The sequence below is a fragment of the Pseudorca crassidens genome, chromosome 2 (genome assembly GCF_039906515.1).
Source record: "Pseudorca crassidens isolate mPseCra1 chromosome 2, mPseCra1.hap1, whole genome shotgun sequence".
NCBI classification, from domain to species: Eukaryota; Metazoa; Chordata; class Mammalia; order Artiodactyla; family Delphinidae; genus Pseudorca; species Pseudorca crassidens.
Genome location: NC_090297.1, coordinates 45,830,520 through 46,074,312, shown reverse-complemented (window position 1 = coordinate 46,074,312; position 243,793 = coordinate 45,830,520). Strand labels below are relative to the sequence as shown.

The window sequence follows — 243,793 nt, the reverse complement described above, 5'->3', positions numbered from 1 at the left end:
AAGAAAGAAGGAAAGAAAGAAAAATCACCCCCCAACCCTCACCCGTGACCGGCGGGCCCCGCGGCCTCTCGTGCGGCTTCCGGGAGCGGAGGCACGGCCCCGCGGGCCGGAGGAGGCGGAGGCGGAGGAGGAGGCCAACATGGCGGCGCGCAGGGCTGGGCCGGGCCGCCGCAGCGCCTGAGCCCTCCACCGCCGTCGGTCGGCTCGGGGCGCCCACCCCCGCGCCCACCCTGGCCCGGCGGCCGCGGAGCGCGCAGCGCAGGAGTGCAGGGGCCCGCCCGGGCGCGGGGACGGCGCGGAGGCAGCGCCGCGCGGCCCGCCAGGCCCCGGACCCCCAGCTTCGCAGCCCGCCGGCTGGCGCGGCCCGGAGGCCCGAGCCATGGAATCGGAGGAGGAGCAGCACATGACCACGCTGCTGTGCATGGGCTTCTCGGACCCTGCCACCATCCGCAAGGCCCTGCGCCTGGCCAAGAACGACATCAACGAGGCCGTGGCGCTGCTTACCAACGAGCGGCCGGGCCTCGACTACGGCGGCTACGAGCCCATGGACAGCGGCGGCGGCCCCAGCCCCGGGCCCGGCGGGGTCTCGCGGGGCGACGGCGGCGGTGACGGCGGCGGCGGAGGCCCTTCCCGCGGCAGCAGCACCGGAGGCGGCGGCGGCTTCGACCCCCCGCCCGCCTACCACGAGGTGGTGGACGCCGAGGTGAGGAGGGGCGACCCATGACCCCCGCGGGAGAGGCCAGCGGGCTGGAGTTCCCTGGGGAGGGGACACACCCCACTGGGCTTGGAGTGCGGAGGGCTTGTGAGACGGGGGAGGCACGGAGAGAGGGGAAATGGAACACCGGGCTCGTCGGGATGGAAGTCACCGGACTGGGGTCAAGTGGGGAGAAGGGCCCATGGGGAGGGGCTGAATGGGAATAAGGGCTGCAGGACAGGGCTGCGCGGCAGCGTGAGTAGGGGGTCTCTGGGCTTTGAGCTGAGCTCACTAACGGGGCAGGCCCGGGTCGGGGATGGGGAGAAGGGCCCAAGGCTGGCATCCGAGGTGGGGAGAGCCAGACACATTGACCTGGAGTGTGTGATGGGGAGGACGCTTGTATCAGGGGGTGAGAAATGGGGTCCTAGGAGATTAGGCGAGGGCCCGAGATTTCGCGGCCCAGGGTTTCAGTGAAGGAGTGGGGAGGCACCAGGTTCAGTCAGAGAAAAAGTGGGATGGGCCAGCCAGAGTAGCGGCTTTGCTAGGGTCAGGAATGAGGTTAGGAATGGGGTTTGGGTTTTAGCCAAGGACCAGAAAGAGAGGAGATTGGTCAGGGTCTAAAATGAAGAGGGACTGGGCAGAGGTCAGGAATGACAAGAATTGATAGGAAGTGGGGAAGGGGCTCAGCTGCAATAAAGTCTGGGGGGGGGCGTCGTTGATAAGGTTAGATATTAAAGCCACGGGGATTAGACTGAGAGAGGTTAGAGATAAGAGGCCAGGGCAGGAGTCAAAGCTGAGGAGGGGCTAGGCAGTGATGGGACTGGAGTTGGAGGATGAAGCTGGGACCAAGTCTGGGTAAGCAGAGTACTGGTCAGCTGTTAAGTCAGAAATGAGGGAAAGCTAGACTGGAGAAAGGGATTGGAGCAATACTTAGGGTGCTGTGTAGAGGGACAGGGACAGGGCGGGAGATAAGGGGACTGGAGAAGTCTGTTAAGGAGAAAGAGGGCCGTCTAGGCGAATGGCTTTGGTCAGAAATCTCAAATCTGGGTGGAGACGATTCCTTTTTGTTTTAGTTAGGGATGTGAGCAAAGAACATGGGGGGAGAAAACAGACTTTACCTGATTTTTTAAAAAGCATCAACCAGAAGCAACAGTGCTTGTGAATAATTACTTTGCAGAAAAAATGGCAGCTCCTGGTGGGAGTTTTGGTCAGATTCACTGCTTGGTACATTTCAGGGGTCCAGTAGAGCGGGTTGGCCTACTCTAGTGGTTTGGGTTTTTTAGTAGAGATGTGAATTTGGAAAATTCTTAATGAAGCTAAGCCTCCTGATAGAATTTTTTCCTAAATAATCTTCTATCCTTTCAGTTATATTCTTTTGCAGCAGTTTCTTGGGCTGAAGTATTTTGGGAAAGAAGGTGGCACTTCAAAAAGCCAGATTTCTTCGCAAGATCTCTTTGGTTTCCAGACTTCCACACACTTGGTTGATTGCCCTCTGTTACCTAGTAACTCAGCTAGATCATTGACTAGTATATGGCAGTAAAGGTTGTAATTAGTCCTAGTCTGGGGAAAAATTCCCATATATTTAAATGTACCTAAGTCACTTTAAGAAATGAGCTTCTCTTTGCAAGTCCCCATCACTCCTCTCCTTGTTCCTTCTAGTTTTTTTGTTTTTGTTTTTGTTTTTATAAATTTATTTATTTATTTTTGGCTGCGTTTGGTCTTCATTGCTGCGCGCCGGCCTTCTCTAGTTGCGGTGAGCGGGGGCTACTCTTTGTTGCCGTGCGTGGGCTTCTCATTGCGGTGGCTTCTCTTGCTGCAGAGCACGGGCTCTAGGCGTGCGGGCTTCAGTAGTTGTGGCACATGTGCTCAGTAGTTGTGGCTCACGGGCTCTAGAGCGCAGGCTTAGTAGTTGTGGTACACGGGCTTAGTTGTTCCCCAGCATGTGGGATCTTCCTGGACCAGGGATCGAACCGGTGTCCCCTGCATTGGCAGGAGGATTCTTAACCACTGCACCACCAAGGAAGCCCCCTTCCTTCTAGTTTTGACCCAGTTTTGAAATCAAGAAGAAAGTCATTGCTTATTCTGAAGATGCTTGTATGGCCCTACATAGTTCAGTGTATCCTCATTTTGTGAAAAATTTTACTCTTTTTTTCTTTTGTCACACCTTTTAATTTCCTAGAATTGCAAAATCAAAATAAATTATAATGCTTGGTGGTACTTTAACATTAGTTGTACTGCCTGTACATTTAAATACTAAGAATTGGGACTGGCTTCTTTGCACATGAATGACAGGCTGAGGAGTTTGCTTTAATGTAAAATCCAGAGAATCTATGACTTTCTGAAGAATCCTGTCAAGTTTTCATTTCCTCTTGACCTGTGGATTTGGCTGCACCATTTAATTTTGAGAGTTCACTAGGGGCTGGTTACTGAGGCTGCTTTACCTGGAAGAGTATTGGCAAGGATACAGGGAGACACTTTCCTGGCACACAGGAGCCTGGTGAGAATGTTTAACCCCATTTTTGCCTCTGTAGTTTTACAAATCTTCTTGCATGCCACCTGTGCACCTTGTTGGTCATCCTTGCTGTAGACAGTGGGAACCTGAGGCATTTGATCTTGGGAAATAGGGAGAAGTGCTAAACATTGTTGAGCATCTACAGTGTGTCAGGCACTATGTTAGGTGTTTTATACATTTTATTTAATCCCCAGTGAGATAGCTAATAAGATCACCATTTTAGAGCTGTGCTTGGCTAGTGGCAAAGTCTGGATTTGAACCTGTTCTCTCTGACTTCAGACAGTGTGCTTTTCATTCTGCTCAACTCATGGTTTTAGGATTGAATTCATTTTAAGATAAGGAAAAATAAAGAGGGAAAGAGACAAGTTTGGAGGCTCCTGTACAAGTCTAGGAATGATGTGGCTGGCAATTGCTGAATCAAGGCATTAGGAATAGGATAATGGGTAGAATGAAAGGAGAATCATCGATTTTTAAAGCAGAAGACTTTAGAAATTAATGATTAGTTTGGCTCCCTTGTTTTACAAGTGCAACCTTGCAGGCCCCAAAGGGGAAGTGACGTCTCCCCATAGAGCTAGTTAATGGAAGAGATGGGACTAGACCCCAGGCCCATGCACTGCAAGTCCAGTGTACTTTCTCCCTACCAGCGGCCTGCCTTTCAAATGAAAAGGGGACAGGACACAGTAATGGGTTGAAGCAAAGGGAAGTATAATAAACAGTGTGAAGATTGCCAGCTCTTGTGTAATCTACTTGTTTTATTTCTAAAAAATTAGTACCTTGTTTGAAAATATATAAATTTCTATTTGCCCCATAGGAAATTTCAGTTTCAGTGTCCTCTTAAAAACGTTTGGGAATATACGGATTAAAATCTAATTGTTAAAAAAGAAAAATGATTACATTTATTTTATATTTGTCATTTGGGGACAGGAATGATCCTCTTATTTGGTAAACATTTGATGCCTTCCAGGTCCTGGGGCTGGGAATAGAGTGCTGAACAGAACGTGACGGTTACATTCTGGTGGATCTTAGTGCAAGCCACTCATTTTGCAAGAAATGACTTCCCACGGTCATGTAGTTAGGTAAACCAGTTTAGTAATTTGGGCCCATGCTATAATTAGTATTTGGTTTAGAAATTAAAATTTGGAAAGTAAAAGGCGTTAACTTCTGGTTCAGTAGCAGCAAGGAGAAGGCAGATAAAAAAGACCCAGATATCTAGCAGAACACATAAAACTGCACAGAAAGCCACTTTTTAAATATCCTCCAGTGAAGTAAAGGTATCGCTTTGCAGAAAGTTGTGTTTGGTTGTTATTAGTATTGCTGGATGTAGACGTATATGTAATTCTTGGTCTCTGGGCCTGGACGGGACTTTGAAAAGTTATCCAGTTTTGATTTTGAATAGTATTACTTCAAACCCTTTCCACGGCAGGTAGGAGTCTGTTCTATTATTAGAGAGTGATATCTCACAGCTGCTCTAAATATCCAGATGTTTAACACCCCCACTGTCAGAATTCTTCAGTGTTTCTTATATGGCTGTCAACCCCCCTGGCCACTACTCAGGGCATGCCCCCTGGTTCTGCCCTCCACAGAGCTGGGAGAGAGTTGGTCCCTTAAGAATTGTGATCCTGTCCGGAGAGTTAGTAGAATTTAGAACCAGAAACCGTTGTAGGCACCTTTTAAAATTTAACAGTTGTGAAATATACCTTATTTGTTATTAAGTCTCCTTCTTTTGTCTTTAGAAAATACAAAAATGGAATTTTTAAAAATAAATTTATTTATTTATTTATGGCTGTGTTGGATCTTCATTGCTACACGCAGGCTTTCTCTGGTTGTGGCGAGTGGGGCTACTCTTCGTTGTGGTGCGTGGGCTTCTCATTGTGGTGGCGTCTCTTGTTGCAGAGCACGGGCTTCAGTAGTTGTGGCTTGCGGGCTCTAGAGCACAGGCTCAGTAGTTGTGGTGTATGTGCTTAGCTGCTCCATGGCATGTGGGATCTTCCCAGACCAGGGATCGAACCCATGGCCCTTGCATTGGCAGGCAGATTCTTAATCACTGTGCCACCAGGGAAGTCCCTAAAATGGAATGTTTTTGCAAGGAGATTTTAATTAACAGCTAGAAATACCTTCCTCATTGTCTAGTTCTGTGATAATTAATATTCCTAGAAGTGACATTTAATGCTGTGATCTCACCAATATTGTGAACTGCTTGTTTTGTTCCTGTTGTATTGTGGATAGTCTTTCTGGAAGTATTTTGTCAGGCGTGTTTGCAAGATTTCATTGCTACTTTGTTAAGAGCCCCAAAGTTGGTCCTGCTAGAGTATATATAAATCACGTTACTTTGTAACTCTAATTCATTTCTGCCTCCTTTTTTCCTTTTGGTATTAAGTGGGTAGTTATACATGAATTAAAGTTATAATACATTATATATACAATATATAATATGTTATATGATATATTAAGGTTTATATTAAAATTCATGCCCCTTTTTCCCTAAAATACACAATCCTAGCTCATTTGATATAGAGTAAATATCAAATAAGTAAATTTTAGTTATTATTTGTGATTTGAATACATGACTCGTGGTTTCTGATTTACTGTGATTTGTTAAATTAGAAAAAGTGGAATCTATTTAAAAGTTTTAGAGTTAAAAAATAATTCCAAAAATCAGTTGAAAGTAAATGAAAAATAGGGAATCTGAAAGATTAATTTTGAAATAAGAATTTCTTTATAATCTAGTATATATGTATCTCCTTTGCGAATGAAGCTTATGAGTTCATCTGACAGTTGGTTCTCACCTTGTAATTACCTGGCCATTTGCTATTAGAATGAATGTAATTTGGCATGAAGGAAGTACCTCTTGTGTGTCAGTGAGTGTGTATTCTAGTGAAATCATAGTAGGTAGTGACAGCTTTATACAACATAATAATGCTGTTAGCTTAAAATTTGAAACCAATTACAATATTAGAAAAGTAAATGTTGTAATGTTTTAACAATTTGAGGAAAGAGTTTCAACTGTAATACGACCCAAATAGCAGACATCGGTGTACTATACATCTTTGTACTTACTGCTCAAATATCATATAATATTGATTTTATTTAATTTGAGTGCAAACATGAAAAATTTTTACTTTTAATAGAACTATTATATTTAGAAAGATTTAGTTCAGTAATACTTTTCGTGTCTGGAGTTCAGTTTTCCAGGAAATTTTTCCTATTTGGAACACTAGAGAGAAGTAAGAAGTATAATACATAAGATTAAACCATTTCAAAACAGCCCCATACATTTAATGCACTCAAGATCATGGATTTCATTCATTTGTGTTCTAGCTTGTTTTTTAAAAAACATAGTTCAAGTAAGTTTTAATATTAGATTTCCTATCACATTAGAAGTGTTTTGTAGTAGTCCAAACGTGAGGGGATGAGCTGTTGGAGGCAAATGCATTTGACGGTAGTGAGAAGTGACAAGTAGCCCAGGGGTAAAGAAGGGGACAGGAAACTTTAAAAACAAAGCAGGCTCACCCGTTTGTATAGGGCGATGTGAAACAGCTTTATGTGCTACATGCCCCTGAGAGGCTGTTTTTACTGATGCCACGCTCAAGAAAAGGTTACAGTATGTTCTGTTTAAGAAAGGTCAGGAATGTGTAATACACTTTACCAAGGTTTTCATTTAAAAAAAAATGGAAGAAGAAGAAAGTTGGACACATTAAAGAAATAAGCTTTCAGGTACCTGGAAAATTCAGATACGAGGGACATTTCAGCCTGAGACTTCTACATTGTGGAGGCATTGCTATGTAGGTTGTGCTTCATTTTCAAGAGTAGATTTTTTTTTTAATTAATTTATTTTTGCTGTTTTGCATCTTCATTTCTGTGCGAGAGCTTTCTCTAGTTGTGGCAAGTGGGGGCCACTCTTCATTGCGGTGCGCGGGCCTCTCACTATCGCGGCCTCTCTTGTTGCGGAGCACAGGCTCCAGACTCGCAGGCTCAGTAGTTGTGGCTTACGGGCCTAGTTGCTCCGCGGCATGTGGGATCCTCCCAGACCAGGGCTCGAACCTGTGTCCCCTGCATTAGCAGTCAGACTCTCAACCACTGTGCCACCAGGGAAGCCCCTAGAGTAGATGTTTTTTTCTCGCCTTCCTTCTAGGGAGTTTTAGTTTCTTTTTTAAGTTTGTATTTCTCATTCTCATTGTTATCATAGGAATTTTTATTATTCAGTGTTAAAATATTTTTCAGTCACAGTTGAGTTGTAAAATTTTTTTGTTAAGCTCATGTTAGTAGTAGGTGACAGTAGATTTGGTTTATTTTTATTTGTTCTGAAGAAAAGAGCTAACACAATTAAGTTGATATTTCATTCTGATAATCTTTCCAGAAATTGAAATGCTTTAGCCATGAAGCAGAGGTGTGTGGAATCTTTTTCTAGAGCTAAGTTGAAGATTTCATTTTTCTTCTTAGAAATAAGTAATACCCTAGGTGCCCACCAAAGTCTTTTCACTTAAGTTCTAGCACACAGTTCTCTTTCCTGTAGTGTCTTAGTCAGTTATGTGCATTGTAAAATTCAATTGGCAGCATTTGATTTGCTTTCACTTAGGTTTAAGATGTTTATGTTAGAAATACTTTATTAAAAAAAAGTAAATATGATACATTCTTTATCAGTAGGCTTCCAAAATGGTTTCTGAAATTAAAATCTTTTCCAGAAAGATTTGTTGGTCAGACATTCTGTTGCCAAGGCTTTTCAACTTCTGCTTTGTGTTCTTTTAGAATCTAGCTTTTATAAACAGGTCAGCATTTTTTGGCTTTTTTTCCCTCTTTCCATTTCTCTTATATTGGCAATTTTTGTTGAAAATTGAATTGCTTTGTGAAACATAGTTAGAAGCCTACAGTGTAGCATTTTGGTAGCAATTTAAAATAAATTTCAGATCCTAAAAAATATGAAGGTATTCCCTACTGCCCATGGCAACACCATCTGTCAATTATTTAATTTATTCTAGACTCCTTACTCTCTCTTCTTATCAAATAGCCTGTTAATTCTAACCTTAAACATCTCTCCTGCCCCTTTTGTCTATTTCCTCTGTTACTGCTTTGGTTTTATTCATGTACTTTTCTTACTGTTTCTCTGTGCCACTCACTGGTGCCAGAATGATCTTTGTAAAATGCAAATTTTAGTTATGGGATAACCTCGCTTAAAAATGTTTGGTGGGGCTTCCCTGCTGGCGCAGTGGTTGAGAGTCCACCTGCCGATGCAGGGGACACGGGTTCGTGCCCCAGTCCGGGAGGATCCCACATGCCACGGAGCGGCTAGGCCCGTGAGCCATGGCCGCTGAGCCTGCGCGTCCGGAGCCTGTGCTCCGCAACGGGAGAGGCCACAACAGTGAGAGGCCCGCGTACCGCAAAAAAAAAAAAAAAAAAAAAAAAAATGTTTGGTGGTTCCTTATTTTCCTGTAGGTAAGATCTAAACTTTCTTTCAAGGTCTCCATACTTATCCATCCCATCTTACCTCCTGCGTTCCAGTGCCATGCTCTCCCTTGCAGTTCAGGGGCCATCTGTTCCCTCACTCTCACCCCCAAACCCCAATATCCATCTGCCTGGCTAACATGGATTCGTTCTTCAAGATTACCTCAAATGCCATTCCTCCTCAAAGCGCACTTGTCTCACACGGCCACATTCTCCCACTGCATTCTGTATGTACACCAAGTAAAGCAGTGATGATGTTTTAGTTAATAAAGAGATGTGTTTACATATATGTATCTGTTTCCATTGGACTTGAGGAGCAGGATTATTTCTTTCTCTCTCTGTGTCCTAGGACCCCTGGCTCACAGAGTTTGATTGGATAGATAACTAAATGAATGGATGGAAAGAACACCTTAAGTGAAATAAAAAGTCAAATGGTATTTGAAAGAGTATTGAACCAGGAACTTGGGAGACTGTACATTTCTCTTCAGGGTTCTGTTGATTGCCAACTGTAGTATTGGGCAAGTCAGTTTGCCTCTCTGAGCCTCAGTTTTCTCACCTATGAAATGGGCACTAGATCTGTGGTTAAATTTTTTCATTCTTTCACCTCTTTAAGAAATTTAAAGCTATGAGGCCTTTCAGAAAACAGCACATATAAATATACACACTTGGTTTTTTAAATAAACTGGTGCTAAAACACTAATGCTATTATTTTTGGGTGATAGGACATACAGGTAATTCTTTCTTTTTTCTGAATTTTGAAAAGTATATAAACTTTATTAAATGAAGACGAACCAAAACCATTAAAAATAAAAATAGCTTAAAAAAATAGACTGAAGTATTTCATGATTCTTAGGAAAATTTTGCCTAGACTCCAAAATTATTTTAAAACTTTGCTACTGAGGAAAATTAAATATAGAAAGATTTAATTCGTGTTTTATCTAACTGAAATACAGAAAAAAAGTATACTACTTCCTAACATATAATTGGGAACATTTTTTAAAAATCTAGATTTTATATTTGATTATCTACTTATTAGATAGGTTCTAATTAGTCCTAGTTGTAAGAAAACTGGCTTGGAAGTTGTGGTTCAGCAGGACTTTTCAATTTTGAGTCACGTCTTGAGCTTTAACGGAGCTTCTGTTTAGTTGCTCTTCCTGCCTTTATCCTTTTCTTCATGCTCCCCCCCCCGGCCCTTGCCTAATATCTCAGAGCATTTTGCCTTGTTGACTGTTTTTAGGACTTTTCTTATCTATGACTCCGGTGTGTTTTGATTGGCCTTTGGGTTACCTGCCAGCATTTAAAGACTATCCAAGATCTATGACTGTGTTTTGGAAACAGCTGTCTTTAGAGCACAGTTTTTCTGTTTTGTTTTGTTTTGCTTTGCCAAAGGGATGGAATAGAGATGCACACCTGGCCAACAAGGCCTTCACTTGTCACCTCTCTTTTCTGTGACCTGTAACACTGTTACTCATGATTGTTGGGCTGTTGCTGGGCTCCAGACTCAATCTTATCTGCTGTTTTCAAGAAACATTCCACTCACTTGACTTTTTCTGTCATTTGCATACCTTAATGTACTCTTTCACGTGTATTTACACATTTATTTTTAAGAGGGCGAGACTGCTATTTCCAGTATTTTTATTAAATGGAAAATAAAGAGTTCTCAGAAGAAAAACTCTAGATTTACGTTAAATAATGATACAAATCAAATTCCAATGATAAAAACAGGCGTTACACCAAAAATGTCAGAGCAACCAGACAGTTAATAGTCCATTTAACAAAACACTTAAACATACCTTCATTCAGTAGGTTTTTATTGAGCATTGACTGTGTGCTAGGCACTGAGCTAGATGCTGGGAATACAGTGGTGAACCAATCACACATAGTTCCTTCTCTGTTCTAGTTTCAAGGCTGGTGGATTTCTTATGCTTTGTGTCCAATAGATTATAATGTTATAATTCAGAAAATTAAGGCCTTGAAGAGTTGTGGGTTAAGTGTGAAGAGATTAGATCTATCAAAAACATTTGAGTAGTGCCTCAAGAATTTTTTTGTGATGTAATTTGATCTATAGTGGTATCCATTGCCAGGAAAGCAAGTGATACTGTTTTTTCAAGTGATATTTCTTTAGTGCCATGGAATGTACAGAATTTGTATTTATTTACTTGTTAAATGTTTAATATTAGTAGGTTAATGATTCTTTCAACTAGTATCTCTTTTAAGAATGATGCTAATTATTTCAACTAAGTGTCATTACTTTTTGTCCTAAAATCATGAATATGTATTTTTTTCCCAGAAAAGAGAAATTGCCCTAGGAATGGGTCTTTTTTAGGCTAAAAATCTCTTATGATTGTTGATAATACCCCCCAAAAAGGATGTTTTAAAGCTGGAGGAATGTTGTTGATTTTAGAAAGACTTAACGATGATGGCAGTAACAGTAACTCTAAATGAAAAACCTGTCTGCTATTAATAACGTTAGGAATCCTTAGTTTATTATCAATATTGTGTGTGTGTAGTTTTATGTTGGAGTGGACTGTCTTTACTAAAATACTGTAATACTTTTAAAATGTTAGTCATTTTCATTTTGTAAGATTTCCTTCTCATGATATCTGCTTCATTTGAAATGTTTTGGTGAGTTACAGTAGCAACAGATCATTCTGTATTTCACAAGTTTATATATCATATTTGTTTTTGAGAAAATGTCAGTTGTCTATTAAGCAATCAGTATTCTTGGTGTTGAAGTTACACCAGGCAAAAAATGTTTGTGTAATATAACATTTGTACCATAAAAAACAATTGGTTCATGATATGTGTACATATATACTGACATCTGTAGAGAATAACAAGCGAGTCCTGTTTGCTTTTTATTACTTTGAGGTTTTTATGCTTGGAGTATAAAACAGGTCTGTGGTAAAAGAATTCCAAGCATTTGTTAAGGAAGATCAAAGACCAGAATCAATGCTGAGTTACCTTGGATTCACCCAGTTCACAGTGGTTATAATACAGGAGAGAAATATCAAGAATACCTTACACGTCATAAAACAGAAAAATCATCTGTAGAACTGAGAATATTTCCTGTCCTCTCCTCTCCCTATTCCAGTAAACAATACTAAAAGTTGTAAATTTAAGGATTAAAATTGAAGATTTGTTTCAAAGCTGGAAGGGACCATTGGGATCTTTATGTATCTTTTTTTTTTTTTTTTTGCGGTACGCGGGCCTCTCACTGCTGTGGTCTCTCCCGTTGTGGAGCATAGGCTCTGGACACGCTGGCTCAGCGGCCATGGCTCACGGGCCTAGCCGCTCCGCGGCATGTGGGATCTTCCCAGACCGGGGCACGAACTCGTGTCCCCTGCATCGGCAGGCGGACTCTCACCCACTGCGCCACCAGGGAAGCCCCCATTGGGATCTTTAAATCTCGTCGGTTTAGGGATGAGGACCTCGACTCTTGGATCATTAGCAAAGTCAGGAAGGGAACTAGCCTTCTCCTTCTCAAGAAGTGTTTTGTATAGTTTACCACACTGTCTTTCTGACATGAGGAAGTCTTTTACTGTAGATTATCTTTAGTATATCCTTCCTCATAAACTTGCTGTATTTTAGTCATCACCATTTCCTTTGTTAGATACTAGTTTCAGTTAAGGGGGCAAAGGTGACATTTGATTCATTTTTTTCCCCCTTGAAGGTGTTTATCTTGTTTACCTTGCTTTCTCATTCAGCACTTTCTAATGTCAGCAGCTGTTGACAAGTTTATAAAAGGTGGTGAGGGTTGAGGAGGGGAAGGTTGAACAAGTGCTGTCATTTGTGAAGGTGCTGTGTCCGTCTGTCTACTTAGCATCCTTGTAAACCTGACAAGGATTAGTGACCCCCTGCCTGAGTCTATCCATAGTTGCACATGGGTACTGGGTATTTAAAAATAAGCTTAATAGTCAGTATATAAATCTTTTGAAATAATATATGCCTAATTTGTATATCTTTTACTTTCTTAAAACTGCCTTTTTGTTCTCTATGTATCAATTGTAGGTTTGAAATCAAACATTTTGAATGATACCTTGGAAAGGTATTAATACTCTAAACACATGACACTTGCCTTAATTATATATTTTAATGAATACAGAAATAAAACAGCATGTGTTGATTAACTCTTAGAAGATACATTAAAAAAAAAAATCAGCCTTAAAATATACCAGGTCCTGGGGCTTCCCTGGTGGCACAGTGGTTGAGAGTCCGCCTGCCGATGCAGGGGACACGGGTTCGTGCTCCGGTCCGGGAAGATCCCACATGCCACGGAGCGGCTAGGCCCGTGAGCCATGGCCGCTGAGACTGCGTGTCTGGAGCCTGTGCTCCGCAACGGGAGAGGCCACAATAGTGAGAGGCCCGTGTACCGCAAAAAAAAAAAAAGAGTACAAATAACAAACTCTGGCGAGTATGTGGAGAAAAGGGAACCCTCGTACACTGTTGGTGGGAATGTAAATTGGTGCAGCCACTGTGGAAAATAGTATGGAGGTTTCTCAAAAAACTAAAAATAGAACTACCATATGACCCAACAATTCCACTCCTGGGTATATATCTGAAAAAAACAAAACACTAATTTGGAAAGATACATGCATCCCAGTGTTGATAGCAACATTACTTACAATTGCTAAGGTATGGAAGCAACCTGAGTGTCCATCAACACATGAATGAATAAAGAAGATGTGGTATATATATACACAAAAGAATACTACTTAGCCATAAAAAAGAATGAAATTTTGCCAATTGCGGCAACATGGATAGACTTGGAGGGCATTATGCTAAGTGAACTAAGTCAGACAGAGAAAGACAAATACTGTATGATATCACTGATATGTGGAATCCAAAAAATACAACAAACTAGTGAATATAACAAAAAAGAAGTAGACTCACAGAAGAAATAGAGAACAAACTAGTGGTTACCAGTGAGGAGAGGAGATGGGGGAGGGGCAATATAGGGGTAGGAAATTAAGAGGTACAAACTATTAGGTATAAAATAAGCTACAAGGATAATATTGTACAACATGGAGAATATAGCAGATACTTTATAATAACTATAAATGGAATATAGCCTTTTAAAAATCATGTAGGGACTTCCCTGGTGGCACAGTGGTTAAGAATCCCCCTGCTAATGCAGGGGACATGGGTTCGAGCCCTGGTCCGGGAAGATCCCACATGCCGTGGAGCAACTAAGCCCGTGCACCACAACTACTGAGCCCCAACTACTGAGCCCGAGTGCTGCAACTACTGAAGCCCGTGAGCATAGAGCCCATGCTCTGCAATAAGAGAAGCCACTGCAATGAAAAGTCCACACATTGCAACGAAGAGTAGCCCCCGCTCACCACAACTAGAGAAAGCCCGCGGGCAGCAATGAAGACCCAACGCAGCCAAAAAAAAAAAAAAAATCATGTAATAAAGTATTAGGCCATATATTAAGCACTTCAAATGCATCATTGAGTTGAAAAAAATGCAGGATTGAATCAAAAATTATGCATTGCATTTGGTTATCATAGCCCTTTAATGTAAATTCTAGAATAGTCTTTACATCTCTTTAGTCTTTTGATACTGACATTTTTGAAAGTAACCCAGTTCTCATATTGTATTTTTAAAAGATTTTATAATTGAATCATTTTAAATGCACAGGAAAGTTTTATCATTGTCTATTAAGGTAATAAGGAAAACTGAACAAAAATATTAACTTCTTTCATGACATAACTTGCTCCTCTTTAATAAGACTGCACTTTCAATCACCTTTATTCTGATCTTTTATAGAATTTTAGCACTTTTAGAACCAAAGAGGGGTCTTAAACCTATAGGTAAACATTTTCATTTTATAGATGAAACTAAAATATGAAGTTATCAAGTCTTATCTAAAACAGTGGTTCCCAACCAGGGGCGATTTTGCCCCTGGAGACATTTGGTAATGTCTGGAGACCTTTTTGGTTGTCACAACTAGAGGGGTACTACTGGCACATAGTGGGTAGAGGCCAGCGATGCTGCCAAACATTTCACAATGCACAGAACAGCCCCCCTCAACAAAGAATTATCCAGTCAAAAATGTCAGTAGTGCTGAGGATAAGAAACCCTGGTCTAAAATCATACAGCTAGTGCTGGGCTTAAATCCATGTGTCTTTTTTTTTTTTTTTTTTTTTGCGGTACGCGGGCCTCTCACCGCTGTGGCCTCTCCCGTTGCGGAGCACAGGCTCCGGACGCGCAAGCTCAGGGGCCATAGCTCACGGGCCTAGCCACTCTGCGGCATGTGGGATCCTCCCGGACTGGGGCACGAACCCGTGTCCCGTGCATCGGCAGGCAGACTCTCAACCACTGCACCACCAGGGAAGTAAATCCATGTGTCCTGACCCTCAGTTCTGTGTTCTTTCCACACACAAAACATACAATGCCTGACTTTCGCTCCCTTTCATTCTCCCTGCCTTCATCCTCCGTTTCTTCACTTTGAACCTTTTTTGTTAAGCCTAATGAATTTCTTGATGCCTGTAAGGATTAAGATGAATTAGAGCACATTGCTAGAAGAAGATGGAGTATCTTTCTAAAAGAGAAATATAAAAGTGCTTTCAGTAGAGTTTTGTTCCTGTAGGTAAAAATGTGTGCAAAATAACCTTTTAAAAGCAGTTTGGATAACCGTAACAGCTCTTTACTTTGTTTATATGATGTTTGAGTTTACAGAGCATTCTCACATACATTATCTTATTTAGTACTCGCAAAACCCCTTTGTAGTGATAAGCAAACAAATGTCAGTGTCCTTTTCAAAAGTGAGGAAATGAAGGGTCAAGGAAAATAATATATCCCATTGGACTGTGGTCAGGTAGGCATTAGTTAAAATTACATGGAGCAAGATTTCAGTTGAACTTTTATCTGTGCTAAAAAGGAACAGGCAGTCTCAAAATGTCATAGGCTCCTGGTTCCTAGACCTGTTTAGGCAGAAGCTCTGGGATATTTCCGGGGATGTGGAAGGGATTTAGGTATCACCAAAGGTTTAGCCACTGGCGGTAGAGTGGACAGTTAGACACAGCTTGTTCAGTAACACAATCCAATTAGTGCACCAAACCTGTGAATAGATCAAGTTTAATACAACGCAGTATTTGTTGTTATGGAGATAGAAGAAAGTGCTTTAAGTATGCCACACTCTCTCTTTGGTGGCAGACTCTCACACATACAGTTCTGTAGGCCTAGAATCCCTTCCCCTTCTCTTTCATTTCCTAAGGATTTATTAGGTGCTTAACATTCATTTATTCATCCACCAAATATCTACTGAGCACGTACTCTGTATCAAGGACTGTTGGAGATAGTGCAACAGACAAAACAAAAATTCTGCCCTCGTGGAGCTTATATTCTGCCTGAAGGAAGACCGACAGCAAACAAATAAGTCAAATGGAGAATGATGAGTGCTATAGAAAAAAATTAAGCAGGGAATGGGGCAGAGAGCATGCTGGACTAGGGGTTAGGTGTCACAGGGCTGCTTTTTAAAATGAGGTTCAGAGGTGGAGAGGGCAGCTCCTCACCAGAGCCTTGTAGGCAACTGAAATGGCCTTTTTGTCAGAATGAGGAAGGCAAGCGTTGAGGGTTCTGAACAGGGAGGTAATGTGATCTTATGGGAAAGATCCAGTTTGTTTTTGGATGTGTTTATTTAAGATGCCTATTAAATACGCTAGTGGAGATGTCAGACAGGGAGTTGGATAGATGCCTGGAGCCTAGGGAAGAGGTCCATGCTGGATCTAAACTGTGAGCGCCTTCAGCTCGGAGATGGTATTGAAGACCATTAGCCTGTGCATTCTCAGCAGGGCCAGCAGCACTCCAAAGGGCCAAAAATTGTTTCCTGAGGGGTGAAGAAAATCTTAGATATTACAGTGGTTGGCTCCAAAGCTCAACCCTAGCCAACACAGTCTTATTCTTTAGTATTTAATAAATGGAGATGGGATGATTGAGAAAAAAAAAATGTTTAAAAGGCTCCTCGAAGGTGTGATCATGAAAACAAGGTTGAGAAACACTGCGCTAGATGTGACTCCGTGAGATCGCCAAGGGAATGTGTGTGTGTCTGAAGTAAAGAAGAGTTCTGAGGACTGGGTTCCCCGGTACTGCAGTGTTTGGGGACTGAGGTGACAAGGAGGAACCAGCAGAGGAGAGCGAGGAGTGGCTAGTGAAGAGAGAGGAGCCAGGCAGGGGCTTTGTCCTGGAAGCCACATGGAGGAGGTGTTTCGGGGCCATGGGTCCCGCAGCTGAGTTAAAGGTTGCTGGTGGGCGGGGTCAGGTGAGGACTGAGCATTACCGTGTGCTCGAGGCTGAAGAAGCTGGATGCTTACTTAGGTCTCAGCCTAAATGTCATTTCATTTGTAGGATACCTTTGACCATGGTAGGCTGGGTCCCCTTCTTATTCTTTTTTTTTTCTTTTTTTTTAAATTGTGTGTGGTGAAAAACACAAAACATAAAATCTACCATCTTAGCCATTTTCGAGGATACAGTTCAGTAGTGTTACGTATAGTTACCTTTTGTGAAACAGATCTCCAGAACTTTTTCATCTGGTAAAACTGAAATTCTGTACTCATTAAACTACAGTTCCCCTTTTATCCCCTACCCCCAGCTCCTGGTAACCACCATTCTTTCTGTTTCTATGAATTTGACTACTTCAGATACCTCATAAGTGGAATAGCACAGCGTCTTCAAGGTTCATTCACGTTGTAGCATATGACAGGATTTTCTTCCTTTTTAAGGCTGAATAACATTCCATGGTTTCCCCTTCTTACACACTTGCATAATACTGTTAGTGTAACAAGCTCCTTACAAGAAATTATAATCTCTTATTTAATTGTCTTTTCTGATAGACAGTGTATCTCAAAGCTTCAAAGACAGAATGTGTTTGTCTTATCCATTGATGTATTCACAGCTTCTGGATAATACTGAATGGGAATTCAGTATAAAAACAGAAGACAGAATACTTTACAGAATACTTTGCTTGGAGGAATCTTGAAAATTTTGTTAAAGAGATGATACTTGAACTGATTTTAAAGACTGTCTTAGTCTATTCAGGGTAATATAATAAAATACCACAGAATGAGTGGCTTATAAACAACAGAAATTAACTTCTCATAGTTCTGTAGGCTGGGAAGTCCAGGATCAAGGTGCTGGCAGATTTGGTGTCTGTTGAGGACCTGCTTCCAGGTTCATAGACGGCTGTCTTCTTGCTCTAACCTCACATGGTGGAAGGAAGGGACAAGGGGGTGCTCTGTGGTCTCTTTGATAAGAGCAGAGCTCTGATGACTTGCTCACTTCCCAAAGGCCCCACCTTCAAATACTGTCATAGCAGGGACTGTGTTTTGGCATATGAACTTTGTGGGGACACAAACATTCAGTCTGTAGCAAAGGCAAAGTGCTAATTTATTGGGTTGAAAAAGAGCATTTTAAGCATTCTAGGCAGAGGAAAGAACATAGAGGTAGCATGGTTTCACAACAAAGCCTGTGTCCTCAGGGGTCTGAGGAGTTTGGTGTGGTTAGAGCAGAAGGGTTTGGGAAAGTGGCAGGTGAGGATCTCTTTGTAGGCTGTGGTCAGGTGGTAAAGAGCTTTGCATGCCAGTGCTGGAGACTTGCTTTTACTTTCTAGGCACTTACTGGCAGCTGGGAGCTAAAGGAAGTTTCTGAGCAAGTAAGTGATGGGATCAGATTCCTGTTTTTGGTTTGGTTTAGTTTTTGTTTTGTAAAGAAAGATCACTGTGGCATTTTGGAGTGGACACAAGAGTGGGGATAGAATGGTGGCAGGAACAGCAGTCATTTATGCGTGTCGGCTGCAGTCTAAGCAACGTGCAGCGAGGGCCTTAATTAACGGGGTGGTCGAGGGCCTTAGTTAAGGGGGTGGACGGCTAGGAGAGACTATTGAGAAGAAATATCTGAGGTAGAATCACTGTGGTATGGTGACTGACTGGTTGGGAAGATGACACAAAGTTTCAGAGATTAGGGATAGTAGAAAAGAAACAAATGTGAAGCAGAAGAACACGGAGTTCTTTGCAGAGGTTGAAGAGTCTGACAGGGATATAGAAACACTCATCTGAAGCTTGAAGAGAGGTCTGGGCTACGGGGTATGATGTGCCTGTTTGCTGTGGTTGGCCCCTCTACGTGGATGCTGTCCTATTTGCGTAATAATCCTGCAAACCAGGCACTGTTCTCTATTTTTTGTTGAGAAAACTATGGCACATAGGGAAGTTCAGAAGCTTATTCAAGGTCATACATCAAGCAAGTGGTGGTGACAGAATCAACATTTAGATCTGTCATTTGGGAATATATAGTAAAGGAAATTTCAACAAAATTAAGAATAAAAGGTACTTGCTTCTCCTAGAAAACCCCTTATCTAGAACTTTAGGAATATCAGTGAATTAAGAAATACAAGTGCTTTGGGAGAAAAAGAGTTGATAATCAATCCTCTCTTACCTTCTCAACTCTTGGTTTAGGGGACATTATATAAATTTTTTGTTTGGTTGTTTTTTTAATAACAAACAATTTACTTCCATTCTGGAGTGGTGATTTTAGGGACTGTGTCATCCTACCAGTTTTAGGAGGAATTGGAATACCTCCAGGGGTGCTTAATCTAGAACCTGAGATTTGGAGAAACTTGACTTGAATTCTCATCCCATTCTGAATCCATGAATGACTATTAGCATTAGGCAAGAGACCATGAGAAATGTGATTTGAGTAACTTGTCTTATTTGAGCCTCAGTTTTGCCCATCTAAAAAAGAAAGATGACAGTTCTTGCCTCATGGGGTTGGGCACCATTCCTGACACAAAGTAGCTAAGTACTCAGTAGATATGTTCTTCTTTTGCCTCTCACTTATTTTTCTCTGCAGATATCTAAATCCCCTTTTACCATCTCTCTCCTTTTTCCTGCTGTTTATTAAAACTGAAGGTCCACCTTCAGCTACCAATTTTTTTGTTCCTGAGATCAATGATCTGTAAGTCTCAGACCTCAAATCTAAATGAAAGGGTAAATCCTATGTGTAAGATACCACCTTTGAATTCGAAGACAACAATTTCTCATGAAAACCTTGTTTCTGTATAGTGAATAAACACCAAGGGTTATGAAAGAAGGGGCCATGAGAAATGTCAACTTTTGTAGAAAAATTAAATTCTCTGCGACTTATAACATGGGATGAAAATGAATTCCAAGAAAACAACTTGGCAACAGACTTGAGACACAGTGTATTAGTGACTTGGGGACTGCCTGCACTTGTCCATCATCTCTTTTTTCAGTAAGCAGTATTTTAGGAATCATTTTATCTAGTCTGAAATAACAGACGGCATATTAGATCTGCATGTAACTATCTCTGAATTGCTTGAAAAATATTAAATAAATAAGACTGACAATCTCAAGATCTCAAGTTTCATTAGAAAGTTGTAAGTTAGTGACTTGGAATCAAAATGTTCATGTTTTCGTGTTTTTCCTTAAGCACTTGACATACATGGTGCTAATGGTTTGTTTTAGGTAATAGACAAATGCATTTTTAAAAATCATGGAGAAATGATTTGGCATCAGTTTGGTATCTTCATTTTTCTGTACATTAATCAAACATTTGGAAGCTCTTTTGAGTACATTGTTGGCTAATAAAATAATTCAGTAATCTAATTTAGTTTTAACATAAACTTTAAGCAGTATTGGCAATCTTCTATGCCTTAAGTTTTCTTTATCTATATTTGTTGAGTTAGTGGGCAGACAGGAGCAGAGTTTCTCTCTGAACTCACAGGCAGTATTTACTCCAGTAGGTTTCACTTCTTTAAACAAAGAAGGCTTAAATTTTAATATGTCCTTATTGAGTTCAAGAGCAAAGGGTTTGTTGTCTTTTTTTAAACTTGAAGGTAGTTTTCTAAGTAAATAGTAAAATTCTGTTATTAACTTAAAAGCTTATGCAGTAATATTTTAAAGCCCAGTTGCAAGGGCTAAGTAAGTGATACTGTTTTGTGTACTCAGCCCTCAATTAAGTTATTGCCTGTACTGTATTTATGTTGGTTCATCTGCATTTTTCAAACAGGCAGATTTCTAGATATGGGTAGTGACATATATGAACACGTCTAATTGTAAATATAGAAGTTTTCATACAGAAAAATGTTTTTGTCAAAATAATTTAGATGTTAAATCTAAAGATCTTTGCTAAACTCTGAGGAGGTAGATTTACACTATATAGTGACAGCACTTATCAATTCCATGAAAAACTTTATTTCCAATAATTAAAAGTACTAAGCCCTTTTATGAGCAAACAGTAAGCCTTATTCTGAACAATTTGCCAATAATGAAGTTATAATCACAACTATATGAATTCCTAACATGTTTATGACATTAACCAATATTATGGGAGTTGCAGAGGTCTTGTTTATATTTTAATTTGTATTTATGAGCATAAATAAAGTTACTTATTTAGAAACTAGCCTAAATTATGTTTCCAGCAATTGTTTTGATTCTAATCTTTAAATGGCTAATTCAGGAGTCATAATTTAGGACATTAACTCATTTATTATTTTTCTTGGATGACCGAATACACAGGATTCAGTGTTACTAGAAATTTTTCAGGTTAAAAGTGACATTCAAGAATTGTCTGTGAGCTCATTTCTCTTCTGCCTTAGTGACAGAATTGTGCATCTCTAACATGCTAAATTTACATAAATATTGTAAAATATTTTCAAAACTTAGGTATCTTTAAATTTTAAATGAAATTGGTAGACTGTCATAATAAAAAGACATTGCCTCAAATAGTCAAAAAACCTGAAAATGTTGAAGTTTTATTACTTAATATACTTGAAAAATAAAGTAATTCCAGTTCCCTCTGTAACCCTCTGCCTGTAATACTGTTTCCCTTAAACTTCAGCTGTTCACATGCATGCACAGCATCACCCACGGCCTGGCTTGGATCCATCCCTTCTCTTTGTTCACGTTGTCCTGTACTCTAAAGACAAGAATTGTGTCTTTATCTCCGTCACCAACACCAAGTACCTTGTCTGGAACATGGTGAGCTTTTGATAAGTGTATTTCTCATCAATTTAGAATCATTGGTTGTTAACGGTTACTTGGGTATCAGTTGGATTTGGCATCTAATGAGAAAATAGTATATTACCTTCCAAAATTCTTATTAAAAGCCTTATACCTTATGTCTATCGGGAGCTATTTTGCAATAGGACGATTCTGAGCAGCTTTGCATGTGTTCTCTTGCTCAATATGTAATTTTTGCCAAGGACGGGCTCTACTCAAAATGATGACTCAGAATATTAAACCGACCTAAATATGGGTTCATGTCACTATTTCCTGCTCTCTTGTGATTCCCTATCTCTTTTGTGTTGGTAGTACCCTCCTCAAAATGAAACGCTGCTGTGTTGTCATTTGTTAACCCTAATGTACACCATGTATGTTCCCCCCCTTTTCAAGACCAAGAATGTTAACTGCTTAGGAGGCAACATGAGATTTTAGGTCTCAAATATATTATTTTTTAGATTTCTGTTTAAAAACTGACTACTGGGCATATATATCATTTTTATCATAGATCATTAGGTACAACTCTGTGGTTTGAAATTCTTAGATACAAGATTTTATACTCACTGATGTTTAATAACTATAATCTTTGAACTCATATTTGTTAATCAAGTTTTTAAAATAGCAGTTTTATTGAGACATAATTCACATGCCCTGAAGTTTACCCTTTTAAAGTGTTCATTCATAGTTGTGCAGCCATCACCACTCCTTAATTTTGGAATATTTTCGTATCACCCCCGAAAGAAAGCTTGCATGTGTTTTTAACAGTCACTGTCCTTTTCTCCCTCTTCCCATCCTCTGGCAGCCACTAATCTACTCTTTATGTCTGTGGATTGCTTATTCTAGATATTTCATATAAATGGAACCATGTAATACGTTGCCTTTTATGTCTGGCTTCTTTCACTTAGCATAATGTTTTTGAAGTTCATTTATGTTGTAGCATGAATCAGTATTTCGTTCATTTTTAGGGCTAAAAAATATTCCACTGTATGGATATACTATATTCATCCATCAGTTTTGATGAACCTTTGGGTTTTTACCACTTTTTGACTTATTGAAAACAATGCTGCTGTGAACACATGTACAAGTTTTTATGTGGAAATATATTTCTCTTGGTGTATCTCATAGGTGTATCTGCAAATAGCATTGCTATGTCCTACAGTAACTATGATTAACTTTTGAGGAACTGCCAAATTGTCTTGCAAAGAGGCTGCACCATTTTATTTATTTATTTTTAAAATAAATTTATTTATTTATTTGTTTTTATTTTTGGATGTGTTGGGTCCTCGTTGCTGCACACGGGCTTTCTCTAGTTGCGGCGAGCAGGGACTCCTCTTCGTTGTGGTGCGCGGGCTCCTCATTGTCGTGGCTTCTCTTGTTGCGGAGCATGGGCTCTAGGTGTGCAGGCTTCAGTAGTTGTGGCGCGTGGTCTCAGTAGTTGTGGCTTGCAGGCTCTCGAGCGCAGGCTCAGTAGTTGTGGCAAATGGGCTTAGTGGCTCTTAATTTTATTTTAAGATTGTTCATTGTTAGTATATAGAAATACAGTTGAATTTTAGATATTGATATTTTATTTGCAACCTTGCTGAACTCAATTATTAGTTCTAGTAGTTTCTTTTTTTCATGAATTCCTTAGAATTTTCTATATACAAGATCATGTCATCAGTGAATAGGCATAGTTTTACTTCATCCTTTTCAATCTGAATGAATGCCTTTTATTTCTTATTTTGCCTAATTGCTCTGGCTAGACACTCTGGTACAATGTTGAATGGAAGCTGAAGAACAGACATCCTTGTTTATGATTTTAGAGGAAAGCATTCAGTCTTTCATAGTTAAGTATGATGTTAATTGTAGGTTTTTTGTAGATGCTTTTCATCAAGTTGAGGAAATTCCCTTTTATTTATTTGTTGATTTTTTTCTGTTATTGTTATGACAAGGTGTTGGTTTTCGTGAATATTTTTTCTGCATCTATTGAAATAATTGTGTGTTTTTTATCCTTTATTCGATTACTGTTTATAGCATTGTATTGATTGACTTTTGTATGCTGAATCAACCTTGTATGCATACTTGGTCATGGTACAATCCTTTTTATATATTGCTGGATTCAGTTTGCTAGCTTATTGTTAAGGATTTTCGCGTTTATATTCATAGGGATGTTGGTCTGTAGTTCTGTTTATTTTTCTTGGGATATCTTTGTCCATTTTTTTAAGCTGTGGTAAAACGCACAACATAAAATTTACCATTTTAACCATTTTTCTGTTGTTGTTGTTGAGGATGAAATGTAAGATCACTTTATTTCTTCACATTTCTGCTCTTATAAGAGCCATCTAAAGTGAGTATTTCTACAAGTCTCTGTTCTGACCAGGGCATGTATTCTGGATAATGTCTCTATACATATATCCACTATATGGTTGTATAACTTACTGTTGATTTAGCACTTATTTAAATGTAAGCAATAAAGTACTTTAAATTGTTATAGACAAAAGAAAATCAATAAGTAATCACCAAAGAAGAATATCTATTCTACTCCCTGAAACAATACATTATCTATTAAATGTATTTATGTTAGAAATCGAAAACTTGAGATGCTCTGTCTCTTCAAAGCTTCCTGTAAAATAAATGTATTAAATTCTTACTTATGTTTCCCAACACGTGTATGCTCACATACAGATGCACATACAACATACAGATGCAATACAAACATTCAATAAGTAAAGGGAAAAATCACCTAAATAATCACATAAGAAAGATCTTTTTAAAGCCCTCAGAATTGTACTATCACTATACAGGTTTGTGATTTGTTAAAAATAGATCTAAACTTTTACACCAAGTAAGCAAGATAACTTCATGATCAGTCTTCAGAATAGTTCTTAGAATTTAAAAATTTCCTATAAATAAAATGACTTACAGATCCATTTTAACCATTTTTAAGTATACAATTCTGTGCATTAAGTACATTGACATTGTTTTGCAACCATCACCCCGTCCATCTCCAGAACTTTTTCATCTTCCCAAATTGGAACTATGTACTCATTAAACAATAACTCCTCATTCTCCCTTGCCCCCAGCCCTTGGCAACCACCCTTCTATTTTCTGTCTCCATGAATATGGCTATTCTAGGTACCTCATATAAGTGGAATCATATAATGTTTGTTCTTTTGTGACTAGCATATTTCACTTTAGCATAATGTCTTCAAGGTTCATGCATATTGTAGCATGCATGTATTAGAATTTCCTTCCTCTTATTAAGGGTGGAATAATTTTTGGTTGTATGTATATACCACATTTCGTTTATCCATTCATTGATGGACACTTAGGTTGTTTCCTCCTTTTGACTATTGTGAATAATGCTGCTATAAGTATAAACACGGGTGTACAAATATTTGTTCACGTCCCTTCTTTCAGTTCTTTTGGATATATACCCCAAAGAAGAATTGCCGGATCAAGTGGTAATTTTATGTTTAATTGTTTGAGGAACTACCATACTGTTTTTCACTGTGGCTGTACCATTTTGTATTCCCATCAGCAATGCACAGGGTTTCCAGTTTTCCTACATTCTTGTCAACACTTGTTATTTTCTGTGTTTTTAATAGTAGCCATCCTAATGGATGTGGAATGTTTTTGTCTGGTTTTAATGTCAGGGTAATACTGATCTCATAAAATAAGTTGGTAAGTATCCTCTCCTTTTTTTTTTTTTCTTTTTTTCTGGGGGTGGGTGGGTCAGGGGGAAGAGTGTGTAGGATTGATGTTAATTCTTTAAATGTTTGGTGGAATTCACTAGTAATGGCATCTGGTCGTGGCTTTGTGGGAAGCTTTTGATTACAACATTCTCTTTATTTTGTATAGGTCTATTCATATTTTCTGTTTCTGCTTGAGTCAGTTTTGGTGGTTTATGTCTTTTAGGAATTTGTCCATTTCATCTAGATTATCTAATTTGTTGGCATAGGGTCATCAGTAGCATTCCTTATAATCATTTTTATTTCTATAAGGTCAGAATTGATACCCTCTCTTTTATTACTGATCTTAGTGATTTGAGTCTTCTCTCTTTTTTTCTTGGTTAGTCTAGCTGAAGATTTGTCCATTTTGTTGATATTTTCAAAGAACCAACTTTTGGTTTTGTTTATTGTCTCTTGTTTTTCTGTTCTCTCTTTCATTTATTTCCACTCTAATCTTTATTATTTCCTTCCTTCTGCTTGCTTTGGGTTTAGCTTACTCTTCTTTTTCTAGTTTTGTAAGGTGCATGGTTATGTTATTGATTTGAGATCTTTTTTCTTTTTAAAAAATATTTCCCTCCAATCACTGCATCTTATAAGTTATATTGTATTTTTATTTTCATTCATCTTAAAGCATTTTCTAATTGCCTTATGATTTCTTTTTTGGCCCATCAGTTGTTTAGGAGTATATTATTTAATTTTCACGTATTTTTGGATTTCCCAATTTTCCTTCTGCTCCTGATTTCTAATTTCATTCCATTGTGGTCACAGAACATACCTCGTATGATTTTAATCCCTACAAATTGATTGAGGCTTGTTTTATAACCTAACGTGTGCTCTGTCCTGGAGAATGTTTCATGTGCACTTGAGAAGAATGTATATTCTGCTGTTATGGGGTGGAACGTTCTATAAATGTCTTTTGTATACTTAGTCTGTGGTATTAATTCTTCTGTTTCCTCATTGACCTCTGCCTAGTTCTAGCTATTATTGAAAGTGAAACTCTCCAACTGTTCTTGTTGAATTGTGTATTTCTCTTTAGTTCTGTCAGTTTTTGCTTCCTGTACTTCGGGTCTCTGCCATTAGATGCATATTTGTTTAGAACTGCTATGTCTTTCTGATGGATAAGCCCTTTATCATTAAAAAAAATCCTTCCTTATCTCTAGTAATAAATTTTCACATGACTTCTACTTTTTTCTGATATTAGTGTAGCCACACCAGCTCTCCTTTGGTTACTGTTTTCATAGTATATCTTTTTCCATTCTTTTATTTTATCTTCCTTTTTTTTGACTTTTTTATCATTACGAAGTATCCCTCCTTGTCTCTAGTACTGTATTTCTTGTCTTAACATCTACAGGCATACCTCGGAGATATTGTGGGTTCAATTCCACACCACCGCAGCAAAGTGAATGTTGCAATAAACGGACTCACATGAAGTTTTTGATTTCCCAGTACATATAAAAGATATGTTTACACTATACTGTAGTCAGTAAATGTACAACAGCATTATGTCTAAAAAAATATACATACCTCAACTCTAAAATACATTATTGCTAGAAAACACTAACCATCACCTGAGCCTTCAGCGAGTTGGAATCTTTTTGCTGGTGGAGGTCTTGCCTTGATGTTGATGGCTGCTGACTGATGAGGGTGGTGGTTGCTGAAGGTAGGGGTGGCCGTGGCAATTTCTTAAAATACGACAATGAAGTTTGCTGCATCAGTTGACCCTTCCTTTCATGAATGATTTCTCTGTAGTGTGCAGTGCTGTTTGATAGCATTTTACTAACAGAACTTCTTTCAAAATTGGAGGCAAACCTCTCAAACCCTGCCACTGCCTTATCAACGAAGTTTATGTAATATTCTGAATCCTTTGTTGACATTTCAACAATCTTCACAGCATCTTTGCGAGGAGCAGATTCCATCTCACGAAACTACTCTCTTTGCTCCTCCCTAAGAAGTAACTCCTTATCTGTTCAAGTTTTGTCATGAGATGCAGCAATTCAGTCACATCTTCAGGCTCCACTTCTAGTTCTCTTGCTATTTCTTTTTTTTTTTTAATTTATTTATTTTTTGGCTGCTTTGGGTCTTTGTTGCTGTGTGCAGGCTTTCTCTAGTTGTGGTGAGCGGGGGCTACTCTTTGTTGCGGCGCGCGGGCTTCTCATTGCGGTGGCCTCTCTTGTTGCGGAGCACAGGCTCTAGGGCGTGCAGGCTTCAGTAGTTGTGGCACGCGGGCTCAGTAGTTGTGGCTTGTAGGCTCGAGAGTGCAGGCTCAGTAGTTGTGGCACACGGGCTTAGTGGCTCCGCGGCATGTGGGATCTTCCCGGACCAGGGCTCGAACCCGTGTCCCCTGCATTGGCAGGCGGATTCTTAACCACTGCGACACCAGGGAACTCCTCTCTTACTATTTCTACCACACCCGCAATGACTTCCTCCACTGAAGTCTTGAACCCCTCAAAGTCATCCACAACGGTTAAAATCAACTTCTTCCTAACAGCTGTTAATGTTGATATTTTGGCCTCTTCCCATGAATTATGAATGTTCTTAATGGCATCTAGAATGGTAAATCCTGCGCAGATCATTTTCAATGTATTTTGCCCAGCTCTATCAGAGGAATCACTATCTATGGCAGCTATAGCCTTACAAAATGTATTTCTTAAATAATAAGACATGAAAGTTAAAATTGCTTCTTGATCCATGGGCTGCAGAATGGATGCTGTATTCGCAGGCATGAAAACAACATTAATCTCATTGTACATCTCCATCAGAGAGCTCTTTGGTGACTAGGTGCATTGTCAGTAAGCAGTAATATTTTGAAAGGAATATTTTTTTTCTGAGTATTAGGTCTCAACAGTAAATTTAAAATATTCAGTAAACCATGTTGTTAACAGGCGTGCTGCATTCCAGGCTTTGTTGTTCCATTTGTAAGGCATAGGCAGAGTAGATTTAGCATAATTCTTAAGGGCCTTATGGTCTATGGAATGGTAAATGAGCACTGGCTTCTACTTCAAGTCACCAGCTTCAGTAATCCCTCACAAGAGAGTCAGCTTGTCTTTTGGGGTTTTTTTTGGGGGGGGGAGTGTTGTTTATTTCTTTAATTAACCATTAAAAAAAATTTTTAAGGTTACTTTCTATTTACAGTTATTACAAATTATTGGCTATATTCCCTGTGTTGTACAATGCATCTTTGAGCCAATCTTACACTTAATATTTTGTACCTCATCCTCCCCCACCCTTACATTCCTCCTCCCCCTGTCCCCACCACTGGTATACACGAGTTTGTTCTCTGTATCTGTGAGTCTGCTTGTCTTTTGGAGCTTTGAAGCCAGGCACTGACTTCTCCTCTCTACCTGTGCAAGTCCTAGATGTCCTCTTCTTCTAATATAGGGCTGTTTTGTCTATACTGAAAATCTGTTGTTGACTGTAGCCACCTTCTTTAATTACCTAATTAGATATTTTGGATAACTTGTTGGAGCTTATGCATCACCACTTGCTGCTTCACCTTTCACTTTTTTTTTTTTAAACATCTTTGTTGGAGTATAATTGCTTTACATTGTTGTGTTAGTTTCTGCTTTATAACAAAGTGAATCAGCTATACATATACATATATCCCCATATTTCCTCCCTCTTGGCGTCTCCCTCCAACTCTCCCTATCCCACCCCTCTAGGTGGTCACAAAGCACCGAGCTGACCTCCCTGTGCTATGAAGCTGCTTCCCACTAGCTATCTGTTTTACATTTGGTAGTGTATGTATGTCCATGCCACTCTCTAACTTCTTCCCAGCTTACCCTTCCCCCTGCCTAGTCCTCAGGTCCATTCTCTACATCTGCATCTTTATTCCTGTCCTGCCCCGAGGTTCATTAGAACCATTTTTTTTTAGATTCCACATATATGTGTTAGCATATGGTATTTGTCTTTCTCTTTCTGACTTCACTCTGTATGACAGACTCTAGCTCCATCCACCTTACTACAAATAACTCAATTTCGTTTCCTTTTATGACTGAGTAATATTCCATTGTATGTATGTGCCACATCTTTATCCATTCATCTGTTGATGGACACTTAAGTTGCTTCCATGTCCTGCTATTGTAAATAGTGCTGCAATGAACATTGTGATACATGCCTCTTTTTGAATTATGGTTTTCTCAGGGTATATGCCCAGTAGTGATATTGCTGGGTCATATGGTAGTTCTATTTTTGGCTTTTTAAGGAGCCTCCATACTGTTCTCCATAGTGGCTGTATCAGTTACACTCCCACCAGCAGTGCAAGAGGGTTCCCTTTTCTCCACACCCTCTCCAGCATTTATTGTCTATAGGTTTTTTTGATGATGGCCATTCTGACCGGTGTGAGGTGATACCTCATTGTAGTTTTGATTTGCATTTCTCTACTGATTGGTGATGTTGAGCATCTTTTCATGTGTTTGTTTGCAATCTGTATGTATTCTTTGGAGAAATGTCTATTTAAGTCTTCCACCTGTTTTTGGATTGGGTTGTTTGTTTTTTTGATATTGAGCTGCATGTTTGTTTTTTTGATATTGAGCTGCATGAGCTGTTTATATATTTTGGAGATTTATCCTTGTCCGTTGATTCGTTTGCAAATATTTTCTCCCATTCTGAGGGTTGTCTTTTCGTGTTGTTTATAGTTTACTTTGCTGTGCAAAAGCTTTTAAGTTTCATCAGGTGCCATTTGTTTATTTTTGGTTTTATTTCCATTTCTCTAGGAGGTGGGTCAAAAGGGATCTTGCTGTGATTTATGTCATAGAGTGTTCTGCCTATTTTTTCCTCTAAGAGTTTTATAGTGTCCGGTCTTAAATTTAGGTCTCTAAATCCATTTTGAGTTTATCTTTGTATATGGTGTTAGGGAGTGTTCTAATTTCATTCTTTTACATGTAGCTGTCCAGTTTTCCCAGCACCACTTATTGAAGAGGATGTTTTTTCTCCATTGTATATCCTTGCGTCCTTTGTCATAGATTAGTTGACCATATGTTTGTGGGTTTATCTCTGGGCTTTCTATCCTTTTGCATTGATCTATGTTTCTGTTTTTGTGCCAGTACCATACTGTCTTGATTACTGTAGCTTTGCAGTATAGTCTGAAGTCAGGGAGCCTGATTCCTCCAGCTCCGTTTTTCTTTCTCAAGATTGCTTTGGCTCTTTGGGGTCTTTTGTGTTTCCATACAAATTGTGAAATTTTTTGTTCTAGTTCTGTGAAAAATGCCATTGGTAGTTTGATACGGATTACATTGAATCTGTAGATTGCTTTGGGTAATATAGTTATTTTCACGATGTTGATTCTTCCAATCCAAGAACATGGTATATCTCTCCATCAGTTTGTATCATCTTTAATTTCTTTCATCAGTGTCTTACAGAATTCTGCATACAGATCTTTTGTCTCCCTAGGTAGGTTTATTCCTAGGTGTTTTATTCTTTTTGTTGCAGTGGTAAATAGGAGTGTTTCCTTAATTTCTCTTTCATATTTTTCATCGTTGGTGTATAGGAATGCAAGACATTTCTGTGCATTAATTTTGTATCCTGCAACTTTTCCAAATTCATTGATGAGCTCTAGTAGTTTTCTGGTGGCATCTTTAGGATTCTCTATAGTATCATGTCATCTTCAAACAGTGACAGTTTTACTTCTTCTTTTCCAGTTTGTATTCCTTTTATTTCTTTTTCTTCTCTGATTGCCGTGGCTAGGACTTCCAAAACTATCTTGAATAACAGTGGGTGAGAGTGGACATCCTTGTCTTGTTCCTGATCTTAGAGGAAATGCTTTCAGTTTTTCACCATTGAGAATGATGTTTTCTGTGGATTTGTCGTATATGGCCTTTATTATGTTGAGGTAGGTTCCCTCTATGCCCACTTTCTGGAGAGTTTTTATCATAAATGGGTGTTGAATTTTGTTGAAATCTTTTTCTGTATCTATTGAGATAATCATATGGTTTTTATTCTTCAGTTTGTTAATATGGTGTATCACATTGGTTTGCAAACATTGAAGAATCCTTGCATCCCTGGGTTAAATCCCACTTGATCAGGTGTATGATCCTTTTAATGTGTTGTTGGATTCTGTTTGCTAGTATTTTGTTGAGGGTTTTTGCATCTATATTCATCAGTGCTATTGGTCTGTAATTTTCTTTTTTTTGTAGTATCTTTGTCTGGTTTTGGTATCAGGGTGAAGGCAGCCTCATAGAATGAGTTTGGGAGTGTTCTTTCGTCTGCAATTTTTGGGAAGAGTTTGAGAAGTATGGATGTTAGCTCTTCTTAAATGTTTGATAGAATTCACCTGTGATGCCATCTGGTCCTGGACTTTTGTTTGTTGGAAGATTTTTAATCACAGTTTCAATTTCATTACTTGTGATTGGTCTTTTCCTAGTTTCTGTTTCTTCTTGGTTCAGTCTTGGAAGGTTATACCTTTCTAAGAATTTGTCCATTTCTTCCAGGTTGTCCATTTTATTGGCATAGAGTTGCTTGTAGTAGTCTCTTAGGATGCTTCGTATTTCTTGGTGTCTGTTGTAACTTCTCCTTTTTCATTTCTAATTTGATTGATTTGAGTTCTCTCCCTCTTTTTCTTGATGAGCCTGGCTAATGGTTTATCAATTTTGTTTATCTTCTCAAAGAACCAATTTTAGTTTTATTGATCTTTGCTATTGTTTCCTTCATTTCTTTTTCATTTATTTCTGATCTGATCATTATGACTTCTTTCTTTCTGCTAACTTTGGGTTTTGTTTGTTTTTCTTGCACTAGTTTCTTTAGGCGTAAGGTTAGATTGTTTATTTGAGATTTTTCGTTTCTTGAGGTAAGCTTATATTTCTGTAAACTTCCCTCTTAGAACTGCTTTTTCTGCATCCCATAGGTTTTGGATCGTCGTGTTTTTAATCAATTAATTTATTTTTTCTGTGTTGGGTCTTCGTTTCTGTGCGAGGGCTTTCTCTAGTTGTGGCAAGCGGGGGCCATGCTTCATCGTGCTGCGCGGGCCTCTCACTGTCGTGGACTCTTGTTGCGGAGCACAGGCTTCAGACGCGCAGGCTCAGTAGTTGTGGCTCATGGGCGTAGTTGCTCTGCAGCATGTGGGACCCTCCCAGACCAGGGCTCGAACCCGTGTCCCATACATTAGCAGGCAGATTCTCAACCACTGCGCCACCAGGGAAGCCCTGGATCGTCGTGTTTTTGTTGTAATTTGTCTCTAGCTATTTTTTGATTTCCTCTTTCTTCAGCGATCGCTAGGTTATTTAGTAACGTATTGTTTAGCCTCCATGTGTTTGGGCTTTTTATGTTTTTTTCCCTGTAATTGATTTCTAATCTCATAGTGTTGTGGTCAGAAAAGATGCTTGATATGATTTCAGTTTTCTTAAATTTACTGAGCCTTGATTTGTGACCCAAGATGTGATCTATCCTGGAGAATGTTCCGTGTGCACTTGAGAAGAAAGTGTGATGTGCTGTTTTGGCATGGAGTATCCTATAAGTATCAATTAAATCTTTCTTGTCTGTTGTGTTATTTAACGTTCGTGTTTCCTTATTAATTTTCTGTTTGGATGATCTGTCCATTGGTGTCAGTGAGGTGTTAAAGTCCCCCACTATTATTGTGTTCCTGTCGATTTCCTCTTTTATAGCTATTAGCAGTTGACTTGTGTATTGAGGTGTTCCTATTTTGGGTGCATATATATTTATAGTTGTTATATCTTCTTCTTGGATTTATCCCTTGATCATTATGTAGTGTCCTTCTTTGTCTCTTGTAACATTCTTTATCTTAAAGTCTATTTTATGTGATATGAGTATTGCTACTCCAGCTTTCTTTTGATTTCCATTTGCATGGAATATCTTTTTCCATGCCCTCACTTTCAGTCTCTGTGTGTCCCTAGGTCAGAAGTGTGTCTCTTTTAGATAGCATATATATGGGTCTTGTTTTTGTATCCATTCAGTGAGCCTGTGTCTTTTGGTTGGAGCATTTAATCCATTCATGTTTAAGGTAATTATAGATATGTTTGTTCCTATGACCATTTTCTTAATTGTCATGGGTTTGTTTTTGTAGGTCGTTTTCTTCCACTTAGAGAAGTTCCTTTAGCATTTGTTGTAGAGCTGGTTTGGTGATGCTGAATTCTCTTAGCTTTTGCTTGTCTGTAAAGCTTTTGATTTCTCCGTTGAATCTGAATGAGATCCTTGCCGGATAGAATAATGTTGGTTGTAGGCTCTTCCCTTTCATCACTTTAAATATATCCTGCCACTCCCTTCTGGCTTGTAGAGTTTCTGCTGAGAAATCAGCTGTTAACCTTTCGGGAGTTCCCTTGTATGTTATTTGTTGCTTTCCCTTGCTGCTTGTAATATTTTTTCTTTGTATTTAATTTTTGATAGTTTGATTAATATGTGTATTGGCGTGTTTCCTCTTGAGTTTATCCTGTATGGGATTCTCTGTGCTTCCTGGACTTGATTGACTATTTCCTTTCTCATATTAGGGAAATTTTCAACTCTAATCTCTTCAAATATTTTCTCAGTCCCTTTCTTTTTCTTTTCTTCTTCTGGGAACCCTATAATGCGAATGTTGCTGCATTTAATTTTGTTCCCGAGGCCTCTGAGACTCTCCTCAATTCTTTTCATTCCTTTTTCTTTATTCTGTTCTGTGGCAGTTATTTCCACTATTTTATCTTCCAGGTCACTTACTGTTCTTCTGCCTCAGTTATTCTGCTATTGATTCCTTCTAGAGAATATTTAATTTCATTTACTGTGTTGTTTATCATTGTTTGCTCTTTAGTTCTTCTAGGGCCTTGTTAAATGTTTCTTGTATTTTCTCCATTCTATTTCCAAGATTTTGGATCATCTTTACTATCATTACTCTGAATTCTTTTCCCGGGAGACTGCCTATTTCCTCTGCATTTGTTTGGTCTGATGGGTTTTTACCTTGCTCCTTTATCTGCTGCATATTTCTCTGTCTTATCATTTTATTTTACTTACTGTGTTTGGGGTCTCCTTTTCTTATGCAGCGGGTTCGTAGTTCCCGTTGTTTTTGGTGTCTGGCCCCAGTGGGTGCGGTTGGTTCAGTGGTTTGTGAAGGCTTCCTGATGGAGGGGACTGGTGTTCCCTTGTTCTGGTGGGTGGGGCTGGATCTTGTCTTTCTGATGAGAACGACTGCGTCTGGTGGTGTGTTTTGGGGTGTCTATGAACTTAGTATTATTTTATGCAGGCTCTCTGCTAATGGTGGGTTTGTGTTCCTGTCTTGCTAGTTGTTTGGCATGGGGCATCCAGCACTGGAGCTTGTTGGCCGTTGGGTGCAGCTGGGTCTTAGTGTTGAGATGGAGGTCTCTGGGAGAGCTCTTGCTAATTGATACTGCATGGGGCTGGGAGGTCTCTGGTGGTCCAATGTCCTGGAGTCAGCTCTCCCACCTCTGGGGCTCAGGCTGTACCCCCGGCCGGAGCAGCAAGACCCTGTCAGCCACTTGGCTCAGAAGAAAAGAAAGAAAAATAATAATAATATATTTTAAAAATAATAAAGAAAAAATAATAAAATAAAAGAAATAATAAAATAAATAAATTTTTTAAAAAAAGAAGAGAGCAACCAAACCAATAAACAAATCTACCAGTCATAAGAAGTACTAAAAACTAAACTAAGATTAGCATAAAAATCAGAAACAAATCAGTCACAGACAGCAAACCCCATGTCTACAGTTGCTCCCAGAGTCCACTGCCTCTATTTTGGGAACATTTGTTCAGGTATTCATGTATTGCACAGATGCAGGGTTCATCAAGTTGATTGTGAAGATTTAATCCACTGCTCCTGAGGCTACACAGAAAAATTACCCTTTCTCTTCTTTGTTCACACAGCTCCTGGGGTTCAGCTTTGGTTTTGGCCCCGTCTCTGCGTGTAAGTCACCCTCAGGTGTCTGTTCCCCACCCAGACAGGAGGGGGTTAAAGCAGTGGCTGATTGTGGCTCTCTTGCTCTCTCAGGCCGCTGAGAGCGAAGCGTATGGTAGTCGTAATTGGAATGCAGGGCAGGCCTGCGGCGGCAGAGGCATGACATTGCAACAGCGTGAGGCATGCCTTGTGTTCTCCCGGGGAAGTTGTCCATGGATCTCGGGACCCTGACAGTGGCGTGCTGCACAGGCTCCCTGGGGTGGTGGGGTGTGGATAGTGACCTGTGCTTGCACACAGGATTCTTGGTGGCAGCAGCAGCAGTGTTACCATTTCACGCTTGTCTCTGTTGCCTGAGCTGATTAGCCACGCCTTGTGCCCGTCTCTGGAGCTCGCTTAGGCGGTACTCTGCTTTCTGTGGGCACACGGGGAAGGAATCCCCTCTCCTCGCGCGCCCTGAAACAATGGCCTCTTGCCTCTTTGGCAGCTCCAGACCTTTTCCTGGACTCCCTCCCGGCTAGCCATGGCGCACTAGCCCCCTAAAGGCTGTGTTCACGCAGCCAACCCCAGTCCTCTCCCTGCGCTCCAACCGAAGCCCGAGCCTCAGCTCCCAGCCCCCGCCCGCCCCGGCGGGTGAGCAGACAAGCCTCTCGGGCTGGTGAGTGCCGGTCGGCACCAATCCTCTGTGCAGGAATCTCTCCGCTTTGCCCTCCGCACCCCTGTGGCTGCGCTCTCCTCCATGACTCCGAAGCTTCCTCCCTCTGCCACCCGCAGTCTCCGCCCGCGAAGGGGCTTCCTAGTGTGTGGAAACCTTTCCTCCTTCACAGCTCCCTCCCACTGGTGCAGGTCCCGTCCCTATTCTTTTGTCTCTATTTTTTCTTCTTTTTTTTTTTGCCCTACCCAGGTATGTGGGGATTTTCTTTCCTTTTGGGAAGCCTGAGGTCTTCTGCCAGCGTTCAGTAGGTGTTCTGTAGGAGATGTTCCACATGTAGATATATTTTTCATGTATTTGTGGGCAGGAAGGTGGTCTCCATGTCTTACTCCTCTGCCATCTTGAAGGTTCCCCTGTCACCTTTCTTTTTTTTGTGGTACGCGGGCCTCTCACTGCTGTGGCCTCTCCCGTTGTGGAGCGTAGGCTCCAGACGAACAGCATCAGCGGCCATGGCTCATGGCCCAGCCGCTCCGTGGCATGTGGAATCTTCCCGGACTGGGGCACGAACCCGTGTCCCCTGCATTGGCAGGTGGACTCTCAACCACTGCGCCACCAGGGAAGCCCACCTTTCACTTTTATGTTATGAAGATATGCCTTCTTTCCTTCAGCCTCATGAAGCAGCCTGTGTTAGCTTCAAACTTCTTCTGCAGCTTCCTTATCTCTCTCAGTCTTCACAGAATTGAAGAGAGTTAGGGCTTTGCTCTAGGTTAGACTTTGGCTTAAGGGAATGTTGTGGCTGGTTTAATCTTCCACCCAGACCACTAAAACTTTCTCCATATAGCAATAAGCCTGTTTTGCTTTCTTATCATTTGTTTGTTCAGTGAGTAGCAGTTTTAATTTCTTTCAAGAAGATTTCCTTTGCATTCACAACTTAGCTAACAGTTTGGTGCAAGACACCTACCTAGCTTTTGGCCTGTCTCAGCTTTCATCATGCCTTCCTCACTAAGCTTAATCGTTTCTAGCTTTTGATTTAAAGTGAGAGACATGCTACTTACTCTTCCTTTCACTTGAACACGTGGAGGCCATTGTAGGGCTATTAATTGGCTTAATTTTAATACTGTTGTGTCTCAGGGAGTAGGGAGACCTGAGGAAGGGAGAGAGACCGGAAACAGCCGTTTGGTGGAGTGGTCAGAACACAGACATTTATTGATTAAGTTTGCTATGTTATACAGACACAATTCTTGGTGCCCCAAAACAATATAAATAGTAACATCTAAGATCACTTATCACAGATCACCATAACAAATGTAATAATAATGAGAAAGTTTGTAATATTGTGAGAATTACCAAAATGCAACTCATAGACATGAAGTGAGCAAATGCTGTTGGAAAAAGTGTTGATAGACTTGCTGGATGCAGGGTTGCCACAAACCTTCAATTAGTAAAAAATGCAACATCTGCGAAGCACCGCAAAACAAAGCACTATAAATCAAGGTATGCCTGTATTCTGTTTGTTACTAATATAGCCACTCCGCCACCTTTACGTGTGCATGATATATCTTTTTCCACCCTTTTATTTCAACCTCTTTATGTCTTTTAATCTAAAGGGTATCTGTTGTAGACAGTTGGATCACTTTTTAAAAATTCATTCTGAAAATCTCTGCCTTTTGGTTAGAGCATTTAGTCCACTTTCATTCCATATGTTTCTGATAGTTATAATTTAATATAATTATTTGATAAAACAAGATTTACATCTGCCATCTTGCTGTTTGTCTTCTATGTTTTATGCCTTTTAATTCTCTAATCGTCCATTACTCCTCTGTTTCGTATTAAGTATACTTTCCAGTGTACAATTTTAATTCCCTTGTTTTTTCTTTCACTGTGTAATTTTTAAAGCTATTTTATTAGTGGTTGCCCTGTAGATTACAATTAACATCCTGATCTATAGCACGATCTATGGTAATTCAAATTAATACCAACTTAATTTCAATAGTGTACAAAACATTCTTCCAATATAACTCTGTTCTCCACCCCCGCCCTTTTGTGCTATTATTGTCATATGGGTCACATCTGTATTCATTATAAGCCCATTAACATGGTTTTGTAACTATTGCTTTGTGCATCTGTCTTTTAAATCAGATAGGAAAAGAAATACTGCATTAATACTGTCTTTAATAACAGAATTATGAAAGGCCATGGAGGTGATGAGAATGAGGTTAATTCCACATTTGTGAATTTTTAAGAAAAAAATCTGTTAAAAAAAAGCTTTTACTGGAAAAATATTTATTAAAATGTCAGTGTGATTAATTTATAAGTGGTGAAATTAACGGTGGGTTTTATTTTTTGCTATTCATATTTTCTACAGTGAACATGTATTACTTATTTGGTAATTTAAGACAAAAACAAAGGTATTTAGAAACCAAATTATGTTACCAAGTGGAATGAGATTCTTAAGTAAAACATACTCAGTATAATTTAACGGTTTTTTTTTTTTTTACCGCTATAGGTGAGTCCCTACCTCTCTAATTCATTAGGTTCTTCAAAAATCTATGTTTTTATATATTTATTTTACTAAATTATTTTAATTTTGAAATAATTCCAGGTTTACAAAAACGTTGCAAGAATAGCGCAAAACTATTTTTGCAACTTTTCTGTAAATGTCAAATTATTTATATAACCTTTATATAAATTTGAAATTTTTATATAAACTTTATTCAGGTTCTTCAGATGTTAACATTTTATCACATTCTCTTTATTCTTCTTTTTTTCTCTAAATATGAATATCCATGTATGTATAATGTGCACGTGTATGTAAAAGTATGTGTGTGTTTTGTTGTTGTTTTCTCTGAAATGTTTGAGAATAAATTAAAGACATGATATCCCTTTACCCTTAAATACTTCAGTGTGTATTTCTTACAAATGAGGATATTCTCTTATGTAACCTCAGTATATTATCAAAATCGGGAACATTAATCCAGTACTAAAGTCCTTTGAAGCCAAGAAGTAAAATTAAACAAATAAAAATTCCTGGTTCAAGATCTAATCCAGGATCCCATGCTGCATTTAGTTGTTATGTCTGTCCAGTCTTCCTCAATCTTTCCTGACTTTGACATTTTTGAAGAATACAGGCTATTTTTTAGGTTGTTTCTCATTTTGGGTTTCATCATGACTAGAGACAGGATGCATTTTTGGCAGGACTGTCACAGAAATGATGTTGTGCCCTTTACAGTGCGTCCATTCAGGAGGCACACGATGTTTGTGTCATTACTGATGATGTTAAAGGTCTCCCCCCACCCCCACCCAAGGAAGCTCTTAGCTTGGGGCAGGTTTTGTTTGTCGGCTTCTAAACAATAGCGATTTATTTCTCGTGGTTCTTGAGGCTGGAAGTCCAAGATCAGGGTACCAGCATGGTTGCATTCTAGTGAGGGTCCTCCTCTGGGTCACAGGCTGGCGTCTTCTTGTTGTGTGGAGAGCAGAGAGGGGATGCAGGCTCTCCTGTGACTCTCACAAGGGCAATAATCCCATTTGGAGGCTCTTGGTTTTCATAGCTGCTAAGTACATTTAATGATTTCATACATGATTTGATCTATTAACTCCCTGTGGAAATTAATGGTAGATATTTCATAGTAATGACATATTCCCATCATACAACTGAATTCTATTTTTATATGCCTTATTCTACTTTGATCCTAGGTTCATAAATTTAAGCATTTAACAAATGTACAATTTTGAGACTATCTTAAAATCTTTACATTTTGATTCTCCTCAGTTCCTTTAAGTAAAGTGGTTTATTTACAGAACTTATTAATTAAAAATATTTCTGAGGGCTTCCCTGGTGGCACAGTGGTTGAGAGTCCGCCTGCCGATGCAGGGGACACGGGTTCGTGCCCCGGTCCGGGAAGATCCCACATGCCACGGAGCGGCTAGGCCTGTGAGCCATGGCCGCTGAGCCTGCGTGTCCGGAGCCTGTGCTCCGCAACGGGAGAGGCCACAACAGTGAGAGGCCCGCGTACCGCAAAAAAAAAAAAAAAAAAAAAATTCTGAAAGTATTGTGTTTAAAAACTGAATTATCCCCAAACATTATGACTCTAAATTTACTTCATCCACCATCCCTCACTCTTCACCCCCAATTATATTGTCTTCTACTCCATTTTAAATTTTTATTACCTTCCTGTTTTTTGTCTCATTTTCATCCCAATTTAGCCATGAACCTGAAAAAAAATGTGTTGCATTCCTTTAGATATCATTCATGTGGGGTTGAAATTTGTTTTTCAGTGTGTTTTTAAATCATTTCTGCTTTATATTTATGGTCTTTTCCTTCATTGAGGCTAAAGGTGAATTCTTTTTAATGGAACTGTTTTATTTTGTAATGATCAAATTATAGAGTGGGTTGTGAAAATGGCTAGGTTTTCAAAGGAGCCAGGTGTTAGGCCATTTGGGAGGAGAGGTTCCATTTGATTTATTACAGATTACTATAGCGAGTACTGATGGAAAGTTTGGCAGTTACCCCACTGATAGTTGAAACTTCGCATGAATTATTTTTCTATTTAAAAATACGTTTTAAATACCTACTTTGTGTTAGACACTAGGTTTTAGAGATATAGAAGTGGTCAGAAACAGTCCTCGTCCTTGTGGCTCGCTTGGTCTAGTGGGGGCAAACAGAGTAAATCACAAATAAATGTAAAATTATATCTGTGAGTTGTGTTATGAAGGAGAAGTTCGGGATGGTAGGGGTATAAAATAATTAAAGGAATTTGACAATGTTTAGAAGTTCTGGAAAGGTTTTTCTCTGAAAGAGTTTAGAGGGTTTAAGAGTTAAGTAGGTTAAAGAGGGCAGAAGGCTGAGTTCAGGAATAGCGGCATCCCTGTGGAGATGGACCGAAGTAGATGGATTTGAGAGAAATATAGGAGGTCTGATCACTTAGTCTTAGGGGTGGAGATGGGAGAATAGGGTTTTAAGAATGTGTCTTGATTTCTGGCTATGCTGCCAAATGAATGTGGTGCCATTCACTGAGCAGAGAAAAGAGAGCCTAGCACTGAGGTTTGAGAAACTCCAGTGTTTGATGGCTAGGAAGGGGAGGATGTACCAGAAGAGGAGACAGAAGGAACCACCCTAACCCAGACCCCAGAGGAGAACAGGGAAGCATGTTATCCTGGGAGGTAAGGGGAGGGAATCTAGCATACCAAGAAGAGGAAGCAGGCAGAAGGTCAGATATTCCTGAAAAGTAAGATAAGGACTGAAACATGTCCACTGGATTGAATGATGTAGCATTCAGTGTGGTGACCTTAACAGTTGCCACTTTGGGAGAGCATGAGAAAAGGGGCTGTAAGTGAAGGTAGATTTGATATTTATAGCAAGAGATTAAGAGAGTTCATTTGTGAAGAATGAGATGAGCTCACCTTCTGAGACAGTTGGGATGCCACATTGATAAAAGCTGAGAATATTTCAGATAGTCTTGGTGAAAGATGTGATTACGAGAAAGAAATGTGGAATCCACAATCTTGGAATTAATGGCTACCAGTGATTAAGGATCTGCTTTGTGTTAAATTGAAAAATTTTTAAGTAGTCACTAATTATTTGTGTGTGTGTGTGTGTTTTTTTTTAAACCATAATCCCTCTTTGTCAGAAGAATGATGAAAACGGAAACTGCTCAGGGGAAGGAATTGAATTCCCTACAACAAATTTATATGAACTGGAAAGCCGCGTTTTGACGGATCACTGGTCCATACCTTACAAGCGGGAAGAGTCACTAGGCAAATGCCTGTTGGCGTCTACCTACCTAGCAAGACTTGGTAAGTTCATACTTCAGGACACAGGAGGAGTTTTCATTTTTTGGGTTTTTTTTTTTTTTGATAGGAGGCTTGACTTTCATTTTAGCTCCTGTCATTGGCCATCTGTATTATCTTAGATCATTTACTCTCTTAGTCTTTGTTTATCCCCTGTGGAGTAAAAGCGTTGAATTAAATCAGCTCTTTTCTTCTAACTCCAATAGAGTGTAAGAGTCTTTAAAATATAATTGAAAAGCCTTACGGAAATTGAAATTAACTTTTCCACAGAAACTTGGAGCACTTTAGATTAAGGCTTAATGCAGTGGCGTTTTTTTTTTTTTAAAGAAAAGAAAGTAATGTTTATTTAATATTTTATGCTTATTAAGTTCTTGGCACTATCTTAAGTGCTTTACAGATATTAAACGAATAGAGTAATAAAATATCACTAGGTTAGAGAATAAGTTTCAACATAAGGAAGCATCTATATTATAAATATATTAAAGAGAGAATAATAATTTATTTTTCATATTGAATTCATTTGTAAAATAAGATGAATTGAGCCAGTGTTTTGCAAATTTTTTTTTCTCATTAGAAGTGCATAGTTTACCATTGTGATTAAATACAAGGCACATCAAAAGGAAATATTTTGACTAGCTTCCATGATGCGTTTATGACTGGCTTCTCAGCAGCAACATTTATTGAGTGCCTGAGAGGATGCCGGTGTTATGCTAAGTGGTAGGACTGAAAAAAGAAAATGTGCTCGACAGTGTCTCCACTGATAAGCAAAATCTGTCACTGAGTTTTTCTTTTAAGTGTATTCCGAAGGATAATTTTACAGTGGATTCATTCATTCATTTAGCAAGTATTTATCACCTACTCTATGCCAGGCACAGTTCTGTGCATTTTATTGCACAGAGTTCAATTTGTTTTGGGCAAGAGAGTGATTTTGGCATTTATTGAGAATATATGTGTTTTTAAAAGAAATGTTTAGGAAGACAGTAATGGCTGATAAGTAGCTGCTGGTGGTGTTTGTTCTATTAGCTATTTAGTCAGATCATTGAAAGTTACTCTGATATGGAAACATGAGTTCAAGCATTTCAGTTCTAATTAGTATTTACTTATTATACTATTAATAAGTATATATTAATAATAAATATAAATGGATATATTATGCTATTAATAATTTAATACTGTTACTTTCTCAGCCTATTCCTTTATCAGAATGTATGTCTTCTGCTTTTAATAATTCCTTAAGAGTCAAGGTTTCTGCAATAAGTTCCATATGTATGAGCTTGGAATGATATATATGATTTCTGCAACTACCTAAAATCTAAATAAGGCATATTGTTTCATTTATTTTACAAAGGTCTTTCTGAGTCTGATGAGAATTGTAAAAGATTTATGGATAGGTGTATGCCTGAAGCATTTAAAAAGGTAAGAAAAATGTGCTGTGCTGATTTTTTTTTTTTTTGGTGGGGGTGAAGGTGAACAGGCTTTTTGCTTTAGTTTTAGTTTTTTAACATGTGAGCCCAGTTTATGAATCCTGTACAACTGAGGAATGCTCAAAAATGAAAAACGTAGCCCTGAATATGGGGCTCAGGAATGATTTATTTCTTCTATATTTAATTGTTTGCATGTCTTTGGTCGAATATAACTTTTACTTCCTTCTATTTAACTGCTAAAGAATAGGTGAAGACTTACACTAGGAAATTAGAAATCTTACTAAACTAAGGATTGTGGCACTTAGAAATACAATATTTATTTATCAAAATATAGGCCATTTTGTACGTACTATTCTACTGAGACAGAAGCAGACGTTTAAACTATAGAAAGTTTAACTGGATTGAGTATTGTATCTGGCAAAACGGCATGTGGATGGCAGCATCTCTGTTGGAGCTAGACTGATATGCTTGCCCCCATTATGGCCACATCTCTTATAAAGCAATTTTTCTTAACAGTGAGAATAGAAGATCACAGGACTTCTGTTTCTGAAAGCATTCTAACTCAGCATGGTTCCCTATTCAGGACTTGAGTCCTGAATCCTTCAAGAGCAGGGACGATGTCACAGGCACTGTTGTTTTCCCCAGCATATAGCCAGTGCCTAGTGCAGAGAAAGAGCTCAGTAAATCTTTGTTGAATGAATAAATGAGTCTCCTGCTGTCTCATGCTTCTGGGTTTTGACATCCATTTTTTGTCTCATATGCAAGTAAGATACTACAACTACAGGTGATGAAGTTTGTATTTATTATAAAACCCAGTAAAATAAACTTCATTTGCAAACTGTTATTTCCATCTGCGTCTTGACAGACAGAATCTCCCTTGATTCAAGACTGAAGACAGAACAAAATTAATTTTAGGAACAAAAATAGCTTCATCTTTGAAAAAAGGGAGAAATCTTTTGAAATTCTCATTTAGGCAGGGATTATAGAGAATCAAGATTTTTCTTCATTTTGGATGAATTCATCTACCATTTTGTAGTTTTAACTTTTAAGAATTTTGTTAAGAATTATAGTATCTTTTTAAAAAAATACCAGCACTTTTATAATGTAACATATTGTGACACCTATCATAATGTATGCATAAATTTGCAGAGAAAGAAAATTCAAGTTTATTCAGAGTCATGGAAAAGGGTTTATTCGTGTAAGGAAGGGATCTTTAGGTTGATGATCTTCAGATTCAGAGAGCCCTGGGTCAAGTCAGTCCAGCAGCAAGTTGCATATTTGGAGTGTAATACTCTAACTCTGTACAGAGATGCTTCAGAGGACTGTTTTATTTTATGCCCTCAGCTGTTTGTAATAGTATAATAAATGGTCAAGCGGTTGTTGGGGTTTTTTTCCCTATAAAACTATGAGCACAAAGGTACCTTGCATTATGTTTAATGTCATTCAATTCTTACAGTTTAGAGCTATTAAAAAGATTCCTCTAAACTAGAAGGGCTACAGAATTCTGTGTGCCTTTAGATTTGTGTTTCCTGGTATGATGGCTCTCTCCCTACCTTCCCTGGGCTTTTCTCACAAGCTGCCCTTTTTTAAAAAAAAAAAAAAAGAAGTAAGAGTACAAATAATAAGCAATTGTGTGAATAAGGTGCACAAAAGGAGCTTTATTGTAATTTCTACTTTCTTCACCTTTCACTTTCAGGCCAGCCTGGATTCCTTTTTTTTTTTTTTGGCTGCGTTGGGTCTTTGTTGCTGCACGCGGGTTTTCTCTAGTTGCAGCGAGCAAGGGCTACTCTTCATTGCGGTGTGCAGGCTTCTCCTGTTGTGGAGCGCGGGCTCTAGGCGCGCGGGCTTCAGTAGTTGTGGCATCCGGGCTCAGTAGTTGTGGCTTGTGGGCTCTAGAGCTCAGGCTCAGTAGTTGTGGCACACGGGCTTAGTTGCTCCGCAGCATGTAGGATCTTCCCAGACCAGGGCTCGAACCCGTGTCCCCTGTGTCGGCAGGCAGATTCCTAACCACTGCACCACCAGGGAAGTCCCCTGGATTCTTTTACTAGTATATTCAGGCAGGGAAAAACATCCAGGTGTGGCCATAGTGCACAGCTGTGTTTAAACTTTGTGTGCCTCTTCCTCACATGGTGCTGCCTGTCTTGCCCCACCTCATCTGGAAGGTAGATAGAACTCCATTTTCAAAGTAAAAACGGAACATATGAGATGGCAACAGAGGGAGTGGTGCTTAGTCCACATAAATTTTATTGTTGTCACATGAAGCTTCTTAAATCTTAATCTCTGCTTTATTATCTAATTTTTAAACATAGGAAGAATATATAGGCAGGCAAAAGAATTCTTGCAAAAATAGTAGCAAAAAATAGTAATTGCCTTATATAGAATCAGTCTTATGATTATTGTTCATTTGAGCAAATAGTGCAGCTAATTGCTATAGAGAAAGTCTGGAACTGAGGTTTTCCTCTGCAGCTAAAGAAGTTTGGGCTCTTTCAGGGTCTTAACCCTCTCGTTAAGGGGTTCTCAGTGTGGCTAAGGTGAAATTTTTATAGCACAGTATTTTCCCTCTGAAGGGAGATCTTACAAAAACATGAAACCACTGTACCAATTTGCCATTATTTTGTTAAGTGGAATCCTCTCACTTTCCCATTCCCTGTTTCGGCAGTTGTTCCTGAATTAGACTTCCCCAAGGACTTAGAAGGTCAAAGATTGGGGAAATCCAAAGATGATGATTTTAGATTCTTCTGTGTGCCTTTTCCTTCCTTTTTAACAAATCTAAGCTGCTATCTGAGTATAAGAGGCACCATTTTTTATATTTAAGAAAAATAGCTGCAAAGTAAACAATGTTACAGTGCTATTTTAGATTTGCTTAAACTTTTTTAAAAAATTGTATATTTCTTTAATACATACTAGAAAGGAAAATACAAGCAAAATAAATAGACAAGGTATTTCTAAAATTTTTTTCACATTCAGAGCCCTGCTGCCATCTGGTCAACAGGTGGGAAGATGCAGTTCTGTTTCTGAGATATAAATAATATGAAAAGAATGTACATGTTCAAATCATGAGATTTCTTAGATTCCAGGAATGTTGATTAATAACGACAGCCAAAATATATTAATAATAAAACCTCGCTAATACTTTACATTCGATGTACCTTTTGATACTTGTAACGTCTCTGTGAAGTGGGTAGGAATTATCCCTCTTTCGAGATGAGAGAACTGAGTCTCTGGGAACTCTGGTAAATTTGTTCAAGACAGCTAGAAAATAGTAGTATCAGAATTGATCTCAGGTTCTTTCTTGTTCTTCACCACTTGACCTCTCCTAATAATAATGAAAAGTAGAAAACAACATTTTCTTTTAAACAAACTGCTTTATTTATTTATTTGGACACCCTGCGTGGCTTGTGGGATTTTAGTTCCCTGACCAGGGTTTGAACCCAGGCCCTCGACATTGAGAGCGCCGAATCCTAACCACTGAACCAGCAGGGAATTCCCCAAACTGTCTTAATATAAGGGAATTAAAGTTCAAAAAAACAAAACTAAGTGTTGACTGTGAAATAAGTGGATAAGTAGATGGACTACAGCTATGGGTCTTTTAAAGCAAGTCATCTGCATAAAAATAAGTATTATGGTAATAATCTCTTCATTAGTCAAGACTGAACTGATAACTGTAGATGTCTTTTCTTTCTTTTCAAGTAAGACTCTAAAGTGCCGTTTATGTTTTGATAGCTGCTGACATCAAGTGCTGTTCACAAGTGGGGTACTGAAATTCATGAAGGCATCTACAACATGTTGATGCTATTAATAGAACTGGCTGCAGAGAGAATAAAACAAGATCCAATTCCCACTGGTCTGCTGGCTGTGCTTACAATGGTACAGTATGTCTAAAATGAAGTACTTTGTGTTTTGCTTTTGTTTAAAATACCTACTACCTTCTGACTTGTAATTAATAATGCGTGATCATGATCTTATCATTAAAGTTATTAACTTGACTTCTTGCTTTTTATTTTAAAAGCAGAACAACTGTTCTGTGTTTTCAGTTTTAAAGAAATACCTTTCTAATTTTAAGCTTTCTCAGCTTTTAGAATGATTAAATAGCTTTCCTTTATGTCTCCCTGATTATTCGAATCACAAATACTGTCACATAGGGTGTTGATGTAGTTTGGTTTCTGGGCTTTTCCCCCGACTAGTAGCAGTAGCTGCATGAAGAAGGGGCGCTCGTGTTTTCCCTCCTAACTTCTGTCTTCACTGCCTTGTTGCCCATCTCTGCTTGTGGCAGCCCTAGAACATCTGGAGCATTGGCATCACCGTGCCTGGATCAGACCTCCCGTCCTGCTACCCCCTTCTCTTTCCCCACAGCAAACATTGAACAGAACAGGAGAGCACCACTTTGTTCCTCAGCACTGGCTAAGGAATATGTTTTGTTGGGATACTTGAAAGATTCCATTAATGAGGGAGTCCAAGGCTATATTTTGTATCTTCTTTTCTAATGCTAATATGTGTTGCTATAGAAGTAGATAATAATAATGCTTCTCTGTTCTCTTTGAATCTAGGCTTTCAATCCTGATAATGAATACCATTTTAAAAACAGAATGAAAGTGTCTCAAAGGAATTGGGCAGAAGTGTTTGGAGAGGGAAATATGTTTGCCATTTCCCCTGTATCTACTTTCCAAAAGGTAAACATAGTTTTGTTTCATCCTTTTATAGATAAATGTATTGAAAAAGATTTTCTCTGCTACAAAAATGACAATTTACATGGAAGGATAAAACAACCTATGAAAAATGACAAATACTCCATGTGGTTCATAAAATTGCTTAACATTTTTTTCAGCTACTGGATATTTTTCCATAGCTGTTAATTAACATCATGAAGAACTTTAGAGATTTGAAATAATGTTTGGTGAAATGAGAAATGACTGCATGACATGAAAAGTGCCCTATTTATTGAATTACCAGAACCCCAGTTTAATGAGTGTCCCAGTTTCTTAGAGATGTTTGAGAAGCTAGAGCATTTGAAATCATTTGAAACGACTAATTATTCCCAGAAAATAAAATCTAGTAGTTAATCTCATGTATAATTTTCTTTAAACTCTGTAAGCTTTAAAGCTTTTGTTTTTTTCTAAGCACAGACCAACATCCTCATTTTATATTTAAAGGCGTACGAAGTGCCAATAACATTATACCCACAAGGAGTACATAATTCAGACAATTTGTTGATCAGACACTTTGGTTTTTGAGAGACATTTGAAAGAAGTCAATGTAGTAGATAGAAAACTTGTCCATTGATTTATCTAGAAGGCAGGGGTTCAGTTCAGCAATCATTTATTGAACATTTGCTGTGTGTCTGGCATTATTCTAGGCTTTGGAGATATAAATAAATAGTTCCTGCCCTTAGTATAAAGAGTAATAAGACATGGCTTCTAACTTACAGCATAGTGGAGGAAATAGGAAAAAAAAATCACAGTATAACAAACAATAGGTGCAATTATAATAGTAAGTACTATGTATGGAATAAGGGGAAGGAGTTGCCACCTTGGAAGGTCAGGCAGTACTCTAGAGAGGAAATGAGAGCTGAGTGGAAAGTACTGTGAGTATATCCTGTGGAATTTAGTCCCCACAACAGCTCTGTGAGTTACGTGCTATTTTTACCCGCATTTTGTAGATGAGAAACTGAGGCTCACAGAGGTTAAGTACTTGCCCAAGTTCACAAACCTGTTTACAGAGGGGACCTATGCAATCTAGTCCATAGTCTGCATTCTTCATATACAGTCTTGGCTCCCAAAATACTAAAATCTTACCTTCAGTTATGTTGTGAAGATTAAATGACAAATGTATATAAAAACACTGAACACAGTGCTTCACTTTAGTAAGTACTCAAAAAATGTTCTTTTTCTCCTCCCCCCAATTTACATATACAACAGTGGAGACCCAGAAATGTTGTCTCTTAATTTCTTCTCATTACCACAAAAGGAATTATCTCTTCTGCAAATGCCCTAGATCCCCTCTTCTTTCCTCTTGCCTTCTCAAGCATTTTATGCCTTAGCATTTCTATTCTTTCTTTGGTATGCTCAATTTTTTCCCCTTTATCAGATTATTCCCATTGTGTATAACAGAGTCTAGTATTTTCCCATCTTTAAAAATTCTGCCCTGGATACCACTTCCATCTCTAGCTTCAGCATTATTCTCTATCCCCCTTCACAACCAACCAGATGAAAGATTCCATATCCTTCCCTCTCAGTTACTCTTTTAGTGGTTAGTCTAAAATTTTAACTTATTAATTAAACAAAACCTAAATTTCATCAGTAACTTTACCCTCTTCTGAGGAGTACTTGAAAACCTTAGACTGTTTCGTGTCCTCATTCCTCACCTGACTCATTATCCTTTTGTCTTTATTGTGCATTGTCTAAGTCCTCTCCTGTATTGTTTTATCCCCTCAAATAGGTACAGTCATCATTACCTTATACAGTGTTTTGACTCAGCCCTATTTATATGCTATCTCTTTGTGTACCATTCCTTCTGTATTTCAGACCTTCCATTGGGATGATTTTTCTTCTTCCTGGAGTGCATCCTGTACAGTGTCCTTTCATAAGGGGTCCATTGGGAGTTGAGTCTTTGTTTTTGATGGCTTAAACTTGACTTTATTTCCTATTCCCTGAAGAACATTTTCACTGGGTTTTAAATCCTAGATTGACATACATTTTTCTGTCAAAATATCAAAGCTATCATTTCAGTGTCTTCTGACTTTTTTTTTTTTAATTTATTTTTGGCTGCTTTGATTCTTTGTTGCTGTGCGCGGCTTTCTCTAGTTGCAGCGAGCGGGGGCTACTCTTCGTTGCGGTGCGCCGGGCTTCTCATTGCAGTGGCTTCTCTTGTTGCGGAGCACAGGCTGTAGGTGCACGGGCTTCAGTAGTTGTGACTTGCGGGCTCTAGAGCACAGGCTCAGTAGTTGTGGCCCACGGGCTTAGTTGCTCCGCAGCATGTGGGATCTTCCCGGACCAGGGCTCAAACCCGTGTCCCCTGCCTTGGCAAGAGGATTCTTAACCACTGCGCCACCAGGTAAGCCCTGTCTTCTGGCTTTGAGTATTGTTATTGAAAGTTGATTGTTGGTCTGACTGTTGTTCCTTTGTAAGAAGTCTTTCTTTTCTTCATGGCTATTTTATTTCTTTTTGATAGTTGGCAATTTGACTCTCACTGCAATTAACTGAGGTATTCTTTTTGTTTATTTTGCTTCAGATCATTGAATTTTCGAATCTAAGGATTTATATCTTGTCGCAATTCTGGAAAATTCTCAACCATTACCTTTGTAAATATTGCCTCTTCCCCATTAGTCTCGCTTCCTCTAGAACTTTGATTGGCTACATGTTGGACCTTCTCATTCTGTTCTTTTTTTTTTTTTTTTTAATATTTATTTATTTATTTATTTGGCTGCACCGGGTCTTAATTGCTGCACATGGGCTCTTTGTTGCGGTATGTGGGATCTTTAGTTGCAGCATGCTAATTCTTAGTTGCGGCATATGGGATCTAGTTCCCTGGCCAGGGATCGAACCTGGGCCCCCTCGATTGGGAGTGTGGAGCCTTAGCCACTGGACCACCAGGGAAGTCCCTCTCATTCTGTTCTTATGTCCCTTATTCTCTTTCATATTCTCCATCTTTCTGTCTTCTTGTACTGCATTTCTGATAACATTTTTTCAGACCTATGGTCCAGTTCACCAATTTTTTTTCTATTTGTATCCTATAGGCTATTTAACCTATTCATTGTCTTTAATTTCATTTATTATATTTCTCATTTCTATAAATTCTCATTGGTTCATTTTTGACTCTGCTTATTTTTTGTTATCTCACGTTCTTGACTCATATTTTCAGTCTCCTCCTTGTTTGATGCTTAACTTATATGTTTAATGCTTAACTTATAAGCATATGTCTGACATCTAAAACTGGTCTGATTCTGCCAGCTTTTACTCAGTTGTTTTGTATATGTATGTATGTGTATAGAAAAACATTTTTATACGTATTTCTTTGTTTTCCTGTGAACTTACGTTTCGTGGAATTTAATCTAAGAAGAGTTTTTGAGGCCTGAGTTGAAAGTTCTTTCCTCCAAAAAAGATTTACTTCTTCCAGATGCCTGGGGATACTACGATTTGGGAATAAATTCTCAGCTTAAGGTTTTTCAGACCATAAAGGCAGTGTGAATTGGAGCAGCAAAGCCATGTGAGGGCAATTTTGTGGTTATAAATTCCTGGAGAATTTTTTTCTTCTCACAATCCAGTACCACAGTCAAGGTTGGCAGGCTTCCTTGTTGTTTCCCTTCCACAGGTAAGTTTATTTCAGTTCATCTTACACTCAGGATGTAGCCCTTTGGGTTCTTGATTTATGTGACAAACTCTTCTTAGTCTCTGAGCCCTGTCTTGGCTACGTGTCCTGCTTCTCAGCCACTGTAAGGCTGTGAAAATGGAAGCTAGAGGTCTCCAGAGTTCCACAGATGCCTACAGCGTGAAAGCTGGCCTCACAGTTTGCTTACCTCACAGGATTTCTGCTTTCTCTTTTTTTAAAACTTCTGAGCACTTTGTGTCAACTCAGCTATATATTTTTAAAGTGTTTTTTTTTTTTAATGTTTTTATCCAGTGGTGTTAAGTTATTTTCGGCTGGAGAGATGTTTGGGGTCACTAGACTGAACTCTACATTAACTCTTCAAGGCATTCCATTCTGCCTTCTTTCTCCACCACTCCACTGAAACAGCTCTCGTTAAGATACCAGCACCTTCGTGTTTCTAGATCCAGAGGAAATGTCTCTCGACCCCGTCAACAGGAATGGTCACAGTCAGTTTCTCCCTCCTTGAAACTTCCTTCCTACAGTCTCTTGCTTTCTGCCTGCCCCTCAGCCACCTTTCCTTTCTCAACTCCTTCACCTCTACCCAACTTTGATCCAGAGTACTCTCTCTAAGAAATATCTTCCATTCTCATGGGTTTAAATGCTATCTTTGTGCTGATGGCCCTCTGCTTTATTATATCTCTGTGGCCCAAACCTCTTCTCTGAGCACAACAGACTTGAAGAGCCAACTGTCTCCTCTTGGTTGCCACACAGAAATCTCAAACTGTGCCTAAAATGGAACTTCATTATGTCTCCCCAGCCTTCATTCTTCTCCCTTTCAGTAAATGGCATCACCATCTACCTACATGCTCAAGCCAAAACATAGGAATCAGCCACGATTCATCCCTTTTTCTTATTCCCCATATCCAAACTGTAAACAGGTCCTTTGATTTAATCTCACATAGATTTTAAGTTGACTTCTCTCTTTTTCCTCTGCCACCATCCTACTCCAAACACCATCATGTCCTACCTAGTTACTGCACTAGTCTTCTCCCTGGTATCTCTACTTTTCACTCTCTCATTGATCCATTCCATTCCATTCTCCACATAACTGCAAAGCATCCCCTTAAAACATAAAAGGCATCATTTTCTTGCTTTAAACACCTCTGTTGCTTTCTTTCTAATCACAGTCTACAGATTTCTGCATCATCTGGCTTTTCCTGTCTCTACAGCTTCATCTGTACCTTCTCTCCTGCACCCCGGCTCCCAGCTGGGAGAGTTGCCTCTCAGTTTTTCAAACAAGGTAGGCTTTTCTGCCTTCCCCAAACAGGACCTTTTCCATTTCAGCCTCTCTGCCTGGACTATTCTTTGAATGGCTAAATCTGTCTCATCCTTTCAGTTCCAGATTAAAGACCACCTCTTCAGAGAGGTTTTCTGTGACCACCACTCTGAACAGAGTAGGCTCCTTTTTCATTTGAAGACCTTTTGTTTTTCCTTTTGTGGAATTTAGCACAATCTGAGTTATGTGTTGGTTTACTTGTCTTTATTGATCCTGCTAGAATATGAGCTCTGTGAAAGCAGGTACCACATCTCTTCTTAGTCACTGTTCTGTATCCAGCCACTAGAACATTATTCAGCCCCTAGAACAGTGAATGCTTAAGAAAGGAAAGGAGGGAAGAAAAGGAGGAGAAAAGAAGAGCTTACTCTAGGACAGTAATTAATGGTACAGCTGGGACTAAAACTTTTAATTTCTTGATTCCTGATTTGCTACTCTTTAAGTTAATTTAGTTCCTAAAATATAACTCTCTTAGAAAATTTAACTCAAGTTATCTTGTACCTCAGAGAGCTTAAACTGATCTCAGCTACCCAAAACACACAAATGCTTCGTATTGTAGCAATTCCATCAAAATACAGACTTACTCATGCAACTGTTTACAGTAATGTCAAAGAATCGCGTTAAGAAACATTTGAGAAAACTTTGAAATATTTTTTAAATTTTAATTTTTTTCCAACATTTGATTTAGGATAAAAGAAATATGAGGGTTAGTAGGGAAGTTTTTGTATTGCCATCTCAATTTCTATTTTCTTTTCTCATAGGAGCCTCATGGATGGGTTGTGGATTTGGTAAATAAGGTATAAAGCTTTTATTAATATGATCATGTTTTCCATTTTCTAATGAGATTTCCTAGAGTTTGGTGTTTTAGGTAGATGACAGCTACAGAAAATAATCAGATAGGTTTTACAGTTTCTCCCTCTTTTTTATATGTGCTGTTTATACAGATAAACCTCAGCTTTAGGGCTTAGCACATCTCCTCTAGTATATCACAGGAGCATTGGAATTATTTTTGTGATGACCCTTAAGACCAGGATTATAGAGCACACTGATAAAGCAGAATGTGAGCCTTAGTTGCTTGCTTAAACTATTAAGGTATAGCATTTTAAAATTAACGTATACCTTTTTTCTTCTCAGTTTGGAGAATTAGGTGGATTTGCAGCAATCCAGGCCAAGCTCCATTCAGAAGATATAGAACTTGGGGTAAGTTAAACCACTATATATACAGTGTGGAAGTTCACTTTATCTGGGTTGCTGTGTAACCCAAGGGACATGGTCTAGACAAATTAAATTAAATGTTAAAGTTTAAGTCAGTCTTTACAGGAGCAGCTTCCATGTTTCTGATAACCACAGAAATGTTTACTGTTAATCAAAATAAGCAAATTTCAGTGTATGGTGTTTGGTTTTTTTTTTTCACCACACTAATTTCTCTTTGTGATATTTTTCTCTTAACTACTAACTTGTGGTGGTTACATGAAATTATCTTGCTATTTAGGGACAGTTGCTATATGTGGCAAGTATATGTGTACATAACAATTTTATGCCTCAGATAAGTCAGAAATTATTTCATAGTACCAGAAACAAATAAAATATTTTATTTTAAGATTGTTTAGTCAGCTTTTTGGTGTTACAGAGATTCATAGATAACAAGGGCTATAACAGGAGCTTAGAACCATCCCTCAGGTGCAATACCATTATCTTTTCATGTCAACTTTATTTTCTCAAATTTAACCTTGTGATAAGGGGAATAACATAATCTTTAATTTTTCACGGACTGCCGACCTGTTTGTAACCGAGAGCACTTTATTCTGTTCTCTAGTTAATTAATCATTCAGTTATAAGCTACGTATGTACTTGCCATGTAGAAGACACTGTGCTAGCTACTGTAAATTGATCAGAGCAGAAAATGATGTGGTAAAATAATATACCGAAGTGGTATAAATTGTGCTTACAGTAGCAGTTATTTCTGTGGGACCGTGACCAATCACCTAACTCCCTTGGTCTATCTTTGCATGAGAGCAGTAACAACGGTCAATGAGAGAGACTGGTGCTGTGGTTGGCAATAGTCTATTTCTTGCTACCCAGTGTTTATCCTTAAAGATCATATGTCTGCCAGCTCATAAATACTTCTACTGACACTGATCAGAGAGGCCTCTTCTCCCTCCCTGACTGTTAACTAGGTTGTTAGGCTGTCATTTTGATCCCCATTAAGTGGATCAAGTATGTTAGAGACGACTCTTGACCTGGAAGATAATAGTTAGTGACTTCAAAAGCAAGACAAAACAACACCTGTTCAGATATAGGGTTTTATCCAGCTTGCTTGTTTCTCAAGAACTGGCTATATAGGTCATTGGGCAGTATTAGAAATGAACTTCATTTTTTAAAAAGTTTAAATAAAACACTCACTAATTTCCTTCAGAGTTAATTTATTTAAACAAACAAACAGAGAAGCCCAAAGTTTCTCCCCTACTTGGATGAAAATTGGCCAAGGATGGATGCATAGGAATCTGGGCTTGCCCTCATTATTATCAAATGTCTTGAAGCTAAAGATACCTCGAAGATTTTTCCCTTAGGTCAGACCATTTTTCAGACAACTGTGTTGTTTGTTGCCGTTGATGTAAAATTAGATTGTTTAGGTTGTATTGAGAAGATGGTAGAAATTCAGGCATAGGAGAAGGAGATTGCAAAGATTGAGGCTCTAATTTTGCAAACAGGTCCAATTAAAATTGCACAGTAAGGGCTTCCCTGGTGGTGCAGTGGTTAAGAATCCACCTGCCAATTCAGGTGTTCGAGCCCTGGTCTAGGAAGATCCCACATGCCGCAGAGCAACACTAAGCCCGTGCACCACAACTACTGAGTCCGCAAGCCACAACCACTGAAGCCCGTGCACCTAGAGCCCGTGCTCTGCAACAAGAGAAGCCACTGCAATGAGAAGCCCACATGCCGCAATGAAGAGTAGCCCCGCTCACAGCAGCTAGAGAAAGCCTGCATGCAGCAACAAAGACCCAAGGCAGCCAAAAATAAATCAATAATTGTTTTTTAAATCACAATAAATGTCTCATTTCTGACCAGTTAAGAAGGTGACTATGTCCCAGAATAAATTTAGGCTGTGTTATAAGACTGAATACAAGTGAATGTCATCATTTTACATTTATATTTACATATTTTTGGATTTGAAAAATACTGGGGAAAAAAAATCATTCACAATCTGTCAGTTTAAAATACCTGTACAAAGTAAGAAGTGAAGGTTTCCTGTCCTCCACCCCACCCCAACACATACATCTACCTCCTAGGTCATGGTTACCCATATAATGCATAGCCTTTCTGACTTTTTCCTAAGTTTATATAAAATATATCTGCATGTTCTCTCTTTCTCTTTGAGCCCAAATTGTAATCAAACTATACCTAGTAGCATACTTTCACATAACATTATATCATGGACATCTTTCCAGGTTAGTGCTATCAGTGTTTTTGATGGCTCCAGTGTGTTCCTGCAACTGTTGTACCGTGATGCAGTCATTTATTAATGAGCATTGGATTATTTCTAAGTTTTTGCTATTACAGAGAGTGTTCCATGTAAATTTGTCCTTGTGTACATTTGCTGCCATATCTGAAGGATAGATTCCTAGAAAGTGGGATTTCAAAGATTATATACATTTTAAAATTATAATTGATAGTGCTAAATCTCCTTTCAAAAAGTGGTGACCAGTGTATACTCCCATAAAGTCATTTCCTAGTACTGTCATTAGTGCTGAATATTGTCAGTCTTTAATTTTCCAATATGATGGACCAAAAAAATGGTATTTTATTATCTAATTTGCAATACTCTGATTTCCTGTGAATTTGAGCATTTTGTTATATGACTATTGGCTATTGGCATTTCTTCTGTAAATTTGATCTATTTACATAGGTCTTTGGGGTTCCTTGTCTTATTTATTTTTTTCTTTTTATATTAAGTATATCAATGTCACGTCTATTTTGTGTATTTGTAAATTTCTTTTCCTTCTCTTTTCATTTCCGTTGATGGTGTCTTTTTGCCATAGAGAGGCTTTAAAATTTTATACAGTCAGTTTTTTCCTTAATGGCTTAAAATTTTTCTGATTTGCTTGGGGAGTGTTTCCTTCCCCATCTCAAGGTTATAAAAATACTCATATAATTTTATACTTCTACAGTTTCATTTTTTAAACTTAGTTCTTGAATTCGTTTAGAATGTATTTATATATGATGTAAGATAGAAATCCAATTTTATTTTCTTCCAAATGGGTAACTAATTGTTGTTAAGATCCTTTAAAAAATATTCCATTTTTTTCTTCACTACTTTGATTTGTTGGCTTTATCAAATGTCAGAGTCCCGTGTATACATGAATTGTTCTTGGACTTCTGTTCCTGTCATTCATTCGTTCGGTCACTCTGCCATTTTTATACCATTTCTCCAGTGTTTTCATTATTGGTAGTGCCAATTTTGCTCAGCGTCTTTCTTTTCTCAAATTTTATTGATCATTCTCATATTTTTACTCTTCTGAATATAGCCAGCATGTCAGGTTCTCCTGCTCTAGAAAGTTCCACCAAGACCATATGTGGAATTGTGTTCAGTTTGTAGGTGTCTTCAGTTTGTTCGTTTTTACAGTACTGGTCTTTTCCATTCAAGAACATGGTATCTCATTTATTTGGACTATTTATGTATTTTTGTAAAGTTTTATAATTTTCTTCATGGAAGTTTTAAGTATTTTTTTGTTAAAGGCACATTTCACTCCTTCCCCAACTGTTCTCTCCTTGTTCAAATAAAAATTCTTATTACTCTGCAATGTGAACGTTAGAATCATCTCATCCAAGCCTTGAAAGAAGTTTTATTGGCATATTATGATTTAAATCACATTTCTACAGTAATTTAAATAAATCGACATCTTTATATCAGTTCTTCTATTCAAGAGTATAAAATGTTCTCTGACATATTAAAAGGGATTTGTTTAATGTTAAAAGGAAGAAACTCACTCACATTTATTTCTCACCTTTACTGTCCTTTTTCAGGCAGTATCAGCACTGGTGCAGCCCTTAGGGGTGTGTGCAGAGTACCTCAACTCCTCAGTGGTACAGGTAAGACAGGCCATTTTACACTTACTTCAGAGGTGATCTAAGACATACAAACAGTAAAATTATCTTTTTATCAGGTTGTTCAGAATTGTGCCTAATTTAGAGTAACTTTTTTTTTCAGATTAGCTATCTTTATAGTGAAAATATCAGAAGATAAATAAAAGTGATTACTAATTTAAGGTATAGGAGACCTAACATTTAAGGTTATTTACCTTTTTAATTTATCATTGTATCAAATATAATTACATATTATAGCATATATTTTTCTTTGCTTCCTTCACTATAAAATAGGTGGCATATATCCCTACCCCCTTTACAGGATTATTTAAGGGTTCAGTGCCATTATGTGTTAAACAGTGTTGAGTGGTGCTGGGCTCACCTGCTAGCCAAGTCACTCACTATCTGAGTAACAGTTTAACAGCACATCTTGTCTGATTTCTTGCCTCTGCAGATTGCACGTCAGCAGGTCACAGGATAGTCGAGGCTGTGGAATGTTCAGCTTCCTAATGCTTAGGGCTTATTACATTTTCTTATTCCTTTCCATTTCAGTTAACAAGTTTTACTGAATAAAATGTCATGTTGAAATACCTCCATTTATTATTTTCTTTATAGAAATAAGGCTGTGAAACTTAAAACTTTCACAGAGATTTTTTTTTAAATCACCGCAAATGGTTTTGAAAGCTTAGTGTCCTTTGGAAGCAAATAGTATGCACTTGTTCCTTCTTTCTAATATCTAATTTACTTAGGGCCATTTTAACAAGGGATATAGGATTTTTTTAGTAGGTTCTGGAAATTCCTGCTATTTCTAAGTTTTAAGTGCCTTCTTTAGAGTTCAAAGCAATACTGCAAGATTTTTAAATGAAACAGGATGGCTACTTATGTATTTCTTCATTCTGGATACTAAGGTCTTTAGAGACATCTAGTGTTCTCTCACTTATTAAGCATATGAATACAATCATTCGTTTTGTAGCTGAAACAAAGACATAAAGAGACAAAATGATTTGACTTAATAATTGGCTTTTTAATAATCAGAGCCAGGATTGAATTTTTAAATGCATGCTTTTAAACCCATGCATTGCTCCATGGAAAGAGCTTCAGTGTAAATATTCCAACTGCTAATTAATACTAAGTTCTTTAGAAATTCCAGGTTTTATATGTAAACACAGTGTACTTTTTTTGGCTCCGTTGGCTCTTCGTTGATGCACGCGGGCTTTCTCTGGTTGTTGCGAGCGGGGGCTACTCTTCGTTGTGGTGCGCAGGCTTCTCATCGCGGTAGCTTCTCTTGTTGCGGAGCACGGGCTCTAGGTGCGCGGGCTTCAGTAGTTGTGGCCCGCAGGCTCAGTAGTTGTGGCTCGCGGGCTCTAGAGCGCAGGCTCAGTAGTTGTGGTGCACGGGCTTAGTTGCTCCGCGGCATGTGGGATCTTTCCGGACCAGGGCTTGAACCCGTGTCCCCTGCATTGGCAGGCAAATTCTTAACCACTGTACCACCAGGGAAGTCCAAGCACAGCATACTTTAAAAAGTATATGAATTTCCAACCAAAGCTTATTTAACTTTATCTTTATTTTAATTATATCAAACCATCCAACCTTAAATTCATTCAGCAATAAATTCATACCATATTTATGTAAATTAACAATTGTCTCTACCACTTGCTCCTTGTGTGACTTCGGAAGACTGAAGTAACTCCTGTGACTTGGCTTCTTTATCTGTAAAATAGTGATAATAACCATGCCTATCTCACAGAGTTGCAGTGAGAATTAAGCAGGGCTGGCACATGCTGACAAGAGCCGTGTGACTTGCCTCTTACCCTGACAGCCCTCAGTTCTCACTATACAGTTGGCATAAGTGTAAATAAAGAAATTCTACTAGGATAATCAGTTGCCTGATGTCATTTTAATTCATTGCTAATGTCTTCTTGCTTTGACAGCCAAATATTGTCTATCTTCTCTTGTCACCAGATAAGTTTTAAAAATTATTTTACTTAAATGGAAGTGATCATTTAGATCTAGCTAATAGTTTGCTACTTTTCACATACTATTCAGAGTTAGTTACCTGGTTATGCTACCATTCTGGAGCAGTGTGTTGTATGAGTCTTGTCTATAGGCCTCATTTATATCAGTTAGCAAAATAAATGCATAAAACAGCGTATTTTTCATGGTCTGTGCTTACATTCGTTTTTTAAATCAAATGCAAAATACTTTATTACAAAAATAGTACATACTCATGCCTTAATGTTTTAAGTTAGTCGGTGTGTCTTTGGTTGTCTTTGGTTGCTCTTCAAAGGACCCTTTATAAGATAGTAAAGAGGGATTGCACCCATATGATAGTAAAGAAGCTGAGGCACAGAATCAGTTGAGGGTTTACTTGGGATGGTATTACCTAGTTAGTGGCTGCTCTAATACTAGAATTCCAATCTTTGCATAGCACCCTCTCCTTTGTGAAATACGAATAAAAAAGTGTCTCCTCTCTAGTTTGGGGACAGATTCAGGGGTCCTTATTAACTTTAGTACTGTTTTCTTGCAGCCCATGCTGGACCCAGTCATCCTTACTACAATCCAGGACGTGCGGAGCGTGGAAGAAAAGGACCTTAAAGATAAGGTAATGTTCTCTCCAGTCAAGTAGCCCCAATGCCTATTGGTCCATGGAAGCAGAGCCAGGGCTTAGGGCAAGGTTCACACACCATTGCTGTTTGGATTCTGGTCACATACAACTCACATCAAATTAATTTTACATCTCCTAACCAAAAAATGTTTTGTCTGAAATACCAAGTGGTTGGTGTTACCTCAGTCAATAGAATGAATGTAGGGTTGTCAGCAAGTGATACCATTAAGAATTTTACTAACATGTTGATTTTTTTTTAACATGTTGATTTTGATAGTAGTATAATTGGTATAGCATTGAAGAAGCTTTAAAATGATTCAGTATTAAAAGCTATCCAAAGGTGTTTAAAGCAATTTTAACATTTAAATTTAACGTGATTTATTTTGTCTACCTTGAATTTATCACAGAACCCTTCCCTTTTCTTTGCTCACACATGTGCTAACTTTTGTTTAGAAGTAAAATGTAGTTTATTGACCATGTGGAATATCATATACCATTAGACCATGGTTATTGAAAATGTCCTGTATTCCTGTGTGTGTGTAAGAATTGGCATCAGAATGTCTTCATGGTTCCTTTTTGTTTTTTCTGTTTATGTATCTGTACGTTTGTGTGTATTTTGTTTTTAAATAAAAGAGATTGGTTAGCATCCCGGAGCTCTTGTCTGCCATTAAGTTACTTTGCATGCGCTTCCAACCGGATCTGGTGACCGTTGTGGACGACCTTCGACTAGACATCCTACTGCGCATGCTGAAATCACCTCATTTTAGCGCTAAAATGAATTCCCTCAAAGAAGTAAGTTTTGCGTCCGTTTCTGGAAGACTTAAAGGACAGACACTTTAAGTTTTTCCAGAACTTGTGGTTATTAATATAAAAATGTTGGGAAATAAAGAATAATAATTTCTTGTAATCCTACAAAAAGAGATAACAGTGATTATATATAAAATGGTATACATGTTTATAATTGTTAATAAAGCAATATTTTTATACGTATTACATTCCAAATTCGTTCTGTGAAATATTTAGTGTTCTATTGAAATTTGCTAGAACATAATTCCTTGGAATATACAGTTTGAGATTTACTTTTTACCCTAAGGGTGTAATTCCTTTTACTATATTTCAGATATGTGTTTACTTAAATCAAATCTTCTAACTGGGGTTGAGGCAAAATTTTGTTTTGTTTACAACTGTGATGGTCTAAGCAAAATGATGGAAGTAATTTTCTGCAGCTTCCTAAACTTTACATGAGCATAGTTGGTTTTGGTGAGTTTCCAGTGGAGCCAATACAGTTCAGTCATAATTCCAGTTATTTTCCTTCAGTTTTGTGTTAATTAGGATTCTTGGCTGCAAGTGAAATAAACTCACCTTGAATTACCTTAGACTAAAAGAGGAATTTAATGGAAGAAGGCTAGGCTGTCTCACATGAATGAGAGATTGACTAGCCAAACCGTGTAAGGGCAGGGACACATGTGGGCAACAGGATCAACTAGAATCTGAGAACTGAATCACTGCCAGGACTCTATCCAGGTCTTATCTCTGCTTTTATGAGCATGATGGCCTTGTTCTCTTTCCACCTACAGAGTGGCATCTTTCATATGGTAGACATGGCCATGGATAGCTCTTGTGACTGGGGAAGGACTGATACTTTCTCTCTGGTCCCAAGTATAGAATTTGGAGGAGTGCTCTGATTGAAGTTTGGGTCAGATGTGCATCCCTGAGCCAATCAGCAGTGGCCCAGGAAGTGTGAACTCTGTGTTCTTTTTAAAGAGACATCACAAATAAGTGGTCTATTAACTTCTAATAACTGGCCTTTGATACATTTTGGCTAATCGTTAGACCACGTTGTAACACTATAAAAGTCACAAAATATATATGAAGATTTTGATTATGAATATTCGCATTAGATTCAATCACAATAATCCTGTCTTTTTAGGTAACCAAACTAATAGAAGATAGCACTTTATCCAAATCTGTGAAGAATGCTATAGATACAGACAGACTATTAGATTGGCTAGTTGAGAACTCAGTTCTTTCAATTGCATTGGAAGGTAAGTTGCTTAAAAAAGGTTACCTAACACATAAATAATATATTTCTGTATAAAAAAGGTATGAAATTGTTGTTTTGACTATATTAGCCTTTAAATAATCTTACAGAAAGTTAATATTGCTTTGAATAAATAGGATCATATTTAGAAAGTTAGTGTTCACTGTATCTGTCTGCCTCTCTGGTGTTTCTTCTCTTAGGCAACATAGACCAAGCACAATACTGTGATCGTATAAAGGGAATTATTGAACTCTTGGGCAGTAAATTGTCTTTAGATGAGCTCACTAAAATTTGGAAGATACAGGTAAGTTGATCAGAATTATTTTTGCCTTTTTCTAACTTTTTTCAGTAAGGGCGAAGGGTGGTGACTCTCTAAAGCAGAGACTTACTGCCCATGGATAAATAAATAATAATTGAAGTCACAAATTATCTATAAGCAGATTTAAAAATGAGACACATAATACTCTCAACTGAGACCCTCAAGATCATTTATAAAATGTGAAAAGTGAGTATGTTTTTCTTGTAATTAGTTTAAATTGTTTTTAAGCCAGTTGAAGATATTTTGTTCTCCTCTTGAAATGAACATGTCAGATTGAGAACTTGATTCTCATCTTTTTTTACATTGTCTTTTTAGAGATTTAATGCTTCTAGGAATTTAAACAAGGCCAACAGATAACCATTAATAATGGTTGCTTCTTGTAGTCTTACCAATTTTATCACGCAAGTGTATGTATGCTGTTAGACTAGAATCAATTTATCTTTGTTACTGTTTTGCTTTTGCGTCTATAAATCAACAGGGAAAGACTTGGGTTTTTCCGGTCTCCAAGACTTAACTTTCTTCCCAATGTCTTCTTTTCTAGTCAGGACAATCATCTACTGTGATCGAGAATATCCATACTATTATTGCTGCAGCAGCTGTCAAATTTAATTCAGATCAGCTTAATCATTTGTTTGTTCTCATTCAGAAGGTATGTGTTCAAACGTGCTTACTTTTAAATATTTCTAAAATAATTTTATTTTGAAGTCTCCTCCCTCTAAATTAGCAGTGTTTAACCGTACACTTCTTACTTTATTAAACTTTCTTAGCTCAAGTTTAAAGTTTTTGCATATTTTGCCAGTGTGATCAAATGGGACTGGGAAGCAGTTCCTGTGTCTTTTCTTTTTCGTTCTACAGAGCTGGGAGACCGAGACCGATAGAGTAAGACAGAAGCTATTGAGCCTGATTGGACGAATAGGCCGTGAAGCTCGCTTTGAGACCACTTCTGGAAAGGCAGGAGAATCAAATGACTTTTTCTAGCTACAAGTACTTAAAGCAGCTTTACTTGCGTATGGGCTGGCTCATCACATGTGGTTTATTATAGGTGTTAGATGTACTCTGGGAACTGGCTCATCTCCCAACGTTGCCCAGTAGCCTTATTCAGCAAGCTTTGGAGGAGCACCTGACAATCCTAAGTGATGCGTATGCAGTGAAAGAAGCAATCAAGAGGAGCTACATCATTAAGTGCATAGAAGATATTAAAAGGGTTGGTTTTATCTTTGGTCTAGTTTTGTTGTCAGAGCAACAGTATTGTCTGAGTAATTAGAGCCAAATAATTTTCCTCCCCTATTATGTAAATTAAACTAAATGTCCTACCTGGAAGCTCATACCTTAGAGTCCAAAATAGGGAAATTATAGGTACTGCTTTTACCAAGTCACTTATATTTCTTAAAATTAATTTTCAGCCTGGAGAATGGTCAGGTTTGGAAAAAAACAAGAAGGATGGATTCAAGGTAAGAATTTGCAGATGGAACCAACTAAAAGGTATACTAATTTAATAATTCCTTTTAATAAATTGAATTATAATTTTAAGATAAAAGTATCTTTTAGTGTTTCTTCGAAAAATATTCAGATACACACTGCTGTTTAAATATTTGCTTATGACCTGTGCTTATTATTTAAAGCTTGGGGGTTATTGACTGTCAAAGGGGAAGAAAAATCCAGGGTCACATTCAAAGAGTAGTTTTACTATATTATTTTCATAAGATTGTAAGACCTTCAACTTAGTTTTTCTTTTTTAAAATTAAATCCAAAGTATGCACATCTTTAATAAGCACAGTGGATTCTAAATAAATGTCGTGTCCATTTTTCTCCCATAAGAGAGAAATGGAGGAACATTCGTAGAGTCAGAAGAGAGAAAGAAGGGAAGAAAGAAGTTCATTCGTTGCTGGCACGTAGTTGTTTTCTAGGTGCTTGGTTCAGATGTGTTCCTAAAGTAATTCCTTACACAAACGGTTATTGAGTGAGTGCCTGCTGCTAGGACTCGATTTTAGAAGGTAGAACTGGGTAGTGATGGGTGCTGTGAAGTCCTACGCTGCAGGGCTTTGGCCTCCAGGTGACTGTGGACTTAAGGGCTATCCTTCGAAAGGGTGGGTAGCAGCATGTGTAGTGATGATTGTAGCTCTCCTGTTGCTGCAGTCAGTAGCTGCTCACTGGAGCCTGCTTCCGTGGTTGCTGCAGCCCTGATCAGAGCATGTCCTCCTCCCACGCAGGCCCTCAGGTTGCCCAGATGAAACAAAGCCTAGCAGCGAGAGGGGTTTCATTTCACTGTTATCATAAGAAAAGGTTTTAGTAAATAGCTAATGGCTTAGGAATTTCATTGGTAAAACATATTTCTTGGCTTTCCTAGTAAGTATTTCTTTAAAGGATCTTGAATACTGCTAATTTACATTAGTAAATTCAGAGACTCAGCTCTTGCTAAGCGGGCTTGGTGACTCAGTAGGCTTTTATTCTCTTAAATTATGCTTGGTCATAAAGTTTAGTTGGGGACATTTAAGAACTTTGTGTGTTATATTTCTGACATTGAAATTTGATCAAGTGAATTTTCTACATTAAAATCGTTCACAGACTGGAGCTGGTAATGCTCAGGTTATGATTAATTGTTCCTTTAATTCAACAACATTGCTCTCTTTCTACTCAGATACAATTTGAATTTTCTCAGCTCAGTGATTCAGATAATTTAGCACCCTCTGTCTTTATGATTGAAACTCATCCAGAGTTATTTAAGAAGTTTAAATCTTTCAATAGTAATAGTAAGAGGGAAAGGGTATCTATAGAAAATGGTCTTTTCTTCACAGTAACAGATACATTTCGTTATAGGTATGAAGGTCAAAGCTGAAGGGACTTTTTCCTCCCTCCAGGGAAATGGCTTTTGAAACCAGAAAAATCCTTCCTGATCCCTGTTCCTTCCTTGTTACAACTAAGCAGTACTTTAGCCCTTGTAGCCAGTAGCATCGCTGCATCTTTATTGCTTCTCTTTGCAGTCGCTTCATTCATGTCTATTGTTTGATAACAAAACTCAAAAAGTAGCAGGGAGAATTTTGGAGTCATTTTGTGAGTCTCGAAAGGAATATTCTTCCTTTTTTGTATCCCACTGCTCCCAGTAAAGAAATTCTGACGTACCATTCTTTCATTTCAAATAATAATAACTTGCATTTACATAGCACTTTTCAGTTGACTGAGTGCTTTCGCAGATACTCTCTTAAAGTACACATGGCTGAAGGGGGGCAGTGGGAAGATCAAAGCCCCCGATATGACTCCAGGCAGGGGGTTGAGTTATATACTGCCACTAAAGGTGTTTTTCTATGCTATGCCCTTTCCTGCCAGGCAGCAAGGTGGGCTGACTGGGAATTATGTCTCCCTGCCAGGCTACACAGAAACTAAGCAAAGGGTAAGACAAGATCACCCACCTCTTACTCCCCTCCCACCCCCCAGCTACCTCTACTCCTCCAACTGATTCCCTTTCCCTCTGCTTTTGACACTCTTAAAATTCCCAAGTTCCATTATTGTGTTCAGAAATTCTGACCTTTATTTCTCTCAACTTTATTTCTGTAGATTCTGCCAGGATACCCTTGGCTTCCTTGGTCCTCTTTCCTTTGCTTCCTTTATACCTTCCACTGTCTGCCCCCAACCCTTTCCCTCTTATTGCACTTATTTTTTACTTCAATTAAAAAGTTTAAATGTACTCATCCAAAAAAAATATTACTAAACCAAAAAAAGTCATTTTTACTCAATTAGTGGTGTTTGTGTATTCCTTAAGTCATTATATGAAGGCCTCCTAGCACAGTGCCCAGCAGCCTTTCAATAAATGTTGGCTCCCTTTCTCTTACCTCTTCCCCTTCCTCTGTGAGGACACTAAAATCGTTACTTACCCATACCTGAGGGGCCTCCACTTGCCAAAACATACAACTGGAAGTAAAACCAGCAAGATGCCCTCAGTACAGCCTCACAGTGATGTGCTTAGCACAGGAGGAAATACTTTTTAAATGTCCACCCATGTAAAAATTTGAACTTGGTTCTAGGTAAATGGCTAGGTCTGGTAAAACAAGGCAGATGAAGAACTGGGATATTCAACTTTGAGAAGAGAGAACTCAAGAAAGAATAGGAAAGCTTTTTCAGCTACTTAGAGGATTGTTATAGAAGTTTGATTCAACTTAACTTTTTATGTCTCCTAAGAAGTTATGGGAAGGCATGTTGCAATATGATAGAGCAATGAACTTCCTATGAAAACAGTCTGACACAGAATGCACTGCCTCCTGAGTTCCTCATCACTGGAAACACTAGAAGACAAGTTTTGTAACAAAAATGAATAAGGAAAGTTTAGGCACAGGTTTGCAGGCTAAACTAGTTGACCTCTACGGCTTCATCTAACATTAGGAGTCTAATTTGGATATACCATTAACTCCTACTTATGAAACCTCAGCTTCATTATCAGACATTATCAGATATGTTCGTTTTAATTGTTCACCATAGTCTTCTGCCCCTTTTATAAATGGAGAAGAGTAATTAAAATTTTTCTTATAACATAGCAACATAATGTTATAGATATGATGGAATAAATAACATCTGTCTTGTTTGCTAAACTGTAGAAAGGCTATATCAGGAATACTTTTTAGATTCTAAAGGGTAATTTTCAATGTTAAAAAAAATAATCTAACCGTAATTGACTTAATTGGTCATAATGATACTTTTTAATATACCTGATTATTTACTAAAGGGTTTATATTTATATCCTAATGTTTGTAATCCTTTTGGAAGGTATGAGTTCGGACTTAAGCCTTAGAATTTTAATCTCTGTCATTTTGCAACTTTCATATCCTAGCAGAAATATTCTAGCTAGTCTTGCAAGTAGTTGGCCTTTAATACATACCTTATTTCTCTGATTCTAAGATGCCAGTGATTGCAACATGCATCACAGGTTTAATCCAGTATGTACAGCCTCACTGTGGCACACCGCTTTTCATTATCTAGTGTAGTGCTTTGGACTTCTTTGAAATCTTTAAGATTGTAGAATTTTGAGGCACGTTGAAGAATATGGAGTTTTGTGTCCTTTTTTTTGTAAAAACTCAAGCTGCTTTTTTCTTTCATTAAGTTGTATATACTACAAGTTAAACAGTTTCTCTTGAATCAAGGTGCAGCCTTGGACAGAGAGACGTTTAATGCCAAGTGATACAGCCCTTCACAGGGTATGAGTCTGTCACACCGAATTCTCCTGGCTCTGAAAAACACTTAAGTCCGAGACCACTGGCAGTTATTCTTTGCTTTTAATTGAATTGATGGACACGACAGGCTAGTCAGTGCTATATCATAGTGTAATCTTTTTGATAGCATTCAAGAAACAAATCAGTGATCTACATTTAAGTTAAAAAGCCATCCTTGTTTGGTGCTAAACTATGCCAGGTAACAGCAGAAATGATGGGTAAATGAACAGATACCTTTTGAAAACAGCTAAGTTTGCACATATTCACATAAGGACAGGTATATCTAAACTTACTCCTATGCCTAGTGGCTGGTAAGTTTCTTTGATACAGTTGTAAGAAGTGTCCATTTCAGAAATATTAAAATTTATAAAACCTATATCTTAGAATCCAGGAAATACGGTATTTGCTGATTGGCTAATCTCTAGGAAAGCCAGTATTATTTAGGCAGTAGCTGTCTCACATTTACGTATTTAGTAGTACGATATTTTTCTGCAAATGACATCAAAAGTAGTTTTCTGCCCCATAGGCATCTTCATCTTACAGAAAGACTTAAAGAAGAAGGCTTTAAAAAAATAATACAGTTTTTAAAGTAAAAGCTAAGGACTTAAACTGTTACTCAGTTTTTTAGAGAGTTACTTTTCAATTGATCGATAGTGTTTAATCTGACATTCCTACAACCTTTATAATGAAATCACATAGTTTGAAAGATGCTATTTATTCAAAAGCAATTCTCTTTTTAAAGAGTATCGCATGAATATCAGACTTTTCAGATATGTACTTGAAGATCTGGATTGTCATGTACCAGTTTCAGAAATAACATATTTGAAAAGTGTTTTGAAAACTATAAAGTATAAGTGTGAAGTGGCTGTAATAATTAATAAAAGTAGAATTCTCTCATAAAATTGTTTTAACTAGGAAATACAAGCAGACCATGGATATTTTCTTTAATATTTAGACCACTATTAGTATCTTGATCATGTCATTGGTATCTTAATCATGTAATTGTAGACAACCATATTTTTATACCATTTTACTTATCAGCCAGTTCAGTATTATCCAAGTTAAGCTTTTGCCATCAATTTATTTTATTACGTCAACATATCCTAGCAGCCTGTGCTACTTAATCTATCCTCTGAAGTTGCTAATTCCTTGTCGTCTGTTTTTTGCTGATGTACCCCTATACATTTACTATCACTTCACATCCACTCCTGTTTGCAGTTCTTGGCTTTAGGATTGCATGCAGAATAAGAAGTTGAAGACTGAATTATGAGTGCATGGAGATAAACTATAAATGAGCGATGTGAAGAGAAAAATAATAGAATGTGTAACAATAAAACCTAATTGACTTGGAAATTTTTTGTAGCTAATAAATTTAATCTGCTATTTATTTCTAAATTTAACTAATGTAACTTCTTTTTAACTCTAGTCATCTCAACTTAATAATCCCCAGTTTGTATGGGTAGTACCAGCTTTGCGTCAGCTACATGAAATCACCCGCTCATTCATAAAACAAACCTATCAGAAGCAAGACAAGGTAAGAGTATAGTTATATTTGATTATTATACAATTACTTGCATAACCTTTTATAATAACAAACATCAAAAGATTGCTGAGTTTTGTAGTGACTGTATTACAGTTTTATGGTTATTAATGTAATTCATTTATATTACTTAATAATCTTGAATTTAAACATCATTCTGCTTTCATTTCTATGGAACTTTTCTTTTGATATATCCCTAACTCATTTATTTTTTATTTCCTTAATTTACAAAGTAAGCCAATGTTTAAAAGTTAATGGTATTTTAGAAATTTGTTTGAAAAGATTCAAAGACTTATTTTATATTGTGAAAACATTAGTTTGCTTAAGGAGCTAGAGCTTCCTCAGTGTAATAGACTTGGGAAGAAAGATCTGGAAAAGTATGCAAGAAGTGAAATAGTTCTTTTGAAAGACTTTTTTTTTTTAAAGAATCCCTTTTAGAAGCAGAAATTTACCAGGGAAGTTTATTAATTCTATAGTAATTCCCTAGTAAATGTACATACCAGATTGATTTTATTTACTTTTATGTAGGAAATATGAGTGAAAAACTTTCTGTGTTTGCTATTCCTCAACTACGTGCTAAAATAGAAGCTTGTATTAAACTGACAAAATAACTGCGCATTCTCATACCATTTTTCTTTTTGTTGTTTCGCCAAGAGCATTATTCAAGACTTGAAGAAAAATTTTGAAATAGTAAAATTGGTAACAGGAAGTTTGATAGCTTGTCATCGGCTTGCAGCAGCCGTGGCTGGACCTGGAGGCTTAACTGGTTCAACACTAGTGGATGGCCGATACACTTATCGGGAGGTATCTGGCATTGTGCTTTTGTTTCATGATTTACAGCATTCATTTGGCCTTTTTGCACTTGAACTATAAAAATCATATTTATTGGGAGTAACTCTAAAGAGGTAGCATGAGGTGTCTTTGTCATAATGGAACATTTTTGTATCTTGACTTTATAATCACATCAAAATAAAAGTTCAGAAAATTGATATTTGTGGGTAAATCTTTCAGTAAATCACCCAAGATAACTGCATATGATATGGTAATAAAAATAAACATCTTTTCTTTGTCTTTGATCAGAAATAATAACTGTCAGTTCTGTGGCTAATGGCTTTTGTTTTTCAAATCTAGTGGTTAGTAGTATTGTTTTTTTAAAAATAGAAAAATACCTTAACTCACCAGTTGTGTTGTGGCGTTTTACTCTGAGATTGCCGAAATTGTATTTTTTTGGCATCTAAAGTCAACTGAGTTTGTGTTAGACTTCAAGTAGTTTCTGCTGCATTGTATTGTCAACTTGTAAACAGATTTCTCACATTTACTTTACCCTAAGTTATATGAAAAAGCATTAGGTAAAACTATTTAATTTCAAAATTTTTTTGTTTTTTTAAATTTTTCTTTTACATATGAATGCCTGGATTAACTAATTGGCATGATTTCTTTTTGCAGTATTTAGAGGCCCATCTAAAATTTCTGGCATTTTTCTTGCAAGAAGCTACTCTGTATCTCGGTTGGAATCGTGCCAAGGAGATCTGGGAGTGTCTTGTGACTGGCCAGGATGTTTGTGAATTAGATAGAGAGGTAAGAAGATACTGTGGATGAAGTAAGACAGCAGTGGGACTTAATAGCATTTCACTTTTTTGTGTGTATCTCACATTTTTGTGTGTGTCTCACACCTTCAATTCTAAACACTTTTCAATTTACTAAGCATACATTTATACTAATAAGCTAGGAACTATAAGTGTTGAAAAGATATTTTATATAATATATATCTGTGATATAGACAAGTGTGTGAAATCTTTGGTAAGTCTGATACCATTCTGGATAAAACCAAATTCAGCCAAGTGAGTACAGCAAAAGAATTCTTGGTGTGTCTTTTAGTATTTTTTTCCCTCCCATGAAACTAATTTTAAATTAACCAGCAGAAAACTTTGAGTTCCTGTAATGATGTTGTATCCCGGAAACACTAAGGAAGGAACTGATACCTAGACAGATCATTAGAACTACAGTTACACAGCTGAAAATGGATTAAACCAGGAGCACCACACTGCTTTGACGTTTTCCAACAGTGAATGGCTGTTTCCTCGTCTCATTTTGTAGAATAGTGTTAACTACATCATAAGATTATTGAAAGGACTAAGTATGTGACAGTGCCTAGCACAGTCCCTGGCACATAGTAAGGCTTATTAATAAATGTTGGTGGTAAAACCAAAGTGTAACAATTCAGTGAAAAGCATGAATATATATTTTCATTATCTAGAGGAAAGATTGCTGTAATTAACTGCTTTATTTAGTTCCAGAGTTAGAACCGTTTCAGTTTTGAGTGGTATTAAGGCAATATAAATTTCTAAAGAATTAAAAATAATTTATCTTTGCTTTCCCAGTTTGGAATATGTATTTGCCTGAAATGGATTTTAGTTACAGAGTGATTTGTCTTGATCCGCAGATGTGTTTTGAATGGTTTACAAAAGGGCAGCATGATCTTGAGAGTGATGTTCAGCAGCAGCTCTTCAAGGAGAAAATTCTTAAATTGGAGTCGTATGAAATCACCATGAATGGTAGGGAAGAAAAACGTAAAGTCATTTTTTCAGTTCTTTAAAGTAAGAATTTTATACTTTTCTTCTCAGCCCACTCTCAGAAGCAGCTAACCATTTTGGGATATCCTTCTGGACTTTGCCTTATGCACATAAAGACACATCTATATATACATATGTTTATATACACAGATAAATTTCTTTTTACATGAATGGTATTTTTAAATTATATAGGCTAATTGTCAAGCTGTCTTTTCATGAAATTACTTAGTACAAAAAGGATTCATTTAAGGTGAAGATTTGTCAAAGTATAGAAATCCTCTTTTCAGTTGTTTCTTTTAATTGAGTTTTTTTTATTGATATGTATTTTACATGCTATAAAATTTACTTTTTTAAGGTGTGCAATAAGTGCTTTTCGTATATTCACAAAGTTGTTCAACCTTCACCGTTTTTAATCTCAGGATATTTTCATCACCCCAGAAAGAAACCATGTAACAGTCACTATCCATTCTCCCCTTTCCCCGACCTCTCATCTACTTTCTGTCCTTATAGATTATTCTAATATGGACATTTTATATAAATGGAACCATATAATATGTCACCTTTTGTATGAATATTTGGCTTCTTTTATCACGCTGAGACATAATGTTTTCAGGGTTCACCCAGGTTTTAACACGTACCAGAACTTCTTTCCATTTTATGGCTGAGTAATATTTCATTGTATGGCCATAACACATTTTGTTTATCCATTCATCAGTTGATGGTCATTTGGGTTCTCACCAGTTTTGGTTATTACCAATAATGCTGCTGTAAACATTCATATACAAGTTTTTATATTCCTAGGAGTGAAATTGCTGTATCATATCATTAACATTTGAGGAACTGCCAATCTGTTTTGCAATGTGGCTGCAGCATTTTATAATCACACCAGCAGTATATGAGGGTCTGATTTCTTCACATCTTCTCTAATAATTGTAAACTATCTTTTTTATTTTAGCCATTCTAGTGGTTGTGACATGGTATCTCGTGGCTTGATGTACATTCCCTGATGACTAAGGATGATGAGCATCCGTTCATGGGCTTATTGGTCATTTATATATCATCTTTGGAGAAATGTCTATAAAAATCTTTTTCTCGTTTTTAAATTGGGTTATTTGCCCTTTTATTTTTGAGTTGTAAGTGTTGTTTATATATTCTGCATATTCACTCCTTATCAGATATGTGATTTACAAGTATTTTGTCCTGTGGGTTGGCTTTTCACTTTCTTGGTAGTCCTTAGAAGCACAAAAGCTTTCAGTTTTGATGAAGTTTATTTATTTTTTTGTCATTGTTGTTGCTTGTGCTTTTGATACCATATCTAAGAGACTATTGCCTAATTCAAGGTCTTGGAGATTTGTGCCTATGTTTTGTCCTAAGAGTTTTATAGTTTTAGCTCTTGATATACTTTGTCTTTTCATTGATTATCTGTGGTACCTAGAGTGCATGAATTTATCTGACATTCTATAATTTCAGGTTTTAACTTATTTAAGACTTTTTTTGAAAATGTGAATCTCTGTGATCATCGATTGAAAAGACAAGGAGCTCAGTTGGTAAGTAACATTGTTTTCAAATGTAGAAAATTTGGAAAATCTAGTAAAACTTGACATTCAGCAAAACACACGTGTTATAATTGAGAGAAAACATGAGGTTTTTTTAAAAAGAATGGGCGCCTCGTTGACTGCGGGCTTCTGCATGGACGAGGGCGCTTCTCTTAGAGTGTGAGGAGGCTGGGTTTCTCGAACAGGTGACTTCTCAGACCCCTCTTTGCTTCTTGCTGATCTGGGGCAGCCAGCGGCCTCCTGTGGCTGGGTGAACGTGGAGTAGGGATAGTTCCAGCCAAGCTTCCAACCTCTCAGATCTAGCAATTCACATGTACCTGAAAAAGTACCAAAATCTTCAATTCTGGAATCGCAGGGACAAGGATTTGGGGGGAAATTTTTTTTTTTTTTTTGCGTCACGCAGGCCTCTCACTGTTGTGGCCTCTCCCGTTGTGGAGCACAGGCTCCGGACACGCAGACTCAGCGGCCATGGCTCACGGGCCCAGCTGCTCCACGGCATGTGGGATCTTCCCGGACCGGGGCACGAACCCGTGTCCCCTGCATCGGCAGGCGGACTCTCAACCACTGCGCCCCCAGGGAAGCCCTAGGGGGAAATTTTTAACAGACAAGGAAGCAGGAAAATGAGGACCTGTAGAATGTATACAGCTTATGTTTATATTTACGTGAGCACCTTGAAAAAGAAAGGCAAAAAAATAACTCTTTTTCCAAGTCTGTTTCATTCATGACCTGACTTCCTAGGTGGTAAGAATTTTAACAAGATTTTACAAGGCCTGGATCCTGCCATTTCTAACTGAGCTTTGAGAAGACCAGATTGAGCCCCAAGGATTAGTAACTACCTCTAACCTGACTCTCTTTCCTTTGAAGAAAAGCTCGTGAAGAGGGTGCCCATATTATTCCTGTTTTGCTTCTGCTTTAGTAGCCCATCTGTGTAGAGTTCTAGCTTAGGTTTAGGAATGTCTGGAGAAAAATCTCCATATCTGTCTTGGTTCCATGGAAGTTGTCCAGTGTTTCTGTTGTTGATCGTTTCTTGTTTTAAAGTTCCATATCAGTATAATGACGTTCTCATATGTAGCTGGGTTTCTGCAGCCTTAATTCATTTTGAACTTGAAGAGGTGTGGAGTTACAGTGTAGCAGAAAATAACTGTAATTTTGTGACCTTGGTGTGCTGTATACTTTTCTTTCTTTTGAACAGTATGTAGAAAAGCTGGAATTGATAGGAATGGATTTCATTTGGAAAATAGCTATGGAATCACCTGATGAAGAAATTGCTAATGAAGCTATTCAGTTAATCATAAACTACAGTTACATTAATCTAAATCCTCGGTTAAAGAAGGTGGGTATTTAAGGAAAGAAGGTACACAAAAAAGCAGAAAATAATATATTTTTAATTGCTAAGTTGGCATGCCTGAAAGTCGGGCTTCTTTATTTTGACATTTTATCCTTAATAATGATTACAACTAAATGCTAGACTAATTTTAATTTCCATATACCTCTTACTTTTAGGATTCTGTATCATTACATAAGAAATTCATTGCTGATTGCTACACAAGATTAGAAGTGAGTAGCAAATTTTATTTAACCTGTTTTTGAAATAAATGCTTTGGGTTTTTTTTTCCTTTTATAATGTTGTGTTTTGAGATCGTGTATAATGTTGATATTTGTAGCTGGATCCTACTGGAAGAATTTGCTAGCAGTACCGTATTGTGGACATAGGGAACAGGCATTTGCCCTAATGCCCACAATGTAAAAGTGTATTTTACAGGAAATCCTTCCTTCTCCCTCCCCATTCCTTTTCCCTGCTCCACCCACCCACCCCACCCCCACCCCCTTTTGGGGGTATAGAAACTGTCTTCAGAAAATAGGTCTACTGTACTTTCCACATTTCTGATAGATTCTTTTTCTCCTTTTTCTGTCCAGAAATTTTGTACAAGCACTTGCTTCTTTTCCCATCCTTCCCCATGTGTCACTTTGTTTATATCATAAATGCTATTAAAGGCCACAGCAGCACACTCAGTAGTGGGTAGTGTTGGGTGTCTTTGTCCACTAGAAGCCTGCAGTGTAATACTGTCTCAATAAGTTAAACTTTCTGATGATGAATCTGTACAGGAAGGAGTTCCCAAGTTGTGACTTCCATCCAAATATGCCATCATAAAAACATTTAAAGTATTCAGGTATCCCTAAATGACGTGCCATGTAAGTATTAACAGATGTAGAATGGTAGTTCTCAGTTGGAGGTTATTTTACCTCCCAGGGGACATTTGGCAATGTCTGAAGACCGTTTTGGTTGTCACAACTAGAGGGGTCCTACTGGCACCTAGTGGTAGGTGAGTGGTGAATAGAAGTCAGGGATGCCACTGAGCATCCTACAATGTCCCCGACAGTCTTCCACAACAAAAAAAGTTTCCAGCCCAAAATGTCAGTAGAGCTGAGGTTGAGAAACCCTGATATAGAGAGATGATTTTCTGTTTCGTAGGCAGCCAGTTCAGCGCTTGGTGGCCCCACTCTGACACACGCTGTGACCAGAGCAACAAAGATGCTTACAGCAACTGCCATGCCAACCGTAGCCACGTCAGTCCAGTCTCCATACAGGTAAGTGATTGCAGAAGTTACAGCGAATATGCAACACCTGAATGTAGATCAGCTTAAAAAAAAATAATTGGAATCTTTTCTTTCCTTTGGAGATACCTCGGTTAATTGTTCATTTCCTCATTTCATATCTTTTTCAAACAGTCATATCCTGGGAAGTTATATATTCCCCATCACGTATTTTATTTGATTCATTTTACTTTTACTGTGTGTAACACGAGTAGCCTACTCTTTATGATGGAATCAAGATATATGCATTGTATGAAGAGTAATTTATTTCAAGTTTGAAATATTTACTTAGACCTCTTATAACTTTTCTCATTGAATAGTCAAATCCAGGGCACCAATAGCATAAGCAAAATGAAGTGGAATATGATGATTGATTAATATTGTACATTGTGATATAATCATAGTTAAAATGTTTTACTTAAAATCATTTTTCAAAATAATTTTTAATAAGAACTTTAGCCCCAAATATTTGTGTTAAAACTTTGAACTGACATCTCTTAATCACATTGCTGTGTTGAGTATTTTCAGATGTTGTCAGTGAAATCTGAGTTCAGTGTTACAGGTCTTTGATATAGTAAGGAGAATAGATGAGTATTTGGAAACATTAGATTGAAGTAACTAAAATACTTTTGTGGGGTTTTATGTGCCTTTCATTACTGGTAAGCATCCCCCAGTCAGTGATGCTCAGGAAACCTTGGCAGGTGATCAGAGAAGGGCTCCCTCTCTATGCCTCACTCTGCTGCCCTCTAGTGATTGGTGCTCATAAAGTCTTTTTCAACTCCCGGAATCGCTTTATGTGTTTACGTATGTATGTATGTATTTATTTCTCTTTATTCACAGTTGGGGATATTCCTTTCTTTTTAAAGCCGTCCTTTAGAAGAGGAGTCAAGGCAATATCCTTGCTCACATTCTTCTTCTTTATCTTCTTTTTTTAAATGAGCTGAGTACCGTGTAGTGATACATTATTAATATGAAAGAAGTCAGTAGAACTCAGCCCTCTTGGACCTCTTTTTAAAGTGACAGAAAGTGATTATAGATTCAACTCATGATAAGAACACTAACATGACTTTTGCATTCCCACATTCTTGGAAGTGTATCTCAAGTAGACTTTCATTAAGAATTCCTAATTACATGTTTGTAAAATGTAGTCTATATCTATGACCTAGGTCTTTAACGATTCGTTTGTCTGACAAACCAGACTAGAAATGCACTTATGAACTATCGGATTGGGATTTCCAAACTGCTGCTTCTTTAAATAAGCATGCTTTTTGTTTGTCTTTTCTAACTACTTTGTATTCTGAATCATTTCATATTTGACTATTACAGAACAAAACCACATGACAGTTTTTAAATATTCTCATTATAAACCCTAAACAGAGTTACTAAGAATATGTAATTTCAGAGTTGCCTTTGAACCAGTACATGTAGTTTATCTCATTCACTAGTCTTAAAAGAACTTTTCAATGACCGTAATTGTTCCACTTCTGGGAGGAGCTATTCTCTCATTTGTAGTGTTTGCAACGCTGTCTGTGATTTAATTCATCATTGAGGCAAAATAAAACAGTTCACTTGTTAAGCACTTAAATATTTCCTAAAGATGGTCCATCTGAATATCAAGTTCTGGTTTCTGCCCATAGACTGAAAGAATTTAGAACTCTGTTAAATGCGTTTAACCAACTCTTTTTAAAGTGAAATTTCCAGTACTGCTAATCAGCATACTTATTGTTAGAAAATCTGAAAACTTTCCAGATTTAGAAATACACCTGTACAAAATACTTAGACTCTCTGGAATAGTAAATATTTAAGGGCACTTGGATTTTCATTTGTTAGTGTTAACACATGTAGTGTTTAATAAAGTGTGGAGCTGTGACTGTACAAGCTGCTGAATGTTGGAGTCCTGTTATTTCAAATGATAAGATTGCTTAAGTCTAACCAAAAGAGATCTCAGGTCTCACTTTCAGAGTCTGTGAGAGTGCCACAGTTCCTTGCTGTGTGTTTTCTGTTCCAGAGATGGTTATGTCTCTTGATGTGTGTTGATTTCTTAAGTACTTTGAAAACCCTTGGGATAACAAATTCTTACGTTGTATGTTTTAACTATACAGACTAGTCACGTAAACCAGATGAACAATTTTTCTCGTCCTTTTCTTCTGCCTCATTCTTAGGCTAAGTAAAACAAACAGCAGCTCTCGTTTGTGGCATACTTAATGGTTTGCATTTGTCTTCTAAATTTCAGGCAGTTCAGAACTTAGATTCTGTGTTTACAGAATTATGTGGCATATCTTAGTTGTAAGGTTATGAGATTCAAACTCACTGATCGTTCATTCTTGGTGGATTGGTAGACAAATAACGCCTGCAGACCCAGAGGAGACCCAGGTCCTCTATTTATGGGACAACTGTTTAAAAAAAGAAAGGGAAGAAAGAAAAGAACAGGAAAGGAAACACGGGGCGGGGCAGGCTTCTGCCCCATATTCCATCTGTGTGCGACAGCTGTGACCTGCTTGAACCACCTGCCGCTTGAGTGAAAAGGAAGTTTAGTCTTTGCAGATTTCAGTCTTTGACCAGAGAGGGCTAATTGTGATTGTGGTTTTGGTGAAATAGACTGAAATTGAGCTCAAGTCAGCAGTTCAAATATTTTCAAAAAAAATTTTTTTAATTCATAGATCCACTAAACTTGTAATAATTGAGAGATTGCTGCTTCTGGCAGAACGCTATGTGATCACTATAGAGGTAAGCCTCTCTTCTTTGTAAAGCAACTTTATCATCCTATAATTAGTCTCAATGTGTTAGGAGAGTATTTTTGTGACATTTAACAGTGGCGCTGTGCATCTCACTTGCTGTATCTTTTGACTTGCTATATCTTTTTCAAGGATTTTTACTCTGTTCCCCGAACTATTCTACCTCATGGTGCCTCATTCCATGGACATCTTTTAACTCTTAATGTTACTTATGAGTCTACCAAAGATACCTTCACTGTAGAGGTAGGTTTACATTAAGCTCTGAAGCCATTTCCATATTGTCATGTTATTTTATAAGAACACTGTTGATTGAGATTGAACACTGTTGTTGATTTAGCTGCATGAATGACTATTCTAAAAGCTGTTTGGAAAGCAAATTTAGAATAAAGACCTGAAATGAAAGGAAGCTGATAGGGTATAAGCAGACTCATAAGTAAATACATAATATCAGGTGATAACGAGTGTTATAAAGGTTACAAAAGAAGACAGCAGGATAAGATGGGTATACATGACATATTTTAGATAAGAATGGTTAGGGAAGGTCTCTGAGGTGATCACATTTGAACAGAGACTTGAATGAAGTGACAGAGTTAGCCATTTCTGGGGAAGAGCATTCCATACAAAGGGAGCAGCAGGTACAAAGGTCCTGAGGTGGGAGTTTGTTTGATTTATTCAGTGGCAAGGAAAGTGGCTGGTGTGACTAGAACACAGTGAGAAGGGGAAGAGTGGAAGACACTCCAGTGGAAGAAGGGCTTGAGATTTCATTCCATGCATGCTGGGGAATGGAGTGTGGAATAGCATATTTAATTACTGCAGGAGGGAAGCCTCACAAGGGCAGGATTCTTGTCTTTGGGTTCTCTGCTGTGTTCCCAGGATCTGGAACAGTGCCCGGTACATGACAGATGCTCGCTAATAGTTGTTTAAATTGATGAATAAGTGAATTACTCAGAACAGTGTTTCATTTCATTTTACAGGCTCACAGTAATGAAACCATAGGGAGTGTCCGGTGGAAGATAGCCAAGCAGTTGTGTTCTCCCGTGGATAGTATACAGATATTTACAAATGATAGTCTGGTAGGTGTAAATCAACATTTTGTGGCACTTTAGTCTGATACCAGTATTTTCCTCTCCTTTCCTTCTCAGTAATTAAGAAACCACTTTTTACAGCTGACAGTGAATAAAGATCAAAAGCTCCTCCACCAGCTGGGCTTTTCTGATGAGCAAATCCTCACAGTAAAGACTTCTGGCAGTGGGACCCCGTCTGGGAGCTCTGCAGATTCCTCAACCAGCTCCAGCAGCAGCAGCAGTGGGGTGTTTAGTTCATCATATGCCATGGAGCAGGTATTGAGCGATAATATTCAAGTTCAGAACAAGAACGTAACATCATTAAGTTTTGCCTTCGGCCCATATAGATTTGCATGATTATGTCCTTTTCTCTCAGACAAGTCCTGCCCCTTCAGAACTGTATCACTGAGAAATGCTGGGATTCAGTTGGGAGAAGAAGATGCACAGTTTGTCAGTCTTCTGAACCACAGACTCTTCTGAGTCTGAGTGATTCTGCCTGGCCACTGCTTGCTGCTCCTCTCATATATCTCTCTTCATTGATTCATTGAGTTTCCTCTCCTGGGTCATTCCTATTAACATTCAAACGTGCTGTGCTATTTCTACCATCCTTTTAAAAAACCTTTTTTCACCCCAATTTCAGCTTCAATTCCTGTCCCCATTCTCTCCTTCCCAAATCAGCGAAGCTCCTTGAAAGGGTTGTCTAAGCTCTCTTTACCATGCTCTCTTGACCCCTCTCGAAAATAAACTCTGCAAGGTAATCTGTCATGTCCACCTCTCAATCCTCGTCTTCTTGACATTTCAGCAGTTGATCCATGTGATCACTTCCCCTTGAAATACTTTTTCCCTTGGCTTTCAGAACCCCCCTGGCTCCGCCCTCCCGCTCTGGTTCTCCCTCTTTGGTCTCCTCTGCTGCCTCCTTTTCATCTTCCTGATCTGTGTACAAAGAAGTTCCCTGGCTCTGTCCTTTGACCTTTCCTCTGTCTACGCTCATTCCCTTAGGAATCTCATCTAGTTTCAAAGCGTTATATATTGTATGTATATTGATAACACCCCAATTTTTATCTTCAGCTTGAAGTCTAGGTACATGGAACCAACTGGTTAATCAGCATCTCCTCTTAAATGTGTGATAGACATCCCAGTCCTAACATCCAAAACTGAGCTCCTGATATCCCCTTTCCCACTACCTCACCCCTAACCCAAACCTCTTCATCCCAGTCTTGCTGTATTTCAGATAATGCCTATTTCATTCTTCTAGTGGCTCATGCCAAAATCCTTGGGTCCCTACTTTCTCTCAAAGCATAGCCCTATCCGTCAGCAAATCCTTGACTCTACCTTTAAAATTCATCTAGAATCTAGCTCCTTTTCTCTGCCTCCGCAGCTTCCACACCAATCTAAGCAGCCATCCTCGCTCAGCTGGAGGGTTTCAGGAGTACTTTAACTGGTCTCAGGGCTTCTGCCCCTATACCAGTTCAGTCTCTTCTCTGTGTAGCACCCAACAGCCCATGATCTCCTTTAAACAGAGTCAGATTATATGCCACTCCTCCGCTCAGACTTTCCAGCGGCTCCCACCTCACTCAGAGTAAGAGCCAGAGTCTTTACTGGGACCTTCAGGGCCTACTTGGTCTATCCCCCCCACTGAGATGTTCCCCCATGACCCACCCTCACTCTCAGCACTCCAGCTGCACTGGCCTCCATGTTGGTCCTCAAACAAAGTGGGCCCTGTGCACTTGCTCTTCTCTGCGCTTGTAATGTTCTTTCCTGATACCCATGTGGTTCTTTCTCACTTCCTTCAGCCTTCACTCAAATGTTGCCTTCTTGGTGAGCCTTCTTTGGCAGTCCTGTCTAAACTTGCCACCTGTTGCTACTCCTGCACATCTCATTTCCCTTCCCTACTTTATTTTTGCCTCTCCCCCCCACCAGTGAAATTTAAGCTCCTTGAGAGCAGACCTTTGTCTGTTTTGCTCACTGCTGTATTTCCAGCACCTAAAACAGTGCCTAGAACATAATAGGTAATCAGTATTTGTTGAATGATTTTATGAATCAGGGTTTTTTGTACCTTCTCTCTGCCAGGAACTGAGCTCAGCACCAGGGGTACAAAACTAACAAGACCTTTCAGTTCTTTATGCTTTTATAGTCTAGAAAAGTAAGATAATACCAGCCTTAGTGTGAAATAAACGTATTTAAATGACAGAGAGGGATTTTTTTCATAGTTATTATGTATAGTCCTTTCATTTAATTACAAATGTAAGATCTTTGCATGGCTGTCTCTTTCACTTAGAGAGCATAGCCTTGCTTATAGATACCACAGAATCCTGCAGGGTTAATGTTAGTATTGTGCCGTTTCTTAAAAAGTAACTATACTTATATGTAGTGAGAATTTAAGAACGAAATCATACTCAGAGCAGTATTATGACAGTTTATCAGCAACAGAAATGACGTACATAGCATCTTTGAGTTTAACATTTTTAAACTATCTCATATTTACCCTGAATTTATTAAAAACCTTCCCAAATATATTCTATAGTGATATCCAGCTTTTTTATTTCTTATACCAGAAAATAGTACTTTAATCACATCTGAATCTCTTCTATACAGTTGTATCCATTTTTTTCACCTTTAAAAAAAAGAGGCCAACTTCTTTTTCTCAACTTAAATTACATTTATATCTATGTGGTTGTGTGAGTGTGTGTGTTTGATTATATCACTTTGAATTTGTGGGTTTTTTTGTTTGTTTGTTTGTTTTTGCGTTACGCGGGCCTCTCACTGTTGTGGCCTCTCCCGTTGTGGAGCACAGGCTCCGGACACGCAAGCTCAGCGGCCGTGGCTCACGGGCCCAGCCGCTCCGCAGCATGTGGGATCTTCCCGGACCGGGGCACGAACCCATGTCCCCTACATCGGCAGGCGGACTCTCAACCACTGCGCCACCAGGGAAGCCCTTTATTTTTTTGTAATACGGTTGACTCCTGGTTTTGTTTTGGTTTTATTTCACAACTCACACACACACACTGTATTATATTTTAACAAGAGATAAATAAACTGACACCAAGTATTGTAAATGGATGACCGCAACAATGATTGCAATTACCAAACACGAAACACGTCATAATATTGACATTCAGCCCAGTAATCCTCCACTGTAACGGCTCCTTTACCTTGCAGTGAAAATTGCTTTGTATATTTTTTGCCTCTGAGTCCTTGTGGGATTTTTTATTATTATTATTCAAACAGAAAGTCACAAAAATTATAATCATCCTCATCAGTTCACTCAGTCCCATGTAATTAATTTTTTTTCATCTTGATCTTTTGTTAGCACTTTTATGAATTCATCAGTTTTCCATTAGAGTTCTGAATGAATTTGCTTTTAAATCACTCTGCCTTGTTTGCTCCTGCCAAGCTATGATCAGCTTCCAACGGTGCCCACCCTCCGTTCTGTTCATCACATCTGCCCTTCCTTTTGCCTCTCTGCCGCTGCCTGCTTTTTGGTGCCTTAGCCCCTTGGCCAGCAGGTGGTAGGAGAAGAGAGCCCAGGTGATGAGCACGCTAGGAGAGGGAGTGGTCCCTCACTCTGTGTTTCCGTGCGTCGTTGTTTGAGACAGATAAGCACCATGCTTCCCTCAAGTTTTGCAGGCCAGTCTTTAAGAACCAGGAATTTTATTGTTCGTACCTTTGATTAGAAAAGGAGGAAATTGTTTTGTAAATTTGCATTTATGTTTTGCTTCCTCCCTCAGGAGAAATCCCTCCCTGGTGTGGTGATGGCACTTGTGTGCAATGTATTTGACATGCTTTACCAGCTGGCCAATCTGGAGGAGCCAAGGTAAATAGAAATGTTTACAAAGCTTGAAAGAGAGAAAGGTATTAAAGTTAGGGAACCCAGTAAATGTTCACTTGAAATGTATATTACTTCACATCCCATACTAAGTGACTTTGTTATTGAAACTGTGGTTTGTGTGAAAAAAAATTAATATTTGAAAAATTTCAGGATAACTCTACGAGTACGAAAGCTTCTGCTCTTGATACCCACTGATCCAGCCATTCAGGAAGCCCTTGATCAACTTGATTCTTTAGGAAGAAAGGTATGAGTATCTTGGATAGTTATTTAACAGGCATGGAAATTTTATATCATGATTCAGTGAAAATACAGCATGACATCACATTAAGGTCATATGATATCATCTTTCCCATAACAGTTTTTTTTTTTTCTTTAGAAAAATACCTTTGCTGTAAATAATGATATCAAATTTTAGAACTGGAAGAGCCTTTAGTATCATCTGCTTCCACCTCCTTCATGTTTTATATTAGGAAACCCAAGTGCAGAGTGATGAACGGTTTTGACTAGGGTCAGACTCTAGTTCTGATTGAGTTGAGATATTTTTCTTCTGTTATGATGCCTCTCTGAATGTGGTTGTTGCATATGTTTGAGTTGCTTGCGTAAATGGGTTATCATTTAATATTTTCACAGTTGATATTTAAAGTTCCTTTTGTTTAATGTTTAGAATCTTGTTCCTTAAGAGTTGTGTATATATATATAATGAAATTGTGTTTTATCTATAATATTGTTTGTGTTCTCAGAATAAATTCATTTAGATCAAAGCTGTTAGAACTAAGTTATGAATTTTGTATTTCAGTGATTATAGTTTAGATGAGCTCATAATCATGTCACATGTACCTTATATATTAATTTGAGGAAGAAGAGAACTAATGTAATTAAAAACTATATTACTCATACTAACTTAAAAAATTATCAAAACTACTACACTGCGATCTTATAATTTAATTATCAATGTTTGGTGGTACAAATTTTATTTATTTATTTATTTATTTTAATTAATTTATTTATTTTATTTTGGCTGCGAGGGCTCTTCACTGCAGCATGTGGGCTTTCCTAGTTGCGGCGCGAGGGCTCTAGAGTGCATGGGCTCAGTAGTTGCGGCGCGCAAGCTTAGTTGCGGTGTGTGGGATCTTAGTTCCCCAGCCAGGGATCAAACCCATGTCCCCTGCATTGGGAGCACAGAGTCTTAACCACTGGACCACCAGAGAAGTCTCCTAGTGGTACAAATTTTAAAAACAGGGAAACAAATTAGGATGACCCCACTAGTGTTGCTTAGAATACAATCCCAGAAGCATTCCTGTAGGATTGGAATGCTGTTGAGCATTTACTGTCTGTGTGATGGAGTTCAGTGCTTTGTTAATAATTAGAGTGATGTGGCTTTGAGATTAATTTTTAGAAAATTTCATTGATTTGATTATATTAAAGTTGGAAAAAACATTAGAGTGTGTAGTGATATCTGCTTCTCTTTAATTTGTGCTTTTGAGCTGTATATTCCTTTTTTCTTTCTATTAAACTTAGAAAACATTGCTGTCTGAAACAAGTGCTCAGTCTTCAAAATCTCCATCCCTCTCTTCCAAGCAGCAGCATCAGCCAAGCGCCAGTTCAATTTTAGAAAGTCTGTTTCGATCTTTCGCTCCAGGAATGTCCACCTTCAGAGTGCTCTACAACTTAGAAGTAAGAAACCTCATTTCTTTTTATTTCATTTTAACAGATTCATTTTGGCCTAAAGGTTCATGCTTTCAGATATCAGAAATAAGTAAATAGGTTTCTATTATTATTGAATGGTTTGTTAAGAAAAATTAGTTTTAAAAAGTAAAAAATAGAATATAAATTGAAGTATTTTGTTGTTTTGGACTTTGAACATGCTCAGTTTTCTTTTTCAGTTTATACCTGTGTGCGTTGTTATACTTGCAAAATAGCATGTAAATAAATAAGTAGGAAGCGTTATGTATTAAAATGTGTCATTATCTTCCTCTGGAAGTTTTGCAAGTCTGTATAACATCAGTTCCTAATCCTCAGCCTTCTTGTTATTAAATGCATCCTAACTTTTTAAAAAAGCTGTTGTAATTTGTGGCCATTAATGAAGCTTTATAAGGAGTTTGTCAGGAGTCACATTAACATTATTATTTCAAGGTTAAAAAAAAGAATTAAAAGAATTTGAAAAGAATATTTTTATTACCCTTCTTCCCAGTAGTAGCTTTAAACTAGTAGATGTAGTTCAGTAAACATTTACTAACTGTTTACTGTCTACAAGTCATTGTGGTATTTAAAGGGTCAGAGTTGAAAGGACAAGATAAATGCTCCAAGATCTTATGAGTAAGACATAGGGGAGGCTGGATAGGCTGAGTCATGAAATGAAAGCAGTAACAAAGCAGTGTGGAGAGTGGCCCACTCTTAGAGGGTGAGGGGCTAGACCCTCAGGCCACTTAAGATCTGGAGAAAATAGAGCCCTGAATGATTTTGCTTTGCCCTAATATGTTCTATCCAGTCAGTTATTTATTAAGGAATCCAGATCAGTGCCTAAGCAACCTTAATCATCAAATTACCATTTATCTTCAGTAGGTTTTGAATCACAACATAGGTCATAATTGGTAGGAAGGTACCTGCTTGGGCATCTTTTCCGAGTTTTATTTCATCTGACAGTCTAATTTGGAGTATAAAATTACATTCATTCATTTTTATGTTTCACTTATTTATATGGTGGAGCTGTGTTAACATTTCATATTTGCCTTAAAATAATCATTCTTGTGAAAACATTTGTTGGGTTCAAAAGGAGAAAATATCTAGCAAATATTTTAAAAATAAAACATGTCCTTATTTCTTGCAGACATTTAAAAATACATACAATATTCTAAAACAGAAAATTACCTAGATATTTTTGGCTAACTCAAGCTTATGAAATTGACATCTTACAATTACTGCCAGATTTGTCATTTGCTTTTGAATGATTGTCTCAGAAAGTTAAGGTATAAATTTTAACACCCATATTTGAGAGCACCCAGAGAAACAGAATGACCCAACAGTGGGTCTAGCTTGTCATTGGCTATCTAGATTGCATTATCTTAGAGCCAAAGGGTTATATAAATTATCTCCGGTATAATTTTAGGACTTCTGATTAACTGGAAATTCCTCTGATAGGTTTTCTTTTGCTTGACATAAAAAATGTAGAAAACCTAACACTCCCAGAGCACTTATTTTTACTATTACCTGCAAGGTTAATGTCCTTGCATTTCGATCTTTAACTTATGTTTGCCCACTAGGAAAATTCAAAGTGGATATTCCAAATACCCATTCCTTTGGAGAAACCTTCCATCTTCACTAAATTGTCCATTAAACATGGGGAGTATGTGCATGTGGCTGTTGACATTCAGGAGGGGTTAGGATAGCAGAGGGTTCCCATTCTCCTTGTGTGATGCTTGTGATCTGAGGCTGGTGAGGCTGTTTCCCAAAGGGCAGCTTAGGAAGAAAGCATCTTTAAACAAAAATACCACGTTAAAAATCTAAGCTCGTAAAACTAATAGGTTCATAGAAGCAGATTTTTTTGAATAGAAAAGGATCTTGAATTACATCTAGATTAAAACCTTGGGGAAACTGCAGCAATGAGCTTTAAAATTTTTTTTTAAATCATTACTAAATAAGCAGTTGTTTACTGGGCAATTGTTTTGTGCCAGAGCTTGTACTAAAGCACCTTAAGCTTGTGTTATCCTACTTACAAACAGTCCTCCGGTAAAGGTAATTATTGTCCTCATTTACCGTATGAGAAACCTGAGGCAAAAAAGGAAAATTACATATCTGAGATCTTTCAGCTAGTCGGTGGTAAAACTAGAATGTGAGCTAGATTCGTCGTCTCATACCACAGTATGATTAGTTATGTGAAATAATTCTCTACTATACCAGAATATTTAGTTGAGCTTTCCTTTAGGTGGGTATTGCAGTGTCATAAAAGGGGCATGGGTATTAGAGTGAGGCACATCTGGACTTGAATTCTAACTATGTGACCTCGGGTGGGAGGTCACTTAACCTCTCAGGTCTCAGTCTTTTACCTGTAGAGTAAAATACCTGTGCTGTGCATAGTGAGATTAAGAGAGAATGCATGTTAAGTACCTCACCTTATGCCTAGTACTTTGTAGATAGGTGCTCAGTAAATAGGAGTTAGAATCATTATCTGGCAACTCATCCAGCATTTATAATAAATGGGCTGTTTTGTAAGACTTTAGTTTATATACTTTTTCTAGAACATATCAGCATAACACATAATGTTACCTGCTCTTATCTAAGTCTGGGAGCCTGAGACCTTCACATTTGCTGGTTTCATAAAAAGAAGAATACACCAGCTCTCTTAAAAACAGAAAGGTTTTTCATGCTAAGTAAATGGAACTTGGAAAATGTGATTATTTTATTTGTGAAACATCAGCCTCCTTACACTACTGAGGGTAAAAAGAACAGTAGCATTTAAAGAGATTCTGATTCAAATTGTCTGATTGTTTTACTTAGTATAAAGGAGTAATTTCAACTGGAAATGTTGGGATGATTAATTGTGCTTATCTTTTTCCAAGGTTCTAAGCTCCAAACTCATGCCAACAGCTGATGATGACATGGCAAGAAACTGTGCAAAATCCTTTTGTGAGAACTTCCTCAAAGCAGGAGGTTTGAGGTTAGAGTTTCGATATTATGTTATATGAATTGCAGAAAACGAATCTAGTTATTTTAGTTAATTTCTCCTGCCAAGCCTTGCTTATTCTTACAAGGCATTATGTGAAGCATTATGACAGTTATAATAAGGAGTGTTATTTTAGTCTTTGGAATATTTTAACTCATTTTATGACTTTTGATTATTTGGAAAACTGACAGAAGCATGTCTCTTTCCTCTCTGGTAGTGAGGGAAATTCTCGAGTAGAGGAGAGAAGGCTTACTGTTTCTGTTCATTCCCACATCAGTTTGAGATAAGGTGAATCTAATTGTCGGTAATCTATGTTGTGCAAGGCATTAGTGATGGGGGTGCACAGATACTATCCCTGCCTTTGAGAGCCTCATGGTTTAATAAAGAATAACAAACAGTTATCATAAGTATCAAAACAGAGGCTTATAAAAAGTGCTTTGTGGGGTGGGGAAGAAAGCAGTGGTTAAATGGTTAGATTTGCTTAGGATCATAAGAGTAGGAAATGCTTTCCAGAAAGTGACATTTGAGCTAGGAATTGAGCGATGAGTCGCCATTCCCTAGGTAAATAAGGGGAAAAGGGCACTCACTCTAAGCCAGAGGTGGGGTGGGGATGAGTGAAAGCATCATGGACTGTTTTGGGAAGTACAGTTGCCTAGTGAGGCTAGAGCAAAGGATAAAGGAGAGAAATACGTAAAGAGGGGTCACATTGAGGAATTTCAGCTTTATCTTGAAGACCATGGAAAAACAGGAGGTTTCTAACCCAGGAGTTACCTAGAACAGTTACTCTGGCTACAGTGGAGAAGATGGATAGAAGTGGGAGGGAGAGGCTGCAGGCAGGGAGAACTATAGAACTTTGACTGTTCCAGAGGAGAGGTGACCGTTTCTAAATATGGGACAGTGTGGTAGAAGGAATAAGGTGAAATAGGCAAGTCTTTATGACTAGATATAGGGTAGGAACATTTATAAAATGGCCTGTGATTTCTAGCTTGGAAGAGTGAGTGAATGGTGACTCTTTAACCCATATGGGAAATAAATATGGAACCAGATGGAGGAAAGTGAGAAAGTCAAGAATTTGATTGCACACGAGGTCCCTGTGAGTCATGTGAAGAGGATGGTTTGGACATGATGCTCTCGAGAGAAGTGGAGAATGGCACTAGAGGTTCAGGGAGACATCAGTGTGTAAGTAAAGCCTCAGGGCATAAGCAGCTGGCCAAGTGTTGCGTGGCAAGTGTAAGGATGGGAAGCAGAATCAGTAAGTACAAATCTCTGCTTTATGTTGAGTGAGAAAACGGAGGTGACAGGAGTTTGAAGGGTAGAATAACTGAGGGGAAAGTTTGCTCTTCTGTTTTGATTTTAATTTGTAGAAGACTTGATTCTCATTGTAGGCTGACTAAAAGGGGCCGATGAAAAAGAAAAGAATAAAGATAAAAGAAAGGGGGATGATCAACCGATGGGGCTAAGTTCCACTGCAGTTGGAAGGAGATTTGCTCCAGAAAGAAGTAGGCATGCCATTTCCCCTGGGGGAGGAAGGAGTGAAGACCCACTTGACGTTTGAACAGAGGGTAGTTGAAGGAATTCCTGTCTGGAGGCCTTCAGGGGAAGAGAAGTTGGGTGAGACCTTGAGGAGATAAAGGGGGTGGGAAACAGAGAAGTGGAACTAGAAGGTTTAAACTCATTTCAGATCACTCAGCCAGTTACAGAGCTGTGCTAATTAAGGCATTTGACTTCTGGCTTATTTTTGAATGTCAGTTAACGTACGTGCCTGCATTGTTCTAAGCACTGGGAACAGAGCAGTGAGTAGATGAAACAAAAATCCATGTCCTCATGAAGCTTACAGTCTGGAACGGAAGACAGACAATAAACGAAGAAGTAAAAGTGTATGTCAGGTGGTGATAAGAGCTGTAGAGAAAAATAAGACAAGAAAGAGTGGATGGAGATATCCAGTGGGGTGATCCGGGAAAGCTTCACTGATGGGGTGACATTTTACAAAGACCTGAAGGACGGGAGGGAGCAAGACCTGGAGATACGGGGGAAAGCTGTCCGGAGGAGCATCCAGTGCGAGCCCCTGTGTGGGCGAACCTGGTGCCTGCGAGGCCGGCAGGGGTCTAGTGTGGTTGGGGCCAAGTGAGGGGGCAGGGTAGGAAGCATGAGGTCACAGAGATACCAGAGGTCCGGTTATGCAGGATCTTACAAGCTACTATGAAGGAAATAGGAAGCCATGGGAGGATTTTGTGCAGAGCAGTTCCATGGTGACCTCCATTTTTAAAGGATCACTCTGGTTGATCTTTTGAGAATAGATTTTGGTGGTGAAACATCAAGAGTAGAATCAGGAAGAACAGTTGGGAAGCTTTTGCAGCAATATAGGTGGTAGTGGATATGAAAAACAAGCTTTGTGGAATACACCAATTCTGAACATATTTTTGAATTGACAGTTGTACTAGTACCAAGATAGCAGTTGATCGGTGCACTCGAAACCAGTTAGTGAGAAGGAGAACCACCCAAACACTCTGTGTTGGTTATCTTTTTGGCTAAGGAAGGAGTCTAATTCTAAATGGACCAGGAGGTTTATATGTACTATAGGAAATAATTGTAATAGGAATATGTATGATCCATTTATAGGTAAAGATCTTGTAGAAATTTTAAGTAACTGATAATGTTTATAAACAATCAAATTACTTACAGAAGATTTCCTATAAAAGAAATAGAAGTCTTTAATATCTGCCTTTTTTTTTTTCTTTTCTTTGAAGTTTGGTTGTAAATGTCATGCAGAGGGATTCCATCCCATCAGAAGTAGACTATGAAACAAGGCAGGGAGTTTATTCCATCTGCCTGCAACTTGCAAGGTATGCAAATATGTTGTGTTCGTCTCAGAAGGCAATTCTTGACTTTTTCTTCCAAATCCCATCCTTTAAAATAGTATGAAATGACCTTGACTAAGCCTAGCTTTTTGTTTCCTTTTAAGATTTTTACTTGTGGGGCAAACATTGCCGACATTATTAGAGGAAGACCTCACCAAAGACGGCATAGAAGCACTTACTTCTCGCCCGTTCCGAAATGTCAGCCGGCAGACAAGCAGGCAGATGTCCTTATGTGGTACCCCAGAAAAGTCATCCTACCGACAGCTGTCAGTGTCTGACAGGTCTTCCATTAGGGTTGAGGAAATCATCCCTGCTGCTCGAGTTGCAATACAAGTAAGTGATTGGTGTATTCAAGAAATATTAAGTACTTCCTGTTTAGAAGGCGCTGGTGGTGGTATGCAGATATAAAAATTACTGACGTGAATATTGCCTTCAAGAAGCTTATGGTGAGTAAGAAAGAGATCACTAGTGCAGAAATAACTGTAAATCAGGTAGAAGCTATCAGATGTTATAAGAGAACTACAAAGGCAAAGCATTCTACAGGCCTTGAGAGGAGGTGGAATAAATTATCTTCATGTGTGGCTATCACGGATGATTTTATGTAGGAGGTGGCATTTGAGCTAGGCCTTCAAGAATAGTAGGGATTCGATATACAGAGATTAGCTTGGAGAGGGGATAGTTGTTCAAGCAAAAGGGAGGGCGTGAGCAGTTAGAAAGCCAGAGCCTGTGTGGGTGGTCACACAGTGGTTCACATAGGCCAAAACGCAGAATGTGGAAGAGGGGAAACTATGAAAACAAAGTTGGTGATGGGTAATTTGAAGCCAGAACATGGAGAGTAGAGTCTCTGTATTACAAGTAGCAGAGGGGTAGTGAAAGTCTTTGAACAGTATGGAAGCATGGAAAAGACTATCTTGTGGATGATCTTAGAAGGAAACGAGTCTCAAAACTGAGACGGGGGGAGGTTATTGAAGTCAGCGGGATGTGTTCAAGTACTACCTTTTCTCACAACACTCTTCACTTCCTTAGACAATGGAAGTCAGTGATTTCACGTCTACCGTGGCTTGTTTCATGAGATTGTCATGGGCTGCAGCTGCAGGACGGCTTGACCTCGTTGGGAGTAGCCAGCCAATTAAAGAAAGTAATTCTCTGTTTCCTGCTGGAATTCGAAACAGGCTCAGCAGTTCAGGTACTGATTAAAAAGGATAAAGTAATCAGAATATTGGGCAGGGAGTAGCTGTAAGAATCATCTTTGTATAGGTTGTTCAGAGTCACAGAAAGGAGAAAGCCTTTTCTCTTGTTTTTTTTTTTTTTTTTTTTTTTTGCGGCACGCAGGCCTCTCACTGCTGTGGCCTCTCCCGCCGCGGAGCACAGGCTCCGGACGCACAGGCCCAGCGGCCACGGCTCACGGGCCCAGCCGCTCCGCGGCACGTGGGATCCTCCTGGACCGGGGCACGAACCCGTGTCCCCTGCATCGGCAGGCAGACTCTCAACCACTGCGCCACCAGGGAAGCCCTTCCCTTGTTTTTGAGCGTGAGCTAAAACTAAATGTTTCTGAACATCAAGCTGGACACTCGATTTGTGCACATTCAATGTGCATGTATGTGTATGCACACTTCATTTATGTATGTCACACTAAGAGAAAAAAGGTTATAAATACAGAATATAGAGAAACCAAGCAGAGTTTTAGCTTGCTGAGTGTAAAAGTGTAGGGAGGCCAATAATTGTGGCTGTAATAAAAATTCATCTAGAATTTTTACCTGGAAAAATCATTTTCTTGGTTTGGCCTGTTATTTTCTGTTAGGCCTTTATAAATAGCTTTATTTCTCAGCTTCATTTGGTTTCCCTGCTCAATCTTTGTGTGTGGATATATAAACTGTATGACATACACACAGTAAAGGGCAGAAATGCCAAATATGTAGGATTTTTAGGGTTTTTACATCTGTGTAACCCATCTAAATCAAGATAAGGAACATTTCTAATATCCCAGGACTCCCACATGCCTCCAAAATTGCAATGTTCTTACTTCTGTCACCCGAAACTAGTTTTGCCTCATACACATATTTTTTAATGGTTCCAAATGTGTTTTAAGTACAAAGCAATGAGGTTCAAATCAAGTGACTAAGTCTCTCTTGTTTCTTAGCCTAAAGTGTCTTCTTGAACTCTTTACTTTCACTTGAGGATTATGGGACTCATTAAAGGATATTATAATCTCCAGGGTCCTGTGGGATCCACAGTAACCTTCTGCTTGCCTGTTTCCAGGAAGCAATTGCAGCTCTGGAAGTGAAGGGGACCCGGTAGCCCTGCACGCAGGCATCTGTGTGCGACAACAGTCCGTGTCCACCAAAGACTCCCTGATTGCTGGAGAGGCTTTGTCTCTTCTTGTTACTTGCTTGCAGCTTCGGAGCCAACAACTGGGTATGCAGGAGGCTTACTCTTTTAGTAAAAGGCCAGGTTTCTGTTAGGAATTATTTCTGTCCCTTCATAGATAAGGTCATGTTAATAGAAATGGCAAAGGGGAAAGTTGGCATGTGGAATAGGTAAGAATAGTGCTAGAGTACTTAAATTCTGAACAAGTATTTATTGAGCACCTTCTATATACAGGGTTCCACAGTAGATGTTACAGGGCAGTATGTCTGCTCTCCAGGAGCTTACCTTCTAGTGGAGGAATTAAAACAACCCAAAGTTGTATGTCAGAAACTATAGAAGTAGAATTATATATCAATTCCTAAACTGATAATGACTCCAGTATCAAAAATCATGAAACTTAAGATTTGCCCTTTTGTCTTTATTGTTGGTTTTGGCAAACTAGGCTGTTGCTAATCATACTTTTAACATTAGACACCACAGGGCTCAGTCCCTCATCTCTGTCTGCACTCATTCTCGCCCCATAATCACATCCACGTTCACAGCCTTAAATTCCCTCTATGTGCTGATAACACTTAAATTTGACTCTACGGCCTGGACCGCTGCCCTGACTTCTCCACTTAGATATCAGATAGACTTCCCAAACTTAACATGTCCAGAACTGAACTACTGGTCTGGCCTATACCGCCCAAGAGATTTCCCATCTGAATTGATAGCAGTTTTATTCTTGGAGACATCCTTGATTCCTTTTTTTCACACCCTTCTAATCTGTCAGCACATCCTTCTTCAAATTCTATCTAGATTCCAACCCTTAGACCACCTTCACTGTTAGCACCCTCTGACCTGTCATCATCTCTTACTTGGATTATAGCAGTAGTGCCCTGACTAATCTCCCTGCTTCTACCCTTGCAGTTTATTCTCCACACAGTAACCAGAATGGACCTTCTAAACTGTAAGTCAGATTGTATCACTCCTCTGTTTAAAACCTTGCAGTGGCCTCTCGGTTCACACTGAGTGAAAGCCAGGTCTTTCCTAAGGCCTGACACCATCCACCCCCGTGACACCTGTGTGCCTTCACCTTCTCCCGCTCTCCCCTCACGCACCGTGCTTCAGCCACCCTGGCTTCCTGGCTGTTCCCTGACACTCAGGCACATTCCTGCCTCGGGGCCCTTGCACTGCCTGTTCCCAATTCCTGGTATGTTCTTCCTCTGCCTTTTTTAAAGAAATTGCAACCCTTCTCTCACCCACCATCACCTAAACTCTTTATTATTTTTCTATATCTCTTGTCACTTTATAGCATACAATATAATTTCTCTGCTTACTGTGTTTATTGTCATTATCCCCTCCCCAACTAGATGGTAAGCTCCGTTAAGAACAGAGACTTCTGTTCATTTTGTTCCCTACTGAATCCTTAGCACGCAAACACTGTGTGATGTGTAGTAGGCCCTCAATAAATACTTATTCAGGGATGAGGTCTTAACAACTCCACTTTAAAAAATTATACCAACACATCAGAGCCCTATTCTTCACTATTACTACTGATTCAGACTGCCTGTTCATAGAATTGGTGATCATTATGTATTTAGTATAACATCCAAACTCATCATATAAGATGTCAAGATAAACATATAGAAAAAGTTAGATGTTTATGGGACAGTTCAGTAATATCAGAAATGATTTACTTTGAGCAGAAATGCTTTTAAAGGCTTATATATGAAAGTAATTCATTATGAAATGCTTTTGAGCGTATACCATACTTTTAGTTCCATTTTCCTGCAATTGTTTAATTATAGAGATATTTTCAAATCAAGATGAAAAAATTATAACTTCAAGCTTTTTTATCATTTGTAAGTTTATTGTGGGGTACATTTTATAGTTCACAAGTATTGACAGTTTTATCAAGGCAAGACATTTATTCTGTAACTGGTGTGCACACGGCATCATGAAAAATGTCCGGATGTGAAGATGACCAAGACACAGTCCTGCTTTTGAGCACCTTGGGCTCTCGTGGGATAGACTCAGAGACGTGGGTGCAGCTGTGGAGGCACTGAATTTGATTCTGTGTGGAAGAAGAGATGATTTCTAAGATAGTTAAGCTTAAGAAATTATTCAAAATTTTTGAAATTTTGAAAATGCATTTCCTAACTTATTTTCCTCCCCTGCTCCCATTATCTTTATTCTTATTATTAGCATCTTTCTATAACTTGCCCTGTGTTGCTGATTTTATCATTGATATTCTACTTGGATCACCAAGTGCTGAGGTAAGGATTTTTTACTTTATAAAAGGCCCCTTTGGTCCTGTTCTGCGTGGGCTCTCTGGATACCTGTGACATGGTGGGGAGTATAGAAGGGATGGTGTTTAGTCCTCTCGGGGAATCAGACAAAGAGGCTGCAGAGCCCTCTGAAAGCGAAGTGACCATTTGTACTGTTGCCCTCCTTTCTGTTCCATATTTCACTGAAAGTCAAGAGACTAGTGCTATGATTAACTTGTGTTTGTTTATTAAAAAAATCTTACAGCCAGTGTTCAGTATTCATAGCTGGCCAAGGCAGCTAGCATTAAGCATCAACAAGTTGGTCAAAATCAAGAAAGACCCAACCTCAAGCCATGAACTTTCATTAGATTTTATAATCCTCATTTTTGTATATGACCTTGAAAGTTAACTTTGAGGCATTTGCAGAAGAGTTTTTTCCTTATTTTCATTTTACATTAAATTATAAACCTATTGCTGAGAGTACAGTACTAGAATAATTTGGGAAATTAGTTCCCAGACTACACTTGTTTTAAATTAGCCCTAGTTTATTCAATGTAAACTTTACCATTAAAGACTGAAATACTCAAACCCTTACAGCATCCTTCACAGGTGGACTTTGGAAGAAAATAACTTTTTAAGCAGTCTGTAAGTGTTGGTTGATGTACTTCCTTTGCCGCTAAAAATGTAATTTCAGATTCGCCGTGTTGCCTGTGATCAACTGTATACTCTTAGTCAGACAGATACTTCGGCCCATCCAGATGTGCAAAAGCCAAATCAGTTTCTCCTAGGTGTGATTCTCACTGCTCAGCTGCCTCTCTGGTCCCCAACTAGTATTATGCGAGGAGTCAATCAGAGGTACGTAAAGATGAAAAAGTTCACGTCATACAGAAAGAGAATAATGATTTGTGTACTGCTCCCCCAGAGTCCACAGTGCATGATTGAGATGAAGGACTTTCTCCTTTCCTCTTCCAACATTTGTACCCTGAAAGAGGGCATTTCAGGTTTTCTCCCCATTCAGGACAGAAGAGTTAGAAGAAACATTACCAGGCTTTCTTCCTCTCAAGCACCCCAACTCCCACCTCCACTCCTCTTGGTCCCCCTACCCCAGAGAGAAAGAGGACTCACTTGGTGGTTGAGAAGCTGCACGATTCAAGCCAGATCACTGTGTAAAGGTCGCACTGCCCATGTCCACTTGTACCTCACTTTCTTAGCTCAGCCTGCTTCATAACTCCATGTCTAGAGGTACTAGGGTATCCTTCAGGCTTGCTTTCTTGGTTTTATACATGCCTGGGCATGGCAGAAGGCTTGAGGTCCAGGCTCAGAGAATGACTTGAGTAAATCCATTCTGCCTGCCCCATCTTGTCTCCTTAGGCAAGCCTGCATGCAGGGGTGCCCCAGTGTAGGCCCAGGCTGGGAGATCAGAGATCCCACACTGACCTCAGGTTTAAGCCAGTTTCTCTAATTCAGCTTTACCAGCGAGCCCTTGCTCTGGGGCTTAGAAGGTGCCACAGAGATTTGTGAGATCAATATGTATATGCTTTACAAATTAGAGCCCTTAGAGGGAAGAAACGTTAGAGCTACTCTAAACCCCTAACATATAAGCATCCTAACTTGGGCTTTTTTTTTTTTTAGTGTGGTAACATATACATAACGGAATGTTTACCATTTTTACCATTTTTAAGTGTACAACTCAGTGGCATTAAGTGTATTTACAATTTTGTGCAACCATCTCCATCCATCTCCAACACTTCTTTAGCATCCTAAACTGAGACTGTGTACCCAGTAAGAAGCCATTAGGTAAAAGACTGATAAAGTTAACGCCATAAAAATTAAAATGCCGTAGAGTCAAAAGTCAGTTAAACTGAATAAATAGATTTATAACGTATATGACAGATAGAAGGCCAATTTTGCTAATATATGTGAAGAGTTGTTATAAACCACAAAAGACCAATAGCCAAATAGAAAAATGGACAAAGGAAATGAAGAGAGATAGTTCAAAGACAATCATGGAGATGATTTTTTTTTTTTCAGATTTGCTAGATTTTTTTTTTTTTACTGTGTCAAAATATGCATAACATAAAATTTAGCGTTTTAACCATTTTGGGGTCTAACTTAGTGACATTAAGTACATACACATTATTGTGCAATCATCACCACTGTCCATATCCAGAACTTTTTTGTCATCCCAAACTGAAACTCTGTTCCCATTAAACAGTAACTCCCCATTCATTTCCCTCCTCCCTCAAGGCACTGGCAACCACCATTCTACGTTGTCTCTATGAATTTGACTATTCTAGGTACCTCGTAAAAGTGGAATCATACAATATTTGTCCTTTGTGTCTATGTTATTTCACGTAGCATAATATTTTCAGGGTTCATCCATGTTACAGCACGGGTCAGGATTTCATTTCTATTTAGACTGAATGTATGTATATATCATGCTTTGTTTATCCATTCACCCATAGATGGACATTTGGTTTCCACCTTTTAGCTAGTATGAATAATGCCACTGTGAACATGAGTATACAAATATCAATTTGAGTCCTGCTTTCAGTTTTTTGGGGTATATGCCCAGAAGTAGAAATGCTGGGTCATATGGCAATTGTATGCTTGACTTTTCTGAGGAGCCACCATACTGTTTCCACAGTGGCTGTACCATCTTACATTCCCACCAGCAATGTGTAAGGGTTGCATATTCTCCACATCCTTGCCAACACTTGTTTTCTGTTCGCTTTTGTGACTAACTATCCTGATGGGTGTGATGTGCATCTCAGGGTTTTGATTTGCATTTCCCTAATGATTAGTGATTTTGAGTATGTCATTGTGCTTATTTGGCCATTTGTATATCTTCTTTGGAGAAATGTCTATTCAAGTCTTTTCCTCATTTTTTTTTAAATTTATTTTTATTTTATTTAGTTTTTGGCTGCATTGGGTCTTAGTTGCAGCATGCGGGATCTTTCGTTGTGGTGCGCAGGCTTCTCTCTAGTTGTGGCATGCGGGTTTTCTCTTCCTAGTTGTGGCACGCAGGCTCCAGAGCGCGTGGGCTCTGTAGATCATGGCACGTGGGCTTAGTTGCCCTGTGGCATGTGGGATCTTAATTCCCTGACCAGGAATCAAACCTGCATCCCCTGCATTGGAAGACGGATTCTTTACCACTGGACCACCAGGGAAGTCCCCCATTTCCTCATTTTTTAAGTTAGGTTGTCTGTTTTTTGTTGTTCTTTATATATTTTGGATATTAATCCCTTATCATATACATGATTTGCGAACATTTTCTCCCATTCTGTGGGATTTCTTTCACTCCCTTGATAGTGTCCTGTGATGTGCAAAAAGTATTTAATTTTAATGAAGTCCAGTTTCTCTGTTTTATCTTGTTGCCTGGGCTTTTGGTGTCATATCCAAGAAATCACTGACAGATCCAATGTCAGGAAGTTTCTCCCCTGGTTTTTTTCAGGGTTTTATTGGTTTAGCTGTGAGATTTAGGTTTTTGGTCCACTTTGAGTTGTTTTGTGTATGATGTGAAGTAAGGGTCCAACTTTATTCTTTTCCATGTGGATATACAGTTATCTCAGCACCATTTTTTTGAAGACTGTCCTTTCCCCACTGAATGGTTTTGACATTTCTGTTGAAAATCATTTGAAAAAAAAAAATATATATATATATTATATATTTACACACATACATAGATGCATGCATACATGTTTATTTCTGAGCTCTTTATTCCTATTCCTTGATCTATATGTCTGGCTTTATGCCAGTACCTCCCTGTTTTGATTGCTGTAGCATTGTAGTAAGCTTGAGGTCAGGAAGTGTGAGTCCTCCAATTTTGTTCTTCTCTCTCAGAATTGTTTTGGCTCTTTGGGGGTCCCCTTGAGATTCCATATGAATTTCAGGATGGGTTTTTCTGTTTCTGTGAAAGACATCATTGATATTTTAATGGAGATTGCATTGAATCTGTAGATCATTTTGGATATTGGCATCTTAACAAGATTTAGTCTTCTGATCCACAAGCATAAGATATCTTTAGATTTATTTAAGCCTTCTTTCATTTCTTTCAGCATTGTTGGTAGTTTTCACTGTACAAGTCTTTTGCTCCCTTGGTTTAGTTGATTCCTAAGTATTTTATTCTTTTTGTTGCTATTATAAGTGGAATTGTTGTCTTTCTTTTTTCATATTCTTTGTTCATTGTTAGTATGTAGAAATGAAACTGATTTTTATGTACAGATTTTTTATCTTTGTAACTTTGCTGAATTCATTTATTGTAACAGTTTTTTTGGTGAACTCTTTAGGGTTTTCCATATATAAAATCATGTCATCTGCAAACAGATCATTTTATTTCTGTCTTTCCAATTTAGATGTCTTTTATTTCTTATTCTTGCCTAATTGCTCTGCTTAGAACTTTTAATACTATGTTAAATAGAAGTAGTGAAAGTAGGCATCCTTGTTCCTGATTGTGGGGGAAAGCTTCCAGTCTTTCACCATTGAGCATGATAGTATCTGTGGGGCTTTCATATATGGCCTTTATTGGATTGAGGTAGTTTTCTTACTCTCCTGGTTTGTTTAGTGTTTTATCATGAAAGGGCATTAAATTTTGTCAATTTTTTTTACCTATGTCAGTTGAGGTGATCATGGGTTTTTCTCCTTCATTCTGTTAATGTAGTATATTCATTGATTGATTTTCATATTTTGAATCATCCTTGCATTCCAGGTATCAGTCTCACTTGTTCATGGTGTTAAATCCTTTAAATGTACTGTTGAGTTAGGTTTGCTGGAAGTGTACCCTCCTCTTCAGTTTTTTGGAAAGAGTTTGAGAAGGGTTGGTATTGATTCTTCTTTAACTGTTGGGTAATACTCACCAGTGAAGCCATCTGGTCCAGGGCTTTTCTTTGTTGGGAGGTTTTTGATTGATTCAATCTTCTTGCTAGTGATAGCAAGCAATCACTATTTCTTCCTGATTTAGTCTTCCAAAGTGTTACGTTTCTAGGAATTTGTCCATTTCGTCTGGGATATCCAATTTGTTTGGTGTACACTTGCTCATATACTATCTTATAAATTGGTAGTAGTGTCCTCACTCATTTCTGATTTTATTTATTTGAGTCTTCTCTCTTTTTTTGAGTCATTTTGTTAATCTTTTTGAAGAACCAGCTTTTGCTTTTGTAGATTTTGTGTATCGTTTACCTATTCTCTATTTATCTTCACTCTAATTCTTAATATTTTCTTCCTTCTACTAGCTTTAGATTTGATTTGTTCTTCTTTTCCTAGTTCCTTAAGGTGTAAAATTAGGTTGTTGATTTGAGATCATTCTTCCTTTTTAATGTAAGCACATACAGGAATAAACTTCCCTAGTAGCACTGTTTTCAAAAGCTACATCCCATAACTTTTGGTATGTTGTGTTTTCATTTTTATTTGTCACAAGATCTTTTCTAATTTTCCTTGTGATTTGTTCTCCAATCTGTCCCTGACTTTTTTTTAAAATACCTATATTTTCTAATTGTAAGTTATATAATCTTCAGAATTTTTTTGAACTGAGTTATATTATCAGTTTGCAAGTCTTCATTTCAGGATTAAATGTTTGTTTCAACCTTGATTATGTTCTCACACACTCTCATATATGGAGGTTCCTGGCCCACATGTCTAAGTCTCAACTTAAATATTATTTTGAAGCATCTAGCCTATTTTAATGTTATAAATTTATAAATAACAAAGAAGTTAAGATTTTTGTTTCTGAGATGAGATCATTGTGAGTGATTTATAAAACTTAAAAATTTAACTAAAACTTACAATTAGTTTAACTAAAACTTGCAAACCTGCAGTTGACCATTAAGATTTAACCTAAATTAGATAGACATTAGCTGTGTATTTCTGGTCATGAAAAGTAAGTCTTTAGTGATGTAAAGCCAGAATTTCAGGGAATGATTTTTCCCTGATAAAGGCATGTGGATTAAAAGTTATAGAAACTTCTTTTTTTGCCCTTGTACATTTTTTACTTTAGTATTCCAATTTTTCCTAGCTAAAGTTTCCTAAAATCAGATAATCCTTTTATTAACTAGTTAGATCAGTGATTCTTTAGTTTAAATGTGTAAGCCATTTTTTAAGTAGTAAGCTGTTGTGCTTCTACTTGTTGTAAGAGTCAGATTATTTAACATAACTAACCATTAACAGTTTGATTTGTTATTAAGTTCCTCTAAACTTTGGGAAAGAAACAGAAAGCATTAAATGAATTTTTTAACATACACTCTCAGAGAAGCTCTTGAATGTAAAGCATTTAATTTTACACAATATTGGGTCTTTTAATTATGTGTTTTTATAATTTGAAAATTGCATTTCACAACTTTTTAATGCCCAAGTTTGGTACATATTTCCCCATAATAATAGTAGTGATGATAATTGCAGTTATCACGGGCTGATTATGTGCCACACAGTATGCTAAATTCTTTGCATACATTTATCATTTAATCCTCACAATGGCCAAATGAGTATGGCAGTTTTATTATCCCCACTTTTTTAACAATCGTAGTTCTTGGTTCATTATGTAGTCTCATCATTAGTGCATTCTTGAGCCCTTTATGTTTGTGTATATGTGTGCACATTTATTTCTAATGCTCTAGTAAGCATTTTAGAAATCAGAAAACTGAGACAACTGAAATAAATTGTCCCTGGACACCCAGCTGTAAGTAGTGGAGCCAGGATTAAAAGTAAGGTCCGCCTGACTTTAAAACCTGTGCTCTTCACTTCTGTAATTGCAGAAAAAGCTTCATTGATCATCCTAGATAAAAGAATTTACCTTTTTCTTATTTTATCCACTTTATTTTGCTTCTTAGCACTTATCACCAATTGACATATGTATGTATTTTTCATCTGTTGTCTGTCTCCTTTGTTCACTGTTCCCCTAAAACAGTTCCAAGCATATAGTAGGTGCTTAGTGTGTATCAGTTGATATTTGAACAAATTAATCAATGCATTACGTATGCAGTCAATGTGTACATCATTATGTAATGTGATAGATTTAGTAAGTTTTCTCTCTTTACATTATTATTCCTATACTGTATCTGTATAAGTAAAATCACTAGTGTGTGTCTTGCTAAAATACTGAAGTTGAATTGATGTAGTTATTTTATGCTTAGGAAAATTCTCTTATTCCGTTGTTCTATGAACTTATTCTTACAAGGAAAATATTTTTTTATTCTCAAATCAGCCTTTTTTTAATAACTGAAATCTGTTTTTTAGACTGTTATCCCAGTGCATGGAGTATTTTGATCTGAGGTGCCAATTATTAGATGATCTGACAAGTAAGTAGATGTCTAACTTTGATTTATGTTGGGGGAGGGGTTGGGAAGGACTAGAAAAGAAAGACAGACATTTCTAAATCTGACTTAATGTATCTCAGATATAAATAACATTAAAATTATTGTTTGAAGTTGAATTTTATTTTCTTGGAAATAGCATGTAAACCCATGTACCAGTTATCTCTTCTGCTATTATATACCCAACCATTAATGTGTTAGAAGATTTGTTGATTTTAAAAATTGTCAAAGGCTCATATTTTAATTACACTGATACAGAACTACTAAGAAGAGTCTTTCCGTTATAGTCAGTTCTGACAGTTTTGAAGGTTTGAAGGAAAGAGGGAATCTGCTGAGATATGTTGATAGTACTAGAAGTGAGTGATAGAAGTCAGGTAATTGTTTAGTGTTAGGTGTTTGCAATATCATTGTTACAAACTCTTTTGTTAGAGTGTTTAGATTTTAATCATCTGTACTTACTCTCATATAATGCAAAGGTTTGTTGGAGTCCTCTATGCAAATTTCAGTTGTTCCAGTCAAGAGTTCGTTAGTTTATTCCTTGTTCTTTACACAAAGTTTATAGGAAAGATTTGCTTCTGCCTATAGGAAATAAATAAAATGAAAGTCGGGATCAACAAAAATGTTAATTGGAAAAGAATGTCAAGACCAGGAGGTAAAAAAAAAAAATACCTTGTGTATGTGCAGGCTGAAAAGCCCCACACAGTCAGAATGAGGTTTTGAGGAGGACCAAGGTAAAAAGGAAACCTCATTTGTTTGTTTGTTCTCAGTACCCTAGAGGAAGAACAGAATGGCTTCTCAAAAGAAACAGATCTTTTCTCCAGCACTCAAACCTAAAAGAAACTTCACACAAAGGTCTTCATGTAATGGACACATAAAGACAGAGTGACTAAGAAGCCTCAGCAGCATCTCTAAGGCAGATGCCTTCCTGGGTTTCATAAGTGTCTCTCAAAAGCTGAGGACGTGGTGCTCTGAGCAGGGCAGTGAAATTGGTTTTGTTGGAGCCTGAGATGATATAGTCTATGTGTCTTGAATCAGGGATAAGACCTGTACTATCTAGAGAAGTGGATGGACCACATGTCCATCTAACAGCCTAGCCTAGTACTGCATTTTTCAACTAGGCTTTCAGTGTTAAGTTGGGCAGCAGCCAGCGAAGGTTTGTTCTCTGGCTTGGACTTCGAGAGGGTATTCTGCTTTGCTGCTTGGGAACTGGACTCATGAGCTGTATGAGACACATACATCCTCAGAATGCATGAACAAGTTATTAGTGTCGGCGTTTGCTGTGCCAGTGAGCCATAAGTAAGGGATCCAAGATCCCTTAATGGGATGTTGAGGGCAGGGAGGGAATATGTCTTGAAACAAGCAATATTTGCCATTTTTGGAGCATTTTCTGTATGCCAGTGCCTATACGAGACACTGTATACACAGCACGCTGCAGCGTAGGCGTTAGCCCCATTTCATAAATGAGGAAACAAGGATGCACAGTGTCGCCTGAAGTATCCCTTTCCACCTCACTCTGTGGGGCCTTGCCTGCCTGTGCCTGCAGTGCAGTGGGAAGAGAGCATGATTATTCCTGCTCTCCTCCCTAAGCCCCGCTTCCAACATGGAATCTTGTTTTCAATCCTTGTTTGGAGGGGAAAGTGGAATACATAATACAAAAGAGTGGTTCTCTGGAGGTTGGCCCATCATCTGGAAACATGGATTCTGCTGCTGCGCTGCGGACCCCTCTCTCCCTCACAGGGCTCCCCCCTCCCTTGGCATAGGTAACACGGTGGGAGTGATGGCTCTCCTCTCACCCCTCGACCCCTTCCTTCTCTAGAAGGGTTTCTTCCCTGGGACATCTGCTAACACCACCAAACAGGAGCTTCTTCGGAACAAGGAGTGTCCCTTTCATCTTGTACCCCCAGCGTCAGCACCGTGACCTGCACAGAGGAGGCACTCAGTACCGTGTGATTTGTGACAGAGGGAGGGAGGGAGGGAAGGAAAGGACGTGTTGAGCCTTCATAGTCCTGTGGGCAGCTGCTGTTCATTAGTGACAGTTTTTTTAAATCTGTGAAGTAGAAGATTGAGACTTGTCTCTGCTTACTTTAATTCAGGATTTTGACTCCATGAAAAGAAATCCTTCTTTCTTCAGGATGAGAGGTCGTTTTGTTTTGTTTTTCCATCTTAGCTTCAGAAATGGAGCAGTTAAGAATCAGCCCAGCTACCATGCTCGAAGATGAGATTACTTGGCTGGATAACTTTGAACCTAATCGCACAGCTGAATGTGAGACCAGTGAAGCAGATAACATCTTATTGGCAGGACACTTACGGCTCATCAAGACCCTTCTTTCACTCTGTGGGGCAGAAAAGGAAATGCTTGGTAATTATTACTTCATCTTATCATGTGATAGAGTACCTCATTTCTCAGTTATTGCCATAGTGTTGTGTGAAATTGGGAAAATAAGATAGGTGCTAAATGTTCCGTAGAAAATTGACCCTCAGACAGTAGGGTATTGTCTGGAATTTTAGTGGCTAACAAATTTAAGGTGTATTTTATCTGTGTCATTAAACCATATAGAGAATTTTATAGCGTTCAAAATAGTTGGCTCACATAACTTAGCAACAAATAAAAATTATAAATCAAAGTAGGTTTTTGTCTTCTCTTTTTCCTGTTACATACTTTATAAGATACAGCCCGTTGTATGTCTTACCTCTTTTAAGGATAATTCTTGTCTGGAGAGGCAGCCCCCAACCACCACCCCTGGATGGTGGGATACACATATAATTTGTAAAACCATATTTGGTATTATAAATTATATTCAGAAGACAAATCAAAATGTTAATTATCACTTTTATCACACAAACTGAGTTCTATAAAAATCTTGGCTATTGGGGATACATAGAAAAGAGTGATTCTAAACCAGGGTGAGATGGGCACATCATTTGGGTTTTTTTTTTTTTTTTTGGTGGTACGTGGGCCTCTCACTGTTGTGGCCTCTCCCGTTGCGGAGCACAGGCTCCAGACGCACAGGCCCAGCGGCCATGGCTCACGGGCCCAGCCGCTCCGCGGCATGTGGGATCTTCCCAGACCAGGGCACGAACCCGCGTCCCCAGCATCGGCAGGCGGACTCTCAACCACTGCGCCAACTGGGAAGCCCGGCACATCATTTTTACCTAAAGATTTTTAAAGTTTTAAAAACTTTTATTTGGATTCCCCTATGCCCAAAGTAAAAGTTAATTATTCACTCAAACCGTCTGCCTTGTGATGTTCTTGGCATTTGTGTTTCTAAAGTGAAAGCTTAACTCCTTTCACTCTATTTTAAGCTCATAAAGGAAGGTTCCTTCGCTTGTCTATCTTTGCATCCTGTCCCGACTCTCCCACCCATCCCCACTCCTCTGCCCCACAGATCTTTGCCATGTATTATAAGAGCTCAAAAAATGAGCGTCAAGTTAAATTGAATGCCTTGCCTTTGGGTGGCCTCAGGTGCCTTTGCTGCTCTGATATGAAAGTGCAAGACAAGATCTTTGAATTAAAATGTGTTCATCCTCAACATGAATATTATGCTCTATTCCAGGTTCATCACTCATTAAACCATTATTAGATGACTTCCTTTTCCGAGCTTCTAGAATTATTTTAAATAGTCATTCTCCAGCTGGCAGTGCCGCCATCAGTCAACAGGACTTTCATCCAAAGTATGGAAAATGCACGTTGTGTTCAGTTTTGGTAAAAATTCTAATTCGAAACTTTAGTCCAAAAAAGATTTTCTTAACTTGGAGTTTGTCTTCCATCGTGTGAGTGTGTGTAGCTTGTAAGACATTATCCACTGTATAAAGAAATGCATGTAAGGGGGCTTAGGATAAAGCCTGCCTGGCACATAGCGATTGCCGAGCTGGTACTATTACTATCATCAAGATGGAAGAATAAGTAATAATGTGGTTAACTTGGTCAGTAACAAATTCCAGGAGAAACGGAGGTTGTAAGAATTGCTTCCGAAGTAAAGATAAACAGGCTCTGAGTCTTGAGGGTTTCTTTCTGCTAGGAGAAAAGCATAGGTGCTTTAGTGCATGAACCTTGTGATTTGCTGAGCATTGACTGTGTCCTTATCATTAAAACTGCTAGTGATTTATTATGGTGGTAATTTTAGAGTCAAATTTTATATTAGTTTTTATGGGTAGAAAGTTGAAAGATCTTTTGTAATGTTGACCCTTCGTGGGTGATGTTTGTACTCTTGGAAATAGGAAGAGGCAGCTACAAGCTGCCATCTTATTTACTCTGAACCTAACGTAACCTCATTCTTTTCTCACGAAAACCAGAGTTAATTGAGTAATCCTGAAGGAACTGAGGATTTGGTATTTAACCAGTGAAAAAAATTCCCATGCAATTTCAGTGGTTATTGAAATGGGCAAGGCATAATAAGCAGTATTTTATGGAATCTTAAGAGGTATCTTACCATGTGTGAATATTTCTCTATCTAGAGATTCCTTATTAGCAAAATCTGTTTTAAGTAATAAACCTTCATTAAAACTCTTGGGGTGTCCCTCACACTGTCACTCCCATTCTTACCTCTGCCCCAGTCTTGTTCTGGAAGATTTGGTGCTAGCTCTGCGGGAGTCTTTTATTAAAGCAGTAGAAACACGTGAGTATTTCAGTTTTCAGTGAACAGAGAAAATAAATTTTCAGCAGTTTTACTGAAATTTTTTTCATGAATTCTTCCATTTGTAATTATTAAAAGTAATACATCCGTCAACGAGGAGTTGTGTTTTTTTTTACTCATATACAGTGCCTTGAATAGAAAAGGAAACATTTTGTTTCATCCAGTGTACTGAACGGTGTTCATTTATCACAGTGACTCCCAGCCTTTTCCCACCTAAACACGAAAGCCAGAAAGAGATTTAAAATACACAGAAAGTCTTTTCACAAGTAATGCTATTCTTATATCACTCCAACAAAAGAACTTCTTGATGTTTAACCTGTATATATGGTACCTTCTATTCATTCTTTACCTGTCCCTTGCAACCCAGAAATGCAGGTAAGAAGCAAAGGACAGCGCCAGCTCCATGGCTCTTGTCCTCAGTGCCTGATGCAGTTCTGATCTCCATGCCCTTCAACCCCCTCTTAAACACATCTCCCACACTCCACTCCATAAGTGTTTCTCTCAAAGGTTGGATGTCCTCTTTTCTGTGTATCCTTCCTAACCTGTGATCTCCTAACAAATGCAAGGTTGGCTTAGGTGACTGTGAGAAATTACTGTCCATCCCCTAAATGATTTCTGCTAAAGGTGAGCAGCAAAGAAGCCTTCGGTTTCCTGCATAATGCTTGCTGGTTATCTCTCATTGTCACTTTAAACAAGTTGACTTGGCAAACTATTTCTGTCTCCATATTTTCATAGATAGAAAGTTGGTTAGTGTCCTTGAAGAATTTTTTATCTGCAGGTGCACAGCAAATGTTTATGGGCATCTATTCTGATTTGTATAGCTTTCTGCCATGTAGATATTTGAATTTCAGGGCAGTAACTACAAAAACCTTTCTTTCTACCTACTTTAATTGAAAGATAGTTACTTCCATGTTGTGTTTTTGGTAAAGTTTTCAGACTCTCTATTCTCTATTCTTGCTGATCCATCCCTTAGATAATAATCTGGAGTCATAATTGAAAGATTTGCTACTTTATCATCAGGCCAAGAAGATACTTAGCTCTGAACCATAATCATCCCTCCTGTATTCATGGTCTCTTCCTTGGTTAAGTAAGCACCTCCAACTAGATTACTAGGTTGTGCCACCAGACCTGACTTAACCCTGTTTTAGGAATTGCAGCTCTTATATTTTCATTTCAAATGTTGATTTAGTTTAATGAGCGACTTAACTAAATTATTCACTGTTGAAATTGACTTGTGTCGTTTGTTTTTAGATGTAGTACAGTGAATAGCCGATTGGCAGCCTACGAAGTCCTTGTAATGCTGGCTGATAGCTCACCTTCAAATCTTCAGATTATTACAAAAGAACTACTTTCCATGCATCATCAACCTGATCCTGCTCTTACCAAGGAGTTTGATGTAAGTTTTCTAGACCTCAATGCACTTAATTTTTTTTAGAATGCTCTCTTAAACATAGTATTTTAAAACTATGTTTGCATTATCCTAGTCACAAAGAAAGTCAGTGTTATTCTTTTGCTTATCAAATTCACGTACTCAAATCAACTATAATCTATAGTGTATTACACTAATACACTATAATATATTACTAAATGGTACCCTTTTGATTAAAAAAGAGGAGAGATTTTCAAGTCAGTTGATAATTACTCTCAGTAAAAAGTAGCATTTGAATCTATTTTTTGAGGAACTATGCATGGCACAGTGCCAGGCACTAGAGCTACAAATTCCAGAAAACATTGGTTCTGTCACAGTATAGTCTATGTTCACTTAAATTCAACTAAGATTTATTGAGTTTACTATGCGCTAAGGTGTTGTTGGCTTTTGGAGCTCAGAAATGAAGATAGAACCCAGCACTAAGATTGAGGTATGTCCTGAATGCTCTACTAACAGAGAGGCACTTCAACACCAGATGGTGGTGTTTTAGAAAGCTTCTTAGAAATGATGGAATTTAAAATAGAGCCCTTAAGAGTGATGAGCCAATTGAAGCAAGGTGGGAAGGTCATTCCATACATGAGAAGCCATGGACAGCTTTGTATATGTCGGGATCTGCAAGAGGGAAGCGAGCTGCAAATGCCCTGGAATACCAGACCAGGAGCATGGGAGGACACTTCTAAAGCGTTTTCCACTAACGTCATAAAGAGGCAGTCTCATCCCTTTGGATGCCTGAGCTGAGTACTGTGGAACATACAAGTTAGGCAGGAAAAGAAGTGAGAACGGTGTTCTAAGTAGAGGAAAGAGCACTTGCAAAGTGGAATGTGAATGCGTAAATTGGGAACTATTTTGGTATGAACTGTTTAGTTTATAATGCTTACTTTATGCTATGCTTTAAGTTTTACATGCACTTATTTAATAATCAGTTTAAAATGACAATCTTATTTTAATAAGTCAGGGATTATATCAGCATAGTGAAAATATTTGTCATATAAATACCTTTTTAGCACTGTTATGAACCAGTTTTTCTTATTTTATAACTTTTTTTTTTAGTCTGTGCTTTGGACTACAAATAAATTACACTGTTAATTAGATCTTAGAAATCACCCTGCTCTAAGTGCATGTTAAATGTTAATGAAAAGTATGTGATATTTAGCAATTCCTTTCAGTCCAGAAGACCTCCAGGGTTTTGTCAATTGGTTAGTTATTACATGGTTACACGTACTTGATATATGCAGGTAACATGATTCTGGTCATAGGATTAGAACCAAGATTCTGCTGTAATAGCATTTCAGAGTGTGTCGTTACAATATCCATTGAAGTGCCATGTTGAACTTGTAACCAAGATGCCTTTTCTAGATGATTTCTACCTAGAAAAATACTGTCCTGGAATCTACATTGTTACAGATCATCCTTAAGTGAAATGCTAGGGTGTTTACATACTTACTTAATGGCATGCTTATTAGAGGAAGTTCAATAGAAGAATTTCACCTTCTCAAAAAAGGAAGGGAAGGGGCTTCCCTGGTGGCACAGTGATTGAGAGTCAGCCTGCCGATGCAGGGGACACGGGTTCGTGGCCCAGTCTGGGAAGATCCCACATGCCGCGGAGCGGCTGGGCCTGTGAGCCATGGCCGCTGAGCCTGTGCATCTGGAGCCTGTGCTCCGCAACGGGAGAGGCCACAACAGTGAGAGACCCACGTACTGCAAAAAAAAAAAAAAAAAAAAAAAAGGAAGGGAAGGAATATGAATATGAGCCTTCCTTGACTATCCAGACAGGTTAGGATTCTTAGAGTAAACACTTCATAGAACCCTTCCTACTTTTCAGATTACTACCTCAGTTTGTAAATATATATCAGTATTTTTACTTAATTAATGTATACCCTACTATAATGTAAGCTCCTTGAGATCAAGCACTAAATACATTTCTGCTCTCTCTCATGTCCCTGGCACAATGCCTGGCACATTGTGCTCTTAAGAAATGTTTGTGGAATGATCATCAAGTGACTAAATGCAAGACTACATAGTGGATGTATAGGTACATGCTTCGTATATATGTGAGGTACTTTAGGAACTAAAAGGAAACATTGAGATAGTAGTTTTAGATTTGTATTGCATCTGCAGAGGTACTTCATGAACATAGGTTTGCTACCATAACTCATAACACACTGAATGGATAAATCTGTGTCTCTCTTTTCCTCTCAGACATCTCATAAAGCTGTAAGGAAATGTGCTAGTGGCAGAGATACTAATTCTCTCTCTCTATTTCTGCTCCTCTCTTTCCTAGTACCTTCCCCCAGTGGATAGCAGGTCCAGCTCAGGGTTTGTGGGACTGAGGAATGGTGGCGCTACATGTTACATGAATGCAGTCTTCCAACAGCTGTATATGCAACCTGGTCTCCCGGAGGTGATTTTCTTCCTCTTTCCTGTTTAGTGTTATAAATGATGTATGTGTACATTGCCTGAGAACTGTTCCATATTCATATATTGCATTTTGGGGTTTACTAAACTGGACATAATTAGAGATTCTCTAGTAGCTTCTGAAATCTGTATAGATGACATTGTTCATAGTCACATATTTTTGTATATCTGCTTAGGTAATATGCTGCCTGTTTGACAGATGGATTTGACTTAATGTGCTTTTTGAACTCCTCAATTATTCTCAAATTGTATTCCATAAAGCTACTAACACTTTTGGTATTTTAGAAATATTTAGACTCTCTCGTTAGCATTCTGTAATAATCTATTAGTAGCTTGTGATATAGCAAAGCTATCAAATAGTTTTGAGAATATTCTGTGTGTCATCATGTCACACTTATTTCTTATAGAGATCCTGGCATTACTAGTTCCAGTTTCTCATAATCGAACAGAAGCTCAAAGAGATGATTTATTCATGATTACACCAGCTAGGAAGCGTTGAAGCTAAACATATGCAGAGTTACAGCCATATACAAACATACATACCATTCTGAAGGAGCAGTGGGTAGTCACACATACAGAAGTCAAGATTTTCTGAAAGCAGTTGAATATTTCTAATTTAATACAGTTCATTTCTTTTTAGTCATTACTTTCAGTGGATGATGACACGGACAATCCAGACGATAGTGTATTCTACCAAGTGCAGTCTCTCTTTGGGCATTTGATGGAAAGCAAGCTGCAGTACTATGTACCTGAGAACTTTTGGAAGGTATTTTACCCAGTAACTCTTTAGATTGAAGGGTGTTAGGTATTTGGAGTGTGGCTGCATTCTTCTCTAGTGTCTTGTTTATTGACTCTAGACTAATCCCATTGCCAAGAACCTATAAAAGAAATGTCTATACCATTCTTATTGGCATTGGAGCTTGAGTCAAGTGATTACAATGTTGAGAATAGTCATTTATAATTTCTAGGGTTTTGCTAATCTTAAATGTTTTGACTATTTCCCATTATTCTTGTTTAGCTGTTTGAAATATTTGTTCAAATTATTCCTCTGAACTTATGCCAATTTCACTAATACCTCTAAATAAAGACCATTCTTCTAAAACACTGCTTTACTATGTTTTACCTTATATTTTCCCCTATAGGTTGGTTAGTTTCTAAGAGAGAAACTCTGTTCCCTGGCCTTAGATCTCACCCTCTATGGTTTCATAGACTTAGTATAAAGGGACCGAGGAAAAACATAGATGGCTGAATGCAAGCTAATCTCATGTCAGTAAAAACTTTTATACCCTAATAGTAAACTTGGTTTTTAGAAGCATTTAAGGACTCTTTCATTTTCCTTTTCTACCATATTCAGAAATTGCTATTTTTCATGTAACGACATATTTAATTCTTGTTACATAGATTTTCAAGATGTGGAACAAAGAACTTTATGTGAGAGAACAACAGGATGCATATGAATTCTTCACCAGTCTCATCGATCAGATGGATGAATATCTCAAGGTAGAAAAAGTTTCATTTTCCCTCTAACTCCCTCAAACTCTATAACATGAGAGCAGTGGTTTAGGATTTGGGATTACTATGAAACTGACAAATCAGAAAGTGATTGTCTTTAATACCACAGCAGTAATTCATTTCTTCTGGGTTTGAATATCAAAACATATACAGAACACTATAGATTATAGATTTATTTTCTTCTTAATTCATCTGACACTTGATAAAGTATGTAACTCTTAACCTATACCCCATAATGATAACCATTTGTGGCTACACGCTCTGTGTCTGCATTGAAGTAACCTGGCCTCAGAGGAGTGCTGCTGTCACCGGTGAACTGATGGCCCCGTGCAGAACTGTTTTGCTCTGTCAAAGGGTACAAAAGGACCAGGTTCAAAAGTTGTTTGTGGTTGTGCGACCCAAAGCTTCCTACCTCTACCCAGGAAAATGTGTCACAAACTTCCTAAGTGGTATTGCCTTCTAAGATACAGACAGCTTCCCATCACTGCCAGCATTTGCCTCTCCTCTCAGTAGGCACAAATTATCCATTTCTTTTTTAAAAAATAACTCATAGGGACTTCCCTCGTGGTCCAGTGGTTAGGACTCCACAGTTCTGCTGTAGGGGGCACGGGTTCAATCCCTGGTCGGGGAACTAGATCCCACATGCATGCTGCAACTAAGAGTTAGCATTCCACAACTAAGGAGCCGGCGATCTGCAACTAAGGAGCCAGTGAGCCACAACTAAGGAGCCCACCTGCCGCAACTAAGACCCGGCGCAACTGGGAAAAAAAAATAATAATAACCTATAGGGACTTCCCTGGCAGTCCAGTGGTTAGGACTCCACACTTCCACTGCAGGGGGCACAGGTTCGATCCCTGGTTGGGGAACTAAGATCCCGAAACCTGCACAGCGCAGCCAAAAATATAAATTAAATAAAAATAACATAAATTTGTAGCATTCTATCCACAAGAAAAAAGAGAAGATCATGGAGAGCTTGGTAATTGTGGCAAGGAGAGAAGGAGTCGGGATCATCATGGATCATCTGAATCCTTCTGGATCCTGTCATCAGTGTGGCTGACGGTGCTCCTCTTCCTTTTCTGACCATTTGCATTACTCTGGCAGCGGGTCTCATGAGTTATAATTCTTTCATTAGTTCCCAGCTTAAACTACCAAGCTGACTTGTTTTATTTTGTTGGTTAAATTAAAATCTATGCTTTAGCTCAGGTCTAAGTAAAATTCTGTATAAACAACCTAAAAGTTCTAGAGGCATCAACTAAAATTTTAACTTTTTATTTCAACAGAAAATGGGGAGAGACCAAATTTTTAAGAATACTTTTCAGGGCATCTATTCTGATCAGAAGATCTGTAAAGACTGTCCTCACAGGTTAGTGAAGATAACACTGACATCAGAAAATAATCACCGTCATTTTTAAATGATTCTTCTAGAATGTTGTAAATTTTTTATTCATTGAGAGGTTTGCAGATATATCTCCTAATGGATCTATAAATGTTTATTGAATTAAATTTCTTTGGTGACATTTCCAGGGAATTAATTTCCATTTCTAAAATTTCTTTGTTGAAATTCATAATTTTAAGCAATTCTAAGTGGTCAAAAATTGGCATTTTTATTTAGTATACTTTTAGAAGGATGAGAAGAAGGTGTGTGTTAATTATAGTGATTAGGAATGTATCAGTAGTTCTGTGTTCAATCTCAAGTATTGTGGTAATTTCAAGATTTTTAAATTCCATTGCTGATATGGTGTTTCTGTTATTTCCTAAGCAGATATGAGCGCGAGGAAGCTTTCATGGCTCTCAATCTAGGAGTTACTTCCTGTCAGAGTTTGGAAATTTCTTTGGACCAGTTTGTTAGAGGAGAAGTTCTAGAGGGAAGTAATGCATATTACTGTGAAAAGTGTAAAGAAAAGGTATTACATTTGCCCTTTTCAAAACACAAGATTAATTTGTTATTCATGGACTTCGTCTTTATGTTTTATGTAAGATCAGTATTAAGCTGCTATTGTTATTGCCATTAAATTGTGTCATGACTTGTGTTCACAGAGATGGGAAAGCCCTGTAGAAATCTGTGACCTTCATATTAATTACTTTGTTATTTTATTGTCTCCACGGAGATAATTGGGTTTTGCTTCTCGTTAGAGAACAACAGTGAAAAGGACCTGTATTAAGTCATTACCTAGTGTCTTGGTCATCCACCTGATGAGATTTGGATTTGACTGGGAGAGTGGACGCTCCATTAAATATGACGAACAGATAAGGGTAACTTATTTTTTTTTCTTGGTTTTTTAATAACCATTATTACTGTGCTCCCTTTATTGTTTCCTTTTTATATTTTCAAATTTCATCTAAAATGTGAAAGGCTGTGGTCTCAGCATTCTGAGAAGTGCACAGCCCCTCGTCTTAAGCAGCTGCTGCTAGTGGTACCGGCAGATCTCTAGACAGTAACCCTTATTTCTAGAAGGCATCCTGGTGACAGCTATGAAGTGAAATCCTTTCCTTAATGCTCAAGCAAGAGACTGCTTAAACCTTCCTAGACTTGTAAGCCATTCTGAAATTGTGTACTTGAATTGGAGGGTAGTCCTAGCTTAAATTAGGAAAACACATCCCTCTTCTTTGTACAGACGTAACTGGGTGTGATCCTATATGTTACTAACCAACATTGTGCTCTTTTTGCTTTTTAAATAGTTTCCCTGGATGCTAAACATGGAGCCTTACACAGTTTCAGGAATGGCTCGCCAAGATTCATCTTCGGAAGTTGGTGAAAACGGGCGAAATATGGATCAGGGAGGTGGAGGATCTCCACGAAAAAAAGTTGCCCTTACAGAAAACTACGAACTTGTCGGCGTCATTGTACATAGTGGGCAGGCACATGCAGGCCACTACTATTCCTTCATCAAGGACAGGCGGTAAGGGGTTCTCGTACCGCTCCCTCACTCCACCCTTCCAGTAGTCTCTCCTCCATTCCCTGCCCTGCCGTACCTCTCCTCCACTCCCCCTGCTTTCCTATGTCCCTCCTCTGCTCCCCCTGCCCTGCTGTACCTCTCCTCTGCTACCCCTACCCTCCTATGTCTTTTCTATGCATTCTCTGCCCTCCTGTATCCCTCCTCCACTCCCCCTGCCCTCCTATATCCCTCCTCCACTCCCCCTGCCCACCCTGTCTCTCCCCTCTGCTCTCCCTGCCCTACTTTGTCATCCACACTTATCATTACGGTGCAAAGAAGCTTTCACATTGTTCTTTGATCTTATTTCATATTGGATTTTTAAAAGTTGTTGCAATTGTTTTATCCCTTCAATTTGAAAAGTTGTTTAAGAAATTGAAGTAACTGTTGCTATATTTTTCTTAGGTGTTTTCAAATGGTAATTACCTGCTGTATTTGTAGACAATACATAGAGATAAATGCTGGGGATGGGGATGTTTGATTTGTAACTTCATAATATTTGTTTTATCAAATCTGTGCTCTAGGGGATGTGGAAAAGGAAAGTGGTATAAATTTAATGACACAGTTATAGAAGAATTTGACCTAAATGATGAGACCCTAGAGTACGAATGCTTTGGAGGAGAATATAGACCAAAAGTTTATGATCAAAGTAAGTATTTGCAAATGTATATTTTCCATTAGTTTTATTTTCTTAATTTATAGTTTTCTATCAAATTGGAAGCAGTATTTTTTATATAAAAATAGAACAGATTTTATTTTTTTTACATACTACTGCTCTAGCCATGTAGGTCCACGAACTCCATGATAGCCAGGGTGAAAAGGTTCCAGCTGCTTACAGAATTCTTTTTAAGTAATTCCTTACAACAGCCCTGGGATGGAGGGTGAGTTCAATGGAAGAAATGAATATTAAAGAACAACTTGAAAGAATTTCAACCTTAAAAATAGTTTCGGAAGTAGTAGTCCACTAAAATTTTCAAATTTCCTTTTCACTTATGTAGAGGTGTGATTAATGGAGAAGACATTTCTAGCACCTGTGTTTTTAAAACCTTATTTGTTATGCAGTGTGGTAAAGGAATCTTTGCACAACTCTACCCCCAGAAGAAAAAAAATAAGGAAAAGTACATCACAGAATCCCATCACAATTTGCTATTTGAAGAAGAAATATTTTTCAGAGACCTTAACATTTTTGAAACCTGATTTTGAAATACTCTAGGGGCATTGAAATTTTTCCACGTGTATGAGATCCACAATGTTAGATTTTGACACCAGACCATGGTAGTCATGCATCTAATGGTAGTAACCTTTATTAGCTGAACATAGTGTCATTGCCAAAATTTACCTGCATTTGGCTCTTCTATGCAGAAATGGTTAAGTGAGGCCAATTATAATCCCATCCTGTGCCACAGAACTTATTTTTAAATGTTACTTGCCTTTTGATTAAATTTCCACATGCCTCGGAATGTATACCTTCTTTCCCCTACTCTGCTACCATACAGCTCCTTACTCCCTGCCCCTCTGAATCACCTTCAGAGTGATTTTAAGCAGTGCTCTAAAAAGACACACACTTCATTTACGCTTTCCATTTAACAAATTTAGTAAGTAATTACTTGCTGGATTTGTAGGTCCTTTGTTATAGATTGTCAAGACAAAAAAACAAAACACCTTTTTTATTTACAAAGAGATTTTTCTTATTGTCTCATTATGAAGCAAACCCATATACTGATGTACGCCGAAGATACTGGAACGCCTATATGCTCTTCTACCAAAGGGTGTCTGATCAGAACTCCCCTGTGTTACCAAAGAAAAGTCGAGTCAGCGTTGTGCGGCAGGAAGCTGAGGACCTCTCTCTGTGAGTTTCTCCTCTGTGTAATTTGCTGTGTGATTGCAGTAGGTGATACCGTGATCTTCAGAGTATGCTGTTTGGGATTTAAGGGTAATTAACTAAGCTAGAGAGAAATTCTAAAAAGAAAATAAGTAAATCCCTCTACCTTTTTTCTTGCTGCTACCTGGTCATTATTTCCTTGGCAAGAAGTTATTTTGTTTTCAGAAACATGCATAGAAATTATTTCATTCTAGAATTGAGATTTTTTAAAAAATCTCATTTATTGAGTACACTTTATGTCCAGAGCATAGTTTTGGGTTGGCCAAAAAGTGCCTTCAGTTTTTAAGTAAAAATAAAAGACACATTTTTTATTTTCACCAAGAACTTTATTGAATAATGTATTCACCCTTTTGTTCCACTATCTTCTGCCATTTTTCAGGCAAATTCATAATTCCATCTTTCCAAAACTTTTTATCTTTTTGAGAAAAGAACTGTTCCAGGTGTCTTTTACAGTCTTCCAGGGAATTGATATTTTTTCCATTAAGAGAATTTTGTAAAGACCGAAATAAATGGAAATCCAAAGGTGCAAAGTCTGGTGAATACGGCGGATGAGTCAAAACTTCCCAGCCAAGCTGTAACAGTTTTTGCCTGGTCATCAAAGAAACATGCAGTCTTGTGTTATCCTGATGGAAGATTATGCGTTTTATGTTGGCTAATTCTGGATGCTTTTTGTCGAGTGCTGCTTTTAGTTGGTCTAATTGGGAGCAGTATTTGTTGGAATTAATCGTTTGGTTTTCCTGAAGGAGCTCATAATAGAGGACTCTCTTCCAATCCCATCATATACACAACATCACCTTCTTTGGATGAAGACCATCCTTTAGTGTGGTTGGTGGTGGTTCATTTCGCTTGCCCCGGGATCTCTTCCGTTCCACATTATTGTACAGTATCCACTTTTCATCACCCATCACAATTTGTTTCAAAAACGTAACGTTTTCATTACGTTTAAGTAGAGAATCGCATGTGGAAATATGGTCAAGAAGGTTTTTTTCCGCTTAACTTACGTGGAACCCAAACATCAAAGCAATTCACATAACCCAGCTGGTGCAAATGATTTTCAACGCTTGATTTGGATATTTTGAGCATGTCGGCTATCTCCCGCGCAGTAGAATGTTGATTGTTCTCAGTTAATGTCTCGATTGGATTGCTGTCAACTTCAGCTGGTCTCCGCAACCGTGGAGCATCGTCCAGCGAGAAATTTCCAGCATGAAACTTCGCAAGCCACTTTTGACATGTTCGATCAGTCACAGCACCTTCTCCATACACTGCACACATCTTTTTTTTGCATTTCAGTTGCTTTTTTTACCTTTCTTGAAATAATAAAGCATAATTTGCCAAAAATGTTGCTTTTTTCTTCCATCTTCAATATTAAAATGGCTACACAAAAATTTTCACCAATTTTGATAAGTCTTTTTTTAATGCACTCTGATCTGACAGCTGTCACATACAGTCTAATAAAATTGTTCTGAATGAAATTAAAGACAACCAAGTGCTACTAGAGCCATCTTATGGGAAAAAAACGAACCAACCTTTTGGCCAACCCAATAAGTACTATACCAGCACTGTCTGAAAAGTTTTTTTAAAGGTCCTGTTTTCTGTGAATTTGCATTTTAATACATTAGATCAGGAAAGTATACAGTTTAAGTCTAATACCTTGTTTATGTTAAGTTTATCCGGTTGTAGCAAACTACTAAAACAATAGCTGTTTTATTCTAGACAAACACTTTTCTGATTCCATCTCTTAGGTCAGCACCATCTTCACCAGAAATTTCACCTCAGTCATCTCCTCGGCCCCATAGGCCTAACAATGACCGGCTCTCTATTCTAACCAAGCTGGTTAAAAAGGGTGAGAAGAAAGGACTCTTTGTGGAAAAGATGCCTGTTCGCATATACCAGGTAAGAACTGTATAAAAAGTTCTAAGGGGGCTTCCCTGGTGGTGCAGTGGTTGAGAGTCTGCCTGCCGATGCAGGGGACACGGGTTCGTGCCCCGGTCTGGGAAGATCCCACATGCCGCGGAGCGGCTGGGCCTGTGAGCCATGGCCGCTGAGCCTGTGCGTCCGGAGCCTGTGCTCCGCAATGGGAGAGGCCACAACAGTGAGAGGCCCGTGTACCGCAAAAAAAAAGTTCTAAGGGATAAAATCCAGATAAATGTCAAAATCTATCTCGTGGGTCCAGAACTACTCCTGCCAGCCTTCTTGTGGACGTAGTTGTACCTCTAGCGCCACGTCTTCTGACCCACCTTGTCGCAGAGGTGGCAACAGACTCAAGATTGGCCAGGGCTGTCACTGACCTGCTGTGTGATGCCCCACATAAACAAGGGGGAGGGGGCTTCCCTGGTGGCACAGTGGTTGAGAATCTGCCTGCTAATGCAGGGGACACGGGTTCGAGCCCTGGTCTGGGAGGATCCCACATGCCGCGGAGCAACTAGGCCCGTGAGCCACAACTGCTGAGCCTGCGCGTCTGGAGCCTGCGCTCTGCAACAAGAGAGGCCGCGATAGTGAGAGGCCCACGCACCGCGATGAAGAGTGGCCCCCGCTTGCCACAACTAGAGAAAGCCCTCACACAGAAATGAAGACCCAACACAGCAAAAATAAATTAATTAATTAATAAACTCCTACCCCCAACATCTTAAAAAAAAAAAAAGAGGGAGGGAGTGGGCAGTGCAGAAACATATTGCTGTAATTAATTTATTGAATCTGGAGAGAAAAATAAGTTAAGGTTCATAACCTTTGGGTAAAACTAATATAACAGTGATGACTGTTAGTTATTGAATACCTGCTCTGTTCTACATGCTTAAACAAATCCCTAATTCTTAAAACACTCTCGTGGAGTACCAGGTTTTATTCCCATTTTTCAGATGAAAAGGAGAAAAGGCTTAGAAAAGAGAAATGATCTGCCAATGTCACAGAGCCAGGATTTAAATTCAGACTGTCCAGCTGCCCAGTGCAGACTTTATACACTAAGTAATCAAAAGCTAAGTAGCCAGAATCAAAAGATTTAAGAAAAATATGGAGTCTTTGATTGAGAGAGAGAGAGAGAGAGAGAGAGAATTGAGCATCTGATACACAGAGAGCATGGGGTTGGTTGTACTTGGGAAAGCTCTCATTGTCCCTTTCCACTCAGATTAACAGGTTAGAATTCAGTTGTCCTTCACATGGTGGTCTTTCTGAATTTCCCAGAAGAATTTGGTTTAATGAATCATAATTCACCTTTTTACAACTTCTTATCTTTTTAAATTTATTTATTTATTTATTTTTGGCTGTGTTGGGTCTTCGCTTCTGTGCGGGGGCTTCCTCTAGTTGCGGCAAGCGGGGGCCACTCTTCATCACGGTGCGCGGGCCTCCCACCATCGCGGCCTCTCCCGCTGCGGAGCACAGGCTCCAGACGCGCAGGCTCAGTAACCGTGGCTCAGGGGCCCAGTCGCTCCGCGGCATGTGGGATCCTCCCAGACCAGGGCTCGAACGCATGTCCCCTGCACTGGCAGGCAGACCCTCAACCACTGCTCCACCAGGGAAGCCCACAACTTCTTATCTTTGAAAGGAAGTTTTTCCTCTCTCCTTTTTAAAAATTTGAAGGCTTGAGAGAAGTGTTTTTATGAACCCATTTTACCTAACATATCAGTAAAAATGTCTTCTCCATACTGAATAATTTACCCTGTTTCTTAAAAATAATTACCAATTTTCTTTTATAGATGGTGAGAGATGAAAACCTCAAGTTTATGAAGAATAGAGATGTGTACAGTAGTGATTATTTCAGTTTTGTTTTGTCTTTAGCATCATTGAATGCTGTAAGTACTAGTTGGATTGTTACTAAACAAATTAGAAAGGATCATAGTTAAATATCTTTCCACTAAAGCATTCAGTGACTCACCGTCACTCTCACTTGTTAGCATTTAGATTAAATGCCAAAAAAAATTCCCACAAATGTGTCACTTAATGGGTGATATTAAAATACAGGCAGTATTCAGAATATATAATACAGATTGTGAATGAATGTGGGTTTCTACTTACTGGCTTTTTTAAGTGCTCTTGTTATATTTTATAAAAAATTTAAGAGTAGCCATAGGTGATGTAAACGGATATTGGGCTATGAGGAGATTAATTATTCCCAATTCGTAATCAGATGTTACCAGACTCAAGATCAGCTTCTAAGTGCTTCTTTTTCTTGAGCACCGTGATCACAGTTTGCCAGTAAGGGGAAGACTTTCTTAGTCTGTTGGTAGCTTAATTAACACGCTGTGGTCTAAAGGCTCTATTTTGAGAAGGCTTCATAAAAGAAATGAAGGAGATATCTTTTCTTAATCTTTTTAAAATTTAACTGCAACATTTTCTATTATGAACTGGCTGGATCTTTCTTACTAGTATTTAACTTTATTTTATATGTATCTCATTATTCAGTCCATAACAATGCATAATAATCTATAAAACTTCTGTGAAAAATAGCCTGTCTTTTTTCTCTCTCTCTTGTAGACTAAATTAAAGCATCCGTACTATCCTTGCATGGCAAAGGTGAGCTTACAGCTTGCCATTCAGTTCCTTTTTCAAACTTATCTACGGACAAAGAAAAAACTCAGGTAAGAGGTGACACATTTTGATAGTCTATTGTGACAAAAGGCATTAATTAAATTAAAGTTGAATTTATAAATTCAAACACTTAAAATTAAATTCAAAACATTGTTTTAGGTAGTTGAAGGCAACTACCTAATACACCCAGATGATTAAAATATGGGTTCCTATTTTTAAGGTATTTCTAATTCAGTAGGAAAGATGGATAAAACAGAAAAAGAACTGTGGTGTAAATGCTATATATCTTTAGAAATTGGGAAAAGTCATATCCAGATATGGGGCTTGAACTGACTATCCATGTTAGTCCAGCAGTCATTGAGTACATAACTTATCCTCCACCCCGCCCCCCCAAAAAAAATTTTTTTTAAATAAAAAAAAATGAGCAACACTCCATGGAGTTATTTGCTGGCTGTCTAACATCGCTGTCTTTGCTTTTTTAAAGGGTTGACACTGAAGAATGGATTGCCACTATTGAAGCATTACTTTCAAAAAGTTTTGATGCTTGTCAGTGGCTGGTTGAATATTTTATTAGTTCTGAAGGACGAGAATTGATAAAGTAAGTGTCAGTCAGTATCTTTCAGTTAAAAGAAATGTGTGTCTCTTCCAGTGATTTAGAGCTGAAGCTTCTCGTAACTCTTTTTATTTCAACTTGAAATTCTTTTTCTGGTTGGAATCAATTCTAAGCAGGTAACCAGGCACTCACAGGCAACGGCTGTTGCTCAGGGGATTCCAAAATACAAATCTCTTCCCTCGGACTCACAGTCTGGTGGCAGGTAAAGATCAGCCATCCTGGGTTATACAGTAAGACCACAATATTGCTAATGTGTTTGGATCCTGGCTAAAATATTATTTTTCAAAAAGTTTTTGATAGCATGATAGTGTGGCAAATATACCACGATCGTATTTACCTACATATCTATAATACAAAAGTAATTGGATTTTTCAAGAAGGTCCGATCACTGTGAATGTTTACACCTTGCTCCTTATTCTCTTATCCTCGGAGAGTTCAGCATCGATGTGGGGGACTCAGCAAGCACCTTGATCTGTCAGTGGCCAGGCTGCTTTATCCCCAGTGGCCGCTCCCCTCCCTCTGCCGCAGCTTGCCCCACGCCTCTCGGGCGTGCCGAGCGGGCTCACCCGCTGCTAGCCAGTGGCCTTGCAGCAGCCTTCACCCCAGCACAGGTGAAGCCCCCCGCCCCGCCCCAAGCTGCACACCAACCAGTCTGTTCCCATCTTCTCCTTTCCTCCCGATATAATGGAGGAAGCATCCTCTCTCCTCTCAAAGTGAATCTCTCTACATGAGCAAAGCTTCTCAAGGAAGTTGGCGTCTTTACCTTCCAGAGTTTTCTATTGGGTCACTTCTGTCATCATGCAAATACGCTCTGGTATCTCTCAACTTAAAACAGACAACAAGGAATTCAGAAATGCAAGTCCCTTCCCACAGGGAGATCCTCGTGCGGCGGCAAGTTAAGATCTAATTGAAACTCCTGGTCCCGTATCCCCTTCATCTTGAGGTCTGAGCTTCAGACATTCATTCACTGGCCTGCTTGGTATCTCCACCTCTGCCTCCTCCAGTGTACCTCATACAGCAACAAAAGGGTTCTTTTGAAACAAATTAGATTATGTTACTTCTCTGCTTAAAAATTCTTCAGTGGATTCTCACTGCACTTATAATAAAATCCAACATCTTTGCCATAATGTAATACAAAAGGCCTCACTTGAGTGTGGGCTTTGCCTGTGTGTTTCACTTTCCACCTGGCATATCATTCACCTGATTGTTGATTCCTTGAACACACGAAGCTTTTTGTCCTGCCTAAAGACCTTTTTGCTAGTTATTCCCTCCATTTGAAAGTCTCCCCTCTACTCTTTGCATAGAAAGCGCCTTCTCATCCATCAGATGGCAAGGGCCACCCAATTTAAAGTAGGTCTGCCCTATTGTTTGCTCTGTCTCCTCCACTAAACTTCAGCTTCCTGACGGGCAGAAGCTACTCCTTTTGGTTCCCTGCATTAAGTGCTCAGGTATTTGTGCATGAATACATGCATACAGTTCATAAAGAGAGAACAGATAAACATTTCTTTGAAGTGTTTTTGCCTGTCCCTTTAGAGTTTGCATTAAAAATAACCTTTCACCCATTTTTCCAGCTTAATTCCAAAATATCTTCCCATTAGGACTCCTGAGTATTGTGTTAAGCAGTAGAACGTCATAGAATCATCATCCATTTGAAAGGAACATGGCAAAATATTTAGTTTACCATCAAGCAGGCTCGCTCTTAAATATCTCCAGAGAAACTCAGTAACTTCCTTTGTTTTTTTTTTGTTTTTGCGGTACGTGGGCCTCTCACTGTTGTGGCCTCTCCCGTTGCGGAGCACAGGCTCCGGACGCACAGGCTCAGCGGCCATGGCTCACAGGCTCAGCCGCTCCGCGGCATGTGGGATCTTCCCGGACCGGGGCACGAACCCGTGTCCCCTGCATCGGCAGGTGGACTCTCAACCACTGCACCACCAGGGAAGCCCTGTTTTTGTTTTTTTTTTAACATCTTTATTGGAGTGTAATTGCTTTACAATGGCATGTTAGTTTCTGCTCTACAACAAAGTGAATCAGCTATACATATGTTCCCATATCTCTTCCCTCTTGCATCTCCCTCCTTCCCACCCTCCCTATCCCACCCCTCTAGGTGGTCACAAACCACCTAGCTGATCTCCCTGTGCTATGCGGCTACTTCCCACTAGCTATCTATTTTACGTTTGGTAGTGTATATATGTCCATGCCACTCTCTCACTTTGTCACAGCTTACCCTTCCCCCTCCCCATATCCTCAAGTCCATGCTCTAGTAGGTCTGTGTCTTTATTCCTGTCTTACCCCTACGTTCTTCATGACCTTTTTTTTTTCTTAGATTCCATATATATGTGTTAGCATACAGTATTTGTTTTTCTCTTTCTGACTTACTTCACTCTGCATGACAGACTCTAGGTCCATCCATGTCACTACAAATAACTCAATTTCGTATTTGTGGCTGAGTAATATTCCATTGTACATATGTGCCACATCTTCTCTGTCCATTGGACACTTAGGTTGCTTCCATGTCCTGGCTATTGTACATAGAGCTTCAATGAAAATATTTGCAAATAAAGTAACTGACAAAGGATTAATCTCCAAAATTTACAAGCAGCTCATGCAGCTCAATAACAAAAAAACAAACAACCCAATCCAAAAATGGGCAGAAGACCTAAATAGACATTTCTCCAAAGAAGATATCCAGATTGCCAACAAACACATGAAAGAATGCTCAACATCATTAATCATTAGAGAAATGCAAATCAAAACTACCATGACATATCATCTCACACCGGTCAGAATGGCCATCATGAAAAAATCTAGAAACAATAAATGCTGGAGAGGGTGTGGAGAAAAGGGCACCATCTTGCACTGTTGGTGGGAATGTAAATTGATACAGCCACTATGGAGAGCAGTATGGAGGTTCCTTAAAAAACTACAAATAGAACTACCATATGACCCAGCAATCCCACTACTGGACATATACCCTGAGAAAACCATAATTCAAAAAGAGTCATGTACCAAAATGTTCATTGCAGCTCTATTTACAGTAACTTCCTTTGGTAGTATGAGTTGGTTTCTTTGAATTCCTAATGGTAAAGAATCTAGTGAATTACCTAACCTAAATGTTCCTGGTAAAGTTTATTATATTTTGTGTCTTTCTTTATAAAGCCCAGTTACTCATCATTATCGAATTAATATTCTCCTTTCTCTAATTACTTATTTCTTTAGAACTTTTAAGATAACTTAAGTTGTCGTTGTTACAACTAAAAAGTAAACATACACTGTACTAATACCTCAGTAACTGTGCATGTGAAGAGGCTGTTGTCTCTCAGATTAGCCCCTCTGTAGTCCTTTCAGGGGACAATTTTTAAATGTAATTATAAGTGTAAAAAATTAAATTAGCAAATAATGCTTGCAAATTGATCTAAAGCAATTAAAACTACTAACATGAAGGGTACTTTACATCTTAAAATTTTTTTTTATATTGTGGAAATTTTTAAACATACTCTAAAGTCGACAGAATAACGAACCCTCTCCTGTACCCATCCCCAGCTTGAGTTGTCAGCATTTGGCCAGTCTTGTTTGCTTATCCCAATTCCCACACACGCTCACATGCATACTTTTCTTTTATCCTCTGAAATATTTTAAAGTAAATTTCAGACATCATATAATTTCACTATAAATTTTTCAGCATGTATCTCTAACAGGTTAAGTTTAAAAAAAAAACAGTAAGTGCTTTACCATCATCACTCTAAACAAAAATGATAGTAATTCCTTCCTATCATCCTGTACCCAGTCCATGTTCAGATTTCCCCAGATGTCTCAAAAGTGTTATTTTACCATTGAATTTGTACAAATCAGGCTCCAAATGAGCTCAATTTGGTCTCCATTTGGTTTGTATGTTTCTTAAGGTTCTTTTAATCTGTAATTGTTCCGTTTCCCCACCACCTTTTCTGTCATGCCATTTAACTGGCGTGAGACAGGTCATTAGTCCTGTAGAAGTGCCCATATTCTGGGTTTGCATTCTCACGATGCTTCCTAATGTCTGTGATAGGAAATGTGGAGCACCCCCTGTAGATATTCTTTCCAGAAGAATTGTACCTAAATCTGATCAGACATCTAGAGCTAAATATTGCAAGAGTACTTGTTATCTTTTAAACGTGCCTGGAGTTGCCACTTAGAATCTTAGTGGATGTTGAACAGGGCCTTGTGTCAGGTTCACATTAGGTAGCTAATGCTGAGCATTGACAGTTACGTGCAATGAGGAGAAGTGAAGTGGCTTCAGAAAACTCCACTGTCATCTTCCTGTGGGGAGAAGGAGGGCAGGGCTGTCAGCAAATGCTGCCCTCAGACAGGGACCAGAGCAGCTTTCACTGCTGTGACCTGAAAGAATGCCTCAGGACAGCTTTGCCTTGGGTCATCAAAATTCTGTTATATTAAATCTTGCTCATGGAACAATGAGACTTTTCTGTTAAGAGATATTAGAAACGATAGGTAAGTTTTCACTGTGCTGATTATAACATGGGTTGTCATGTCAGGGTGTGTGTGTGAAACAGAGAAAGAAAAGCTGACTGTGGGGAAGCATGCAGTTACCTAGTTGCTCTCAGGTAGTTACCACCACTGCCCGGCGCCAGGGAGCAGGTGTTTCTGCCTGACCGTGCCCTCCGCCACATCTGAGGCTGCTGCCTCTACCGCCCTGGTGGTGTGGAGGATTGGATTGGGTCGTGCCTTTGCAGCGGGCAGTGTAGTATCCCAGTGTAACACTGGGTGTGCCAAATATGATGGACGTGGCTGATAAACCTTAAAACTGCTGTCATCGTCATCATCATCATCATCATAGAAGAAGAAGAAAGGAAGGAAGCAGGACCTTTTCAGCCTCACATGCTTCTGGGAGGACTGAGTAATAAGTAAACGTTGGGAGGGAAGAGGAGAGGAAAGTGAAAGGATGGAAACACCAGGTGCACAGGGGGATTGGGAGGTGCTGTGTTGACTCAGAACTTTGAACTTGTGTCTTATTCTGAGACATTGAAGGGAGAAGTGCCAGGGAGAACTACTCCTGAGTGAACAGAACTTATAAAATTTTAGGTTCTTTGCTTGTATATCTCTTGAAGTCTGAATTTACATTTATACAGATACTCATCTTAGGGGAAGAAAGGAAGAAGAAACAGGAAAAAATCCACTTTCTGTGTTCAAGGGTCTTGTTTTCCTTTTTCTCCTCCTTCCTCCCTCACAAGGGCCTGTGTGTGCTGACGCTCTCAGGAGACTTGAACTGACATCCTCGAGTAATTTTTTTCTTGGACAGTAGGTGGGACCATGTTGGGAAGGTTGGGTTATAGAAATCTATCTTGCTTTTTCACACCACGTTTCTCTCTATGTTAGGATTTTCTTGTTGGAGTGCAATGTGAGAGAAGTACGTGTCGCTGTGGCCACCATCCTGGAGAAAACCCTAGACAGTGCCTTGCTTTATCAGGATAAGGTCAGTCTTGTTTTCTAAATGTTATTTACACATTCTGTTTTTACCAAATGTTTTAAAGTGCACATAATAAGAGAGAAAGCCTAGGATTAGAGTCTGGTAATTATCCACATAAAATACACGTTCTGTGCACTGACTTCCTGATAAATGCCAGGCTAGAAGGCATTCTGTCCTCCTCTCCTCAGATCCCAGATGTCAGGGTAGGCTAGGAATTCAGATCTGCTTTGGTCTGTGTCAGGATTTTCTGTCTAGAGCACTTCCTTCTCAGAGTCTTCTCTTGAGAGTTTGTGTTCGATCTCTCTGCATTAAGACCAACCTGAGTCTAGAGTCTCTAGTCTAGACCGACAGTCATTTTGAGCCACCCCTGGCTTTGTCTCTTCCCTCCTAAGTTATTTTCATGATCCGAACCTTCATCTGGCAGCCAGACCAAATAGTGCCGTCCATCCAGGGGCATTGGCCACAACAGTTCCTTCTTTGATCTCCGTTATTCCCTAATCCTTGTTCCTTTTCCTCTGAATTTCTTCTTCTTCTTAACCATGTTTTCTGTAACGTATTTTCTTCTGGTTCACAATGCCACACATGCTAAAACAAACCATGGTATTTATTACCATCCTCAGTCCCCCCAAATTTTAAGTCTTAGGGACATAAATGACATGAGTCTGATTATTCAGTCTGTTATGAAGTCCTAGCAAATACAGCAGTTACTTCCCAAGTTTGCTGTTTCAAACAGCTGACACTACATGGAAAACTTTGAAAAATGTTGTTTTGAGAACGAATTGGCTCCTTATAAACTCCTTATAAATTGGCTGGAGGCAGTGTCTCAACGAACTGAAGGCAAATTCTAGGAATTGCTGCTTCAGATTCAGATGTTGGCTTTACTGTTCAATCCTTTAAAGAGGCCCTTGATCCACACCCAGTGCCTGGCACCCAGGCACTTAGTTCCTTCAGCAGTCCTGAGCCGGGGTGCACCGTTAGACCAGACATGCTCAGGAGCTCCGCTCAATCCAGGATGGAGAAGGAGGTCAAATACACTCTTCAGGGAGGACCTAGAGGAAGACTGTCTCTCTCAGTTCCAGGGATCCTAAGGAAGTGGAGGTTTACTCTAAGGCATTGGCTTTCGATCAGCTTAAACAGCAGAACCATTTTTGGCAAAACCTTACCTGGTTGCAGAATATTTAAAAATAAGTCATTGGGAGCAGCCTAGGACAGTTTGGATACCGTTGCCCTGAAGTACCCCTGTGGAAGTTTTCTGATATTTAACATAAGGACCTTCTTACTCTCCTCCTTCCTCCCATGTACAAACCCGGACAAAGGATAAAGGCAGACTTAGTGTAGTCTCCCTACAGATGGGGTCAGGCCATAGAGCATCATCCCACCAACCTCTAAAGGCAGGGCTGCAGTGGGGAGAAAGAGAAGGGAGTGGTGGAGGACATAAACCATTTGCCTCAGTAAATTCTACTTGATATCCAGCTGATGTATTTTATGTCTAATTTTACCCCATAATGGAAATGGTACCTCTTGCTACCCACTTTATATTGTAAAGTACTTTGAAATGAAGTGCTACATAAATGGTAGATTTTACTGTATATAACGAGTGTGACAGGATGGATGGGAATATTTCGCAAGTCTGTGAGAACCATCTCTAGAGGAAATGAACTGATAAAGAGTAGTAAGGCTGGTCTTAATTCTCAGATCACACATGAATTTCTAGGGACTTGTCCAAAAACAGTTGGGGTGGGAGGGAAAGAAGAAGCAATGTGATGACCAAAATGGTTTCTAAACAAATAAAATGTTTTTCAAAGCTTTCCATGAGGCGTCAGCGGGCTTTCAAGTAAGTTCACAGTTGAGTCGATATTACCGTTGTCATTCTGTCAGGCTGTTGCTCTCCATTTGCTCCATTGGCTTGATTTCTAGCCCCTATGCCTGTGTCTGTGTTTTTTATTCTTTGCATCTGTGATTATGTGAAGAAGTAGCATAGTGGAGGGAGGGATTCAGAAATATGTTACCTCTAAACCCCCAGCCTTTTAAGAGACAGAAAGAAATGGGCTCTGCAGAAAATGTGACGATTAGGCAGTAGAACCGTGCCCTTGAGTTTGAAAGCTAGGAAACAAAACTAGGCTTTTCTTTTAATTATTTCTACAGTTCCACCAGTCTTCCCTGGAAGATCAAATTGATAATTCTGTTTTTGCTCTCCAAAGCATAAATCCATCTGAATCTGAGACTGGATTGTATCAATGAGACTTTCCTTTTGTTCTTATGGTGATTTACTTCAGATTAATCCTGTTACAAATGTCTGTCTTATACTCTTTTTCTTTATGTAATTTCATCTTTCCTCTAATCAGTTAAAGAGCCTTCATCAGTTACTGGAGGTACTACTTGCTCTGTTGGATAAAGATGTTCCTGAAAATTGTAAAAACTGTGCTCAGTACTTTTTCCTGTTCAACACTTTTGTACAAAAGGTAAATGATTTTTTTCCTAATATAGCAGATTGATAGTCTAAAGGAATTTTATATGTGCAAAAAATTCAGACTGGTCAATATAGGATTTATATGATATGGTTTTATGAGTGTTTCTTCTTAAAAATCTTAATTCGTGCAATTATATTACTTGCAAGAATTCCAGTGTACGTAGGGATCGTTACTTACTGTTGGAGTAGAAGTCTGCATTGAAACTGGGGGCCATTGTGCAGCACTGCAGGGCTGTTAGATTTTTAACAAGTACTTTCTCTAAGTAAATTATACCATTTAAAAACTTACTGACCCCTGAAAACTTCTCATTTAACTGTATTTTTGGAATAGATCTCTGTCTGGATAGGAATATAATTTGTCATTCTCAATATCTCGTGACAGCAAGGAATTAGGGCCGGAGATCTTCTTCTGAAGCATTCAGCTCTGCGACACATGATCAGCTTTCTCCTGGGGGCCAACCGGCAGAACAGTCAGGTAATGCCTACTTTGATATATCCCAGCGAAGTGGCCACAGTTTTGGAAGCCGCAGTGTTTCTCTTTGTAGGGAATAAATATTAATTTCATCAGAGTCCAGGTATAAGTACTGCATAGCCTTTAAAATTCTTTGGAGTTCAGTTATTTTTACAGCCTCCTCATAGAATTTATTCTAAATGCTGTAACCAATGGGAATGACTAACTAGGATATCACTCAAAATGCAAAGTGCTGAGTGACCTAGGAGGAAAGATGGGTTCTGCCTGGGGGATTCGAAAGCATTCAAGAAATAGTGGCATTGGGTCCTCCACTTGCTCTCTGGGGCTGTGAGCAGGCTGTGTTGGCGGACGTGCTTACACGGGATGCTGGTCACAGGCCAGGATTCAGATGTGAAGTTGAACCATTACACGCTGAACGATGTTGCTGCAGATGTAATACTCATATTCAGAAAATGAAAGGGAAGTGGTTTTGTGATAGTAGGGTCAGATATATCAAAAAATGAGTCTCCTGTTTGGAGTTCCTATATTGGTGTGTTTCTCCAATCATTGTATTTCTTCTGTTTGATAGATTTAAAATACACAAAATGTGAACATGCTGTAATGATAAATACTGTTTATGGAACTGGTTACTTTTCATGCTGTACCTCTGAAACTCACAATTCAGTAAAACAGGCAGTTTCCTCCCCATTCTCAGGCAAGAATTACAGCTCAGAAGAGTTGTGACTTGTGACAACCTTGACAAGGCCACAGGGCTAAAGCTCTGGTTTCCCCTGTGTGTGATGCATTGCCTAGGGAAGCTTTCCTTTCTTTATTCAGGGAGACAGACTTGCTACTTAGGCCTCCTCTCAGCTTCCTCTCACACCACCTTGCCGCTGTGACTCTAGTGTTAAAGAAACAAATGCTGACATGCTCTGTGTGTTGGTGTTGTGTTGAGATTTACAGTATCTGTTTTTCACTTCGAGCTTTTCCTTATCAGGGACTGCACTGACACTGGCGATTGATTTAAATTCATTGTAATTTAAATAAGATTTAATTAATGGTGTTACGTTGTATGATTAATATTGTTTTGCATTTATGGAGCACACGAGTTTGAAAACATTCTACCTTTCATGTTTCATTTGGTCCTCACAACCACGAAGTGGGCGGAACAGGTAGGTTATCTCTGTCTTTACACAAAGAAGTCAGGTAGAGAACTCGCCCACATCCGTGTGGTGCAGCAAGTGGCAGAGGAGAGCCAGGCCTGCAGACCTCCAGCCTCACAGGCTTTCCCCACTATACTGGGTGTAGGAAAATTACCTGGCACAGGGTGAGCTCTCAGTACCTGAATTGAATACATAAGTGGATTTGTTTTAGAATACGAGTTAATATACATCTACATTAAGCCACTCTTAAGCTGGCTTAAAACCCATGACTTTTTTGGACTTTGACCTGTCCTACTGTCACACATTGAGAAAGAATGTGGCTCAAAGTATCAGGAACCCGCACACACCCTTCTAACCAGAGCACTAACATCCACTTTATTTTCTCTGACAACAGATACGTCGATGGAGTTCGGCACAAGCACGAGAATTTGGGAACCTTCACAACACAGTGGCATTGCTTATCTTGCACTCAGATGTCTCTTCCCAAAGAAACGTTGGTAAGCTTTAACCTGTCTTTAATACATCAGGAAAACAGAGAGATGGTGAGTTTGTCAGTAACACGTGTAACATGTGGAGAGTAACAACGTTGGCAGTTAAATGGGTGTTACTTGATTCTCATTTGGCTAATTGAGGAACACTTAAAGTTTTTTGTTTCAGTCCACGTTAAACTTCACCTTATTTTACTAGTTTGTCACGAGAGCAAGCCAGTCATTTCTTTGGGGTGGGACATAGAAGTATTTACCAACACACTAGGGTTAAAGGTACGTTTCTGCACTGCTTCTAGGCCTTGTCATGACAGCAACGGTAACAGTGATAATACAGGAAAGCAGCTGAGAAGTAGTCAGTGTTTACTGTGTGCTGTGCCTTTCCATGGGGCTCGCAGTTTGTTGTGTTGAATCCTCTCAGCAAACCTGTGAGGGCAGTTCCCCTCCTGTGTGTGCAGAAGCTGAGATAGGGAGAGGTCTAGTAGCCCCTGAAAGTCTCACCGCTAGTCAGGGGCGTGGCAGCCAGTGTGGAATGCAAGCCTCTGACCTCGGAGCCTGTGGTAGGGTTTTCATGTCATCTGACCAGGAAACTAGATAAAAAGCACAGGGCATCCCTCTGATCTGGAAATGCCGTTGGCTGTCTGAAGGGACGTGGGAGAGCATTCAGACGGTCGTGAGCTAGAGTATGCTTCCTAAACTCTGACTCGCCCATCTACAGAGGCAAAGCTACTGCGTTCATGAGTGAGAAAGGTTTGCAAAAGAAAATGAGAGTGAGAGTCCTTGCTTTTCTAGCATGTGGGGTAACCCCTTCCACGTGAGTTGATTCTGCACAGCACAGGTGGTGTTGGCCATTGAGCAACAGAAGTGCCTTGTCCAGGGTCTCTTCAGAGGCACTTTGGGCTTTTTTTTTTTTCCATGCACTTTGTATATTTTAACTTCTTTGGAAGATTGTCTTGGGTGGAATCACCAGGAGTCTAGAGGTCTTACACCTACATCCTGGGCATACATTGAAAGAGAGGGGTAAGTGTTTTCTCCCATCTCATGTCTGTGAGGGAACAGTTGTAGGTGCTCAGCGGTTGCATGTCTGAATCTTGAGGGGATCGCTTTGCCTTGTAGAGTCGATCTCATGTGATAATATCCAGTAAAGTGGGTTTTTCTTTGGTCCCCTAAAGCTCCGGGTGCATTTAAACAACGGCCGCCTATTAGCATTGCCCCCTCGAGTCCCCTGCTGCCCCTCCACGAGGAAGTCGAAGCCCTGTTGTTCTTGTCCGAAGGGAAACCTTACCTGTTAGAGGTATGTACTTAATTCTGCTAAAGCCACTTTCTTTTTGTTTTAGCTGTTTTCTTCTTTTTGAGGAAAAATGCCTTTTGTTATAAGTTGTATTTTGTATGTTGCTCTGATGAAGGGGAGTATTGTTAAGAGAAGGGATTATTTCAAATAATTTTATTTCCTGTATGTGTGTCAGGAAGAAATAAGGACTAAATATTCTTAGTCCTGTCTGCAGCTAAGAACTGGGCCTCAAGATCCAGCCCAGCTAATTACCCCTCCAGGTCCCAGCAGCTAGGTACATGGCACCTCCCCAGTCACAGCCGTTCAGTTTATTATTGGAGAGTTTATTCCCAGTCTCTTGTATGTGTCCCTGGTCCTGGAACACTACAGCTCTGAAGCACATGGGTTTTTCAACCTCAGGAGTATGGAAGTGGGCTGCTCACAACCCCCATTGTGGCCCATCCACAATGAGTCCCTTTCCCTTCCACCCAGAGCTACCCCCTCTTGAGAACGTAATCTTCCAGTCCTTCTTCCATTACTTGATTTACATATATATGACTGTGAACATAATCATACTGGTTTTTAGTTACATCAACAGTGCTGTGCTATATATCTCCTTTTTTTTTTTTAAGCTTAATATTGTGTATTTTTTGGATCTATCGGTGGTTATTTTAATGGGGGAGGAGGAGATTTACCTTTAAAAATCTGATGAAGGTGACTCCCGAGAGAAAGGTGCACATTTGCACAACTTGTGTTAACTCTCAGACAGACTCAGACTGTTTTGAGGCAATGTTGGTGATCGTAAATCTGAGCAGATTTCAGTGAAAGTCAGAAGCAGCGTATCAACAGTAACCTGTGACAGCAGAAAGGCTCACTCCTCTTCTGCCCTCTCGCTAGGTGATGTTTGCTCTGCGAGAGCTGACAGGCTCACTGCTGGCGCTCATTGAGATGGTGGTGTACTGCTGTTTCTGTAACGAGCATTTCTCCTTCACCATGCTGCATTTCATTAAGGTAGGACCTCAGGAAACCCGGTGATAGCCTGAGAGCCTGTGGGTGAGACACTAGGAAAGCATTCCTTTGGCTCCCAGGCACTATGTTTCTTTTAATAATCTTAATTGTTTTTCCTAATCATAAAAATAGTATATACTTCCTGGGTTTTTTTTTAAATGAAGAATAAAAAAGAACTCAAAATCTGACCATTTATAATATTCTCATACATTTCCCTTTTATTTTCTATGCATGTATTTTAACATAATTGGGATTTTATTGTCTTTATGATTTTGTGTCCTTTTTTTCACTTGACATTTATAAGTATTTTCCATATCATTAAAAGTTATCTGAGTATATTTCATTCTCTCATGTACCGTAATTTACTTAGCCATTCCCTTCCTAGTGATGCACATTTGCATTGGGTTCAATTCTTAACTATTAAGAATAATATTTTACAGGTAATGATAATGCTGTGGTGACCATTATTGTGTAAAATGGTTTTACAGGTTTAGATTATTTCCCCAGGCAGCATCTAAAATATCGAAAGTAGATTGATTTTTGTCACCTTCTGAAATAGTAATGTATGCAGTTCATTTATGAAGCTCTGATCAGTGTGTAGTAATTATTTATGTCGCACTTATTGGATGCCAAGCACTGTTCCAAGAATATTACCTGTTTAACTCACTTAATTCTCAAATCCGTAAGTCCTTTGAGGTAGATATGTTTTTATCACCATTCTGCAATTGAAGAAACTGAGGCACAGGGTCACACAACCAGTAAGTAGTAGAGTGGGAGTTTGAACATCAGCAGGGTGGTTCCAGGGCTGTGCTCTTAACCATATTGTTTACTACCTTGCTGGGGATTATGAGAAAAACCTTTAAGCCTACACCTAGCATTTTTATTTGTTTTTAATCTTTAATTTTTAATTACATGGATGACATATAACTGCATTCTCTTGGTGAAAAACTAAAACGTGCAAACAAGGCCAAAGTCCACCTTGACCACCACCAGCCAGGCTCATCCCCTCTCCACCCTGCCCCACGGATCAGTATTGTCACGTTATGTATGTCTTTCCAGGCCTCATTCACTTACTTAGTACCGTACCTGGCACCTTGCAAGTGCGGTGTTGTAATGCAGTATCCTTTCCTACTACACATATGTATAAGGTTACTAAAATGCACAGGAGTGTGAGTTTTCTGAACCTTGCTTTCTTCACTTAGTGTATCTTGGTAGATTTTTCCACTTCCTACGCTGAATTTTGTTATATATTTCACTCATAGCATGCTGATCTCAGAACGCTCTCATCTGCATTCTCATAGCTACGCCAGCATGTTCAACAAAATAGGATGTGTATAAATGAAATACAAGTATACACTTAGGCTTGTTTAGTGACTGAAAATTATCTCCCTTCCTTTCTGCTTTTTTTCCTGTCTCCTTCCTAATTTCATAGTAAAAGATCAAGGAGGGTTACAGGTGGGAGGACCATAGAGGTTGTTTGTTTCAGTCCCCAGATTTAGCATTTGGGGAACTGAGCTGCAGAGAAGGGAACGACTTGCCCAATATCAGCCAGGAGGTGGTGGAACCAGGGCTGGAATCCAGCACTGTTGGTTGCCACTCCAGTGTGCTTTCCACTGAAGACTTACTGGAATCTTTATGCTTTTAAAAAATATTTCAGAACCAACTAGAAACAGCTCCACCCCATGAGTTAAAGAATACGTTCCAACTGCTTCATGAGATGTTGGTAAGTCATAAATGTTCTAATTCACTTGCATTTAGGTATTTACTAGTCAGCATGTGTTCATGAATAAACACTGTGTGTCCTTGTGTTGCCTTTGCTTTCCTTTGGTCTGTACTCACTGCGTCCTCTTCATGTCAGCCATTTTTCATGCATTACTGACTTAGAAGTGAGCGATAATAAACTGCCTCATAGGCACTTGCAGTTTAGTGAGGGAGCCAGACAAGTACACAGGCGATCACAGTACAGAGAGCAAAGGCCTCACCATGGACAGGAAACTGTGATCAGCTCAGATGTGATCTTGTGTGACCCTGTGACCGGCAGAGGTGAACGGCTGGCTCTACAGTTCACTCGAATCTGAGACACCACTGACTGTGTACCACTGAAGATATCTTCATGAGCCAAAAAACTGAAACGTAATCCACCGTAGGGTACATCCCAATTTCAGAAATATGAAAAGCAGGGGCTAAAATTCAGTTGTAATCAGTGAAATATAGTTTTATTAGAAGCTGAACTTAGAGAGGTGGAGTGAGCTGCCCAAGGCCATTGTTCAGGAAGTGACAGAGCCAGGATCTGAGCCAAGCGACTGGCCCTGGATCCCATGCTCTCCACCAAACCCCTGGTTTGCTCAGTGAATTGTAGAGGTAGAGCTAGAAGGAGTGGGAACTCGTATGGCTTGGGGAAGAAGCCCAAACCAGACCAGGAAAGGCTTCAGGTACCAGTGCGTGTAGACTTTTCCCTGTAGGTCAGTGGTGGCACTCTGGTGGCCAAGTTCCACCTACATGTCTATTTAAGTTGGCGCAAATTGTCTTGTTTTTTACTTTCTGGATCCCAGCCTGTCTTGAGGAATCAGGTAGTCTGGCCACACTGGCTCCGTTTCCTCCATGCCCCATCACCTAGAACAGCAGCGGCACACCCCCTCGATGAGGCTCGTGGTCTCCCGTTCCCCAGTGTCCTCACCACTCCTCTTGTCTGCCGCGTGGCTCGTGTCTTATCATCTTGGGCTCTGTAGACATTTAAGTTAGCAACTTCTGCCGTCGGTGATGGGAGGGTTTGAAGCAGGAAAGCAATGTGACCTGATTTATTTCTTAGAAAGATTCCTCCGGCAGTTGTCTTGAAGGATGAACTAAAGAAGGAAGCAAGGTTGGAATTGGAAGACCACATAGGAGTCTGTGGCAGTAATCTGAATGTGAAATAACAAGGCTTGTACTAAGGAGAGACAGGAGTAGAGGGAGCAAAGGCCAGAACAGTAGGTGTTTAGAAAGAGAATCAGTAGAATTTGGTGACTGACCGTGAGCCATTGAGAGACTAGCCCAGGGGCTTTTTAAAGAGGGGCGGGGGGGGGGGCCTGGATTCCCTTTAGGTCCCTTAGGCCTTGGCACAGGGTAGGCATTTAATAAACACTTTTGAATATGGCAGTACCTCATGGGTGCCATTTCTAAGAAGTCTGTCTTTCTGGTCCTTACCGCCTTCTGGTCCTAGTGCTTTTGGAAGATTGTTGCTCCTTGGGGTGGGACTGCGTATTGTTCATCTGCTCAACAGCAGACCCGTTTAGTTTACTGCACCATGCACGGTTCAGTGCCCGGGCATTAGAAGTACAGTGAGAGTAAGATGTAGATCCAGCCCGTTTGGCGTGGCGTAAACCTCCACATCAACTTGCAGAGCATGTGTTACATCAAAACTTCGACACATTTTTTGTAAACCATAAACCTCTTATCCTTGGGATCATGAAATATGCGTCCATATAGCTCACAGAGAACTCTAGATGTTATTGGTAAGAACATGTATTAGAAAATAAGTGTATCTTCAAATACTACTTACGTAATAGTTTTTCATGTTTCGTTTAAAATTTAATATATTGTTGAGAAATACAGCAGTGACTTGATATTTGTTTGTATTTGGTTTTGTTATGTTAGAAACTATATAATCTCTTGAATTATTTTGTTTTAAAGGCACCAGTGGCTGTAACACAAGTTCCTTCCTTCATTTACCAGCCTTTGTTTCCTGCTTCTCCCAGGTCATTGAGGATCCCATACAAGTGGAGCGAGTCAAATTTGTGTTTGAGACAGAAAATGGATTACTAGGCAAGTATGGCTGCCTTATGAAGAAGTGTCTGCAGTAAACGTGCAGAGAGCTCATCGTTCCAGCCAGTCTCTCCTCCCTGGGGTCTGCCCCCCACGCTCTGCCTGGCGTGGATCAGTGAGGAAGCCACGAGAAGTCTGGTCAGGGCTGTTAGGCTCCCTCATTCTAGTCAGGAGAATTAGAGCCAGAGGATCTTATCGCCCTGGACACTCTCCTACTTTTAGTAAGACACAGTTTGAGGTCCTTTTACTGGGTCAGGTAAGATTTGGGGGTGCTGTGACTTTCTTCAACAAGCTAAAGTTTGTCCACTTAAGCAAGAAATCATTCATCCCACTCCGTAGCCATTGAGGAGGAAAAAACTAAAACCTTAGACGCAGGATATTGTCAAGCTCATGAAATGTAATTCTTTTTTTTTTTTACTTGTGGTATGAATGCACCCAAATTTCTATTGTCTATTCATAAAAGTTTTTTGACAGAGTTTTCTTTTCCAGAAGGCTAAAGTGGCTTTAATGAGCTATTTCTTAGGAAAAGATTAGTTAAAAATAGTCTTATCCAACACCCACCATCCACCTGTGTTTCCAGTTAACTTGAGTCATTTTAGATTTTGCTATGTATTAGAGAAGTTTTAGGATCTCTCTTTATTGCAGAAAGGAAATTTATGCTAAAAAGGTTCTGTAGCTACAGCATTCTAGGCCACCCCCTTTGGAATGGTGTACTCTGCTCAGGGCAGTCCCCGGGCTCTCTGGAACTTACAGAGGACACACTGCTCAAGAGCAGGGACCAGGCATTACAGTCATCCCTGGGTACCCGCAGGGCATTGGTTCCAGGACCCACCTTGGATACCAAACCCCACAGACGCTCAAGTTCCAGAGTCCACCCTTCGTATCCACAGTTCTGCATCTGAGTGTTCAACCAACCACAAATTGTGTAGTACTATATGTATTTCTTAAAAAAAATCATATATAAGTGGACCTGCACAGTTCAAACCCATGTTGTTTAAGGATCAGCTGTAATTTATCTCTAAATGCTAAAAGAGAAGAGCAGAAAATACTTGTTGAACTGAACAATTACCATACATATCCATTTATCACAGTTAAAGTATTCTAACCACTCTCTGTCAGGAGTGTGGTGGATGGAGAACTTTGAAGGTCTCTAGGTGAATTGTCAGCCATTATAAATTTTAGTTCCTTTCAGTTCTTGTAAAAGTCAAACTTTCACCACCCTGTGTGTTTCTTGAATACTACTTAGTGTTTCTACCCATTAGAATTTAGGGACTCCTGTTGAGTCAGCACCACCATGTTTTTGTTAAGTTTCTTATCTGCTTATCAAAATAGTTGGTTGTAAATTTTCAGAACAAGAGAGCTGTCATCACTTGGACCCACTTTCAGTTTAGTGCTTTATTGTTAAAATTTCCTCTTCTGTTCCTTCAGCTCTGATGCACCACAGTAATCACGTGGACAGCAGTCGCTGCTACCAGTGTGTCAAATTTCTTGTAACTCTTGCTCAGAAGTAAGTATTGACTCAAAATGCAATGAGGAAATGGTGTTTTAGTTACAAGTCAAATATGACCAGAGGAAAAAAATCTGCCTTGTTTTAGTGCCTAGAAAATCTGACCCAGTCAGGGCATGCTTGCTTGGATGGTACAGACAACTATTCAAATGATCTCCAAGAGATGTGGAGGGGGAGTGTTAAAGGTAACAGATCGTATGTAATCCAAAGAAAAAAAAAAATGCTAAACCACCAGGCTTTATGCAGGAAGGGCAGGAGTCCAAGGCAGATTTAGGGGCCTCGACAACAAAAAGTTGATGAACCTTCACTCAGGAGACCTTTAATTAACTACCAACTGTGTCAGCTTCTAGGTCCCCACTTTCAAAATTGTCTCTCAAGAGACAAAGTCATATAACAGCTAATTACACTTACGAACCCAGGCACTATGCTAAATACTTCGCCTGTATTCTCATTTAACCTTTTCAACAACTTTATGAGGTTAAGTACTGGTATTAGTCCCATGTCAAAGGTGGTTTAAGTGACATGCCTGCCGTCAGAGCTAGGACTTGATCACAGGCTGACTGACTTCAAGGCAGAGGTTCTTTTTTCTTTTTATTTAATTGTGCTAAAATATACATAACATAAAATTCACCATTTTAGCCATTTTTAGGTGTACAGTTCAGTGGCATTAAATACACTCACATTGTTAGTGCAGCCATCACCACCATCAGTCTCCAGAACTTTTTTCATCTTCCAGAACTGAAACTGTACCCATTAAACAATAACTCTCCATTCCTCCTCCCTCCAGCCCCTGGCAACCGTCGTTCTACTTTTTATCTTCATGAATTTGACTATCGTAGGTACCTCACATAAATGGAATCATAGAGTATTTGTCCTTTTATGACTGGCTTATTTCACTTATCATGATGTCTTCAAGATGTATCCACATCGTAGCATGTATCAGAATTCCGTTTCTTTTTAAGGCTGAATAATACTCCATAGTATAGATATATGTATACTATATTTTGCTTATCTATTCATCTGTCAGTAGACCCTTGGAAAGCAAAGGTTCTCAATGTTAGAAGGAACCTTAGTGGTTTGCAACTTCAGCTTCCCGATTTAGTACGTTGGCCAACAAAAGATCAGAGTGACTGCATGCTAACCCAAGGTTATTTTTTTTTTAATTGAAGTATAGTTGATTTATAATATTGTGTTAGTTTCAGGTGTACAACAAAGTGATTCAGTTATATATTTTGTTTCAGATTATTTTCCATTATAGATTATTATAAGATATTGAATATAGTTCCCTGTGCTGTACAGTTAATCCTTGTTGCTTATCATCTGTTGTATATATAGTAGTTTGTATGTTAATCCCATACTCCTAATTTATCCTCCCCACCCATGCCTTTCCCCTGGTAACCATAAGTTTGTTTTCTATGTCTGTGAGTCTGTTTCTGTTTTATATATAGATTCATTTGTATTATTTTTTAGATTCCACATATAAATGATACCATATAATATTTGTCTTTGTCTAACTTCACGAAGTATAATATTCTCTAGGTCCATGTATGTTGTTGCAAATGGCAATATTTCATTCTTTTTATGGCTGAGTAATATTCCATTGTGTGTGTGTGTGTGTGTGTGTGTGTGTGTATATATATATATATATATATACACACACACATCACATCTTCTTAAACCAGTCATCAGTTGATGGGCACTTGGGTTGTTTCCATGTCTTGGCTGTTGTAAACAGTGCTGCAGTGAACATTGGGGTTCATGTATCTTTTCAAATTAGAGATTTTGTCTTTTCAGGATTTATGTACAGGAGTGTAACCCAAGGTTATTGAGCAGACTGCACTGCCATCACTGAGTCCTGCACCGAGCTCTTTTTATAGTTTAATTTATTTTGCTCCAGATTTTCGCTGATTCTTAGGCATGGGTATTGCCATCCTTGGACTTGTACCAGAATGAGAATGAGAAATCTGTTGGGATTAATCTGCTGCATTTGAGCATCCTCAACAGATTTAAATTGAGAGCCCCATTGAAATAATGCATGAACACGTGTTTTCCAGATGACATAACATTGTAGACACAGATGGAAATCATTCTGCCACAATTGTGCATTCATTAATTAGGCTTCATATTGGCAACATGTCATCATAAGCCCTTGCCTAAAAGTGGCATTTCCAAGTAGTGTTGGGGCCACATAGCATGTCTGATGCCAGCAGACACACAGTCCAGACATCAGTAGTGTCTTTATATGTGCTTCCATACCCTGCACATATCACATTTTATATACATTAGTGGCAATATCCCCATCGGTAGTGTCTTCAAATAAGGACAGCTTTCTAGATGAGCAAATAAAAATGGAAAGCAGGGGTGCTCCAAAATCACATTTTAAAATAGTTTTTCCCATAATATCATTCTTATTTAAATCACAAAAGTTAAAGACTAGTTTGATTTTATCACGAGGTCATTTATTGGACACCTTAAAACTACTAGAAGAGAACATAGGCAAAACATTCTCTGACATAAATTGTAGCAGTGTTTTCTTAGGTCAGTCTCCCAAGGCAATAGGAATAAAAGTAAAAATAAACAAATGGGACCTAATAAAATTTCTAAGCTTTTGCACAGCAAAAGAAACCATAAACAAAACGAAAAGACAACCTATGAACTGGGAAAAAATACTTGCAAATGATGCAACGGACAGTAGCTAAGTTTCCAAAATATACAAACAACTCAATAACAAAAAAAACAAACAACCCAATCAAAAACTGGGCAGAAGATCTAAATAAGCGTTTCTCCAAAGAAGACATACAAATGGCCAGTAGGCATATGAAAAGATGCTCAACATCACTAATTATCAGAGAAATGCAAATCAAAACTACAATGAGGTAATCACCTCACACTGGTCAGAATGGCCATCATTAAAAAGTCTACAAATAATAAATTCTGGAGAGGGTGTGGAGAAAAGGGAACCCTCCTGCACTGTTGGTGGGAATGTAAATTGGTACAGCCACTATGGAAAACAGTATGGAGGTTCCTCACAAAACTAAAAACAGGGCTTCCCTGGTGGCGCAGTGGTTGAGAGTCTGCCTGCCGATGCAGGGGACGCGGGTTCGTGCCCTGGTCCGGGAGGATCCCACATGCCGCGGAGTGGCTGGGCCCGTGGGCCATGGCCATTGAGCCTGCGCGTCCGGAGCCTGTGCTCTGCAACGGGAGAGGCCACAGCAGTGAGAGGCCCGCGTACCGCAGAGAAAAAAAAAAAAACACTAAAAACAGAGTTACCATAGGATCCAGCAATCTCACTCCTGGGCATACATCTGGAGAAAACCTCTAATTTGAAAAGATACATGCACCCCAGTGTTCATGGCAACACTGTTTACAATAGCCAAGACATAGAAGCAACCTAAATGTCCATCGACAGAGGAATGGATAAAGATGTGGTGTATATATATACCATGGAATACTACTCAGCCATAAAAAGGATTGAAATAATGCCATTTGCAGCAACATGGATGGACTTAGAGATTATCATACTAAGTAAGTAAGTCAGACAGAGAAAGACAAATATCATATCACTTATATATGGAATCTAAAATATGATACAAATGAACTTATTTACAGAAAAAACAGACTCAGACATAGAAAACAAACTTATGGTTACCAAAGGAGAAAGGAGGTGGGGGAGGGATAAATTAGGAGTTTGGGATTAGCAGATACACACTACTATATACAAAATAGGTAAACAACAAGGTCCTACTGTATAGCACAGGGAACTATATACAACATCTTGTAATAACGTACAATGGAAAAGAATCTGAAAAGGTATATTTATAACTAAATCACTTTGCTGTACACCGGAAACTAACACAACATTGTAAATCAACTATGCTTTAATTTAAATAAATAAATAGGTTATTTATTAAGTGTACAATTTGTTGTGGGTATTTTATTTTTCATTTTCCAACTTGGAATTTTAATAGAATGAGGTGGGTGAGTTAGAGGTAGATAAGAAACTTTTCACCACATATTTATCTTTTACTGCCTTTTGAAGTTTAAACATGTGAATGTATCCAAACCAAAAAAACGTACACATTTAATGTAAAGACAACTGAACTTTAAGTAGCACTTATGTTTCCAAATTTTAAAGTACTATATGTTAGGTATATTTGCAGAGAAAGCATTTGGCTAATAAAAATTTCCTCCAATCACCAGGTGTCCTGCTGCTAAAGAATACTTCAAGGAGAACTCCCATCACTGGAGTTGGGCTGTACAGTGGCTGCAGAAGAAGGTAATTGAGTTTTTAACTTTTCTGGCTGTAACATAGGAATCAATAGCAGCATATCTTATCAGGAAAAATCTCTAATTTGGAGACTGTCCTCAAAATATTTTCAGAGTTCAGACTTTTTTTTAGTACAGTTGATACCTATCTTTATGCATTTAATTTGTATCTTAATACATGTGTTTTAATTTTATGGGTAAAAAGGTAAGGATGATCATATGAGAGATAATATTGATATTTTAGTGAGCTCTTGAGAATGGAAGTGGAATCTTCTAAGAAAGAATCTCCTGATGTGACAGAAAGTCTGGGTCAATTTATATGCTATTTTAGATGCTTTTAATTTTTATTTTATTTATTTATTCGGCTGCACCAGGTCTTAGTTGCAGCACGTGGGATCTTCGTTGCCGCATGCGGGATCTTTAGTTGCAGCATGCGGGCTCTTAGATGCGGCATGCGGGATCTAGTTCCCTGACCAGGGATCAAACTTGGGCCCCCTGCATTGGGAGCATGAAGTCTTAACTGCTGGACCACCGGGGAAGTCCCTAGATGCTTTTTGTACTGTAATATCTAATGGTAGAAATCGTGGGCTCACGTGGGCTTATTTGTCATCTCTGATGACTCTTTTTTTATATTTATTTTATTTATTTATGGTTTTGGCTGTGTCGGGTCTTAGTTGCGGCACGTGGGGTCTTGGTTGCGGCATGCAGGCTTCTCTCTAGTTGTGGCGCGTGGGCTTTGTAGTTTGCGGCACGCAGCCTCTCTAGTTGCGGCACACGGGTTAGTTGCCCTGCGGCATGTGGAATCTTAGTTCCCCAACCAGGGATCAGACCTGCGTCCCCTGCAGTGGAAGGCGGATTCTTAACCAGTGGACCACCCGGTAAGTCCTCTGATGGCATTTTTGACTTTCTGTCTCAGATGTCAGAACATTACTGGACACCGCAGAGTAATGTCTCTAATGAAACATCAACTGGAAAAACTTTTCAGCGAACAATTTCAGCTCAGGTGAGAGTTGTCTTTTGGTTTTGTGTGGCTTGAAATCCCTTAGGTAGGATTTTTAGTATGTTTCTCAGAAACTGCAGCCTCAGAAAAGAGGCGTAGGTTAAAAATGAGTAAGGTTGGAAGAAACAATTGATTTTCTATGAAAAGACAGCAAGTTGGTGTACAGTTTGAGTTATTTGCCTGGAAGAAAAGCAATGAGGGTCGGTCAGTCTGTCCCCCACTGCCACAGAGGTTGATGTGAAAGCACCACCTCCAAAGGTCAAGTGAAGGGTAGTCTTCCTCAGTGATGCTGCTGCCACTGCACACCCCCTAACTTTTTCTTGTGTTTCAATCTCCGGCAGGACACATTAGCATATGCCACAGCTCTCCTGAATGAGAAGGAGCAGTCGGGAAGCAGTAACGGGTCGGAGGGCAGTCCTGCGAATGAGAACGGAGAGAGGCACTTACAGCAGGTACAGTAGGGCACGTCCTGTGTGAAAGGGCAGCGCCTGCTCTGAGGTTCTCCATAGAGAATCTCCATAATCAAGAGAGAAAGGAGACACCAGCTCCACCCTCTAGTGATCTCTGCTCAGGACTCAGGCACTGTGTGCTTAGAAAGCAGAACAGTGCTGCACCGTGAAATTAAGCCAGGCTTTGGCCTCAGTCTCTGCTGACTGTTCTGCTGAGCTTGGAGAGCGTCCTGATAAAGCCAGGCTGCAGATGTGGTCCTTCCAGATGGTACCTTGTTCTGCTGGGTTATGAAGAATCACCCCTTCCTCCTCCTGCTCTCACCAGGCTTCCTGGAAACACAGACCCTTGAAAAGAAGGGTCTCATGCCATTGAAATCTGTTAGGGGACTCAAAGCGTAATTTTAAGCTTATTTTTTAAGTATTTTTAATACTAATCGCTATAGTAGAAAAAGGAATGCAATATTTATTGAACACCTACTATGTGCAAAATACTGCAGCAGGTTTAAATGTAATGACGTGTATCGTGTCCTCCCTCTGGTCTGTAACCTTCTGTAAAGCTATTCCTGTAGCTCCATCACAGTGCATGGCACAGAGGCCTCATTAAATGAATCTTGCTGATGTTCTGTGTGCTGTTTTGTTTGTTTCTAAATCTTTCGGATCCTCGTAACAACCTTGTGAGGTCGCTGTTACCCTGATTTCACAGAAGGAAACTGAGACTCAGCATAGTGATTTGATTTAACCCAAGGCCACATTGTGACTGTAGGCAGGTCACTAGGTTGTTTCTGTGACTAAATAAGAACACAGAAATGAAAGTTTTGCATAATCAGGAATTATCAAATATAAGGTGTCACACTTGTTATGTTTTGTTGCCCTTTGATAAACATTAAGTAGTTAAATGAGGACATGTTTAAACTGCAGAACACAAGTCCATTGGCATAGAAAAACTTTTTTCTCTAACTTAACTCTATGTATTTAACTTCTTTTCCTTTCCCAAAGGGTTCTGAATCGCCCATGATGATCAGCGAGTTAAGAAGTGACCTGGACGATGTCGATCCCTAGGGGATGTGCCCAGCACATGATGAGAAGTCACGTCACGGTTACTAGATGCTCAGGACCTTTTTGAAATCAGAATCTCATCCTTGAACCCTTTGGAAGAGCCTGGAGGCTGGACCGGGAGAGCCTGCGCCGTGAAGGGAGGAGCATGTGTTTTAAGGAAAGCACTCTTCAGCCCCCGGGGAAGGCCTGGGAGCTGTTTGGCAGCGAAGAACTCCAGCCTGTGGATCCGCTGACCCCCGGGGGCACAGTCCGTATGTGGATTGACACTTTTGGGGAGATTCTGGGAAATAAAGCCGGTGGTAGACTGTTTTGTTACATGAACATAACAAGAGTGAGTGAGGATAAGCTGTTGCTTTCTCTATGATGCTACAAAAGAAATTCCTTTGGTTTTTATATTTAAAAGAAAAAAAAGCAAGCTGCCTTTAGATGAGTGCGGGCAAATTTTTAATCTTGCAGTAACATTGAATAGGCGTATCCAATTTAAAATGATGTAAAGATATGTGATAAAAGTTCCTTTTCACTGTACATTAGTAGTTAAAGAATTCAGTTTACACAGACCTTTGTATTTAATATGTCTCCCTATTTGTATAGAATTTCAGGCTGGTCTGGATGAGAGCTCTGCGCATAAACTTGGATCTTGATGAAATGTTACCAGAATCAAAAATTGGGAAATTAAGCTCTTTAAGGTATTTTTCTGATATAATTGAGATTGAAAGAGCAATAAAAAAAAAAAATGCTGTGTTCTCCAGAAGTACAGGGTGCATTCTTTGACACCAGTTACTGAAGAAGTTGCGAGTTGTTCCCAAAACAAATTTTAAAAAGAGCAAAATAAAAAGCACTTTAAGATATAATTTTATTGAGTTTGACTTCATAAAATCATCTTTTTAATGCTTGGAGACATATTGAATAAACTGTAGTCTTAAGTCATGTGACCTGCAATCATTTGCTTTTGCTGAAAAATAATTACTGAAACCCTTGGTACTGGTTGTATATGAAGTTTAAATATTTGAGTTGAAAGACACTGCTTTGTGAGTTTCTAGACCTTTTAATCCAGAGAAGGAATTTGAGACTTAGTTTCTCCTCAGCATAACTAATTGACACTAAAAAGATGGGGACAAGAAATAACTAGTAAGCAACTGAGCAGCCATCCACTTAGTTGTGTTTCCCACGTCTTGTACCAAGCACTCATTTCAGGTTAGATGCCAGCTCCCCCTTTTTCTGGAGGGGAGGGGGCATGCCAACATATTGCATATATTTTGTATGTTTTGGGTTTTGAGTCACTACACACATTTTCAACCCTGTTTGCCTTTGGTTGTGTGCCCTGCCTGGTCCTGTGCTCAGCACGCACAGGACTAGGGGAGCCTCAGGAAGAGCCGAGTGGCCCCAGTCATAGATCTGCAGAGTCAGAGAGGCTCAGTGGACCCGTGACAGGACAGACAGCTGCTCCCACTGCGCACTGCAGACCCTGTCATCTCACGGTCGAAGGTTGAAGTTACAGTGCAGCCAGGCTGCAGTTTGTGATTACGTGACAGGCTGGTGGTGGCTTCTGTCAAAAGACACTGAGGAGGTGGAGGGCCGACACCTAAGAGCAGAGCTGCGCCCCAGAGGAAGGGTCAGAGGCAGCCGGCAGATTTTATGTGGTTCTGCTGTTCTTGCAAACTCAAGTGTGATGTTTCAAAATGGATTTTGAGCACATGAATATCCGATGTCCTACTATCTCCCCAGCCGTCCCCTCCATCCCCATCCTCACAAAGCGACCCCACAGGGCGTGACGCTGAAATGCCAGCCGTGGTAAAGCGTGATGATATCACGCTGGCAGCTGCACTCTCAGGAGCCCAGATTCAGGAGTGAAATTGCTACTTCTATCCCCTCTTTCCTATGGAAACAATGCCTTCCACAGCCCCCAGCACCTGCTCCCTCACGGTCATGTTCTTCAGGACCAGCATCACCTGCCGCTGATGTTAGGTGCCCTGGTTGATTTGCTCACGTTGTTGCTGCGAGGAACATCACTTTCACGTTGCCAGTAACCTTGATTTCCAATGGCTGCAGTCTACGAACCTGCTGATGACTTTTTTTTAATGTCATACAACAAAGTGACAATTACGACAGGCTTATTTTGGAAGAAGGGTCATTTTTACTGCCAATTTTTTGGACGAAGATGTTTTTATAAATCTTTCAAAATGGTCTGCAAATCGAGTAGGAATTGCACAACTAAACTCAATGCTGTGTTTTCTCAAGAAGCTCCCTTCGTGAGGCCCTTCTTAGGATGGCCGAATCAGCCCCTTAGAGGCGTCCTGGGAGAGAACGCAAATGAGCCTTCCGAAGGGCACCTGGCCCGTGACTTCCCCTGGAGCCCACACATGGCCCTGACAGAACAAACGCGGGCCTAGAGCACGTGTCACCAGACTCACCCTGTCTTGCTCCACCCTCCCTGCTAACATCGAGGCGTGTGCCGTTACCTTTTGAGCTTGGAACGAGCAGACTGGAATTTTCCTCTGCTACCTCTTGTGTACAAAATCTTGTTTATAAAATTTCAAAAGGAAGTAGATAAACTAGGGAAGAAACTTAATTCTAAATTTGGTTCACTGAGTGGCAGTTCTTAGCTTCTGAGGGTATAAAATAAATTTTTCAAAAACAAAGTTGGGGGTTCACTGACATTTTTCTGTGAATATCAGAAAATGGCTATGGTCGGGGGAAGGGGTGCCAGGGCCAGTGACCTGGTGGGAAATGGTGCTGATTCTTTTTTTTTTTTTTTTGCGGTATGCGCGCCTCGCACAGGCTCAGCGGCCATGGCTCACGGGCCCAGCCACTCCGCGGCATGTGGGATCTTCCCGGACCGGGGCACGAACCCGTGTCCCCTGCATCGGCAGGCGGACTCTCAACCACTGCGCCACCAGGGAAGCCCTCCTTTTTGTACTTTGCACTGACGGTGTGAATAAGGTCCACTCTTTAATAATGAGGGGCGGTGGCTCTTTTTCTAAGCCTTTTACTGTTTCCTCCTCTGGATACCCTGACCATTTCAGGATTCATTTGCAAAGCTGGATAAGGATGTGCTAAACTCAGACCAGTGGCCTGTAGACATCTCCCCCATAGCTTTCAGGTCTCCCAGTGGTCCCCAGCATAAATCACGTCCCTGATCAAGCTGGATTTCTTGCTGGACCCCGCAGGTCTCAGCCTCACCCCTAAGGTCCTGCGTTTGCCCACATGGTTCCCCTCTCCTGGGGTGTTTGCTGCTCCAGACTTTTCTCCTGCGGTCCACACCCATTCCTCCCCAACTCCCGGTGACCAGCTGCCAACCTCTGCAAGAACAGTCGTTCCCTTTTCTCAGATCTTGGAGCCATCCGGGCGTGGACAGCTAAGAAACTGACCCCCGACTCTCGGGTGGTGGGCGAGGGGTGCCAGTGGGCCCACTTACACAAATGCCTGCTGGCAGTCAGGCCCTTAGCAGCTGGCCGCTCTTGAACGTGTTCCATGACACTAAATTGTCAGCAAATAGAGTTTGAGAGGATTTTTGCTTTTGCAGGCCGATTCCCTGATCACTTATAACATGGGCTGTTGAGAGCTAGGCCTTGCTTAAGACAGCTACGCTTGCCAGCCTCAGAGTGGGGCTGGGGGCCGGGGGGGGGGCCGCATTGCATGGGATGGTTATACTTGGCCAGGTGCAAAGTCCCGAGGCTGTTCTTAATTTCAAATCATGAAAAATGACCATGGACATGATACTCACTATAGAAGCCTCAGCCACTCGTATAATTAACGTATACCATAAACATTGACTCTGCACCAGGCCCTGTGCCAGGTGCTGGGAGAGGAGAATGGAAAGGACACGGGCGCCCCACGCGTCTACAACATTGTGGGGCAGAAGTTGCCAAGGAGGGGGAGCCCTGGTTGCTGGGGGGACTCGGAAGCGAGAGGAAGACGCTGATTTTATCCCAGGACGGGCATGAGTACTCAAGTACTTGTACTCAAAATACAGACGCTCCTCAAAGGCTTGATTTACTCAACCACCCCACAGACGGTTATCAGGCATCTGGTGTAAGCAAGGCCTCATCCTAGACGGTCAAACTCAGGCAAGAGTCATGACAAGTTGTTTTTATTTTAAAAAGTCACTGTATAATAAAAATGCTACAAAACCCAGAATAAATATCTTCAAGTTACAAAAGCAAAACAGAGATCTAGAAAAGCTGCTTGCTGTAAAAAGGCAGCAGAGAGTTGTTGACAAACAGACCAGAAAGATAAATGCGTGCTTGTTTGCTTGGGTGGGGCTGGGGGTAGGGGAGCTCAAGGAGGGAGAGTTGCACCTCCCCCTTCTCCCCTTCCCCCTCCGTCCCTGCATCCCTCCAAAGCCCTCTCCACTCAGGTCCCCGTGAATCGGCCAGTGCCTTTTGCCCAGTTTTCTGTCCTTGCTCACAGGGCTACCCCAGGTCTGTGTTCCCTAATGAGCCTCTGTTATTATAAAGATGGGGGGCCCAACCTGGTGCAGCAAAAAGAGCCTTGGCTTTAGGGACATATCTGGGTTTATACCCTGGTACCACCTCACTTCTTGGCTGTGTGAATGGCGGGCACCCAACCCCCACCCCTGGTTCCCAGTTTCCCTCTGAAGTGGGGATGACAGTGTGTACTGTGCAGGGTAGGTGTGAGGACTGGGTGAGAGGGTGGATGGAGCACGTGGCCCTCCACTGGGAACTGAAGAGTCATCCCTGGGGTGATGTCCCCCTGCAGGCTGATGCCAGGTGGACTGCAAAGCCGGGACCAGGCCAGGTGAGGGCAGCTGGGAGAAACAAAGGCACGGCCTCGTGATCACCTGGGACACATCTGGCTGCATCCGTCATGCCGCTGGTGGGTACAAGAGCTAGGAATTTTGTCAACAAGCTGTCTTCGGGAGGTGAGTCTTAACAGCAGGACTGGGAGGGCCCGTGGAGATCACCGAACTGATGGAGATCTCTCTAAAGAGCAAGGACTTGAACCAAGGCATCTTGGCAGCTGACCCTGGGCTCGTGCTTCGGGCCTCAACATCCTCATCTATCCAATGGGTATGAATAATAGGCCCTGCCTTTGCCCCAGGGCTACTCTGAAACTTTTGTGAGAAGGTGGGTGGAGAAGCCCTTTGGACACTTTGAAACGTTGGCCACATGTGGGGAAGCGTCACCCCTTGTCAGTGCCACCCTGCACCCCCAGAGGCATGGAAAACTGATCCTCCACTAATTCGGGAGCCCAACAGGGCGTCCCTAAAGCGGGCAGGAGATGAGGGGCCATCTCCGCCTTTCACTTCCCCTGACCAATATTTGGCCCCTTCCAGCCCTCAAGCGCCTCCCTGCCTACCCACAGGAGAATGACCACCTCCTGCACGGAGGCCTGAAGACTGACTGCTCAATAAAAGTAATTCTACCCACAGTGTTGGCATCTTGGGAGCGGCTGGCAGGAAGCTGGGCACAGCCTGACCAGCGTTAACGGTGACATCTGGACCCAGCCCCACAGCGAGGGAGGGACTGCCCGGCACCTGCAGCCCTACTCACTCAGCCTCCCATGCAGCTCAGGCCTGGGAAGGGGTGATCCAGGCCGAGAGCTGGGGTTCTCCCAGGTGGGGAGCCGGCGCACACCGAGTGCCAGTGCGAGAGCTCCAGAAGCAAGAGGTATCCTCTTCCCTGGGGTCCAGGCTGAGGAAGGGGGAAGGAGGAACCACTTCAAAGCCCAGCCGAGGCCTGGGACCACGGCCCCCAGGCCCTGGCCCCTTCCCCATGCATGCGTCCCGGGCAGGGCGGTCACTGGGCCTCCTGGGAGGCCTGCTCCCCTGAGGGCCAGCTCCGGCAGCAGATGGCGATGGCTACGGTGGCCTCCTCGCCCGTCCTGCCTCCTGCTCCGATGTCCCGGCCTCTCACCACACACGTGTTGTCCACCGCGTAGGCCCCCAGGGCGGGCCAGGCCCCGGGGAGGGTCCCGCAGCTGGTCAGCGTCCAGCCTCCCTCGCAGGCCACGGTGACCTGCCAGGGCCAGGGAATGAAAGAAAGCGCACGTATGGCCCGGCACACTGTGAGCCAGGCCGGGAGGGCACAGGCTGGTGTCTGCCGTGCCAACACAGACTCATCTTCCCCCGACACCATGCTTCCCACAGCCCTCCCCATCCCGGCCAGCGGCAAAGCAATGCCTGGACTGCCCTCTCCGCTGCTCCCACCACGTCCAGTCCCTCAGGTCTGTGGGCTCCTCCTTCAGGCCCTAGCATCCTCCGTGCTCCTGCCCTGGCCGAGCCCCCGCCCCCCGGGCCTGGACAGTCACCGTAGCTGTCCACCTGCCTACAGCAGGCCTCCCTGCTTCTGCCCCCTTCCCTGCAGTCTTCATGGCACAGCGGCCAGAACGAACCCGCTCACACCCAGGTCAGATACCCGTTCCCCTCCCCCGACCCCAGGCTCAGAACGCTGAGTGGCTCCCAGCTCACTGGAGCAAAAACCAAAGTCCCTACTGTGGCCCTCAGGCCCCACCTGAACCCTGTCTCTGGTTCCCCCCCTCACTCAGTGCCCACCTCACTGGCCCTCTGGCTGTTCCTGGTGCTCCTTTGCCGCGGCTGTTCCCTCTGCCTGGAACACTGTTCCCTGTCCTGTCCCCCACCTTCTTAGCAAGGCCTCTCCTGAACTTCCCTCCCCATTCTCTTCCCTGCCTTACTTTTCTCCACAGCATCTTCTAAGTACTCTGTAATACTACTCATTCGTTTACTGTCATCCCACTAGAAAAGACGCCCCAGGAGAACTTGCCAGGTTTGTATCTCCACCGCCTGGAACGGTGCCTGGAATGCCTCAATACATGCTGAGCAAGTGGACCCAAGACAGCCCTTGCCCTCGAGCAATGCAGCATCCAGACCACAATCACTACAGACTTGCTCTTAAAAACCTCTCTGAGGCAGGAGAGTGGACTCCCCAGGGCTTCCTTTTAAGAAGCTCCCTGTGGCTTTTAAAAGGAGACTTAGAGAGAAGCCGTAGGGAGGCTGCAGGTCTGCACTGGCAGCTTCTGAGGGCCTCTCACGCCCCAGTCCCCCAGCGTGCCTCCCCTCTCTGCAAGCCCTTCCTCACCTCGCTGGCCCCACTAGCCTCTCCTCCACCTGCAGCGCTCAGCTCAGGTGTCCCGTCCTCTGGGTCATGGCTGAGTCATCCTCCCAGCAGATGTGTTAAGTGGATTAATCAGTGAATGTGTGTGGACTGCTTTTCTTATGCCATATTTACACATATTCTTCCGAAGCGAGGGAAGCATGCCCCAACAGCAGGTCTCACTAAGCTGGACAAAAGCAAAAACTGGCCCAGCGACACACACACGCACACACACACACGTGATGTCCACACAGCTGCAAAAGCTGCTGACAGCACCCACCCCACAAGCTACTCCCCAGATATGTGAGGGTATGGTGGTGACACAAACACTGACCCAGAAAAGCTGCACAGGATGGACACGTGCCACCCCACGCGGCGTCCGGCTCCCGTCCCAACCCCCCAAGCCCCTTCACCTTCTCTGCAGGGCCCGGGATCCCATGCTCCCTGACTTTGCACTCCAGACCCGGCGCGTGACAGCAGGAAGCGTGGATGCTGGCCTCCTTGTGGCCGACACACTGGGCGGGCTGACCCCGTGGCCTCAGCACAGGCCGCCTGGGGGTGCCAAGGTCCTCCACCTCCCAGTGGGAGCTGCAGCCTGGGGAAGAGGAGGGCCGGCTCAAACACCTGGATGCTAAGGGACCCTCTGTCTCTCCTCCCCACCCCATTCAGTCTCCATCTTTTTAGAGTCTGAGTCTGGAGCTGGGAAACACAGAAACAAGTCTCGGCAGGAAAAAGGCACTACTAGCCTGAGCGACAGGACTCTTGGGTTCTCAGCTCAACCTTGCTGCTGGCCTGCTGTGTGACCTTAGGAAAGCCATACAACCTCTCTGGGCCTCAGTGTCTCAGGGAAAACATCATCTCCTCTCCACCCCGACATGGGGAGGGGGCTCCAAGGCCTGAGATGCTAGACCAGGAAATGGTATTCCTCCCCATAACCCAGCCACCCAGGCAGAAGTTCAGGGGTGAGCTTGATGTCTCTCTGGGAGACATGGGCCTCCCTCCAGAGCTTGGGAGTCAGGCATAACCCCTGGCTACGAGACCTCAGAGGGTGTTTCTAGGCTATAGCAAGCCTCAGTTTCCCTCTGTAAAAGGAAAAGGGAGGCTGCAAGGGTGAAGTGAGGACATGCACGCGGAGCCCAGCACAGCGTCTGGCACCGGGCAAGGGCTCTGCACGTGTTAGGGTCATGGTCACTGGAATGCCCGTGTGTTAGCTGCACGGCCTTGGGGAAGTCACTCAGCATGTCAGGGTGCGGTTCCCTTCGCTGTAAAGTGGGACTCTTTTGGACGTGCTTCATAGGTAGTGGGTTCTATGACTCCGATGTCTTCGAACTGGCACGTGCCCTGCAGTTCATCTGCTGGGCGTTGCCAAAGGGGCAAGCCATCAGAACACGGTGGACTTCCCACCAAGCCAGGACCCCAATAAGATGTCCAGTGGCCTGCTGGACCTGTCCCAGCCTCTCCACCTGACTGGGCTCATCTTTCCCCTGCAAAGCCATCACCAGCTGCTCCTCCTAGAGCCAGCTCCTAACTCGTCACTCGCCCTTGTCACCCTCCTCAAACTTCAGTGGCTCCCCAGTACATACTCGATGAAGAATCAACTCCTGAACCAGTTATTCCAGGCCCACTACCTGCCCTCTCCCCAAACGCTCCCCAGGACATCCCATGCACCCTCCAAGCAGGACAGCTCAGCCCCCTCCCGATCTGAGGGGCACCATCCCTGGATCCCCCACAAGGTCCCTACCTGCGACTTCCTGCTACCTACCCAGGGCATGTTTTTGACACAAGGTGGCCCATCCACAGTTACCTATATCAGAGAATGGATTCTAAAGCAATGGATGATAACCAGGATAGCTAGGACTTATGTTGTCCTAGCACCAAGCTAAATGCTTAGCACCCATCATCCTCATTCTATTGCTGAGGTACAGAGAAGTTAAGTAACTTGCATAGGTCACACAGCGGACGACTGGCAGAGCCAGGATTAAACCAAGGTCAGCTCCACTTTCGGATCCACTCCCTAAACTGCCCCTCATGCAATGCACTGCCTGTGGGGAAATGCCTACGATGCCCCAGCCCTGGTGCTCTAGGTGTTACTCATTTCATAGCAACCCAGTGAAGCAGGAACTGCCGCCGCCCCTCTTAGGGAGGAGGAGGCTGAGACGGAGACAGATGAGGTGCTTGCCCAGGGTCACAGGGATGGGAAGGGTAGCACTGGCCTTCACACCAGGCCATCGGGCTCCAACGTGGGACCAGCCGGGTGGGGGCAGGTGCACCAGGAGCCAGAGACGCCTCCTCACCCCGGGGTGGGCCCAGCCGCCTACCTGTGAGGACTTGGCCCCGCTGGGGGCAGCGGGCCTGGGTCTGCACTCCGGCTCCAGCTGGCGGAGCCGTGTGGACACGGCAGTTGGCCCGGGGCAGCAGGCAGCACCTGGCAACTGCGTAGACACCCTCACCCCCAAACGCGTTGTGGGCCAGGCAGACGCGCCTGCCCCCTCGGGCCTGAGAGCCAAAGACAGAAAGAGGAACCTGCTTTAGAAAAGGCTTCGAAACACAGGATGAGGGGGGCTGGAGGGAGCTGACTCGGGCGCCTGGTCCCAGCCCCCTGAAACGTCTCCGATGGCCTCGCGAGGGGCCAGCCGGCCCCTGAGGACAAGGAGCTCGCTTCCACCCAAGGCAGACGGTTCCGCAGATGGGCAGTTCTGGGTGTTATAAAGTTCTTCTGGACACTGAGAGTGACTTCAAAATGTAGATACAGGGGGCTGCCCTGGTGGCGCAGTGGTTGAGAGTCCGCCTGCCGATGCAGGGGACATGGGTTCGTGCCCCGGTGCGGGAGGATCCCACATGCCGCGGAGCGGCTGGGCCCGTGAGCCATGGCCGCTGAGCCTGTGCGTCCCTGTGCTCCGCAACGGGAGAGGCCACAACAGTGAGAGGCCCGCGTACCGCGCGCAAAAAAAAAAAATGCAGATACAGGGAAACCTAAGACTCCAGAGCATGGACCTGGCCTGCTCAGCCCTGACCCACTCTCAGCCTCTCCCACGTGCACTCACGTGCAGGAGGGCACACAGTCAAGCACACTCCCAGACACCGGCTCCCAGACAGAAACGCCTGCCCGCCCCTTGTCCTCCTGGCCTAGGCACTGCCCTTCCACCAAAACCCTGCAGCCAGATGGCATCTCCGCCAGGCTCTGCAGCCTTCCCATCAAGTCCCCCTTCTGCTGCTTTGAGATTTCTCAACTGCCAGAACCGTGGAACATCTGAGTGAAAAGGGCCCTGGAGACCACTGCGTCCAGAGGCAGCGAATCCCTGGCATACGTCTGGCCCTCCCCTCCCACGAGGCGGGCACGGGAATCCATCCAGTCTCATCCTGCAGAGTCTCCCGGGAACCCTCCGTGTGCCTCCCTCTTGCAGCACCCAAACCGCGTGACTGAGATACGCCCCGTTCGGCTTTAACTTGCAGACGGGCGCTGGAGTTCAGGGGAGGATGGGGCTGAGGCAGATCTGGGCCTGGAAGCGAGAACCCCACTTCACGCTCCGACGGGAGGGTACAGGTCACCTCAATGCGCTCGCCCCGCCGCTTCCCGCTCCTGGAGAAGCTAGAGCAGCCCAGCAGCTCCTCAGGGGCAGCACAGCGGGCCTCGGCCGTGGCCATCCGCGTGGGCCCCGAGTGCGCCGACCACACGGTCCTGCAGAACAGCTGCCCACCTGCAACGAGGCCCTGGGGTGAGGAGGGGTGGCTGGGGAGGGAGCCTCCGTCAGGGCTCTGCTCACAGAGGGCTCCAGATCTTTGGCTCCTGGTGGGGGAGAGGGGCCTTAAGGAATGTGATCCATTCTCCCATTAAAACAGGTCACGAAAGCCTTTGCAAAGCCCCTTTGGAGCCCGTCCTACTCAATCTCCCCCAGTGTCTAGGAGCTGGTGGCCGAATCCTCCCTCCACAGATGGGGGAGGGACAAGGTTGCCCAGGCCACACAGATGCCCTGAGACCTCCCAAGCCCCAGTCTGGATTCTGCCCGCCCTGCCCTCCTGCTGACCTGCTCCATAGGTGCTGGGGGGTAGTGTAGCCACCAGGTTGGGGGTCAGCACCCGCTGGTCCTCGGGGAACCAGGCCTCATTGATGACGTCTTTGGCAGAGAAACGGATCAGCCTCTGCCTCAGTTCAGCCAGGGGGAGCTCCGGCTCGGCGGTCAGCATCCTAGTCACAATGCCTGGTCGTGGGGCAGGCGGTGAGAGATGGTGGTGGCCTGGCCCTCCTTCCCGACCTGGGACTCCTCTCCTGGTGCACACATGAGCGTGCGCACACACACAGACACACCAAGCTGTTCTTTAGAAGTTAAACCACCTGCGATCCCGTGCTAAAAGATGGCCAGAGCAAGACTTACATCCTGCTCTCGCACCTCCGAGCCTTGGCGATGGCTGTTTTGTTTGCCAGGTAAACTCTTATTCATCCACCAAACCCCAGATGAAACGGCCCTCCTCCAGGAAGTCTTCCCTGACCTTTAGCCTGGTCAGGCGCCTCTCCCTTCCACACAGCCCTGGCTAACTCCGTTTGTGCACCTGCCTCCCCCATCAGACTGAGCGTCCTTGAGGGCACCATCAGTCTGACTCGTCTTTACTCCCCCATACCCAACACAGAGCCTGGCACACGTGGTCCTGGTGCAGACCCTGCCTGCCAAAGGGGCTGTCAGCATCATGATGGCTAAGGCGATGGGGCAGCTACTCACCAGCCACATGGGCGGCAGCCTGTGACGTCCCACTCTGTGATGTGAAGCAGGTGCTGCAGTCACTGGAGGCACCAATGATGTCGTCCCCTGGGGCAAAGAGGTCCACGCAGCGGCCAAAGTTGGTCCCCAGGACCCCCAGGGTCACCGGCTGGTCCTGGGCATTGGTGGCCCCAACAGTAATGACCTGGAGAGGTGAGAGAGTGGATGGCAGAGAGCGGAGTCAAGGAGAGGATGTAGGGAGACTGAGACCTTGCCAACTGGGCTGGCCAACTCCTGTATACCTGTTTGGCCCATTCAAATATCCCCTCCTGAGGGAAATCTGACTCTCCAGGCAGAGCTCTGGCACTCTCTGCCCCACCCGGCCCTGGCGCTGCCCTCTGTCCCTACCATATGCCAGGCACCATTCCCGAAGTCCCCGAGGTGCTTCCATTCTAGGGAGGGACCCAGACAGTAAACAAACAGTAAACAATGCAACACATTAGGTGGTTATAAGTGCTAAGGAGGAAAGCAGAGCCGGCAAGGTGGAGAAGACCTGCTGGGTTTAGTCTGCTTTGTGCGATTTTAAATTCGGCTGCCAGGGAAGGTTATCCATCACTGTCAGGCTCACACGTGTGCCCCCCACCTGCCCCCGACCCCAACACCCACCCCCCAGACTATGATATCTTTGAAGTGGGACGAGATTCCTTCCCCTTAGTCCCCCCAGTGCCCACACCGCCAGTAGGTGCCCTTGCATGTTAGAGGAATGGACGGGCGTTGGATCCCCTGGGTCAACCTCTGAAGCTGAGAAGCGTCATCTCTGTGCTCATGTAGCTCCCCTGGGACACACCAATGCAGGGCCTCAGGGGGCCTTGCGGGGCGGGGGGGGCCCTTACCGAGTGGACTGGGAGAGGGAGGCCGGGAGAAAGCAGAGGGAGCTATGGTGTCAATCCAGGGGACAGCAGATGGACGGAGGTGATGGGATTGGGGAGAAGGGGCCGGGGGAGTCACGAGACATTCGGAGGGAGAGGGGCCAGGGCGTGGGGTTGGAGCTGCACTGGGGGAGGGGAGAGTTGAGGCTGGCGCTGTTCATAGTCTGGGATGGTGGAGGTTCAAGCCCCTCCTCTGCCCAGGTCGGCCCTGGCAGTCTCTGACACGTCCTTCCAAAGCCAGGCCAGTTCAGGAGCACCCCCCATGAAGCCCCCAGGGGCCCCCCTGCCACCTTCCCCTCCCTTCGGGAGCACCCACCTCGGGAGCTGAGGCCGGGGAATAGAGACAGGCGTCATCCCTGAAGTTGCCGGCAGCGGCCACCAGCACTGCCCCCGTCCCGGCCAGCTGCTGGCAGGCGGCGTTGAGGGCCGGGCTGTGCCCACCCGCCAGGGGCAGCAGCACTACCAACCGGCCCGCCGGCTGGGCCAGCTGGCTCTTCCGAATAAACTCCAGGCCTGAGAGGACAAAGCCAAGGTCACCCATGAGGAGGCACGCTCCCCCTCCCCACTCCCGCCCCTGAGGCCCCCGTAAGGGTTAATTTTACATGTCGACTTGGCGAGGCTATGGGTGTTTGCTCAGACATAGGTCTAAGTGTTGCTGTGAAAGTACTTTGTGGATGTGATTAATGTTTACATCAGTACTTTGAGTAAAGCAGATTACCCTCCATAATGGGGGTGGGCCTCGTCCAATCAGTTGAAGGCCTTGAGAGACAAGATGGAGGTCCCCCAAGGAGGAAGGAAACCTGTGTGCACACTGCCTTCAGACTCAAGACGGCAGCATCAACTCCTGCCAGAATTGCCAGCCTGCCAGCCTGCCCTGCAGATTTCAGCCAGCCCCACAATATATGAGCCAGTTCCTTAAGCTAAATCGCCCATATGTGGTATATGTATGTATTTATAAATATAAATATACACACACATCCTGTTGGTTCTGTGTCTCTGGACAACCCTGACTAATACACATGGGAAGCATGTTCACAACAGCAGCACTTATAAAACCAGCCAACTCCCAAACACTTATGCGCACCAGGCTCCTTCTAAGGGCCTGACTATGGGAATTTACACAGTCCTCACAGTAACCTTACCATTATTTTCCCTTTCCGGGAAACTGAGGCACCAAGAGGATGAGTAAGATTCTCAGAGGAACAGGAAGGGCCCCCTTTGCCCTGCCTCTGACCTTCACAAGCCTCGCTGCCATCCTCTGAGGGCTGGTGTACAGTAATCCTCCCCCACCACACAGACACACACACTCCAGTGAGTCCACACTGCCCACTCGCAGCTGTGGGACCCTGCCCTCCCATGTGTGAAAGGGTGCACTGCTGCTCGGACTGTGTCAAGGATCAAAAGACTCCTCGCCCTGGAGCTAGAGCGGGGGCGGGGGGGGGGGGGGGGACTTGATAACCCTGCCCCCTCGGGGGGAGTGTCATGCCTTGACCCCGGCTGCACTCCCCTGCCCCAGAGCCGAGTGTGCAGCCTGGAGCCCAGGCCCAGTGGAGACCTGGGTTCTAACACCAGCTCTGGCCCTCACGTGCCAGGGGACCCGGACCTGACAGCTTCTCCTCTCAGGCTCCGGCTCCTGCCCCGTCAGATGGGGGTGTGGCCAGCTGACCTCTCAGAACCTTCTGGATCTGGACCTCTGGGAGGTCCCCAGGGCTGCAGCAGAGGTGGGAGTTGGGGTCCCATAGCCAGGCTCCTCTTAGGAGGAGACAGCTGCCCCTCACACCGGGAGGGGCAGAGCGGAAGTAGGAGTGGAGGTGAGGAATAAGCACGATTACAGCTGCCATTCATTAACTGTATGTATGTTTCTGTGCTTGGACTTGACACACTTTACCTCAACAATCTGCTTACAGAGGAGACCGGCGGTGACCACGAAAGTAAAAGCTACTGTTCGTGGAGCCCCTGCTCTGCTCCAGGTAACGTGCTAGGGGCCTTTCCCAAAGCGGGGACTTCTTCCCCGGAAAACCCTCCAAGCCCAGGGCGCCAGGCCTGTGGAAGGCCTTTCAGGGCACAAGCGGGCCTCCCCTCCTCTGCACACTGACCTTTGGGAATTGGCCTGCTGAGCTGAGGTCAGTGGATAAAGGGGTGGGACAGGAAGGAAGGGTCACCTGATAGGGCAGGGGATTATTGATTCTTGCCTTTAAAACCAAACATCAAAACCTGTGCTCTAGGGCTTCCCTGGTGGCACAGTGGTTAAGAATCCTCCTGCCAATGCAGGGAACACAGGTTCAAGCCCTGGTCCGGGAAGATCCCATATGCCACGGAGTAACCAAGCCCACATGCCACACCTACTGAGCCTGTGCTCTAGAGCCTGCGAGCCACAACTACTGAGCCTGCGAGCCACAACTACTGAGCCAGAGTACCACAACTACTGAAGCCCATGTGCCTAGAGCCCATGCTCTGCAACAAGAGAAGCCACCACAATGAGAAGTCCGCGCACCGCAACGAAGAGTAGTCCCCGCTCGCCGCAACTAGAGAAAGGCCGCGCGCATCAATGAAGACCCAATGCAGCCAAAAATTAATTAATTAAACAAACAAAAACCTGTGCACTAAACTGCAAAGAATTAGGGCAGAGCTCACTCACCAAGCACAAGGCAGGCACCACCAGCCCTTCCCAGCCCTTCAAAAAGGCCTATGACTACCTCTGCCAGCTCAGAGGCCAGCGTCTGACACAGGGGTCTGGGCACTTGCAGTGGGGTCAAACTCAGAGCCAGCACCTTCCCCAGCGAGGCCACTGGCTCTGGCTGTGTGACCCTGGGCAAGTCACTTCCCCTCTCTGGGCTGATTTTCTCAACTGTTTAACAGGCTCACAATACCACCCTCAGGGTATGGAGTACAAAGTCCTTTGCTCAAGGTCTGGCCACAGGAGGGACTCAGTAAGTGAGAATTCCCAGCCTCTTCTCTGTCCACAGGCCTCCCAGGGTCCTAGCTCTAAGCTGGACCTTGCCAGAGGTGACTGGATGGATGCAAGAGTCTGGAAAAAGTCTTCTGCCAGTTCCTCTACCAGGTCTACCCAACCAGGGCTCCAATCATTCACGAGGAGTGAGTCCCCCCGTGTTAAGCAGAAGATGAGGAAAGTTTGCTTAGATCACCTCGAGGGTACATCCAAATCTAAAGTAACATGGCAAGAGACGCAACTATTTTAAAAGATCTGGAAAGGGGAGCAGTGTGAAACTGTAGAAAGACCACTGACTAGGGGTCCAAGCTGCAGGACCTGCCTGGGCTGAGCCCTGCCCCTCTCTGGGCCTCAGTTTCTCCATCGGCACTCATGCCCCCTGGGGGCCCTGCCCACTCTGACACTCTGGGACTCTGCCTCTGGGGCAGAGGCTGCCTTGGTCTCGTCGGTCAGGAGTCAGTTCTCTCTGGGCTGAAGCCCCGTCCCGTGCCGGGTCTGGATGCAGAGACAGCACGCCCGGAGCCGTCACTCACCTGTGAGTGTGCTGCTCACCGTGCCCTTCCCTTGGCAGTTGAGAACACGCAGGCTGCGCAGGCTGGAGCCCTTGGCCACGCCAGCATCCCGGCCACTGACCACCCCTGCCAAGTGGGTGCCGTGGCTGTCACACTTGTTCGCCTGCTCGATCAATACAAGACCTGAGTGAGAAAGCTCATCCACCCTGTAATAATATCAGGGAGTGACCGGACAGACGTCCCCACCCACAACTGACGGCAGGGGCAGTGACAGCTGCGGAGGCCAGCGGGGGTGCGGCTGTGGCACTCCGGGGGTACCATCAACTCCAGGTCAGGGATGAGGGCCATGCTCACCTGTCTGTGGAAGCGTGTCCCATCCTCTTCGGGCACGTTCTCGAAGTCAGTGACTACCACCCTGCCCTCAATTTCCCGGTGGCCACTTTGGATACTGGTGTCTAAGAGATATACCTCCACCAGGCCACCTCCAGCTTTCCAAGGTGAGGTTTGTTCGAAAGGAAAGAATAACCGTGAGGTTAACGTAATAGTTAACACATATAAATTGTTTACCATGTCTCAGGCGCTGCTCTAAGCACCTTACATACGTCAACTCAGAAAATCCTCTCCAGCTACATACTTTTATATCTTTATATCACAAACAAGGAATGTGAGGCACAGAGAGGGTAAGTAACTGTCCAAGGTCACATAGCTGGTGATGGTGGAACCAGCAAGAGAACCAAGTAGTCTGGTTCCATAATATTAATATGAAATAACAATATGAACACTCGAAACTAACAAATACAATGGGAAAAACTATGCCAAGCCCCTACTTAAAATTTTTCACAGCTCCCCAAACCTGAGGCCACAGAACTTAAAGACAGAACAGGATTTGACAAGTAAAAGGAGAATAACAGGCCTGTATGGCCATCTGAGCAGGTCAGCTCATTTCACAGAGAGGAAACTGAGGCTCAAGGAGGATGCGTGGACCTGGGCCTCCTGGCTCCAAGCCCATGCTTTCTCCACTCCACCAGGTGCCAGGACGGCTCAACGGTGGCTGGTTCCAACTGACACAAGTTACAGCCTCAGAGAAAACAGCAGTATTGGAAGTTCACCAAAAGCCTACCACCTACACTTCATCATTTCTAGTTGGGTCAGTTCAGATTCTCCAGAGGGGAAAAGCGGCCTCAAGAGGAGTTATCACTTAGCGCGAAGGGACCTGCGAGTGGCCTCTTACAGCCTCTGAATCAGTGCAGGGAGCTCTGCGGCCTCTGGCAGGTGGGCGCCCAGTCCTGCCTGCATCCCTCCAGAGCAGGGAGCTTTCTCTCTCCCGCAGGACAGCCCCTGCCACGCCTGAGAAGCTTGGAAGGCAGCCAAGTTCTCCTTCTCATCTCTGCCCAGGAGGCCCCTGACCCTGACCCTCTTGCCTCTTCCCCGCAGGCCACACCCCTCCTGCCTCAGGGACTCTGTTCTTGTTTGTTTCTCCGCTTGGACGTGCTCCCCTTGGTGGGGCTGATGATACCCACTGTGGGGCTTGGCTGAGTGCCACTTCCTCCAGGAAGCCTTTCCTGACTCCATACTCACAGCTGTCCAGACTCCTTCGTGTTCCTACCCCATCCAGACTACCGGTGTCATGTAGCTATCTGTGTAAGCAAAGGATTAGCCTTCATGCACTAGAAGCTCTGGTGGAGTGGGGGTGGGGGGGGCGGGGCGCGGGCAGAGACCAAGTCCATCTTGTTGGTCTTTGTGTCCCCAGCACCTAGCACAGTGTCTGGAGCAGAGTGGCTACTCGAGAACTCACTGTGGCATGGAAGGAGAGGAGGGGGAGGGCTGAAATGACAGCACTCTCACTCTATACCAGACACGGCTGGAGGCTCGCTACAGAATAAAGAGCATTAACCCCAACACAGCCCCCCACATAGGACTGTCATCACCTCCCGTTTTTGCAGAGGAACCTGAGGCTCATTCAAGCTCACACAGCTTGAAAATGCTGAAGTCTGGGTTTGCGCATGGCAGTTGGCTCCAGAGCCTGTGCTCGTCATCCCTTTGCCAGGTGGCCTCTCTGTGAAGGAAGGGTCTGCTCCTGGCCGGGTGCGCCACTCTCCACTCATCTGCATGGTGCCCACTCCGCCCCACTCCGACCCAACAGCCCCCGGGGGGCCTCGTCCAGCCAAGCCCTTCTGTGACTCCTGATGGACTCCATGTTCCTGCCTTCCATCCCCCCCACCTCTCACAGCCACTGGGCGCAGGAGGAGGGTAAGGCAATCCGTGGGCATCCCAGTGGGGAAGGAAAGGATCGCACGTCTGCTTCTGGCCTGGGGGAGGGCAGTGGGTCCAACGGTCATCCCAGAAAACGTATGTCCACATTCTAACCCCTAGGACCTATGATCATGACCTTATTTGGCCAAAGGGGCTTTGCAGACGTGATTGTTAATGACCTCCAAACGAAATCATCTTGGATTTCCCGATGGGCCTTAAATCCATTGATGTGTCCTCATAAAAAAACAGAAGAGGAGAGATACACAGAGAAGATCCTATGAAGGAGGCATGGACAGGAGTGATGCAGCCATAGCTGAGGAACGCTGCGGCCACCAGAAGCTGGAAGGGGCTGCTGGACCACGGCTCCCCCGGGGCAGCCCCTGCTCCACAGCTCCAGCTCCCACCTGGCAGAGAAGACACTATTCCTTCTCTTTGCCCATCAACTTGTCAGAAGCTGGAAGGGGCGAGGGAGGGTGCTCCCCTAGAGCCTTTGGGAGGAGCTTGGCCCACGGACACTTTTACTTCCGACTGGAGAGTACATTTCTATTGCTTTAAGCCACCGGGTGTGTGGTACTTCGTTAGGGCAGCCCTAGGGAACTAATTGAGGGGCTGTAGCCATCTCTCTCTCCTGCTTGGCTTGGTGTCCCCCGGAACCCCCTGCACAGCATCCCCTCCCCATTCCCCGTACTAGCTGGCTCCGGGAGGTCCCTGAGTCGCAGATGTGGAAGGTGGGGTCTCTAGGGTCTCTGCCTAGAAAGGAGCAGCCTGGGGTGGGGAAAGGCAGGCTCTTCCTGCAAAGGGCACCCCCTCCCTGGCCACAGGCTGCCCAGACCGGTCAGCACACCCTGCCTGACCAGGCCCCGCACCTCTGCCGCTGCCAACCCTGGGGTTGTTGCTCCACACTTCCTACCCATCTCCCACCCTGGCCGCGAGCCCTGGGAGGCCCCAGGTCTACCGTCTGTCACGATGACAGCAACTCAGAGCCCGCCTAGCCTTTCAGTTCCCGAAGCATTTGTACATCAACAGCCTCACAACACCCTGTGAGGACAGGATGGGGTTACTGTGCCCCTTTCACAGCCGAGGATGGGGAGGCTCCGACCCCACGTGAGCCATTAAAGGGCGGAGGCTGGACGCGCCCCAGGTCTGGCTGAGTCCTGGAGCACCCCTGCATCGTCTTTCCGCTGAGCTCCAGACCTCATGCTGCGTGTGGGCTTCTCAGGCTGAACACGGGCCAGCCAAAACCCCTGATCTCCCCAAACCAGGTGTCCTTCCCTTCTTCCCCAGCTCAATAAATGTCACCTCCACCCCCCACAAGGCCCTGCCCAAACCCAGGCCACTTTCCTTGGCCTCCCTCCTCCTGGCCAGGCCACCCCAGGCAGAGGGAAGAGTCGGGGGAGAGGCCTGGAGGGGACACACAGCGTAGCCCACGCAGGGAACCCCAGGAAGCCTAGCGATGCTGAAGGGAGGCGCAGGGCAAGGCAGGATACCAGAGACCAGCTGGGGGCGTGGCAAACAGGGCTTATCTGTCCCGTTATGGGGTCCAATCCTGTCCTCAAGGCACTGGGATCACCCAGACCTGTGGGCCTTAGGGGGTGTCAAGGTCAGGTTTACCCTCTCCCCACCTGAGTGCAGCCTGATGGGCCAAATGGCAAGAAGAGGCAAACGTGAACTTTTAGAAGGTGGGAGAGGGGCTCATTTAAAGAAACAGACTTCTGCATCGTACCTGGGGCAGAAGGAAGGCAGGGCATGGGGGCTGGATTGGGTGGAATGGGACAGAAAAGGGGTCAGCAGAGTGTACTGAGCTCTAACGCCCCTGGGAGATGAGGACCGTAGACAGGGAGGAGAGAGCGGCACGTGGCCTCCGCGGGGATGAAGAGGCGGAGGGAGGTTGGGGCCCTTACTAGGAGCGTGGTGTTCATCTGCCTGGCGCCGCGCAGGGAGAATCCGCTCTAAGTTCCACGGGATACTCTGGGCAAAGACGAAGGAGTCCTCCTCGATGTACTGGACGTGGGGCAACGTCAGGGCCTGCAGAAGGCAGAGAGGTGGGGCTCGGCTTCAAAAGCCATGTGGCTGACAGCAGCCGCAGCCACAGCCCTTCACCTACCTGATCAAGCCTGTCCCGGGTCACACGCCAGTCCCATACCTGTCCCCTCCTGGTGTGGGGTTTCCTCGCTCAGGGTGGGGAGCCCAGCACCCGCCAGCACAGAGGATGCCTTTTAGGAAGGATTCTGAATTTGACATGCCACCTGGGGAGCCAGGCAGTGCCCAGGCCCCGGGGAAGGCTGGACCTGGACTCCATGCCCAGATCATGATGCCCTCACTGGCCATTCTGTTTCCCCAAGACCGGTTCCCACCCTTCTCCACCGTGCAAGGCGTGGGGAGGCTGACCCTGCAGACTGCAGCACCCAGGCCTCCTTGCAGTGACTTCTGGTTGGGATCAGCCAGAGGGAGGCCCAGAAGGAGTTTTGGGGGATGAGAGGGTGTCTTCACTCCCTCTCTGTTTTGCTGCAAGGTTCCCACGGTGGCTGCATCCTTTGGTGACCACGGCTCCCCCGGGGCAGCCCCTGCTCCACAGCTCCAGCTCCCACCTGGCAGAGAAGACACTATTCCCTCTCCTCGCCCATCAACTTGTCAGGAAAACTCATCCCTGGGCGCCTCAGTGTCCCTGTAGGCTTCCTTAACCTGTCCACACCTCCGTTAGTTTCTGTGCTTAGCATCTGCTTAAATACTTGACGATCTCATTTAGTCCTTAAAGAACCGTTCCTGTTTTCATGCCAGCTTACAGGTTGGGGACTGAGACTCAGGGGGTGAAGAAAATTGCCCAAGGTTAGACAAACTAGTAAGGGTACGTGACCCCAGGCTGGCGTGATGCCAAAGCCCATCTCTTGAGTGCACATGTCTGTGGCCTGCAGATCAGCAGTGTCTCCCCTCTGAGAAGCTGCCTGGCCTTCGGGGCTCATGCGTGCCATCTGGCTCTGTGGGCATCTGATTCCTTCCCCCGCACTGTGCTGGGCATATCATCCCCCATTTAACTGACTGGCCATCACTTCTCAGTCTCTCTTTCTGAACTGTGAGCTCAAGGGAAAGGGCTGGTGGTCCATCCTCATGCCTGAGCACATAGTAGGTGCTCATTAAATATGGGATGAGCAGACTGATTGAAGGCATTAACTTGATGTTTCCGCTATTAGACTAAGGGATTGGACCCTGTCTAATCCATGTCATTGTCCCCACAGGACTTAACACACTGTAGTTGTTCAGCCACCGTATGCTGAATGGAATGAAACTATGCAGTGGTAGTACAGTGGAGCAAGGAGGCCTGGGCCTAGATTCTCGTTTTGCCGGTTATGTGTTGTGTGACCTCAGGCAAGACCCTGTCCTGTTCTGGGTCTCAGTGTCTGCAGGAGGCTATGAAGCACCCCAGCCACGCAGAGAATCAGTATGAAAATGGGAACCATGTGTTCTCATCAAGTTAGGAGGACAGGGGAGGGGGGCGTGTTGGGAGGAAGGGAGCAGAGGCTAAAACAAGGAAAGGGTTTTTTTTGTTTTGTTTTGTTTTTAAAGGTGCATTTGCCAAATTCTCTTCTGCCTTTTTATTAAAGCTACAAACGCTTCAAGCGGAGCCCCCTTTTGCAGGGAACCTCACCAAGAAAGGTTTTTAAGATATGCATTTAAAGCACTAGGGCCAGGATGAGGAGAAGGGAGGCCAGAAGTCCTCAACTACCCATGTCTGTTCTGCCCCTGCACCAAAGATGTGGCATCAGGGTCGGGCTGGAGGGGGAACAGCCTCCCTGTCCTACAGGAGGAACCTTCTGAATAGCATCAGTTTCAAAGGAATTTTGGATCCTTGAGTCATGTTTTAATAAAATGACTCTGGCCCCACTAATGTCATAGGGCCTTGTTCCTGTAGGGTTGTCATAGGCAGCAAGTTCACCAACACAAAGACAGCTAGAAGACAGACCCCTGGGTCTGATCCCAGCTCTGCCTCTGGCTGTCTGTGTGGTCCCTTCTGAACCTTGGTCTCCTCATCTCTCAGATGAAGATGAAGTACCATTGAGGTATGCCCAGGCTTGAAGGGTATCCTGTACCAAAGGCCAGGAGCCACTATGCTTGGTACTCAGTAAGCGCTCTGTGAACACTTGCTGCCTCCCAATGGTCAGCCATGGGCACACCCAGGACAGTGCCCTGTATGCATGAGACAGCCCAGCCCTTTCGGGAAGTGGGCCGCCCAGAGACAGAGCTCACCAGCTCCAGCAGGTCACCGCTCATCTTCACCAGGAAGCCGGGGACAAGGTCGTGGAAGACGTGCAGGATCTTGGTGAGGTAGCCGCGGTGGGCGGCCTGGGCCTGCAGGCGGCAGGCGGTGCGCTCCGTCTGCGAGCGGTGGGTCTCTTCCTTCAGCACCACCATGTAGGTGCCTGGCAGCCTCCAGGCGTCCTGGCCCCCAGTGAGGAGGAGTGATATGATGACATTAAAAAAAGAAGAAGGGTGCTGTGAGTGCTTCATCAGCAAAAGAAACTCCATAGAGTATAGGAAGTATGAAGAGAAGTCACCAAATTAGGACCCCCAAACCACATAGAAGCCAACTCTTAGCAGTAACGTAACATATACCACACTTTCATACTTGACAGTCAGGCAAAAACGGGAACCATGGGCCACAGTCAACACCAGGTTCTCGTCTGCACCCGCACCTAGCTCTCTGTGGGGCCGACCAAGGCCTGGCCACCCTTGGAGGTCCTGCCTGAAGGCCACCTCCTGCTGAAGACCTTCTTAATTACACCTCCCTTCCCCATGTCTCAATTTGAAATAATCAATTCCTCCTGGTTCTAGTACCTCCCTGACCCCCTCTGGAAGCTGTCCAAAACCATGGCCTGAATCCCAACCTCAATATTTACTGGCTATGTGGCCATGGGCAAGTCACTCAACCTCTCTGAACCTCAGATATCTCCTCTGTGGTGTGGGGAACATAATACCTATGACACAGGCCTGCTGGGAAGGCCAAGAGACATAGTTGTGTAAAGCATCTAGCAAACAGAAGGGAGGATAGAGTGAGCAAAGGCAACACTTCTCACATGGGATAAAAGACTCAAGGCCATGGTCTACAGGAGCAGATCTGTTTGCTCTTAGCTCTTATCTGCTCCCACTGCTCTCAAACAGACACAACTGTGCTCAAGAATCTTCAGTGGTTCCCCATAGCCTGACAAAGTCCAAACTCCATGCTGCCCCTTGGTCCCCGCTGCAACCTACCTCCGTAGCCTAATCTCCCACATCTCTGTACGTGCGCCAGAGTAGAATACAGTCTACAACCCCTTATCCAAAGTCTTAGGGTCAAATGGGTTTCAAGATTCAGAACTTATTTGGACTTTAGAAAGGTAGTAATAGGCAATCAGGGTGCTCAGAGGCGTCTGGAGCAGCACATTGTAATCTATGCAGCAAAATATAGGAATATAAATATTTACATCAGTGGGATAACTTATAAATAACCTCATGTCAGTTCAGGTCAGGTTACCACAAAATAAATTACAAGAAACCTTTTGGGTTTCAGAACATTTTACATTTCAGAAGGGAGATAAGGAACTGTGGACATGTGCTCCCTATTCTCCACCTCTAGCTTTCCCAGGTCTGAGCTTTTGTTCATGCTACCCCCTTCACCTAGAATAAAATTCCCCTGCCACTTTTATTTAAACTCCTATTTATGCTTCAAAGGCCCATCTAAAATGCCCTCAGCGAAATGAAAACCTAATGAATTGGGAGGACACTTTGTGCACTGGAAGGAGACTTGCCCTAGAAGCCTAGTTCTAATGCATCAGGGGGGTGAAACCCCTCTCTCTGGGTCTCAGTTTCTCATGAACAAAATAAAAGGATTGGTCTAAAATCTTTCTCTGCCTGCCAAAAATATTTTCATTACAAATTCAATCTCTACAAAATATCCATTGAAGGACTGAATAAATGAACTTCTGGAGGTTCTTGCTCCAAACTTCCGCTGGGGAAGAAGTACCCTCAAGCACCTGTTTTAATTGGTTGTCCGGCCTCTGCTTACTCACCTCTCAGGATGGGGTATTTACTACTTCTAGAATAGTTATTTGGGGGCAGTGACTTGAAACGCCCTTTCTCAACCTTGTCACAACCCATCAACATCCTTCTAGACGGTGAAAGGCTCAGGGAACAAGGAAGAAGGTGCTATGAGCTGAGTAAACTTCACTCTTCTGTGAGAGCCAGACTGAAGAAGAGAGGTCCCTCCCCTCCTGCCACTAACACAGGACACAGGCAACACTGAGGGCCTGACACCCCTCTGCACCCAGCACACTCAGGCAGGGGAGCTGGGGCAGAAGCGCAGGCCAGATGTCCATTAGCCTAGAACTTCCCCTCTGTCCCGGGAGCTGCAGTTTGGAGCAAAAAGGGCATGACTGGGAGGTCGCACTGCAGCAAGGTAAATAGCTACCTCCTACAGTGCTCTCTTCATTGGCTCACATGGTGGGGAGGTCACTCATGTGGGCAACAGAGCCCCTTTCCCTTCATTCTTCCATCTGCCCAGCACTGACTCTTCACAACAAACCCTCGGGAAGGACTGTCACCTCCCTTTTAAAGATAAGGAAAATGGAGGCTCGGAGGTTAAGTGACTTGCCAAGCACCACTCAGCTAGTGAGTGATGGAGCCAGGATTCAACCCCAGAGCTGACTCCAAGTCCGGTAACAGGACCTCAGTTGAGCCCTGGGAAGGTTACAATTGGAGGGAAACAGCAGTCCCAACCCTGTGCAGGAGCTCCCATAGCCCAGCGGCCAGGCGCTGGCCTTGATCTTCAGGAAACTCGCCCCACCCACTCTGGGCGGCGTTTGAGTGGGCTGCGGCTACCAGGCTCCTTTCCCGAGAGCACCAAACAAGCCCTTCCCAGACGAGCCCAAGGACCCCAACGGGCCTGGAGAATAACTCCGTCCCCACCCCTTCAGTTTTGTTCTTTTCTTCAGCTGAAAAAGATGCAATCCTAGAATGTGAGTTTTGTGTCATGAAGAAATTGGCTCCCGCCACTATCATTCATTCGCCCCTTCTCCCGCTCCACCCCTGTCACAGTAGCGCCGTCTCGTCCCAAGACCCCCAAGCCCACCCCCTCCCACACTCCCCACACACACTCTGCACTACCCAGATTTCCCGATCCGCGTCAGGACGCATACTAATATCTCCTCTCTGCCCGGGGCCGTTCTAAGCACGTTTCGGGCACTAGCGCCTTGACCCACCCGAGCCTCAGTGGTGAGGCACGTCCAGGATCTGAGCAGGCGATCCTGGAGGTGCTCTGCTCGTCCTACCTGGTGCCTACCAGTCTCCGAGCCCCGTGCACCTTTCCCCCGCAGAGCGCACCCCAAAGAGCCGCCGTGCCCGTTCTCCCCACCACCGCGCCCGCAGTCCCCAAGATCCGCGCCATGCCCGTCCTCGGGTGAGCAAAGCCCCCCCAACCAGTGACCTTCACTCCAGCCCCTCCCTTCCGGGGTGTGGGGTGTCACTGAGGTCAGAGAGGATATGCCCACCGCCCGGGTCCCCGCGCGGGTTCGCCCCCGACTCCCACCCCGGCGTCCGCACCTTTGCGCAGCGGTGGAAGGTGGCGGTGGCCACGTTCTGGGCCGTGTCAGCCGAGCTGTCCTCCTCCGACCGGAAGGCGAGCACCAGCTCCTCGTAGTCGCCGTCTTCGTCCTCCTGCGCGCGGGCGCCCGCGGGTCCCAGGAGCAGCAGCAGGAGCAGCAGCAGCGGCGGCCACCACGGCCGCCGGGAGCTGCCCGTACCCATCGCGGGGAGAGGAGAGGTTTGCGTCGGGCGGGGAGACCCGGGGACGGCGCGCGGGCCAGGCCCGCAGCGCCTGTGCCTCGCGGCGGGGAGCCCGATGCGAGCACGGGACTCGGGCCCCGGCGGGGACGCGCGCTGGGCCGGGCTCCAGGCCTCCCGGTTCGGGGATGCGCCGAGGAGACGCTTGCCGGCCCCGGGCCGTCTCACTGCCTGGCTCGCCCCTCCTGGCTCGGACCCGACCTGAGCCTGAGCCCGCCTGCAGCCGCGCGCGCCTCGACGCCGCGGCGGAAACCTTCCGGGGTGTGGGTGCGCGACGCCCAGGGTCCGGGAGATCACGCCACCTGAGCCCTATCGGATGATCCTACCTGATTAAATATTAACGGAGCCCCCGGACTGAAGGATCGGGTTTCGGCCTCGCTCCCCCTCCCCCTCCCCACCCCCACCCGCAAACGGCGTCAGATTACGCTCAGAGAGAGGACAAAATCCCAAATCTTAATTGGGCTGGAAAGCTGTTCCCGCGCTCCCGAGACGCCTTCTCCCCGCCCCTCAACCCGAGACCTGCGAGCTGTGCCAGGCACCAAGTTCGGCTGAGCCCACCTCGTCGAGCGTTTCTGGGCTCTGCCTTGGCACTGGCCAGCCAGCCCCCTCGCCTACCCCCCGAACGATGTTAAACCACTCCATCGGGTCCTCCTCCTCGCCGCCGCCGCCAGTGACAGCGGACCCCTCGCTGCCCCCAGCCCCCAAGTCTTTCCGCAGGTCTGAGCGTGCCATCCTTCTAAACTCAGACCCGACCCCTCTCGGGCCTCTGCCCCGTATGCACCCGGCACACCCAACCTCACCAACTAGCCACTCCTTGAAGTCCTGTTGCTTTTGACTTCCAGCCAGCACTAATCAAACATTTCAAGGGATTTATTCTACAAATATTTCTGGTTTTAATCTGCAGAGATATCATACGTGTACATTCAAGAATTCCATTGTAGGGACCTCCCTGGCGGCCCAGTGGTTAAGACTTCGCCTTCCAGTGCAGGGGGTGTGGGTTCGATCCCTGTTCGGGGAGCTAAGATCCCACATGCCCTGCGGCCAAAAAACCAAAACATAAAACAGAAGCAATATTGTAACAAATTCAATAAAGACTTTTAAAATGGTCCACATCAAAAAAAAAAAAAATCTAGAAAAAAAAAAAAGAATTCCACTGTAGCACAAGTTCAGTGTTCCAAACGATTCGGTTTGCAGATTCTATTTACACACCATGGCCAAGAGCATGACTGGACGAGGGTCTGGTGAGCAGCTGCTGCCTGCGGGAGGATGTGGAGGCCAGCAGCCCCAGGCCTCGGGTTGATATGTCACACAAAGCCAGGCATCCTCCCAGAAGGGCCACACGGTGTAGAAACTGTAGGCTTCCTGCTCCCACTTTGCAGCTGATTAGCGGGTTCTAGTGAAAATGACTTGTTCTGAGCCTGGGTCACTGGACTCCAAAGTCAATGCCCTTTCCACCTTGTTTGCAGACACCTCACACCGGAGGCCAGGGCCAATTGAACAAAGACTGTGCAGCCAGTGGGCTGACAGCGACCTCCGCAAGGTCAGGGTCTCCTCCACTTTGTTCTCCCCTGGAATATCCCACCATCCCTGGCACTGAGTAGGAGCTCATTAATTTTTTGCTGAGAGAGGTAGCTCGAGGCTCTCAGCAGGCAGCGGTTGCTCCCTTTCCTGTCGCCTGTAAAGAGAATTGTATTTGAAACCTGCTTTTGGCCGCTTCCTCATCAAAGACCTCCTCTTTTGGGAGGTGGGAGCAAGGTTTCCCTGATGCTCCCCTTGGGGACCCTGGGGTCTCACCTATCAGCAGATGATCAAGCACGTGCACAGAGGGACACGATGTCAACAGGCTGAGAAAGGCGGGGGCACTGTCGAGTGTGCAGTGGGTGTGTTTGGATGGAGGTGGGGGACCAAGGAAGCCCCGCAGGCACCTTGGACTTTGCAACAGACGGACCCCGAGGGCAGTCCCTTCTCATCCCGCATCCTCCACTACACTCTTTGAGGCGGCAGCCCCACCCTGGCTTCCTGCCACTTGGCAGGGCTTTTGTCCCTTGTTAATTACCCTCCCCCAAGAGTTGCCCAAAGCAGTGGTGTCAACTCCTCCCTCTTCTCAGATGCACCCCCCCTTGCTCAGACCCGCTGACAACCAGCCTACCCACCATCACCACCACCACCAGAGATGCAAAGATGCAGGGGCCAGGGTAAGACAGAGCCTCTTCCAGGTCTTTCCCTCCGAGTTCTTCCTGGGCCAACACCCACCCTTCCCTCCTCCTTCCTTCCTTTCTCTTTTAGGGCAGAAGGGACCATCTTCCTGTCCACAGAGGACCCTCCCCTGCCCCAGTCAGGCTTCCTCAGGGATCTGCGTCCACCATCTCGTTTCCCCCTCTTACCGCCAAATCCCTCATCTCCTGTTATTCTTCCTCTTCCTCTTCACCACATCAGATTTCTCCCCCAAACCCCTTCCCTCAAAATGGCCCTCTCCCCTTGACTCCCACTCACAGTCACGATAGACAGAACCCGCTATTTACGCCCTGTACTTCCCCAACCTCAGAAAACTTGGGAGTCTGCAGCCACTATTGCCATGAGTGTACATTAGGCCAATTTAGCGGTGTCAACATTTCGAACGGGCACACTCTTTTTGGGGAGGGACACATCCTTTTTGTGTGTATGTTCGTTTAAAAAGACTTTTACAGGAAAATGGGTTTTTTTTTAATGTGAGTAGTTCAAAAGTATATACAGTGAAAAGTTTATCTCCCTCCCGTTCCTAACTGTCCCCCTCCACCTTCCCAGGGGCCACCCCTGTTACCCATTGTAGTGGGTCGAACAGTGTCCCCCCCCCCAAAAGATCTGTCCACTCCTAACCCCTGGTACTTGTGACTGTGACCTTATTTGGAAAGAAGGTCTCTGCAGATGTGATTAAGCTAAGGATCTCCTGATGAGATCACCTGGGTTTAGGATGGGCCCTACATCCAATGACTGGTGTTAGAAGAGAAAAGGGAGGGAAATTTAAGACACAGAGGGACACAGGGAAGAGGACCATGTGAAGATGTAGGTACAGGTGGGAATGATGCAGAAACCAAGGAAAGCCAGGACCCACCAGAGGCTGCGAGGGGCGGGAAGGGATTCTTCTCGAGAGGCTGCAGAGGGAACGTGGTCTTGATTCCAGATTTCTGGCCTCCAGAACTGTGAGAGAATACATTTCTGTTGTTTCAAAACACCAAAGGTTTTTCCTTGTAATTTGTTACTGTAGCCCTTGGGAACAAGTTAGTATACCCATTTATTGTGTCACTTTTCAGATATATTTTTATAAAAATACTTTTAAACATTTAACATGTTAATATTTATGGCTCATTTTTAACTTTTTGTTTACATGGGCAAGGTGGAGAGGGGCCTCTTAGTCTTTTTCGATCCTGGGGTCTCTATCGTCTTACTCCAGCCCTAATCTGCGGGTTACGACTATGTCGGTGCATCTCCGTCTGCTTGGTCATTTCTCTGGTGGCAGACGGTTCCGTTCTATGTATGTTCCAATCTCTGACTGATGGGTGTGCCGATTGTTTTCTGCCTTTTGCTGTTACAGACAAAGGAGCAGTGCCTCGCCTCATCCATGCCTCTTTGCACATGCGTGAGCCTCTCTGTTTCATATATTTCCAGAAGTGGAATTTCTACGTAAAAGGCACGTGAATGTTTGATGCTGATATAGTCCCACCAGCATCGCTTGGGGAATCAATGAGCATAGGCTAGGTTCTGCTTCAGTTACGCACAACCCCCAAATCTCAGTGCTTCAAATGACAAAGGCTTGTTTCTCTCTCACACTGCATGTCCACCGCAGGCTTTGCTCTCGATCCCTGCTTCAGACTGAAGAAGCCACCTTCATCTAGAACTTTGCTGAATCCACCAAAGCAGGAGGGAAGCGGAAGTGGTGAATCACATGCAGCTTCCGCCCAGAGGTGACCCACACCCCTTCCACCCACATTTGTTGATTGACATTTGACTTTATGGCATTTGACTCCATAGGAAATTTTATTTTCTCTGGAGTCAAATTTATCAGTCTTCTACTGAATGATTTCTAACTTTTGTGCTGTACTTAGAAAGGCCTCCCCCTTATCAAGATCATATAAAAATTCTCCTTTTTGAAAACGTTTAAATCTTGGCTTCAGCTGGAATTTATTTTTGCATAATGAGTGAGGTTATTTTGTGGCAAATGGCTAACCCATTGCTCCAATACCATTTATTCAATAACCCACCTCTTCTCCAATGGTTAGAAATGACACCTGAGCAGCAACTAAATTCCCTTATGACTCAGCAGCTATTTCCGCCTCTCCGTTTTGCTCCTTTAATAACTCTAGCGGATACCGAAATGTCAAAACATGCATGCATTTGGACCTAGCAAAGTTATTTCTAGGAAGTCATCCCGAGGAAATAGACAAGTGAACGAAGAGGTACTCTTGGTACAACAGTTGTTACTGTGAAAAACTGAGAGCAATTGAAGTGTATGGAGGCCCTAACATAAACCAGCAAGGCCCCCAGTATGTTTACCCACCATCAAAGGACAAGACTTGAGTGGGCCATGGCTCGGGTTGGATGAGGGGTCAAGGACGGGAGCATATTCATTAATAAGAACTTCTGCTGTCTGATGGCTGCATCTGGTTCTTAAAACAGCCCCTGACTCACTAAGGAGTCTCTAGGATATAAAAGCCCAGACATCGTGTGGCAGGGTGGGACATTCTCACCTGGTCCCACGGGAGCTCCCACGGCCACAGGTCGATTCACTTAGCTCTCTCCTTCCAGCATTACTGTCTTCGGGAATAAAACTGTCACTTTGATCTGCCACGGTGTCATACTTTCATTCGCTCTCAGCAACCCAAATCTCCATCAATATGGAGGGACCAATTTTAGACTATTCACACAGTGGAATATTTTGCAGCTGTGAAAAGCAATGACATAGATGTTTATATATTGATATGGAAAGATGTCCGAAATCAATCCCTTTTAAAAAGTAGGTTATGATCTCATTTCCATAAAATGGTTACATATGTATGTATAATGTTTACCTCTGCATAGACAAAACAAAATCGAGGTTATAGACCCCGAACTGAATTCAAGGGGACTCTCAATGTCTGTGTTCCATGTTTGGAATTGTGATAGATAGACAGATGATAGAGTGGTCAGAGAAGACCTCAGTGAGAAGGGGACACTGGGAGAAAGGAGCTGAGGGAATGCACCATATGGACACGAGGTGGGGGAAGAGCACCCCAGACAGAGGGAACAGCGGGTGCACAAGGCCAGCCACGGAAGGGACAAGCCAGGAGGGACCAGGAGGCAGCGCAGTAACTGCCGGGCTGGGGTGCAGATCCAGTAGGAGAGTGTAGCCCATTCTGGGGACTCTGGCTTTTGTCTTGTAAGGTGGGAAGCTAAAGCAGGCTTTGATCAGGAGAGTGAAATGCCCTGATGGTTTAAAGGATTGCTCTGACTGCTGGTTAGAAAAAAGATGGCAGGGGGCGAGGCCAGGAACAGAGAAAGCAGCCAGGAGACTGTGAGCCGCTGCTAGTGGCTTGGACCAGGGGCATCAGTGGGGCAGTGAGAGTGGTTGGATTCTGGGTGTATTTTGAAAATAAAGCCTGTTGCATTTGCCGACCATTTAGATGTGAGTCTGAGAAAAAGAAGAGTGAAGGTTCCCAGTTCTGGCCGAGGCTGCTGGAAGGATGGGGCTGTCATTAGGCAGCTGGGAAGTCCAGGGGGAGAGGCTTAGCAGGGCAGCTGCGGGGTTCTGGTTGCCCCTGTCTGGCCCATTCACCAGACAACCAAGACACTACATCAGCAGTGTGACATGTGACCTGAGCTCAGGGAGACGCTCGGCTGGAAGCTGTCAGCATATCGATAATATTCAAAGCCACCGACTCGCAGAGATCACTAAGGGAGTGTGTCCAAGAAGAGGAAGTGACCAAGCGGGTCAAATGCAGCCCACAGGTCAAGTAAGGTGAGGCCGGAAAATTGATTTAACAGATCAGGTGATGGGATCCGAAGATCCCATCAGGTTTGGCACCAGAATGGTCTGAATGAAGAGGGTTCTAGGGAGAATGCAGGAAGAGGAACTGAGATAGCCAGAGAGTACGGACAGCCCTCTAAGGAACTTTCTTATAAAGGGAGCAGGAAAGTGTGTTGTGGACAGAGAGAGTAGGAGGCCAAGAAAGCTTTTCTCCCCTAGATGGGAACCGTGAGAGCAGGCCAATGGGCAGAGAAGGGAAGCTGGCAACCAGAAGGTGAGGGGTGGGAATTCCTTAGGTGGGTGAGAAGGGATGTTTTCTGGTGCAGTGGAGACAGGGCACAAACACTGTATCCTAATAGGTGGGGGGGTGGAGAAGCGGGCAGAGGTACAGCCAGGTTGCTGTGGAATGGGAGCTGCTGGGGGCCTCCCTTTACTGTATGTGTTTTCTCATGGAAATAGGAGACAGGGCATCAGCTGGAAGGAAAGATGGGAGAAGGTTTGGAGGTGTGAGGAGAAAGGGGAAGGGGGGATGTAATCGAGGCAGTGTCTCTGGGGGCTTGAGGGCGGAGGCTCCCAGTGTAGGTCCCCCAATCCACGCTTCCATTTCCTCATGTAAAATCCAAGTGACCATAGAACCTGCCTCACAGAATTTTTTGAAAATTAAATGAATTGGTATATTCATAACATGCTTAGAATATTACCTGCAAAGTAGAGGTGTTATATTTTTAATTAAAACTAAAATAAATGAGTTGGGAAGAGTGATGGCTCAGAAAACATGTGGGTTTGTAGGACAGGCTTAAGGGCCCACTGGAGGTGTGTGGTTGATAATGAAGTGAAACCAGAAAGCGTGTATGTTGAATGCTTTCCTCTTGCTCTGTGCTCAGCCACCTGGGTGCGGGAGCGGAGCTGGTGGACAGCGGGGTCTAAGCAGGATTGGGTTTTGGTCTGTGATTACAATAAAGAGTGGGGCAAGGGAGTCGAGGGTGCGAGCAGATAGAAGGCTGGACCCGGAAGCCTCAGGTGTGCAGAGCTGAGACACAGGAAGAGGTGAGTGACAGCCGGAGGTGAGAAGGGGGCCGTCAACAGCAGGTGTCCGTGAAGGATGCGGGAGTTGGGGGTGAGCTGGGAAAAGGGAATGTGGTGATCAGAAGGTAGGGTGTTTGGAACTGAGATGCTAGAGGAGATAGAACTACAGGTAGCGACAGGGTCAGGAGCATAGCGGTGGGAGTGAGTGGCTGAGAGGAAGTGGAGGTGAGGTCTTTGGAGGTAGAGGAAGTGAGAGCCCAGTGCATGTTGGAATCGGCCCCGCAGGAGAACGGACCGTATGCTCAGTCTCCAGTACGTAAAGCATGTAATCTGATGACAGGAGCTTCTGAGACAGGCTGGGACCTGGGACCCTTTGCTGCAGTGCTTGCACCTAGACAAACATCTCCTCAAGCAGCAAAATACAAAGACACTATAAGGGACTAAAAATAACCGCGTGTATGTGCAGCTGGGGCAAATTATGGGCAGCAAGATACAAAAAGACCAAAAAGCCCAACTGCCACTTCTGAAGAGCCGGGAGAAAAGCAGGGGGTGGGGGGGAACAAAAGCAGGGTACTGCTCATGCCCCCTGCACACAACACCACCAAGGGGGTCGGCAAACCACCTAAGCTACCCGTCCGGCCAGACCCCTGGACGCATCCCTCCCCTCCCCCCATAGAAGGAACCAGCTTGCCGCCCCCCACAGTGAGCGAGCGAGCAAGGGAACCTGTTACTTGTTCTCACTCCCCTCTGCTGTAGCAGGGTCTCCAATAAGCCTGGCCTGAATTTCTTGTCTGGCCTCTGATCAATTTCTATCGATTAAGGAGGCCAAGAATCCTGGTCAGTAACACTTTGATGGTGTGTATGTATGCAAGACAGAAGGACAGCGATCTGGAAGAGGCGCTGAGGAGCAAGGAGGGCCTCACCCCACCTCAGGCTCCAGGTAAAGGAGAGGAAACCGAGGAAGCAGTGTCTCGGGGGACGGGGATTTTCGGCAAAGCAAGAAGAGGAAGGAATGTTTGAGAGGCGTTTGAGGACAAGGCGGTGGTGATGGACCAGGATTTCAAGAGCACAGTGAAGGGTTTCAGGAAAGGAGGAAGGAAGGAACTAGGGAGGCGCTGGGCCCAGGGAAAGAGATGTGTCTCCCAGAAGTTTCCAATCCCTTGCGAGCAGTGGCTGTGTCCAGCTGGGCCAGCAGAGGGCGCCCAGCGCCCAGCGTGAGAGCCCATGGCCTAACCACCCAGACCAGGCAGAGCCCAGACTTCGCTGGCAGCCTGCTCCAGCCGCTGAGATGAAGCAGACCCTGCCCTGCCCTCGGCGAGCCCGCAGCAAGGCAGGTAAGAGCTCAGGCCTCTGATGAGAGGCAGGAGGAGACAAGTCACACAAGGAAGAGAGAGGCTGGGTTCTGTGGGACCCAGTCGATGGACACTGGATCCAGGCAGGCTTCCTGGAGGAGACAACTCTGGGTCTGTGGTCCAGTTGTAATGTGGACATGTCTAGCAAGCAGTGCATGGCTTAGCTGGGGACGTTGGGACAGGAGGCTAGTTTTTAATGATGTTTCCCTTGAGACCAGGGAAAGGTACGGCCCCTTCTGGTGGATTGAGGGGTCCTGGGAGGTTCTGAACAAAAGAGAGTGGTGACTAAAGTGCCAGCCTCAGTTATGCTTTCACTTGCTCCAAAAGGACCCCTCAGGAACTACCCCAGGCTCTCGTCATCCATAAGCCTCCACTGCCCCCTCCCCCTCTTCCTGCCTGCACTTCATGGAGGAAATGAAGGCCAGTGGCACCCACCTCCTGCACTACCTCCCCACCACGCACCAGCTCTGTCCCTGCAGGTTTAAAGGGAGAAGATGTCCAGCAGGTCTCTCCCTTGAGGGACCCATCCTTTCCCCTGGCCTCCTCCAGAAACTGTGCTCCGACATTGTCTCCATCTTGTCCACACCAAGGCTTGCCAGCCTCTGAGATGCTCAGAGCTCTTCCACCCTGAAGATGAATGAATGAATAAACAGAACAAAGGCCCCTCTATCACTTTACATGTGCCAGCCACTGTTTTAGAAGCTGGGTTGCATCACTGAACAAGGTAGACAAAACTCCTGCCCTCATGTCGCCCTCACTCTTGGAGAGTAAAACATAAGAAACCGCTAAGTCAAGTGTGCAGTATGTGAGGTGGTGACAAGAGGCCTGGAGAAAAGTGAAAAGGGAAAGGCTGCGGGGAGAGCTGCACTTTTTAACAGGGAGGTCCAAGAGGGTCAGCCCCTACGCTATTCCTGTGGCTTCCTGCACACCTACCGCCTCCCCTACGCCCTGCCCACGGCTCTGCTGGGCTTCTCCACTAACCCGAGGACCACCGGCATCGGGGCTGTGGGGTGGGGGCAGGGAACCAGTCTGTGAGAAGGGCCGATTCCTCGGACTGACCCAGAATCTCTAGGAACATGACCGGGAATCTGCATTTCATGAGCTCCCCAGGAGAGTCTGAGGTAGCCCAAAGCATGGGAGCCACAGGTTTACTCCCTGAAGCTGTAACACTGCTTAGAGTGGTCCAGATTGCCCAGTTCCACTCTGCAGCCGCCAGGCAGATCCATGCCTCTGTGCACACTGTTCCCTTCTGGAATGCCCTTCCCAACGTTCTTCACCTAATAACTCATACACATCCTTCAACAGCCGCTCAGAGTCACCTCCTCCAGGCAGTACTCCCAGAACAGGCAGGCCTAGGTAGCAGATGGGCAGGGCCCAGGGCTGGGATCCAAGGCACCGATCTAATCCCAGTTCCACCACTAAACCCATGGTGTGACCCTGGGTGAGTCACTGCTCCTCTCCAAGGCCCAGTTGATTCATCAGTAAAATGGTAACAGTAATTCCAACCTCAGCAGGGAGACGTGAGGCCAAATGAGATGACACATCTGAAAATGCTTTATAGCACAAACAGAGGAGAGCGCTTCATCACATTAGACACGCGTGGAGGGAGAGGGCAGACGGGGGCTGTAAATGGTTGGGTGGCAGCGCCCCCTCCACACAAACACCCAGCTGTATCATGGACTGGCAATTTGGATCCAAAAGACCCCAAGGACATGCACCCAATTGGCATCAAGTGCCCTGAGGTCTGGGATGAAAGGAAAGAATCCGCAGCAGCCCCAGGGCCCCAGGGCAGGTGGGAGCCGGGGGACCAGGAAGAATGTGCCGTTGGCAGCTCCCCAGTCACTAGCCCTCACCCCCAGGCCAAAATACCTCCATCACCTGCTGGTCAGGGTGTTAGTGGTGCAGGGAAGGCAGCCATCTGAGCCTGGGGGGAGGACCCCAGAAGCCCTGCAACCCAGCGCGGCAGTAGCCACCTCTGTCCCCTCCCAGGCCTCGCATCAGCACGTGAGGCACGCAGGCAGGGCTGCTAGCCCCTTATGGGGTGAGGAAACTGAGGCCAGGGAAGATCCTACAGGGAAAAAGAGGTGGAGTCTGGCTCCCCTTCCCTAGACAGGGAAGATCAAAGTGTTCCCTGGGAGGAGTCCCCTGGTGGTCTCATGGTTAGGATTCTGTGCTCTCGCTGCTGTGGGCCGGATTCAATCCCTGGATGGGGAACTGAGATCCCGCTAGCTGCACAGCGCAGCCCAAAAAAAAAAAGTGCTCACTGGGAAGAGGTCGGGCAGCATTCACTGGCACCCCGTTATTTCACTGGGGAAAACCGAGGCTCAGGTAGGCGGCTTGAGCTTCCTAACTCAGAGGGTGAAGGAGGCAGAAGGAAAGAGGAGGCAGGAAAGGAAGAGAGGGAAGAAGACTGGAGTCACCGGGATGTCGAGCTGCTCCAGACTGGTCTATCCCATTCTAAAGAGAAGGTGGAGAGCTAGTACCCAGATGCCTCCCCCAAGGGAACGCTGGTGTAGACCATCCTCATGGTCCAGTCTCCTCCCATCCCAGGAGAAAACCCTGCTGCCCTTAAGTGTCCCTGGCGCTATCTCTGCCCCCGCTTCTCCAGGGCAGTTTCCTCTGATGCATCTCTGCACGCACTACCTCCTGGGTGAAGATCAAATGAGCCGGCACACGTGCGTGACCGAGGACGGCACTGCCGAGCGCACAGAGCAATGCTGGCTGTGGTCCCGACTGCCGTGTCCGCAGGCGGCACAGCTGCGACCCTGGGCACGTTTGCCAAGAAGAGGATCAACCGTGCTCCCTTAGTGCAGTTTCCCTTTCATTCTCTGCTGGCATTTTTTCCTTCTTTCTTCTGCTTTTCCCCAGGGTCACTTTCACAGAGATAATCCCAGGTTTGTTGTGGGAAGAGATGGCAAGGTCGTTTGGGGTAAAGGTGTTTATAGCCAATACAGGTGCTGCCCGACGTCAGCCCCACCTGCAGGCCCCACGGCTGCTCCGTCCTCCGGGGGCCTCATGCCCAGGTCCCAGCGCGGCTCTTCCTCCTGGTCATCCGGTCATCAGCCTGGAGCTGGCTGAGAACCTGCTTGGCAGGCTCGTCAGCCGGAGAAGGTCTGGACCCTAATCTGAGGGTGAGGGTGGACTGTCCTTTGGGAGCTGAGGGACATGCCTCTGCCAGGAACACGGGGTCTGGCCTCAAAGCCCAGAGGGAGAGGTGGGGCCTTCAGGGTTGCAGCAGGGGGAGGACAGGAGAGCCAGAGAGGGTGTGGTCCAGCCCCTCACAGCCACGCTGGGGACCTTTCGAGGTTCACCTCTCCTCACAGAGCCTCAGGTTTTCATGTTTCCCTGGCACCGTGACGTCGGTCCTGCCCCCCATCCTGAGGCTGGAATCATACACTGTTTTGGATGGGACCCGTGTAGGTGAAGTCCAGCCTCCCCCTGGGGGCTTGAATCTGTTCCACAGGTGCCCATTGAGCCTCCCTTGAATTCAGTGGTCAGATAGGAGTGAATTACTTCCTGGAGGCCCAATATTTTATTTATTTTTTAAAATAGAACTAACATCATTGTTACATTTTCCTAAATTGTTATTTTCTGATCATTATTTACACGTTCATTATATACACTTCAAAAAGAAGAATCTCATCACCCGGAGATAATCACTTCAATTTCTTTCTATTCATACGTGCACATAGATAAAGGGTCATATTCTGTATCTGTTGGGAGTGAGTTCAGCTGCAAGCACAGTAACTTAAATAAGTAGGAGTTAAACGTTCTTACATAGCTAGAAGACCAGAGGTTGCTGGCTTTGGTTCACCAGTTTACAGGTCCAAAATCCCTATGATTCTTTTAGCCTTTCTCTGGTGGTTGCAAGACAGCAGCTGCAGCCCCAACCACTGCATCTGTATTCAAGGCCAGCAAAGCTAATCACAGCTGCCTTTTTAATCAAGAAAATAAAAGCTTTTTCAGAAGTGACTCCAACAAATTTCTTTTCAGGTCTCATTGGCCAGAACTGTCAGTAAAGAATAGGATTGTCATCACTGGCTTTGGGTCGATCGTAGTTGATCGCCTGGGTGTAGACATGTGATTCCTCCAAACAAAATGAAGGAAGGAGGGAATTAACAGTGTTTGCTGCATTCTGCTTTATAAGGTGTCTTTTTATCAATTATATATCACGAACATCTTTCCACATCAAAAAATACAGGGACATAGGGAAAAGGGGGATTGAAAGAAAGAAAGTAGAATGGTGGTTGCTGGGGAGCAGGGAGGGGACAATGGGGGTTACTGTTGAGTGGGTACAGAGTTTCAGTTTGGGAAGATAAACCTGGAGATGGGTGGCGGGGATGGTTGCACGGTAACATGAATGTACTAAACAGAACTGAACTGTACACTTGAAAATGGTTAAGATGGTAAGTTTTATGATATGTGTATTTTACCACACTAAAGAAGTACAGACTCATTTATTCGTTTAATAACTATCTGCTGAGGGCCCACAGGAACTGAAGTCAGCACCGAGGACATAATATTGAACATAATAAACAGAGTCCTGGCCTTCACAGGGCTTAACAGCGGATGGGGAAGGCAGAAAGTCACCCAAGAAATTCACAAGTGAATGTGAAACGGCAGTGATCACATATGCTACCAAGGAGAGGTGGGGGAAGGGGGTGTGATTCAATCAGGAGGGTCCCCATTTTAACAGCTGTACACCATTCCCTCGCAGAGCTAGTTGCATCGTTATTTCAACAAATCTCCTATTGCTGGATGTTTAGATTCTTTCCACACTTGAGCTGTCATCAATACTGCCACAGTAAACACCCTTCCCAAACTCCATCTTAGTGCACCTGTCTGATTATTTCCTTGGGATAGGTTCCTACGTGTAGAAGTGCGGAATCTTGGGGCAGCCCACGTGCTGAGGCACTTAGCCTATGTTGCCATACTCCTCCCCCCAGAAGCTCGCATCATTTCTATTCCCACCAGCGATGTAAGAAATCACCCTGTTCCTCCACATTCTGCCAACAGCGTCTGTTATCATCATCTTTGTAAAACGTTGCCAGTGTTACGGGTTGAAACATGGTTTCTTGCTGTTTTAATTTCCATTCCTTTGATTATTCCTTTGATTGACCATATTTTCGTTTGTTTCTTTTATGGGGTCACAGATCTTTCCTGTGAGTGAACTCCTTTTCTTTTCCTGTCTGATTTTTAGCACTATCTATGTGAAGGATTGTGACCTCCGTCTGTCAGATGTTGCCGCCACTCTTTGGGCAGCTCTGTGTGTGCCAAGGTCCTCCTCCTTGGGAGACTGTAGCTGTGTACTTGTCATCCAGCCCACTGGGGCTCTCTCCAGGGTGACATCCACAGCCCTTCCTGGTCAAGTCCCCACCTACCCACCCATGTCCTCTCTAGCTGTCCTCCCCATCTATCCTAAGCTCTGCTCACACCTACCCCTGGGTCACTCCTCAAACACTGCGGGGGTGACTCTGGGCTCCCTGCCTTTGTGTAGGCTGCTCTCCTCTCCCTTTCTCCCCCAGTGAGCCCTCAGGACGTAGCTCGGTGCAAGTCTGAGAAGCTCTTGCTGACTCTCCAGGTGGGGTCAGACCCCTACTGGGCCTCCCTCTGCCCAGCACTGACCACTCTGACCTGTCACTGCTCATTCTGCAGCTACCCCAGGGGAGGGGGGCCTCCAGCTAGATAGGCATGGGCCAGACGCATCTCTCTGCCCCCAGTGCCTGGCACGGGGGTGGCGCCAAGCAGGTGATTAGAGAGTGCTTGTGGCCAGAATAAATGAATGAATGAATAAATGAATGGATGAATGAATGAAATCGACCCCTCGCTGTCTCCAGGCTGGTAGACCAGGCATCCAAAGCCTGCTGCTGCCCGCCTACCCTCCACCCCAGGTCTGCTCTCATCAGGGTTAACGTGAGGATATGCAGGTGGCTTGGGAGCTTTCACCACCTGCAGAATCACCTATGGGGCCGGTTATCTGACCTGGGCACTTACTGGGTCCCTTGGACCCTCACCTGCCCTTCCCCTGGGCTCTCTCTGAACTGAACACTGCATTGATCAGGGCTCTGGTGACTTGGATAGAAGATCCAGCCTCTGCCACATAGCCCCCTGCTCTGCTGGGCTGGTCTTGTGGTCAGCAATGAGGAATCTGGGACATTGGCTCCACCAAGCTTCAGTCCTGACCTAGCACCCACCCAGCTTCCCCTCCACAGTGGAAAAAACCTTTCCCATGTCAGGTTGGGAACTGGAACCCTGCCACAGGTCGCGAGCTAGCTTTCTTGCCACCCATATGTGCCCTTCCATTCTCTTTTGCACATACTAACCAGAATATGTCCTCACCATTCCTTTCTTCATGTCACTCCTCTGCTCAAGAACCATCAGTGGATCCCACTTGCCCATCAGATAGAATGTGAGCTCTGCAGTAGGAATTCAAGAAGTCCTGTGACCAAGCTCCAGCCTCATTCTCTGACTCCGTCCACCATCTCTCCAGCCAGACTAGCCTCCTCCAGGTTCTTGGGATCACATCTTCTTCCTTCTTTCCTACGGAACTTTGCCTGCACCATGCCTTCTGCCTGAGATACCCTTGCCCTTTCGTCTTACCCATCTAATTCCTGGCTTGCCACCCCACCTCCTCTGGGCCATCTTCCAACCCTTCTAGTCCTTGTAACTTGTTTAAAAACAAAAGAGTAAGCCCTTCTGCACTTTAGAATGACGTGGCTTGGCTTCTTCACACTTCAGACCATCCCAGACCTCTTTGTGGGTATTTTAGGACACTGCACTTTTAAAACTTCCCAGGAGAGTCTGACGCCACCAGCCCAGCTGGGTCCATTGACCTGCATTTGGGAAGTGCTAATAATACAGTGCTTGGATGCCAACCTCAAGTCCACACTGGCTCCTGATGTCTACACGTTGTGCACATTCCCTTCCTCCCTGCAAATGGTAATGATAATAACTACCGTTTACTGAGGGCTCACCAGGCACACTCTGAGCACTCGATACGCGTGATCTCATCTAATCTTCATATGCGATTAGGTAGATATTATTAATCTCACTTTATTGATAAAGAAATTGAGGACCAGAGAGGGTAAGTCTCTTGGCCAAAGTCACACAGTTTGCCAGGGGAAGCCCAGACTCAGGACTGGTTATGCCAAAGCCTGAGCTCCTCAGCCCTGTGCTATGTGGTCTCTGCAATGGGGCCACGAGCCTTCAGGGTGGCCGTGTGGTTCAGTTCAATTTGGGTCAGTTCCATCCTCTTCCACCAGCACTATTGCCACTTGCTTTTGCTAAGTCCTGGGGATAGAAAAATGGGTAGGCAGAGGCCCCTGTCCTTGAAGGACATCCCAGTCCAGGTGAGGAGACCAGCACACACACAGTCACGTAAGCAGCGCTGGGACCAGAGCAGTGCACACCCTTTGGGAAGGACACAGAGGAGAGGGTGGGATGCGGATGGGTTCTGCCCCAGTGGGGGGAGCAAGGCTAGTTCAGGCTCCAGGGAACAGGTGGAATTTGAGCCTTGAGGGATGATAGAGAAGTGGAGGAAGGGCATGAAGAAGATGGGGTCACGGGTGAAGTGTCCAGCGGCTATGGCACCGGAGGAAGTGGTGGACAAATTGGCTGAAAAGAGCCTCAAACTCCAGGCTGAGGAGTCTGGGCTTATCCTGTGGGAAATAGGGAGTCATGGAAGGTATGGGAGCAGGCGTGTGTCTGCCCTGAGCACCAGCAAAGGGAAAGACACAGGTAGATGCTCAGTGCAACCTTGCTGCCTGAATTATTGAAGTGTGTCTTTCTCCTGTCCTCACTAGGGTCGAAATCACCTGGAACTATTGGACGAATCCTGCCGGAAGTGGAAGCCCCTATGGCTTCATCTCTTCTCCCCCATTTAGCCCTTCTCTGGGAGAATGGGCAAATTATTCAGTCTCTGAGAGCCTCCATTTACTCACCTGTAACGTGAGGGCGCACGCCAGCCTTGCAGATTTTGAGGGTGAAATGAGAAATGTGCAGGTGAGCACAGCATAATAGGTGATTGTGGGTCTTGCTACATGTGTGGACCAGGTGGCATTGGAGGAAGAGCACAGGCTCCAGGACCCATGCTGGAATCCCAGCCCGGGCCCTGGGATGCCCATCTCTCAGGGCTGGTGGGAGGGTTCCATTCAGGGAGCACCCGATACTTAGCAGATGCTCAGCCCTTTGTTTGCTTCTTCGTCTGCCCAGACACAAGTAGTCCTTTTCCTTTTCCCTGTCCCTTAGCTCCCTGTCTCTTGCTGTCAGCTCCTCTGCCCCTGAGCGCCTGGCACACCATAGATGTTCTGTACCCTTTGCAAAGAGCTTCCACACACATCATCTCCCTGGTGAATCCACTCACCCGCTATCGCATTTATAAGGGGGACAGAGTTAATCCCCACTGTGCAGGTGAGGAACTGAGACCCGGAGAGGGAAGGAAGGACACAGACGCCGTTCAAGCACCTATGATGTGTTGGAAACATCAGCCCATTAGTTCTTCCTGACGTCCGGAGAGGCAGGTATTATCCTTCCCACTGCATAAATGTGGATGTTGAGGCTCAGAGAGGGGCAGTAACTTGTCCAAGGTCACACAGCGAGGAACTGGCAGAGGCTGAGTGCAAACCCAAGTCTCTCTGACTCCAAAGTCTGGGATTTAGAGCAAACATTTGCAATGTGGAGTCGACGGATCTGTCCCCTAGGGCTGTTGAGAGGACTAAATGGGGTAATCGGTGCGAGGGTGACCAGCACCCTGCTTAAGGACCAGGAGTAGAAGTGGAATCTTGTCTACCTCCCTCTAATAGTATAGAGAACAGGGTCACCACATGCCCAAGGTCACAGCAAGCAATCACAGAGCCCAAGCTCACTGCCCCCAGGATCACTCTTTCCTAGTAAAGGGCAGGGGCCATCCCTCCCCAGAGAGTGGAAACTTCCCAAAGTCCCTCTGACCTGACAGGAGGGTGGAAAGAACAGGAATTTCTGCCATGGTACACCAATCCGGAGCCTGGGGCTGAGAGCTGGAATCCCAGGGTTTGCCAAGGCCATTCCACCAGGCCCTTGCGGCACCGCCCCTGCCCCCGGGGACCTGCATGAAGAGAGGGGGCCATCCCAGGGGCCCAGGTTCTTAGAGGACTGAAAATTGGCAAGGTCAAGGGAACAGAGCACAATGGAGGTGGCAAAGCAGAGAGTTGGGATGGTTGGAGCTGAACAGAGGAGCAGCCGCAGACTCTTCTTTTCAAATGAAATCCACAGCACATTCTGCTCCCCAACTGCACCAACCCACAGTCACCAGCAGGCCCCAGAGGAGCAGGGAGGCTGAGACAGAAAAGCAGCCTGACGGCCAGGAGCCGGCCCGGCCCTCACAGCTGGGCCCCGTGGTCTTCTGATGAAGTCGAACAATTTCACAGAATATCAGTGTCAGACAAGGTGCTCTGTGACCACGATGGGTCAGGACACATCCAGACCACCGGTAGCTACCGGCTGAGCAAAGCAAAGAGGAACATTGTCCAAATTATGTCAGTGACCACACAACCCTCTCCTGGCTGGAGCATGACTGCGGCTGCTTTGCCAATTGCATCCTTAGCTTGGTCTCCTACATAGGATTGATTAAGATGCCCCACCACGGATTAGCCCTGCTTCCCAACAGCATCCAATCTGCAGCCCACTTCCTCAGACCCGCCCCCAAGTCACGTCACACAAGCCCAAATCCCATATAAGTCCCTTCTCACACCCTCTTACAGAGACACCTCATAGATCGCATGGGGTTTCTCCCCTCGCTGCAATGAGCCACAAACCCCACCATTAACCACAGGCAAGCTCCTGGTGTTCCTCACCTGCAGGGCACCAGCAGACGGACCTCATCAGATCCCCCACCGCCCCGCGCCGTCGCCACCACCACCTAACCCTGCAAAAGGCAAAGCCCGGGATCCATCCCCTCCCTCCCACAGGTGAGGAAAGTGAGGTCCAAGCCCAAGGTCACAGAGTAGGGTGAACATGTACTTTACCGTTCCAAGGGGATACTTTCGAGGGTGAAAGGACGCACTACTACTAACTAGGCGGGGACAGTGGGCCTAAACCAGAACTGTCCCGGGCAGGCCAGGCGAGTGGTCTCCCAATCAGGCAGCAAGAAAGTGGGGGAGCCGGACGGGGGTCGAAGACTGGCCCGGCCATCTCTGTCCCTGCGCCCTCCCGGGGACAGGGTTCTCTCTGTGGACGGGCCTGGCAGCCAGAGACCCCCTGGTCTGGGGGTGCGCTGCCGTGTGGTGCCTAGGCGTGGGCCACACCCAAGTTTCCACGCACACAGCTGTCCCAGCCGGCCACGCCACTGTGTTTGGTTTTCCAGAGAGTTCCCTCAACTCTCTGGATGCCTCATTTATCCTGCCCAGAGGGGGACTGGGGGCGTGGGAGGGGTTCACATAAAAGAATCTGCAGGTGAATGAAGGTGACCGCCCTAAACACTGAAAACTTTTTTATTTTAGCCTTTCACACTGGTGTTCTTTCTGATGCGGTCACCCGTTCCCTGCGGGAGTGAGCTGAGCGCAGGGACGGCAGTGAGGGAACATCTGTTACAGCAGAGCCTTTCCTCCAGGAGGTAGCAATGACCCAGAAAGGAGAGGGAGGGGGTCCCAGGGCTGTGCCCTTCACTTGGCCGTGACCCCAACCCTGACCCAGAGGCCCAGCCCAGGTGAAGGCCAGCCCTCCCGGAGGCCCAGGCTGCAAGCTCTGAACGTGGGGACGTAGGATGAGGTAGTGCCACCATCCCTTTGATGGGGCCCAGAGGGGCTTTGCAGAGATCAGCCTAAGAAAAGCGTCACTCGGTGATGCAACCATACGGTGATACCTCCAGGGGCTGCTCAGGCAGCTGGAGCTGTTTGTCCCTGCGCTCGATGGCCCCAACGGTTGTGTGAGTGTCACTCTGCTGCCTCTGGTGTGACAATTTTTAACTCCTCTGTTCCCACCTCAGTTTCTGCTCTGCACTCTGTGCTAACTTACAAGGCACCAGGCTCAGTGGACTGGGAGCCCTTCGAGGGTGAGAACTGTCATCAGTTTGTGTCTCTCTCCTCCTAAAGATCCCAGCTTAGCATCTGGCACACAGTAGATGCTCAGTAAATGCCACCTGAACCAAATTAGTTAAGTCGGGAGTCTGAGACCCAGGGAAGTGGGGGAGGCAGCATTCCCTGCAAAAGGCTCGTGGATTCTGGTCACTTCTGTACATGCTCAGTGACCACCAGCTGGGCACAGGAGAGACCGAGGTGAGTAAAGCAAAGGTGCTGACCTTGAGCAGGCAGCCATGCTCCATGATAAATGCGCAAGGCCCAGAGATGGCCCAGGGGTGGCACACGGGAGCCAGGACTAACTCGGCCCAGAAGCGGTGACATCAGAAAAGCCTTCAGAAGAGGGATGTCTGTGCAGTGGTCTGAAGGATGAGCCTGAATTTGCCCGGCAGACAGGAGACAAAGGGCATCCGGGCAGAGGAGACAGCTTGGCAAGGGCATGGGGCAGCAGGGTGAGCGTGGGGTGGGGCTGACCAGGGCGAAAGCTGGGAGGTCAGCAGAGGTCACTCATGGAGGGTGTTGGATCCCAGAGCTACAGGAGCCATAGGAGGGATGCGGGCCGGGGACGTTAGCTCTGAGTGAAAAGAAATCACGCCATCCCCCGGCTGGACTAAAAGACACAACAGGAATAAGAGCCCTGAGAGGCCTTCACAGAGGATCGGGGACACGGGGGTAGCACCCAGGAGGGTTCCTGTTCAGAGGCCAGCTCTGGGGGGAGGCAGAAAGGGCTCTTGAGGGCCCTGGCTGCTACAGATCTTCTCAACTAATCATATTTGACCTTCAAATCTTTACAAAAGGTATTAATAATTCGAACAGCAATGGCCCAGTAATGTAATCATCTCCTCCCTGTGCATTTCTGTGCAGTTCTCAAAATGCTCTCGGGTCCACTGTCTCCTGTGAACCTCCATCTAACCCCATTTTGCAGGTAGTGAAATTGAAGTCCTGTGTGATCACATTGGGGTTAGACCCAGAGCCAGGCTAAAACCCAGGGAGCAGTTCCGTGTCAGCCCTGGGCGTCGGGCTCAAAGTCCAGTTCCTTGTCCGGAAGGGGGTCCCCAGGGCTGTCGGGAAGCCCGTAGTACAAGTCTTCCTCTTCCTGTTCCGGCTCCTCTGTACCTGCGTCCGAAGCCTCCTCTTCCTCCCGCTTTGTCCTCGGGGGTCTCTGGCAGGAGCTGGGCAGGGCTGCCACCTGTAGCTGCTTCTCTGGAGGCACATCCTCCAACGTTGGGGCATCAATGAGGGCAAAGTCATGGAAGCGGTCCAGCCGGCACCTGCAAGCCTGGGGCTCCGGGGTTGCAGGCCGGGGCTCCGCCCCCTCAGATGGTGCCAGGTTGGGGCTGCTGCCCTCACTGGAGCCCACGTCCAGGTCATCTTGGAAGGAAGCCAAGGGTGCAGGGCCCTGGGGACAGGTCGGGGGGCTGCAGGGGCAAAGGCGGAAAGGGCGAGGGTAGCTCTGAGTCAGACTGCCTGGGTCCAAATCCTACCCACTAGCTGCAAGGCCCAGGGTAGGTGAGTTCACCTGTCTGGGCCTCAGTTCCCTCCTCTGTAAAATGGGGGAAATAACAGCATTCACTCCTATGTTTATCCCTGAGGTTTACAACAGATAATGAACGCAAAGCACTTTGCACAAGGCCTGGCACATAGTAGGTGCTCAAGAAATGGGCCTTTATTATGTTATCCAAACCAGGTCACTCCTCTGCCTCTCCAATCACTTGGAGGTCTCCTCTGGGCCCACAATCCCTATCACACCTTCTGTTCCCTTGTGTGCCTCCCCCATTGGACGAGGAGCTCCTGCAGGGTAGGGGCTGTCAAGGGCTGGCAGGGAGTAGGTACCCAGTAATGCTGGTGGATGAGTGACTACGTGGATGAATGAGGAACCCAGTTCATGAACAGCTGGGGACAGGGTGGGGCGGGGAGTGACCTGACTGAGGTCACAGAGCACATCAGTGGCAGAGCCTGGATTTGAACTCAGGTCCTCTGGCTCCCTGCCCTGGCCCCTCATGACGAGTATTCGGACAACTCTGAGGTAGGACCGATTATTCCCATGTGGGGAAACTGAGGCTCAGGAAGGTGAGGGACATCCGTAGGTTACACAGCAGAGGAGCTGGGATTTGAACTCAGGCCCATCTAAGCCAAGACCCATGTGTCTGCTACCCCTGCTGCTTCTCAGGGTGTCCCCAGCCTCTCTACTCCCCAACGTCCCCAGCCACCTCTTAGTGGCCACACCCCTCCTCCTTCACCCCAGCACCCCTGCGCTCCGTGCACTCACCCGGGCCTGCCCTGACTTGGGTCTCTTTCTCCCTCGTCCTGGTCCGAGCCCCTGTGGATGACCACGGCGGCTTCCAACAAGGCCTGAGGGTCGCGAGGGCCACCTTCTCCTCCATCGCTGGCTCCTGGCTGTGGCCGTCCCGGCTTAGGAGCCAGGACGGGGTGGGGGTCTTCACTGTAGCCCATGACCTTCATCTGCATGTGGCTGAAGTCCGGCAGGCTCTGGTCATAGGCGGCTTCCTCCCACAGCCTGACGTAGGGGGTCCGGGGGCTGCGCGGGGGCACAGCAGACAGCGGGAGAGAGAACAGGCAGGTGGGCAAAGATTCGATCAACAGATGTCAGTGCCGTCCCCTGGCCCACCTGCTCCGCGCACCGGCCCCCCCCCCCCCCCCGATCTCAGAGAAGCGTCTGCGGGTGGTTACTGTACCCAGTTCATTGATGAGGAGGCTGAGGCCCAACAAGTTAAGTTGAGCGGCAGAGCTCAGACCCTCAGTCCAGTATTCCCTTCACCCGCGTCTCCAAAGCTAACTCCAAGGCTGCGGCTGTCAAATGAAGACCAGCTCGCGTTGCCTGAGCGTTTGCTGGGTTCCAGACGGTGGCCTGAAGCCTTTACATTTATCATCCCATTTATTCTGAATGACACCTTGAAGCAGAATGGTCGTTCCCGCTTTTCAGATGAGGACAGAGCAACGGTAAGAACCAGCTACTGAGTGTTCCTTGCAGGCCGGGCTCTATCAGTTAGCTCGTCTAACCCTCTCTGTAACTCTGGGAGATACTGGAGGAAGCTGAGGCACAGATACCTTAGCTGGCTTGCCCAGGTGGTGCAGACCTAGGGGGTGGTACTGGGGCCCCAAGCACCCCTTTCTCCACTGCTCTCTACAGTCCAGGGCTGGGAGCAGCAGGGAGGAGCGCAGGCTCAGGGTGGCCTGAGCCCCTGCTCTGTTCTAGCAGCTCTCCCTGTGTGCCCAGTCCTGAGGCTGGCCCCCACACCCACCCACCCAGATCTGGTCTGGTGTTGACTCCCCGTGAGGTTTGGGGCTTGTGATTGCACTTCTTGAGCCTCCATTTCCACATCTGTATAATGGGCCTGCCACCCCCCTACCCCACAGGGTTTCTGTGAGGACTGAAAGAAGAAATGGGCACAAAACGCCTGACTTGCTCTCTGGTGCTTTGGAAGCACTTCCTAGTGATGATGGCAAAGGCTTCTAGAGGGCCCGCTATGCCCCAGGCTCTGTTCTGAGCACCTGGCTTATTAAAGTCCACCATCCATATCACAGGTTCTGCATCCGCACATTCGACCAACCGTGGATCTAAAATATATTTTTTTTAAGTTCCAGTAAGTTCCAAATAGCAAAACTTGAATTTGCCACACACTGGCAACTACTTACATAGCACTTACACTGTATTTACAAACATTGACACAGCATTTACGTTGTATTAAATATTATTAGTAACCTAGAGATGATTTAAAGCACAGGGGAGGATGTACACAGATTGCAAGCAAATACTAAGCCATTTTATATAAGGCACTTGAGCATCTGCGGATTTTGGTGTACGTGGTGGGAGAGGGTGTCTGGAACTCATCCCCTACAGATACTGAGGGACGGCTGTATTATCTCACTTAGCCCTCCCTGAAACCTAGGAGGAAGGTACTATTAGTATCCCTATTTCACAGATGGGGCAAAGAGAGGCAGGTTGCTTTCCCAAAGTCACCCAGACAAAAAGTAGCAGGGCCCCAGGGCTGTGCCTTGGCCATCAGGATGCCTCTTGTTTGCTAGAGGAGTAGTAGTCACCGCTGTGTGGGATTTAGGGTCACACCTATTTTTGATTTCTGGTCTGCCACTACTTCACTGTAAGACAGGACAAAAATCCCTGAGCCTCAGTTTCCTCATCTGTGAAATGGTAATAATAAAGCTCACCTCATAGAATTGAGAGGTCAAAACAATCCATGATTTCTGATAGTATGTTCTCAGTAAGTGGGAAGGCAAAGCCAGAGCCTGGGGCAGGGGAGAAGACTGGCCTGAGGGGCTCACTGCCCCTCCCCTCCCTCCACTGCCCCACCCCTGCCCCAGAGGGCCCAGCACCCACCTCTTCATCTCAGCAGTGAGCCCATTTTCCAGCAGGCCCAGCGCCTTCGGTGACAGGATGCCTTGGAAGTCAGAGTCAGCGGGTACGAAGGTGATCTGCAAGGCAAAGGGGAGAAGGCTTCTCTGCAGCTGCCCACACACATCCGTGGTCACTGCTCCCCCAGAGCACGGGCCTAACATCTCCACATACCCTAGGAGACAGGCCTGACAAGGGAGGCCACCCCGTCTGACAGGAGGGTGCCTGCTCAGGGCCCAGCACCTGTGGCCGTCGGATGTCTGGGTTCCTGCTCTCACTGGCTCTTCATTCACCCAGCACCCATGCAGCATCAGCTGTGTGCCAGGCACTCTTCTAGGCACTAGGGGGCAGCCATGAGTAAATGAGACGAACACCCCTGCCCTGGGGGAGGTCATATCTTGTCATTTCCAGGGGTTCTCGTCCAGTGCCCAGCACTTGCCCGACCCGGAGTAGGCCCTTCGTCCGCATCTGATGAGTGAGTGGGAAGCAGTTCATGTGTTTCTTGGCACAGACAGAGGCTGCGGTGGGGAGGACAGAGAAGTGGATGGCTGAGGTTGTGCCTATACTACTGAACTGTTCACTTAAAAATGGTTAAGATGGTAAATTTTATGTTATGTTATATTTTACAATTAAAAAATGTAGGACTAGTAATGCCTGTCTCCTGGATTCCATGAGATAACATATAAGGAGTCCCCCAGCACAGAGCCTGGCACACAGTAGTTGCTCAGTAAATCATAGTTTGATGCTACTGAAGATGAAGTTACCTGACTTCTCTAAGTCTTGTTCTCCCCAGCTGAAAATTTGTTCAACAAATATTTGATGAGACCCCATTGTGTCATGCCAGGTTCATAAACGGCAGCCCCTTTTCTCCCTTTCCCGTAGAGTACGGTGAGAGAAAGACACTTGTCTGCACCAGGAAAGCACCCAATCCTGCTGGGGAGAAGGGAATGATAGATGGATGTGTTCTTAGAACTCCTGTGAGGGGTAAGCTTCCCCCAGATGTCTGGAAATGAGGGAGGGGCCTGGGTATCTTCCACACCCACTTAGTATGTCCCGCACTTGCCAGCTGACTCTGTATTTCCTAGAAGCTGCCCCTTCCTCCAGTCTTCCTCCTTCTCCCCATCATCATAATCACCACCACCACCATCATCTCCATCAACATCATAATTACGTCATCACCAGCAACATCAGCACCGGCGCCTTCATCACCATCACCATCATCATCGTCACTCTACAGCATCATTATCATTGCCACTGTGAAAAGCCTGGAGGAGGAGGAAAGTCCTGACAATCTTACAACACAAGTTCTTTTAAGAAAGAGTGACAGGCAGAGTTGAAGCTGGGGAGGGGAGATCAGATCATAAAGACCCCAGAGCATCAGGCTAAGAAATTCAGCCTTTAATCCAGAAGCAACAGGAGCCCTGGAGGAGTTCTCAGCAGAATACAGAGCCAGATTTGTGTTCAGGCAGAGTTCCGAGCAGTCCCCAAAGGGAGGGAACAGAGGGATGGAGGGAGGCCTGTGGAGAGGACCAATCCATCAGCCACCAATCAGGGGCCTGGTCCTGGGCTCCAGCAGAGCAGGCAGGAGTGGGGAGTGGGCGACTTGTAGGCAGAATCAGAAGCCAGACAGGGAGAGGCCCTGCTTTCCCAGACGATCCTTCCCCTTCTCCCAGTTCCCCTGCCCCATCTCAGCTAATGGGCACAGCATCCCTGACAGTCCCACCTGCTAGATTTGCCCCGATTCCTCCTTCCCTCTCAAGCCTGAGGCCCAGCTGACCACCAAAACTGACCAAGTCTACTTCAGAAATTCAATAAAATAAGCTGGATGGGAGGACCAGGGCCACGCCCAGCCACGACAGGTACTATATGTTTGGTGAACTGGGAATGTCTTCTCAGCTCCTACAGCCTTGGGTTCAAGTTCTGCCTTAGTCTAGGAAATGATCATCCTCCCTTGGACCGAGAAGGAGCCTCCCCCACTGGCCTGGTTGCGCTTGAACGTTCCTCCTCCCAGATGTCAGCCTGATAGCTTCCTCGAACTGCAAAGCTGCTCACAGCCGTCCCTCATCCCATCCGCTAAAGGGTCAGGTCCAAACTCCTCAGCATGGCATGCAGGTCCCATGGACCCGAGCCCCACTCCCTCTCCGCCTTACTTCGCTCCCCACGCCCTCCGGCAGCCAGGCTGACCCGCTTGCCTTGTCCTTTCACCTCATGTCTTTGCTCGTGCGGTTCCTTCTGCCTGGAATTTCTTTCCCCATCTTTTCTGCCTGGTGAACTTCTACTTAACCTACAAACCCCAGCTCATCTTCCCTGTGAAGCCCACTCCCTCCCCATCAGGCAGAAAACTGTCTCCTCCATGAGACCCCCAGGGCCCCAAAGACAGGGACGGCTTAATTCACATGGGTACTGGCTACCCCTTCCCCCGTATCATAATCGTCTAATTCCATTCCCTTATGTTTATATTTTTTTCAATCCAGAAAATTCCCATTCGTCAGGCACTGAGGCAGGGGAGGATCCGGCAGGGAGGATGGGCGCCAGCATTTGCTGAGGGCTCTGATGGCCCAGGTTCCAATGAGACAATGTGGGAGACCGGGACCCTCGTCTAGCACACCTCCCTGGTTTACGACACACTTCCCTCCCCTCCTTTAGTGTTCCAGCCCTAACAGCCTGCGTCCCTGAAACACACACCCACGTCTGTGCTCACACACCGGCACACACATCCAGAGACCCTCCCAAAGCCACAAACACCTGTCCTGAGAACGCTGCCTTCGCATTGGCTCCCGGCCAGGCGTGATGCCAGGTCCCCCACCTACAAGCCCCCACTGGCTCCTCCACAGGCCCGGGCGAGCCTCTGCTAAGGCCCCAGAAGTGGGGCACAGGGAGGGGCATTTGAGTCAGGGCCTGGTGGGCACTGAAACCTGTGCCGTTTCTGACCCGCCATGCGGCCTCCACGGCACACGAACACGTGAATCTATCAACAGTTACTCATTAATACCCAGCAATATTCCCTCCTTCCCCCCTCCCGCCACTCCCTCATCCCCACTGCCACCCGGGCACCCTGCCTACCGCCCACAGCCAGCTCTGTGAACGGAGTGAGGCAGGAAGGACACTCCCCCCACCCCACCCCGGCCATCACCTTGCTGTCCCCCAGGGCCCTCTTCTCCCGGTGACCTCTGCTCAGGACACCGAACAGAGAGAGGCGAGTTGACTGTAAACTGCTGGGTAAACGACCACAAACCAGCCGGGACCGCCTCGGTGCTGAAGGAACGCGCTAACAGCCTGGGGCTTCCCACAGAGGAGACAGGACTGGGAGAGCCGAGCCCGGGCCCCCAGGATCCTCCCCCCTCCTCCCACACCCCAGCACGGCCATCCAGGCAAGAGGCGAGGAGGTGTCTGAGTGTGTGAGGCTGCCTGGGGCCTGGAACCCTGGATGGCAGGACCAGCAAGGCCCTTAAGATGCACACGCTTTCCCACCCCCTCTTCCTGACTCACATATTCTACAAATGTGGAAACTGAGGCTCAGAGAGGGAAGGGGCTTGACCAAAGTCTCCCAGGTAGTCAGAGGCAGAGCCCAAGTTAGAATCCATGCTTCTTTCCTTGTCTCCCTGGGTCTATCTGACCAGCTGCTGTGACCTTGGAGAAGTCACTCAACCTCTCTGGGCACTGAAGGATTACAACTCCTGATATGCCCATTTCACAGGGTTGTTGAGAGGATCACTAACAGTAAGCATGGCAGCGCTTCACCTAAATATAACGCTCTACAGTTTACAAAACTGCCCATCTCTTTTCTGTTCTCCATAATAACTCTGTGAGGCTGGGAGAAATAGGAGCTCGGGGCCTCATTTTGCAGATGAAAGAAACTGAGGTTCAGAAAGATAAAGGCCACACAGAGAGTTTGGAGCAGAGCTAGAACTAGAACTCAAGATTCCCAAACCAGTGCTCTTCCCATCACTAAGTCACTTATTAGGCTAGGAGTTCGTTAAAAGATAGAGCTGCCTAACTCAGGCCATCAAGGTTACAGCTGACCCACCCAGAACACTCAGCAGTCCTGGGACACAGGGATTGCCCTCCCGAGGTGGAGGGCTATGCTTTAGGTGACACACGTCTGAGCTCTGATCCTAAGCCTGACACTTAGGAGCTGTGGGACCTCACTTTCTGAGCCTCGGGCTTCTCTAGTGTAAAATAGAACGTCAAAGGTACCAAAAAGTTCAGGATGAGGACTGAACTGCACCAGGGATGCAGGCGTGCCGGCAGGCAGCAAGCCCTCATAAACTCTGGTTTCAAGCACCTGGACTGTGTGGTGGGTTTTACTGCGTCTCCCCCATGGTGCCTATTTCAGGGCTCCAGATCCAGGGGGCTCCTGATCTATCTCTATGATAAGGGATAGAAGGGTGGATGGATGGACGGACGATGGACGGACGCTCAGGAGAACGGAGATAAGAAAAGAAGGGGGAAAGGGGAAAGGATAACAAGATGATTGAAGGATGGGGGATTGATGCCTGGAACAGAGGCACAGCCCCAGGCCCTCCTGGGCCCTCACCCCCAGGCCACCTGTCCCCACTACCACCTACCTTGGGGTAGCACTGGCACATGCTCCAGATGACACCCCCGATCACCATGACACCGCCCATGGCGTAGAAGGTGCCGTAGACCTGGGGCCGGTCGTGGCTCATGAGGAATGTGCCGAGGGCCAGCAGGAAGAGCCCCAGCATGATGAAGCCGATGCGGAAGGTCTTCTCATCAGCCATTGCTGCCTGGCCAGGCCTGGTCTGTACACCACCCGCAGAGGGGCGCCAATGAATCAGCCAGCCGTCTGCACACGCTCACACCGGAGGAGTGACGCTCTGGGATCACTGCAGATCAGGGCTTCAGGTAGGAGGGAAGGAGGCTCCCTTCGGGTCCAGCTCAGCCCCTGGGAGCACCAGTTCTCCAGGCTGGAGGAGCTACGCTTGGGTGGCCACGTGCTCCCACCTTCACTCCCTCTCACCTTCCCTCTGGGCCCTCCGGAGTGTGTGGGAATCCGAGTGAGGGAGACACGAGGGAAGGAAGGGGAGGTTCCAGGGGCTGGGCCTTAGCCAAGGCTTTGACATCAGCTCATTTGCCTGTTCAGGGCCAAGCTGGGCTGACAGGTGGCCCCGCACCGTCCAGCCACGGGAAGCAGATACCATGCTGCAGCCCCAAGACATCAGAATGCCACTGGAGGATCCCACAGGCTGGCATTTTAGAATCCTGAAGATTCTAGACTATTCAAGGTCATGTGCCCATCTGGCCCCTATTTATTTGACCGTGACTGCGCGCATGGCTCTGTTCTAAACATGTGACACATATTAACTCATTTAAGGAACCCCGTGAGGCAGGTATTACTATCCCTACTTTACAAATGAAGACACGAACAAGTAACTTGCCCAAGGTCACGCAGCTAGAAAAGGCAGAGCAGCTGGGATTTGAACCCGGAGGCCGTGGGTCCACAGTATTGCCACTGGGTGATACTGCCTAACTGTAGCACAAGGGTTAAACGTGCAGGCTCTGGTGGCTGGACAGACTGCCTGGGCTTGGGTTCTGGTTCCTCTATCATGGTGCAGTGTGGTCTTGGTCAAGTTACCTCCTGTGCCTCAGTTTTCCTCCTCTCTACAATGGGGATAATAATAGCAACTCACAGGATTGGGTCTATCCCCAGGCTTGGTCTCCCTGAGTGCCTCTGTCCCCTTCCCGTACTCTGTGCTCCAGCCAGGCCTGCTGGCTCTGAGCTGGCCGTGGTGAGGCAATGCCCCTCTAGGGTGTGAATGGCCGACAGCAATTTCCTTGCCTCCTAACCTAGGAAGATACCTTCATCCTAAGAATGAGACTCTAATGGTGGAATTGCAGTCCTAGGGACAGGATGAGGGTAAAAATCAGATTCCCCTACAGGATTATAGGGAAATGAGGGTCAACAGTATCTCTAAAAGAAAATGTTAACATGTAGTTTGTATGGTATTGAATTGCCGCTGCAGGAGAAAAGGCTTTCATTTGGCATCCTGACTTCATAGGTTTGGGGATTTTCCTGTTTGTGATGTCACCCTCTCCCTCCTCCCCAACACAAGCTGTGCTGGTTCCCGACATCACACCTGTGCTCACGTGATACCCTCTGACATCTCTGCCCACAGTGCCTCGGGGTTTCATTGTGAAGCTGTTTCTCCTTCACCAGCCCTCAGACCCAGCGCTTACAGTTTGCGGAGTGGGGCAGAGCTTGGGGGACCCTCCCAGTGAGAGGCTGCTAAGCGGTCAGAGCAGGGCTGAGAGGCACCAGGTGACAACCATGTTTGTTTCCCGGGGTGACCTTGGCCTGGTGGCTCCGCTCTGGGCTTGAGTCTTGTCATCAGTGATTGAAGGTGGTATTAGGCCACCTCCCAGGGGTTGTGGAGGGAAGTGACATGATGGAGGGAAAAATGCTTTGTAATCTGGGATTACTTACAGGGCAGGACCGTCCAGGGAAATACTATTATAATCATCTTATACAGGCTCAGAGAAGGGAGGCTACGTGCCCCTCCCAGAAAAGGAGACCGGGGCCCAGAGGGGCCTCAGCCTGCCTGTCTGGTCCTGAAGCCCCGGCCCACGGCGGGATTGGATCTGCGGGGTCGCGGTCCAGCAGGAGCCTCTCGCGCCCCCTGGTGGCCATCGTAGCACGCGCTTGGCGACGTGCTTTCACACCACCGTAGGTCATGCCTGAAACCCGCAGCCCCGCGAGGGGCGCAGGGAAGATCGTGCCTATTTCACAGGCGAGGAAACCGAGCCCGGGGAGATTTCCCCAAAGATCTCCCCAAACTGAATCGGGGGCTGAGCGGTGAACGGGATCCACACAGTCCCAGCTCCATTGTGGATGGATCGGATCTGGTCCTTAGGGCTTCCTGAGAGTCCTCCGGGTCACCCGAGCACTCTCCGAGTCTCCCCATCTTTTCTTTCCTCACCACGACCCGGCCTCCTTTCCACCTTTTCTCTCCTTAAAAGAGGGGGGTAGGGGGGAAGTGGCAACGAGTAAGCAGCTCTGGGACAAGTAGGTGCTCGGTAAAATGGGTCTAGTCTAACCTCTTCCACAGAGCCGCGGTGAGGGTTAAGCGGGGACACGTGAGTACCGGGCATTGGAAGTATTGGGTTGTCCGCGGGTCCCGCTCACGTCGCACCTGCCTCTGACTTCTGCTTCCTTCCCTGCAAAGCGGGGGGAGGGGGAGGAGCGCTTGCGGAGTCTGCCATCTTCCAGCAGAGGACGCGATAACCACGGTTTTCTTCCGGTCTGCAGAATTCGGGGTCCTCGCAAGATCCTAAGAGCTGCTTCAGGGAGGGGAAACATCACACCCATTTGACCGATGCAGAAACTGAGGCTCTGCATCAGTAATGGCCCAAGATCACAGAACCTATAAATAGCAGAGCCAGGGTTCAAGCCAGGCCCCACGTCCCTCTTTTCTTGAGCGCCTGCTATGTGCAGGACGCTGAGGTATGAGGTGTCTGATGAACACGGGTTTTCAGTGTGATGGCGCTTGGTCCTGTCTTCTGGGGCACACTATGGTAGAGGTTCTGAGATATGCCTGAGGTCCAGCAGGTGCACAAAGCAGACAGAGGGAGAGACTGGGGTGGAGGGGGAGGAACGAAGGGACAGATTCACAGGAGGGATTCTTGAGAAGCCAGCTGGAGTTCTGTCAGGGCAGGAAAAGCAGTTCAGGCAAAGAGACCAGTGTGTGCAAATGCCCAGAGGCAAGTAAGCACTGACACGTAGCTGGAGGTAAAACGCTAAATGCTATGCACACGTTCACCCCTATACGGCATACTCCTCCCCTTCCTGTTCCTCCGTGTCAAATCCATCCTTCCACCACCGGGATACCCTAGCCGACATCCTCACCTCCTCTCTCACACCCACATCCTATTGGCCCTACCTCCGAGACAGAAGAATCCAATCACTTCTCACCCCCCACTACTGCTCATCACCCTGGTCTTGAGCTCAGAGAGGCGGAAGTGAGTGGTGGCGTGAAGCGAGATCTTAATTCCCTGCCCAGGAATTGAACCTGGGTAGCCTGGATGAAAACCAGGAATCCTAGCCACCACACCCCCTGGCTCTCGCCCCCAGTGAAAAATGCATTTCTCACGGAGGCAAAACTGTAAAAACCGGTCAAAGTTTATCATCAGAGACATAGCACAACAACAAGTGCGAGAGCACAAACAGTTTGTTCAGTTAAGACAGAAGCAAGGCAGAGATGCACACCTGGAGAGAAAGGGTGTGGGCATCCTCTCTAATGAGGAGCGTAGTAAAGAAGCGGTTGTCATTCATACAGGGCAGTTCTTCCGGGTCTTTGTTTACATTTGGCCAATCATCTTATTTCTTTTTCCACACCTGCTCTGCTCTAGGGTCCTCCCCAACATGCATACGCAACTTTTTTCCAAAATGTATTCCAGCCCAGAGGCCTATGGGACAGCCTTAGCATCACATATTATGGGGTGGTGCCCCCTCCTTTTTGACCCCCAAGGAGCATTTCTGTGCATGTGCAATGTTTCCATTGCCCCAAGGATGGGAAATGTATGACCTCTTGACCTTTTAACAGGGTTTAGCCCCTCTCTGTCCCTGCCATAAAAATGTCCAAAATCCGGTTATTTACCCTATTTCTGTTGCTGGTTTTTATATCAAGGTGCAGATCTCAAAATATAGATGGGAGGGCGTCCCTGGTGGCGCAGTGGTTGAGAGTCCGCCTGCCGATGCAGGGGACACGGGTTCGTGCCCCGGTCCAGGAGGATCCCACATGCCGTGGAGCGGCCGGGCCGGTGAGCCATGGCCACTGAGCCTGCATGTCCGGAGGCTGTGCTCTGCAACGGGAGAGGCCACAACAGTGAGAGGCCCGAACAGTGAGAGGCCCACATACCGCAAAAAAAAAAAAAATATATATATATATATATAGAGAGAGAGAGAGAGAGAGAGAGAGACAGGAGTCCGGTCATAAATATAGAGTCCTGGAGCCCATTTGTCTCTTGCTTCAGGAAATGTAAACAGGGGGCTGGGAATGAATGTCCGGCCTGGAGCCCATCTTCTTCTCACCCCAGGAAGTGTGCACAGGAGGCTAGTTGAAAATGTCTAGCCTGGAGCCCACCCATCTCCTGCCTCAGTCTGAGGCCCATCGTGTCTGTCCTTCTAAGAGGTCTCTGCTTCTACCCTTGCTGGCTGAAATCTCTTTCCCACCCATGTCAGGTCAGACCATGTCACTCCTCTGCTCAGAACCCTGGAATGGTTCCCGGCCTATCAGAGTAAAAGCTAAGACTTAAAATGGCCTCCAAAGCCCTAGATAACTTGCCCATGCTGCCCACCCAATCACCCTCTGAGATAATCTCCTGCCACATCTCCCCTCACCCCTGCCACCCCAGCCACCCTGGCGCTATGCTCTTCTGGGAATACACAGCCACCCCCGGGCCTTTGCCTCTGCTCTTCCTTCCACCTAGAAAGCTCTTCCTCCAGATATCTGCATGGCTCCCCCCCTTACCTTCTTCAATTCTTTGTCCAAATGTCAGCTTCACAACGAGGCCATCTCTGGTGTGACATCTGAAACTGCAGAACCCCCGCCCCCAGGTGTTGCCTGTCCTCCTTTCCCATTAACTTTTCTCCATAGTACTCGTCACCATCTATCATACTGTACAGATCATTTATTTCTCTTGTCTCTTGTCTGTCTTCCTCCCCTAGAACTCGAGCTCCCACAGGCTGGGGGCTTTGTTTTGTTCATTGTGTTATCTCCAGGGACTAGAACTGGTTGGCCCTCAATTCATGTTTGGGAATGGAGGGATGGCTATTGGCTCCAGAGGAGAGGGAGGCCGGAGAGGAAGCATAGGTAGGAAAGCTCCTGGGGTCAGGCTAAGGTTGCCAACATCTTTCAGAGGCCAACAGAGAGCCTCCCAGGGAGTTGTGCAGGGGGGTGACACAGGTCGGATTTTAATTTTACACTGATTCTCTGGTTCTGAGATCAGGTTGGAAGAAACAAGAGGAGGTGGAGGAAGTGAGGGGCAGTTGCCAGACTGCAGAAACCTAGGGAGGGAAAGATTAAAATGAACCCTTTTTAAAGAGTAATTAGGTGTTGAGGGGATGGAGGGCAAGGGAATTCCTGACTGGGAATTTTCCAACTGATTTGAGGTGGCGAGCTCCAGGGTGCGGGGTCACCGGACAACACAGAGGGAAACAGGGCAAAGGAGGGGCCCAGGGAAAGCGTGGGAGAGGCCTGAGCTCAGAGGGTCCCTGATGTCCCAGGCCTGGTGGCGGGCACCAGATGTGAGCTCTGAATGATGGATGAAGAAACCAGTCAGCCAGGCCCAGGAGGAAAGAGGCCAGGCAGCAAACCAGTGCCTACTGGGGGCTGGAGTGACAGACCCAGCCTCAGGGGGCCGCCCAGCCTGAGGCCTTCCCAGTTCACAGCAAGGCCACTGCGTCTCATAAGGACCCTTGGCTTGGCAGGGTTAGGGTTAGGGTTAGGGTTAGGGAGACTGGCTCCGTGGCCCTGGCTTGGCCTCCAAGGAGCTGGTGACCTTGAGCAAATCACTGCCCCTCCTTGGTGGCTTTCAGGTGGGATGCAGATGAGCTGACTTAGAGAGGAAACCAGAAAAGGTTTTTCCGGTCTTCCAGCCTTCCCCACCCGCTGCCCCTTCCAGCTCCCACTTGGCAAAGGTGGTGGTACCTCCAAATCACACCTGCAACTCATTAACTCACCTGCCTGGGGGAAATTCCTCAGTTTGGGGGTAGGAGGGAAGCTGGGCTCTGCTTCCCAGCCTGGAACCCCATTAACCCCTTCGGAATTGCAGAGGGCCTGATAAATCCCCCGCACCTCCCCCAACCAAATCCCCATGGTTCACACAGGAAGCTGGTGTGTGTGTGTGTGTGTGTGTGTGTGTGTGTGTGCACGCGCGCGCGCGCGCACACACACACACACACACATTTCAGGGTCACACAGAAAGGTCAGGGCTAAGGCAGCATTCAAACCTGCATCTTCATCATAGCAGTAAGTATAAGGCACACACAGCGGAGACGGGGAGGAAGGGAAGGGGTACAGGATGGGGATCCAGGATTTGGTGAAGGGGGAGGGAGAGGACCCACAAGACCCACAGGAAGGTCCACAAGATGTGGCTCAGATGGCTGAGAGAGGGCCCGGAAACAACCGTGATAGCTGACATTTATTGATTCATTCTCAGTCCACAAATATCTACTGAGCATCTTCCACGGGCCAGGCTCTGTTTCTAGGCTTTAGGGATATAAATGTAAAGGAAAGAAACAAAAAAATCCCTGCTCTCAGAGAGCTTACTGGTGGGGAGAAACATACAACAAACAAACAAACAAATTTTTTAAAAGAAAATATTAAATGATGACAGGTGTTATTTAAAAAGTAAAGCAGGAAGGAGGCTGGGAGTGCAGGGGGCTGGGTGAGACCACAGTTTTAACAGAGTGGTCCAGGACGGTGTGTTGAAGAGAGGGACAAAGATGCAAGGGGCATGAGGAGTGAGCTTGGGGAGGAGCTTCTGGAGAGAAAACACAGGAGCAAAGGCCCACAGGGGGACCGACAGCAGCAGAGAGCAAGGGGAGGGACCCAGACCCGCCCATACCATCCTCATTAGGGCTTTCATTACTCGGAGTGAGCTGGGAACCACTCAGGGTTTTGAGTCCAGGAGGGATGTTACGGATCTGGGTTTGATCAGGCTCATTCCATCTGCTGAGCTTTGAAGAGACTTCAGGGGACCCTGGCAGAAGCAGGGTGTTGGGAAAGGCAGCTACCGAGCTGGTCCAGGCCTAAGTGGGAGGAGCCGAGGCCTGGAGCCCAACCAGGCCTGAATGAAAATACCTTTATTTACATGAAAAACCTTTATTCTCGGTGATTTTTACCTCTCTGAGGCTCAGTTTCCACACCTGTTGAGTGGGGCCACCACCTGCAGCAGAGAGGCCTTGAGGATGTGAAACAACAGCAGAGCCTGGCCCAGTGAATGGTAGGCCCTCAGGGAATAGTGTCCCTACACAGCTGACTGAGCCCCAGGACTTTGAACTCCTGCTGGCTGAGTGCCCCTGGGAAGGTTACTTAGCCTCTCTGGGCTGGTTTTCTCATCTGTGAATGGGATATGACACTGTGAAAGCAGACCCTTCTGCCTATCTGGAATATAAGAAGAGGTATCGAGCTCCCTGTCACAGGAGGTATAGAAGCAGAGGCACCTGGTGGAGGGGGTTACCTTTACTAACAAAATCTAACAATCACTGCACACTTAAGAGACACCAGCCTCTGCGCTAAGAAGTCTGCATTTATTGTCTGATGCGTTAGCACTGAGCCTGCAGGGTCAGTGTGATCTCATAACGTCAGCTGTTATCTCATTTAATCCTCAAAACTCAGCTCTCTAAGGTAGGGGCTGGTGCCTTTGTAATTCCCAATTCCCATTTTACAGATGAGGAAACTGAGTCAGAGAGAGGTAAAATCACTTGTCCAAGGTCACTCACCAGCTGGTACTGGTGGAACCCAGGCACAGGTGGTCTGAATTCAGAGTCCATGTTCTTTTGGTTATAAACTCAGTGTGTTCCCTTGGGCCAGTCCTGGCTCTGCCTCTGGGCCCCAATTTTCTCATCGGCACAAGAACATTTTCCAGCTGACAGCCAGTACTAACTGTCAGCCACGTGAGTGTGCTATCTTGGACGTGCCGGCCCAGCTGGGCCCCGAAGACTACAGCCCCACCAGTGTCACGTGGGGCAGAACCACCCAGCTGGGCCCCGGTGACCCACAGAATCATGAGAGAGAATGAAATGGATTTATTTCAAGCCATTTGTTACACGGCAATAGAAAAATAAAACAGCATTCAGCAACATTGAGTGCCTGTTGTGTACCAGGCACTGTACTAGACGCTAGAAGAAGCCCATCATCTGTTTCTGGCTTCCAGGCCCGCTAGAAGCCTTTAACTTCCTCCCCTGCAGTCTGAACCGGGCCTGGGCAGGAGCATGCAGCCCCAAGTGTTGTCTCTCCAGAGAAGCCACCGTCAGCGAGGATGAGGCTCTCGTAGCTGGGCGGAGGCAAGGGGGGCTGGGCCCCAAGCAGGGCATCCCCCGAGGCACTGCACTCCGGGTCTTCCTCCACGGGGTATGCAGGTGGTGTCAGGGGCCCCTCAGCCAGTCGGCAGTGCAAGACCTCCTCGTAAGTGGGAATGGCAACCACCTCTGGGGTCCTACAGGGACAGAAGAGAGGCTGTGAGCAGGGGGTGGGGCAAAACCCTACTGCATGCCAGGAAGAGAGCGAGGAAGGCTGTAGGCTCCCCAGGGCCCCATAGACACAGCTGAAGCTTGACATCAGCCGGCCCCTGCCAACCTCAGCTCCCCCAACTGCACCCTCCCTGTGCTATAGTTAGTTCTCCATACAGTTAGTTCCCCACATGGGCTCACCACACCCTCTGTCTCCTCAGTTCTCTCAACAGGGAAAGCCCTTCCCACCTCCCTCACCCCTTCCCTGCTGGTCAATCCCCACTTGGCCTTTAAGTCTCCTCCGGGGAGCTCTCCTGACCTCCCCTAGCAAATCTCCCACTCCCTCCTCTGGGTCCCCACAGTGCTCTCCCTTCTGTCACTCTTGACCCCAGCTGGTTGTCCCCTAGGGCAGGGACTGACTTTGGGTGTCCAGGGATTGATGCTTGGGGATGTTTGTTGAAAGACTGAGTGATGATCGATGGGGAGAAGGACTTCCAGCTTACTGTAATCATCTCCCTTACAAAATCTGGAGTTGTGGATGCTCAGGGCGGGATGCAAGACCTCAATTCCCCTGCCCATCTGGATGCTTGGGGCCCTGATATGGTAAGTCCACCAAGTGATTACCTCTACTTGCATACCTCCAGAGACAGAGAGCTCACTATCTACCCAGTCAACCCTATCTATCTCTAAAGAGCTTGGCTTTCCTGTGACTTTCCCCCACCTCCCCCAAATGAACCACCCTGGAGGGACTTGAGGTACAGACCAGATCCTCTGAGGCTCCTCTGACCAGGCTCTGCCCACTAGATTCCAAGAACAGGTCACTTGCATCCCAGCCACACCAATGCTGATGGGAATGAGGCTGGCCCTCGGTCCTCCCAGGGCCCTGGGGGGGTCATCTCTGGGAAGTCAGGGCTCCTTCCCCTCCTGGGACCTTGGGGGTGGGAGGGTCACTGATCCTCTGTCTGGACTGCTTTTGCTTCGGGAAGATACTGCCAGATACGGAGGTTGACTAGGTGACCTTGGAGGTCCCCTCCCACCCCAAGTGGCTCGAGGGCTGGCTATGAGCCAGCACTGGCTGGTTCACCTCCCTGCTCAGCCACATTCTCGGTGGGAGATCATGGGTCAGTAACTCTATTAACCTAGGCCCCAGTTTCGCCATCTGTAAATGGGGACGATAAGGGCATCTACCTCACAGGACCGTATGAAGATTACATGAGGTAATACAGGGACACTTAGCACATGCTCCATAAATGGGAGCTGGTAACAAAATCTCAAAGGTCTCCATGAGGCAGGGGTGTAGGTAACAAAAGTTATCACAGATCTGCTGCTAGCAGGAGTCACACAGGCTCAGAGAGGCTGTCACTTGCCCAAGGCCATCAGTTTGGAGCCAGCAGCAAGTTAGTTCGATCTATACCAGCCTGTCTAGACAGGGGAAGACCGATGGCAGGAGGCTGGCCAGAGGACAGACAGGTGGTGCAGGGGTCTTCGCTCCAGTGGTGATGGGGCAGCTGTGCCAGGAATCTGCTGCCCCTCAGGTGGGCACCCATCACCCCCGTGGACATGGCCCTTCTATGGGCAACGTATCTTCTCAGCCCACGGCCACCACAGCCCTAAGAGCAGCCCACTGGGACCATGTGACCAAGGTCATGGAGCAGGTTGTGTGCCAGTCTGATGGAGGGCACCAGCCAAGAGCCCAAGCTGGGCTCCCCTTCCAGTGCTTTTGCAAACTTCTCTCACAGACCCTCCTCCTCCGGAGCCCAGGAGCCCTGCAGCTGAGAAATCAGATAAGGGGTCTCACCCGCCTCTGACTCCCAGCATCCTTTGAGATGAGGGCAGGCAAAGGATATTGCTCCTGGAGGTAGGCAAACTAGGTTCAATTGCTGTGTGACCTAGGCTATGTTCACAGCCTCTCTGAGCCTTTCTCCTCATCTATAAAATGAGGATAACAATTTCCATTTTGTAGATTCAGGGAGAGGGAAAAATGGAAAATGCATTGACAACGCTCAGGAAAATATGGGTGATTAGGCTTCCAGAACCCCACATCTCCTGCCCTGCTCACCTCCCAGCCACGGCCCTGCTGCTCCCTACTTCTCCAAGCCCCAGAGACATGAATCAGGTTTTGGGTATGCCTGGGGCCGCTCCAGCAGGCAACAGCTGGCAGAGCAGGGCACAGGTGGCAGGTGAGATCAGACCACAGCAGGAAGTTTGCTTCGAGGGCAGAGGTGCAGTATCCCTCATGCCACCTCACCTAGCCAGCTGGGCCCACCCGGCCCCAGGTTGCCAGAGTCATGGTCCAGCAGGCTGGAAACTTGGGGAACATGAAGTTCAGGGTGACCATATCGCACACTTCAGGGGCAGGCCCATTTGTGGTGTATTCTGGATGTGGCCCCCTGCAGCCGTGTGGGGCGGGCTGGCCACTGTGGTCCCCATGCACAGGACGCTCCACCGAGGCTGGGGCTCACCCCACTCTCTGGAGCCTGGGGGGGACGTGAGATCTGAGCCTGGCACCAGCTCTTCCATGACTCAGCTGAGTCAAGCAAACACAGTAGGGAAAGGGGACAGGGACCAGGGATGAAACACTGCCCAACACTCAAGCTCTCTAATCTTATTTCACTTTCATGACAAGCCTGGGGGTAGCAGCCCTCAGCCATTGCACAGGTGAGTGGAGACCACACTCCAATGAAGCGGCAAAGCCCCAGCTCTGCCTGCTTGCAAAACCCAAGCCAACTCCACCCATCACACCTCCCCCAACCCTGACCCCTAATCTCTCCACACCTCAGCTTTCACATCTGCAAAATGGATCTAATCCTTACACTGCCTCATGAGCAGTGAGGCTCAAATCAGGAGGCACCAGAGCACATCATAAAATGAAAGTGTGGGAAGAACAGCAAACTTTGCAGTGAATACACCTCCCCATCTATCATCTCATCTGAGCCTAACAGCAATCCTAGGGAAAATTCCAGGATTGACAGAGAAAGAACTGGACATGGCTCAGAGTCTAATTAACAGGCTCAAGAATACAGAGCTTAGAAAAGAAAGAGCAGACACTGAAAGCCTCGTGTCTGACTAGACCCACGCTTTTTCTGCTGTACTTACTGAGGCGTCGGCGGGGGTTGGGGGGTGTGGTCCCAGGAGGCCTCCCATCCAGGCACCTCATTTAGGGCTCACGCTTAAGATGGGAGCCCCTGAGATGTCTGTTTCCTCCACTGCTGCATTGTCAGCGCTCTGCGTAGTTAGGTACTCAGTAAATATTGGTGAAACGCAGGAAAGAATAAGTAGATGAATAAATGAGGAAACTGAGGCCCCAGGAGAGAAATGGACCTGCCCAAGTCATCAGCCTAGAAGGCCTTTCTCTCTAACCTAGATTTACCTGCAGAGAGCAAGGCCCCTGGGGGCAGGGACAGCTGAGTGGCCTCCCCATGGGGCCCAGATGCTGGGCTCTCAGCAGGAGGGCCAGGGTAGCTCAGCCCCAGGGACAAGAAAGAGCCATTAGCAGAAGCAGCCTCTCCAACATCCAGCCACCCCAGCTCTGAATCTAAGACCTGGTCTCTGAACCTGATGGGCCATGAGCACCCCACAGCCTCCTGGGTAGGCTCCTCCCTGGCCCGGCTGGGAATGAAGGCCAAGTGGCCCCACCTGACAGATGCAGCTATGTCCCGGACCCTGTTGGGTCAACACGGCTGTGTCTACAGACAACACCTACCTTCTGTGCTCAGGCCAGGCTGGGCGGGGAGGGACAGGCTCCAGTCCAGAGCACCCCGAGGCCTGGTCTGGTTCCAACTGACCATTAACCGACTGTGTGACCAGGTAGGTCACTGGTCTCTCTGAGACCAGGTTTCTCAACTGAGAAGAGTCCCCAAGGCCCTGCCCTTCCCTCTAATTGTCAAATTAAGGCCTGACCATTGGACTAAGGGGCTTCTGTTGAATACTTTATTGTCTGTGACCTCAAGGAGTCACAGGCCAGTAGCAGGGACTAATCTGTTACTTTCTTTAACTCAGAATGCATTTTTCCCTCTAACCAAGGGAAGAAGCGTGCCCACGTCCGAGGCCAGTTGCCAAATATATGGCTTAACACTTAGTACATGCAAATCCAGTGCTTACAGAGTGGTGTGGGGAAATGCACACTTCACAGCCAGCAGGCTCTGCTACTTTCTAGCTGTATAACCCTCACTCTCTTTTTCTGTAAAAGACAACAGTAATTCTTACCTTGCAGGTAGGTTAGACTGGGGAAGATGTATGCAGGCCCCTGAGGTGCCTGCCCAGCTGATACTTGGTGAATGAGTAAGTACATAAGAGCATGTAAGATACATGCATTCTCAATAGGGCAAAAATTGGTTCTTGGACTCTTGCTGATACTGTGTTTACATATAAAGCACAAATATACATACAGACCAAATATGTAGTATATCTGTGGTATTAACATTTCATGGGGGAGGATGAAGAAAAACATGCCTAAGAAGTCTCCTTAGAGGGAATGATAATGAAAAAAAAGAGAAATATTGTCCAAATGCAAGGTTTTGTCTCCATTCCCCACCTCACCCCTGGGCCTTTGCACATGCTCTTCTGCTTGCCTAAAACTCTTCTCTCCACCTTATCTACTTGAGGAAAAGTTGACATTTGTTGTGCACCTACTGTGTGCCAGGCTCTGGGCTGAGTTCTTCATATACATCATCTCATTTAAGTACTATATAGGCATTTGCTACTATTGTATGCTGAGCTCTGCTGCCACCTCCTCCAAGAAGCCTTCCTGGATTTCTCCATGTCCCCACAGAACCATGTCTGTCCTCTTTCACAGCTTTAACTACTCTGATTTGTCAGAGTCTGCCTCTGTCGAGGGACTTTAAACACTTCCAGGAGTGCTGATCAGCCTCCAAGACCCCAGGGCATAGGCAAGGCCTGGTCCAGAGGAGAAACCCCATGAAAGTTTGCTGAGCAAATGCATGATGACGTGACAGTGCCCCACCTGTGGCCTCCACCCAGCCCTGCTGACCTGCAGCTCTCCTCCTCCAAGGGCTCCACAGTGAGGTAGTACAGGTCTCTGGAGAGGTGATATGAGTCCCATCGAGGCGGCCCCTTGGTGCTGGCCTTGACAGACCACAGCAGGCTGAGGAGCAGCAGCAGGCCACCTGCACCGCAGCAGAAGAAGCTGACCGATCTGAACAGGGCACCGGGGGCCTCAGGCTCAGGGCGTCCTGTGGGCAGAGCCGGCTGGCTGGGCTGGGCACCTGCATCTTCTTCACTCCACCAGGCGAAGCAGAGTGTCCCGGCCACCAGAACCACCATGCCGGTGACCGTCATGCAGTAGCACAGGGTGGAGGCCACACGGCCCCTGTCACACGTCTGGACACCGAGAAGGAGAGAGAAGAGGAAACGGGCCCCGTGAGAGGCCTGTTGGGTACCAGAGACTGGATTTTAGTCCTCCTCTGCCTGAGGTCACTGTGCAAACTCAGAGGGGTCATTTGACTTCTCTGTGCCTTAGTTTCCTCATCTGTGAAATGGAGATGATGCTCCCAACTTTGCAGGGCTGTTCTGAAGGCCACAAATAATGTGTCTCAAGTTCCTAGCACCACACCTGGAACCTGGTAGGAGCTCAGTTCAGTGTGGCTGGGTTCGCTCCAGGACTCCCCCCGGACTCAGAGGCCTCATCAGCCTGGTGTGTATGAGACTCCCCACTGCAGGCTGGGAGGGAGAAGAGTGAACGCTGTGGGGTACACCAGGCCTGCCAGGAGAGAGGCTTGCTGGTTACGCCTTGCCTCACTTCACCTTGGTCACAGTCTCGAAAGGTCAATGCTCTTATCTCCATTTGACAGAGGAAGACATTGAAACTGGGGGTGGGTAAAGCTAGTGGGAAAGGGGCATTGAGAAGCCTGAAGTTGAAATTCATGACACAAAGCAAACCTTTGTGCAAAAAGATGTTCACCATGGCCTTATTTTTAATGGTTGTAATTTGGAAAGAGCCTAAATGTTCAACTATAGGGAAAGGGTGAGTAAACCACGGCATAAACCCTAGATGGAATATTCATGACTCATTTTTCAAAAAGCTCAGAACAAATGTTTAACAACGGGGTAAATGCTTATGATATCTGACCTTTTTCAACTTAGTTTGCCAAATTATGTGCACAGTGTTATCTCAATGAGGCAAAGACAAAATGCCCAGGGGAAAAAAAATAACTGGGAGGAACCCTGGCTCCAGATTATGCAGACAGGAAGGGGCTGTCCCCAAAGCCAACCTCTAGGCTGCTGTACATACTGTTCCCTCTGCCTGGTAACTTGCGTCTCCCCTCCCAGCTCAGCTTGGCCCTCACCTGAGAAGCCTTCACTGGGGACACCCTAAACTTGGAGTCCCCTGGGCCTTCTTGGACCAAGCTTTTATCCTGCCTGTTTGGTTTCTCCTTTGTTTATTGTCCTTACCAGACAGGAAGCTTCCTGGGGGCAGGGTCTGTATAGGCCCTGTTCACTGCTATAACCCCCAGTGCCTAGCACATAGTAGCTGCTCTATAAACATTTGTTGAAAAAATTCTCCTAAATGAGAAACAGTGTTGCTGAATAAACCTTGTTGTGTGAAAAGCCCCTCTCGCAGTTGGGAGGGGCTGGGAGAGGGGAGGGAACACAAGATTCCAGCTGCTATAGCACCCAGCCTTGGAGCCTGGTTTTAGTCCCTACATTACAGCTCACCAGCCGTGTCCTGGGGTGAGCCTCTCAACTGCTCCGGGCCTGTCTCCTCACCTGTACAAAGGGCAGGCTCTCTAATAGGCAGCTAGCAGAACTTACAGAGGGCCCCTCTCCTCTTCCAAAAGTTGAGCCGGTGAAGGAGGGGGCTGGGGAACTCACAGACCTTAGGAAGACTTCAATCGTCAGCCTTACAAATGGGGACTTGCCCAGCCTAATGTGGTGCATCAAATGATGCCCTGCTGTGCAGCCATTCAGAGGCACACTCCTGGGGAGCTGAGGAGTGTGGCAGTTCAAGATCTAGTAGGTGAGCCTTTAGATTTCAAAAGGGCATGTTCCCAGATGTGTTTAAAAACGTGTGTGTGTATGTGTGTGTGTATGCATGTGAGAGAGAAAGAGAGAATGTATACATGTAATGCTCGAGGAGTGGACCCCAATCTTTCTGAGCCTCCATGCCACCAGAAGCATTTAGAAAAATGCCACTTGTAAATTACCTTCAATTCTCTTCCTGTGAATTTGTCTATGGGGCAAGGCCTCCTGTCTCCAGCTCAAGGCATTTTCTGGGGAAGAGAAAAAGAACCTGACTACACTCTTTCCAAAGTCAGACAGCGAGGAGAGGCTGTCAGAAGGAAAAGCTGGAGAAATCAGCTTGGGGTGGGGGGAGGAAACACAGCAAATCTATAACGGTAACCCTTTGCCTGTATATTACGGCACTTGACAGTTCCGCTTCATACCTGGAATCTCATCCGACTCACCACAACTGAGGTGGATGGTCAGGGCAGGGAAAGAAATTCCTGTTTTGCAAATGAGGAGACTGAACCCAGAAAGGTGAGGGACTTTGCCCAAAGCCGTATACAGCTGTGTGTCTCAACCCTTGAAGAACTCACTCCTGAATAAGGTAACTTACGATGCTTTTAAATTTCTATAAAAGCAATAGTTCCTCATTGTGGAGAAAAGGAGAAAACCACAGAAGAGAAGAAAAATGCAAAATACAAATCATCATTAATGCTGCCCCACAGAGATGAGCATGATCTGCAAGTGAATGCTTCCTTTCCAGTCCTCCCTTGGCCTGCATAGCTGATGATGGCGGCAGCAGATGTGTACTGGGCCTTTACAGGCGCTGGGAACCACATCCAGCACTTTACAGGTACCCGCCATCTTAATCCTACAACAGCATTATGTCCTGAGGACACTGGAGCTTCGAGGGCGACAGCTTGTCCAAGGTCAGTGCCAAATTTGAACCGGGTCTAGTCTGAATCACATCCCTGTGTGTGCATAGCTAGATCCATCTGTAGTTTTCAGTATATAAAGTTGAGACCGTGCCGTGAATAGATGCGTTTGTAAATCTTCAGCACAGGCAGATCCCACCTTCTAAAATGCTCTGCCCTCCTTCCTGATTCAAATGCTCCCAGACCTCAGACAAGCCCCTGGAGTTCCCCTTAGCATGTTCTCACTGGATGCTGTCATCTCCTTCTGTGTGAGTCTCCCTCCCTCCACGTGGAGCCACCATGGGCAGGCAGAGCACACAATGACCCACCACCCCCGGGAGATGGAAGGCATCAACGTCCGCTGGATGAAGGACAGCCTGTTCTGTTGTGAGGTGGTCTTCATTATTTTTACAGATCGGGGCTCTGATGGCTTATGGGAAGGGTGTCCTGCCCTAGATTCCCCTGGCCCATTTCAGAGACGTGGTCTTCAGGCAGTTTACTCACCCTTCACAGTAGTGTACCTGGACCCTGGTGGGGGAGGAAGAAAGGGCTCCCTGCCCTGGAGGGCATAACCCCAGCCCTGGGCCGGGAGGAAACGTCTCTAATCCCAGGGGAGTCCCACTCCCAATCTGGCACTCAGTCAGGCTGCCAGGCTGGCCCCTCCTTCCAGCTCCCTCATATCACCCCCACCCATGCACCCAAACTCCTGGGGTCCCCTATACCTGCTGCTCCTGGGGAGCCCTCTGTCCCCATTCAGGGCCCTCATTTCACACCCCCCTTCAAGACCCATGCCAAATACACCTCCTCCCAGAAGACTTTCTGCTGCTGCCAACCCACCTCCCACCAGCCAGAGTTATCACTGCCTCTGACTATAGCCACTCTGTTAGCTCTGTGACCTTGATCAGGAGGCCCAACATCTCTGAGCTCAAATTCCACAACTTCCTGGGGAGCAAGTTATGAAGATGAGGTGGCAAGATGGCAAACAGTGACACAGCTTGACAGAGAGGATGGACCCTGGCTCTGACACTGGGTAAGTTACCTAGATTCTCCATGCCTCAGTTCCCTCCTTTGTAAAATGGGCACAAATAATATCGTACTATCCCTGCTACCAACAGGGGAACTTGAGGTGCCAGTTTTCTGTAAAGAACTAAACCATCTGAACAAGAAGTGTTCCAAACCGTCTTCGTGTAACCCCGGGTAAACTGAGGCTCTGAGCGCCATGGTCCAAGGCCACCCAACAAGTTAGAACACAGGAGGAGACTTGGGTGTCCAGACTCTGCTCACCAAGTCACTGAGGTCAAGGTGAAGGGAAGGGGTCCGGGGTGGGGGCTGGATTAGGAGGAGCCGAGATGCTCCCAAGGGCGGGGAGAGAAGGAAGCTTATACCCACCTTGCGCACAGCCATCGCGCTGCAGGGTCAGGCGTGGTCCCGGAGCGGGGAGCCTGGCGAGCCGAGCGGAGTCACGTGAAGGCATGATGGTTGTCGCGCCCGTGGGCAGAGCGAACCTGGGAAGGGCGGTCTCTCTGGTCTGCAGGGGGCGCCCGGCGTTAGAGGCGGCCCGGCGACCGTCCCCCAGCCCAGCTCTCCGAGCCCGCAGAAGCGCTACGGTCCGGCTCCGGGTCTGGTCCAGGGCGTCTGGTCCAGGGCGTCTCGTCCGCCGCCGTGCGTCCCGTCCGATCGCCGCCCCGACCCGGTGGGAGCGGTGCAGAGCCCGCTTCACCGCGCAGGGGTTCGGCCACCGGGCGGGGGCGCCGAGGGGCGCGTGGAGTCCGGCTTCGCTGTAGACACCGGTGATGATCACCCCCTGGCTCCCGCCCACGCTTCGGGCTTGGCCGACTGCGGCCGGGACCCTGGGCTCGGGCTCAGGGCGCGGCCGGCCCCACCTCTCCTCGGATCTGCGTCCTCGAGGCCGCAAGGCCTGCGGAGACTCCAGGGTGGCGCGGCTCCAGGCGGCTCCAGGTGCCGCGCCCGACCTTAAAGCGACAGCGCGACCTGGGCTGGCGGAGGTCGGGGTTTCCCAGCGCGGGGGGAGCCCTTAACCGGAACCTCCCTGGAACTGTCGGGAACCCGCAGTCCTTGGGGTCATCCCGCCCCCACTACTCCACGGGGGCGGGCTTGGGAACCGGACACTAACTCTTCTGAGAGCCATCGGCGCTCAGTCTGAGAGGGCTGTGAAGCCCAGGCCTCCTCACTCCCATTCTACAGGAAGGGAAACTGAGGCCCAAGGAGGGAAAGTTACTTGACTGTTTACCGCATACTCCTTGACAACTGGCTTTTTCTTCTCACAGCAGTCAATCGGACAGCAAGCCCTCCCGGGCCCTCCAGGCTCTCATCCCCCCAGGAGGAAGGCATTCTCCGAAATAACAGAAGGCATTTAAGTGCTTCCCCAGCCTCTAAACGAGTGAAGTCACTGACCCAGGCAGTGAGAGGCCAGGAGAGGGGGGCTTGAGAGCAGGGCCTCCCACCTCCTGTGTGACCTTAACCTCTCTGAACCTACTCCCTCCTGTGTCCAAGGAGGGCTGAGGACCCCAGCTCACAGGTCTTCCGGGATTGAATGAGTTAAGCTGAGCAGGTTAATAGAGCTCAGCCCTTTCACAAGTGCAGGCAGGAGGCAGATTTTATGGACAGGTGATTTAGGAGCCTGGAGAAGGGTCAGCGTGTGTGCTGGGTGAAGTCTTCTCTGGGAGGACACCTGTTGTAGAAGGTAGGAATGGGGCGGCAGCATCCAGGCTGAAGGAGCAGCATGTGCAAAGGCTGGGCGAAGTCACAGGCAGGTAAAACCTCCACAATTTCATGTGGGTCAAAGGGAGGTGGTTCCGGACCAGCTGGGGTCTGGGTTTTGTTTATGTTTCGTCCTGCTCCTCCAACAAGCCAGGGGACTGGGCGGATTCCCCTCAGCCACGGCCAAGGATTCCCCACTGAGCCGGTGGCGACCAACTCCCTGACCAACCCAGGGACACGGGGAGGTCAGAGCAGCCTGTCCAGTGGAGATCTGAAGCTCAGCGAGGGGGAACCACTGTCTCAGAGTCACAGAGCAGGTCAGTGCCAGGGCCCAGGCCCCCAATTTTTAAACTCCTTGTCTCTGAGGAAATATGCCACCTGAGAGTTTTAGCATTCTCTAAGCACCGACTCCTCTGACCGGTGAGGTCCTTTTACATGTTATCTCATTTCATCTTCACTGTGTGTGTGGTCTATGTGAGCGTTCCCATTTTACAGACAGGAAACTGAGGCTCAGAGAGGGGCAAAGGCCTGTGCAAGTCTAAAGAACTCACAAGTGGCTGAGCTGAGGTAGGGATCAGGTAGACCTCAAACCAGGACCTCCTTCAGCTTTGCTCTGCTTAATCTGGAGGTGGGGACAAGCAGCCTTCTCGGTGCCCTTGTGGGCCTGCTCAGGGGGGATATGAGTGAGCATCTGGAGGCTGTGAAGCTGTCAGCTCCACCCATTTCTCCAGGGGCAGGCATCCATGCCGGTGTGGGCCCCTCACTGATCCAGACGCTCCTTCCCCAGGGTCACAGGTCACAGGCTGATAAGGTTGAGATCAGGGCCTGGGCACACACCTGACCCTGCTGGAACCCGAGTCCCCTGGCCCAGGCTGGACACTCACGCCCTGGAGGTGGTGGCCTGGTTGTAACTTCTGTCCTGACTCAGCCACTTCCAGGCCGGAAGATGCTGGCCACATCCTTCTCTTTAAGCTGCTGTTTCCTTATCTATAAAATGGAGACAATGGTACCTCCTTCCCAGGGTAGCTATGAGGGCCTCATAGTTTAGTAAGACCTTACCTATGAGGAGCTGGCTTGGGTACGCTCTCGTATTACAGGATGGTTCAGTTTGTGAATCTCCCCTAGTTGATGGGGACCACCCTGAGGGCAGGGACCAGATGTGACTTGGTGCAGGGTCCAGCCAGACCCAGCAGAGCCAGGACCAGAGGAGACTGGGACCGGGTGTTGATTCGAACCTGAGGATCTGGTCCAGTTCTTCTGGCTCCATCTTCCTCTTCTCCACTTTTGGGGGCTCTGGTCCCAGCCCCCGAAGTCTGCCATGATGCCCAGGCACTGTGGGGACCATGCAGGCTTGGGAATACTTGCAGGTCCTTTCTGAACAATCAGCCTCAGTCTTTCCCCGGCACCACCCGGCAACTCAGAGCAGAAAATGGGTCACCAGCCTTTGCCTCCAGGTGTGGGGGAGGGGACTACCACTTGCACCCACTTACTGGACGTCACCAGTCAGTGCTTTTCCCATTTAACTGTCACTTCAGTCAATTCATCAAGGCTGAGAGAGAAATATTGATACCTTCTCAGGGTCACACAGCTGATAAGTGGGGGGCTGGGCGTGGGGAGTGGCAGAGTAAGTGCTGAAATCCACATCCGCCTGAATCTTCCACACCCACATGTACTTCTCCTTTTTTGCCACACTGGCCCTTCCTCATTTACCGCCTGGGCTGCTGCTACCCACCCCTTGCTGGCCTCTCTGACTTCAGGCTCTCTGCCCATCATCAGGCACCAGCTTGAGCTTCCAAAGCAGCATCCCAGTAAGTCCCTCCCCTGCCTAAACTTTTCAGTGCTTCCCACTGCCCTCAGAATAACGACACCAGCTTCATTTCCTGCACTCCTCCCATGCCACTCCTGAACTACTGTCCACTGTGTCCCAAGCACAATACCACACCCTTGCTACAAAGGCCCTCCCTTTTACCAGCTTCACCTGGTGAGCTCATACACTTCCCTTAAGACAGGTCACAGGTCACCTTCTCTGGGTGATGTCTCCTCAGTGTCCCAAAGAAGAATTATCTGGTCCCTCTTCCAAGCTCCCACAGGACTTTACAGATTCATCCATCAGAGCCCTGGGCACGCTCACAGAAGTAAAATCACTGCCTTCTCTACCTTTTTTCCAATAAAAAGAAATAGCTGGACATTGCAGAAACGATCAATAAGTTAAAAGAAATCAGAATGTCCCCCTTCACAGATAAAAACCAGTCTCCAGCGCTTAAAGGGAGAAAAACATTTCCCTAAGTGCAGAAACCATATGACCCCTAAAGCCTAAAATATTAATTGTCTGGACCTTTACAGAGAGTGTTTCCAGCCCCTGCTGTAGCCGCTGGCCCAGCCCTACCACTAGTGCGCTGTGCAGTCCTGGGCAAACGATGGCACCCCTCTGGGCCTCCTCACTTAGAAAATGGGGATAAAATGTCCCTCCACAGACAGATGCTATATTTGTTCTCTATTGCTGCATAACAAATTACCACAAACATAGCAATTTAAGATAACACCTGTTTATTATCTGTAGGTCAGAAGTCAAGGTAGGTTCAACTGAATTCTCAGCTGAGGGCTTCACAAGGCCAAACTCAAGTCAAGGTGTGGGCTGGGCTGGTCTCTTATCCGGCAGCTCTGAGCAAGATTCCTGCTTCCATGCAGAATCCTGGTCCTTGTGATTGTAGGACTAAGGCCCATTTTCCCCCTGGTGGGGACAGCTCTCAGCTCTCAGAGGCCGCTTTGAATTTCTCTGCCTTTTCTGCTACCAGTGGAAGAAAACTCTGCTTTTAAAGGGTTCCTGTGATTAGGTTAGGCCCACCCAACTCTCTATCTTAAGGTCAGCTGATTAGTAACCTTAATTACATCTATGAAATTCTTCTTGCCATGTAACCAGAGGGCAAATGTTATGAGGGCCGTGGGAGAATTCTGCCCATTACAGGTTCTATGCCAGGGAGGCAGAGCATGTGAGCTATAAACCCTCTCGTTACAGGATCAGGTCCTCCGTGCCAGGTGCTGGACACAGAGGGCAGGACACATGGAGAGGCAGTGTTCACAAAGTATTAGGAAACAGGCCAGACTGTGGCGAAAGCTTGCCTTTGAATGCCCCAAGATTTCTAGGTGGACCGACACAGAGGTGTTGCAGAGGTGGCATTTAAGCTGAGCTGGGATACAGGTAGGATTTCAACAGGCAAAGAAGGGACTGGGACCGGGGGTAGGGAAGGACCACCTGCTCAAGGCACAACACTGATTACCAAAGGTTATGGCATTCTTGTGTTGACAAAGGACCTACTTTTAAGCTTTTGTATAAACAAGCCTATTAAGGATTATCAACAGACTCAAAGTTAGCATCCATTAACTATCTACCAAATACAAGATGCTGTGTTAGGTACATTGTATACTTAGGTCATTTAGTCCTCCAAGAGCCCTACATGGTAGGAAATTTTTAATAGCTTTATTGAGATACAATTCATGTACCATAATACTCACCCATTTAAAGTGTACAATTCAGTGGCTTTTAGTGTATTCACAGAGTTGTGGATCCATCACCATAATCAATTTTAGAACATTTTCATTCCCCCAAAAGAAACCCTGTACCAGGACTTCCCTGGTGGCACAGTGGTTAAGAATCCGCCTACCAATGCAGGGGACACGGGTTCGAGCCCTGGTCCGGGAAGATCTCACATCCCGCAGAGCAACTGAGCTGGTGCGCCACAACTACTGAACCTGCACACCACAACTACCGAAGCCTGCGCACCTAGAGCCCGTGCTCTGCAACAAGAGAAGCCACAGCAATGAGAAGACTGCGCACCACAACAAAGAGTAGCCCCCGCTCACCGCAACTAGAGAAAACCCAAGCACAGCAACAAGACCCAATGCAGCCAAAACTAAAATTAATTAATTAAAAAAAATTCTCTCTCTCTCTCTTTAAAAATAAAAAGAAAGAAACCCTGCACCCCTTAACCATTATACTCCTAATTCCTCCATTTCCCCCAGTCTTAGGCAACGACTGATCCATTTGCCCATTCTGGATATTTCATATGAATGGAAACATATAACATGTGGTCTTTTGTGTCTGGCTTCTTTCACTTGCATACTGTTTTCAAGGTTGATCCATGTTGTAGCACGTAGCAGTACTTCATTCCTGTTTATTGCCAAATAATATTCCATTGTATGGATACAGCACATTTTGTTTACCTATTCATCAGCTGATGGGCATTTGAGTTGTTTCTCCTTTTTGGATATTATGAATACTGCTGCTGTGAACATTCTTGTACAAGTTCATTTCCCTCGGCTGTACAACCTAGGAGCCATCTTGCTGGATCATATGGTAACTCAATATTTAGCCAACTGAGGATAAAGTAGGAATTTTTATCTCCACTTTATCATTGAGGAAACTGAGGCTCAGAGAAGTTAAAACAGCCACCCAAGATCAGAGAAGAGAGCAGGTTTAAACTCAGGTCCACCCAACGCCAAAGCTCTCTATCTCCTGCCTCTGGATAAATATATAAAATAGTACAGAGGTCTCTTTTAACCATTCCCCTCTTAAAATATGGATTTGTTGGATAGGGTGGATAAGGATCTTTGTCGGTTTTATCTGATATGTCCAAAAAGTTCCAGTGCCTCAAAGAGGCTAGACACGTAGTAGGTGCTCAATACACACTTGTTAAATGAAGGACAGAATGAATAAGTGTAGATGATTTGAAGGCGGGTGAGTGGGGTTGTGGGAAATTTTCAAGATTCCAGACTTGGTGCCAGGATGAAGTTTTCAGACTCTGAGAGCCAGCTGAAGCCACCCTACAAGGGACATGCTCTCCCCCTGCAGTCAACCTTGAAAGGCCATTGTCTCTAGTGGCCCCCTGGGTTCTTGGAATTCTGTGCCTGGGAGATAGTCTATTCATGGAGAGGCAAGGAGCTGCGTCCTCTGAGTTCATGTTCTAAAAAAGGAAACTGCTGTCTGTGGGTAAGAAAAGGATTAGAACCTCAAGGCCTCAGCTTCCTTGGAAGGCATTTTCTGCCCAAGTGAGACGGCCCTGGGCTCTTCTGGGGCCTCTGTTCTGGGCGGGCTGAGACTGGGCCAGCAGCCCTGGAGCATGGGGAAGATGCTCGCCAGTCAGGGGAGGAAATCTTGTCTGGAAACTGAAACAAAGTTCTGTGGATGCAGAGCTGGCAGCAGCCTTGACTCCAGGATGACCTCTGGGAACAGACACATAAAAGGACGCAGATTCTGGGAAAGAGCCAGCTGTTCCCAGAGATCCCGGGAAAGATACAGCAAGCCCTCCTGTCAGTGGGGAGAATGATTCTCAATGGGCTGACGTGGGGCGTGAGGGAAGAGAGCTGCCCTCACAGACAGGAGGGGCTGGTTTGGGTCCTGACTGTGACTTGTGGCCTTGGCCAAGTCTCTGTCCCCTCTCAGCCTCCGTTGCCCTACCTATAAAAAGTCGGGAGTCCTTTCTGGCTCTGGGACTCTATTCCGAGGCTTAATTCTCTTTCTTCTCCTCCTTCCTCCTCTGAATTGGACTCACTAATTCCATGCCGAGTCTAATAGAAATCCTAGACTCTGTTCATAGAGTCAGCGCTTTCTTTGCAGGTATATAGAGGCTCTTCTGGAATCATCTCCCTCTAGCCCAGGATTTCTTTCTCTTCTTTTTTTCTCTTTTAATAAAGATCATACTGTTTTATTTATTTATTTTTATAAATTTTATTTATTTATTTTTTGGCTGCATTGGGTCTTCGTTTCTGCATGCGGGCTTTCTCTAGTTGCAGCGAGCAGGGGCTACTCTTCGTTGCAGTGCACAGGCTTTTCATTGTGGTGGCTTCTCTTATTGCAGAGCACAAGCTCTAAGCGCGGGCTCAGTAGTTGTGGCATGTGGGCTCAGTAGTTGGGTCACACGGGCTCAGTAGTTGTGGCTCATGTGCTCTAGAGTGCAGGCTCAGTAATTGTGGCACATGGGCTTCTCATTTCAGTGTCTTCACTTGCTGCAGAGCATGGGCTATAGGCACGCAGACTTCAGTAGTTGTGGCGTGTGGGCTCAGTAGTTGTGTCATGCGGCCTCAGTAGTTGTGGCTTGCAGACTCTAGAGCGCAGGCTCAGTAGTTGCATCATGCGGGATCAGTAGTTGTGGCTCACGGGCTCTAGAGTGCAGGTTCAGTAGTTGTAGTGCACGGGCTTAGCTGCTCCACAGCATGTGAGATCTTCCCAGACCAGAGCTCGAACCCGTGTCCCCTGCATTGGCGGGTGGATTCTTAACCACTGAGCCACCAGGGAAGCCCTAGCCCAGGATTTCTGAAATGCCCCATTTCCTGCCTCAGGTCCTACCTCCTGTGCGAACCCAGCCCCATGCAACCAATGCCTGATGTCCCATAAGAACCTCCCCCTCAGCCCGTTCCAACCAAATCACCACTTCCCTCCTAAGATGCTCTGTCTCTCGTGATCAGTGCTCAGTGAATTCACCCAAACAAGGACACCAGCTGCAGCAAAGCAATCACTCACTACCCTTTCTGGGTCTGGTTTATCAACAGTTCAATGAGACGTTGCCCTTGACAGTAGCTAAGGCTGCTGACGGGCCTGAATGCTCTGATTTTACTCCAAATCTGTTATTAGCCTGCAGAGTGACCCTGGCCAAGTCATTCCTCTCTTTGACCTCAGTTTCCACATCAGTAATTGAAGAGATTGGACCAGATACGTTTTGGCCTAGGGGAGGTGGAAAAAGCACTGACAGTGGAGGCAGGAGCTCTGGCTTCACTTAGTCATCAGTTCATCTTGCCACCCTGGACTGGGTGCTCCCTTCTCTTCCCAGCAAGCACCGATCACTACCTACCTAGTCCTGTGCTTCGCCAAGTGTGCCCTGGCTTCCTCTTCTCCACTACCTGCGCAGGAGGGCACCGCCACCCTGGAGAAGGACTATACGGCCCGGCGCCACCCCCCACAAGCCCTGGGCAGGGGTCTGTGCCCCTCACCCCCTTTGGTGACCAGATGTCCTCTGACCACACTGGATGGAGCACAGCATGCTTTGGCCCTTTCTGCGTTGTCCTCGACAACCTGGTTCACTGCCATGGCTTCAGTTACTACTGGGTGAGCCAAAAGGTGCGTTCGTTTTTTTTCCGTAAGACGGCTCTAGTAGCACTTAGTTGTCTTTAACTTCATTCAGAACGATTTTGTTAGATTGTATGTGACAGCTGTCATAGCAGTGTACAATAAAAAAAAAAAGACTTATCAAAATTGGTGAATTTTTGTGTAGCCATTTTAATATTGAAGATGGAAGAAAAAAAGCAACATTTTTAGCATGTTATGCTTTATTATTTCAAGAAACGTAAACATGCAACTGAAATGCAAAAAGAGATTTGTGCAGTGTGTGGAGAAGGGGCTGTGACCGATCGAGCGTTGTCAAAAGTGGTTTGCGAAGTTTCCTGCTGGAGATTTCTTGCTGGACGATGCTCCACAGTCGGGTAGACCAGTTGAAGTTGATAGCGATCAAATCGAGACATTAATTGAGAAAAATCAACGTTATACCACGCGGGAGATAGCCGACATGCTCAAAATATCCAAATCAAGCGTTGAAAATCATTTGCACCAGCTGGGTTATGTTAATTGCTTTGATGTTTGGGTTCCACGTAAGTTAAGCGAAAAAACCCTTCTTGACCATATTTTCGCATGCGATTCTCTACTAAAACGTAATGAAAATGTTCCGTTTTTAAAACAAATTGTGATGGGCGATGAAAAGTGGATACTGTACAATAATGTGGAACGGAAGAGATAGCGGGGCAAGCGAAATGAACTACCACCAAACACACCAAAGGCCGATCTTCAGCCAAAGAAGGTGATGTTGTGTATATGGTGGGATTGGAAGGGAGTCCTCTATTATGAGCTCCTTCTGTACAACCAAACTATTAATTCCAGCAAGTACTGCTCCCAGTTAGACTAACTGAAAGCAGCACTCGATGAAAAGCATCCAGAATTAGTCAACATAAAACGCATAATCTCCCGTCAGGATAACACAAAACCGCATGTTTCTTTGATGACCAGGCAAAAACTGTGACAGCTTGTCTGGGAAGTTTTGATTCATCCACCATATTCACCAGACAATGCACCTTCGGATTTCTATTTATTTCGGTCTTTACAAAATTCTCTTAAGGGAAAAAATTTCAATTTCCTGGAAGACTATAAAAGGCACCTGGAACAGTTCTTTGCTCAAAAAGATAAAAAGTTTTGGGAAGATGGAATTATGAAGTTGCCTGGAAAATGGCAGAAGGTAGTGGAACAAAAGGGTGAATACGTTTTTCAATAAAGTTCTTGGTGAAAATGAAAAATGTGTCTTTTATTTTTACTTAAAGAACTGAAGGCACCTTTTGGGCCACCCAATACTTCTAAGCAGATATATCTCCACATGCAGCCTAGAACCTCCCCTCTAAGCCCCAGATCCCCTGCCCTGAATTTCCAACACCACGTGGCCATAACCTGAGCATCCTCTTGAGGTCCCAGTGCCCATCCTCATTCCCTCTCCTCCCCACACTGAGACTGCCAGCTCTACCCCAGGCCTCCTCATCTCTCCCCGAGACCCTGCATCAGCCTCCCTGCTGGCCCTGCCTCCTCTGTCCAGTTCATGCCCCTCGTGGCAGCTAGAGTTTCCACTCTGAACTCTATTCTGATCATGCCATCTCCCTCTGCTTGGGATTCTTTAGTTTGTCAGAAACTCAGCGTGATTAAGGTTAGGCAAGAATCAACTTAGGGACTTTCCTGGTGGTCCAGGGGTTAGGACTCTGCACTACCAATGCAGGGGGCCCGGGTTCAATTCCTGGTTAGGGAACTAGATCCCGCATGCTACAACTAAGAGCCTGCATGCCCCAACTAAAAAGAATCCGCATGCTGCAACTGAAGATCCTACATACCACAACTAAGACCTGGCACAGCCAAATAAATGAATAAATAGATTTTTTTTAAAAAAAAAAGAATAAAAAAAAAGAATCAATTTAATGTTAGGGCAGTGGACCATCTCAAGTAACCGTGAAAAGGGCAGGAATGGAGGTCAAGGTGCCTTGACTCACATACCAGTGAAATTCTCACTTGAGGTTTTGTATTTCTGCTTTTCCTGGTATGTTGGTTTCATTCTCTCATCATACTACTTTCCTCCACGGGACGGGCAACATGGTCACCTGCCACTCCCGAGGCTTATCCTCTATTACCACCAACACCAGCTACCACCTTTGGGTCTAGGTTTAAAATATCTCAGGGGACTTCCCTGGTGGTACAGTTGTTAAGAATCCACCTGCCAATGCAGGGGACACGGGATCGATCCCTGGTCCGGGAAGATCCCACATGCCGCAGAGCAAATAAGCCTGTGCGCCAAAACTGCTGAGCCTGAGCTCTAGAGCCCGTGAGCCACAACTACTGAAGCCTGAGCACCTAGAGCACGTGCTCCGCAGCAAGAGAAGCCACTGCGATAAGCCCACGCACTACAATGAAGAGTAGCCCCTGCTCGCCGCAGCTGGAAAAAGCCGGCGCACAACATCAAAGACCCAATGCAGCAAAAAAATAAATAAATAATAAAAGAATAAAAAATCCCAGGGACTATCAGTTGAGTGAGGTGCCCACCCCTGGATCAGTCAACTGTGGCTAGGCAGTGGGGCCATGTAGCAAAGAAATGCCCACGAAAGGCCCATCCCCGTGTATACCTAGAGGTGGGTAAACAGCCAGGCAGGTAGTCTCCTGACTGACGCTGTCTACTGCAAATGGCTCATCATTCATTTCAGTGTTCATCTTATTTTTAAGTTGGGCTCACACGCACCTTTGAGAATTTGATCAAAGGCACAGACATCCCTAGAAAAATAAACATCCTTGCAAAGTTTTGCATGCAATTTCAAGAGAATCGTAGACCTTCTGAAGCACAATTTATGAGCCTCGAATTAAGAACTTCTGCATTGGAATAAAGCCCTTTGCCTGGTGTCCAAGGCTTGGCGTGATCTAATCTCACCTCTCCGCATTGCCTGCTTGCCCCAGAACCTATTGTTAGCCGTGCCTGGCTCCTCACATGTACAGGGTACTTCACATTTTAGTTGGTAGCCTCCATCCCCACACCACACTTTCAACTCATCCTGCAAAACCCAGCTCATGGGTCATCTCCTCCAGGAAAACATTCCTGAATCCAGTCTACCCAAGCTGAGTTTCCAGATTGCCTCTAGATAGCCCCAAGCATCATTACAAATAATTTCTAGTAAGGCTTGAAAAAATCTGGAAACTTTCCAGATAGTAACAGAAGCATAAAGCACAGACATTGATAAAAAGCAATTCTTGACCACCTGTTAATGGTCTGGGTGCCATGGGGCCAATCCAGCCCACCTCTTGTGTTTGTACAGCCTGAGAACTAGGAATAGTTTTTACATTTGTAAATAGTTGGGAAACAAATCAAAAGGGGGATAATATTTTGTGTCAGATGAAAATTATATGAAATTCAAAAGCCAGTGTCCATTAATAATTCGTTATTGGACACAACCATCCTCATTCATTAACATATTGTCCATAGCACGATGATGGCAGAGTTGAGTAGCTGTGATAGTGACCATATGGCCCACAAAGCCTAAAACCTTTACTCTCTTGACCTTTACAGGAAAAGTTTGCCAACCTCCATTCTGGACAGCCCAAAAAATTACCACATTTTATTGACAGTAAGATGTCATCAATCATATGACACCATTTGTTTGTGTATCACCAAGAAAGAGATGCTGTCAATTAGACCATTACAATGACTCCCCATATCAGAGATGTGAACATCTGGAGGGAAAATGCCTTTTGGAGTTGATTAAATAAATTGCTCTTCAATGCTTATTATGTGCCAGACAATGTGCTAGTTATTTTGTATTCATTTTTCTGATTAATAATTCTTAGTTATTCATTATCCCTAATGAAACATTTCCCAAGAACAAAGAACTGTTATCTCTGTGTTATGAAAGAGAGAAATAGCTCAGAGAGGTGAAGTAACTCGCCTAAGACCACACAGAGGAGTCAGAGCAGTCTGACTCAAAGCCTGACCTTTTCCACTCCACCAGGTGGCACTCTAAACCAATGCCTGTACAGACCCTCCACCCCTTCCCCCTGAACTCTGTGCTTCAGCCATAATCATAGGGAACAGAATGCTCTCCTGCCCCTAAGCCTTTGCAAATGCTGTTCCCTCCACTGGCACACCCCTTGCCCTTCTCACTCTTTCCATTCCAGCCAATGCATCACTTTCCAGAGGAAGCGTTTCCAGATTGGATGAGTGCCCTCTTTGGGGCTCCCAGTAAAGTACCAGCTAATCTCTCTATTTTTCCATGACCAGACCACGTTCCTCAGAGACAGGAACTTTCCAACCCTACAACCCATACCTGGCTTCATGCAGAGTTGAGATCTGGTACATGTGAACTGCATGACTGAAGGAGGAATGGATGGACGCCTACACCAAGCACAAGAGGATAAACATTTTAAACTACGCAACGGTCCACTTGGTCCTGGTTCTTAAAGCCAGCCTCACCCCCTATACCTCCCACACTTTGCAGACCCTAAAGGTGAGCATTGAGCACAGTTGGTGCTCCAGGCAATCGCTCGGGGCCCTGTGTCTCCCTGAGCCACCTCAGTTGAATGTCATCTCCCCAACACTGCCCCCTTGGTCCCTGGGACTCACTCTGTTCTCCACTTCTTCTGTCCCTTGTCTGCCGGCCCAGCAGCACCTCACTTCCTGTCGCTCAGACATTGCTGCCAAGATCCCAGGGGCCAATCACAGTGATGCTGTTAAACATTTCCTCTAATTCTCAGTCGTGCACTGAGATCCCTATTCTCCAGGAGTACCTGCCCTCCGGTGGCCTGGGATCTTCTCCACTGCCCCTTGATTGGGCTCTGAGGATTTGGGGTCACAGGAATCTCCTGCTCACACCACCAGCCTTTCCCCTCAGGCTCCTGGAAATGTCCCCTCCTATCTCCAGCAAAGGCAGCACCTGAGGGTTTTTTAATATTATATCACAACCAAGTTGGATTTATTTCCAAATTGCAAGGCTGATTTAACGTTCAAAAATTAATCACCGATTAATTCTTAATCTTGGCACTATTGACCTTTTTGGTTGGATAATCCTTTGTTGTAAAGGGCAGTCCTGTGCATTGTAGCTTCTACTCACTACATGCCAGTAACACACACACACACACACACACACACACACACACACACACACACACACACACACCAGTTGAGTCAATCAAAAATGTCTCTAGACATTGTCAAACGTCCCCTGGGGAGCAAAATTGCCCTCAGTTGAGAACCAATAATAAAATCATCTTATTTACAGAATAAACTAGAAAGTCTATAAAATTATCTTGGTAGGTATAGAAAAACCATTTGATAAAATTCAATGCCAATTCATGTTTTTTAAAAAGTACTTGGCAAACTAGAATGGAAGGAAACAATTTGATAAATGGTATTTACTAAAATAATCTACAGTAAACATTATACTTGCTATGGATGGAATTGTGTTCCCCAGAAGTTCATATGTTAAAACACTAATCCCCAATATGGCTGTGTATGTAGATAGAGCCCTTAGAAGGTAATGAAGGTTAAATGAGATCATAAAGGTGGGACCCTAATCCAATAGAACTGGTGGCCTTATATGAAGAGACCTCTCTCTCTCTCTGGTCATGTGAAAACAGAGCAAGACAGCAGCTCCTACACACCAAGAGAAGAGGTCTCAGAATAAAACCTATTTTGCCAGCACCTTGATCTTGGATTTCCCAGCCTCCAGAACTGTGAGAAATAAAGTTCTGTTGTTTAAAACCACCCAGTCTATAGTATTATGTTATGGCAGCCCAAGCTAATATAATTCTTAATGGTGAAAATTTGAAAGTTTTCCCCATGAGCTCAGGAAAGAGACAAGGCTGCTTGCCATCACTGATTCGGTTCCATTTTATTGGAGATCGTAGCCAGTGCAACAAGGTAAGGAAGAGAAATAAAAGGTATAAGGATTATAGAGGAAGAAATAAAACTCATATATGCACATAATATTATTGTGTTGCAAATCCAAAAGAATCTACAAGTGAATTGAGCAATTTCACTATACACAAGTTCAATAAACAAAATTCAAAAACTTTAAAGTAAACTAGCAATAAACAATTAGACAATATAAGAAATGGGATCATAATTCCTCCTTCACTGGGCTGCTGTCAGGGTCAGGCTGAGTCATTCCAGGCTAAAATGGCCTGAACATCAGTGCTTCCCAGGACAGAGGGAGGCCCCCTATGTCCTAGAGTCCTGGGGAGGAGACCTGGGGCTGGTACTTGAAGGATAGGAAACAATGAGGAATAAGAACCTTCAAACTCCAGCCCTGGTTACCTCTCTAGCCTCATCTCCCCTCCGCCCACCTCCCACTCTGTGACCCTGCCAGGTTGGCCCTTTACCTTTGCTATCCATGTGTCTTTGCACATGCTGTTCCACTCTGCCAGAATACTCTTCCCCTCCACCTTATCCAGAGACCTCCTGTTCATCCCTCAACACCCAACTCAGATATGTCCTTTTTGGTGAACACTTCCCCACCTTTCCTGGGCAGAGTTAGGTGTCATCTAAGCTCCCCCATGATGAGCCCCTCAGTTCAGCAAACATGTATTTCATGTGTCCTGGATGAGGTGAGATTCAGATGAAGCAGACGTGGTCTCTACCTATAAAGCCCCTTTACACAATCGCTCTTCCTCTGTTGACTGACAAAACGCAGAGGATCCAGGGGGGGCTCTGAGCCCCTGGAGGGTGGCAAGAATGAAAGGTCCCTGTGTTCTTGAGTGGCTGTATGGAGCAGACCCCCTCACCACACCTGCCCTTCATTAAACTGTGATGTGAATAAAGAAATCTCCAGTGTGGGAAGTGTTGAGATTTGAGGACTGTTTGTTAGGCAGTCAGTGTTATTTACCCTGACGGCCCCCAGTGTCTTTCCTGACTCCCGGGTCAGACAGATTAGAGTGAGGGGGTCACTGAGAGGCAGCTGAAGGCTGAAGGGGCTGGGCGAGAACATAAGGACAGAGAAGATGCCCCAGCTTAGGGGCTGAAGGTGTGGGTACTTCTTGGCAGCACAGGTGACCTAGTATTAGGCACTTCCCCACATGAACCTCTGTTTCCTCCTTGATCAAATGAGGATGAGAGTTCCTACCTCTCATGGCTACTCAGAGCATCACAAATTACATACATAGAGCGCTTCAGCTATAATGCTGCTTTGTAAATGTTTCTGTCCCTTACATGGGTGGACCTAGACTAAAGACTGTCATAGAGAGTGAAGTAAGTCAGAAAGAGAAAAACAAATATTGTATACGAATGCATATATGTGGAACCTTAAAACATGGTATAGATGATCTTATTTGCAAAGCAGAAATGGAGACACAGACATAGAGAACAAACATATGGATACCAAGGGGGAAGGGGGGCGGGCGGTGGCATGAACTGGGAGATGGGGATTGACATATATACACTATTGATACTATGTATAAAATAGATAACTAATGCGAACCTACTGTATAGCACAGGGAACTCTACTCAATGCTCTGCGGTGACCTAAATGGGAAGGAAATCCAAAAAAGAGGGGATAGTGTATACGTATAGCTGATTCACTTTGCTGTACAGTAGAAACTAACACAACATTATAAAGCAACTACACTCCAATAAAACAAAATTACATAGAGCTACACACATACAGACACACATTCATGAATGCATATGTAACTGATGAAATCTGAATAAACTCTGTGAATTGTACCATCAAAAAAAATTAAAAATAAAAAAATAAATGTTTGTGTCCCTTGCTCTCTATTGCATCCCCATCCACAGAGGGTGAAGCAAGACAGGTAGAGAAGATACATAATAGCTCACAGTTACATACAGCTTATTATGTGACCAAACGCTTTACAGAAAGGGCTCATTTAATTCTCACAGCAGCCCATTTCACAGATGGAGAAACTGAGCCACACTGAAGTTAAGTCACATGACCAAGCTAGTAAGTAGCAGAGCTGGGATTTGAACCCACACCATCTGGCTGCAGGGTCTGTGCTCCTAACCATCATGCTATACTTCTAAGTGAGCAGAGCCCACTGAAAAGGGACAGAAAGAGCCACTGATACCAGGCACCTACAAAGAGCTGGTGAGAGCCAAATCCGACTTCCAGCCATTCCCTGGCTGAGCAGACATCAAAGAAAAGTCAGACTTACTTGGTGTCTCTTTCCTCAGAAAAGAAAGCAGACCAAACTGTCTGCACAGAGGGGAGCCCTTCCTGGGGACTTCATTCAGTGAGAAGCACATCCCGTGCTCCAGCGTCCAGGAGGCCCCGAGTCACTGAGTGGACAATGGCTCCTATTACGGTTTGGCAAAGGCCCAGACCTGCAGGAAACCATGTCATTTCTGGAAGCAATCTGACTCTGCTTCCTTGTAAATCCCTTCACTGGAGTGCGAACTGGAGCCTCACTCATCAGGACCTGTCAACCTAATGCCAATGTGTTAACAGGCGTGGGGCAGGTATCAGAGGAATCTAGTTCCACCTGGGAGAGCTGAGGTCACTGTTCTGAATTCCTGTCACCTTGGGCAGGCAGTTAGGACACTCAGTCCAGCTCCGGGTGGGCCTCACTTAGTCTGTGAGACCACAGGGGCATTATTCACAATCCTGGGCCCAGGGAGGGCCCATCCTCATGGGAGACTCCCCCAGGCTGGGGGCACCTGAGGGCAGCCACTGCCTCACATTCATCTCTGCTTCCCCAGCAGCCGGCACAGGGCCAGGAACCAAGTGGGGACTTTGTAAATGTTGGCTGGAAGAATCCAACTGAGGTAGTAGCACAGGGCGGGGTTTGAGGGATTCGGCTAAAAAAATAATATAGTACTGCTTCCATTTCTGATCACTTCCCGCAACAGCTGTGTGTGAAAAGAATGATCATCGTCTCCATTCTTCATTCTAGGAGAGCTGGGTTCCGAGAAGTTAAATGAGGTGCCCAAGGTCACACAGCCAGTGGGAGTGTTGCATTATTGTGCCATTGGAGGTTGCCATCCAAACTGAGTTGTTGAATGAGGACCTTTATGTTGGTCTTGGAACACTAGCCTGTATTCCCCAGGCTGGGGGTAGTTGCAACATGGTAGAATAGGAAACACCGCAGCACTTGGGGTCAGCCTTGTAACTTGTGAAGACTAAGTCGGGCTTCTCTCTGTTCAGCAACGCAAGAAATCCCAAATTTGTCATGGGAGTTTGAAATTAAAACTAAAGAAAGCCTATGCGCGCCCCCTTGTGGTGAGCTCCACCATCACGCATGTAATCCGTGCTTCGTGGTTCCCAGGTCGCATGGGCCACAGGAAAAGGAAGGGCTCCAGTGACCACCACACGGCCACATCCCCAGGGCCAGGAGCCCAGTCCGCCAGCCCCAGAGGGTTCACAAATAGTCTTTAATGGCTCAGGGCCTCTCAGGCACAATGGGGTCAATTGCCCATCCAGTGGTCCCTGCTGTGTCATCTCTGGGGGCCCTGAGCTTCAGTCTTACTCATTCCATGCACATTCACTGAAGCACTGTGCCAGGCTCTATGCTAGGTGTCTGCTGCCTGGTCATCTCCAAAGCCTGACCCCAGGGTGTCCCATGTCCTGCGCTCCTGCCAGAGCCACTTCTCCCCTCCCTGCCCCAGTCCCCCTCCTCCCAGCCCCACATGCCCATCAGGGGCACCCACCTCCACCCTGGGAATCCTCCCAAGTCTCCCCTCATTCCAGTCATGCCCCAAGTCACCACACCTCAATACTGTGGCATCCCTCTGCTTCTCTCCCTTCCCATCACTATGCTAGTCCAAGCCACCACCATCTCGGCCCTGGACAACCTCTAAGGCCCACCCACTGGCCTCCCCACCTCCATTCTTCACCCCTACACTTACTCTCTGCACTGTGACCTGAGTCAACCTTCTAGAAGGGAAATGTAGGCAGTGGAAATTTCTCTGTAGAAACCCCCATGGCCAGCTCTCAGCTCTATAATGACTGAAATGGGAGGGGGAAAGGACAGAAGTAGGGAAAATGTACAAAATGGATATATAAAGGAGATGTAAAGATCAACATGTAAAGAGGTTGTTTTTTAAAGGGCCCTGTGCTCAGCATATATCCACTAAATCCTTGCTCCTCAAAGTTTGTCCACAACCAGCAGCTTTGTATCCCTGGGTGCTTGTTAGAAATGCAGCATCTGAGCCCCACCCAGATCCCTGAGTCGGGATCCGCATTTTAACCCACTCCCAGGGCTTCATGCACTGGGGGACACCTGCTGCAGAGGGGGAGCCCCTGAGGGGAGGCCCTGCCTCAGCTACCCTGCAGGCCTCACTGCCAACACTTGGCCTCCTGGCAGGACCCTGTCCCAACAATGCCACCACCAGGCTGATCCCTGCCACCCTCGGATGTGGAACAACCCTGCCTGGTGACATGGCCAAACTCAGAAGGGTCAGTTGTACGGACCTGATCACATTGACGGCCACCGTGTGCAGGGCTGAAGGGTGGATGGTGACAGCTGCAGGCACACTGAGAAGTCGCCAGTTTGTTTTGAAAGCTTTCTCATTAAAAAGACAAGAATAAAAAGCCCATCATTTGTTCTTTCCAGAAACCAGGGTAATGGTCGAACCCCTCTCGCATCACTCCTACCAAGAACCCTTTTCACCCTCCAGGGTCTTTTCTCTGCTTTGTTCTGGTATTGGGCAAGGGCTCTTTCCACAGTTAAATGCATACAAAGCTCTTAATGACAATCGTCTAAAATCAGGAAACTGTGGTAGTTGAATGGGGCGTGTGGAGATCAGGGTGGGAGAGCGGAGTTAGCTGGCTGTGTGACCCCACAGGCCACTGGCCCTCTCTGGGCCTTGGTTAACTTTACAATAAAATGTGGGCAGGCAAGGAGGGTGGGTGGACTTCCCTTCCTCTGGGAGGTCCCTGAGGCTGAGCAGCCAGGCCCTGTGTTTGTTCTGTGGCTCTAGGCCAGGGGCGTGATGGAAGAAGCAAAGGCATTGGGGTCAGACAGACAGATGTGCATTTTCATGTGACTCAACCACCTTCCAGCTGGGCCACCCTGCCAGCCGTGTACCTTAACCTCTCTGTACCTCAATTTCCTCTTCTAAATTGGGCTTTCACTGAAACTACTTCTTAGGGTTGTGGGAGATCTTTGTGTGTCATTTCCTGCAGTGCTTACTCATAGGAGCCTGGAGTTTGCTTCTTTTCCCCTTCGTCTCCCTAAAATGAACACTGAAGTGGCTTTGAAAACGAATCACCAAAGGCTCTTGGGGGTTGGGGTGTGCATGTGGAGCCCAGCCCCAGATGCCTGGAAGGCCAGAGCTCCAAACCTCCCCATCACAGCCCAGTGAGGGAGGGCGGGGTGGTCTATGCATCGATTGGTGCATAAAGGAGTCAGGGGCTGCAGGCACTTTAGCTGAGTCACCACCCAGCCAGCGGCCAGCATTGCTGGTGTGGGTGGGGATGGGAGAGAACGAAGGAGCGGAAGGGGTCAGAGCTAGCCATATTTAGGTATCCAAGGTGGGCTGGATGTTTCACAGACCAAATTTATCATCACAACAACCGCATGACAGATATAATTTCCTTGCTGTACAGGAGAGGAAACTGAGGCCCAGAGAGGTGAAAGGACTTGCCCAAGGTCTCACAGCTCCGCTTCTTTTCCATCACAGTAAGTACATTTGTCCATCCTCCTGGGTTCCAGGAACGTAGACCTCATTCACGCCATTTTTCAAGCCTGGGACGGGTCTCATGAGCAAGAGGGAAAGAGCTTTGCTCTGTTCTGCCCTTTTCCCTGGAAAGTACCAGCTCAGGGCAAGGGTTACCAGAGGGAAGAGCAGGGTCCATCCGCCCAGAATTCATGCATGCATACAGACAGGCATCACTACTTAATGTTGCCCAGGTACCTCTGTGTTGCAGGAAACCCCAGGAGGGTTCTAGTTCCTCCCTAGAACTTTTGATTCCAGCCCCAGCTCCTCAGCCTGGGACTGACAATGTGTAATCTCATTGTTTTCTTGCTGGTCTCCCTACCTGATGCTGGGGGCCTGTCACTGTCCCTCCTCTTTATCTCTCAGAAGCCTCCCACAGGAAATAGTCCAGGTACCTCACCCAAAGTGTTCCCAGGACCTGGCCCCTCCCATCACCCCCTCACACTTCACAGTAGCCCTCCTGAACCCCTGGCTTCTCTCCCTCATCTCTGTTTGCACAGGCAGTTTCCTTTGCCCAGACCACCTCCGCTCACCCACTCTCTACGACGTCCCCCTGACCACCGCTCACCCCCTGCCACTCCCAGCGACTCCTGTCCTACTCTGTGCCTCCTGCCCCTTGCAGATGGTCAGTCAGAGCTTCTCACACTGTGTGGAGAGGGCAGGCTGGTCTGGTTCACCTGGGGCCCAGCCAGGCCTGGGAGTCTCCTGATGTTGGCTCAGAGATGGATGAATGAGTGAATGAATGAATGAATGGTGAGGTAGTCTTCTTGGAAAGCGGCCGTCTGCAAGCCAGGAAGAGAGCCCTCACCAGAACCCGACCATGCCGGCACCTTGATCTTAGACTTCCTGCCTCCAGAAATGTGAGAAGTAAATTTCTGTTGTTTGGGGAATTCCCTGGTGGTCCAGTGGTTAGGGCTCTGCACTCTCACTGCCGAGGGTCTGGGTTCAATTTCTGGTTGGGCAGCTAAGATCCTCACAAGCCGCACAACACGGCCAATAAATAATAAATAAATTTCTGTTGTTTCCACTCACCCAGTCTATGGGATTTTGTTACGGCAGCTCAAGCAGACTAGGATTCACTGCTTCTTAAACAGCCCTGGAGTTGGAGGAGTGGGGCAAGCAATTTAGTTGCTGGTTTATTTCCATCTCCTGCTCTCTGTGGTCAAAGTCCACCCCATGGGCACTAGCCCCCTGCATGGCCAGCTTGCACTACTTGGCCCCCCAGGAAGCTGCTGAGAAAGCCAGGGCCTCTGAAGTTTCGGTCCAGGCCAGCTAGTGGGCAGAAGCAGTAGTCTCTCTTTGTCAGCTGGCGCTGACATGGGGGCTTCTAGGTCTGTGACGAGTGTCCAGGCTTTAAGGCCAACGTAAGGTGGGACTTGTTACTAAGGCCACTCTGGACAGGAAGCAAGGCACGCGAGCTGAGCAGATGTAGGGGTGGGGACTCTTGAACTGGGTCTGGGACCGTGCCTCTTCTCCCTTTGGAGCTGAGTACTCCGTGAAGACAGGGGCCACGGCTTGCTCCTTGCCCGCCCCTAGTGCCATCACAGAGCCTGACACAATGTGGGTGTTAGTGAATGTTCATGGATGCGGCAAACATCTGTCACTTTGGTTGCTACAGAGCATATGAAAAATATCTGTGTGTTTCTGCACCATTAGGGCTTTCTGAACAAATTTTCCTGAAACCTGGGCCAGACCTAAGAGCAAAACTTAAAGTTATTTACAAAAGTGTAGATGAGAGAACTCCAGAGAGATGCACCTAATCGTGGACGAATGTGTTTACATTTCCAGGGAGAATGGAGTTTCTCAGGTACTCAGTCTCTGCCGGGCAGACTTACATACCACAGGGCTGCAGTGAGGACTTAGGCCCATTGAGTTTCCGAGGAGACCCTTCCAGGAGGGGCAGTGGACAGCTGCCTCCTTCCCCTCTGTAAGCAGAGAAACTTCATTTTTCATTCATTCCTCATTTATGAAACAGATTTTGTATACACAGGAGATTTTTCTGACTCTCATTATATTACCCCAAGGGTGAGAATTGGGGTGTGGGGAGTCAAGTGATTATTATTTGTCTTTTAAGTGAATAATGATAATCTATCTGATGTAGTCACCTTGTGTGCACATTCAGTATAAAATTAACAAGCATGAATACTAAAAATCCAACAGCTGTCCAGCATCTGAACATCCTTCCTATATTGTAGGGACTCCCAAACAGGGAGAAACAGACAGGAAACCTAAGGAGGAGAGAGTCCCATCCAGCCCCTTGGCACTGGAGTGTGGGCACACATTCTAAGTGTAGCTGATTAGCTGCTCCTTCCTGGCTTTGACCTTTGAAAGACATCTGGTCATTAGGGATTCTTGAAGACGGGGGTGAGGTCTTCAGTGGCCCGGCAGCAAGCGTCCAAGAAGGCTTCATCCCTCAGCAGACACTTCGTGGGCAGCATCTTCAGTGTGCTTGGCCTCCCTTACTTCCTGTCAAAGTCTGGCTCTCAAGCCATCCCATCATGTCTTACAGCTTCCTGATACACTCCATAGATTCCTTTTCCTCTTGGATTAGCCAGGACCCATTTCTGAGTTTGAGAAAGAGAGAGAGAAGGAAGGAAGGGAGGGAGGGAGAGCCTGACTGACACAGCTGAATTTCACGTGCAGTTGAATGTGTATGATTAAATCTCAAGCCAGCTGTAAGGTTGAAAGGTTGAGGTCTCTATTTCTCTTTCTCTCTCTCTCCAGTGGAGATAAATAGTAGCAACAGCCTTGGGCATGTCCTGACCTCTGGCCATCAGCCTCTGGAATGCTGGAATGCCCAGCTGTGTTATCTGATAGTTGGTAACATTCTCTCTACCTTCAGCAGCAAACTATTATTTATGCCTGCAGGACCTCAGGAACTCAACAGGCTGAGATTAACACCATCATAGGGGGCTAACCTTGGAGAAGAGCTGAAATCTATTATTTGGGGCACGATCAAGATTTGGCCTCTCCCACCTGAGCCCTGTCTTCATCAGTCTGGAGAGTTCACCGCCCTCCCAGCCCCTCACACCTTTGCTCAGGCAGGGCCCCTGGAAGCCGACCCCCTCCTCTGCCTAATGGGATTATGCCCTCCTATATGGCCCAGGTCACCTCTGCGAAACACCACCCATTCCCACTCCAGAATGAACACTTATCATTCACTCTTCTGTGTTCTATTTCAGTGCTTTTTGTACTGATTATATACACAATTGGTTCTATGCCCTCTGATAACTTTATTGAACTACAAGTCTGTTGAATCCCTAGCAACCATACACTACTGGTCACCTACTAATGCTCAATAAATGTTTGATGATAGAATAAATGAATGGATTCAGTTTAGTCCTCTCATTTGACAGATGAAGAAAGTGGGACTCAAAGAAAGAAGTATTAACTTGCTCCAAGTAATAGAGCAAGTAAATAGTGGAGCTGGGCTTTAAAATCAGGTCAGTCTGAATCCTCAGTCCTGTGCTCTTTCCATTTCTATGCCTTCACCATGATCATCATCGTCACTGTGATCGCCATCGACATCACCACCTCCACCACCGTCACACCACAATCATACAACCATCATAACTACTATCACAACATCACTACCACAAGTACCACCATCACCACCACCACCACAATTACCACCATCATCACCACCATCACCAGCATCACCATAATCACCACC

General features: G+C 44.5%; 4 protein-coding genes and 1 non-coding gene across 11 annotated transcripts; 2 read left to right on the top strand and 3 right to left on the bottom strand.

Annotated features, from left to right (window-relative positions):
- The first annotated feature begins 247 nt into the window (after positions 1-247).
- On the top strand, positions 248-150,240 carry USP24 (ubiquitin specific peptidase 24). Of its 6 annotated transcripts, none has more exons than XM_067726298.1 (69): positions 248-703; positions 41,483-41,645; positions 42,988-43,055; positions 46,787-46,930; positions 47,611-47,733; positions 53,462-53,497; positions 53,835-53,900; positions 57,726-57,791; positions 60,313-60,387; positions 61,024-61,182; positions 62,321-62,435; positions 62,632-62,735; positions 63,292-63,399; positions 63,606-63,701; positions 63,793-63,954; positions 64,154-64,201; positions 66,079-66,138; positions 69,375-69,482; positions 70,143-70,292; positions 70,935-71,066; positions 71,932-72,043; positions 73,532-73,608; positions 74,810-74,950; positions 75,121-75,174; positions 76,091-76,206; positions 78,873-78,939; positions 79,080-79,190; positions 79,922-80,020; positions 80,114-80,287; positions 83,740-83,825; positions 83,991-84,084; positions 85,359-85,514; positions 88,397-88,494; positions 91,248-91,343; positions 91,463-91,691; positions 92,385-92,544; positions 93,618-93,773; positions 95,913-95,983; positions 96,669-96,829; positions 103,202-103,263; positions 105,446-105,637; positions 106,833-106,950; positions 109,164-109,308; positions 111,623-111,742; positions 112,397-112,522; positions 113,158-113,256; positions 114,549-114,631; positions 115,028-115,172; positions 115,402-115,521; positions 115,948-116,168; positions 116,726-116,850; positions 117,909-118,050; positions 119,826-119,976; positions 121,773-121,868; positions 122,551-122,654; positions 123,089-123,202; positions 128,585-128,681; positions 131,021-131,137; positions 131,528-131,620; positions 133,154-133,256; positions 134,417-134,538; positions 135,412-135,525; positions 137,180-137,245; positions 139,257-139,323; positions 140,752-140,830; positions 145,031-145,106; positions 146,013-146,099; positions 146,438-146,548; positions 147,542-150,240. In XM_067726298.1, the coding sequence occupies exons 1-69, from the start codon at positions 380-382 to the stop codon at positions 147,602-147,604; spliced, it is 7,923 nt and encodes a 2,640-aa protein (XP_067582399.1). In that variant the 5' UTR covers positions 248-379; the 3' UTR covers positions 147,605-150,240. The 6 variants fall into 6 exon arrangements, with proteins under 6 accessions (XP_067582399.1, XP_067582398.1, XP_067582397.1 ...); XM_067726297.1 differs by having other exon boundaries at positions 41,480-41,645; positions 115,031-115,172; XM_067726296.1 differs by having other exon boundaries at positions 41,480-41,645.
- A 1,441-nt stretch (positions 150,241-151,681) lies between these two features.
- Positions 151,682-173,903, bottom strand: PCSK9 (proprotein convertase subtilisin/kexin type 9). 2 transcript variants are annotated; one of them, XM_067726304.1, is made up of 12 exons: positions 173,582-173,903; positions 170,255-170,446; positions 167,914-168,037; positions 164,114-164,247; positions 163,781-163,922; positions 160,614-160,810; positions 159,390-159,573; positions 158,700-158,873; positions 158,224-158,372; positions 156,993-157,212; positions 155,088-155,269; positions 151,682-153,579 (listed from the first exon to the last, which is right to left on the bottom strand). In XM_067726304.1, the coding sequence occupies exons 1-12, from the start codon at positions 173,783-173,785 to the stop codon at positions 153,361-153,363; spliced, it is 2,121 nt and encodes a 706-aa protein (XP_067582405.1). In that variant the 5' UTR covers positions 173,786-173,903; the 3' UTR covers positions 151,682-153,360. The 2 variants fall into 2 exon arrangements, with proteins under 2 accessions (XP_067582405.1, XP_067582403.1); XM_067726302.1 differs by having other exon boundaries at positions 156,993-157,170.
- Positions 173,904-194,233: 20,330 nt separating this feature from the next.
- Positions 194,234-202,347, bottom strand: BSND (barttin CLCNK type accessory subunit beta). The gene is made up of 4 exons (XM_067712460.1): positions 202,171-202,347; positions 197,588-197,682; positions 195,500-195,769; positions 194,234-194,648 (listed from the first exon to the last, which is right to left on the bottom strand). Exons 1-4 carry the CDS (start codon positions 202,345-202,347, stop codon positions 194,234-194,236), a joined length of 957 nt encoding a protein of 318 aa, XP_067568561.1.
- Positions 202,348-210,359: 8,012 nt separating this feature from the next.
- On the bottom strand, positions 210,360-221,722 carry TMEM61 (transmembrane protein 61). Its single transcript, XM_067712445.1, has 3 exons — positions 220,064-221,722; positions 215,788-216,137; positions 210,360-210,784 (listed from the first exon to the last, which is right to left on the bottom strand). The coding sequence occupies exons 1-3, from the start codon at positions 220,076-220,078 to the stop codon at positions 210,508-210,510; spliced, it is 642 nt and encodes a 213-aa protein (XP_067568546.1). The 5' UTR covers positions 220,079-221,722; the 3' UTR covers positions 210,360-210,507.
- An 8,431-nt stretch (positions 221,723-230,153) lies between these two features.
- TRNAG-ACC (transfer RNA glycine (anticodon ACC)) lies at positions 230,154-230,226 on the top strand. Its single transcript has one exon. It is a non-coding gene; the product is annotated as a tRNA-Gly (tRNA).
- The last annotated feature ends 13,567 nt before the right edge of the window (positions 230,227-243,793 follow it).

Bases quoted from the DNA above. Each gene is read 5' to 3' on its own strand.
- USP24 (XM_067726296.1), top strand. From the start codon at position 380: ATGGAATCGGAGGAGGAGCAGCACATGACCACGCTGCTGTGCATGGGC. The intron at 84,085-85,358 runs GTATGAGTATCT...TATTAAACTTAG, and splicing joins TTGATTCTTTAGGAAGAAAG to AAAACATTGCTGTCTGAAAC. The intron at 145,107-146,012 runs GTAATTGAGTTT...TTTCTGTCTCAG, and splicing joins TACAGTGGCTGCAGAAGAAG to ATGTCAGAACATTACTGGAC.
- PCSK9 (XM_067726304.1), bottom strand. From the start codon at position 173,785: ATGGGTACGGGCAGCTCCCGGCGGCCGTGGTGGCCGCCGCTGCTGCTG. The intron at 168,038-170,254 runs GTGAGCTCTGTC...TGCCTTCTGCAG, and splicing joins GCGGTGACCTGCTGGAGCTG to GCCCTGACGTTGCCCCACGT. The intron at 158,373-158,699 runs GTCAGCAGGAGG...GCCTCGTTGCAG, and splicing joins CCCCAGCACCTATGGAGCAG to GTGGGCAGCTGTTCTGCAGG.
- BSND (XM_067712460.1), bottom strand. From the start codon at position 202,347: ATGGCTGATGAGAAGACCTTCCGCATCGGCTTCATCATGCTGGGGCTC. The intron at 197,683-202,170 runs GTAGGTGGTAGT...TTTGCCTTGCAG, and splicing joins TGTGCCAGTGCTACCCCAAG to ATCACCTTCGTACCCGCTGA. The intron at 194,649-195,499 runs GTGAGTGCACGG...TTGCCCCTGCAG, and splicing joins CCAAGTCAGGGCAGGCCCGG to CCCCCCGACCTGTCCCCAGG.
- TMEM61 (XM_067712445.1), bottom strand. The intron at 210,785-215,787 runs GTCAGCAGGGCT...CTGTCCCTGTAG, and splicing joins TTGGAGGAGGAGAGCTGCAG to GACCCCAGAGGTGGTTGCCA.